Source organism: Cynocephalus volans, chromosome 3 (assembly GCF_027409185.1).
Source record: "Cynocephalus volans isolate mCynVol1 chromosome 3, mCynVol1.pri, whole genome shotgun sequence".
Taxonomy (NCBI): Eukaryota; Metazoa; Chordata; class Mammalia; order Dermoptera; family Cynocephalidae; genus Cynocephalus; species Cynocephalus volans.
Window position 1 is genome coordinate 145599246 of NC_084462.1, and position 284397 is coordinate 145883642.

The following is a 284397-nucleotide window of genomic DNA, read 5'->3' on the forward strand; positions in this document are numbered from 1 at the left end:
TTCAGGCATTAGAACTTTAGTAAGAGATAGTTATGCCTCCTTTGCATGATCGCTCTCTTCTCCCCCTTTTGGCTACTTTTAACTAATTTTACCTTCTTAAGCTGTCAGCAACTGCTTCCACATTTCCAATTCGTTTATATTGCTATTTCTTAATTTAGCCACTCTACAGACATTATTAAGGACTTACCTCTCTTGTACCACCTATACTTCCCTCTCCCATCCTCCTAATATTGTTATACCACCATTTTTAATTAAATCAATAATCAGAATTTCCATTACTATGAATATGTAAATATTCTGCTTTCCTCTCTTACAAAGCTTTTCTTTTCCCTGAAGTCTGTAATCGTCTCTTTTTTTTTTCTTACCCTGTCTGCTGTTTACACTTCATTAATTCTTTCCAAATGTTACATCAAATCAGTTTTTCTACCAGATCCCTTGTACCCCCCCTTTTTCTTGCTTCCAGGCTCCTTTATCTCTGTGCTCCAATCTGTTCTGGCTGCTCTCCAAGACGGCTATACAACTAACTATTGAGTGTTCCTTTGCTGCCCCCCTGGGGGGATCCAGCTTTGTGAATCCTACGTCTTCTGCTTTCTTGTTTTACTTTCTGTTTTGCTGGAGTATATCCTCAAGTAGTTTTGAGCCTAAGTAAAATGCATGAGAAATGAAATTTCTGAACACCAGCATGTCTAAAAACTCTACACTCACAATTGATTTTCTGGCTTCATATGGAATTCTACATTGAAAATTACTTTTCCTTAATATTTTAAAGGCATTATTCCGTTGCCTTCTTCACCTAGCATTACTTTTGAAGAAAACAATGGCACTGTGATCCTTGACCTTCTAAATATGATGGTTTTCCTCCACTGGTAGCTTTTGGAATCTGTCTACTCTTATTCGTCATGAAAATTTCAGATGTACATTGACTAGAGTTTTTTGGTTGTTTTTTTTTTCCCCATCTTGATGGGCACCCAGTGGGCCCTATAAATCTGGATCTGGGTACATACTCCTAGGTATATACCAAAGAAAAATGAAAACTTGCTGGCACACAAAGGTCTGTATACAAATGTTTATAGCAGCTTTATTCATAACTACCAAAAATTGGGAACAACCCAGATGTCCTTTAACTGGTGAGGAGACAAAGAAACAACGGAATACTCTTCAGCAATAGAGGAATGAACTATTGATTCACACAACAACATGGATGAATCTTAAAGGCATTTTGCTGAGTGAGTGAAATAAGCCAGATCCATGTACAAGGCTACAAATTGTATGATTCCATTTATATGACACTCTGGAAAGACTACAGAGAGGAAAACAGATTAGTGGTTTCCATACCTTGGGGGTTGGCAAGAGGGGTTGTCTATAAAGAAGGAGCATGAGAAAGTTTTTGGGGGGCAATGGAACTCTTCTATGTGAAACTGAAGTGGTAGATGCCAGATTATATGTATTTGTCAAAACAGGTCTGTATAACACAAAGAAATAAATTGCACTGTATGTAAATTTTTAAAAATCAACCAGGATGGGGAGACAAAGATGGAAAGCAGACTATGACAAATAACTAACTATATTACAAATGAATCAAATAACCACACTGAAGGGGATGAGGAAGAAAGAAGCTGACCTAAATTGCTGTTGAAGACAGTGCTTTAAATGAAAAGTGTGGAGGTTTCCAGGTAGGTGAACTGCATCTACTTGCCAGGAGAGTGGAGCAACCCGACTTCACAGGAACAGTAGCAACTGTGCTCAGGGCCCTCTCAGACCTTGCCCCATATATGTCTTCATCTCGCTGCTCATCTATCTTCTGTAATATCCTTTATGATAGACTGGGAATTCAACTGACCCCAGAGCCTTCTGAGGAATATTAATTCGCTGGTTAAAAATGAGTGCTGCGGAGGTCAAGATGGCGGAAGAGGAGAGCTGCCTGCCGCTTTTCCGCCACCAGTAGAAGCAGCCTGAGGCCCGCGCCAGATGCAGCTGTAGCAGATTCGGCGCAAAGGAACGGCTTTGAAAGGGTGTCTTTACCCTGCCAAGAACCGGGAATCTTCCCCCAACCCACGAGCGCGACCCGCCGGTGCGCCACGGCCTGCGTCCCAGCCGCAGCTGCAGACGTGGAAACATGGAGGCCAGAGCCAGCGTGTGTCACCCCAGGCTGCAATGGTGACCGTGGCTTCTGACCCCCCCCGCCCCCACCCGCCATCCCTGGAGCTGGAAGCAAATCAACCGGCAGCCGAGACAGGGAGACGTCCAGCGGGAGAGGCAGAAGCTCCGCAGAGACCACACGCCCTGCGGGCTGCCACTGCCTGATCCAACAGGTGGGCTTCACCGCCGCCACCCGGCTTCATTCCCAGCCCAGCCCAGTCACACAGAGCAGGGAGTCCTCCGGCAGGGGAGGCGGGAACTCCACAGGGTCCACGCTGCTGCCGTGCAATCCAGCAGCAGGTAGGCTTCACCGCTGCCACCCGGCTCCATCCCAAGCCCGGCCTAGTGCGCACAGAGCAGGGAGACACCCTGCAGGGGAAAGGGAAGCTCTGCAGAGACCACACGCTCTGTGGTGCCACGGTGCATCCCAGCAGCCCAGACCAGAGCGCAGGGAACAGGGAGTCACTGAGGTAGTGATACCAAATTAGCAACCACAGCAACATCTTAGTCAGTCAATAGTGTCAAACCTGGGGACTGTGAAACCCCCTGCCACAATGAATAAACATCAAAGAAAAGATACCAGAAATACGAAAAATCAAGAAAGTACACCACCAAAAGTTAATAAATCTCAAGCTCTAGATCCTATAGAACAAGAAGCCCTTGAAATGACTGACAAGGAATTTCGAGTGATAATTCTAAGGAAACTGAATGAGATACAAGAAAACTCAGCTAGACATTATGATGAAATGAGGAAAAGTATACAGGACCTGAAAGAGGAAATGTACAAGGAAATCAATGCCCTGAAAAAAAATGTAGCAGAACTTGCCGAACTGAAGAAGTTATTCAGTGAAATAAAAAACACAATGGAGAGTTTAACCAACAGGCTTGTCGAAGTTGAAGAGAGAACCTCTGAACTTGAAGATGGGCTGTTTGAAACAACACAAGCAGACAAAAAAAAAAAGAAAAAAGAATCAAAGGCATTGAAGAAAATCTGAGAGAGATATCAGACAACCTTAAGCATTCAAATATCCGAATCATGGGTATTCCAGAAGGGGAGGAAAAAGGAGATTGCATTGAAAACATATTCAACAAAATAGTGGCAGAAAACTTCCCAGGTATGGGAAAAATCACAGATCTTCAGATCCAGGAAGCTCAACAATCTCCAAATGTATTCAACCCAAAAAGGTCTTCTCCAAGACATGTTATAGTCAAATTGGCAAAACTCAAAGACAAAGAGAGAATCTTAAAAGCTGCAAGAGAGAAGCGTCAAATCACCTATAAGGGAGCCCCAATCAGGCTAACATCAGACTTTTCATCACAAACCATAAAAGCCAGAAAGGAATGGGATGATATATTCAAAATACTAAAAGACAGAGATTGTCAGCCAAGAATACTCTACCCTGCAAGGCTATCCTTCCGAAATGAAGTGCAAATAGTATATTTCTCAGACAAACAAAAACTGTGGGAGTTCACCACCACACGACCACCCTTACAAGAAATCCTCAAGGGAGTACTGGGTTTGGTTCCTGAAAAATAACTACCACTGCCATAAAAACCCAAGAAAAATCTAAAACCACTAGTATAATAAAAATGGCATTCATGAAGAGAAAACAAACAAACAAAAAGGCTATCTACAACCTAAGGAACCAACAAACACAGAAAACAAACAGTAAATCAGAAAGCAAGGAACAAAAGACACCTAAGACAACCAAACAACCAATAAAATGCTAGGAATAAATCAACACCTTTCAATAACAACTCTTAATGTAAAAGGCTTAAATTCCCCAATCAAAATACACAGACTGGCTGACTGGATTAAAAAGGAGGACCCAACTATATGCTGCCTTCAAGGGACCCACCTCACCCATAAAGACTCACATACACTAAGAGTGAAAGGATGGAAAAAGATTTACCATGCAAACAGAAAAGAAAAACGAGCTGGAGTAGCTATTCTTATATCTGACAAAGTAGACTTTAAACTAAAAACCATAAAAAAAGACAATGAGGGACACTACGTAATGATAAAAGGACTGATCCATCAAGAAGACATAACAATCATAAATATGTACGCACCCAATGTTGGAGCAGCCAGATTTATAAAAGAAACTCTATTAGACCTAAAGAAGGAAATAGACACTAATACCATAATAGCAGGGGACCTGAACACCCCATTGTCAATATTGGACAGATCATCTAGGCAAAGAATCAGTAGAGAAACACAAGATCTAAACAAGACTCTAGACCAATTGGACTTGGCAGATATCTACAGAACATTCCATCCAACAACCTCAGAATATTCATTCTTCTCATCAGCACATGGATCATTCTCCAGGATAGATCACATATTAGGTCACAAATCAAGTCTCAACAAATTCAAAAAAATTGGAATTATCCCATGTATTTTCTCAGACCATAATGGATTAAAACTAGAAATCAATAACAAACAAAATTCTGGAAACTATACAAACACATGGAAATTAAACAGCATTCTACTTAATGACATATAGGTCCAAGAAGAAATCAAGCAGGAAATCAAAAAATTTATTGAAACTAATGAAAATAATGATATATCATACCAAAACCTGTGGGATACTGCAAAAGCAGTATTAAGGGGGAAATTTATTGCATTAAATGCTCACCTCAGAAGAATGGAAAGACGGCAAGTGAACAACCTAACACTTCACCTTAAAGAACTAGAAAAACAAGAACAATCCAAACCTAAAGTTAGCAGACGGAAAGAAATCATTAAGATCAGAGCAGAACTGAATGAAACTGGAACCCAAAAAACAATACAAAAGATCAATGAATCAAAAAGTTGGTTTTTTGAAAAGATAAATAAAATTGACAAACCATTAGCATGGCTAACAAAAAAAAGAAGAGAGAAGATTCAAATAACAAAAATTAGAAATGAAAAAGGTGATATTACAACTGATTCATCTTAAATACAAGGAATCATTCGAGACTACTATAAACAACTATATGCCAACAAGTTTGAAAATCTGGAGGAAATGGATAAATTTCTGGACACACACAAGCTCCCAAAACTGAGCCATGAAGATGTAGAAAATCTGAACAGACGAATAACAATAAAGGAGATTGAAGCTGTTATCAGAAAGCTCACAAGAAAGAAAAGCCCAGGACCAGATGGATTCACAGCAGAATTTTACCAAACATTCAAAGAGGAATTGACACCGATTCTTTACAAACTATTCCAAAAGATTGAAACGGACGCAAATCTCCCAAACTCATTCTATGAAGCAAACATCATCCTGATACCAAAACCAGGTAAAGGTATAACCAAAAAAGAAAACTACAGGCTGATATCCTTGATGAATATAGATGCAAAAATCCTCACTAAAATACTAGCAAACAGAATACAGCAACACATACATAAAATTTTTCACCACGATCAAGTGGGATTCATCCCAGGGATGCAAGGGTGGTTCAACATACGCAAATCAATAAATGTGATACACCATATTAATAAACTCAAACAAAAGGACCACATGATCATCTCTATAGATGCTGAAAAAGCATTTGATAAAATTCAGCACTCATTCATGACAAAGACCCTCTATAAGTTAGGTATAGACGGAAAGTATCTCAACATAATTAAAGCCGTATATGCCAAACCCACTGCCAATATCATCCTGAATGGGGAAAAGCTGAAAGCTTTTCCTTTAAGAACAGGAACTAGACAAGGATGCCCACTCTCACCACTCCTATTCAACATAGTGTTGGAAGTATTAGCCAGAGCAATCAGAGAAGAGAAGGAAATAAAGGGCATCCAGATTGGAAAAGATGAAGTCAAACTGTCCCTGTTTGCAGATGACATGATCCTATATATCGAACAGCCTAAAGCCTCTACAAAAAAACTCTTGGAGGTGATAAATGATTTCAGCACAGTAGCAGGATACAAAATCAACACACAAAAATCAGTAGCATTTCTATTCTCCAATAGTGAACATGCAGAAAGAGAAATCAAGAAAGCCTGCCCATTTACAATAGCCACCAAAAAAATAAAATACTTAGGAATTGAGTTAACCAAGGATGTGAAAAATCTCTATAATGAGAACTACAAAACACTGCTGAGAGAAATCAGAGAGGATACAAGAAGATGGAAAGATATCCCATGCTCTTGGATTGGAAGAATCAACATAGTGAAAATGTCCATACTACCCAAAGTAATATACAAATTCAATGCAATCCCCATCAAAATTTCAATGTCATTTTTCTCAGAAATGGAAAGAACTATCCAGACATTTATATGGAATAATAAAAGACCACGCATAGCCAAAGCAATGCTGAGCAAAAAAAATAAAGCTGGAGGCATAACACTACCTGACTTTAAACTATACTACAAAGCTATATACCAAGACAGTATGGTACTGGCATAAAAACAGACACAGTAATCAATGGAATAGAATAGAGAACCCAGAAATCAACCCACACACCTACAGCCATCTGATCTTTGACAGAGGCACCAAGCCTATACACTGGGGAAGAGACTGCCTCTTTAGCAAATGGTGCTGGGAGAACTGGATATCAATATGTAGGAGAATGAAACTAGACCCACACCTTTCACCATACACTAAAGTCAACTCAAAATGGATTAAAGAATTAAATATAAACCCTGGAACAATAAAACTTCTTAAAGAAAACATAGGAGAGACACTTCAGGAAATAGGACTGGACACAGACTTCATGAATACGACCCTAAAAGCACAGGCAACCAAAGGAAAAATAAACAAATGGGATTACATCAAACTAAAGAGCTTCTGCACAGCAAAAGAAATAATTAACAGAGTTAAAAGACAACCAACAGAGTGGGAGAAAATATTTGCAAAATATACATCTGACAAAGGATTAATATCCAGAATACATAAGGAACTCAAACAACTTTACAAGAAGAAAACAAGCAACCCAATTAAAAAATGGGCAAAAGAGCTAAATAGGCATTTCTCTAAGGAAGATATACAAATGGCCAACAGACATATGAAAAAATGCTCAACATCACTCAGCATCCGGGAAATGCAAATCAAAACCACACTGAGATACCACCTAACCCCAGTTAGGATGGCTAAAATCCAAAAGACTATGAACGATAAATGCTGGCGAGGTTGCGGAGAAAAAGGAACTCTCGTACATTGTTGGTGGGACTGCAAAATGGTGCAGCCTCTATGGAAAATGGTACGGAGGTTCCTCAAACAACTGCAGATAGATCTACCATACGACCGAGCTGTCCCACTGCTGGGAATATACCCAGAGGAATGGAAATCATCAAGTCGAAGGTATACCTGTTCCCCAATGTTCATTGCAGCACTCTTTACAATAGCCAAGAGTTGGAACCAGCCCAAATGTCCGTCATCAGATGAGTGGATATGGAAAATGTGGTATATCTACACAATGGAATACTACTCAGCTATAAAAATGAATGAAACACTGCCATTTGCAACAACATGGATGGACCTTGAGAGAATTATATTAAGTGAAACAAGTCAGGCACAGAAAGAGAAATACCACGTTCTCACTTATTGGTGGGAGCTAAAAATAAATAAATAAATTCACACACACACACACACACACACACACACACACACACAAACCAAGGGGGGGGAAGAAGACATAACAACTACAATTCCTTGAAGTTGATACGACAAGCAAACAGAAAGGACATTTTCGGGAGGGAGGGGGGAGAGGGAGGAGGGAGGGAGGTATCGGTAATGGGCCACAATAATCAACCACATTGTATATCGATAAAATAAAATTAAGAGAAAAAAAAAATGAGTGCTGCATGATTAGCCAAGATAAGCTACTAAAAAAATACTTTTTCTTTTTTTTTTGCATCGGGCCTGTATAGGAATCCCAACCTGTGACCTTGGTGTCGTAAGGCTGCTTTCTAACCAACTGAGCTAACCAGCCAGCCTTAAAATACTTTTCAGTGTTTGTTGCTACCCAAAGGAGATATAAATCCATACAAGTGTACTTCAAAAATTTCACAGAAAAGAAAAATAGAAAGAAAAACAAAAAACAACAGAAAATTTCATGGAATGATTTGTATTATTTTATTGGTTTTTATGTGGGGGAGGGCTGGCAGGTACAGGGAACGAAACCCTTGACCTTGGTGTTATAAGGCAGCACTCTAACCAACTGAGTTTACTGGCCAGCCCCTTGTATTATATTTTAATTCTATTTTCCGCAAGCATTTTGAAGTACCCTTGTACCTGCCTAAATATATCAATCATGAAAGTGCAAACATTATGACTGAAACTATGTACTCCCTTTCTGGACCTTTATTTCTTAGTATGGAAATGGTGAAAATAAAGCCCAGCACAGAAAGAGAAATACCATATGTTCTCACTCATAAGCGGGAGCTAAAATAATAAACATGTAGGTAAAATAAAGAAAAATACAACAATCACAATAATACATTGAACTTTCCAAAGGAGAACTGAGGTTACTAGAAGTGGGAAGTGGGAGGGAGGGAGGAATTGGCAAAAGGCCACGAATAGCGATGACAGTTTATATTGTTTAATATAACAATTATTTTGATTTGAGCACTGCATATTGCACATGAGAACTGATATTCAACTCTGTACCCCACAGATATGTACAATCAACTATATTACAATAAAAAAATTTTAAGGAAAAAAATAATAAATAAAAAATAAATAAATAAATGAAAAGTGTGAAGCTACAGACAAAAAGAACAGTACAAAAACCACAGTGGCTAAATCTGTTTCTTATATAGGTATTGATTAAGAACTCTGAAATAACTTTATCTGCATACTGAAGTTGAACAAATAAGTAAATATATTGCAGATAATATTACCAGGTTTTTCACTGTTGGAGAAAGGATTTTCTTTTATTATTATTATTTTTTAAAAATATAGTTGCTTGCACTTATCTGTGGGATACAGAGTTGAATATCAATACCTGTATGCAATATGTGATGCTCAAATCAGGGTAATTAGTATATTCAACATTGTACAATGTAATTGTTTTTCATGGCCCTTTACCAATTCCTCCCCCACTCCTCACCATCCCCCTTTCCCACCTCTGGTAACCTCAGTTCTGTTCTTTCCTTTTGAAAGTTCAGTGTATCATTGTGATTGTTGTATCTTTCTTTCTTTCTTGTTTTTATTTATTTGTTTATTATGTTAGCTCCTACTTATTAGTGAGAACATGCAGTATTTCTCTTTCTGTGCCTGGCTTATTTCACTTAACATAATTTCCTCTAAGTTCATCCATGTTGCTGTGAATGGCAGAATTTCATTCTTTTTATGGTAGAATAGTATTCCCTTGCATAAACGTACCACATTTTCCTTATCCAGACATCAAACAATGGAAATTTATGTTGGTTCCAACTACTGGCTATTGTAAATAAAGCTGTGATAAACATGGGAGTGCAGGTATCCTTTCAACATGATGACTTCCATTCCTTTGTGTACATACCCAGCAGTGGAATTCCTGGATCATATGGCAGTTCTAATTGTAGTTGTTTGAGGAACCTGCATACCATTTTCCATAATGGCTGTACAAATTTACAGTCCCACCAGGAGAAAGGAGTTTCAAATAAGAACAGGGAGAGGCTAGAATAAACTCTCAGTGCTGGATTAGAGTTGGCAACATCAATATGTATTCATGTTTTTAAAAATGTATATGCAGATAAATATAAAAATATAGATGTGTGTATGCATGAGTTAGTATACATACATATATGTTCTAGAAATATTACTGGAATGGGGCTAGAAACAGTAGCAATGAACAATAGTAGTTGATTAAAAAGTCACCACTAGAACACTGTACTAAAAATTAGTGGACAAAAATTTAAGCAAAATCAGATATTTGCATAATCTCAAAGTATTTTTCCCAAAGTAGTAATTATAAAAAAAACCAGTAATTTTACAAAGAAAAATCCTTGTAGACAGAACCTTAGCTATATAATCAATATAACGTCATCAGTAATATATAGTGACAACATGTACACCCCTGATATCGTGCACTGAGAGAGGCATATCCTCTCTGAAACATCCTTCCAAATAATGTATAACTTCAATCTAATCATGACAAAACATCAAAAAAACTCAAAGTGAGGGAGTTTCTAAAAAACAGCTGACAGGGGCCGAGCCCGTGGCGCACTTGGTAGAGTGCTGCGCTGGGAGCGTGGCGACGCTCCCGCCGCGGGTTCGGATCCTATATAGGACTGACCCGTGCACTCACTGGCTGAGTGCCGGTCACGAAAAAAACGACAAAAAAAAAAAAAAAGGGAAAAACAGCTGACAGGAAAAGTTCAGTTGTGTTAGCTGTGAACGATAAAGACAGACTGAGGAACTGTCACATATTGAGAGAGACTAAGGAGATAGTAACTAAATATAATGTGGCTGGATTGGGTCCTGGAAGAGAAAAAGGACATTAATGAAAACATTGGTGAAATCGGAATAAATTCTATGTTTTAGTTAATAGTATGGTGTCTAAGATAATTGTACCAAGGATAAGTATTCTATGGTTATAGAAGATGTTAACACAAGGGGAAGCTGGGTGAAGGGTACCCAAGAATTCCTGGTGCTATTTTTCAACTCTTCTCTAAGTCTAAAATCATCTCCAAATAAAAAGTCCAAGAAATAAATAAACAAATAAATAAATTTGAATAAAACTGAGTCATTTAAAAAATAAGCTAAATTACAAGAATAACACAGTATATGGAAGAATTCATGACAGTGATATGTAAATGACTGATGTGTAGCAAACAATAAGCTTGACTTAGCACAATGCCTGATACTCAGAATAAATATACATTGGTTGGGGGGTGGGGAAGGGGATCATGGGTCTCCACAACATAACCTCTGAGGGGGGATCTACTTTCAGAATATCTGATTAAAATCCTACCAAACCTCCACTTGAAGGTAAAAATGATAAAATCCAGCCAAAAAACAAAGTGGGGGAGGGAAGGAAAGAAGAAAGGAAGGAAGGAGATTGGAAAGCACTGAAAAGCATATTCTGGAACTCTTGGATAAAAGAAAGACACTGGGTCAGTTTTCCATCTTTATGAGTTTGAGGCTAAGTTTTAACAGTATGTAAATCAGAAGAGCAATAGAAAAACTGTCTTTCTGGCCTGAAGAACCAGAGGACAGAGTTCAGGGCAACCACGACCACTCAAAAGTGAGGAGGATACATCAGAAAAGAGAGAGCCAGAAAGGAGGAACCTAAATCTTGTGTATAACTCAGCCCAAATCTATGGCTAACCCCTGACCCTTGCATGAAAGGAACAAACTCCAGGGAAAGATAAAAGAACTGAGATTTGAGCTGCTGCCCGAAGGAGTTTGCAGTTTGAGTACTTCCAAGTTAATTGTTTGCTAAAACAAAATAATCAATACTCTTCAGAGATTCCAGAGTTCCCATACAAAATATTCAAAATAGCCAAGACAAAACATAAAATCACTTGATATATGAAGAGCCAGGAAAATGTGACAAATTCTCTAGGAAAACACTATTGAAACAGATCCTGAGATAAACCAGATGTTGGAATTTGCAAACAGGACTTTTTGACAGCTATTATAACTATGCTTGGTGATGTTAAGAAATACTCACAATGTGGTATATTTACACAATGGCATACTACTCTGCCATAAAAAAGAATGAAATACTACCATTCACAGCAACATGGATAAACTTAGAGAAAATTATGTTAAGCAAAATAAGCCAGGCACAGAAAGAGAAATACCACATGTCTTCACTCAAAAGTGGGAGATAAAAAATGAACAAAACTTAAAAAGAAGGAAAGAAAGATACAGCAATCAAAATAATACATTGAATTTTCAACAGGAGAGAACAGAACTGAGGTTATCAGAGGCAGGAAAGGGTGCAGTAAGGGAGGAATTGGTAATGGGCCATGAAAAACAATTACATTGGGTAATGTTGAATATATTAATTTTCCTGATTTGAGCAACACATATTGCACACAGGTATTGATGTTCAACTCTGTATCCCACAGATATGTACAATCAATTATGTTACAATAAAAAAAAATAATAAAACAGAAATACAGTGAATGAAGAGATATGCAATGTCAACAGAGAAAAAGAAACTACAGTTGAACCTTGAACAACATGGGTTTGAACCACACGGGTCCACTTATACAAGGATTTCTCTCAGTAAATATATTGGAAAATATATTTATTTTGGGGGGAGAGAGTCAAAAGTTACATGCATATTGTTTACTGGGAGGGGAGGGGTCGGTGCCCCTAACCCCTGCATTGTTCAAGGGTCAACTGTATAAAAATGAACCAAGTGGAAATTCTAAAATTAAAAATTACAGTATCTAAAAGAAAAAAGATTACTGTATGGACTTAACAATGAATAGAGATGACAGAGAAAAGAGCCAGTGAACTTAAAGATGATCAATAAAAGTCATTCAATTTGAAGAATATTGAGAAAAAGATATTTTAAGAAAATAAACAGCATACCCACTAAGATGACAATAATAATAATAATTAAGGTGAAAAAGAACAGGAAATAACAAGTGTTGGAAAAGACATGGGGAAATTAGAACCTCTGTACATTGCTGGTAGGAATGTAAAATAGTGCAGCTGCTGCAGAAAACAGTTTACTAGTTCCTCAAGAAGTTAAGCAGCAATTCTACTCCTATCAACAAAGCTCAAAGAATTAGAAACAGGTGTTCAAACAAAAACTTGTAATGAGTGTTCATAGTAGTACTATTCACAATAGCCATAAGGTGAAAACAACCTAAATGTCCATTAACTGATGAATGAATAAACAAATGTGGTATATCCTTACAACAGAATATTATTCCTCCATAAAAAGAATGAAGTATTGATACATTCTACAGTATGTATGAACTTCAAAAACATGCTAAGTGAAAGAAGCCAGACACAAAAGTCACATATTATATGATTCCATTTATATGAAATATCCAGAATAAGTAAATCCATAAAGACAGAAAGCAGATTAGTGGCTTCCAGGGGCTCAGGGAAGACAAGGGAGTGACTGCTTAATGGGTATTGGATTTCCTTTTGGGGTGATAAAAATATTTTGGAACTAGATAGAAATGATGGTTGCACAATATTATGAATGTACTAAATGTCACTGAATTGTACACTTCAAAATAGTTACTTTGGATATGTGAATTTTATATCAATAAAAATTTTTTTCTAAATGAACTGTACCTCTGTGACCCACAGTACAATACCAAAAGGTTTGGTATGTGTAATTAGTGTCACAGAAGAAGAAAATAGAGAATGGACAGAAAAATATTTGATGAAATGACTAGGAATTTACCAAATCTGGCGAAAGATATAAATTTAGAGATTTAAGAAGCTCAGTCACACACACACAAACCCACAGTGTTTATCTCAAATTAAAACATATCATTCACCATATTAATAGAATAAAGAAGAAAACCATATCATCATTTCAATATATGCAGAAAAAAGCATTAGATAAATGTCAACACTCATTCATGATAAAAACTCTCAGCAAACTAGAAACAGAAGAAAACTTCCTCAACATCATAAAAAGCATCTACAAAAAATATACAGATAAGATCGGATTTGTTGAAGAAATATTGAACACTTTCCCTATAAGATTAGTAATAAGGCAAGGAGCCCACTTTCCCAACTTCTATTCAATATTATACTTGGAGTCTTAACCATCACAATTAGGGAAGAAGAAAGAAATAAAAGTAATAGAAATTTAGAGATCAGAAATCAAAAAAGTAAAACTTTACTATTTACAGATAACAATCATTTATGTAGAAAATTCTGGGAAATCTATAAAAGTAATTGAATTAGTGAATTTAGCAAGGTCTAAGGATGCCAGTTAATATACAAAAACCGATTGTATTTTTATATACCAACAGCAAACAATTGAAAAATAAAATTTTTAAAAATTCCATTTATAATACCTTCATAACCACAAAATACTCAGTAATACATTTAATAAAAGATATATAAGACCTCTACACTGAAAACCACAAAATATTGCTGAGGGAAATTAAAGACTAAATCAATGAAGAGCTATACTATGTTCAGGGATTATGTCATAGCCTATTTTGTGCTGCTGTAACAGAATTTCAGAGACTGGGTAAGTTATAAAGAAAACAAATTCATTTCTTACAATCCTGGAGGCTGGGAAGTCCAATATCAAGCTGCTGGCATCTGGCAAGGATTTTCTTGCTGCATCTTCCAATGGCAGAAGGCAAAAGGAGATGGGGAGAAAGAGAGGAGAAAGAGAGAAAACCAAACTCACCCTTTTATGATGAACACACTCCCACAATAATGGCATTGATTCTTTCACGAAGGCAGAGTCCTCATGGCCTAATCACCTCTCATTTAGCCCCACCTCCCAACAGTGTTGCATTGGGGATTAAGTTTCTAATACACACTTTTTGGGGGACACATTCAAACCACAGATTATAAAACTCAGCATTACTAAGATGTCAATCCTTCCCCAAGTTACAGATTCAATGTAACCCCAATCATAATCCCACCAGGTTTTTTGTTTTGTTTTTTGTTTTGTCAAAATAGACATGCTGCTTCTAAATTCTATGTGGAAATACAAAGGACCTGGAATACTGAGAGCAATCTTGAAAAAGAAATTGAAAATTGAAGAACATAAGACACCAGGATTCAAGCTACCATAATCATGACAGCGTGGTTCTGGCATGAGGATCAACAAATCAACCACTGGAGCAGAATCCAGATTTAGATTCACACTTTTATGGTAGCTTTTCGATAAAGGCATCACAGCAATTCTTTGGGGATACTTTGGGGAGACTTTTCTTGTTGTTGACTCAATAACTGGATATCCATATGGAAAAAAAATAGATGTAGATTTCTATTTTACAACCTACACATAAGAAAATAATTCAAGGTGAATCACGAACCTAAACATAAAAGCTAAAATTTTAAAGTGCTTAGAGGAAAACTTAAGAGAATATCTTTGGTCCTGGGATGGGGAGATAGGGGAGGAAAGGTTTCTTAGGTCACAAAATCAATAATCATAAAAGAAAAAAATTCTGCCTTTTTAAAAATAAATGTGTATTTTATAATGAACATGTAGCATAGTCAGAAAAAAAATTTAATTCCCCTTAGCTATTTCATATTTTAGGTTAAAAAAAGACAAAGTCTAATGTGAACTTAATCTAATAGAAACTTCCAGGACACATTACTAATATAAAAATCCAGGAAATAAGAACTGGACTTTACAATTACTTTGCATCTACATTTTTGTAAATAGTTACACAAAGGATTAAATGTTCCATTGAAATTGTCTCTTAAATCTCTTTAAACCCTGACATTTTGTTACAAGTTTCTTCTGGTAATTTACTGAGATGGATCTACGGATGCTACAAATGGTTATGCTTTGAAATAAAAAATAGCTGAACTTATAAGGACTTTTTCCTCCCCAACCAAGATTAACTGAATATGAAATATTAACGGGTTAATTCTGCATGTTTCCAAATTTGAAGAGACTTAATTAGCTGAGAGAGTAGATCATACCTAAATCAAATGCTTTACCAAGAAACTATCCCATGGTTGCTTAACAATGACTGCAAACTATTCGACGCTCCTTTCACTGACTTACAGTGAGGTCTGAGTCTCCTCCACTTGAATCTGAGCAGGCTCTGTAACTGCTTGACCAATGGAATAAGACAGAAGAGATGCTGTGACATTTTCTGGGCCCAGGCCTCAAAGAATTGGCAGTTTCCATTTCCTGTCTCGTAGAACCCAGCTGCCATGCTATGAGGAAGCTCAAGCAGGAAGTCCTGTGAGGAGGAACTGAGACCCCTGACTCACCTCCAAGACAACAGCCAGCACTCACCTGCAGCCATGTGAGTAAGCCATTTTGGAAGTAAATTATGCCTCACTTAAGACAACCGACTTGACACTTGAAAATCAGAGACAAGATGTTCTTGCCAAGTCCTTCCCAAACTACAGATATATGAACAGAATAAGTAATTCTTGTTGTTATAAGCCCTTAACTTTTGGAGTAGTTTGTTACACAGCAAGACACTGAACCACTCTCCAGTATTACATAATCCTAATCATAAACTGATTTCCTCAAAATGAAAGCCTGAACATACCAACCCCACTGCCTCAAAGCTAAGTTAACCAAAACTATTATTTGGTTGGTTGAAAAAGGCAACAGAGGACAGAAACAAACAAACAAACAAAAACAGCCAGGCGCCTGGAAACTCTTCACTGCTTCTTTATTATGATGCACCCACAGTACAGAACCTCTCACACATCTGTGAAAGGGCAAGGTTACATGTCTTTTTGGGAGCACCTTCATTTTTGTTTCTGTTACCACTCTGAAGAAATTAAATCATTTCCAAAGAAAAACATTTTAAATTCCAAGTGTTTAAGACTCAGCTTGCATTTTGTTGTGTTTGAAAAGGAAGTAGCATGTTTTAGCCGGAGCCAGAAAATTGTTTTGTGGTATTTTAACTTTAATGTGGATCAGAAGTCTTCACCGTCTGGTTAAACCAGTCTATAATTTTCATATGCAACTTTTCATATCAAAAATGTTTCATTTTTACCTCTACCCACAAACAGATGCTGTTTAAAAAACACACGCACAGCTAAATTTAAAACCAATCATGAATCACTGCATTACTAACAGGGAAAATGAACTTTTGCTGCCCTCTCCTGCTAAAACAATGAAATACTAAAATAAAAGATTTATGAAGCTAAAGCGAAATCCTCAAACCAAAAGCAATGGACATGTCATTCTCATTATATTTCAATCAAAAATCAGACGACAACCAGAAAATGTATTGGTAGTATTTATATTTGAAAGATCCCCATTGATACATGAGGTTTGGATTACAACTTATTTACAATACGTGATTTCAAAAAAAGTAAAGAAAGAGGAAGGGGGGAAGAAAAGAAGGAAGGGAGGGAGAGACAAAGAGAGGAAGGCTGAGAGAGGAGAGAGGAGGGAGAGAGAGGGAGAGAGGGAGAGAGGGAGGGAGGGAAGAGGAAGGTGGAATGAAGGAAAGGAGGGAAGGAGTGGGGGAGGGAAGAAAAGGAAACCTATATTCATAGACATCGTAATACGGGATGTTTATTTCCGAGAGATACTACTGCTGCTGTCGTGCACAAGAAGCAGCACAAATTAACATTCCGCTAGATCAAAATTTACTCAACTTTCTCTCAAGATGCACAATCCTTCTTTCAGAATTTCAAAATTAAATAGAGGAATATATAATGCATTGCCAATAAACCTACTACAAAAATCTTTTGTGGCTCATTCCTTAACTCCACTCAGAGAAGCAGCTGAGCCAGAATACAAAAATAAAAATATTGATGTGCAAATAAAACATCACTGATCATGTCTGGTGCCACCTTTTTTCTATAGGTGACTGTCACTTTGTGATAACATTGGTAATATAGCATCAAAAAAGAGAATCTCTTCATTTCTTGGGCCAGGTCGGTGCATCCAATTAAAGGGAAAAAATAAAACAGAAAAAACAAACAAAAAACAAAAAACTCAGAACACTTAAAAATGCTAATAACATCCATACATCCCTTTCCCACCCACCCCCATCCCCACAAAAAAATAAAAAAGCTTTTAAAGCTCTAAATATACTTTTTTTTTCTTTCCATAGTGTGATTGAACCTAGGGCTACACATTTAAGTGTAGCGGGTGCAATTACAAGCAATTCCTGGCTCTGCACCCTGGACTGTCCCACACATAGAAGGAAGTACAAAATAAATTAAACCCTTCCATTTAGGCAACAGACCCCAGATGAAGGCGTGTAACCCTGCTTGTGAGTATCCAGCGGCATCAAGGGTATGATTTATTTCTTACTTTTTTTATTTTTCTTTTCTTTTATAAAAAAGTCAGATGGTTGGGAGAGCAAAACATAATCAAATTTAAAAGGACAAAAACTAAACACTGAGGAAAACAACTTGGGGACACTTGCACAATGAGAAAAAGGAATGCATGCTTGATTCAAAGTATGAGATGGGTCAGTTCACTCACATAGTCGTTCTAGGCCCACAGCCTAGGGCCTCAGCATCATTCTAAACCACAGGGTTGTGTGTATTTTTTTCTTCCAAAGCCACTCTTAATCCTATCCCTGAAACCAATATGGTAGGGATACAGTTGGAGTGATCATCACTCACTAACTACAATATTTGCTATTTTAAAAATATATTTATATATAGTTCTGGAAATTATGAAGCAAACAAAATATAACACAAAGATGCATTTGTCACAATTAACTCAAGTTGCAGCAACAGCAGAATTGTGGGAAGGGACACGAGAGAGGGCTGCTGCAAATGCAGCAAGTACGTCCTTAAATATGTCACATAGTGCAACAGTCAGATTACCTCAGTTACTCTGCGTCACCGCACACAACATGACAAATGTCACATTGTCACTTTCGGTTATAAAAGAAAAAAGACAGTGTTTCTTCTCAGAAGTTGCCCTATGAATTTTAGACATATACATATAATTGCTTCTTTAAATATGTCTGTAATTGGGCTTTATTCTTCTCAGTTCGGAATGATTAACATACAAAATTGACATCAAGAATATGATATCTGTGTAGTTTCACCTTAACTCTGAGGACAGGGTAAGGTGCAAAAAAAGGGTCCTGGCCTTTCTCATTTCAAATGACTACATTTCATCCCAGTGGACAAAGATTCTTCATAAACCTGTGATTTTAATATCTTCTATCTAAAAAGATGAATTAATGGCAAACAAAAGTGTATACTATCAAAAATGAATGTAATGCCAAGCTGAAACTAAAAGGCTAAAATCAAAAGGGCTAAAAGAGGAGACTTGTTACAAATTTATTTCTTATTAGTATTTGAACTTGCACCTTTGCTCCAACAATTTTAAAGTAAATTGCATTTTTGGCAGCCTCTGCCAGCTTTACATTGAATCCCCATTAATATTCTTTTTATAAAAAATCTACTAATCTCATTAAACCATGTTGTGTTTGGTGTTGCGTATGACTTTTTTACAGCTGGTTCTTTTTAGGAATTGACAATGCCAACTTTTGTTTTTGTTTTTTTACAAAGTTACCGAGATGACAATGTCCATAATTAGCTGACGTTTATGTAAGCACTGTGACCTGATAATCCTGAAACACTTCATAGGGGAGAAAGGTCTGCGGCTTTTTTTTCCCTTTTTCGTGGAAACAATAAAACTGCATATTCTACTTTATATTTAAATGGAAGAAAATATAAAAGCCCATATTTATATTGTATTTCTATTAAGAGCAATAACAGTCCATATGTTCATGTTTGCTACTATCACAATTCAACACATGAACACAGAATCAGCTCTATACCACGAATACTGCTGGAGTGATGGTTTAGGATTATCAACTCACTGCTGCCATGTCCATAACAAGCAAAAAGCATCCTGGAAATAAATCCCAAAACACATATCTTTCAGTACATAATAATGCAAATCCATTAGGTAAGTACATACTGTACACAAGTTTATCAGCAGTTTACCTACCCAAGATGTAAGATTCCTCTTTTAAATACAAAGCAGACAGCCAATAAGATATATCTATAATACAACCCTAGATTTTGTTTTGTTTTTTGTTTTTTTTCTTAAACAATTTGGTCACAATGCACCTTTGATATAAAAGCATTTTTAAACTTTTTTATTAATACTCAGGACATTAGGAATTTCCAGATTTTTTTCAGTAGCATTTGTAGAACCGCTTTTGGTAACAAATACAGTAGTTAGGAATACGCATCCAATTCAGAATGCATAATAATGTTTATCTTGAATCCTTTCTGGCTAAAAACAGGGCTGGTGCTGTGATGAGATATAGAACGAGAATCTACAAAAAAAACACTGTAACATGTTTGGTTTTTTTTCCCAGAGGCTACATCCTCTTTTGCTGGAATACTTTATAAACACATATGAAAAAGTAAGGCAACAACTCCAAACAGTCCAAGCTGTTTGCTCAACTCTTTTTCTCAATTAGATTCACAATCCTGATGATCAATTTCATGGTTGTACTGTTTAATGTCCGTCTTTCTTATTTCAAATGGTCCAAAAGGATGTTTTTCTGACATTTCTATAACATCTCTGGTACGTGTTCAATGACGTAAGCAACTAATACTGGTCAGGTACTGAAGCCTGTGATGTCCCAGTGCCTGTTTTCAAAGGATTCAAGACATTGATATGGATTCACCACAAACTGATACATGAATCCAAAATTCCCTTCCCTACTATGTTTATCACCTCTTCTCTTTTTACTCCTAATTTTAAAACTAAAGGAGCACCAGGACTACCTGGTTACTGGAAAGATGTTCACCCCAGTAAACAAAACTTTTTCAGGGACCTTTATAATTCATGGCCCCATTCCACGTGGACATTCAACTCAAGAAGATGTGCAAAAGGAAAAGATGTCAAATTACAGTCAAGTTATCCAGAGGAGGATGTTACACAAACTTATAAAGGAAATGACAGTCCTTTTGTCTTCCTTTACTATAAATACATTTAACAGCTTAGCAGAAAGACAAGCTAAATTTAAGACTGTTCACATTTGAAAATCATATCATACTCTCTGCTAGTGATAAATAAGGAACTCCCAATAATGGAATTTTAACATAGCAATTTCATCAACAGATCTTTGAAGACCACATTTTTTTTTTAAGAGGGTTAGAACAATGATTATATTTGCAAAGTTCTGAGAAGTCCATCTACTGTCCAGACTTTGGATTGAAGTCCTTATTTTTTTCCTTTACTTAGAGACAGGTATATACAGTGCTGTTGTAATAATGAAACAAATGTGAAATCTACTGTAAAGTTGCACAATACAGAAAACTGTTGCTCCATCTTCTACTACATAAATGTGTGACTCCACAGGTTAGTAATGTTGTTGTCATTATTTTTGTTAAGTTGGAATTATCCCATCACGTCTAAGACCTCGCTTTAACTCCAGATCCTCCAATTTTTTCCACAATTCTTCACGCTCCTTTTCTTTCTTTTTCTCACTGGGGAAGAAAAAGAGTACAATGTAAACAACTGAGAAGGTTTAAAGAGATTATCCAACAATAATTACCCCTTAATATATTTTAAAAGTCTTTGAAGAGTTTGGCATTGAGCTAATTGGTATTTTTCTTTTCAGTTTTTCTCTCTCATGGTTTTTTTTTTGAGGGGGGTGGGGGGTACTTAATATAGACACAAAACAGTATTAATGAACAGAGTAGGAGATGAAAATAGTATTTTAAGATTTCACATTAATATCCCTTTATACTTCACTTAATATAGAAAATTAACTTCAAAATTACTCAGAAACAAAAATGGGGATGATTTATATGTATCAGTTACTGACCTAGTTAGCATCTCATCTTCTCTTTGTCTCTAAATAGTTTCTCAAAAAGGATGCTGGAGATGATATTGATACAGAGAACACAGTAGGTCAAGATAATATATCTTTCCCTTTATTCATACTTATTTTCCTTATACTATATATATTTAAACTCGTTAACAGTTTGGAAGAAACTGAAAATTTGTGATTTCAGTTTTAATTAATGATCTAGACAGAACTTTGTTGATATTATTACGTATTAGTTTTGTAATGTATCAAGCCTTCAAATTTGGTTCAATATCAACTTTACTAATGATTTCTAGACTTTCAAGATTTCACTGTTTGGTAAAATTTACCAAAAAACTGGATGTCCAAAATAGTGTCAACAAATTTTATTTTGCCAAGGATATTTTTAAATTACCATATTTGAAAAAAAAAAAAAAAAAAAGGATATGTTAACATCAACCAAGTAGGAAGTATATAAATCCATATACATAAATACATGATGATACTGTAGATTAATTAAATTCTCACTTATTAAAAATAATTCACTGCACTCTCCCTAGTTTTCTCATGTTGCAGTGAACCAGTAAAAAGCAGACCCAGATAATATTTGTGAATCCAAGAACTCAGACAATTCCTGACAACAGGGGCTCTGCCATCTCAGGCATGGGGGATATAGTCCTTGCACCACTTAGCAAGGATGTAATAACTTCAGTCACAGTATAATTTTCATTCAGGGAAATCCACATGGGTTAAGTAAAATCTGTATATAAGTCCAATGCTTTATATTTTTTATATTATTACCAATATTTTTCAAAAGTTATATTAGTAGCTATAGCAATAAAAATTAATCTTCATCTCCCCCCCCCAAAAAAAAAACTCTACAAAAACCTAAGTAATTTTATATTCCCAATCCACTAGAGTCTTCAGGGAAAGTTGAATTATAGAATATGGTAATTAATATTACCACTTCATAATTGATATTTTGGTAATTTAGGCTTTGTTTACTGTAATTAATTTCAGCTACCTCAAACACAAGCTGCAGAATATGAATCTCAATGGGCATAATAGTTTTCAAACAATTATCTCTGTGGTCATTTTGACCCTGAAAAACTGCATTTACAAGGCAATAAGAGGCAAGATTAGATAATCTTCAAATCATTATGGATTGCAGTCTTTTTTTATTGTAAGCAAGTTGACTGGCAAATTTTCCCTTTTTGTTTCTCAATACAGTTTGAAGATAATATTAGGTCTAAATAATGTTCTCATAGAACACCGATTTGTGTACCTATAAATTAATGCTATAGATGCTGCTGAGTTTCAATACATGTGACCTTATCAGGAGGGTGAAGGAGATGGCCAGCAAGGGCTTGGGAACTTTATTCAAATAAAAAACAGCTCAACATGTCAGGTTCCCACTGCCCTAATTTGCAATTTAAATTAAGTGCTGACATCATTAAAACCCTCATCATCTTGTTACTAAAGCATTTCATTCATGCTTTTAATCAAGAGTTTTATGGCACTCAATGCAATTTGTCCTGTGGGGCTTTTCTTCCAGATGAACTTTACGCTGTTATCATATATCTTTCATCTGACAACTTTATCTTCAAAAATTCTAAATATTTCTGATATAGTTACTATCACCTCCATTCTCTCCCACTTTTCTCTCTCCTTGGAGGTGGGAATTTTAAACCTTAACTACACTGTCATGCTGGTTATATTGTCAAATTCTCTCCCAATTTCAATTTTACATGGCACTAATGTTGGCATATTGTATCTAACAGTGTTGAACACTTATTCCACCCACCATTTCCAGATTTGTAATACTTAAAAATCCAGAAGTGAAATTCTTCTTCTGATAGTACCAAATAAATCTCTTCATTCTCTTTTCTTATTCCTACATCTATGGAGAAACCAATGTTTCCATCTGTTCAGGACAAATTTCTACTGCTCATTTGACAAAGTACTACCCTTGCTTTAAAAAAAAATCCTCCTCTCATTAAGAAAGTGCACTCACTATAAATCACTTTAATATGCCAGAGTACCAGAAACAACCTCACAGTTGTCTATTCCTGATCTCCTTGGCTTATTCTTATTTTTTTCAAAGGTGTGGTCTATTTAGTTTAGATGATAAATGATCAGAAAACAGTTTTATTATTGGAATTCACTGAATATGAACCAATTTGAGTATTTTAAAAGTAAGGTCTTTAATTTTCTTGATGGGATTCTACAGATTTAAATCTTGTTCAACTAGGATTATAATAATGAGCTTTCAATTGTTCTAAAAGAGAGAATGTTATGCACAATACAGTCTTAATGGTGAGTCATAGTACCAAAATGTGCCCTTAGCCCTTTTTTTAACGTAACATTTAAAAACATTTTAATTTAAATTTGGAGCAAGAAGTGTTATTATAAATTTAATGATTTGCCACAATTGCTAATATAGCAAATTAAAAGTTGTTTAAATCGCATGTGTGGCATGACATATCTCATAATTGATATGTATCCCAATACTGTGGTAAAAAAATCTTAGCATCTTCTGTCTGTAGCTGAACACTTGCCATATTCCATAATTAAGTTGCTTTTCATTACCTACACCCCTGGTAACTTAAAAAAAAAAAATCACTGCAATTGGTCCTTTGCCCTCTGCCACCAAACCTTTCCCCCCATTGCTCTTTTTATCAGCAAAATGCAAGTAACACATTCAAAATCAGTCAAAGCAAAGCAGCAAGGGAACCACAGATAGCTCTGTTCAGGAGGTTCAGCTACGCTGTGGATATGAACACTCGCACATACCTCTGGGATCCTCTAATGCCCATGGTTTTATGATATACAAAGCCAACATTTGCTTCTGGGTGATCAAAGCCAAACCAGAGGCCCAGCTACTAAGAGCTTTCTAGACTTTCCTTAATATCTCCAAGTACATCTTTTGGAAAGTTGGACATATTGAACAGGAAATAGCAAAATTAAAGAATAACATAAATGAAATCAAGAAGGGTTTTACTAAGTCCTAAGCATTCACTGTAAAGAGTTCTAGAGGTTTTTGCTCCCTTATAGTCTTAAACATTTCTAGATTTGTATAATACCAGTTTGTAAACTTCCATGTTCTTTTCACTGTCCTTTAAATTGGAATGGATTTGTTGGGTTCTAGAAGAGAAAGTAAATTCTGGGCCCAAGAGCTAAATAAATGATGCCTCATCCTTCTTGCTGCTGGAATGAAATATAAATCAGTCCAATTCTAGTTCAACTAGCTCAGAATGAGAGTGAATCCAGATGGCAAATACTTGCTGGTCCTCTTAAATGGGTGTCAGGCTCTTAACCCTGAGACAGAGCTGCATTACTGAAGGGAGGAAAGCAGGTTTCATCTAAATGACAGTCACAAAGCTTTGTTACTTGGTGGCACACTAATAAAGACACACAGCTGATGAGCATGGAAAAATGAATATCTAAATAAATAAAATTATGCTGCTTATGATTTGGGGTGCAATCAGGCAACTTTAGCAAAGAGCAAGGAAAGAACTCAATAGTTTTATGCACAGCTGACAAAAAAGCTTTAAAAAGTTACCGCTGACGATCTGACTTGTATGTGGCTGTCAGCTCGTCAAACATGGTACTGTTCATTTCCATAAATGCCTTCAACACATTGTACACTAACGCCACAATAGCCCTGTGAAGCACAAAGAGAAAAGAACATATTGGTTAGTCTTACATAACGGATGCTGAATGAAGAAAGCAGAAGTACAACTTTTGTCTGAATGAGCTTCTCAGACTGCATACTCTCTCCATCCTTTTTTAGTTGGAACAACTAGAAATTACCTACAGTTCATTTTCACATCAAGAGATTTATATTCTTTACTGTCCAAGGCAAGATAGATATCTTTCTGAGGGTTGCCAGAATTAGAGGGAAAAAAATCTAATTTTGCCTGTCTAATTATTCATACTCAGAATAGACTTGCCTGTGGGCACTTGATAATTTCATTTAATAAAAAGGCAAGTATAAAAATAAAGCAACTTCACCCTAAAAATAAGCACCTGTGGTAGGACTAACCTTAAAGGCCTGAATTTGCATAAAATTTTATTTTTAAAGTAATAATATATATAATTCATCAAAATCAGAAGCTGTTCCCATGGAAACAAGTACTTTACAGATAGATAGATAGATAGATAGATAGATAGATAGATAGATAGATAGATAGATAGAGAGAGATAATATATATTATTCATATTCAAAGACATGATTCCAAGCCCCTGTAAGTTAGGCAATTATTTTTCTAGTTGTGATTTGCATCAGTCCGTCCACTCCTGCTTAGTCCCCTTGCTGACCCAACATAAAAGCTGATAAAACGACCGGCAGGCTGGTGACGGTTGCTATTAGCTATGGAACACTAGACAGCTAAACAGCCAAATGGTGGCCCAGTCTTACCAAGTAGAAGAATAAGCTCTCAGGCAACGTGAGGACCGTGCCATGATGGGCCTGACACCTTCAGACTACAGTCTAAACAGCTTTGCCCTTTGCAAAAATATACAATGTTGCTTCTGTTATGCAACAATTACACTCCCAATACCACTGAAAAGGCATTGTTAAAAATTAAGCCATATATTAAATAAACCATGAGTCTAACGCTTCCAAAACATGTATAATTAAGCGTACTTGCTGTGTAGCTTCTGCCCTTATGCCTATTAAAAGGAAAACTTAAGTTCTCTTCTGTTAAGGTTCTGGAATGACTTCCTCACTAGGGCAGTGATGTAGAAACACCAAATGTTTTACACTGAGCAGTCACAGACACTTTCTAGAACTACTCTCTGGGTCCTCAAGAGACTGTATAATAAGACTTAATTGTTTACAAGCTCTTTATTTTTATGTTTTATTTTTTAAAATTTGCAAATGTGAAAAATAAGAAATACGATATTTTACAATTACATGCAAAATGTTTAAAGACAAACATATTAGGCATATACTGAATTATATCTCCTAATTTTTTAATGCCACATTAAATTTTCCTTCTATTCCACAGAGAAATATGTAAAGCCACTCCAATACAGAATGCTTTAACTTTCACGTGGCTATATGTTAAATTTCTCCTTAAAGATTTTAAACTTATTTTTTCCCTATACAATAATAACTGCATTGGTTGTTAAGAAGTGAACCTTGCTAAAATGCAAATCTAGTCAGACCACTTCCCGCCTTACAACCCTGCAGTATTTCCTTATCATCCACTTGGCGAAGGCTCATATGGGGGCCCCGCTCCCTTTTCTAATCTCATCTTCCAGCACCCTCTCCAAAAGATGGTGTGTCTCAGGTCTCAGATCTGAACAGGCACTTTTTACACCTTTGTGCCTTTTTTATGTGATGGATGGACCCACAGCCTGAAAGGGCTTTCCCCATCCCATCCACCTGCCAAATTCCTTTAAGATCCAGTTTAAGCATCATCACCCCATCAATATCCACAAACCTCTCCTCTCAGCTCCAGATCATCTCCAAAATATATCTGCTACCTTCACGGGGAGGGAAGCCTCTCAAGTAAATATTTAAACAAAACAGCACTAATGTGTAAAAAATCTGTTTACTTGTAGGTCTCCCCAACCATTCAGTGAATTACTTAAACGTAGGGATTTTATCTTTTCACTCATCTGTCTTCAGTAACAAGCATAGCATCTAGCACACAGCAAGCATTCAAGACATTTTATTAAGCGAAGGAGGAAGGAGGAAGGGAGAGAAGGCCAAAGGAAAGGGAAGGAGGAGGGAGAGAAGGAGGGAAGAAGGAAGGAAAGAAACTGAAAACCTACGGATTCCAATGTTCTTTTGAAATCCTATAGAGACTGGAAAACATGATGGGAAGGATGACATTAGAGTTTTCTTCTATCAAACTCATGATGTATTCATTATTCCAATAATAGAGTGCCCTTTCTGCCACCTTTGGGAAAAGAAAAATAAAATGTTAAGAGAGAGAGACAAAGATAAAACAAAATTGTAATCTTTCCAAAGAATTTTAAAATACTGTTTTTTAAATCAACAAAATATAAAATTAAATGTTAATCACATGTTACATTTTTGTAGATATAAAATCTCTCAGAAAGTTCCAAAGTGGTTCATCAATTTGGGGAAGGAAAAGAAGTAGGTATTTCCACCTATTAATTTATATTCTCTTCTAATTCTGTCCATGTCATCTGATTGTACATTTTCCCTACATAGCTCCCAACTCTAAACACTTACCGTACTTCCACACACCACACAATTTTCCCCATCAGTTTGGCCCATCTTACATATCCCTTTTCCTGGCTCACCGCTTTCATCCCACACACGTCAGATCAACCGCAGGACCCAGCACAAGGATGGTGTTTAGTCATAGCTGCTGAGGAAAACCCACAGTTGTCCATCCCTGTAGGGCAGGCATATTTACTAAACACCTCCTACGGGCAGGCACGTGCCTACCTTGCAGGTAGAATGTATCATCCTTTCCACCATCTGAGAAGTAGGTACTACTGTGCTCATTTTACAGATGAGGACACTGAGCTTCAGAGAGCTTGGGTAACCTATGCAAGGTTACATTGTTAGTAAATGGTAAAAGCCGGGGACTCAAGTCTAGGGCCCAGGCTCTTTCCAGAGTCCATTTCTAGCCTCCTGCTTTGAACTAGACAAGTCAGGAGTTGGCTACTCAGTTTCTGCACTCAGGGACAATGGCTGCACCTACACCTGCTTGCTACCTCACATTCCTTTTCTCTGCACATTACGCTATCAACTGACTCTATTTTGGTCTGCTGGGCTTAAGGTGCTCATCTTACATTTTATGAATTCAAAGGAATGCCTCAAAAACAACACCTAAAATCTCTAAAAAGGTGGTTACCTGGGGAAAGGAATAAAAGGGTGGTTTCCTTCATTTGTACAGATTAAGAAATTATGCTTTAGATGAGAACAAAATGGTACAAGATGTACCCTCCAATTGACTCTGAGAAATTAGAACCTTTCCATTTGCATTATTCAACTTGGTTCAAAAAAAAAAAAAAAAATCCTGGGACTCAGTAGGCACTAGACCCTTACAGTACAGAGAAAACAATCATTACTGAATGTTTATTATATGCCAGGCACTGTGCTAAGTGCTCCATATATATATATATATTACCTCGTTTAATCCTCACAACCAACAAATAGAGTTGGTACCATTATTTCTATTTTGCAGATGAGGAATCAGAGGCTCGGAGAAGATAAGCCACTGGATCAAGGTCACACGGCTTGCAAGTGGCAGACTCTAAAGTCTGTGCTCTTCATCTCTTTCTCTGTTATCCCTAAGGAGTTCATATGCTGATTGGGCAAGGGGGCACCAACAAGCCTATGTGATAGAAACTGTGATGGATGCTGTATCAGATGCATGAATGAAGTGCCATAGGAAAGGGCAGAATGGACAATCCAGGTAAGTTGGGGGAGAGAATGGGTGGCAGGAATGTAACATAGGAGGTGGCATTTAAGCTGGACTTTGAAGGATGAAGGACTGGAGGAAAGGGCATTCCAGGCAGAGAATTACAGGAAAGGGGGACAGAGGCACCAACATGGACAACGTGTATGGAAACCATCGAAGCCAATGGATTGGCTAACAGGTAAAAGCATGAGGCAAGAAAAGAAAGGAGAAGAGAAAGAATGGGAATGAGGCCATTCTGAAACTTATAACTGAAAGGAGGAATTTTTAGAGAGACCACAGGAGGATGCTAGTGAAGAAGAAGGGACCTAGAATTTTCCTACATCCAATTATGAGTCTAATATTGATCGGCTACTTAATACTAACAAGTACTTTAATCACTAAATATCTACTTATTATGTAAATTTGGTTATAGACGGAAACTATGTATCCTGTCCTTTAAAGAGAAAAGGTGTTGTTCATGCAATGTAAAAAGTTACTGTATCTAACACTAGGAGAGAACCACTACTTTCCTGGGACCTGCTGTCCTTCTGAAAACACAGTGGCAGTGTCACTGGTGTCACAGAAAGACCTCTGACCCCAATGCCACATTTGGGACAGTCTGGTTACACAGAATGGGCACTCAATAAATGTTTGCTAGATGAACCAACCAACACTTAACAAATAAATAAATAAGAGCCTCTTCCCTTTGGTCTCAGTTTTACTTCTGTCAAACAATTTAAAATTCCTTCTTCTTTCTGCTAGGGACTGAATTGTGCCCACCCACCCACTGCCCCCCCCCATTCATATATTGAAGTCCTAACCCCCCAATATGACTAGATTGGACACAGGACTTTCAGGAGGTAATTAAGGTTAAATGAGGTCATAAGGTTATAAAGCCACCAGTCAGATAGCACAAGTGGCCTTATAAGAAAGGAAGAGAGAGGTCTCCCTCTCTCTACATGCACACACCAAGGAAAGGTCATGTGGGCACACAGCAAGAAAGTCTGCATGCCAGAAGGGTACCTCACCAGAAACCAACCATGCTGACATCCTGATCTCGAATTTCCAGTCTCTAGCACCATGAGAAAATAAATCTCTATTGTCAAAACCACCCAGTCCTAAGGTGTTTTGTTACAGCAGCTGAGCTAAGATACTGTCTTTCCCTTCTAAGCTTCTGAATATCATTTAAGCCTCCCTAATGAAGCTCATTTTAAAGGAGATTCCTGTTCCTTGACCTCCGTAACACCACACATCCTGATGAAAACTGAAAGATAAATCAAACAATCCAGATGTTCGAATACTACAGGCCCTGTGTAATATTAAAATATCTACATACTGTCCTGCAATTTTTCTATTTTTATCCAGACACGTGTTATATTATCTGAAAATTTCATGTAATGGTTTCAATTTTTTTTTTCTTTGTGGTACAGCTCCTAGATGGTCATAAGGTCACTGCTTTAATATACTAACATGTCTTTAGGTCAATAATAGCCAGTATCTCTAACTATACAGGATAACGACAGCTTAGAAGAAAAGTCCACCATCAAATGACCCCGTTTGAGGTATGATTCTGTGCTACGAACTACAATCTGAACAAACCGTTCAGACTGACAGGCAGTGTATAAAGAATCAATTTTCTAGGTTTGTGATATGGACCATCAGTGACACGGCCAAAAGATAAAACCTAACGTGTGTTCAACCAGATCACCCTTCTTCCCTCCTGTGTGGATTCCACAGCATCGCAGCAATGGCCCCAATACAGAAAACAGTGACGCAGGTTCACCTTCCCTGTGTTCTCTATGAGTGGCCACGAGGAGGCAGAGTGGTGCCACAGGAAGGTCACGGGCTTTAGCAAGAAGCTACACCTAAGATCAACATTTGACTCCACGGCCTATTAATGTGGGACCTTGAGCAAATCATTCTCTGAGCCTCATTTTTTTCATCTAGAAAACAGAAAAAAGCTTGATAGGATAATGTGAAGTTTATAAATAACGTATACACAGAATCTTAGGGCTCTCTTTCCTCTCTTCAGCATTATCTAGCATCCTTTCTTACACACTGTAAAAACCCCACCAGGCCACTTCTTACGCAGCAATTTCTCCAAGACACTTTTTACAAGTTTGAGCTTCAGTGTTCACATGTGCAAATCTCCAAAAGACATACTGCCTCTTTGCAGGGTGTTATGAGAATTAAAGTTACTGGACAGAAAGCACCACTGCAGTCACTGCTATGCAGCAGGTGCTCAAGATAAAGGTGGCTATTGTTACATTTATTATTGTTATCATGTGAGAAAACAGCAAATAAAAAACAATAAGTAGCTAGTGTTCATTACATTTTTTTCAACACATATCAAATTTCAGCAAAATAACTCATATTGTATAGGCCACTCTGGCTCATGTCCTCCTTACTACTAACCTGAAAATGGGGGCTAGATACACACTTGGCAATTTGTTTAAACAAAGGTTCTTGAATTTTAACAAATTGTGAAGGTTCAATCACATCCAATATTTCTTCCAGCTCCCCAAGGAACATGACCTACAAACAGAAGCAAAATACAAAATGTGAGGCACTTTATTAAAAAAAAAAAAATGAATATAAACAATGAGGAGTAATGAGAGTTTGTACTATTTCAGGAAAAATTTACATATGACATCAAGTATCAATACACCAGGCATTATCCCAAGTTAGAAGATGTTCATTTCACAAAGAATTCACCACAGGGTACTTGTTAAAAGCAAGTTCCCTACAGCATTAAAAATATGATTCAACTTACTTTGAAAAAAATATTTGCTACTTATATGACAGGGAACAAGGGGCCCTTACCTGCTGTACCAGGGACCCTGGAAAACAGGACCGTCTCTGTACTGCTCTCCTGTCTATTGCTAGCTATCTCCCCCTCACTTTTTTTTTTTAAAACAAAGGAGGATGGCCCTGCTGCATGGATGAGCAAAAGTTTATAGAGGTACATGCAGTCATTTGCCACATAGAGATAGCACCTGCTATGTGCCAGGTGCTTCTCTAGGACAAACTAGTTAAGAGAACAAAATCCGAGAAACACGAATGAGCAGACTCAACCACACACAGGTGCCACTTTAAACCCATTAGCGCACGCTGACCCATTCTCTACATTTACACATACAGACACACACACACAAAGGCACACATACACACACACTGCTCGTTATAGAGCAAAGTGAATCTCTTGGCCTCAGCACTGTGTGCCTTAAGAAACAGCTTTTAAATCACATTATGAAGCCAGTTGTTTTAAATATAATGGAAAAATAACAGAAATAAAAACCAGCTACCTATTTAGCCATGAAAAACTAATTACCTTGAGAAAAAATTAAGTATGCAACTAGATATGAAAAATGACAATGCTTTCATATCTTGAGATACATCTGGGTTGCAATGCACAGTTTCTATTTACCTAGCAGGTATTAAGAAATCAGATAATTTTCTGAAGTCGTGTAAAGTAGGGTTTGGAGAACTGAAGCTGATTTGAGAAGGAGGGTGTTTCTATTAAAATCAAAATACAGTAGACTTTTACACATTTGTCAAGATACGTACAGAAGTTCTCCCCAAATTCTCCCAAAATATAAAACTAATAGCTGACCTTTTGTTCTGGGCCATTTTCCACATGGTTTCTAAACTTTCAGAAGAGTGACTGCAGATCTGGTTAAATTCACCTCCAATCTAAGAGACTCGCTCCCCCATAAGAACCTCACACAGTTAAGAACGTAGTATATGCCTGGTTAGTTCTCAGCAAAGGTAGAAATGATTGTAGGGTCTGAACATTCCAGTGCCACATGTGAACAGCTGAGATTATTATTATTGGGGGAGGGGGCAGCCGCCTGATATGGGGATCTGAACTCTTGACCTTGTTCTTATAACACTGCGCTCTAACCAACTGAGCTAACCAGCCAGCCCCCCCTATGAAAGGTTGAAATTAATGAATGGCCAGTTGAGTATTTTACGATAGTAAGATCCCAACTGTACTATACTTTAAAGTGGGTATTTGGGCAGGTTGCTTTAGCATCTATCTACAGTGAAAGCAAAACCTCCATACTACGAAGGGGGACACTAAGAAGGTGACATCAACAGAGCTAGACAATTGGACACATGAGCTGGGTCTGGTATGGGCTTACCTGAGGCTGAGCAGCACAGTGAATAAAAACCCAGGGTTTAGGAGTCAAGGAGGTGGGTTTTGGTCTAATCACCTGTTCTTACTTGGCGTTCTTACTTGGCAGGCTTCATAACCTCTCTAAGCCTCAGTTTGGTAACTAGTAATACAAGAATATTTACAGTCCTGCCTTACAGAGCTCCAATTAGGTTTAGATGAGATGATGCATTTTTACACATGCTTAGTCGAACGGCTGGCACTGGGCAAAGTACTGAATAAGCTACTAACAAACACTCTCTGACATTAAGCACTTACCTCTTTTTGACTACATGTTTTAGGCCAAAATTTCATTAACCCCCTAATAACCTAAAATGAAAAAGAGGAAAACAAATAGCATTTAATTTTTCATATACACTTCCAGGAAAGATGGTTTTTCTGAAGTTTTTTAAATTATGAAAAAAATACTTACTGGTTCTGTGAGCGAAGGATCTTTCTCCAGAAACTGTACTATACAATATGCCAGCTGAAGAAACAAAATAAGAAAGACAAAATTTTAAATTCTATATAGTAAGGGCTCAGAAGATATATTATTAAAACTTCCTAAAAAGCTTCCAGACTCTGGTTAATACTTTTATATTCATTTTAACTATCGCAAATAAAATAAAATATATTCAAAGCGAAATAAAAAGCTATTTTTTCAAGACAAAAATTGACGCTAACAAGTCTCCAGGGGAATTTTTTTAAAAAAGAGTATCAGGACATGAAGTATCCAGCTAATGAAAAGCAGAGGTGAAATATCACATTCAGTGTATTCTGAAAGTGTATCATCTGTATACACTTTGAGCTACACATCACATAGGCTTCCCTTCTCTCTTTGCTAATATCAACAGTACTGGGTTCTACTGTGGTTCCAGAGGAACCCTATTCAGGAAGCAGGCACTTACTAGAAATCTTGCTGATTGCCTAAAATGGCACAGGCAAACTAAAGCAGTTTCATGAAAAGATAAAAGGTTGTATCTGCCAGTTAGAACCTGGAGAAATGTAACAAGAGTTCCACATCTGATGCTAACACAACTAAGTAAGAATTCTTTTAAATGATCATGAAATGTGATATCCCATTTCAAAAACTAAAGGTGAAATTTGTAAAAGGGTTTGTAAAGATTCTTGGACAAGAACACTACCCTCCCAAAATATTTTGACAGTGTTCTAAATTAGAAACATATGGACTAATTTTTCCTCGAAACACAGAATTTCACATTTAAAGTACACTGCTTAGAAAAATGTATTACGTTTTTATGTAAACTCAAAACATTTCCATGGGGTGAGGGGTGAAGGAGTCAGAGGTTTGAAAAACTAAAATTAAATACCACCAGATCATTTATCTACCCCCTAGTGACATGCTTACCATGCAAGGCAGTGTTAGCACGGAAATTAGAGTGGGCACAAGACAAGGTATGCTTTTTATTAAAGTAACGAAGACTAAAAAAAACAATGTAAAATACTGATTGATTTGTTTACTTGTGAGAGTGTTTGTGTGTAGAAAGTGAGGAAAATGGTGAATGGACTAGAAGAGGGGGCAAAGGGCAACTGACAAACCAATGCAAAATGAGGATGAAACAAAGTACGCATGATCACTAAAAAATGATTATACACGTCCGAAGAGCTAAATGTAAAAGGCCCACATACATTTTATGATATGCAATATGTTCAGTAAATAATTGTGTGAACTTGGGCAAGTCATCTAAGTTCTCTGTAAAATGAGATGACTGAACAAAGGCTCCTCCCACATTAAAAATATTCCCATGATTCTACCGTACATAGAAAAAAAAAAAATACACGTTTTTGTTTTCCTTGGGGAGTATTTTAAACTTTAACAAGTCTTTCATTTTTTTAAATTAGGAAAAAAATCAAAGAAACACTAAGTTTGCAAACTTCTTATTTTGCTTTCAAAAGTAGTTGTACAAAATTCTACCTGGGCGTGGAAGAGTGATAAACTCCTGACAGTGTGTAAAGGGATCAACACTTTCACCAGAAACTGTTTGTGTTCTGCCTTAAGAGGTAAAGCAAAGCCATTGATAATACTAGGAAAAAGAAAAGAGACACAAATTAGCAATGTTACCACAACAAGCTAAACTGAGACAAACTGTTGTGAGATTGGTTAACTTACATCAGTTTGTTCGTCCAGAACAACCCAAAACCCACCCCCGATGGCATTCAAGATTTCTTATTTACTTCAAAGTTTTTACTTCTTATTTTACTTACATTTAAGTAGTAAGGAATTCAAGAGAAGAAGAAAACTTGCTTATGATTCCCCAACAAAGACTCTTGTACTAGTCAGATGGCTCCCAAAAGCTTTTTATCAAAACCCCTCTATTTTTCCCCTCTCTCTTTTCCTTCTCACTTCCTTGCTCACTTCCTCTTTAAATATGGCCGTTTCCACTTCCAGCTATCATTCCTTCTCATTTCTGAAATCTCTGCCCAGCTTACAGACATCACTGAGAAAAAACTGTGTGACTCTACCTTCTTTTTCTCCTCATATTAGGAGAAAAGACTAAGTAATCATTGTTCAACTACATTAGCCTCCCTTGTGCGGAGAAACCTATACAACAGCTGTCTCTTTCCAATTCATTCCACTATTCCAGGCAGCAGCTGTTCAAGAATTACACCTGGGTGCATGGTTTCTTTGAAAACGGCAATCTTTCCAATTTATTATAAAGTTGCTTTCAACATATATAGCAAAGAACAGGTAACCCAGAAACTAATAAGCTGTTTTGGAGTAACCGGCCTGACCACAATTAGATATATTGTCTCTGTAGTAAAGAATAAACTGTTAGCTCTTTCAGTCATTCCAGTGGAATTAGCAACGCGTAACTGTGGAACAAAGGGAACAGGAAATCGTGTCTTGTAAAGTCAGTTGGGAAACATGCTAAGCACAAATGAAAGAGAGAGACCTGATGTACATACAGCAAGAGATCTAGGTCAGCACCTCCTGCGCCACTTGAACCTAATTTTCAGAATGATATTCACATGAGATGAGCAACTAGCTAAAATGTGCTTACCTTCCTAATATTTCCAGCAGTTCAGCTACGCCATTGAAGTGTTCTGTTTCATACACAAACCTTAAAAAAGAAAAGAAAAGAAGGGGGGAGGGAGGGAGAGAGGGAGACAGAGAGAGAATAGTCAGTACACTATGTTCAAATATTTGAGGTTTACTTAACACCACTATAAAAATACCAACTTTGCTTCTTTTCCCCCCACCCACCACTTACCTTAGAAAAATATTGTTAATCTGTTTTCGGATAAATGCTCTAAGACCAAGAAACTTGCCATAAATTCTGTGTAAGACTGTTTTTAAGTAGTCCCGTTCCCGAGGGTCTTCACTGTCAAATAGCTCCAAAAGCTGTTGCAAATGAAAGACAGTATAGCTGTCAAAGGCGGTTTCAGGAAAGGATTTAGGAATTCTGTCACTCGTTATTTAAAATCCCTTCCTTCTTTCCTCAAAAATGTATTGAGTATCTATTATGTGCCGGGCACAGTGCTAGTCTTTAGGAATACAGTGATAAATAAGTCAGACAAGGAGCTTATATTCTAGTGAAGAGATACACAATAATAACAGTAGTAACAATAATAATAAAAACTAACACATATATAGCACTTACTATGATCATAAGGTAATTGTCTAAGTAAACTACATACATTAATCCTCTCTATGAGGTAGTTTTATATCCCCATTTTACATAAGAGGAAATTGGGGCACAGAAAGGTTAACTAACTTGCCCATAGTCTCACAGCTAATACGTGATAGAACTGGGATTTGAGCCCAAGCAGTTGAGACCCAAAGTCCATGATCTCAACTACTGCACCATGCTACCTACTGAGCTTATGTTCCAAATATACACTTAAGATAAGCCTTCAGCTATACCAGAACATACGGGGAAATGAAACAATACAAACCAAATCAAACATCAGTAAGTCCCCAATGATACTGGCAATGTTCTCTTTCTAAATCTGGGTTCTCATTACATAGTGGTTCTTGTTATACGTGAATAACATTTTCTAAGTTCCGAATTACTTGTAATCTAAAGTCAGTAATTGAATCCTGATAACATCACATTTTTGCACTCATGAGACCCACGCAACTAGTCAAAAAGAAGTAACAAGCTAAAGTCTCAAGCCAAATGACAGTAGGCACTACAGAGTCAATCCAATCACTATCAAAAATTCCAGCTGCTGGGCCGAGCCCGTGGCGCACTCGGTAGAGTGCTGCGCTGGGAGCGCTGCGACGCTCCCGCCGCGGGTTCGGATCCTATATAAGAATGACCAGTGCACTCACTGGCTGAGTGCCGGTCACGAAAAAACGACAAAAATAAAAAAAAAAAAAAAAAAAAAAAAAAAAAAAATTCCAGCTGCTTTGTTTTTGCAGAAAATGTGCATACAATGGAATGTGATACAATGGAATATTATTTACCCATGAAAAGGAACGAAGCACTAATATATGTTACAACATAGATGAACCTTCAAACATCATGCTAAGTGAAAAACAACAGACTCAAAAGTTCACATAATGTGTGGCTCCATTTATATGAAATATCCAGAATAGGCAAATCCATAGAGACAGAAAGTAGAATGGAGAGTGACTACTAATGGTTTCTTTTGGGGGTGATAAAAACGTTCTGCAGTTATATTGTGGTAATGGTTGCACAACTCTGTAAATGTACTAAAAAACACTGGACAGTAAAGTTTAAAAGGGTGACATTTATGGTATATGAATTATAACTCAATAAATCTGCCACTTTTTAAAAACTAATAATGGGCAAGTTCCTTTAACTAAAGAAAAAACTTGGAGATCAGTTTTAATTTTACTGAGTTTTTAATACACTTATCATCATTGCAATAAGCAAAACTCACAGTTCTAATGTCTTTATAGCAAAACATTTCAAGAGCATATAGATAGCACACAGAGGAAAACACACTACCATCATTATCAAAAAAGCTGTCAATACATACATAAGCATGACTTCAGGTGATTAAGACATGAGGCTGAGACTGACAACAGAAGAAGAATTCAGTGGGCAGTCATCAAACGAATGTGCTTTTGTTTGGTGCTTTTCTTTGAATGAAAGAGTTATGGACAAAAACCAGCTCTTCAAATATGGCAAGAAGCACAAACTGAAGGATGGTCTTCAAAAGTGGACAGTAAGACAGGACACAACTGTTGGCTACATGATTCCACCCATCCATCCATTCAAAAAATGAGTATTTCAAGTAAATATTTATTATGTGACTATTAAGAGCCAGCTGGTGGGCAAGGAGCCAGGGATACAACGATGAACAAGACAGACACTATCTCTGCTTTCATAGAGCCTTGTCTAGTGGGGATACAGGTAAATAAAACAGCATAAGTGGCTCAGGATGCTGTATAAACACATAGCCAATATATCTACTCTATTTGGAAGAAATGGAATGATCAGGGAAGACTTCTACAGGAAGTGACATCCAGGCTGACCCATGAGGAGTTGGAAGTGGGGCAAGAGTGTTCATGGCAGATTCAATAGTACCTACCCTTACTCACAGTCTACCCAAATAAAAGATGCTGTTAACAACACCTGCCATCTCTCTGCCCATTTAGCAATAAGATAAATAAATATGTAGTGAGATCTTCCTATTTGCCAGGGATTATACTCATTGCTGGGCACACACAGTGTTGAACAAACTTGGAGCCCACTAGGGAAGGCAACGAGCAAGTTAACAATACATTTCCACAGGAAAACATTCTATCTAGGAAAGAAAGGCATATGGCCCCAACAGGCAAAGATGGCCCAAATGAACTCGGCATGCTCAAAATGACCTAAGATCTCTAACCCATCCCATCCCTTGTTAACAAAAATAATTAACCATTTAATTTCTATTTTTTAGTTTGGTTTCTATTTTTAAGTGTTGTAAAAGGGTTTAATGAGTAATTTGCAACCAACATAAGAGGTTTGAGGGTGTATAATGTTAGCAAAACTTGAATCATCTATGCTTATGTGTTGTTAATCTTTGGTTTAATGAAAACATAATAATTAAACAAAAATTATTTTAACTAATGTTTTCATTAGACTCTCAAAGAAAATGCATTACCAGGCTCCTAAACTTTAGTCTTTTACAAAGCCACAAATATTTAATGTAGCATGCTCTATGAGAAAGAAAGATGAATTGCAGTATTAAAATATTTTTCTGCAGCTCTATAGGACATACTTTTGACTATTTTATGATGTTATGAGACAAAAGAAAAAGTATAATAGGGCACTGGCCAAAAAAGGGGGGAGTATAATGAGCCCTAATTTCCAAAACAAAATAATTTGAGTATGCTTAGTCATATATACATTCCCAAACACTCCCCACCAGAAAAACAACAAGAAATATAATCCAGCATCTGTAAACACCTACGTGGACTGTGGACTGTGCCATCCACCATATAAGAGGCAGCTTGCTGTCAAAGAAAAGAAGCTGGGTAGTTTCTAAGGTGACTACAGAGCAAAGACAGCTCTCTCAACATGCTGACCCAAGTTTACAAAAATGAGCCTTTCTGAAGCTAACAAACAGGGATGAACTGCAGAGTGATATAGCCAAAGAACCCTTCTTTGAACTTCATAATAAATCTACAGGTAAATGAGAAGGGCAGAATGAAAAAGGCAGTAAGGGTCTTCCAGTTAGACACGGGGACTGAACCTCTCTCCTCTTTAAACCTCCCTGAAATGATAGTGAAGGAATAAAAATAGAAGAAACCCACAGAGCAGAGAGGATTAGAGAGCAGAGTAGACATATTTGTAGACTCTTCAAAGATGGAAAGTGGATGGCAAGAGGTAACTAGCTTAGGTTACCTCTTTCTACATTCTGGTAAGTGTTTTTCCATTCTGCAAGCAGGGAGTAAAGCCAACAAGAAGCTGGCCAATTCATATCAGAGAACCCTTAAAAGTCTGAAGAACTGAAGGCACCAGATATATTTGATGGCAAGAGTGTGAAAAGAATCTTTAAAAAGGAGGATGAGTTGAAAGTCTGTAGGAGTAACAAGATCCCTCAGATTCCTGTCCCATTCAGTGTACTAAAGATTCACAATCTAAATCTGGGGAGAATGAATGAGAAGTATCTAGTCTTGGAGACATCATATATAGCACTTCTGGAAAATAACAGGATTAAAACACTGCATACTGAAGAGTGAGATCTTGGCCAGTCCTCTTCCCGAACTGCGTTCCCAATTCTGGATGGGGCAAGAGATCAGAAAGTCCCTTTTTGGGAACACTGAAAGTCTCAAGAGAAAAGACCTATATCTGAGGGTTTCTCAATGAAATGGCAAGGTTCCTGCCCAATTATCCTACTGAAAGTCACCAGTTGCCAAATGCCACACATGCAAATATAAGGGATCTTCAAAAAGTTCATGGAAAGATTCATATTTTTTAATTCAATTTTTCTATGAACTTTTTGAAGTATCCTCATATAAACACACATGCACACAAACACACAGGTTCTAAGTTTTTTGGTAGACAAACATATAACTATGACTATGAAGTCAAGGAGCACCAGACATTCTAACCTAAAAGAGACAGAGCAAAACAACCAATCATAAGGAACTCAGAAGAAACCGGCACAATGAAAGGAATAGGAAAAAAATGCAAAAAAGAAAAGATAAACAAATATACTGGGTTCCTGAAACAAAAAAGAATGCTACTACAGCTGAATATTTAGAAAATAAAAAAGAGCTTTTGGAAATTCAAAATATAACAGAAATTAAAATTTGAGCAGAAGAACCAGAATATTCAAATGAGCAAATCTAGCCCTGAAAGTATAACCACAAGACAGAGATAGTATATGGAAGAAAGAAGAAAACTAGAATGTCGATCCAGAAGGTCCAATCCAGAAGGTCCAATCCATGAATAATAGGCAATCTAGAGAGACACAGATACAGAAAAACAGAAAATGGAGAGAAGAAAATTATCTGAGGAAAAATTTTCCAGGAAAAAAAATTGCAATTTTCCAGGAAAAAAAAAAGTTTGAATTTCTTTTTTAAAAAAAAAGATGACTGGTAAGGGGGATCTTAATCCTTGACTTGGTGTTGTCAGCACCACGCTCGCCCAAGTGAGCTAACCGGCCATCCCTATATAGGGATCCGAACCCGTGGCCTTGGTGTTATCAGCACCACACTCTCCCAAGTGAGCCACGGGCTGGCCCTAAAAGGTATGAATTTCAATATACATTTGGCCCATTAGGTGTTCTGCACAATAAATGAACAAAGACCGACACCAAGGCACTTCACCTTGAAGTTTCTGGACTTGGGAACAAAGAGAAGATATCAGAAGCTTACAGAGAAAACAGGTCACGATAAAGGATAAGGCATTCAACTAGCACAGGGCTTCTCAATACCAACACTTGAATCTAGAAAACAATGGAGCAATTCCTTAAGACATCTGAGGGAATAAGGGTTCCAACCTATAAATTATACTTAGCCAAAACGTCAATCAAGTATGAGGGTAAAATACAGATGTTTTCAGACAAGCAATCTCAGAAATTTTATATCCCATTCATGCTTTCTTAGGAAGTATGTAGAGGATATGTTCCACCAAAATGAAAGAGAGGAAGTTAGGCAACAAAGATATGGTCCACAAGATTGGCAAAGGGAAGTCACAAGATGATGTCTGTGAATACAGCCTAGAGGAAGCAACCAGTGCCAATTAGAGCAAGATGACTAGGGCTCCAGGAGGAAAAAAAAAAGGAATTGAACTGATTAGCTGATGTGTGGTCCATACTGAGAAGAGTTGTCTGGTGCTTTCATAGAATTAAGGAGTGAACTAGTGACCGAGACATAGGAAAGCAAGCAAGTGAAAAATAAGACAGCTATTAATTCCAGGGTTTTTTATTGTTTTTTTTTTTAAAAGCTCTACAAGAAAAGAAATGTAATTATGTGCCTCAAATATGAACAATATGTATAGTTATATTAATGTAAACACTATAATTTAATTTTCTGATATAACTACATTGGGTGGGGAGGAGGGAGATATATAATGGCTTATAGTAGGAAGTCAATAGATAGATAAAACCTAGAATGAAAAATCAAGAAATAGCAGTATAATCATGCTATTTAGAAATATGGAGATAAATACATAGAAACAGCTAGAAGACTTGAATGTGGTTACCTCCAGGGAATGGGACTCTGGTTCAGGGAAGGATAAGGCAGGGAATTGCTATTTTTCATTTTAAACCATATAAATATGGTTAAATTTTTAAAATAGATATTTCTTTGTTAATTAAAACTATTTTAAAAAGTCAATAAGATCAAAAGACCCTGTTGCCCTCTACTACAATAAAGAGCTAACTGCCATACCCTACTCCACGTAATGTAAGATTTTAGAAAACATCAGAAATTTTGAAGTAGATAATCAATGAAACTGGTATTCTAAATGTTTTCATACAAATTGTCAAAGAGCACTAAAATCAGATCTCCACATTTCTGGTTTTGTTTGCCACATTAGCTATTCTATTACTTGAAAATTTCCTAATATCTTCCTAATAATCTTCACCTTGACCAAATAATGCACATGGAGAAAACAGCCCAGAACTAAGAAACAAGAGCCAACAGCAGCTTGAGTCCAATGAATCAGAATGAATCAAGGGGACCACTATATGAAATGAGGTGACCTAAGGATAACCACTGAGAAAGCACAGTGGGGACAAGAGGTCCCAAGGTGCAGTCATACGTTTCTAGCAATACTGACTTCAAGACCCCTATGGAAATTCAGTATAGAAATTTCAGAGGTGTAAGTCATACAAATATGAACAACTCTGCCAAGTCACACGCTTTCATTTTCCTAATTTTAGGCAATCTTTCCACAAACTAGAGAAGTACAGTTTTTTTCTCCTTAAGCATTCTATCTGAATCAAGAAAACCTAGTGATTTAAAATTTTAAGACAACCAATTTGGTCAGCATTTCAAGAAAGAAAACTGTTGTGCTAAATAATGATGCATTTGTGGGATGCAGGCATGGACTACCTACGTAATTTGGGGGGCCCAGTGCAAAATGAACATGGAGTGCTCCTTGTTCAAAAAGTATTAAGAATTTCAACACAGCAAAAGCAGAGCACTAAACCAAGCACAGGGCTTCTAAGCAGAGGGCCTGGTGCCACCACACAAAAACCATGCCCATGAAGCTGGTTCTGGGTCCAGGAGTCAGTGCAGTAAAGCCCCTTTTTTAAGGTTTTTGAATTACATGTTGGACATGATGGGAAGAGATGATTTATTGTTAATTGGTAATGGCTATCTGATAGAATTCCAGGTAGAAATAAATTCCCTAAAGTTTTATTTGCTATAGGTTCTGAGAGGGAAATGTAAACATTTTGACATTCAAGGAACTTGCTCAAAAAATAGTTCTTCGTAATTGGAGCCAAGATTCAAGGCCTCATGGAATTTATCTCAGTTTGGAACTTAAAATTTCTTAACAGGTTGGTTTGTGTCATGTCCAATTTGTCTAGTTCTTTAAAATGCAATAAGAAAAGGTCACTTTTAAGGACAGGCTGAATGATTCGCATGATTTGCATAATCTGCGTGATAATTACGACACCGTTCAGCTAAATATAACTGCAAATGTGAAGTACAAATTACTAAATAGCAATCTTCAGCAGTACTTATGTTTACGGGGATACTTGAATAGTATGTCTCTTAGCAACCACTGACTGCTTTTCAGATTTGCAGAGTGGTTGAAAGCAGTCTTTAGAAATATGCTGCTAAACTCTTGCCACAATAATCCACCCAATGAAATAATTCAAGGTTTGGCAATTCATTTGAGTCAAAATAAGGGTTGGGGGTATCATAATGAAACCATATTCCCAGCAATCCTAACACAGATGAAAATTATCTTAATTGAGAATAGACAAAATTGCTCCATAAGCCTAGGCAAGTCTACATACTTATAGCTATAGAAGGCAGTGTACCGAGTTACCTAGGTCTAAAATCAAGATCATTACCATAGACACAAGTTCATTATGCAATGCACTGACTATCTTCGATAAATCTCTGACAGCTTTCTTGTGTAAAGACCTAGATAAGTACATTAAAAATGCTAAAGGTTATATAAATCTAGATTTAATAAAAATCACTCTGGTATTCAATTGCACAGTAGGGTGACTATGGTTAACAGTTAAGTTTTATAAATTACATAAAAGCTAGAGGAGAGGCTTTTGAATGCTTTCTACAAAAAAATGATAAATGCATGAGGTGATGGTTACATTAACTAGCCTGACCCAATTATTATACAACATATGTATGTATCAAAACATCAGATTGTACCCTATAAGTATGTACAGTTACAATGTCAGTGAAAATAAATTTTAAAAATTAAAAATTAAGAAATAAGAATAAATAAAAATCAAGATGAAATTCAAGTCATACCATTCTTGAATAAAAAACAATAAAACCCTTCAAACAAAAACATTCAAAACCCTTGAATAAAAAACAACAAAACAGACTGTTTTGTCTGGCCCATACAAAAATCTGGATTTCTAGTTTCTCTTGAAAAACCAAAAGATCTAGCAACACTTGGCTCACTTACCTAGAGGCCAACATTAAAAGGAGTGGACTGGCAGCAGGGACCAAGCCCTCTAAGTCACTACAGTTTCCATCACTTCCTTTGGTCACACCCAGACTATTTTATTATGTACAATTGTCTCCCCTCTGTAAAGAACTCGATGTGCTATCCCTGGTTTTCTCATATTATAACTTATATGTTCCTGGCACTAATAAACATTCACTTCCCATACTGATTGGAAGAAATCAGTTGGTAAAGTGGAATTGATAAGAATCCAGGGACTCTAAGAGATCCCAACAGCCTAAGAAGAACCATATAAAGTAGAGTTCAAAGGGTACCAATTACTTTTAGAATAAGAGTTGGCTTTCAAATAATTATTCACATGCTAGGTAAGACATGATAGACTAACCTATATGACTTTATGGACTGAAGCTATTAAAGAAAGTATGGCTAAAGAAGGTTCACAAGACAAGAACTGACCCTAATAAAAATATTAGTGACATAACATCTATTCATAGCATTATTTATTCATAACATTATTCATAACACTTATTGACTGGTTACTAAGTGTCAGGAATTGTTCTAACTGCTTGTATAGGTATTCAATCAATAAATCTCTATAATCTTATGATATAATTACTATTATACTATACATATTTTGCATCTACTTTCCAGAGGAGGAAAGTGAGACACAGAGTGGTTAGGTAACTTGCCCAAAGTCACACACTAAAAAACGGCAGAGCCTGAATTCAAACCAGTCTATACACATAATCACCAAACTATACTGTTTCCTGATGGGGAAGAAAAACTCGAGATATTGAAAAAGGCTTTTTAGGCAACACAGGAAGCTTTCTTTTGAACTTCAGATTTTTAAAAGGACATACACAAATGCTAAGGAAGAAAACACAATGAATATTTGGTGTAAAAAAAATGGTGTAGTCCTTCAAAAATAGTCTTAGTAAGGCTAACACACTAAATCAGCTGAGGTTTATGAAAAATGCAAGATACTACAATGAGAACATACTTGTAATTGAAATCTTTTTATTTTTCTTGTTGATTATAATGTATATCTCATTTTTTAATGCAAAAAAAAACAGATACGTAAAAAATAGAAAGTGAAAATCATCACACATAATCACACACTTCCAGACAATTAACACCAATTTGGTGTATCGCCTTCCAAAATTGTTAATGCATATTGCTACGGTCTGAATGTGTCCCCCCAAATTCAAGTGTTAGAAACCTAATTCCCAATGCAACAGTGTTGGGAGGCAGGACCTTTAGGAAGGTGTTTAGCTTATGAGGGTGCTGCTCTCATGAATGGATTAATGCCACTGCAAAAAGGAATAAGTTTGCTCTCTCTTGCCCTTCCACCTTCCGCCACATGCATAAAAAGACCCTCACCAGATGCCAGCCCCTTGATCTTGGACCTTCCAACCTCTAGAACTGTGACAAATCAATTTCTGTTCTTTATAAATTTCCCAGTAGCGGGTCTTCTGTTATGGCAGCATAAATGGACCAAGATAAAAATACTAACATTCCTTTTCCCTAAAATAACAGATGCAGGCTCAGAAATTATACTGTTCCATAACATGCATATTTCACTTAAAAATAGATCATGTGTAGCTCTATCACATTCTTTGTACTAACTGATGAACATTCCACTATATGAATGTACAGAGTTTATTCAACCAATTCTTACTGAGGAAATTTTAAGCTGTTTCCAATTTTCTAGTAATTATTAACAATGATGCATTCAATAACCTTGTACATATATCTTTGTGCACATATCTGATTATTTCTCATGGAATTGCTGGGTCAAAATCTAAGTTGACAGAATACTATCAGATTTTCTCTTCAGAACGATTATACCAACTTTATGTATGCATGTATTGGTATATCTTCTTATAGGTTTTATGGCATTCTCAGAAAAATCTTCTCCATCCAAGCATCAATCATGTTCCATTCTCCTGTTTTAATTAATGTACCTTTATAGTATGCTTTATTATCTAATAGGTAAAGTACCATATCATTAGTCATCTTTTGCAAAAATTTATTTCATGAACTCTGAAAATCTCAAATAAAAAAACTACTGGAACACACACACACACACACACACACACAAAACCGGGGGGGTGGGGAGAAGATATAACAACCACAATTACTCGAAGTTGATACGACAAGCAAACAGAAAGGACATTGTTGGGGGGGGGGAGGGAGAAGGGAGGGAGGTTTTGGTGATGGGGAGCAATAATCAGCCACAATGTATATCGACAAAATAAAATTTAAAACAAAAAAAAAAACAAAAAAAAACTACTGGAATTTTAATTAGAACTGCACTAAATACTAAATGTATAAATTAATTTGGAGATTATATGAATATAATTATGATGGCAAGTGTTCCCATCTAGGAATAGGTTAAATTTCTGCATTTATTCAAGCTTTCTTTGCAAAATTTCATTATGAGTTTCATATAGACTTTTAAATTTTATTGCAAAAGGTAGAGGTTTTAAAATTAATATTAAAATCAAGAAAAGATATCCTGCCAATGTGGGCAGATAATATATATTTAAGGAGCGTATGAAAAGAGGAATTAATATTTAATGAGCAACTATAACCCCCATGCATGATACCGGCAGACATTTTTACAAGTCATCTCATTTTATCTCATAACAAGCCTACCTGTTGTGACTTGCTGTAACAGAGATGACTCTTATCACAATTTACAGAAAAAGACACTGAGGCTCAGAGTAATCAATAATCTACCCAAGATTTTCAGTACCTATTTAAAACTGAAGGTAGGGATCCTGTTTTTTGTATACATACCACCAACTGAACTAAGTAGATTTAATAGCTGTCAATTTTGGAGTGTCTCCTACTTTACTTAACAGTATCTCCATTTATCCTGTTATCCTCATGTCATGGAGGAGGAAACTCAGGCTTGGGCAGCAAGTGTACAAACCTGCTGAAAGTCATATCGCAAGTAGGCAGAAGAGCCAGGGTTTGAATACAGTTTCTTCTGACTGCACAGCTCACATTCTCAGCTCCTAAAATATACTTACAGTTCAGAGGAGAGTCAGCATTTAAACCCAGAGCTTCCTAACTTTCCACTATCAGGGTAAAATAGCACAATTTTTATTTTGCTTTTGTTTTTACTTACAGAGGAATGAGACTCAGAAAAGACTATGAAGAATATATTAAGTTGCTATAGAAAATAAGATTAAGTCTCATGGCTAGAATAAATTACATCTAACTGAATAAAAAAGTTTTAAGTTGACATCACCAAAAGTCTTTTGAGATCCACAGAAAATAAGAAAACCGGACAGGAAAAGGAACAAGGTAAATGTTATCATGATGTGCCAAAAGGTAAATTATGAGGGTTCTCATGACATAAGAGAACCAGGCTTAGGTATACAACACACTGGGACCAGGGAGCCTGTGGCATTGAGAAATAAGCAGGGGACAAGTGAGGGTGTGAAAAAGACCTGACTACAGAGTACAGAAGTGGGAAGAACCTGCCAGCTCAAGGACAATTAAGGAATGGGTATGGGTGTGTGTGTGTGTGTGTGTATGTGTGTAATGGGGGGAAATGGGGGGAAATACCAGCAATAATTTCTCAAGCTCCAAAGGCCCATCCATTCCCAGCAGGACCCAACTCAGGACCACACCACCCAGGAAGGAAGTTCAGAAGAACCAGGTAAGAAATTGAGGCCCCTCTCAGAAGGTGTTGGGATCCCAGATAAGTCATCAGCAGACTCAAGGACAGGGAAAGTGACTATACGTGACCAACTTGAATGAACAGGGAATTCTGGAAAATGGAAGCTAAAAGGCACCCAAAGCTTATCCCCAGCATGGTAGTTAATGCACTGGTTAGTCACATGATTTCATTCAAGTACCACTCAGTGGTGGTCTTGATTCTGACAATACCCTGCCTGCCCCTTTCATGACCTGGTCTGAAGGTTGAGTTCATCAACAGATCCAGCAGACAGAGGTAAAGAAGGCATAGGTTGGAAAAATGAGGAAGGGATGAAAATGTAGAGTATACAGATGGACTTCACTATTTATACTTTATTTCTTGTCTCTGGCAAAACTTTACAATAAACAAACAAACAATCCCATAGTTTGCAACATAGTTTGCAAGATCATCAGTAAATAGCAGTAGCTCCCAGAACATCACTAATAATCATCGTTAAATAGCAGTAGCTCCCAGAACGTCACATAGTACCTGAATGGCATTCCTTCTTTATGATAAAGTTACAAGCCTGTAGATGAGGGAAATGTGGTAAATATGAAGTCCTAAAACAAATAAAAAAACAAACAAAAAAAAAACGAAGTCCTAAATTTTACAAGAGCATCTCACAAAGTCTCTATGCTCTCCTTATGAACAAAATTTAAGAAATGCAGGAAAGATGATAATATGCTTGAGCAAATTTCTAACTGGTTCAAGGACAGGATTCAAAGATTACTGATTAAAGAATGTGAGTTAAAATAAAAGAATTTCTAAAGGCATGTGCTAGGCCTCTATCCGTATTTAGCCCTTGGCTAGCTTAACAATTTTAATCAATGACTTAAACGAGTCCAACAGTTAGCATATTTAAGAAGTTTACAGATTTTATAAAAATGGAAGATACAGTGAATAAGGTAAAAGATGGAATAAAGATCCAGAAAGACCTCCAAAAACCGGGGGGAAATGACATTCCACAGGAATATATGTTAAGTTCTGCACTTAGATAAAAAAGCAAACTGCATAACAAGAACAAAGAAAAACATGGCTTTACAGCAACATGTGTAAAGCTCAATTAGAAGTCAGTTAAGAGCAAAAGCTTAACACAAGTTGGCAATGGCATGCAACAGCAAGAAATTCCAATGAGACTTTCCCTTCAAGAAACTGAGAGTCCAGGCATGGGAACGGAAAATCCGACTCTAAGCTGCATTGTACTGACCAGGCTCAGGGCAGTGCATTCAGATATAGGTGTCATACTTGAAGACAAATGGGCATATCCAGAAGATGCTGAAGGCTTCAAAAACTGACAAATGAAAAAAGGTTGCCAGAACAAAGGATTTAGTCTCCAGCAGAGAACGCATACTGACAGCTGGTAGGCTAGATCCAGAAGGCAAATGGGCTTAGTTCATTTTGAATAGGATTTTAGTAATATCAGAAAATTTCACATAAAAATCTGGATTTCTGTTTCTCTTGGTGGGGGGGAACTCTGGCAATAACTGAATGAAAGGGAGTAACCAAAGTCCCCTTTAATAAGAGCCAGCTTACCTCCTATTGTTGATACCCAGGTACCAAACATGTTCTAAGACCTGAAAGGCTACATCTGGGCTAGTGGTATACTAAGAGACTACTCTAGGGAGAATAAGGCCAAAGGGTACAATATACAGAAGGTTCAACATCAAAAAAAAAAAACTTTCTAACAAAAATGGAACAGGATGCCTATGTACATGGCTTTTCTTCACTGAAATAGGGGTCTCAAAGGGTACTGACTCACTGAGTAAAGAACTAGAATACACAACCTTGGAAACGTCCTTTCCAAGTCTGGGATTCTCTGATATTTTAGTTTTATGAGTTTTATCTTCAGTACCTCTCTACTATGGAGAGCACACAGGGCTGGGTCTGCGTAAAAAGCGCTAGTGAGATTGCAGGACTTAACTGCTTCCATGTCAACTAAACACAGGCTCTACTACAGAATCACTATCTGATCCTCTCAGGCATGTCAATTCATCAAAAATATGAGAACCCTATTATTCCACCAGGGTTGAAACACAAGGGCCACTTCTCCCTTGAAGTCATTCTAAGTTATAGTGAGGGAGACTACAAGGAGGCATCATGGACTAATTAATAGACAGAAAACCAGAATAGGAAATATGCTTAGGCAAACTGATAGTCTTTCTAGACCTCAGTTTATTCATCTATAAAATGGGCACAAAAACTTAGCCAAGTCTATTCTACAAGATTATTGTACAAATCAAATCAAATAATGCATGTAAAGATACCCTGAAACTGTACAGCGCTATGTAAATGTAAGGGCTTTCCAATGTAAAATACAGATCTATTATATACTACTTTCATCTTTCAGAAATTAATTTTGCTTCCTTGGTATAAGGATCTGTATCAGTCTACCTATTTACCTGGTGATCCATGTATCCACCTATTTCCTACCTGTCTGTCTCTATCTCAAACCTCACTTTTCCAAATCCTCCCATGTTAAGGTGTGAGCCAGGTGATACTAAAGTACCTTGAGTGTGCAGTATAGCTCAATGATCTATCCCATGTATCTGGGGTAATGGAGTGTAGGGGTGAGCCCTACAGGTAAGTCACCAAAACTCCTTTCCAGCTCTGAGCTGCCAATTGAACTGTGGGTTTAATTCCACTCAGCCTCATTACACAAGGTATAGAGGAATCTCCCTGGCCCTCACCTGTCTGGAGCAAGTCTGCCCCTGGCATTCTGTCAGACTGACCCCTATGAAACTGCTGTGTTTTGAGTGTCAAAAACAGTCAAAATATTGGCTATGGATCAACCTATATATCTCAAATTCTAAACACATTAATTTAGTTAGGGAGGAAAATTAGGTCATCATGAAGGTTATCAGCCTTTATCCTGATAAGGCACAGATCAATTTCCTACCAAATTAATGTTTTAAATTTGAAATTCAGCTTATTGGCTCACTAGGAGATACATATTTATTCTCTTCTTACATCAGGTGCCCCATATTGTCACTCAGAAATGAGCTACAACAGTCCATATACCAGTGTGGCTCAAATACCCATTTTTATAGATGAAAACAACAACAGGAGCAAGGAGGCATTACCTAAAAATTCACTGCCATAGGAGGTACCCAAGTCCCAGGTAAAAAAGATGTGATCTATGGTTATAAAATGTAAAATGAGAAGTCAGGAAAAATACATTCCCAGAGAAGTTTCAAACTGATAGGTGGGGGCTAATCCCTTTAGGGAAATTTTAAAGTGGCAAGCTGGGCTATTTCCTAGCAGTGAAAGCTCACCAGTGCCCTGACTTTGATTATTTATTAAAGGTTACTTATACTCTGCAGTCTGACTTGCCCACTCAGTTTTAACAGATCTATGCAACAGTTCTTTAAGAATCCTTATGCAAATATGCTTTTAAGTTTCATAAAGATTTACACAAAGCAGGGTTATATAAATGAGATTTCTTTATAATTAAACTTTAAGAAAGAAAACTGTAGGGATTTAGGCATTAGCGTTCCTGGTTGTTAAAATGTAATTAATGTCCACCACAAAAAAATTACAGAGGTAAATATCACTTTTAACAGGCAGTGATTGAAAACAGTGATAGAAACTAACTTATGTACACATATGTTTATAATGTGATATAACTGTCACTGCAAGATTTTTCAAACAAACATGAAAAATGAGATAGAGTTAACTGAATAACAAATACAAACAACCACAAGAATTTGCTTACCTGTAATACAAATTTCTGATCTATGTACTTTTTGGCAATGCTGGGTTGGAATTCTTGGCTTTCCAAAAATCGTATGAAAAATTCATATACAAGCTGCAAAAAACAGACTATAGTTAATTTCAAATTATGATTCACTGAGAACAGTATTAAAAACTATGAAAAACCCATAACACTAAAACAGACAAGACTTAGAAAACTGGGTCTTCATGTCAATAGATGAACCATGCTAACCGTTCTTATGGCTCACTTTTGCTGTTATGTTTTTAACATTTAAAATTAAAAATTTTAAAATACATCAGAAGAAAGTAAATAAAAATCCCCCATAATCTCACCATTCAGAGACAACCACTGTTAACATTTTAATATATATGAGGGTACTTCAAAAAGTTCATGGAAAAATGAAATTGAAAGATAATATAAATCTTTCCATGAACTTTCTGAAGTGCCCTCATATGCCTCCTATACAACATACTAATGAATTATAAATACATTTTTACATAGTTTTGCAAACTACTGTTATCGTTTAAACATGTGGTGAACAATTTACGTCAACAATATCTAAACTATCATTCTTACTAGCTATAAGTAGTCCATTATACATAATTTATAACAAATAATTCCATTATTCATAATTTAACTAATCTCCTATGCTTAGACATTTAAATAGTTTCTGAATTACTTCTCTATCAAATTATGCCACAATGTACATCATATAACATACAGTGTGCACTTGTCCAATTATTTCATGAGGAAATATTTCTAAAAGTGAAATTGCTAGATCGAAAGATATCCAAACATTCAGGACATTCAACACTCATTGCCATATTTCCTTTCAGAAAGTTTCTGGCAATTTACACTCCTCCAAGCAATATATGGTGGTATGTATGGCACAATGTTTTCTCCTACGAAGAGTACAAATATTCTCATTTGCAAAGCGTCAACCTCAAATAACTGTTCTGATAAACAATGGGGGGTCATTGTTTATTCCGTTTGCAAAATAAATCTATGTTAAAGGTTATATTAGATCCTGGTGTAGCATACAACAATATATCAAAACCATAACTTTTAAGAGACTGACACTGGCTTGGAAGCCTAGCTCTTATCCCTTACTAACTGTGTAACTCTGAGCGAATTAATTTCTCTGAAACTCTGTTTCTTCTACTTTATAATGGGGATGATAATCCCTAAAGTTAAATATGATAGTACACATAAAGCCCTCTGCACAGCAATTAACATATATCATCATTGTCACTATGGCCTAAAACAGCATTTGCAAATTTTTTAGTCTCATTCCTTTGCACTGCAAAATTAACAGGGATCCCTAAAAGCTTTTGTTTATGGGAGATATATATTAAATTAGAAATAAAAACAGACAATTTAAGATCTGTATTTATTATTTCATTTCAAAACAATAAAATGCATTTACATGTTAACATAATTGTTTAAGAAAAAATATAGAGGTGTTGCTTTATATTTTTATAAATCTCTTTAATGTCTGGCTTAATAGAAGACAGATTCTTGTCTGATTCTACATTGATTCTGTATTGAGGCATATAAAGAAAATCAAGCCTCACACAGATCTACTAGTTAAAAAAAAAGAGTAATTTAATAGTCTTTTCACATAATGGTGGATATTCTTCTTTGATACTACACCAAAATGCAACAAACTGTCACTTCTTAAAAATTATTTACAACATAGAATCTGAAACAATTTCAATGAACTTTCATATTTTGTTACACTAAAATCCAATCATCTGTCTTGCACTTTGAATGGATCTTTATCCATGCATGATTTCCTAACATTATTCATTTGCCAACTAGAAAATATTGGCTCACTGAGTTACGTGGATCTTTCAAATGTTGACACATTTCATTACACAGTTTCTAAAAAAACCACATTCTTCAATATCTCCAATTTTATCCCCCAAAAAAGTCATTAAGCTTTCGGAAGCTGTAAAGCTCAAGGTGACAGATGCAAGACAGATACAGGTTTTCTAAAATTCTAATTCTAAATCTTGTTGGAATGAATGCTCTAATTTTATCAGTGGTAACAAATACTGTCAATTGGTTTCCTTGTTTGTTTTCAGAGAAAATATCCACCAAATACCATGTCTGAATAACCATAGCTTGTTAGTCATTCCTTCAAGTAAAAATGATGCTTTATGAAAAAACAACTAGTTTAGCCGGCAGCTCAAAACAATCACGCAAGTGCTTTTCCACAAGATAACCATTATACTTCAGTATGCAGTAGAAGTGATTTATGCATATTTCCCATTTCATCATATAGAATATTTTTTAAAACGTGTGCTCAAGAGCCAAAATTTAATAAAATTAATAAGTTGCACTGCTTCTTCAAGGATGTTCTCAAGTGAAATTGGCTTTATCCCTTTTTTTAATTGTAAGTGCATGGCAGTGAAGAATACAATGACCACTTGACCAGTTTGGCACAACTGCCTTGACTCGTGCTAAAGCAACAGCAGTTTTAACCACCATTGCTTTTACAATGAAAAATACAAATGTCAACACAGTGAAAAGGGCAAATAATGTAGTACTATTATAAAAGTAGCTTTGACTTTGTAGGCCACTGAAAATCGGGTCTTAGGGTCCCTCTAGAGGTCTGCAGATACCACTGATTTAAATGCTTCCTTCAGCAATCTTGTGCCTTTAGACTCTAACTTAACACTTAAACTACATATTTCACATTAGCATTTTACTTCTTTATAAAACTAGATTGTTCTCTTCAAAACTCTCTGAATTCAAAAAACTTCTTTCCCAATGATCTGGATGTTACCAAGTTTTACATGTTGCTTTTCTAAATCAAAATAATACCTGACTCTTCTAGTCAAAAATAAACACCTAGTAGAATTGTTCTTTTTTCAATACACTAATCTTTCAATTCTTAGTTTTACAAATAGAATATAAGCCTTATACAAATGACTCCATCAAAGTGGGTTTCATCCCTCTTTTGACTCAATTCCCACAAAGTGGAGAGATAACATCTTCCAAGACTGACTTGTGAGCTGGCAGGGCTTCCCAGTGAGACTGGCAAAGTGATCTTTTCCCTCTCATCCCTTGAAAGCAGTTATGGTTTTAAATGGTTTGGTGGAAACACTTCAGACACATTTATTAAAAAGCATAAATATTTTCTGCACTTAAGAGACAGATTTTTATTTCAGAATCAAAAATCTCCCTTAAGTTTGTAAAGGGAAAGATTAGGGGCTGGGAAGGATAAATTACTTTTCAAGGTCACCTAAGTGAGTTCTCCAAGAACATGAGTAAAAAGATTTTAGCATTCCTGTTTTTCAGTCTCAAGTGTAAAACATTAAAAATGATTCCTTAATTATAAGTAGTGCAAAATTGTTTTCTACTAGAAAGACAGACCAGATTCGATAACATAAATGATAGCCATGGCAACAATGTGATACCCCTGTAAAGGATACTAATACAGATAATAGAAAAGATCAAATAACACACACACAGTAGACCCTATGACATATTTGAACTAAAAACTTAGTGAATTTAATATCCTTTTCTCTATTTTTAAATCCCCAAAGATCCATGGTTTGTTACAGTCAGTAATTTTGTGTGGGCCACAAATTTGAGTCAAAGACGAGGTATGCAGGAACAGTCAATCAGTTGAGCAACAAGCCTAGCCACCACCCACCAATCATATCTCAGCATAATTTTGTTGTTCTCTACTCTTGTCAGATATTTACACTTTGCTTCCTTGCCAAATGTGGTCCAGAAGAGTAAGCACACAGCTAATTATGTAGTTAAGAAAAAGTGAAAAGGTGTTTTGGTCAGATAAACAGATTGATGGATCAATTAAAAAGTAAAATGTTGAATTTAGTGATGGGTGACTATGACATACATGAATGACCTGTCATGAACAGAAAAAGAGATTCCTTAAACGTTCAGTGAGTTCAGTAAGAATAGACAAAGGAAACACAGGACTCTTGAGACAAATCAGGAGCCTGTACAAAGACACCCACAAAGCAACAGATGGTGAAGGCGACAGTGTGTCCACTGGAGGGACCTTTACTAGGTTGATTTGTGAATTTTAAGAGTAAGTTTCCTTCACCTAATCCAGCATTAGTCATATTTCCCCCTGATCTAAAGAAGGGATGAGAAGGATTATAGGCTTGAACAGGATGTCAACACAAATGAAACCAGCCATTTTGTAATATAATTTGTGACTTTATACCCAAAAGGGCACAGGTCTTTACACCCAAGAAGGGCACCATTCTTCACTTTTGCTTTGGTTTTAGGATCTCAGATGAACTGTGTAATGGTTAATATTCCTGTAATAATGACAGTGTAAATTAGTTTTTTGGTGGCAGAATTTAGATTAATAGCTTCAGAAATTAATTTGGTCCTGTATTTTATACAGTCATTAAATAAATACAGGAAAGATTAACTGAAATATTGAGTTAAATTTTATTGTACTTTATGGGAAATTTATATCTATGGTGATTGTGATTTAGAGAACTCAAAAAGCTCTTGCCAATAGCTATAGTGGTCTATTGTATCTTCTTTAGGATGTAGAGAAGACAATAAATTGAAGTTTTGAAGACACCTTTCTCCCTGTCTTTTCCACCATAAGATATTGGACTTGCCTGAGGAGACTGTCTTTTTTTTTTTTAAGTTTTTTCCAGACTAAATTGTAATTCAATGAACTGGTGCCGAGCATTAAGAATAAGACATGACAAGAAGCCCACAACTCAAAAAGGTTATTATTTTTTGGATTTTGTCACAATCTGGGTTATACCTATAAAAAGCACAAATAGTTTTATACATTGTTTAGATTGCAGATAGCATGTCTGGCATTTAAAAAAAAATCAAACATTTAAGACAGTAAATCAAATACAGTGTTTCAACTAATTTACCCAGTTTGGGCACTGGTAGCAGGAATACATATGCATAACATGCTTGAGTTAAGAGTTGAGAAAACAGAGCCCCCAAAACTCTCTATATAACTAGGGGAAATAGCATACATGTATATCTGCAGCAACTTTGAGTTGCCAAAGCAGGACAGGCAAAGTTGCAAATTTATGTCAAAAATTCTGAAGTGGGGAAAAAATAAATAAAACTTAGAGTATCTCTAGGCTGTATCTCCCTGCTTACATAGTTTTTTACTCTTCAAAAAGTCAACTAGTAACCCATGAGCACACTTCTACACAGATGCAGTGGTTTCTGCCTAGGGGTAAAGATGTACAAGGTTATATTCTTTCTCTTTCATCCCTTTCCTCCTTGCTATTCATCACCCAGCCATTGAGGACATTCTGGCTCAATAGAAAGATGGCTTTGGGGTTCAATACATTCAAATTTCTTTGTTCTATGTTTTTGAGAAATGTTGGGCTTGAAAGAAGTCAGCCAGGAAAGAAGGAACTGGAAACTGACCAGTATGTGTAAGTAAATACAACACGGATGGGCCCAACTCTGGGAAAAGAAATGCAGTGACACCCCAATCTGGCTGGGCACTTGTGTATGATCAGAAAACCTGGCCTTCTCAATGCAAGAAGACAAAATTGTCTTTCACCCAAGCTTTCTCTCAGCTGCTGCTCTTCCTATGACACTGTGAAAGAAATAGCTATTGCAGTTTGTTTGTGCCCTTCTACACTGAAGAAGCACAACTGTGATTATCATGAAGACAGGCACACAAAGTCCTCAGGGTACCTACTGCTAAAAATGAGATATGTATTCTGTGACCTAATCACATCCAACTAATAATATTAATGTGAAAATAGTCCTGTTCTTATTTGAGGCTCCAGTGGGCAAGATTACAAAGAAGCCCTCACAAAAGAATAAGAACTGCTGGCTACACACGCAACATTGTAGGGGCAAGAAGGTAGGCAGGGATGACATTAAAGCATTGCACTGAAACATTATTTTATTCTATTGGAATTCTAATTATCAAGAGTAAGAAACATAAAAAGCATTCTCCAGTTTTCCAGTTCTCCATTAATGTACTTTAATTTGATTTCTTGGTGAATAAAGGCTTTCAAGGAATTCCCATGCTAATCAGCTGAGTTAATGGATCTTTCCTTTGCAACAAATGGTAGTTCAAAGTACCTGTAAGTGTGGCCACGATGCCTCAAGGGTAGGTTCATCTTCTTCTGGATCAAATTCATTGCTGTCACTAGGAGGGAGAGTTCTGAATATATTGCAAGATACCTAAAAATAAACAAGCAGCAGAGTTAGCTGGAAGCACCTTCTGAGCAGCCTTACATGAGGTCCTTGTGGCCAGCCAAAGGGAACTCAGATGATAGTGGATGGGCAGCACCACCAAAGTGGAATAAGGACCTCTTCCTAGAGGCACTGAGGCCAGGACAACCTCTAGACAAAGCTGGAAAGTAGCAAAGCAGCATCTTCCTATCCTCTGAACACTATTCCTTGCCCTTATTCAGTCATCTCCACCCTAGGCCCCCATGATTTTACACCTTCCATCAAAGCCTGCTCGTGGTTATTTACCAGTCAAGCATGCTTCTAATTAATCAATTTACACAATTTATAAATAGCTGCTAACGGGCTTCATGTACTTCCCTTTTCAGGCTTATTCATAATTTGCAAATTTATGGTCAAAATTTGGTGAAATTCCAGGCATTCACAAAAAACCAATCAGAAAAGATATTTCAGAACCTTTTTAACATCCTTAAAATTATACATAATCTGTCCTCAGTTGGTTTTCCAAAATAGTCATGATGCCCAGAGTAAGATATACCTGTGACATAAACCTCTATAGGGCCGGCCCGTGGCTCAATTGGGAGAGTGTGGTGCTGATAACATCAAAGCCACGGGTTCGGATCCCTATATAGGGATGACCAGTTAGCTCACTTGGGAGAGTGTGGTGCTGACAACACCAAGTCAAGGGGTAAGATCCCCTTACCAGTCATCTTTTTAAAAAAAAACAAACAAACAAACAAAAAAAAACCACCTCTATAAACTAGGCATTCCTTTACCACAGGCAATATCCAAATTAAATGCTGGTTGCTCAAAGAATGGCCATAAGCTGACAACTGTTGAAACTGGGTGATGAAGAGATGAGGATTCATTATACTATCTATTACTTCTATATATAAAGATTTCTATAGTGAAATGCTTATTTTTAAAATGCTGTTGGTACTATTCTCAGGGTTCCTTTTCAATTTCTATTCTATTTCTTGCCCTACTTACTCACCCATCTTCTCCTAATGATCCAAACATATCCTCAGATCTGAAGGACAAAAGTGGGGGAGGCGCAAGTAGGAGGGGAATATGTGTACACGGTGAGAAGGGAAAAAGAAAGGCAGAAGCATCTGCTGGACTTTCTATGTAATGCAGAAAATACTGAGCTATAATATGCTGCTCTGAAAAAGAAAAGAAGAAAGGCCTTGGGGGCCCTATATAACCTGAATGTGGTTATTCAATTCAACAAATATTTATTAAGTGTCTATTATGTGCACACACTGTTCTAGACACTGGGAAAATGGTAGTGAACAAAGCAGATAAAAATCTGTGCCTTCATGGAGCTTATATTCTAGTTAAAGTCATAAATATCACCATTTCCTACCTTTAGAAACTGAGTTCAGATGTGTATGGGAAGTAGATTAGATGTTACTTTAAGTGCAATGGGAAGCCATTAGTGGATCTTAAACAGGGGAAGTGACATGATCTGATTTTCACTTTTAAAAAAATCACTCTGGTAGCTATATATAGAATAGACAGGAAAGGGAAAAGGTGAAGGCTGTGAACGTGGCAAGAGATGATGTTTATGATGTTGGCTTGGACTAGAATGGTGGCAGACAAGACAGACAGAAATAGACTGATTAGAAATATATTCTGGAGGTAGTACTCACTGCTGGCTCGGATGTACAGGGTGAAGGGAAGGAAAGACTCAAGGATGAGTCATAGATTTGGGGCCATTTACCAAGATGGAGATGACTGGGAAAGGGAAAAGGTTTCTTTCTTCGCTTACTTGTTTTGGTGGAGAGATCCAGAGATCTAGTTATACAAAATGTGTTAAAGGAGCAATATCTAGGAAACAGTTAGACATACGAATCTGGATCTCTCAGCTGGACAGGTCAGAACTGGAGACATACAACGGTACTTCAAAAATTTTGTGGGAGGGCCGGCCCCGTGGCTCATTCGGGAGAGTGCGCTGCTGATAGCGCTGACACCACAGGTTCAGATCCTACATAGGGATGGCCGGTTAGCTCACTGGCTGAGCGTGGTACAGACAACACCAAGCCAAGGGTTATGATCCCCTTACCGGTCCAAAAAAAAAAAAAAATTGTGGGAAATGGAATTAAAAGACAATGCAAATCTTTCCATGAATTTTTTGAAGTACCCTTATATAAGGACTCATCAGCATACAGACGATATTTAAAGCCATGGGAGTAATGGATTGCCATGGAAAGGAATAAATAGAAAGAAGGGAAAGGGCCTAACATTTACAAATCAAGAAGAAGAAGAGCCAAGAAGAGCAAATAAAAAGGAAAAGGAGGTAGAAGAAAAGAACTGGAATTTGGGGTCTCAGGAACTAAGAGAGAAGAGTGTTTTAAGAAGAAGTAAGAGGTCAACAGCAGTAAATGCTGCTCAGAGGTTGAAGGATGGCTCAGATGAGCACAGAGCAGTATCCACTGGATATGACAGCCCTACAGAGTGTGTACTATTATTATCACCAATTACCATTGAGGAAATAGAAGCACAGGTGCTGCTAAGCTCCAAGATTACAACTAGTAACCAGCAGAGTTACAGCTGAGCCCAGGCTGTCAGATCTCCACAGTGTTCTAAAAGAGTAGGTAGACCAACTCTTTTGCTCTTTAGCTTAGATGACAGAAAAAAAAAATGATCATATTAGAATATGTATTACAGCATGCACAGTTTTTGTCCCTTCCAACGATTATAAGAAATTATGTTTACAAAGAAACTAGTGACTTTTCAGATAACCATCAACCTGTGACTTCTCTCCAACCAGCCAGCCATACAGCAATTCACAAGGACGAAAGTCCTTTAATGACTCAATTTTAAATCTTCGTTAAACTATATGTGCATTTCAAAAATTGAGTTGTTTTCATTCCAATTAAGTCATCTATATTTACTGTCCTCTTGAACAAGTTTTTTTCCTCTTCCAAGATGTGAAAGTAAACCATGAAAGGAAAGAAAAAATGGCTTCTCTATAGTAAAATATCTGAGTAAAGAGACACAGAGATTTCTCCTCTGTAATCCTGGACATACAAACTCTCTTTCAGTGCCCACCATAAGCTGCAGCAACTATCTGTTTACATGTTTGTTTGTCTCTCCCCACTAACCAAGAACTAATCAAGAATATGCAACACATTTGTTTTCCTAGCATACATAAGGGTACTTCAAAAAGTTCGTGGAAAAACAGAATTAAAAGATAAAACGAATCTTCTTATGAACCTTTTGAAGTACCCTCATACTAGGCATTCCATTAATATTCACAAAATAAAAGTTTGGATACATTAATAAAGCTGTGTATTGTGGTTTTACTTTAACCAAATCTCAATTTAAAGTTTTCTAGGTGATTTAAATAAATCTAGGTCACTTATAAGGATGTTTAACACTATATAGTGTTCTGATCCACTGATTTGGTCAAAGCTTCATCTCTCAGTTATCACATCAAAAGAAGGCTGAGCTGTGTAAATAACCGCAACAATAAGTAGCCTAAAGGTACATACATCTCATTTAGCTATATACTGTCATTTCTCCAGATTTACCTTCCTTACCATGCTTTATATAATCTACTAAATATTTGCCAGATGAGGAATAAAGAAGCACACGTCTGTTGGGCTGGACAATTCAGAGCTGACTGGACTGATTAAGTAGTTCTGTAGCACATTGGGAAAGAAGGGCAAAGCATATCAAGGTCATGGAGAAGGCCAAGTCTTTGATTCAGCCTGGCACATAGTAGATGCTTAATAAAAATGTCATAAATGAATAAACCTTTACTCCCATTCTTGAGACTCTACCCTAAGAAACTAATCCAAGACAAGACTGAAAAGGCTACTTAAAGCTGTTATTTGCGACATTCTCCAAAAAGTGTAAAACTGGAAATAACCTTTACATTCAGCATCAGAAAAGTACATCGATTCAACAGACTGCTGGGCAGCATCAAAGATAGTGGCCTCATGGAAACACATAAAAAAGTTTGGTAAGTAAAGATTTAGGTGGGAAAGCAACTGAAAACTGTATGACTATAATTATAAAGATAAGAATGTAAATGGATAACTAAAGGGAAATTAAAAGCTGTATTAAGTGAGAAGAATATGGATGATAAACTAGGTAGTTGCTATTATTCCTCTTGGGACACCCCAAATAAGTCCTAAATATTTAAAAAGCATTAGAGACATACAGTATGTGAGTTATGCCTTTTATTTCAAGATGAAAATGGGCTCTTGAATTTATTTATACAGAACTATTGCTATCAAGAGAGTTAAAAATCAGAGCCTCCCACAATGCCTTAGAGCTTAGCTCATGAATGAAGGATTGAATGGAATGAACCAGTTTAACTCTACACTTGAGCTCCAAAATCATGAATTTTAAATCAGGTCATCTAGGGCTGGCTGGTTAGCTCTGCTCGTTAGAGCACAGCCTTGTAACATTAAGGGCAAAGGTTTGGATCCCCGCACTGTCCAGCCATAAATAAATAAAATAAAATCGGGTCATCTATGGATGGTGGGGGGGAGGTCTCTAAATTCCCCAATTCATCTGCAACAGTTTGCATGTGAGTCCAATTTGGGAAAAGGGCCAGTTGCCTTCATCAGATTTTCAAAAGACTTCCAAGATCCTAAGTAGTTAAATCTTCCTTTATCGCAGTCACTTTTGATTTATAGTCCCAGGTTAAATGGATTATTAAATAGGTAACAGCAGTTGCCTGCTTATACAAATGTATCATAACCACAACTAACCACCAGCATCACTCCCTACCACACGGCAGTTTTGTAAAGAGTCTGTGTGGCTAGATTAAAATAAATTTAGGTATTGCCTCTATAATGTATTAAAATATATGAGACTGTAGCCCTAAGCCTTCTAATTTATTCATTCAGGAACAGATAACCAAAAATAAACAAAAAAAAATTTAAAGTATATTAGAAGGATTAATTTTTCAACTATTTTAATCTATACAGTTTCTGTTAAAGAAAAAAAGTTTAAGACATTATCTTTATTTTCATTCCAAAGACATTATTATAAACACATGTTGGAATCAAAATAAAGGCTTGAAGGCACTGGCCTGGCCCCCAAAAAGTGGTTATAAAGGACAGAAAGTAAGGCTAAGGGATGGGAGGAGTGGCTGTTAAAACCTGGATAACCCTTCTTAAAAGATAAAAACCTTAGGATTAGGGCCTCCATTGAGTAGCTTTTAGAATCAAATCATGTAGAGACTATCTCATCCAGCCCCTTCATCTTACAAATAAGGTAACTGAGGTGCAAAGAGCTTGTGAATTTCCAAGGTCACAAAGTGCCATGGCACACATATCTCCATCCACACCCCATCAGGGATGGACCTGACATCATTATTTCTTTTTCCTCTGATTTTCCCCATCCCCATTTCTTTTATGATTTTTATTACTCTCTCATTTTCTCATCTTTCCTTTCCCATCATCTCATTCTTAGGTTTCTGTCATGCTGTTGCTACTCAAAGGCACGCGTGGGCACTGTTTACCTATCTGTAGACATTCAAGTCTAAATAAGCTGATGATCTTGCTTAGTATTAACAAGGAACTAAGACAATCTCTTTGCTGGTTCAGACCCCCAGCATCAAAAATCTTGATTATTGCAATGTTTCCTCTCTGGTGTTCCTCTTCCTCTTGTTCATCCCTTTTTCTTGTCTCCTTCAATTAGATTTTTGAGCCCATAAAGAATCATCTCTGAATGCCTGGCATGTAATACCCAATAAATGGAAATGACGAAGGTTGCCAAATAAAATACAGGATACCAGTTAAATCTGAATTTCAGATACAAAAATATATTTATTGTTTGTCTGAAATTCAAACTAACTAAGTGGCCTATATTTTGATTTGCTAAATCTGACAACCCTAAAATAACACTAATATTAATTAAGAACTTCTACTGAAGGGGATCTACTGCTTCAAGCAGGGCCTAGGACCTAATGGCTGCTTGCTTTGAGGGCCTAGTTGCTCTGTTTTTGTTGTTGTTTTCAGTACTTTAGTTAACTGCTGACTACTGTTAACTATGGTGCAAAAAAATAAATGTCAAAGTCTTGGCCTAATGTAAAAGAGGAGACTACAAACAGTTCATAGCCTAATAAGAAAAACAGGAAAAAATGTTTAGGCATATTTTTATCAGTTTTTTACTAAACAACTTATTACTTTTTGACTTGCAATAGCAAAATACAACTGTTAATATTTTTAAATAGTTGTTTAAATTACTGTAGAAAAGTGATTTATTATCTCCAAACCCTTTATGTCCACAGAAACTACTAATTTTCCACCATGATTTCGGTTGAGATTTTGTTGTTGTTAAGGGAAATGACTAGCAAATATCTAGAACATTATAAAAGAACAGCGTGGCTAGCTCCTAGTAGCTATTCACTAAACATCTGCAAAGATTAATACCGAACAAAATAGAAGGTAAGTTATTTTTTAAAAAATAAATACTATGAATTTGCTTTAGTTATATATTTGTTAGCACTATTCATATTGAAGGCTCCAGTAAAACAGGCATATAATGTGATCAAGGAACTACTTGTGCAACAGTATAACAAGTCAACTTAAATCATCTTCTCCGTGCTTTATAATATATTTTCTAGATGATGGGTATCGTCTTTCTTGGGTAAAAGCAGATGAAGTAGTTGACCTCAAGAATGTTTTTCTCCTTATATCTATGAAGCTATAATTCCATACGATTATATCAACTATAAATGCAAAAATAATGGTATCAGAGCTATAAAATGAATTTTCTTGAGATTACGTCTAAAAAGTAAGTCTTCTAACCAAAAAAGGACTATATGAATGATGTTAAGTAGAGAATATTTGAGCAAATTGAAATTGCCATTATTTCTGTAGCACTATTCACATTAACACCTCATGCACGTAACAATTTTGATGATATCCCTGGGTTTTTTCATCAAATTTATTTAATCATTGTTTGTTGTTTCATTCAACAATCCATCATGTATTGAAAAGAAACCAAAATTATTTAATCTAGCATTTACAACCAGATGGAGGACCCAGTAGCAATGTTGAAACTAGGTCATGAAGCATTATTCCCATATTTTATGTTTGCACAAAAGGTGAATGTAAGCAGATATCATAAAACTGTATCTTGAAAAGAAAACAGACCGATCTCATAGTGGTTCACTAATATTTTACCATGGATGCCATTTTTAAAAACATTACATCCAAAATACAAATGTAAGCAAATCTCACTTTAAATCACTAAATCAGACATTTGAACACATAAGACTATTTTCAAACACACTAGAATTTGGCTTATTCAACTCTGAGAATAAGAACTAAAATTCTAACAAACTATGCTAACATAAAAACAATAAATAATAAAAAAAATATGTATAATGTCAAGTTACTTTTGGCAACACCAAATTTAAGAATTGTTAATGGTTCTGATGATAAAGAACCTTTCAAACCTGACCTTCAACTCCTTTAAAGTAATTACAGATAAATAATTGTTGATAAATCAAAACAGGGAGAAAAATCCCAAAGCATTTTTAATTACGTTCAAGGGACTTAGAGCAGATAAATATCTTTTAAGCTAATGCTTTGATTAGAAACAAATGGCAAAAATTTTAAGCTTTCAATTAGCACTTCATTTAATTCATTGGCAATTTGTTCAATCAATAATCTGTTTCTAAAGCCAAACTACATCTTTTAATTACTATAATAAATCTACTTTAGTTTGCACTTCAGGCTAAGAATAGGTCTCTATTAAACCTCGCTATCTATGTGAATGAACTAGTCACATGTAATATATAACTACTGAAAAGTTATCTGAACTTGTGAAACCATTAAATCCCTTATTCTAGCATAAAGGCATGTCCTTAGCACCCAATTCTAAGCAGTGGAAATTTAATTAAACCAATTTGACAATTTCCTATAGGCCATCCACTGCAGAGCTAACTTCATTCTCTAATACGTTAAATATGTATGCAACTGTCACTGCCGTGCAATATTATCAATATAATTATAACTTTCAGAAAAGAATTTTCAGAAGTTATTATTCCAAACATGTTCACTTACGTTAAATATGATTCCTTGAGCTAAAACAATCTCTACAATTCCTTTGTTTATCACAAGTGCAGGTGCCAGCAACACAATGAAGACTATCTGAAATATTGTGACCCGTGGGTGTGGTCAAGCCACTCCAGCAAGGCTGTCCACATTTTTATCATAAAGCCACACTTGTGGACAAAGCTCTATACCTTTGAGAAAACATTCACTGAACCAGAGTGCACTATGAACGACTAAGAAACATGCATTTGTGACAGTTGTGAGGTTTGTTTTATAACACCCAGAAATCTAGACGAGGATTTAAAAGGAGATTTCAAAAGGGAGTGATCACAACCTTATTGTTACACATTCACTGTCATACTTTAAATCTGTATTAGCCAGGCTTTCTAGGACATAGAAACTATTCTATTCAACCTAATTTCTGAAGTGAGGCAGAAGAAATATCTTAAAATGATGAAAAGAAGCTTAACAGGCAATTGAAGAAAGGGAATAACAACAACAAAAAAGCTTAAAAACATATATTGCTCAATTAGAATTTTAAAATATATGCCACATGCAAAAGACAATATTAGAAGTAATAGAAACCTTGGGCATTTTCCTAACTCACAGGAAGACATCATTCTCACTTATATTTCCTTTATCGAGTATCTGTTTTTCACTCTAGTGGGTATATACACCATACAGATTTACACTGATCAAAAAAAAAAAATCTGTTTTCATTGTTGTTGCTGCTGCTGTTGTTGGTAATAGTGGGAGTATTTAGTTGATAACTGTAATGATGAATTGGTATAACTAGATTTAACATGTACAGTTTTTGCAAATAATTTAGTCCTTTTAGATGTTGAGTTTCTAGAAGGAATAGAGCACTGCCAACTGTATGAAAGAAAGAAAATTGTCCACAAGAGATCCAGAACATAGAATCAATAAATACAGATCAAATGAATACAGATCAAATGTAAATATGAAGGTACCTCAAAAAGTTTGTGGAAAAAAAGAATTGAAAAATAATACAAATCATGCCATAAACTTTTTGAAGATCCCTTGTATGAGGTATGGTTTTGAGGAATATGTCAACATTTCATTACAAGGGGACAAAAGAGAGAAAGTGAGTGAAGGAAAGGACTTTGTCTTCTGTTCCAATCTCCTTGACCTGCTGCATGTTCGTCAAATGCCAGAGACGTCACAAAGATAGGAAAAGAGAAGAGACTAAGGGAAAAAAAGAAAGAAAAATACAAGAGAAAGAGGAAGACATTTGAGCTGGGCTCCCTCCATGTACAGTGATCACTAACGCCAACTAGTATAAGAAAGTTCATAGAAGCAGAATTCATAATAGCCCCAAACTGGAAAAAACCTAAATGTTTATTAAACAGTGGAAAAGATAAATAAACAGTAATATACGCATATAACGTGTAGGGACCCAAATGCCCCAAGGGATCACACCCCGATCACATAAGCCCTTCTCGGCCACACCCCATCATGGCGCTGGTTGCCCTTCTCTTCCGTATTCTCCTTCCCGCCGGCGCAAATTACACACCAATCAGCTCCCCCCAAACCCCATGTGGTATGCTAAGTAGGGATTGTATTTTAAGCCAATCAGCTTTCCCCTTAAAGCCCTATATATGTGTGTGTGTGCTGCCTAATAAACGGGCTCTCTCTGGTGGATCGTCAACTGGTGTCGACTCGTCCTTTCATAACGAAATGTTATATAGCCATGAAAATGAATAAACTACATCTATTCATAACAAGTTGGCTGCATCTCATATATGTAATGTTGAGGGAAAGAAATCAGATTCCAAAAATATATATATATTTTTTATTCCATTTACATAAGTCTAAAATCGGGCAAAACTAACTAACGGTATTAATGTTGAGATAGTGTCAGAAGAGAGTACTCAAACCCAGAAAGTCTGCACTCGTAACCACAGTGCCACATATATTTACAATGAGGGTTCTGTAGGAAAGGGTGGCACTAGTGAAAGTACCTGTAGTAGGACGGGCTAGGCTAATTCCCCACCACCATCACCCTTTCGTTCCCCTAAGAACTCCCCTTTAATTTGAGTCTTTAGGCCTTTCTCTTGGGTTTGGCTGATTCTCCAGAGAATCCTCTATCTCTTGACTAGAGGGCAAACATTATCTGAGAGGTGAGTGGGGAAAAGGGCTGAAGATCTTCCCATTTAGGACGGTCCCTTACTTTCCAAAAGATACTGCTCTCAACCTAATGTCCTTAATCCCAGGTTTTCTCCAATTTAGCCTCTCCAGAGAGTAAACCTTCTGTCTTTTGCTGGGATTTGGGAAGAGCAATCACCTGGCTACCTGGTTTTGGGGAAATTAGGTGGGATCAGGAATTCTAGCTACTTCTTATACAGACTTTGCAGTAAATCTCCTGTTTTCAATCCCATGCACCCTTACTTTGAGAGGTATCTTTCTGAACCTTCTTGGAGTTAACATGGTGTGAGGTGGCTACTTCCAGACTTCCCTTGCTGCTGCTTTGGATTCAGCTTTCTCTGAATAACCAAGGTAATGACCACCAGTTCATTTGCCTTCTGGTTTCCAAAATGTAGATTCTTAGATCTCCTCTCTATTTCGCTTTGTTCTTGTGTTTTATTTCTTTTTAGTAATTTTGGTGAATTTCAAGGGATAAGGGAAGTAAACATAGGCATGTGTTCAATCCACCCTATTTACTCAAAAGCTAGCTATTATTTCCTATTAAATTATTTCATACATTCTCCAGTAACTTCTGCTTATTCAAGTAATTTAATTTTCTTAGGCAAAAATGTCAATCCCTTTTTAGTGGGAAAGGGTCCTGTAGAACAGCAAGAAAACCAAATGGCAGCTGCTCTAATCTGAGCCAATGTAAAATGAGAGACCTCCACATCAGTCTTCTTTCTCAGAATTAGCACCAACCTCATTAGCAGGTCTTAATAGGAAGCAAAATAGAAGAGTAAAGCACGGTCGGGATCTGGGGATACTGAATACAGATTCAAATGACTGTTTCCAACTTATTTCATTCAATAAACAAGTACATAAATCTAAAAAGGGAAAAAAAATCAGCACTAGAACTCAGGGAAGAGCAAGATTTAATCCTTGGTATGGTGCTCTTCTCTCAGTAGTCAGTTCTCTATCCCCTTTTCCACTATAACCTCTGTTTCCAGAGCATATGGATGTCCTTATAATTCCATTACTACCAGTCACATACACAGCAGCTCTGACATCTCACTGTCATCTCAAATTCAGTCTGGTCAAAACAAGTCTCATCTTAAGGCCGGCCCGTGGCTCACTCGGTAGAGTGCGGTGCTGATAACACCAAGGCCACGGGTTCGGGTCCTATATAGGGATGGCCGGTTTGCTCACTGGCTGAGCGTGGTGCTGAAAACAAGTCTCATCTTCACTGGCCTCCCCATATCCCTAAAAGAGAATTCTCCCACCTTCCCCATTCTTTCAATGAGTTCACTATTGCTCTGACCTTTTAAAGTTTTCTTTAACTCTTCCTCTCCTCTTTCTGCTATATTCAATTTGTCAACAAGTTGGTTTATTTATTATTTCAAATGTCTCTTTGGTGCTCATGGTGGTATTACTTTTAAGAGTGGAAATTTGGAAACTGTTTAAATATCCCAAAATGGAAAAACAGTTCAATAAACAATGGTATATCCACATAATGAACTATAAGGCAGCTATTAGAATAATTTTTTTAAAGATATTTTATTACATGAAAGTCTGTTTAGATCATAATGTTAGAGAAATTTTAAAAAAACAAAATCCAAAATTATATATATATAGTAAGATTAGAAAAAAACATTTAATAAGGAAAAACAGGAAAGGGAATTTTCTGGAGTGATGGCACTGTTCTAGATCTCATTTGGGATAATCATTATATGAGTGTATACAACTGTTAAATTCATTGAACATTCACTGCCTAAGACCTGTTCTTAATATTTTATTACGTATTAAGTATATCTAAATTTAAAAAAAAATTAGAGGAAAAAACTCACATAAAAAAGTAGACTAGGAGGAAATCGGCCAAAATGTGCACAATGATTGAATTTAAATAATGAAACTATGGGTGATTTTTTTCTTTTCTTTGATGATCATGGGGAAACAAATACAGGAAATGGGGAGTTCCTTTACATGTTCTTCTCCATCTCCTCTTCCTTTGCCCCTACCTGACAAGATTAGGACAAATCCCCTCTGCCATAAGCCATCTTGGGTTAAATCTGCCAGTCTACTCCTCCTTAAAGGAGCACTAACTTTCTGTAGGGGCTGGAGAAAGAAAAGTGTATCACTTACGTTTCACCTCCTATTCAAAAATCCTTACAACTCCCTGCTCACTGTCTGCAAGATTAAGTCTAAGGTCCTCTACTTAGCTTGCCTCTACTTCTGTAATCTAGACCCACCCCTGCCTCTCCCCACGTTATTACCCACAAATTCCAACCATGAACCCTCCACTCCCATTAGGCTTCTATTTCAAGATTAAACTTTGCTCAAAATAAGAGGCAACTTTTTACATGCTGAAATGGTGACAGTAATGTTAAATTAATGATCTCTTGAGACTGTTGTCCCCACATAAAACCATCACAGGGAAATGATATTTCACACAGAAACAACTATATTGCACTCTCTCCAAAATTGGAAATGTGACAGTGAATCCAAAATTGAAGATTGTTGATATTAAATCTTAGAATCCAAAAATAGAGGTGTAAACACCTCAATAGTCACAGAGCTCACTGCATGCAAGAATAAATACAGCAGAGGCACTCGTATTGCTGGCATCTGCAGTCAACCACTCACGCCCCACACGCAGGCTAGCCACGTGATACCAGGACTTTACTGCATCTCACTGTCTGTGGACTGTGAGTCCAAAGTCCCAGAAAGTTACTAAAAGTGGTGAATTAAATGATTTCTATAAGAGCCAAAATGCACATGTTGATAAAACTATACCAACATGGGGCTTTTTTGAGGACAAATTCTGAACATCCACTTTGAACATTTTATGGTTCAGAATCAGCTGATGCTAAAAGAAAAAATTAAACCTCTTGAATTTTGAATTTTAAAGAAAACATGTAAAACACCTGAGGTTCCTGATGTGTGTTTCTGGCTATTGGGTACCTTTGAAATCACTAAAAGTAATCAGGAAATACTGCCAAAACAAACTCACTGACTCTTATTCTGTGTCTGTATGTCTCTCTCTGTCTCTGTGACCTTTCATTAGTGAAACAAAGCCCTGAGCTAGCTGGTGAATAATTAAAACACACTGACCTACATCTGACCACAGACTGTCCACAGCTGAACATTCCTCCTTACCTCAATACTACTGCTTCATAATGAATTGCATATGATACGCCACTCTGAGGCAGGAGTGTGGATAAAAGTTCCTCCCAGTGAAACCAAGAGAGGGCTCCAGGGGCAGGAATGGACCACCGAGCCTGTTAGCTTACATTTAAAATTTGCATTTAAGCACCACTGCTTTCTGATTATTTTACCCCTCAAATAATTACTATTATCTCCAGATGAAAATATAAGAGATTCCCTACTTCGTTATTAAGGGCCATCATTGTAACTGCATTTTTATTCCAGAAGTCCTTTACCTTCTCCCCGCTTCTCAGAGGCAACTTCCTCCTCAGAAGCTGGACAAACACAAAACTCCATTTTCCAGTACTTTCTCTATTGTCTAAGCTTAACGAATTTTTCTAACTTTTTTAAGAGAAAAAACCAAAAGTCCCCAAAAGAAAAAAGCCCACATTATTATTCCAGAGGGTGCTCTCCCTTATTCTCATAAAGGCCTTACCTGGTGCACGAAGGGCAAGTCCACAGTACAGTACTTCCAAGCAGCCCGTGGAGCACCTAACATCACCTGCCCAGCCTCCACTCTCTATTTGTTACCCTCATTCCTAGAGTCTGGAAATGTATTCTCCAGTACAGCTTGCTTATCTATTTTATTTTTAAAAAATACACTTGCTCTCCAACTTACTAAGTAACTCTAAGCAGTCCTACTTTTACTCAAAAACATCCTTTCCTGTATGTGTCAGCATCACCTCCTAGCAATGCTCCTCTTTGCCAGGACCCTTCCACTTTTCCCTTTTCCACTGCTCAGCTAACCCCCACCTCCCTCTATCCATCAGTGTAACTGCATTTTTACTCTAAAAGTCCCTTATCTTCTCCCCGCTTTTCAGAGGCAACTTCCTCCTCAGAAGTCACTGGGCAGCATATTTCTTCTTGGTTTCATGTACAGATCAAATTTGGCTTTAAATATTGGTCAGCAGCCAACTCCCTCCTGGAAATGACCTGCTAATTGTTTTCTTGCCAAATCCTTGCCTCAAACATTAGTGTCTCTGAGAATTCCACATTGAGGACACTTTTTTTCTCAGCTTTTTCCTGCTAATAGTGCACCACTGTGGTGTGGCCAGCTTTCTCCTTAGAGAATCAACCAATAAATCCCTCTCTCATTTCTGTCTCTCCTCAGTAGAGAGACACCAAACCATAGAAACTAACACCAAGAGCTAGGATTATCCAAGACCCAATTGTACATATTTGTACATACCACAGGCAATATTTCCCAGCCACTTTATCATCCCTTTTCTTAGGAGATTTTTCCAGATACATTGCTTATACCTCTAAACCACATTTTCAGTTTCAAGGTTAAATTAAAAGGTTGGAGAAAAGAGAAACCAAAACTTGAATGCAGTACTGTAACTTATCCTGCAAAACTCTGCTGCCAGCCATTCGGGGAGTGGGGGTTGTAGGTTAAGTGGTAGGCGGGAGTGGAGACAGAGGGGGAGTACTCTCATTACAGTGAGACGATATTATTGGATATATCAGTGCTAGACAAGTCACAGCTGTCAAACAATTTTAAGTATATTGAAAACTCTGAACAACCTTTAAAACATTAAGCCAGAAGGACTACAGCTTGTAAATGAAGCAAATAGCAATCTCAATAGCTCAGTTCCTTCCTGAGTTAAAACCCTCCCTTTAGCACATTGAAATTAAAATTAAACACTTTAAAATTCCTGTCATATTCCTTAAGAGAAATCTTGCAGGAGAAATGGTAAATTATTAATATAGTAGGAACATGAATATGCAAGTATATCAGGAAAAAATGTATTTAGGTGGTCTAAGGGCAGTATATACACAAATGTATATATAATTATAAACACACAGGCACATGCAGATTTACAGGATGTCCTCCCCAAAAAAGGACCTGAAAATAAAATTTCCCAGAGAGTAAATTTAAAATCAACAGTAAGAGAAAAAATATGAAAAATCATTTTAAAGTGACAAAAAAGCTTTCAGGCTAGCAAGACTTCATTGTAACCAGAAAAATATATTAATCCATCTAAAGAAAAAGGTAAGTCTATCAGCAGTATTAGAGGAGGTACCATGAATAATGGTTACAAGAACAATGGCTACTTTATGTACGTACTTACCACTGTGCTAAGCATTTTTCATAACTTAATTTTCACAACAACCTTAGAAAGTTGCAGTGGGTTAACAAGTTTACAGGATTGTGACTCATCCAAGATCACATAGCCAAGTAAGTGGCCAGACTGGGTCGAGTTGTGTCTGTCAATACTACTGACTTCGGAAGGACAACAAAAAGGAAAGGCAAGCTGTGCATACACAAGTGCTCTCAAGGTTTAGGGGGTCCATCATGGAGATGGGAACATGTTCAAATCATCTAACTCCCTTTGCTCCAAATCCAGGCTGACCAAGCAATTTAAGGATTCCTTGGCTGCCCGTATAGCTTGCTTGCAGGGATAGAAGGCACAGTTCAAATACAGTCATGCATCCCTTAACAACAGATGCATTCTGAGAAATGTCTCAGGTTAGGCGATTTTGTCGTTGTGCAAACATCATGGAGTGTACTTACACAAACTTGGATGGTATAGCCTACTACATACCTAGACTATATGATATAGCCATTATAATCTCATGGGACTACTGTCATATATGTGGCCCGTCATTGACCGATGTCATTATCCAGAACATGACTGTATATGCCAACAGCTATCCACTGAGTAGTGCTTTTCTTACTCTAAATTCATGCACTGGCCCTTTGAATTCCCGTATGAGTCTTTTGTGAGTCCAACCAATTCAACCACAAACAAGGCTCCAAAGGTGGGGTGCCTCAAAGATGCAATGTTGAGACATCGCCAAGCTAGTGTCATGACATGAGGAGCACATCTGGGCAGAAAGAGCTGCTTCTTTGGAACTGTCAATAGTGGGACAGGGAGAGAAGTGACATGGGGGAGCACATGAACTTAAGGGACAGAATCATCTCAGAGACTGTAGTTTGTGTGGAACAAATGGGTTCTGAACTACACAGCCCTTCTCTTGAGCTCCTCCTCTCCCCTCAGTCATCACATACTCTTACGTACTGGGAGGGAGCGGTAGGGTAGGGAAAAGGCTGAGAATCAGTGTTAACAGTGTAAGAATAAAACAAAGGCAACGTAAAGTTATTATACAAAATAGTGAGATGGTAAGGGGAGAAGGAATGAAGGGGAAGCTGTTTCTTAAACAAACATGAACTTTTAATCCCAGAGCCCACCATTCAGTCTGGCCTTGATAGAAGCAGCAAAAGATTACAAGAAAGGGCTTACCCAACAGCCTTATTAAATATTTAGAAGAGCTCAAGGAAAAACCACAGTACAGAGGAAGAATCCAATCTTTACGGGTTTTAGTCCTCATTCCTATGGGAAAGTGATTCCAGAGAAGCATTATGGCATAGCAGTGAAGAGTATGGGCTCCGGAGCTGGACTGCCTGGGTTCAAATCTCAGTTACCCAGGTGAGTGGCTTTGGGCAAGTTTCTTAACCTCACTGCCTCCTTTACCCTATCTATAAAATGATAGCTATAATAACACTACCTATCTCATGGGGTTGTTGTGAAGACTAAATTAACTGATACATTATTATTTCTGCAGAGTATTATGCTGCTACAATGGAAGGTATACAGCTGCTGCCAGTCTCCTCTCGTTAGCAGACACCTTTGTGAAGAACCTCTGAGGATTAAGTATGTACGTATTACCACAGTTCTAAATTGCATAACCATTATAACAACCTACCAAAACTGACACAAGATAAAACAAAATCTGAATTCACTACCAAAAACCTCACAGAGAACACGCTGGGCCCAGATGGTTTCATTGGTGAAATCATTCTAACGACTTCATTTTTCATCTTTAGTTACTGTCATAAATAGGAGGACCCTGCTCCATTCCAATCTCATATTTTCCACCTGAGCAGCATCTAGCATAGGCGTTTACTGCACATAAGGTAAAATCAAGCGTAAACCATTTTGGAGTCAAATATACCTTTGAAAATTTAATCAAAAGCGACCGATTTTCTCCCACAAAAATGCATGGAACACACAAAATTTTGCAGTCAACATCTGAAGGTTCAGTGACCTCATGAAACCAATTTACGGACACCCTAAGATGCTAAGTAAATATTGTTAAATGAGCATTAACTGGAATGGTACAGAGTGATAGTTTAAGACAGTAATTAAGGAAAGGACAAAGTGCTTGCCAGTTTCTCTACCCTCTGACAAATTACAAATTCTAACAATCTGCTCCTAACTTTGAGCAGTGAATTCTTCCTGATCTCATACTAAAAATGTCTTTTAGTAATCTTCATTATCATGACCTTAAATTCTTTCCTATCTATCAAGGAATTCTTTAATTTCTAATCTAATTCTCAGGTCCAATGTTTAAGCTTATCTTATCCTCGAAATTTCCCAATAACTTCAGTTACTAAATGCCATTCTCTGATATCACTTAATTCTCTTCCATTATTTGTATTTCCAATCTTGTAAGCAGTCTATCCCTGCCCCACCCCCACCCCCAATAATTCTTTCGCTACTAACTCACACCTCTTATCTCCTTTGAATCTAAGGAGTCACCTCCAAGGCAAATTCTGGACAGAATGTACAGTTATATTCCTTATCAGATCCAGGAAGATGGAAAATGGAAATTTCATGCTTCCCAAGGCTACTTTTAGATAGTTGTTATTTTATGAAAAGAACCCCGCTGTCCTTCAGCCAACAGAGAATGTAGTGAAGTTAACAAAGCACTCCTAATAATACATGTAGGCAAATTCTGAGACCTTTAATTATGACTTCATAATTTTCCACAAAACCATATTATTCTATTAAGAAGCTAACCAGAGCTGTGATTTCCAGTTGACTCAAAGAATGTATGAAAGATAAAGCACTTAGATAACAAGTGACAGGATATAATTTGAAAGTGGGAAAAAAACACAGCTAATGGTGGCCAAGAAACAACATAAAGGACTCAAAAAAACACCTGGGAGGGGGTTCAACATATTTTATCTTAAAACTACATTAGCTTTGGGAAGTCACATACTCATATTCTAAGATTTGAGGTACATAGAGATTTAATGACAGATTGAGAATGGGGCAGACTTTGAAACCAAGAAAAGCCAAGTCCTAGAGACAAAATATGAAAATAAGAACAGCAATTGATCAGTGTGACAAGGTTGTATACTTTCTGAAGGAGAGAAGTGATAAGATTTTACTCTAATGAAGACCATACACTCAAGGTTCCACCAAGCAATCATTACCTATAGCCAACATCCCAACTTCCTCATATTTCATCCACTCTTCAACCCACTAGCTCCCACCTGTACCACTGCAGTGAAACACATGATTCCCTGATTCATCTAGAGTTCCACCATTGTTCCCTCTCTCTCCTGCACTACTCCCATGCTGACAATACCAGTACTCATCTCCAACTTTCTACATCTAGTTCTCACATTGGAACCTCAATCAACTCCTTAGCTTCCACCCAAAACCTGCTCTCTCTACTGCTATACCTTTCTCAAACAGTAGCACCACAAACTACCTAACTGCCAATGCTATCCTAGACTCTTTCCTCTCTCTCACTCCAAACATCCACACAAATGCTGAGTGGCTTCAATTTTACCTCCTAAGTGAATCTCAAATATCCTTTCCTCTCCTCTACTTCTGCACCTGCACTTGGTTTAGGCCCTCCACAACTTCTCTAAAACAACAGTCCCCTAACTGATTCCTTTCTGCCTTCAATTTCATCCCCTCCAATTTATCCGCCCCACCACCACTGAAGTACAAATTCAACTACATCATTTCCCTACTTCAAACCATTCAATGGTTACCCATTGTCTATGAGGTTCTTTCTGAATCTGACTCACATCTATATATTCAGCTGCCGCTATTCACTTCTTCCATTCACTCATCTCCTCCCACTCCCCTACCCACACACACTTAACACTGTAACAACACAGCACCACTTGTGTGTATATTACCTGGTTTGGGAATTACTTTGTATCATGTAATTCTCTTTTTCATTTAAACATTAATTCAGCTACCTGGAAAACACATACAGTATTCATTTTTTAATACCATACAGTATTCATTTTCCTCATTCTGTAAAGCCTTTCCTGACCACCCCTCCTTACCTCCAATTAACCACCTTCTCTCTGTGCCTTCCTTGTCTTTTATATACTTCTGCTAGGGTACATTATCTTGTTATTTGTTGACATTAGTATTCTCTCTACCAGACTATGAGTTCACTGGCAGAGTTAAGGTCCTATATTTTTAATTCTCAAAATGTAAAAAAAAAAAAAGCACAGCACTAAGTCATTAAATAAACATTACCTGGAATTAACTAAGACAATGTCTTTACCAATGAGATTTCATCTCACATTTGAAGTATACCCAAAAGAAACATTTTTGAAAAGCAAGGTATGCAAATACCAAAAAATATAAAATTTACAGAGTTTGAGTTAGGATAAATAAAAATTTACACAAGATTATCTGGAGAACCAGAAACGCTAAGAAATCTTTCAAATGGGTACATGGCAACAGAACCAACAAGACAACATTAGCATAATGTGGAAAAAAAATGCCTCAAGAACAGCAGTTGGACACTTCGGATGATGCAAAGCAGAAGGCAGCAAAGCCAAAGGGAACCAAAAGTTCTGATTCTCATTTTTCCGTTAGATATAACCTCATGAGACTCCACGAGAAATACGAGGGTACTTCAAAAAGTTCATGGAAAAGGAGAACTAAAAGATACTACGAATCTTTCCACAAACCTTTTGAAACACCCTTGTATATGAAACAAAAAACTTACCTAAGCAACTACTTTGGACAATGGTTTGTAAACTTTAAGAAAGGTAGAGTCCATTCTAAATTTCTTAGACTGTGTTGATCAAAATAGTTGGTAATTTTCATATCTGGAAGGATGTGAGATCATCATCAACTCTCTCCATTTACAACAGGAGAAACTGAGGCTTAGAGAGGAAATTACTTACCCAAGATCTCACCACTAGAATAAGTAGAAGGTGAGAAATGAGAACAGTGGCTTCCACATTCTCTGTCTGGGGCTGTTTCCACTACCCGACTCTTCTCATCTGAAGGTAAATTGCATGTTTTATTTTATTTACACATAAAAGAGTAGTTTTTCTTTCTTAATTCTAGCAATCTGTAGGTGGCACCCAGATCTCACTGAAATGTTAAAAATGGTTTCCATATCTCACAGATTACTTCCATCTGTCACTCTTTTCTTTTCCTAACTGAAATACCTACTCTCAAAGTACAGGTCCCATCAGTTAGATCAAAGGCTTTTAGTATTAATGCTGACACGATAACATGCCATCAGAAGTCAATACTCATCCTGGTTTGTAAAATCCAGTTATCACTTCATTGATATTGCATTAAAAGCACTGTCATTTCCCTCACTAATCCTAGCAAAGTCATTTCGTTTTACAATAACAAGAAAGAAGAATAGGTGGAGACAGTGACTGTTCAACAGGTAAGATCATCTTGGAATTACAGTATTTAGAAGCACTCAGGCAACGGAATACAAAACATCTGAACACATCTGGCATTTTAAGTCCACAAAAAAGAAATGTGGTTTCTACCAATGATTGCAAAATACAGTATCTAATAACAAAAGCATCAGAACATAATAATAACATTATTAACTGAATACTTGCCATGTGTTAGGAACTGTTCTAAGAGCTTTATGCAGATCATTGCTAATCCTCACAAATCCCCAAAAGGCAGATATGATACAGATGAGGAAAATGATCAGCACCAGAACTCCTATAGACAACGGGCTGAAAGTGTCATAAAGAAGGGAGTAGGGGGCACAAAGTGGAACTTAGTTCCAACTCTTCTCACAGAGCAGTAAACACACTGTTTACTAGACTATATGCATATCTGAGGTGGTGAGAACTTTGATGTGCAAACAAAGAATATTTATGGAGGGGGTGGGAGAGACTATGGCCACCCTCCCACTGACCTTATATACCTCTCAGCACCACACAAAAACTGAGAAAAATAAAATAACTTGCACACAGTGATGGAGCAAGTAAGTATGGCCAGAACTGACACTTGAACCCAGGTCTGTGTGATTCCAATGTCCTTTCTCTTTCTGCTCTATCATAATACCTCCTTCTTTGTAAATGCCCCCGGATTGTCTAAGTACCATATAAAATTAGTAGCTAACAATTTCACAAATCACCACATATGAAAAATAAATTACACCTCTTAGAACCCTAAACTACCACCTAGAAAGTTAATTTTCTAAGTCTTAGAACAGTATGCATGCTACAGATTCAACACCTCCTAAGGAAGGGCTCAAATATATTTTAAAACACACACAAATAATAGGAGTCTATATTGGGGGGGAGGGTGGGGGAAGGGAGGGAAGGAGGAAGAAATGAGGGAGAAGAAACAGGTCTCCCCTAGGAGACCAGAGATGGTTTAGGACCAAGCTGCTTTATAAGAATGAAAGAACTTTTGGATTATGATAAATACTAGGTTTAAAAACTGAATGTAATCCAATGACATCCAATATCTTAATCATAATATGAAAGCATGAAATGCCTACATTTTAAGAGAAAATTCATTCACTCATTCAACAAATTTCAAGTAGGCCTGGGCTAGGAGGCATTTACAGAGGTCACAGAGATGTATAGGACACAGTTCCTCCCAAGAGTGCTTATAGTCTAATTAGAAAAAATCAGCTGAGTGTGTGAAAGGATAAAAGCAGCAAAGAAACAAATTACAAAAGGGTGAGTTGTCAAGAAGCAAAGGAACCAAAGGAAGGAGAAGGCACCGGGCTTTTCCAGAAGACAACAGTAGCACTTTAAGCCAGCCCTTGAAGGGAAGATGAGAATTAGAATTAGCAGCTGGGGCAGGGAATACATGAAGGTCCAGAAACAGGGGAAACAGAAATGCTATAGAAGCAGTAATCAGCAGCCTCCCAACAAAGAAAAGCGCAGGACTGGATGGCTTCACTGCTGAATTCTACCAACTTTTTCAAGAAGAATTAATACCAATTCTTCTCCAACTATTCCAAAAAATCAAAGCAGAAGGAATTCTTCTTTTTTTTTTTTTTGTCTTTTTCGTGACCGGCACTCAGCCAGTGAGTGCACTGCCCATTCCCATATAGGATCCGAACCTGCTGCGGGAGCGTCGCTGCACTCCCAGCACCACACTCTCCCGAGTGCACCACGGGCTCAGCCCTCAGAAGGAATTCTTTCAAACTCATTCTATGAGGCCAGCATCACCCTGATACCAAAATGAGACAAGAACACAACAAAGAAAGAAAACTACAGGTCAATATCCCTGATGAACATAGATGCAAAAATTCTCAACAAAACACTAGCAAACTGAATTCAACAGCTCATGAAAAAGACTATATACACCATGATCAAGAAGGATTTATTCCAGGGATGCAAGGAAGGTTCAACATATGCAAATCAATAAATGTGATACACCACATCAACAGAATTAAGGACAAAAACCATGTGATCATCACAAAAGATGTGGAAAAAGCATTTAATCAAATTCAACATCCCTTCATGATGAAAACTCTCAACAAATTAGGTATAAAAGGAAAGCATCTCAACACAATAAAGGCCACATATGACAAAACTGCAGCTAATATTACACTGAACAGGGAAAAGTTAAAACCTTTCCTTTAAGAACAGGAACAAGAAAAGGATGCCTACTTTCACCACTCTTATTTAACATAATATAGGAAGTTCTATCCAGAGCAATTAGGCAAGAGAAAGAAACGAGCAGCATCCAAATTGGAAAAGACAAAGTCAAACTGTCTCTGTTTGCAGACAACATTATCTTATATGTAGAAAAACCTGAAGACTTCACAAAAAAATTCTTAGAACCAATAAATAAATTCAATAAAGTTGTAGAATACATAATCAATATACAAAAATCAGTAGTGTTTCTATACACCAGTAACAAACTAGCTGAAGAAGAAATCAAGAATGCAATCCCATTTACAATAGCTACCAAAAAAAAATACCTAGGAATACATTTGACCAAGGAGATGAAAGATCTCTTCAAAGAAAACTACAAAACATGGATGAAAGAAATGAAAGACAAAAAAATGGAAAGACATTCCATGTTCATGGATTGGAAGAATTAATATCGTCAAAATGGTCATACTACCTATTCAATGCAATCCCTGTCAAAATACCAATGACATCTTCACAGAAATAGAAAAAACAATCCCAAAATTCATATGGAACCACAAAAAACCCAGAACAGCCAAAGCAAACCCGAGCAAAAGGCACAAAGCAGGAGGCACCATACTCCCTTACTTCAAAATATGCTGCAAACCTATGGCCATCAAAACAGCATGGAACTGGCATAAAAACAGACACATGGACCAATAGAACAGAATAGAGAACCCCCAAAGAAATCTACATATCTATAGCCAACTGATTTTTGACAAAGCTGCCAAGAACATACATGGGAAAGGACAGCCTCTTCAATAAATGGTTCATATCCATATGCAGAAGAAAGAAACTAGACGCCCTATCTCTCACCATATATCAAGATCAACTCAAAATGAATTAGATTTAAATGTAAGACCTGAAACTATAAAATTACTAGAAGAAAACACAGGAGAAACACTCCAGGTCTGGGCAAAAACTTTATGGAGACTTCTAAAGCATGGGCAACAGAAGCAAAACAGAGATGAGATTATATCAAACTAATAAGCTTCTGCACAGCAAAACAACCAACAAAGCACAGAGGCAACCAGCAGAACAGGAGAAAATGTTTGCACATTATTCATCCAATAAGGGATTAATGTCCAGAATATACAAGGAACTTAAACAACTCAACAGCAAAACCAACAAACAAATAGTTCTATCAAAAAAATGGGCAAATGACCTGAATAGACATTTCTCAAAAGAAGACATACAAATGGCCAACGGGTATATGAAAAAATGGTCAACATCACTATTCATCACGGAATTGCAAATCAAAACTATAATGAGACATCATCTCACCCCAGTCAGAACAGCTATTAACAGGAAGACAAAAAATAACAAATGCTGGCAAGGATGCAGAGAACTCTTACATACTGTTGATAGCAATGTAAATTAGTGAAGCCATTACAGAAAACTGTATGGAGGTTCCTCAAAAAGCTAAAATTAGAACTACCATATGACCCAGCCATCCCACTGCTGGGTATTTATCCAGTGGAAAATAAATCAGCACACCAAAGAGATATCTGCACCCCCGTGTTTACTGCAGCACTATTCACAATAGCCAAGACATTGAATCAACCTAGGTGTCCATCAACAGATGAATGGATAGAGAAAATATGCACAACACAATGAAATATACTACTCAGCCAAGAAAAGGAATGAAATCCTGTCATTTGTGGCAACATGGTTAAGCCTGGAAGACATCGTGTTACGTGAAATAAGTCAGGCACAGAAAGATAAATAGTGCATATTCTAACTCATACATGGGAGCTAAAAAAAAAAAAAAAAAAGTTGAGTTTTTAGAAATATAGAGTAGAACTGTGGTTACTAGAGGCTGGGAAGGTGGAGGTAGGGGGATAGGAAGAGGTTAGTTAATAGGCAAAAAATTACAGCTAGATAGGAAAAATAAGTTCTAATGCTATACAGCAGTGCTAGGCATCTGTAATTAACAATAATTTATTATATGTTCTCAAATGACTAGAAGAAAGGAGCCCAAATGTTCTCACCACAAGGATATGATAAATTTTTGTGATGATGAATATGCTAATTACTCTGATTTGATCATCACACATTGTATACATGTATTGAAATATAACACTGAATCCCATAAATATATATCACCAATACATGTCAATTAAAACATAAATAAATTTTTTAAAAAATCAACACCGAATGCTGGCAAGGATGTGGAACAACAAGAACTGTCATTGCTGGTGGTAATGCAAAACGGCACAGCCACTTTGGAAGACAGTTTGGCAGTTTCTTATAAAACTAAACATATACTCTTACCATACATTCTAGCAATTGTACCCCTTGGTATTTACCCAAAGGAATTGAAAATTTATGTCCACAACAAAGCCTGCACATGAATGCTGATAGCAGCTTTATTCATAACTGCCAAAACATGGAGGCAACCAAGATGCCCTTCAGCAGGTGAATGGATAGATAAACTGTGGTACATCGGAACAATGGGATATTATTCAACACTAAAAAGAAATGAGCTATCAAGCTGTGAAAAGACACGAAGGAACCTTAAACCCATATTACTAAGTAAAAGAACCCAATTTGAAAAGGCCACATATTGTATGAATCCAATTATATGACATTCTGGAAAAGGCAAAACTATGAAGACAGTAAAAAGATCAGTGGTTGCCAGGGGGCTAGAGGGGATGGGCAATAAAGAGGCAGAGCACAGAGGATCTTTAGGGCAGTGAAACCATTCTGTACAACGCTTTAACGGTGGATACACATCATTATACATTTGTACAGTACAACATAGACAGTACAACACGAAGAGTGAACCCTAATGTAAACTATGAACTTGGGGTGATAATGATGTGTCAGTGTAGGTTCACTGATTGTAACAAATGTACCACTCTGGTGGGGGATATACTGATGATGGGTGAGGCTGTGCATGTGAGGGGCAGGGGATAGATGGGAAATCCCTTACCTTCCTCTCAATTTTGCTGTGAACTTAAAACTGATGTAAAATACAAAATCTTTATAAATAAATAAACAAATATACAGATGTTCTCACTCAAGGGCAAACTGATAGATACACAAGGATATTCATAGAGTACTGGTTACATATGGTACATCCATACAATGAAATATTACACGGCTATAAAAAATGAGGCTGTGAAAAAAGTAAGGTACAGAAAGTGTGTATAGTATACCACCATTAGTGTGTTTACAAAGCAGTATTTATATATAGGCTTGTATACATTTACATGTTCATGAACTATGGAAAGATACAGAAAAAAGTTATAAACAGTGGATACCTCTGTTGGCTGAGGACACGGGTAAGTTAAAACTAAGAGATCGTGCTTAGAAAAAGGAAGGTGGACTAAGATCCTAAGTACCAGGTTAAGAGGTATAGAGAGCATGCAAACTCAAGAGCAGGGTTTCTCAACAGTGGCACTAATGACATTTGGGGCCAGATAATTCTTTGTTGTGGGGGCTGTCCTGTGCATTGTAAGAAGTTTAGCAGCACCCCTGGCCTCTACCCAATAGATGCTGGTAGTGCCCTCCTCCCACACCTGATTGTGACTACCAAAAATGTCTCTAGACATTGCCAAGTGTCCTTTGTGAGGCAAAATTGTCCCTGGTTGAGAAGCACTGCTCACGAGTCACAGTGATAATAGTTAACCTACAAAACATTCTAACACTACTTTCCTGTAAATTAACAAATCCGATATACATTCAGATATGGATCTGAGGAATATACTGAGCATTATTTTGAAATGACCTTTAGGTATCAATCATACTTTCCAAAACTGAGATAATTCAAGTCCCTTTCCAAATCTGAACTATCATTTTTAACCATATCTAATCATCACAAATGTCTCTTTTCTGCACTTGTTGGATACAAATGATAACAGCTAAATAGAAAAGCTAGACAGATGCTCAGCAGGACACAGAGAGTATGCCAGATCCCCCAGTGGGCTTCCCAGTGATACACTTGCCCTTTTGGATCTCTGCAGCTTAACTGCATGAGCCAGTAAACAGCCTTCCCCACTCCTCCCACCCACCCCAAATAGCATGCACTCTCTAGATCCAGTATCTTCGAGGACGCAGAGGAAGGCAACTCTCGCACAAAAATCTAACAGAATATCATATTTTGGCTTAGCTTTTAAAAAAAACTAATCGTTGACACAATAAGAACATAATTACTTGCATTATTAATGTTTCTTCTCATAACTCTTAATGACCATAGAGAGTGTAAGATGCTGTGCAAATACCATGAAAGGCATCACCCCTGATTTCATGGAGATTATAAAGAGAAGGATTAGTTATAAAGCCAAGACAGGCCTTAACTAGATTCTACAAATCATAATTTTATTAAGCGTAAAGCCATTTTCTAATATACCACAATGAGTAAGGAAAAAAAAAAAATCAAGACATCCAACGAGCTTCAATATTTTTCAAACACAAATCTAAAACTTTTGTTGATTTTCCTGTGTCTTTTCTTTTTCCAAAGCCAAAAATCTAATAATACCCTGGCAATCTTAGCTTCATATTTTGAAGTCATTGATTCCTTCAATATTGTTGTAGTTGAAAAGTTCTGGATTTCATATTCATGAAATCATGCTCTTCAAATTCTAGTATTGTGTTGACTATTTTTACTTAGCTCTCAGAAGGTTGGTTGTCATTGGTAGAGGTGACCTCCAATGACCTCGCTCTGCAATAAATACACCTGTGATTCACTATGGAAGATGCTTAAAAGTGTCCGCGGCGAAAAAAAGAAACTCACCATTCTAACTACTTCAGGGTAAGTCTGCTCTGTCAAACAGCCTCTGCTTATTGTAATGTAGTCCACCAGTTCATTAAGAGTGGAGCGCTTGTATTCTTTCATTTTAAGATCAGAAAGCGTGTCCATGAAGTCAAAAATGACACAGCACTGCTGAAGTTTCTTTAGGAACAGTTCAGGCTGCTCTGAGGATGGAACGTCTAAGAAAAAAAAAGGAAATGGTGTAAGTCTGTCATCAATTTCTAGGTAACAGGAATTCTCTGTGAAAGTTACTTCAAAAGCAAGCTCAAAAAATAAGAATTCACATGACAACAGTGTTCTTTTTAACAGTCACACATGGGTGGGAGGGAATACCATATCTACTGCTTCAGAGACCTTCTCTTTGAAAACTACATTGTACCAACACAATTGACTGTATTTGCTATTCTGCAACCAAAGATTGACCAAAATCCCAAGAGCCATTAAAGGTTGAAGCACACATTTTAACCAAAACACTCCAACATCAATACCCTTAAATCCAAAAACACTGAAAAAGGTCAAACTTTCCCTTATAAGGTGAAGCCAGAAGCTTTCGCTGTTGGGTTAAATAGTTTTACTAAAAAATTTCAAAGCAGAAATGTCAGTTGATTCATTTTAATTTCATGCTGACATCCTTGGTATTTAAAGCAGTTGTTATGTGTTTATATTTTTTGTTTTGTTTTGGCATGATCTCTACGAAGTTCCTTTGTCAAAGAAACTTGAAAAATATACAAGATGAAGCAATAATGTAGTCTACCAGTTCATCAACTCTCTCAAAAAGAGCATACCAGTAATGAGAAAATAAGAGCAAATTCCACTTAAATCTATATTCTCTCTCTTTTGACCCTTTTTCTTCCCTTACAGTGGGAGAAAATCACTAACGTCTTTATTAATATGTTCTCAGAATAGACATCTGTTCTTTTCCCACAAACAGCAGGTCAGGCATTTGGCTTGATGTCATTTCTAAAAACCATGCAGAAATTTTAGGTTAGTTAAAATATCCTAGCTAGAAAAGAACCTGATCTACAGTTGGACTTGAAATACACCAACTAAGCTGCAGACAGCCCACTGCACTCCTATCTTCTTTGCAATATTTTATTCTCCCCAAATTGGAGCTTTCCTGGAGAGGCAATAAAAATTATGACCAGGGTAGGCTCTGCTGCCTTCATTTAAGGCAATTAACTCACGAATCCTCAGAACACTTGCTGTTAGAAGTAAGCAAGTGGCATTATTATTCTGCATTTTTCAAAAAGAAAATTAGAAACAATCATTAAGGTTCCATGATAAATGAGCTATGGAGCCGGGCACAGCACCCAGGTCTCTAACCACACTCCCACATTCCCTTTGTACTACTCAAGAAGGACTTTAACAGTGTTTGGCCAGTCACTTGCAACCATCCTCAGTGGCCAGCCTTCCAGTAAATGATTTACAGTGGCCTCATGATAGGCACCACCGGCTCTCTGAAGGCAGTGCAACAGCATACAGTACCCACCTTACAGCCACCAGCAGCCCCAGCAGAGGGAAGTGAGGGACAGCCTCACATGCACATGACTCCTCTTCAATACCCCCTTCCCTCCATACATCCCACAACACAACTGCCAGTCCAACTACCCAGGACTTCATGGGTAATTCCTCCCAAACACTGCCAGGGTAAGCCCAGATGAGAGTGGATAGGACACCTGAAACATAAGATTTCTCTACTAGATATGAGAGCACAAGAAGCAGTCAACATTTCTGAAAGTATATAACATCACTGCTATTCTCAGCAAAAACAAGTTGTGGATTTAGAAATTATTAACCAGTGAGTTTTCCCTTCCCCCAGTCACCCTTATAGGTCCCCAAAGGCCTAATGTATCTTACAGTCAAATACTTTGGGACTTAAGTTAACACATGATATATGTCTTATCCTATACTCCTAGATTTAATCAGTTCTAAAACATTTAGCCTTAGACTGTAAAAACTAAATTTAGTCAGACCGAGCTTTTTCTTTAAGTGCTACCTGCTTGCAGTGTTTAAAATAAATAAATGAACAACAACTACATAAGGCTGCTTATGAACATGACTGTATATCCCTAACCACTGGCTAATTACATGCAAGGACCATCACGGTTAATTACTGAAATCTTCTGACTTCTAAAGTAGACCCCATACCTCAAAGCTGAATGGGATATTTGATGCTACAAAGGGAACAAGAAAAAGCTTATTAACGCAACATTAGTTAAAGGTTAAAATCTTCAGGGGAAATATTAATTAATCCAGTTTTTGATAGAGTAACTTTAATAAAGTCTAAAAACCAGACTGTCTACATGGAGAGCTCCTTAACTCAGCACATATGAATTATGAAAGCATTTATAAATGATAGCCTTTCCTCCAAAAGCAAACTATCATTTAAGCAGTGACAACAACAATTAACGTTTGTGGTCAATGCAATAATACTCAAGAGATTCATACATTAAGCAATTCAAAAATTCTGGCAGTTAACATCTAATACTTTTTTAATGTTAGGCAGTTGAAATTTATCCTTTATTTATGTAAATTGATATGATGTCATAGACAAATGTGAAGCAGGCTTTCCATCTGCCCAATGGAATAATGACATAGCTTAGATTCATTGAACATACTGGGTACATTTATTATACACTAGTCTAAGCACTTACACATATTTTATCTCATTTAATCCCTACAATAATCCTATGCAGTAGGCACTATTTCCAACTTAACAGATGAGTAAACCAAGACACAGAGAGATTCAGTGACTTGCCCAGAATCATAAAGCTAATAAGCTGTGGAGACAGGGTTAAAACCCAGGCAGACTGGCTCCAGAGCCTGGACCCTTCAAAACTGTGCAACACTCAAAAGCAGTGAAAGGCCAGAGTAATACCATATTCCAGAAAACACAGTGTGTGCAAAGACAGAAAGAAAGAAGAAAGAAATCAACAAATTAATCTCCAACATGCCCCATTCATAAAGTATCAGGACAAATCTCTTTCTCTATCTACCCTCCAGCCCATTCCCCAGAAATTAACACACAGAGCAAAAGCTATCCTTTATCACATACTAAATTCTAAAACGACCTCCTCCGTTCATTAAATTAAAGAAACAATCAAGACTGATCCAAAGGGGGGGGGGGGACATTCCCTTAAAGAGGCAATTCCTTTATAGTAACAATTTTAAAAAACAATTTCATTCATGCTGAAGGATGACCTAACTATCAACAGTCCAAGCAAAGGGGCTCTTCCTGTAATGTTTGGCCCTCAGATTGCCCCAACCTCTTTGCTCTCATCTCCCTAGTCCCAGTGGAATGTAAAAAGGTAGGACAGGCCAGGGATCAGAAAAAGAACACTCTCTCAGTAGTTCAGAAGGTTTTGACGATATAAGAAAAGTTTAGTGTCTATGGAATCAGTCCCAGAAGAAGATACAAATATTCTTTTTAAAGAAACACATAAAATGGATCAGGTACTAGGCTGTAAAGAATATCTCACAAAAGACAAAAAGAAGGTATCATACAGGCAGTGCATTCTGACCACTGTGCAATAACACTGGGTTTTAACAACTCAAACCTCCTAGCCTCCCAAATCCAAGTCACCTGAAAATCTAAACATTTCTGAAGTAACTCAAGATTGAAGAAAAAAACAAATTATAGACATTTAGATATAAATGTGAAACAGGAAAATTAAAAGTCATCTCACAATCCCAAAGCAGACCAAGCATTGGATGCTTCTGTCACCTACCTTCCAGTGGAAACCTCTGGCCTGCAGAGGCCATCCCTGCCCCTGGAAGAGGGATCCCACAGAATCATAACCATAAATAATGAGGAACCAATAAGTGGTTAGTTATGTAATACCATGAAGGTCATTAACACAACGACTCATCCATCCAATGTCAGTATGTGTTTAAAGGGGAGAATAACCGATCCAGTTCTCACAGCTTGATAAGATCTCATAAGATCAGATTCCACTGCTCTAGAAGAACCCTTAAAATTAAGTTAATTTCTAGAATATGTGTCTCACCCCAGAAAAATATATAGTGACCAGCTAAGCTGTATTTCTCACTGTACTGTCCTTCTCTTTCCTTTTTAGAATTAGTCATTTTCCTCCACATGCCTTTTACATCACCATCTCCCAGTATCCTATCAATTTTCATTAATAAGCTAGGAAAAATGACAATTCCAACCTCCAAGATGTTCATACCCAAATAATTTTAGAATTTACAAGTGTGACATATAATGGAAAAATGGACACAGAATTCAACAGTAGAGGGAGGATGCAAGATCAGATTAAGAGATAAAGATTCTCCCTGTGTCTAAAGAATAGTGAACATATCTGTATACATTTTAGTCATGCTCCCCCCAAGAACCCCACCAGACCCCTCCTACCCTCAGCAAATCTCACAACAGAAAAAATTCCCCCCACGCTCATTATTGATTTTGAAGGTTGGTTATTCGTTATTTGTTTACAATTTGCAGAAGAAGCTCATTCCAACCTAGTAATTAGCTTCCATTATTATTCCATCCTATCTAATGTTTGGAGCATAGGACCATGGATCCAATATCAACCCACTTTCTATTAAGGCCTGGTTTCTGCAGAACAAAAGTAGCAAAAGTAGAAGAAATAAAATATGAGCCAGTGTCCTTTGGGTTTGGTGCTATGGGACTCCAAATGAAGCTGCTGAAAATCAGAATATTAAATTCACACTTGCAAATATACCAGCCAAGTAAATAAAGAAGGCCCACATCATTATTTTTATTAGCCATAAGATCACAGGAGGAAGACAGATTGGTTTAAGAACTAAAAAAAAATTTTTTTAAGATGTAGATTGGTAATTTATTTACACAGACTGTTAAAACGCACATGAAAATACAGTAAATAAATATTTACAGTAAATAAATATTTACAGTAAATAAATATAAAATGTTCATATGTTCGCACTGGAGGCTAAGCTGTAACACTATTTGAGCACCTAACAATCAATACACTATTATCCAATGAATAATATTTACAAATTATACTCATAATATTTGTATTTCCATTCAAAAGATCAGAAATAAAAATCCTTCTAAATTAACAATACTTCATATCTGAAAATGTACTAAGATACCACTCAGCCCTTTTGCTTCCTTCCATTTCTCCAACTCTCACAAAAAATCAAGGGACAAGCACAAAATGAGCATGGGAAGTGTGGCCTCTGATCTCCCTCCACTCCCGTCCCTTAGAACTTTCCCTTCAGGTATACTGTACAAATCCCCATCCACATATGCTATCAGTCCTTCATAGGAAACCCTCTGCAAACTCCAACAAAATCAGAATTTTACTACCGTAAAACAGATGAGTCTATCACTAGGAATGATGTCAAATAATTTTAAGAAGACACTTACTACTAAAATATTAAGTAGATTTAGCCTTAAAAGACTAAAGTGAGATACACTTGCCCATGTGGTAAAATGCCAAATTGCCCGTCCATGTGCTCTATCCAACACTGCCACCAGTTTTACCTCTAAACACAGAAACAGGCAGAATTCCCTTTTTCTACTACATATTTCAGGAAACCTAAACAGAATTCTATTTTATTAGTGGGACTATGCTCCCATCAGGAATTGCTTTTGAAATCCACTAAATCACAGATATAATCAACAGTATTTCATCAAAACAAGGAGACAACTGTAAATCTTTATAATGAACCAAATAATAAAATTAGGTTTCATGTCCTATGAACTGGAGCCAAATATAACATGCTGACTACACAAGATACTTTGATGTACATAAGCAAATATAAAACTAACCCAAAACCAACCTGTTAACTAAAATAAGTATTAACTACTTGACGATTCTAATTACTTTATTGTTGTATTCATAGTAGTATGTTCAAAAATGTTTGTTCATGGTGGTGGTGATGGTGTGGTGTTTCCACTGCTAGGCATTTGTATTTTATAAAAGTGCCTTAGGTGATTTCGGTATGTGGCTAGGGCTGAAAACCACTGTGTTTAAAGTAAGAACTTTAAAATCCTCCTTTCATTCCCTTCACCTTTGAAATTCTTTCTCTCTAGTTTATTTAAAGCTAGCAGTTTCTAAGCCAAGGAAGGACCCTGGAAACACATCTACAACAGTGAAAGTGTTCCTTCTTGGCCCTGGCTATAAATAAGTGAATAGAGTTAGCTGGCTGCTTTTAAAACTCTTGTCAAACTAGTAGGAAGTTTGAAAAACACTTTGCTGATTATTAGCACTAGCTTTTTTTATATAGATTTAAACATGTCTCATAGAATGGCTAGCACAGATACAACAGTATCAAAAGAATAAGACCAAGGTGCGGGTATCAATTAAACAACAAACTGAAAAGTCCTGTTTTTTTTAAACAACAAACTGAAAAGGCCCGTACCGAAATTTCCAAGTAAAAAAATGGAGATGACAATGATAATGAACACTTACTACAGCAAAGTACTATCCTAAGCTCCTGACACACGTTATCCCCTTTAATCCTCAGAGTATCTTATGTGCGGCCACTATTAATATCCCAGTTTTTCAGATGAAGAAACAGATGCCCACAACAGCTAAGTCACTTGCCCAGCATCACATGCCAGTAAGGGGTGCAGCTAGTATTGGAACCCAGGCAGTCTCACGCTGGGGCCCACACCAGTAACAACAGTAACGATAATGACAATGATTGTGATAAATAACAGCAACTAACAACCACCTCCACCACCACTGGACCTACACATATACTTCCATTGTCATGATTATTTAATTGTTTAAGAAAAGTTGCAATCTGAAAATAAAGGAAAATATGACTGACTTTTCTACAAATATGTACATGTTTTAAAACTTAAACAGCACAAAATCGGTCTGAAACTAGTGATCAACTGTGAGTAAAGTTAATTTTTAAATAATAATATATTAATTATTCTTCCCAGCTTAGATGGCCAACATGTATTTATATTGGATTCTCTCAAGGAGCTCCCCAGTTTCCCTTTCCTAAAAGCTAACAAATACGTGCTCTCTGATTTATTAGCAAAACCCAAATGTCAATACCACTAATGCAGACTAGTGTGGCCTCAGTGGCAAAATTACACGTTTCAGGGCTTTCACACTGTTTTGACACTATGTTCCAATCAGAATAAATAAAGAAGAAATATATGCACACACGAGCTCACACCCCCCACACACGCACATACACACACTTCTGATAAACATTTCTGTTTCCAACATTTTGTTTGCTATCCTTCATGCATTACTGTTTAATACCAAAGCAGTCACTAAAATGTGTCATCACAAGAAATAAAATATTTTAAAATTGATCAGCTTCTACTTACAGGTGTAAATTAGTTTTCTGCCACCAAACTTGCCATAGGACAGAAGCCACCAAAGGCTCTGACTGACACGGTCAATGTCTCTATTATTAATTCATTTCCTACGGGCTTATTTCCACGGGTGGAGACACCAGGAGGATAGGGACTAGAGAAGATAAGGAATTCCTGGAGCTTGCTGGGCTATTCCAGAAAAAGGGCTGCAAGACTGTATTCTACAGTGTCCACGTCAGTGTTTCCCTCTTTTGAGAATTTTACGTACTAGTAAAATTACAATAAAAAAGCAGGTTGCCATTTTTTTTTCAGGTAAAGCATTAAAAAAAAAAGCTAGCCACCATTTATTTTCACTATAATTTTATAAAAAGAAAGGACCTTTTCAATAAAAAAAGAGAAAGGACAACCTCAGAATAAAAGACAACCGTTCCTTAAGAAAGGAAGGTTGGCAATCCTACATGCACGCACACACGCACATAAACACAAAGGAGCAATGTATTCTCTCCCTCGACCTTTCCTTCTCTTCTTATTTTTTACTTTCCCAGTACCAGCAACAACTTTTCCATAGGCCTGTATTTGGGGATCCCTGAGCCATATTACTCCTTTCTTCCAACATTTTTCTAGAAGCATGAACAACAGAGTTCTAGGTGTAATGATGGTACTAATTTCAATTGTATTTAGATCACTATAAAAGCTAAGATAACCATATGCTCTGCAATTGTATAGCAATAGCAGCCATGTAGTCCTCAAAAACTCTGTAACATAAAATTCTCATGAAACTTTGTACATACCTCCATTTAAGCACTTGCCGCATTATATTGGAACTTTTTTTTCTAACCAGCACCTCATATGTCTTTTTCACTTTTTAATACCCAGTCTCTGGGAGGAGTTTCTAGAATATAATAGGTACATAATAAATGCTTGTTGAGTAAGCAAATGATTCATATTGAATCTTATTTCCCCATGTTTTCAATTTTAAATTAGAACTTTATTCCTCTAGAAATAAAATTAGACTGAAGAATAGAGGAACAGGCTTAATATAACATATTTAACAGAATAAATTATTTCCTAATATAGTAATAATACCAAGTCACAAAATGCAAATTTAAAAACTAGGATAGTTTTTGGGCCGGCCAGTGGCTCACTCGGGAGAGTTTGGCGCTGGTAGCACCCAGGTCGCAGGTTCGGATCCTATATAGGGATGGCTGGTGTGCTCACTGGCTGAGTGTGGTACGGACAACACTGTGCCAAGGGTTGCGATCCCCTTACCAGTCAGAAAAAAAAAAAACTAGGATTTTTTTAATGATACATCTATGAAAGTAAAAGGGAGGGGCAAAGGCCAACTTTTTTAGTTACTATTGACTAAAAAATGCACAGTTCCTTCAACTATCTCCCACCACTAATATCCAGTAAGAAAATGTCTTATTTTCTGACACTTTATTAAAAATCTAACTGACTTTTTACAATAAAGAGAACAGTTTATATTCAAGGATAAGAAAAAATACAACACAGAAAAAATTCAAAATGATGATGTATACATAACATTAATGAAGCAGTGTAATTTGGAAATACCCTTCACAGCAAAAATAACCTGAAAATTTTCTTAATTTATCATTAATAAATGAGCAATGGGAAGGTCTAGTGCCAAGGGTATGGGCTTTGCACTGACTCACTCATTCACTCATTCACCAAGTATTCATTGAACCATGAAAGGCCAGGCACTGCTGGGATACCACAACAAAGAGGAGACAAAAATCCTAAGGTTCACATTTTAGCAGAAGGAGACAAATAATAGCAACTAAAAAAATAAATAAATATATTAAATGGGAAATGCTATGGGTGGAAACTGTGCAGGGCAAGGAGGACTAGGCATGCTGGGGTTGGAGAGTATAATATGAAACAGAATGTTCACCTGGAACACTCAAATATCTATGACATTTGAGTAAATACTTGGAGAAGAGGTAGTCAGCCAGGAGCATACGTGGGGAAAAGCATCTGAGCAGAAAGTAGTAAGTGCAAAGGTACTCTGGCAGGAAGGAGCATGCTGGTGAATCCAAGGATCAGCAAAGAAGTGAATGTGGCTGGAGCTGGAGTATGAAGTAGGGGAGATGAGGACAGAAGAGTAAGGGACAAGCAGCTGCAGGAGGTATCTCGGGTCTTGGGAAATACTGTAAGGACTATGGCCTGGACTTTGGTCTGAATTAGAATCACACCTTTACTGTTTACTAAGTGACACTGCATAAACCAATTATTTCTCTGAGTATTAGTTTCCTTATCTGTACAACTGAGAAAATGGACTTCAAGGGGCTGAGTGAGGATTAAATGAAAAACCATGTACAGGGTGGAAAGAGATTTTCACAAAATTATCATCCAACTGACAAACATTTATTAAGTGTCCGTAACATACATATGAAATCAATTTCCCATTTTATAACCCTTATTAAAACTATCTTCTGTGTAGAAATATTTACTATTTTTGACTCATTTTCAAAATTATTTTAAAACCATGTAAAAAATAAATCCTGAGGTGTTTCTAGAAACAATATTTTGTTAAAATTTTATTCTAGTTATATCAAACAAATTTTATTCTAGTTATATCAAACTTCAATTAAAGTCCATCTACTTAGAACCCTCAAATAATCATAGTCTGTCTTCTCTTCAGTGCTTGGTTTCTAAGACAAGAAGCAAATCATAAAATCAGTCTGATAAAAACTAATTAATAGAACAAACTTCATGATGTGCCTGAGAGTCAGCATCACTGGAATTCAATTTTCATCCAGGCTCAGAAGTATGAGCAACAAAAACCTCCAAAAAAGACTATTTTAAAAAGGTAAAGAAATAAATTAATGGAATTAAAGGTTTTCAGCACTTAACATTCAGTTGACCATTCCCCACAAAAAGGGGGGTGGGGGGATTGCAATGAAAGAACACATTATTTTCGGCCGACCCCGTGGCGCACTCGGAAGAGTGCGGCACTGGGAGCGCAGCAGCGCTCCCGCCGCAGGTTCAGATCCTATATAGGGATGACCGGTGGGCTCACTGGCTGAGCGCAGTGCGGCCGGTCACAAAAAAAGACAAAAAAAGAAAAGAAGAAGAACACATTATTTTCAATCATCTCAGTTGATTAAGGGCCCTCCCCTTAAGAGATTGTATTTACAAGGGATGGCCTACCTACTTTCCATTTGTTTTGAAGATTAACATCAATGTGAATCATTTCAGAATGAGATGAACCTGCAGTTATTTTAACAGTTTAAAAACAAATTAAATGGATAGACTAATTAACACCAATGTTAATTCATGACTTATAGTTGATATCACTCAGACATTAAACTTTTTTTTAGATTTAAAAGAAAAAAAGGTCAATCCAATGTTGCAAGGCCAGCTTAGAGATGCTATTTCTGAACCTCAATTGGGAGTTTTAAATATGAGACCTTAAGCTCCTGAGAGTGGCACAGGACTAAGTGAGTACAGTGGAATGACCTCTAATCCCAAAAGTAATAAAGAGTGTATATTTATAATTAAAGTCATAATCTAGGCAATCAAATCCAATGACAGCATGTAATGCAGCCCCCTAATTGTAGAGCTCTCCCATGCTTCATACAAAGGATATTAATTAATGTGAATTAAATACAAATGTAAGCCCACATATGAGTTGAGGAAATCCAAAATTCACACTTGAAATACCATACTGAGAAAAATGAAATCCATTTTAAAGCCTTATTTCCTAGCATGTATAAAAACAGTATTGTTCAAGCATAAAATAAAGAGAGAAACTTACATGTGTGTACATACAGTTATGTATAATTGTGAATGTATGACTTCAAGGGAGGACAGTAATACAAAGATTTTTAAAAGGATAAAGAATGTTTCTGGAAAACAATACTTTCAGAACAGAAAAGCATTTTAAAACACTGAATAATAAGGTTTGATACTAGCTTCAGTTAGGATATTTACAGCTTAAGTCCCTTCTTTGCTGCTGGTTTCCTGGCCACAAACATCTGACTCCAAGGATAGGAAGAGTCCCTGAAACCTAAAGATATGCATGCTGTAATGATGCAATTCTAAGCACAGCCTTTTTCTGAATCTTGATGTAATTCAGCATTCTATGCCCACTGTTATACCCTAGGGCTTAGCTAAATATGCCACTGAGTAGTAAAAACATTTTCTCTTCTGTTATACTAAAAACAACTCTCTCTTTCAGAAAACATATTATATAACTATATCTTCCACTTAAGGAGCCAGACAAAATATGATAAATAAGAGTTGGCCTTAATAAGTACATTAAAATTAAAACTAAGCTGGGCAACTAAGTCCACTATCTTAACTCACTATGTCAGTAGTGATTCCAGAAAAACATCACAGAAACATTTACAACATCGAATGAATTAGATTTCTTTCAACATAATTGGGAACTTGGAAAAAACAAACCCGTTCTGCATTCTTCCAGATGGCTGAGGTTGTCCTTTGGACCACACACACCCAGAGATTGAAATCAGGAGGCCTGGGCTCCACGATGTACCAGCTAGGCAATTTAGGGCAGTGTAGTGTGACAGTTAAGACAATGGGCTAAGAGTCAGGCTGCCTGGATTCCAAGACTAGCTTTGCTACTTCCTTGCTAGGAGGTGTGTCTCTGTGCCTTAGTTTCCTCATAGGGAAATGAAGGCATAATAACAGTACCTACTTCACAGAATTGAATTAAGAATTAAGGGTGAATAGAAATAAAAACACATAGATGAATGTCTGGAACACATTCAGTGTTTAATAAACTTTAGCTGTTAAATTATTGTTGTTAAAAAGCACCACTAATCTTTAGTATCCTTTACAAAATGAGTCTAAGAATAGTAGCTCTGTCACAGGGATAGTTCAAGGATTTCATGAGATAATATATAAAATGTTTTACACAATGCCTAGAATATGGAAAATGTTCAATAAATGTCAGCTTTACAAAAATAATTAACGAACAATATAAATTGCTAATACATACAGGGGTTTTCCCTCTCTCTTTTTTGTGTATCCAGTTATATAGGCCATATCTGAAGAAAATAATATCGAGCTAATATCCAGTGAGATTAATTCAAAATAAAATTGTAACTTGATCAGAGGAAAGGTGGAGATGCTGACTCAATATGTGAAATGATTCGGCTGTTAGGACGTGCATCAGCAATGTGTCAAAATCCTGGAGGGTGAAGAAAGTTAACATTTGGATGAATAAATGACAGACAAACTGAGCATTTGGGACAGAGAAGCAAGAATTTATGAAGAGTTCCAATAATCTGGATGAGTACCACCAAGACAAGGACACACCCGGTTCTCACACATCCCCAAAGCTTCCTTCCGATATAATCAGATTTATGCAAAGTTTGCAAAAGGAAGAAATAAACAACCAATGTTTGACAGCTTTGTCCTTCGAGTCCAGATTTTAAATTAATAATATCACACCCACAGATGTTAATACTTATAAATACTAACTAGAAGTAATAATAGTAATTTACACTTAAGAGTCCTTTACAACATATTCAAAACAAACATTATTGACCTCCCACTAAAATAATATAAAATACTGAACCACTTCAAAGTATATTATAAACCTTTTTTCTTTTCCATACACCCTGTTATTTAAAGATCTAAGGTCTTAGCTAAAATTCTGCAAACTTTTAATAGCCTCCTACAAGGCTTAGGCTAAGTCTGGAAGGAACATGATAGGTAGTTTCAACTTCCTAGAACAAGTATTTGTTTAGAATCTACCACGTTTAACTTAATAATCATTCATTCATTCCACAAATATTTACAGAATACTTTTTACATGACAGTCACTAGTCTAGGCCTTAAATATACATTCCTGAGCAAAACCAAAAATCCCAGCCTTCATGAAGCTTCCAGACCAAATGGGGAGAAAACCTAATTAAATGCTCATATAAATAAATATAAAAGTAAAACAGCTGGCACTATAAGAAAGGTATGAGGTATTATGAGAGCATATACTGTAGACAATGAAAAAGAAATTGTATCTGCCCTCAAAAAAATTTACAATCCAGTGGGAAGCAAGTTTAGCATACACAGATAAGAGCAAAAAAATGCAATTAAACTACCTAAATTCCATGGACCAAGTTGAGAGAACAAAAAAGAAAAAAGCACTTATATTCCAGCTAGGGTTCTTCCATATGTCCTCTCATGGAAGCCTTGCAAAAATCCTGCAAGGTAGACATTAATATTCCCATTTTACATAAAAGAAAACTGAGGCTGCAAGATATTCAGTTTTATTATTGTGGGTCAATGGCTAGTATGTAGAAACAGCTTCATTACATAAAACCAGCGATATGATAATTTTACATTAAAACGAAATCCTTCCTCTACATTTATTTGGACAAATATATGTGGCAGCAGGAACGTAGAGAACAGAGCAATGAATTTGACCTACTCATTTCCTACTTTCCTTTTTATAGCCCACCTCAAATCCCCCAAGGCACACAATATTTTCACCACGATCACACCACTGTGCTCATGACCTTTCCACACTTAAAAAAAAAATCTGCGTTGCCCTCTGACAATGTGATGGTTGATTATCCCATCTGCCAAAAGGCTAATGTGTTACTCCAAGAAAGGACATAATTATACTATTATGAAAACTTCATAGTAACAGTAACAAAATGGCTTCATCCAGTTGGCCTAATTTTAACAATGAAAATTTCAGGCATAAAATGGGCACATTATCTACTCTTTCACAGGATCACCATAAGGCAAGCCTTTAATGACAAATGTTTAAAAAAAAAAAAAAGCACCTTTATAAAATGAGAAAATATCTTATTCTGAAGTTTTAACAATTTACATTGCCTGCTTGTACCATTAATGCACCCTGATATCACATAGTTGACCAAGCAATAGTTTCTGGGCCACTTACTACCCAACCTTGAATGCATATGACAATGTCTCTTTGAAAAGGGCCAAGTGCAGCAAGTTCAGGAGAGACCTTTCTGAATGACATTCATCCAGATTCCAGAGATTCTCATACTACATAAATCTGGAAAAACATACCAGGCTCTCTGTGGGAATGGAGAGGACACTCAGAAATGTACATATTTCAAACATCTGATGAAACCAGATGCTTTACATATAGATTGTTCATAGATCCAGATGGGCCAAATGAACCTCATTTATACAACCCTCACCAGAGAATTTTTCAGAATCTATCCTCTATTGCATACATGATGGTCTCCTACAGACAATCTGTCCGTTAGGATATTCAACACTATAAACAGTGTCAAAAGGTATTTTTTAATGAATGAATGAATAAACCAAAATAAACAAGAGTCACTGAGGACAAGTCAGGCATGAAAAAAGACACATTTTGAAGAGCCACTTCCTGTTCCACAATAAATAGTTCTTTCTAAAAATCTTGAATGAGTCATCCTTTCCCAGTCATATCGTGTATACATAATAATAGTAAAAACTTAGTAAGCACTTACTCTGTGACAGCCACTGTTCTCAGCAGCTTACATATGTTAATTCCTTTAATCCTCTCCACAATGCTATAAGGTAGGTATTATTATCCTCATTATACACATAGGAAATTGAGTCACAGAGATATTTAGTAACTTGTCCATTGTCACACAGCTGGAAAGGGGGCCCTGCTGAGTGTCAGACCCAGGCAATCTGGCACCTGTACACTACACCACCTCTGCCAAAGAGTAACATCAGTTGGCTTATCACTAACTATTTTGGTTTTTTCACCTAATACCTACAACATACACTGGAGGGACCATATGTGAGGGTTACTCTTCCAAATAGACTCCTTAATATAGACTGAGGCAGACATGCATTCAGTTGTCAATCTTCTCTTCATACCAAGCAAAATGCAACTACCAGCATTACTGAGATTCTCCGGCTGGCTTGTTATTTCTGTTAGTATTTAAAAGACATCTTTATGTTGGTGTTAAGTCTCTCAAAAATAATTCAAAGTCTTCTCTGGCCTTCCAACATTCTCCTTTACACCTAAGCTGTCTTACTTCAAAAACTTCAATATTCTTTGTTTGGATTTAACTTACTTTTCAGGGAAATGTAACAACACAGAGATTTAGTTGTTTCATTTTGTTCTGGAACACCTGGCATTTGTTGATCCCGCATAAGATTTGATAAGATTAATTTAATCAAGTGTTCAAACCTGCATTATCACCAGCACAGCCTAAGGTCAGGAAGATATCCGGGTAAGTTGAACTGCACCCAGCTGGTGATGAGATTTAAGGGATGCATGAGTAGGACAAGGAATAAACAAAGGCGGGGGAAGAAAAGAAAAAAGCAGACATTTTAGGCAGGTATGGCATGAAGGTGAGAAACATGCACAGACATTATAGGGAAAAAAGGAGAAGATGTGTGTGTCTAAGGCAGAGGAGATAGTTGGCTAGAAGTAGTGAGAAACCAGAGTGAGGAATTAGAACCTGGCCGTGAAGAACATTGAAAAATGCAGGGTAATGTGGGTTTCGTGTGGCTGATAGAGAACTATTGGGCAGGAGCAAACATAATGAAGTGTTTTAGAGAGATTTAACAGGAGGCAATCAAATTAGCCAAAACACTGTCACCAAAACCAAGCATTAAGACTTATGAGGGCCTATACTAAGCTGACAGCAGGGGAAGAATGGGAGAAGGCAGGAAACAAAGGGATTTTTAGTCACACTAAGATTACCCATGTTTCCAGGTTGGGAAAGTGATGATACCGTTGCAAAAATGGAATCGCCAGACAGAGAAGTTAGTTTATCGAGGAAGTTAATGAATCTTAGCTTCCGGAACAAGGGAGTGTGAGGCAACTCCAGGGCATCCAAGGCAAGAAAGATTCAAGACAGGACTGGAAACAGGGCTAAAATAGGGAAAAGAGTTTCCAGAGTTTTCCCACAAAGGTGAAAGCTGAAATCAAAAGAATAGATAAGCTCAAGGACAGAGCAAATGAAGAACTAAGAACAGAAGTTGCCAACTGTATGTACAAGACCAAAGTTTGAAAAAGAACAAGATAAAGAAAACTCAACAATGAGGCAGAAAGCCAAGAGTGGAATAAGACAGAGAACCAAGAAAATGAAGTGTCTCCAAAAACAGTAAGTAAAGCTTCAAAGCCATTTCCAATGCTAACAGTGTATGACAAACACACAAGAGTAAAACCTCCTGTAACTTTAAAGAAATTCCCCTGATGCTAATGAGACAATCGAAACAGCTCTCAAAGAGGCCTGACAAATGTCTAATGAAATCAAAGACTGAGGAAGCTGGGCTACGTACGGCTAGTCGTAATTTGGTTTTGGTGTGGATTTGATTAAATTAAGAGAAGGAGTAATAGGAAAAAATAAACAAGATGAAGTAGAAATAAATCAAGTCTGTTCAACTTTTTAGAAACTTAGGAGTTTTAACCCACATGTGTTTGGTTTTAATATTAAATTTTAATTTGTAATGTTAAAATTAGTAATGAAAATTGCATTAGAAAAGCCAAGGTAAAGAGAGAATAGCAAAAGTTGAAGGGAATTTCGTTCCAGTTGCAGTGAGGAACCATGACAGTAATTAAAGCATGAGGGAGAGACATAGCATATAATTTGTACTTTGGTCACTATGAGTAGAATGGATGGAAAAGAGGCAAGATAAGAAGCAGATAAACCAGTTAGGAAACTGCTGCTACATGGGAGGCTACTGCTATAGTCATGGAAACAAACTGGACAGACATATATTGGAGGGGACTCAACAGTACTTGCTGACAGAAACTATTCTGTAGTTGGTGGGGTATGGAGGTGAAGGGTGAGTGAGAGAAAGAAATCAAAGATAACTGTCAGTTGTCTCGTTTGAGCAGCTGGGTGAATGGAAGAGACATTAAGTAAAAGAGGGAAGAAACAGTTTGGTGGGGGAAATCAAGTGTTTTACTGAGAATGTGTTATATTTGGAAATGTTTAGGAGACATGTACATGAAGATGTCCAGTTAGCAATTGTATATACAAGACTGAAGTCTGAAAAAGATACGTGGGAGCCAACAGTATCTAAATGGTTTTGAAACCAAGAGGATGGATGAGATACCTATGGAGAGAATGCAGAAAATGAATGCAGTGGATTGAACAGCTCCCAACTCAATGATGCTTAATCTCCACTGTAACTGTTGAGGGTGGAAAATCCTATTACGATAATCAAAAGGTGGAGCCTTGAAGAGGTGATTAGATCGTGAGGACCATGTCCTAGCAAACGGATTAATTATGGTGGTCATGGTCCTAGTTCTGAGGGTTTTAAAAAGAGAAGTGAGGAGTTAGGCTCTCTCTGCTTCACCATCCACCATTTGACATCCTAAGTCACTGAACAGAGTCACCAAGAAGAAGGAAGCTTTCACCAGATGTGTTCCCTGGACTTTGGACTTCCCAGCCTCCAAAACTGTAATCAATAAATGTTGTTTCTTTACAAATTACCCAGTTCCAGGTATTTTGTTATAAACAACACAGAGTAATACAGTGAAGCAGGAGGAGCCCTGAAAAAATCCAACACTTACAAGTCAAGTAGAGGAGGAAGAGCCAGCAAAGAGAATGAAAAGAAATAGCCAGAGATAGGAAGAAAGCCTGAGTAATGCCGCAGAAGTCAAAGAAAAATACAGTATGTTTCCACAAGTGGAATGTGGACAAGTGTCAAGTGCTGCTGACAGACATGTGTCCATTTGGAGGTGGCCTTGACAAGAGAAAAATCAGTGAAGTAATGATAAGGGCAAATCATTCCCCCCACCCCATCAACAAGACTCATCACTTTTCTTAAGTCTTTCAACTTCTGTTCCTGCCTTCAACAGCTGTATCAAATTCAAACTTCCCTAGAGAAAGGTTCACCATGTCACTCTCATCGTCTGTTGGGTGGAGCCTTTGGGCAGGATATTGCCTTGCCTATAGACTGGATGATCTTGGGTCAGGTGGCCACCCAATCCAGTCATCTGAGACCAGAGCACATGGTACCACATGACATCTATTAAAAGGAGCTCAGAGGGTATAAAGGGGTATTCTAAGTCTTCGCCTGTCTCTAACATACTAATTTTTTTTTACTTTACTAATATTTAAAACAAAGATCAACTAACACCTTTACTGATGAAATCTAAGGAAGCCGATAAATTATAAGCAGTTTACTATTACTTAACCTGGGATGGATATCCAGATGTTCAATATATCACTGTTCTCTATATCTTACAATTAGTTTACAAAAATTATTTACAATCTTTAATTGGATAATACTTGAAGTGAGTGATAATTTTAAAAAGAAAAAAGTTTATAAGTATGGAGACACAACATCTAATACATTTAATGATTTAAAGAAAGAAAAACTACTTAGAAGTGGTTTTTTAAACTTTTATGATAGAATGTTATAAAATGCAAGAAAAGACACAGTTTTTAATAGCATGCATTCATTCTCTATTAAAAAGAGGACAAAAGTTTCCATCCAAAAACATTTGGGCCCTATAATTTTATCCCAAAGGAAAGCCAAGTTAAAATGAAAAAACATCCAAAGAGAAGTTTACAGTGGAAACTCTGACAAATGCTTAACTATGGTGCCATGAACAGCACTGCTATCATATGCATATGTCTATACAGCCAGACTTAAATACATACATTCTTTATTTCAATTAGTGGTCATAAAAATAAAGGATTCAATACTTTAAGCTTAAGCTTGCCATTGATAAGCCTAAACAAAAAGAAAATTAAAACCATAAAAACAAGCTGCAGTCAAAAGTTTTTCAAGCATTCTCAAAATGTATCATTTCATTTATCAATCCTAACAACCCTGCCAGCGAGGCCGGCTAGGTTTGATACTCATTTTGCAGTTGAGGAACCTGAACTGCACCAAAGAGGCATGATTTGCTCAAAATTACACATATTCATGTCTTGTAGGTTATGGAAAGACCATTTATCCTTCCACTAAAGTTTGTATTAATATATCCTTTAATAAGGTGGGTTTGAAATCTCTGCTAGAATTGGTTCAAATATCACATACCATACTCTGGCTTCTAAACCAGACTCTACTATTCACCCAAGTAATATTTATATTAATCATTAGATGATTATCAGTTCTGAGGCATTCAATACCCTACTACACCGATGTATTACTAGAAAGCTAATTTTGACAGTTCACTCATTATGGTACCAGTATTTTCTTAATGAACACACAGAACTCACCATAGACTCCTGTTGGTCACTGTTCTTCCATCCTTTCTTAGAATTTCAAGTGCTTTCAAACCCATTAACAATCAGTAATCATAAAGTAATCCATAAATTATTCATTCATAACATTCATAAGATCATATATTTAACACAAAAAGAGGCTACTTTATTATACCTGACCAGTGTCCTCTGATAGCTGAAAATTAAGAAAAGGATGAATCATTCAGACTGTAAAATATTAGAGTCTGTTTGTTTTATGACTTTACTACACACACCCACACCCACACAATCCAATACATCTCCATTATAAATGGCTATTTACAAGGATCAAATATTTTCCCGTTTCCCCACCTCCCATTTAATTAATAGGCTGTTCTCAGGAGTATCTTTTATGAAGGCCACAATATCTACTAAATATTTGAACTACAGTCATGAAGTATCAGCATCTGCACCATTTCATAAAAAAGAAAACTATTCTCATTTAAAAATTAAGACAGCATACAAGAATACTACTACTTCACATCTGCCTCAGCCAAACTCAACACACCACCTAAAAGTAAATATACAATGCAGTAATATTAAATAATATAAATAACTACCACTTATTGAGTACTCAATGCATTCTAGGTACTGTCAACCTGTTTTAATGACAACAAAAATTAAAAGCAGCTAACATTTATTGAGCCTTTATAGTTAGCCAGGCAATGTTCTGTGTGGTTTACAGAGATTATCTCACAATATCACACCTCAAAAATGGAGAAACTAAGATACATAGAGGCCTAAGTATTTTTACCCACGGTCACACTGTCAGGGAAAAACCCAGCACCAGAGCTCCCGATTCTTTCTTCGTTGTGGGCAGGTGAAATGTGCCAATTTAAGTAACTTGCTTACAACAATGTCTAGCACATGAAAAACACCTGATAAATGCTAGCACTTATCAATATTCAATCTCCACAACAATCATATAAAATCATATAAAACCCACTACGAAAAAATGAGGAAAGCAAAAGGAAACAAGGAAGAGAAAAGGAAATGAATCAATAAACAATACCTCCAGAATAAAAAAGAAAATCAAAGCTTTGAGAAAGAATGATCAAGTTAAATGATGCCTGCCCAAAGGTTTTATTTTAATCTTTGTATTAAAATGTCTTTTTCTATCATTTTATTGACTCATTTTTGAGAAAAAGAAAAGAAATGCAGTGACAGAGAAGGAGATGGGAAAGGGAGAGGAAGAGGGAATAAGGAAAAAGAGGGAAAGTGAAGTTAGATATATTACCTGTAAAATTGAACTGCCAATGAAAAGCAAATACTCATTTTAAGGCAGGCCCCTTCAAAGAAAAATGTAAATGTATGGTGGCCATAACGTTAAGGGTCTCTAATTTATACAATGCAGGATCCTACTGAAAAAGCTCTTAATAAAAATGTACACTGAAGTTACAAACTAAAAAATCCACATAAGAGAACAATAAATTCCAATTGATATTGCTCTTAAGCAAAACACAGGTACACAAACCAATAATTATTCACCTTAGGGGTCCTTCAAATATTTACTTGAGACTGTTTTCCACTTCAAATGGGGAAATAATAACAAAAAAAGACAAAGCTTAGCTCCATTTAATACTTGGTTCATTTACTACTTGGTCATCTGCTGAAACTACTGATATGGAAACCAAAGAAGGGCAAATTGAATATAGGTTTTTATAATGTAGATACGTATTCTGTAGAACTGAACACTGAGACTATTTTCAAAGGACTTGCTAAACAAAAAGTGAGAATTTCTGGTCCTCAACAACTTAATATCCAACCTCTTTTTTTTAAGAATGAGGAAACTGAAACCCAGAGAGTGTTAAGTTCAACAAGAAAGCAGACAGTTCAGGGCCGACCCCGTGGCACACTCGGGAGAGTGCCGCGCTGGGAGCGCAGCAGTGCTCCCGCCGCGGGTTCAGATCCTATATAAGGATGGCCAGTGAGCTCACTGGCTGGGCGCGGTGCGGCCGGTCACAAAAAGACAAAAAAAAAAAAAAGAAAGAAAGAAAGCAGACAGTTCAGGGGAAAGTGAACACGTGTGGAGACCCACTTCAAGTAGAATCCTGGTTCCCTCACTCGGTTTCTTCAACAGGGAGAATTATACCATTCTCTAAGCAAAGTTGTGGTGAGAAATAAAGAAAACGGAATATACATCGCTTAGCAAGTAATAGTCATTCAGGAAGTGGTAGCTATTGGTGTTAATGTTAATACAACCTCTTTGTGAGTTTTTCAGTAACAGTTATCATTGTTATTATGAATACAACCTTCTAGGGGGCAGGGACTATATCTGCCTTAGGCAGTCAGTACAGAGCACGGCATAGAGCAACCCTTAAATGTTGGAGGTAGAGAATAAAGAAAGAAAGATCATACAAGTAATTAATGGGAGAATTAACACTCAACCCAATTCTTCAAAATTCCTTCTAGAAAGCACTTATGCCAGATGTACAGTAACAATATGCCCTATTTTATTGTTTTTCAAACTCAATCTAGTGGGTTGCAACACCATATATTTTAAATAAAATAGAATAAAACAGAATAGAAATAAGCTCATTCAACATAGTAAGTTCTCTAGATTAACTTTCATATTGGTTACAAGTGCACTCTTGCATTAATGTATGTGTATGCATTTATTGGGGTCAGGACGTAAAGTAAATTCTGTACTGCAAGGTAACAAAAAGTCAGAAAAATACCACCTTAGATTTTCCAGGAGAGTTATACTTTTATGTGATCTTGTATTTTCCAATAAAGGTAAAATGAAACATATTAACTAAATGAGACCTGAGTTGTACACACACTTGTATCAAAAATCATGAAGAAGAAAAAGGTCTTTGCCAGACTGTAAGTTCCATCTATCGGTTTGGAAAATACACACATGGTTCCTACCTGAAGCCTATAGCTTGGAACATATATCCAGAATATTACCAAGAAAGTCACCCTACTTCCTTGGTGCAAAACTCAGGTGAAACTAAAATCACATTATTAGTAGCTCTCAACCATGCAGATTTTTTTTTTCCTTCAAAACATAAAAGTTACTTTACCATGAATTCAAGTCATTTCTGAGCATTTGTGAGTTACCACAAGATAATCATGATATTTCTAAGATTCTCCGTAGTGAGATTGAAGTATCAAAGCAAACTGTACAGTTAGGTATTTAAGGAGACCATAGGCAAAGCTCTTTATTGAGCACTCCAAAAAGAAAATTCAGAGGCTAGTTCTAGTTGGTCGTCTTGTAATTTACAGCATACGATACCAAACTAGGCAAAAAATACATTCAATGCTTAATATCCTCTGTTAAATTAAAAAATATATAAGTAACACATGAACTAGAAGACCAGGAAACTTTGGGTAACAACAGACAAGCTGGCTAGGGCAGTAGTTGTCAAACTTTTGGCCTTAGGGTCCCTCACATTCACAACTATTGAGCACCCCAAAGAGCTTTTTTTTCATGTGGGGTATATCTATCAATATTTATGATATGAGAAATTAAAATTGAAAAAATTTTAAATACTTATTTATTAATTCATTTAAATATGACAATTGTAAATATTTTTAACTTGATTTTCCCAAAAAAAGTAGTGAGAAGAGTGGCACTATTTTATGTATTTTGAAATCTCTTCAATGTCTGGCTTACTAGAAAGCAACTAGATTCACAAACCCATTTTTACTTTAATTTCTTGTAATTTCACACATGTAGATTTGGAAAACTCCACGATACTCTCATGGGAGGAGAATAAAAGGCATATAATGTCTTAGTATTATTATAAAAATAGTTTTCACCTCAAAACCCCTGAAAAGGTCTTGAGGACCTTCAGGGATCCCCAAAGCACACTTTGAGAATGATTCATCCTAGGGTAGAGAGTACACACTGAGAATCCATGAGAACCTGACTTCATTACTGACTTAGCATGACAAAAAATTAAATTATCTAACTTCTCTAGATCCCAATCTCTTTCTTTCTAAAGAAAACATTAAGAACAGAATCTGTCTCCCGTCTGTTATTCCCAGACTTCATAATAAAGAAGAAAACACACAGAGACATACTCTGAGTTCTTTGTGAGATTAACTTCTCCATAAAGTCAACTTCTCAGATATTATTCAGGTGACAGCTCCACCTATCTGCCCCTCAACACTCTTCTGTTCACTCAGCACCTGGCTAAATGAACCGACTGGTTTGTTTGCCCACACTTAGAAGAGAAAGACTCAACAAAACCTAACTTAAGTCTTTGGCACAATAAAAGTAAGAAGTGGCTGCCCGTTTAACTCAGTCTATATAGCACATAGCACGGTACTGACAGCAAATTAAAATCCTTTTTGACAAATCTTAACAAAATAAGATAGTCTCTGAGGGTGAAGGAGCCTGAAAAAAATTCTCCCTGAGCCACCAAGCTGTGTTCCAATTATTGAAATGAAACTGATGGGGAGGGGAAGCCAATACAGTCATGCACCGCTTTAATGACGGGGATACGTCCTTAGGTGATTCTGTCATTGTGCAAACATCAGAGTGTATTTAAGTGTATTTACACAAACCTAGGTGGCATAACCTACTACACCCCTAGGCTGTACAGTATATATCACACTCGTGCGTGAGTGATGTGCTATAACACTATGATGGCTACAATGTCACTAGGTGATCAAAATTTTTCAGCTCCATTATAATCTTTCGGGACCATGGTCATATATGCAGTCCATTGTAGCCTCCTTATGTGGCCCATGACTGTACATACAGAGATTATCAAGCTGAACCATATGAAACTGCCAATTTTATAGGTCAAAAGGTCAAATATTGGCAATTTTATTTGGCTCAACCTAAGAAAATACCTTATTTTGTTAATGGCAGTGAGACTAACGGTGTTAGTGGTACCAAAGGACAATGGTCCTCAAACCCAAATGCACATATGGCAACACTTTCCACAAAGTATTTTTGTTCTGTCCTGTTTTACTTTTTGGGTTACATAAATCAGTAGAAAGGACAGTATAATGAAGCCTCACATACCCATCACCTGGCTTCAACAATTATCAACCATTTGACAGTCTTACTCCACAGATAATTTTAAGAAAACATATTTCCAGGGCCTCGGTTTTCTTATTATTCTTTCCTAAAATCCATCCGCCTGAAATTTTCTCTATGATGGGCTGCAAGTCCTCCTTTTTCAGCTCCCCTTTCAAAATCATCTTTCTCCCACAAAGGAGAAACACACCAGCTCACTGATCCCAACCCCTAACATGGCTCACTTCCCTCCTTGTCACCAAAGGGCCAGTTTGAGATCCTAGTGTCAGTGTTAAGAAAATGAATAACAACTGAAAAACAAATCCTTCTGCAAATCTGTTAGTGTCTTTGCTTTCAACAACATTCAAAGAGGATCTAATCAGTTGTCACCAAAAATAATTTTTGATGATAGATTGGTTTCTGACATAAATTCAGAAACAGTTCAAAGGATTGACCCTGCAGTAACAGACCTCTTTCCATTCCCATCTCTTACTTATATGAATAATATGTCGGTGCTTTATTATGATAAAAGAAAAAAAAAGAAAAATATGAAATAGAATTGATGCTGAATCCTCATTCTGGCAAGAATCAATATTCATCTATACATGAAGAGCCGATCATCCACCTCAATCAGAGGTGCATTTCTAATAAATTTTTGATATTTTAAACAATTATTTACCAAAATGTGTAATGCCTTTATATTGGTTTGAATTACTTGATAATTATGGCAATGATAAGTCTTGCTTACTTATAGATTAATTTAACATTTATAGTCTTATGGTCACAAGACATTTTAATTTTTTACTTCAAATTGATATATTTTTACAGAGAAGTATGAGAGGGTTACCAGTAAAACTTTCAAGCCTAAAAATATTTTTATCCTGATAAAATTCTGTGGAGTAGAATGGAAATACAACTTCAACAAGAAAAAGGCTGAAGAACTTGCTCATTTTTTTTAGATGATGATGGGTAAAAAAATTGCTTTCTGCAAATTCCATTGGATACATATGCAGTCCACCGCATAACATTTTGGTCAACAGTGGACCACATATGTGATGGTGGTCCCATGAGATTATAATGGAGCTGAAAATTTTCTATCACCTAGTGACATTGTAGCCATGGTAAGATCTCAGAGCATTACTGATGTAGGAGCAATAGGCTGTACTATACAGCCTAGGTGTGCAGTAGGCTACACCATCTAGGTTTGTGTAAGTGCACTCCATGATGCTCACACAACGATGAAATCGCTAAGTACGCATTTCTCAGAACTTATCCCAGGCATTAAGTGGCACATTGACTATTTAAGAAGTAATGAAACAGTTTAATTCTTAAATGTCAATATATTCAATAGCCTGGAAATTACAACTATCTAAGCATCTAAGAAAAGCTTTTTGGAATCAATACAAAGAATACATTGTTTTACAAAATTCTTTCAAGCTTGTATGAGCAAAAATGCTTGAAAACTGCTGCCATGGACTATATGGACTATATGTGATTTTGGACTCTATAGAAAGCATGAGCTTTAGTGGAATATTTTCTTATTTAGTTGTTGAGTTTTGGCTTATATAAGACAGAGGGGTGGCAAATTAGGACATATGAAACTGATAAATGTAGAGAGTAAACCAGACATTTACAACAGAAGGATTTTATTTTAATGCATAAAACTACTAAAAAGTGTAAGTATGTTTACTTCTAAGTACCAAACAAGGACACAGGCAGACACCCTGTAGAAAATCTAAAAGAATAAACTGTTTATCATCAGTTTAATTTACCCAACGCCTACTGTGAGCTGGGGCCTGGACATACAAGTACACATTCCTTCAACAAATATTACTGAGGATTTTCTAGGCATCAGACACTATCCTAGGCACCAATAACACAGCAATGAGCTAAAGAGATGAAGGTCTCTGCCCTGATGAAGTTTATGTTCTAGTAGAGGGGCACAGATAATAAATATTATAAATAAGAATACTATACAGTATGTTGAAAGGGGGAAAGTGCAATGGAAAAAAGAACAAGCACAGCAAGGAAAGGGAAATTGGGGGTTGGGGAATGACGGGGGGGGGGGTCACAATTTTAAGTAGAGTGAGCTTACTGATTATGGAGAAGATAAACATTTACCTAATTATGGCATCGATGCAATAAATACTCAGTGGGAATGAGGAGGAGACACTTAATTCTGCCTCAGAGAGATGATATCTGAGCCAACTGTTTTTTGTTGTTGTTTTTGTTTTTTGTTTGTTTGCTTTCGTTGAGATAACAAATGAAATTGGCCAGAAGCACAAGAGGAAGAAGGCTCTCCAGGCCGAGAGAACAGCCCATGCACAGAGGGCACAGAGAGGCGGAGCAAGAGCCCGCTGCATTCATAGCAGGCAGCTCCCCACAGCACAAGCCCAGTGAGCTTGGGAGGGGCCACTAGAGACGCAGGCCACCTTCTGTTGTGGGAACCAATGGAGCATTCTACCAGCTCATGCAGGCAGCTCTGTAGAAGGTGACTCCATAAGGGGCCAGGCTGGAAGCAAAAAGGCCTACTGAGACTCCCACAATAGGAAGAAATGGAAAAGAGCTAAGCAGTGATGGGAGGAGAAGGCAGGACAGACTGGAAAAGCTACTGGACAGCTAGCAGCAGAAAGACTCAGGGCCCAAAAAGCAGCAGCTCATGCCACAAGGAGATGATGGGGCCACTCGCTAAAATGGGGAAACCCGAAAGAAGAGATCCTAGAGAGATTTGGGGCACGCCAAATTTGAAGTGCCTGTGAAAGGGACGAAGGAGTAGCTAGAAATGAAAGTCTGGATTGGAGAAAATTCTAGCCTGGAGTTACAGACTGAAGAGTGAAAAGTAAAGCTGAAGTCATCAAAATAATCTCCCCTCCCCCCAACACACACGCACATGAACACACACCACAAAGGATTATATCAAGGATAAAGAAGAGCACCAAGGACTGCTGATCATTCTATTTTTCAGAAACAACTTGCCTGCTTTAACACTACTATTAATATTCTTTTTATGTGTCTTAAACATGCCCCGATGTCCAACACAAATAGCCAAAAGCAAAAAGCAGCTTCTTAAGAATGGGGCAATGACCAGGATGAAGCTATTACAGATAATTTTCAGAACCACAAGAAACAGTGGTATAATTCAAACAGAAGAGAAATATTCAGAAGAAAAATATTCAGAACCTACTCGAAAGATCTGGAAGACCAGACACAAGTTGTAAACCTAGGCCAAGAAGATTTTCAAAGTCCTTCACAATTTTCTCAGGCTAGTAAAAGATATAGAGAGCTTTAAAAACACTATCAGGAGACCACAGAGTTCCAACTTTATGGCCTAATATTTCACTAATCCACAATGAAAACACACAAGCCAATAATTTCTTTTAAATTTACAGGAATCCTAAGCAGAAGAGAAGAACCACCCACAGCAAACTAGCCAAGTCTGCTCAGCTTTCCTCAGAGGTTGCACTTTTGACAGTACTCCTGTATTAAGAAACAATGCAACAGCACTTCTTATTTTAAAAATAAATAGCTTTTTAGCACCTTAGGAGAAGGAAAAACAAAAAACAAAAAAACACCCCCAAAGCGATTATTATATCCAAACTCAACATTTTTTTAAATAGCTTTTTCACCTGCTTTGTTTTCACAAAAGTAAATGTTCTATCTAAATGAAGCACCAATTTCTTTGTTACTATTTTGGCCTGATATCTCTGTGATTCACAAAGGAGCTGGTACTACTATGCTACTCAAATAAAAGCACACTGGCAACAACATAACTATGAAATGTGAATGCCCTCTTCCAAGTTTTTCTCTTTTTTTTAAGATAGGAAAAAAACCCATAAAAATCTAAAGGTGTTTTTATTTTTAGTAATATATAAGAATTAATTTGTTATTGTCTTGTGGCTGTACATCTACTGCCAAACATTTGTGATGGAGAAGCCCCCAAAGGCATTTCCTCTTAAAAAAAAAAAAAAAAAGTACCCTAATTACATTTAGTTCTAGCTCCTCTCTCCCAAACCCTCCTCTTTACTTTTCTCCTCTCCTTCCCTCCCTCCTTCTCTCTCTCTCTCTCTCTCTCTGACACACACACACACACACACACACACACACACACACACACACACACACACACACACACACACACACACACACACACCCCAAATATAAATATCTATTATGTATATACACCAGCATTCTTACTTTGAGATGCATGCTAAATTATACACACTGGATGTAAAGATCCCATCACAAGTGTTTACCAACAGCATCATTTGGACTTATACCAGAATATGAAGCTGCAGAAGACATGAGATCGACAGGACTCCACTGTTTCTCTCCCCTCCCGTTCTTTTCCTATCCTTTTCCTGCTTTCTTGCCTCCTCCTTTCCCACTATCCCATATAAACTCTAAGTCCAGCCATATCATTACCTTTGGTTAAGCTAAAAGACCCGCCACATGCCTTCACTCCCCTGGTCTGGTCACCTCAATAGCCCCTCACCCTCCAGCCCCTCTCAAATGTCCCCTCTTTCATGAAGACTGTCCGGGCTGATTGCCTCCACCTGATATAATCGCTTCCTTCCTTTGAGCTGCCCGGCCCCCTTGCTCACACCTCTCTTACAGCACCTAATTTGACTGCACGATGCAATAATATCTGCCCTCTTGGAATTATATTAAATTATATTAGTGCCCCTGTAGTGTCTATGAGACCAGTACATAACATGAATAAAGCTGTCTCAAACCCACACTGTTTCTGTAAAAAGTAATTTATTTTAAATACGACTGCCCGTAAAGCCCCACCTATACCCAGGCCCTCTAACAAGCATAGTTTCTACCTTAGAAGAATCAGAGGAAGTTATTTGTCCAGAAAAGTAACTACAAAACCAGTATCCTAGTATTTTAACACGTTGCCTCAGTTTCCATAATGCCACCTACAAAACGTATTGCTTGAAAGTGAAAATAAACATTGGCTCAAATTGTGAAGACAGTTTAAAATAAGAGAAACATGATATATTCCACTAGGAAATCAGATGTGAAGTCAAATGATTACCATTTACCCTGCTTCTCTTTTAAATTCCTCTGGTCTTTTCTCCAGAGCTCATAAATAGTTTTGCTAGTAATACTAACAGACGCTTTGTTTCTTCAGCTTTGCATTTGGAGAAGAAAAGGAATTTGAGAATGATTAAAAAGCAGAAGGGAAGGACAATGGCAGATGTGGATAAATGAACAGGGTCAGTGTCAATGATGTGGCATTCTGAAATCAATCTAATGACTTCTGAAAAGCATTTCAGAGACTGCTGGATAAACCTGCTAGGTATATCTATGTTTTGAGGGTCTTAAACAAATTTGTAATGTTAGTCTTTTCTACCTCACAAATTGGACTTTCCACGTTCAAGATACCTTTAAACCCAGTAATAAACTCAACTGCACACACTCTATATATTTACCATGTCAAAGAATCTTTTCTGTAATTTCTAAAACTCAACAACACTTAATTTCAGGATGACATCCTCACATTGGTCATCTCAACACAATCACTTATTTTAATTACTCTCATATTCAGTCCAAATATTCTTTACTTGGATTATTCCAAATACTGCTTTTTAGCAGTACTCTCAAAGTTCTGTTAATAATTTCCTCTTCCTTATTTGTCTTTCCACGTGGTCCCGCCTACTTCCTTATATTCTCCCTCATGTCTCCAAAATACTAAATGACATGAAATGAGATACTAAGCAGGGAAGGCCCTTTCTAATTATACAGTATTACTTAGACACTCACTTTATTTCTATATTCATTCTCATCTTTTTGCATCTTTCCTTCCCTCCCATCTCAACCCCCACCCCTACTTAGGATAATCTCTTCCAAATTCTTTAGAGCTAAGTGACGCCGCTTTCCAATTACCAGGGATTTAATAAATATTCACTCCATGAAAGACTTCACAAGAAGCTCCTAGACTCTCTTCATTCCTTCTAAAAACTTCCCCAAAACATTTTCATGAAAACTATCATAGAATTGTATTACTGTATAACCAAAAATACCTAAGTTACTAAATCAACTTTATTTTCTGGTTTTGCAGATGAAGACATGGAAACCCAGAAACATTAACTGACTTACCCAAATCACACAGAAGGTTAACAGCAGAACCAGAATTAGAATCCAGGTCTTCAAATCTCTTCACTTTTGTGTACTATGGTGGCTTTAGCTTTTTAGTTTTGTGCTTTTTTTCTTTCATTTAGGTTTTTATTCCTTAATTTTTTAGGGGGGGTTTATTTCTGATTATAAAAATAGTCCAAGCTCACTGAATAACATTTAGAAAGGAAAAACTGAGCATAAAAAATTGTTAATTCACTTTTCAATTATCAGTGACTCTCACATATCCTCACTCAACACAAACTATATTTGTCCCAAAACTCCGACTTCCATTTCCTGAAGTTGAAAACCAACTTAGCCCTATCCTCAACCTGTAAAGCCATTAATGAAAGTAGAGCCCATTTTCTTCTGCATGGATTTATATAGCACTATACTCCATGTTTGTCACCAAATACCAAAACTCTTCATTTCAGTGTGAACAAGCTTCCTGAAAACATCGAGGTTTAGAATGTTTCCATCAGAGAATACAGTTTAATTAAACAGAATTTAATTCAAGTAAAAGTTATTTTCCTTTTTTTTTTGGATGATGCCTTTCTCAACTACATACCTATTTTCAAAGGATACACGTCACTGGAAAATTGGCATATGCATAGCCACGAATACAATGAAGTGAAGGCCAATTTATGACACCAACTACAATGCTGAAACATGACATATTTTGAGTATCTTAAACAAGAGTAGTTAAGGTTACCAACTACAAAAAATATTTTTTCTTAAATTACATATATGTGTTAGTATATGAACACCCTTATCTGAATGTCCTGTACTAATAAGTAGTAAAATTCTTGCAAAATGGAAACAGACCAATTAAGATTGTGCTGTCCAATATGGTAGTCACTAGCTATTAATCACTTGAAATCTGACTAGACATAACCGAGATGTGCTGTAAATATAAAAGACACATGAGATTTCAAAGATTTAGTATGAAAAAAAAGAACGTAAAATAACTCATTTTTACATTGGTTACATGTTGAAATGATAATATTTTAGATATACTGAGTTAAAGAAAATATATTATAAAAATTAATTTCATCTGTTTCTTCTGACTTTTTAATCTGGCTACTAGAAAATTTTAAATTACATTTGTGGCTCATATTTCTAGTCTGCATCATATTTTTATCAGGAGCACTAAACTAAGATAATGAAAAAAACAAAAGGGACAAAGAAAGACAACAAAAGACAAAGGGGAAAACTTGTATGACAGCCCAGAAACTTTCTGCCATGTGGTCATAAAAGAAACCCAATCATTCTCTGTTCTTCAGTAACTTTACTTACAACTTACTACCTGGAACAAGAATTACAGGTACATCTTAAGTAGACAGCACACTGAATTTTTACATCTTCATATATGAGGGCACTTCAAAAAGTTCGTGGAAAAATAGAATTAAAAGATAATATGAATCTTTCCACAAACTTCTTGAAGACCCCTTGTACACTGCATATGCTTAGTCTAAATCTAAACTGTCATAGAAAAGGAAGAAAGAATAATAATATGCCTTATTTTCCAGTGGGAGAGCTTCCCCTTCTTATTCAAAAGAAAATTTACTTCATGAGATATCTCTGCCCAAAGCAGCTGTTCTATCCAGTTAAGGACCCCAAAATTCCTGTTTCTCTTCTGCATGATAGTTGATAATATAAGTAATGTAGTCAAACATAAAAGTGCCCTTTAGAAAGACTTCCACTAAACAAGCAGTATTCCATGTTGTAATGACTCTGAGGCCTCTTGTGAACATTTTTAAAGGGTCATAGCAGGTTTAAATTAACCCCATGGAAAGAATCTGGCATTTTTAACGGACCTGATCATTCAAAGCATTCTTTTGGACTCTACCAGCCTCTTCACTGGAAATGTACTAAAGATAGTTATACCAGTTAGGTTTCTCTTAAGCTAGCCCAGGTCAAGTACAAACTTGAAATGTGGAATAAGAATAATTACTCCAGGCTGTTCCTTGATCACCAGGTGTTTTGTTTTTGTTTGTTAGGTTTTTTCTGTTTTGCTTTTGGTCTGGAGAGGGAAGGGGGCATTAAGTGTTTGTTTTGCATTTGAGTAAATGACAGGCAATTCTTACAGGCCAGAAATTATCAGGAGCCTTACCAGAACCCAGAAGTTGTCTTTAGACAACTTTTATAGCCTCAAAGAAGATACCAGGCTCCACTTTGCCAGTCTCTATCTGACTCTTCCTGCCTATCTCTACTTCTGAGCAAAACATGAAAAAAAGCTAGAAATAGCAACGAAGTCCCGAAGGGTAGCCAAGGGTACCAGCCACCCTAGGTAAGGAATCCTGACAAACTAATGGTCAGTATGACGGGTAGCTGCAAGAAATGGGGTAGAATCAGTTTAAGGAATCAGAGAATTGTAAGGCAGAACACCCTAACTCCTTTGTGTAAAGCAGGGTTTCTCAACCTCAGCATTCCAGCAAAAGTACCTGAAAACAGATGCATCAAAGGCAGCTTACTCTGTATCCAAGATAGCAAACTGTACTCAAGTAGGTGGTCTTGCACACAAGGTAAGAAATATTTCTCACGAAATTTCTGATATTACCAAACATGAAGAATAACAATATAATGAAGTACTCTAGGAATATTAACCAGCTGAGCTTCAAATGACAAAGAATTCTTCAACAATGAGGGGTCTTCAAAAAGTTCATGGTATGATTCATATTATCTTTTAGTTCAATTTTCCCATAAACATTTTTGAAGTAATCCTCGTACAGTGGGAAGTGATGCTTCCTGCCTCAGTAATTCAGTTTGTATACTTTTAATCAGATTAACCGTAATCACGGTCACCTCTTCAGAAGAAATGATGTTCCAACTCCTAAAGATGGGTTATTTTTTCTTTTTTAAAATACTGTTTTTAAATAAAAACAAGACACTACTTTCTTTCTTTTTTTTTTTTTTTCTTAATTTTATTTTGTCGATATACAATGTGGTTGATTATTGTGGCCCATTACCGAGACCTCCTTCCCTCCTCCCTCTCCCCCCTCCCTCCCAACAATGTCCTTTCCGTTTGCTTGCAAGATACTACTTTCTGACCCATACAATTAGCAAAAATTAACAGAACTGAGAACACTTGGTGACAAACCAGCTGTGAGGAAAAGGTATTCTCAGACACCCTTGCTAGGAATATAAACGGCTACTTGTAAAGCAATATGGCAGCATCTACCAAATTTTTTATTTTTTACTCAGAATTCCACTTTTAGGAATCTATACTCACCTATGCACATGGAGAGATAGGTATTCAGCAGTTCCCCCACACCCAACGTTGTTTACAACTGGAATAAAATGGAACTACCCCAAATGTTATCAATAACATAATGGTTTTAAGTAAGTTATTGTATATTCATACCTTGGAAGACTGCACAGCCATTAAAAAATATGACAAATTTTAAGTAGGAATTAAAATGTTTATAGAAATACACATATAGTAGGAGTTTGGTCCCATTTTTGTGAAAATAAGCATGTATATACATATGTATATGGAGATAAAGGAAAAAAGACTAAAAGAATATACACTAATGTGTTTTCATTTTTGATAAGCATGAGTTTTTTAAGCCATTTACGATATTTTTAAGAACCATACTTAAAATTAGACTTGAACTGCCTTCATTTTCCAAATTTAAGTCTTTAAAAATTTCTTTGACATTCACCACTTCTATAAATCAAGCTTTGTAAATTATTTTATATCATATATTGGGATGTATTGGTATTCACCCTTATCCACTAATATTATACTGAAACTGCTGAGCCTTCAAGAGTAAGCCACTTAAAGCTTAAGTAAATTTGCCAAACCAAATTCAAAGAGTTAAGAAACCTCACCCAGATGCCCTCTTGAACCATAACCAACCAACAACTAAGAACATAGAAAGAAGTAGTTTAATCTAGTAAAATTTTTATTTTTAATAAATGTTTATTAAATGTTTAATAAACATTTAATTTATAGTTTGATTTAGCAGAATCTGATCATATGAAAATTTAAATTATTCTAATTTTCCTTTTCAATTTATTAATCTAAATGATCAACATTTAAATCTTGAATGAATAAGCAAAGAAGCCATGTCTAAAAGACTGATGGACCTAACAATCAATAAAACTTAAAATCTCAGTTCTAGATTTGGAAAAACAACTATCTTATCTGGGTGCACAGTAAAAAAGACAATTTTCTAAGAAATTTTTCAGGTTCTAAAATACATGGGCAGACACACTTCAAAATAAAATGTCAGGAACTCACCATAATAGCTATGGCCTTTAAAACACCATAGCACCCCTCCTCCTACCCCCAGCTCTAGCCAGTTTAACTGCTTTTAAATGGAACATTCTAAATTGCTAAAAATAAACTATCTCTATTTCTTCCTGCTTAAGTTTTTCCATGTTTCCATAACATTTTAAACAATTCAGACAGTTATCATCACAAACATACAATAGCCATATGATACCATTTCTAAACATTTTATATAGAGATGCATAAACGTGAGTGTGATAGTATTTCGTTTCCTTTGAAAGAAGAGTATGGCGAAAGAACTTCAAAGTTCTTTACCAAATTAGAATCCTGGATCTAAAGACTGGCCCCATGGGATTTCCTAAAACTTGGCTCCGCATCAAAAAGCCACAAATTTTCTTTCTTGACTACAAGCACCGTCTCTGGATTAACCACACCCCTTCCCCTTCCCAAAGGTAACTAACAGAATGCAAGGTAAATAACTGGGTATAAACACATGAATTGCTCAAGTTTGCCCCAAAACTGGAAAGGTAAATCGGCGATGGACACAAGCTGTCACAGAATATGCTTCTTTCACGGCCAGTAACACACTCACATTAGTGACATCATCTGGTATCACATTTCTCTGTTGTTCAATATTTCTTTTGTCATAAACACCAACAAATCTCGTTTTCTTATTCACTTAGGAAATACTACATTTGGTAATTGGTGAATTCATTTATTGCCAAAAGTTCAGTTTCTATAGCTACATCTTATCTTGAGCACCATGCCAATTCATTCAACAAAACTACCCATCTTAAATGAAGTTAATATCTTTTCTTTGTAACTTAGATAGCTTTTTAAGTTAGGGTCAACCACGTCTTGAGGGCTTTTTTGAGTGTTTGTTATTTTTGTCTTGAGACCTAATGGCCTAAACACATTTAAGAAACAAATAATGTGGTTTTTATTAACTGAAAAAGCAAAGGTTGCTTAAATCCTCTAAGGTCTACTTACAACAGAAACTACTTAACATATGCATGCTTCTAAACAATTGTATATCAAGTGGTCCCTCTGACCATGTCACTAATTCCTTGACATGGTTTTAGAGAAGGATGTTCTCCAAGCTCCATGTATATGAACATTTGCAAGGCTTTAAAGTGTCCTTGGATCTTCACATGATAGTAATGGTATCACTAAAAAAATACAATGATGAAAAATTTTCATGAATTCAGTAAATGCTTTTAAGTAAATATGTGCTTTATTAATCACAAGCTCCTATATACATGTGAAAAACACTAGTACATTTATACCCAAAGCCTACTATTTATTTAGCCTGCAGTCAGGGGTTCATTTGGATGACTGAACCCCTTACAATATCTTCACATACCTCTCCAGCTTTGGTGACCGGCAACTAGGAGCCACTGGCAGTGAATATGAAATATAAAACTGCCTAGTTACAAACAGAACAGCTCTTTAAAGTAAATATTTGAAATCTGAAGTGAAAATTTACGTGTCAGATACCAAAGTTTTCCCTCCCATAAAACTACAACTCCAAATTTAAAATTAAAATTAGTCATGAAAATCACTTGTATACAGGCATTTATTTCTTAGGCAATTTTTAAGAAATGCAACTACTAATAAAAAGGTCTCAGGACACACTAGAACACAGGACGTGCCACATTCCATTTGCGCCAACAAAGGGGAAAGGTCGGTTTTAGTCCTGAGCTCCACTACCTAGCCAGAGCATCAGTAAGTAAAATCTTAATACAATTTTGAAAGTATCACAGGTCAGAGCTGCCTGCGAAAGAGACGAATACACATGATGGCAAAAATGTAAAAATACAAATAATTAATTAGCCACCTCACTGTGAAACTAGAAGGCATGCCCAACAGATCAAGGACCAGAGGCAGTGGAGACACAGATGGAAAAATGAATTTACTGAACAGGAGGAGGAACACCTTCTCCGCTGAAATAAGAGGGAAATATATATTAAAGCATACAGGATGAGAGATGCAGCAGAAAGTTCAAGACAATTCATCCCTGCTGGCCATCACAGAGGAGGCACCTTCATGCCAGGGCATAGGAAGGAAGAGTAAGGAATGAAATGGGGTAGAACTGAAGACTTTATCTATCAAATTAAACTTTTAGGTTTGGGTTTATTCCCATCTTATAGCTGAACTAACCATGACTCAGTAGGGTTAGGGTCTTGCTAAGGGTCACACATAGGTAGAAAGCAGCAAATCTCCAAGGCCTATTCTCTTCTATACCATACTCCTCCTATGAACTGTCACCCTGTGTATCGACACTAGTCAGCAGTTATGTGGCTTCTTGTCTTGCTGGAAGATTGGTAAGCATGAGAAGACAATGAGAGAAATGTGAACATTATGTTGTAAATCATCATTCTCCAAAATGCAGAGAAGCTGAATATGAACACTCTCCTTCCTCAAACTACAAGCAAAAATGTTCTGGCTCAGTTTTCAATATTTAAAAAACAAAACAAACAAACAAACAAAATACCTCAGTGGATCCCAACATGGATACATAGTTTATTGTAGCAGAGGCAAACACTACCTAATATTCTAGAAGCCTTGCTTTATATTCAAAAGTTCCCAGTCTTGTGGTTCAGCAAGGCACTGATCTGACCAGATGTACAACTAATTGGATAGGCTGATTACTCGATTTGATTTGATAAAAAAGGCATTAATATAAACTACTCATAGTTATGACTTGTTAAAGTTTTACTAATTACTAAACTGGGATAGAGTTAGACCTCCAAAAATTTTTTGTCTATTTACAAATAAATTCAGAAGTATTTTCAAGACCATGAGCCCACACAAATACAGACACTGCCTCCACTACCACTACTAACCCCCAATCCAAAAAAAAAAAAAAAGTTTGAAGAATACACACCAAAATGTATGAAATGGTAATCATCTCCGGAGATTAGAGTAGGGATGATTTTTATGTACTTTCCATAATGTTCATCTAGTATTTTCTACAATAATACACACATGACTTTTGTAACTTTGAAAATGTTCCTTTTTCTTTTTTTAAAAGAAAGACCAAAAACCACATGGAACTTTTTTGTAATCTTTTTTGAGGGGAAGGAGGTTAAGATTCTGAAAAACTTAGCCCAAGACTTCTAACTGGAATCTTTATATCAAAATCTTTAGCAACTCTATACATTCCATAAGAAAATATAAAATCAACAGCATTTTTATTTTAATTGTTCTTAAAACACTACCTGTCACATACTTACAACAAATGTAATAAAGCACTGATGGGAAAAAAACTCTAAAAATTAAAAAAGAACATTCAACAAATTTAAGATTTTGTTGCCAATCTTAAATCATTTCTGTTAGTGTAGTTCTACTCTTCTAAATAAAAGACAAAATAATACCACTATATTTTTCTACTACATGAAATTGATAAAAATATTAGAGGAAATAAGTTGAATATAGTTACTGGGTGCTATGAAGAACACAAAAATCTAAAATTACTCCTATGTTCAAGGCAATTAAAATCTTATTGAGAGAGATGAACTATTTTTTACATTAAAAGACAGAAGGCCAGCACATAATATTATGCAGTGTACAACCTGTGAAGCTGTACATGGGAGCCCTGAAAGATATAACTAATAAGGCAGGGCAATTTACAGCAATGGTCCAAAAAGCAGTACAGACCATAAATCAAGAATAACATACTCAATACCTATAAGAGCCAAATAGGGAAAGTTGGCAATGTTATTTTAAACTACCATATACAGAGAAATTTAGAGGAAGGCACCCTCAGGGTGAGATAGACCAGACAGAGAGAAAGCTTCTCAGGAAACCTACCTCTTGAGCTGAGCCCTAAGGAGACAGAAAATGGATTTCCATCTTGGGGAATGAATACAGCAAAGGCACTAAGTCCATCAGAGAACATGGGCTGTGGGGTAGCAGGCTGGATCGGGCCAAGTGGCCCATGCAAAGAGTTAGAAAGAGAACTGTGAAGCTTCCAAATCAGTGTCCAGTCTGCAGTTCACAGCACCCAAACCACCTGGCCTGCACATCCCCAGGCAAGATCTACTGAATCAGAACCACTGAGAAGTGTAGATGAGAATCAACAACTAGAACCTATTCCTCGGGTGATTCTTATACACACTGAAGTTTTTAAACAACTGTTCCAGAACAAGGAGATAACATAACAAAAGTACAGTAGTCCCCCCTTACATGGTTTCACTTTCCACAGTTTCAGTTACCTGCAGTCCAAAAACATTACATAGAAAGTTTCAGAAATAAACAATTCATAAGTTTTAAACCGTGTGCCATTCTGAGTAGCATGACGAAATCTCATACCATCAGGACGTGTATCATCCCTTTTTCCAGCCCATCCATGCTGTAGACTAGACACTCTCCATCCATTAGTCATTTAGTGGCTCTTTTGGTTTTCAGATTGACTGTCACAGTATCACAGTGCTTGTGTTCAAGTAACCCTTATAACGGCCCCAAAGCACAAGAGTAGTGATGTTGGCATATCATTAAAAAATTGTTCTATTGTATTAGTTATTGTTGTTAATCTCTTATTGTGCCTAATTTATCAATTAAACTTTACCAAAAGTAGTTATGTGTTGGGAAAAACACAGTACAGTCATCCTCAGTATCTGCAGGGATTGGTCCCAGGATCCCCCCTTGGATAGCAAAATCTGAAGATGCTCAAGTCCCTGGTATAAGATGGTGTAGCATTCACATATAACCTATCCATGTCCTCCCTATACTTTAAATCATCTCTAGATTACTTATAATACCTAATACATTGTAAATGCTATGCAAATAGATGTTATACTCTATTGTTTAGGGAATAATGAGAAGGAAAAAAAGTCTGTACATGTTCAGTATAAACGCAATTTTTTTCCCTGAATATTTTCAACCTGAGGGTGGTTGAATCCACAGATGCAGAACTCACAGACACACAGGGCCGACTGTATATATAGGGCACAGTACTACCCATGGTTTCAGGGATCTACTAGGCGTCTTGGTCCCCTGCAGATAAGGGGTGACTATTGTAGTAAGGGCAGAGAACAGTACATTTAAATCGCATGTGAATGATGCAAGGAAGACAGTTGTTTTAAAAGATGTTCTGCTTGAGTACTCCTTACTATTATCCTTCCCAAAAGTATTTTAATGTATTATATATTTTAATAAATTTCACATCTGAAAATCATAAATAATCTGTCCCCTCCTAGGTATAATGAAACTACAAGAAGTACACAAGGACCTTGGAAGCCCTATAGCAGGTTCAGATAGCAGAATGTGAGAAAACCATTTGGAAAAAAAAAAACCAGTCAACTCAACCCACCCCAACCCCAGAAATCTACTTTACTAACAAAGGCAGAGCCCTGGTTTTAAAAGCAAAGCAAAACAAAACAGAAAACTCTTTCAAGTTTTGATTAAGAATTGCAGTACTGAAATCAAATGCCAGTATCCTCTGAGCCCGAAATTTGAATACATAAGTTCATTATCCAGAAATGAAACCCGTTTTAAGAGCTACGGAGTATGTAAAGTTCTGAGTAACTCTCCAAGCTACTTCCAAATTTTTCTTCCAAATAAAGAACCAGCCACAAGTATAGATTACTCCTCCCATGCTACCTGAGTAGCCACTTGCGTTTAAGACCTATACATAGTATGTAGATTATAAATTTCAAAGTTCTGATTTCTCTAAATACCCCCCATGTTTTTTTGGCAAGCAGAGCTTTTCTTGGCAATCAAAAGAACCCCATCCAAGAAGTCATCAACTAATTCTTGAGAACTACACAGATAGCATATTGATGTTTGCGGGAATGAAATACAAAGAAACATGGTTTACAGTCTAACTGGGAAGTGAAAACCAACACCATGAGAAGCACCAACCTGTTAAATCCAAGTGCCTTGCCCATCTTAGTCACACTTTATCCTCAGGGCAGGACACAAAATATGTATTCAATAAATACTGTTAAATAAATGCTGTTTTAATCATCCTTGTTCACTCCAGCATCTAGCAAGTTCCTAGTACAATGTTTGCGGAATGAACAAGTGATATCATGCTGTCTTCACATAAATATGTCTTATATGACTTAGGTTAAGAAGATGGAGATCACTGAGGACTAACATAAACAACAAATATTTCACAGAGTAGACAAAGTATTGAGCCATGAAATCTGAGAGGTAAAAGAAATCTCCTACGTGTTACTAAGATTATCTAATCTGGTAACTTCCAAGGAAGTTTCCAAAGATGCCAAAAGCAGCTTTACGCCTCTAAAATTAAGATAATTAAACCTGGTAGTGACTACTTTAAAATGGAGGAAATCAACATAAACAGTGGTTATTATGATACAGGAATAATAACAACCTACTCACACAATGAATGCTTCCCCATTCACTCTGCTCTCCCCACCCCTTCCCCATCCTCAAAAGACCAGGCAAGGAGGCTATGTTCTTGGAGCCAGTCTATCTCCAAATGGTCCCTGACAAAGTGTGGACTGCAATCTGAAGAATATCTTTTTCTGAGGATTTAACTCCTAACAGCCTTCTACGTACACTCTATAATCTTAATCTAAATTGGCTCACGAAAACTGAGAACCAACAATCTAGACCAGATGCACCCCTCTTTCACTTGACAGTGCTCCTCAGAGAAATTCATGTATTCACTCAGCAACATTTACTGACCACCTTGTTCTACCCTATCACACATGCCAGAAACTCAGCCAGGAACACAGTAGCACAGCACCTGCCTCCCAAGATATCACCGGGTAAGGCAGAAAATATTACAAACAAATTACAAAACAATGTGGGGAGTAGTACAACAGACATGAAAAAGTTATACACTCTAGGAATCCAAGATGGGAAATAACTTTGTATAAAAATCCAGGCAAGGCTTTCAAGAAAAGGTAGTGTTTCTTTCATTCATTCATTCAACAAATATTTATTGAGCATATACTATGTGCCAGGCACTGCAAGGGCACAACAATGAACAAAATTTTCTCTAGATATTGAAAGACCAAGTAGGGAGTTTACTACATAAAGAGGGGTAGAGAGTGAGGAAGGCATTCTCAGTGAAGAAAAAAGGACATGCAGAGTCATGAAGCAGGAAAAGGGTAGGACAGATTTAGATGTAGGTGAGATATTCAGCATGTTTGAAGTGGAGTGCAGAGAGGATATACTAAAGAAACAGAGAAGGCCAGCTTGTGGCAGAGTTTTAAATGCCAAACAAAAGTGTTTTGATCTTGTCCTTTATGTACAACAGGAAACTGATGGAAGTTTGTGAGGAGAGAAGTGACACTAACAACTTGGGTTTTTTAGGAAAAAATCTCTTTTGTGGCGGATAGACTGGCATAAACAGGGCAAACAGACAGTGACATGCCCACTGTCAACCAGTGTGTACATGGCAAAGTTGACTAAAATCAACGTGTTGTAATTCTTAGCACAACGTTCTGCATAATAGCTACGGATTAAAAAGCAGTAAGAAAAGCACAGGCAACAAAAGAAAAAATAGATAAATAGGACTTCATCAAGATCAAAAAGTTGTGTGCTTCGAAGGACATCATCAAAAAAGGACAACACACAGAACAGGAGAAAACATTTGCAAATCATATAGCTGATAAGGGACTTACACCTAGAATATACAAAAAGACTCTTACCTCTCAGTAATAAAAAGACAAATAGCCCGAAAGTGGACGAAGTATTTGAACAGACACTTCTCCAAAGAAGATATACAAATGGCCAATAAGCAAATGAAAAGATGCTCATCATCATCAGCCATCAGAGTAATGCAAATCATACCCAAGAGGATGGCTCTTATCAAAAAGAGAAAATAGCAAATATTGGAAAGGATGTAGAAAACTGAATTTCTGGGCCGGCCTGTGGCTCACTTGGGAGAGTGCGGTGCTGATAACACCAAGGCCACGGGTTCAGATCTCATATAGGGATGGCCAGTTAGCTTACTTGGGAGAGCGTGGTGCTGACAACACCAAATCAAGGGTTAAGATCCCCTTACCGGTCCTCTTTAAAAAAAAAAATATATATATATATATATATATATATATATATTACTAGAGGGAATATAAAATGGTGCAAAGGCTTTGAAAAACAATTTGGCAATTTCTCAAGAAGTTAAACACAGTTATCATATGACCCAGCAATCCTACTCCTAAGTATTTACCCAAGAATATCGAAACTATGTCCACAAAAACTTGTACATGAATGTTCATAACAGCATTATTCATAAGAGCCAAAAAGTGGAAACAACCCAAATGCTCGTCAATTCATAAATGAATAAAAAAATGTGGTACAATGGAATATTATTTAACCATAAAAGAAGTTATGCTAAATGAAAGAAGTCAGTCACAAAGGGCCACATATTGTATTATTCTGCTTATATGAAATGTCCAGAATAGGCAAAACTATAGACAGAAAGTAGATTAGTGGTAGCCTAGGACCGAGAGTAGTGGCGGGGTAGGAAAATGAGAAGTGTGACCAATAATGGCTGTAGAGTTGCTTTCAGGAAGGATGAAAATGTTGTACATAGACAGTGGTGTGAACATACAGAACACTGAATTGGACACTTTAAATGGAAGAACTGTATGGTATGTAAATTACATCGCAATAAAACTGTTAAAACAAAAAGCAATAAGAAAGAAGCTAAGCATTTTAGACCAGGAGAAGAGAAAAAAATGATGCAGAGTGTGGGAGGAGACAGAGGGCAGGAACCATCTCAGAAATGAAGCTCGGGAACACCACGCAGCTTGGAACTCACACCCATTACTTTCTGTTCCGCGGCTGCAGCTGGGGAGGATGAGGGGAAAGGATCTCAGCAGCTCAGGTAAGCAGCCGGCACTATAGAACCATCAATAGGCTTTCAAAAACTCCCCAGATGCCTTACAGAAAGTATTTGGGGCCTAAGAAGCCTGGCAGAATCAAAGAGGGGTACCATCTGCCTGCTTGCTGTGAGTAGTTAACCCCTTCTAAAGACCCCTCTTTCCTGGCATCCAACTACCCTAATTGCTAATTACTTTGCTACCGGATTAATCGAGGACAGTGGGAGTCCCTTCCAGAAGCCATAGGATAAATATGGCACTTCTCCCTAGAGCAATCATCTTTACTAAAAACACCAATTTTTAGAACGAAAATGAACATATATTATGACATGCAAAAATCTCTAAATTTTTAATGTAAATAACAAGACTTCAAAGAAATGGCAGGATTGCAGCAAGGGTAATTCTCTTATGCCTAGGGGAACTTGAGTGGCTAAGTTTCAGAAGCATCACCCTAGGGATCTATCATAAACCAACAGGAAGAATTCCATTCTTCCAGAGTCTTAGTCTGTAGCATTCCCCTTTGTACAGACCTAGCTTGAGTGGCTCCTAATTGCCTTTGGAATCCAATGTAATTTGCCTGATCCAAGCCTGCAAGCCCTCACTCCACCACCGCCCCCACTCCCAAACTTTAAATGGAAGAACTATATGGTACGGAAATTATAGCTCAATAAAACTGTTAAAACACACACCCTTGTTCTCTTCCTACCCCTGAAGCTCTTGGCCCCCATTACCAGGTGTGTGCTTTTCCCTCCTCGCCACCTCACTTACGTCTTTGGAGCCACTGTGCACCCATGAAACACCCTGCCCATTCTTCTCCAGACCACCCCACTCACCATTCCCACCTTGTGAATGCTATGGCAATCCCTTCCCTCTGCCTGTCCCCTTTCATCCTGTCCCTCTAACAAACTGTATATATTCGATATTTTCATAGGGGCCAAAATGTCAGATAAGACTGTGCCATAGGCACCCATTTAAGTCCATCTGGTATCATCGTTTTCCTGAATTCTTAGGAAAATATGCCTTCTATATATATTAGCCAACATTTCCTAAGTATCTACTATGTTCCTTTTATAGTACTGAGCCTTTTACATACATCATTTCATTTAATCCCTACAACAACCCTAAAATATGCTTTTTTAGCACCAAGGAAACAGAGACATAGAGAGGTTAAATAACTTACCTAAGATCACTCAAATAGTAAATGGCAAAACTGGACTAAAACTCTAACTTTTCTGCTCCCAAAGCACATGTTCTTAACCCTGCTCCTTCCTGTCATAAGCCAGAGCCCAGAATTAATTATAAGCCACAGTCTCATAATTCCTACTGTCATTATCAGCAGCCTCTTTCCACTGAATTATTTAAAACACCCTCTTGCTTTGCTTCTGAGATTTCTAACTCAACCAGCTTCAGGGCAACAAAACATAGCATGTATCCATCCACCTCCAGAATAGGAGGTGTCTCCAATGACGGTTACCTGAATGGCCAAAAGAAGGGAAGCCAGGACAGTGAAACCTCACATCTCAGCTCCTCCACCTCAAAATTTTCATTTTAGACTTGAAGAATGTGATTCTAATCAAGTACAAGTTAATTAGTACCTGCACATATTCAGGTCCTTACAAATTAGGAGAATTTAATATAAAAAAAAAAAAAAAAGTAACTTTTTCAAATCAACAGTTTCAAAAAATTAGAGTCCTCGGATTCTTAGGATGAGCCTTCAAGAGTCAAATGACTCTCACACAGACTTTGCTATTTAAAATCCTTAGTTTTTTTCTGTAGGCCTGTTGTGAATTATAAATATTTCCATTACTGTTGCTTACGTGGCTCACTGTGTCCCAATTTTATCTTAGTTTATGATATGTGCTATAATTTAAAAATCGTATCATTGCCTTTATTTTTAAATATTCTGTGATTAAGATATTTCACTAAGCCAGACTACCCTCCCTCCTACTCATTCCCATCCCATCTCATTATACCAAATGAGAGGTTTGATTATATGTTACAAACACACAACTGCAAATAGTAAACTCCTATGGACTAACAGGATTCAGATTCAAAGCCTGAGAATCAGCAATGGAAAAGCCATTTGAGAGACAAGTTACACTTGAAGGACTACAACTCTATGCCTGCGTTAGCTTAAAGCTCAGAGGAAGTCTGGCCCAGTGGGACCTGAACAATTTGGTACACGGGTCTGAGGAAAAGAGGGCTGAGGGCTTGCAGGAATATGAAGAGTGTACAAAGAAGGTATTAACACCACCATGATTACCTGAGTCTCCATGTCTAACTTACAGTGTTTGCTCCATGCGCTACCCTCTTCAACAAACATACATACATAATGGTCATTGCCAAGGCTTTTAGAATGCAGTGTCTCATTTGCTGTGGACATGACCGTAAAAAAATTTCCCACTAGTTTTTCTATCTGCTACTTTGCTAACAATCAAAGTATTGATTGGGAACATTTTATTAAATTAAAAATTAAGAACATTTTTTAAAAATTTTTTTAATTAAAAAAATTTTTAATATTTTAAAATTTTAAAAATTTTAAATTTCAAAGGAAGACATACAAATGGCCAACAAGTACTTGAAAAAATGCTCAACATCACTAGTCATCAGGGAAATGCAAATTAAAATCACACTGAGTTATCACCTCACCCCAGTTAGACTGGCTATAATCAAAAAGACAGAATAACAAATGCTGGCGAGGGTGTGGAAAGAAGGGAATGCTCCTACACTGTTGCTAGGACTGTAAATTAGTACAACCACTATGGAAAACAGTATGGAGGTTTCTCAAACAACTACAGATAGATCTTCCATATGATCCAGCAATCCCACTTCTGGGTATATACCCAAAGGAATGGAAATCATCATGTCAAAGGGATACCTGCACTCCCCTGTTCACTGTAGCTCCGTTCACTATAGCCAAGATATGGAACCAATCTAAATGTCCATCAATGGATGATTGGATAAGGAAACTGTGGTATATATACACCATGGAATACTACTCTGCCATAAAAAAGAATGAAATTCTCCCATTCACAACAACATGGATGAGCTTGGAGAAACTTATGTTGAGTGAAATAAGCAAAGCACAGAGGGATAAATGCTGCATGTACTCACTCATATGTGGGAGCTAGGAGAGAAAGAAGGAAGGAAAGACAGACCACAGTGGTGCACTGGACTTGCAGAGGGAGAGAGCATTCCTAGGGATACAAAGTGGAGTGGGGAAAGGGGGATGGGGAGGGAGATGGAGGATAATTGGGTGGGGGACATGACGTATAATCACAATTTGTGATGATGGGCATGCTGCCAGTACGGATCTGGCCATCACATCTTGGGCATGAGGGGTGACAATCAGCTTTGTACCCCATGAATAATCATAACCAATAAATAAATTAAATAATTTTAAAAATTAAAATTAAAACATACATATGTATATTTGTGCATTTACATAAATGGTAAGCACGTAATATTATATTCCTAAATCCACAAAGATGGGTTTTTACAAAGAAAAATGATCCAAAAGTTATCAAATTAAAATTTTGTTAAAAAACTGTAAGGGGAGATAGGACGCACCCTTCATTAAATATCATTACTCTAGCCCAGCTGAGCATCAGGAAAGAGGACAAGGGAAGGAGATCAGTTGCCTCTAGCCCAGCAATGAGTGGGGACACCTCAGCTCTAAGAAAGAGCCACCACTAAGATCAGATGATGGTCTCTGGACAGTCATTCCACTGAGGCTTAGGGAGTGTATACCCTGCACAAGAAACTGTCCTAGGTACGGGGGATAAACAGCAAACAAAACACTCAAAGTCCCTGCCTTATGAAGTTTACATTCTAACTGGAGGAGACTGAAGATGAATAAACAAGTGTCAGCTGGTGATCAGTGCTATGGAGTAAAATTAAGCAAGACAGAGATGGGCAGGAAAGAATGTTATCTTATGTAGGGACATCAGGCCGGCCTCCCTGAACAGGTGACATACAGAGACCTAAAAGAAGTTAAGCAGGGAACCATGCTGAGAAAGCGGCACATGCAAAGCCTTTAGGCAGGAGCATGTTAGTGTGTGTGAGAAACAGCAAGGAGGGAAACGTGGCTGGGACAGGATGAGCGAGGAGGAAAGCTAGATAAGAGAAGGTCAAAGAACAAGCCACATCATGTAAAGTCTTGTGGCCTCAGAAGAGAATTTAAATTTTATTCTGAATGAGATGAGAAGCCAATAATGGAAGGTTGTGAACAGAGGAGTGACATGATCTGACTTCTATTTTTAAAAGCTTGCTCTGGCTGCTGTGTAGAGAACTGAGAGCAAGAATGGAAGCAGGGATCCTTTTAGGAGGCAAAAGATGACAGTGGTTTGGACTAGGAGGCAGCAGAGGAGGAAGTGGATGGATTCTAGATATTCTTCGAAATAGAGACAATATCCATTGAACCAAGACGTGAAGTCCTCAGAATAGCTATAGCAGATTGCAGAAATGGCCACAATTTTTTTCCCTCCTTGAATTCATGCCATTGCAGTATAATTTTAGAGCTCCGCCCACAAAGAGGTGAAGTCCTTCTCCACCTTTGGAAATTCAGCTGGCCTTGCAACTTGCTTTGGACAATGGGAGAAGAGCAAACATGATGTAAGCAGAGATTTGAAAAGTACTTAAGCATTTGCGCTTTCCCTCTCTTACTCCTCTAGAGAACCCTACAAGCCACCATGTGAAGAAGCCCATGCTAAACTGCTGGATGAGGAGACTCACAGAGGCCAGGCACCCCTGTAGCCCCAGCCAACCAACAGTCAGCCAACCATCAGATATGTGAGTGAGACCATCAACCGCCCCGATTGCAGGTGCATGAGTGAGCCCAGAGAAGACAAGAACCAGCACAGCTGAGCCCAGCCCAGATGGCCAAAACACAGAATGGAGAGCTAAATAAATGGTTGTTGTTCTAAGCCACCAAGTTTTGGAATGGTTGGTAAAGCAGCAAAAGCTGATTCAAGATCTATATTTATCCCCCAAATCAAATGCAAACCACTAAGCTCTCTTGGTTTCTCTAATGGCAGTATACAGAAAACAAAATTTCAATTCTAAATTAAATTGATACAGAATGGGCATGGTGTTGATGAGTTGATCAGAAAAGGAAAGAGCACAAGTCACAAATTACTGTGTAGCTCATTAAAATGTGGTATGACAGCCAGGGAGCTGATTTTATTGCTTTGTGCATTAAAATCGCCAAGATAAGAATCTTAGAAAACAGTGAAAATAAAAGATTTCACACTAATAGAATTTATCTTTTCAATGGCCCACACACCATTTCTGAAAATTACTAAGTACTTTACCCTCCTGCTGAACATGAGAAATAATGCTTTTTCGAGGTTATCTAGATAGACGAGCAATTAAGCTCTTTCCTATAGAAAAGAAACCAATTATATTAATGAGATCACAAGTTGTAATTGTCTTCCTTAGCTAATACTGACAGGTGATGGATGATGGGAGGATGGAGGATGGAAGGATAGAGAGACAAACATACATATCTCAAATTATACTTCGAGTAAAAAGCATTTAGGCTGTGTTAAAAGACTCCTATACATATTTCCTCACATTGTAACTGCTCATACATAGGCTTAATCTAATTATCACCAATGTTCATAAATATCATTTTTATTCCCAGTAGTTTGCTTATTTTCTATGAGTTGGAAAGCAGACAGATCTAAGACACATGACTACACTTCTGTTTTTTAATTTAATTAATTCTCTTTAATGTCCAGGTAGAAAGTGAAGCCTTCCATTCCTATTCCCCAAAGATGGCTACTGTTAACAGTTTCATTGTTTCTCCTCCTGGACCATTTCTCTTTTCAAAGTTAATTGTCGATAATACAATTTTTAAAACTAAAATATGTATAATTCTTCCAAGCTACCCCTATGAATCAAGTAGAAACCTCCCTACATAAACAGTCTCCTGTCAGAGCTTTCCAAACTCTATAAAAATCTAACATTAGCATTATATGCTGAGTTTAAAACAACTAGTATTTAAATGGCTTGATTTCTGAAACAGCTCACCTATTGTCACCAAAGAGAACCCAACAGCAGTGAACAACCCCACTCTCCCTCAAAAAATAAACAAAAAAAGGAAACCTAACTACTCAATGGCTGGGGGAAAAATTGCCTTTTTTGGAACTGAAACAGAAACTGTTTGGATGGCTAAATGAAAGCACTCACCAGACTTTATGGCCTAGTTTATATTTGACGTGTGGAAATGAGTCTTCAGGAAGAAAGAAAATTCCTGGAGACAGATCCTGATTACCTCTGTTTCTGATGATACACTCACCAAAGAAAGGCCTCTCAGGGTCATGCACTGGTCTATTCAGAACATATACTGCATCCACTGCCTTCAAAAACAGGATAGTCTATGTCTTATCAAATTATGCATAGTAATATAAAGTGCCCAGAAAATGAGGTTTCTAGTAAATCTCCCCAAATACCGTACAATATTTCAAAAATATGAACCACTAAGTCTGCTTTTCACGTTATTTAAAAATTTAGAAAAACACATCATACTCTTCCACCTCTTAATTATACATAGTAATGAAGGGATAGAAACATGGATAACCTGAAATTCACTTCTTCCTGTATATTAAAAAATGTAACGATGGTAGAAGTTGGGAGGCAAGGGATGGAGGGGGGATGGGTTCTTGCAACAGCAAACACAAACTTTTCCTTTTTGATTACGTTTGCTTAAAGCTAGAATTAAAATAAGCTTTTTAAATTTCCTGAACACACATCAAACAAAAGTAAAGACAGGCTGGGTATCCATCTGAGCGGAAAGAGAAGTTACACAGAAGACCAGAGTAGGAACTTTTATAGTGCTTATCTTTCATTAATCGTGATGAGCCAGAGCTGATGCACGCCTGAGCCAACATCAATCCCTATAAGATAAGAGGGGCAAGGGTAAGAGAAAGGACTGGAATACCACACTCTCTCCCACAGCTCATTCTTCCACGTGCACATCCCCCATATATCCACCGGGAGGAGACTATACAAAAGTAACGAATGCTCTACAGGTCTTGGGTTCCAGCCCACTGTTTTCTACGGAGTATTTTAAGGAGAGCTGCAAAGTGCCACATTAGTGCCAGCAGCAATTCTTGTGAACCAGAAAATCTGCACAGGATGTTACAGGAAACTGAATTGGTTTTATTGTCAAGTCTGCACTAAAATTCATTTCTGTTCTTCAAAGCTGATCAAATAAATACTACTCAATAAAGACCCCACCAAATCTTGATATCTGAATTACCACCACATTCATTCATTCAATAAACACTCATCCCATATCTCCTATATGCCAGACACTGCCAGCTCTCAGTCACAGGTAATAAGACTGATCATAAAACTAGAAAAGGAAACTTACACCCAGAGTCTTTCAAAGCACTAGGCAACCTTTGATCAAAGGGCCCTTTCAGAGACTGTGCTCTATCTAAAGCAACATCTTTCCTGTTAAGTCCAAGATCACAAACCTTTGTCTTTAAACTATACTCAGTCTATTACACAACTACATTACATAAAAACTCCCTTCATTAAAAAAAGAAATAGAATCTTTAGAATATTTAAGATGCAAACCAGAAAAGAAAAATGGGTAAAAAGTGATACTATAATTAAGAGCAAGCACTGCTTTATATATACGAAGAATTCCTTTCCTGCCTGATAGGATGGTTTCACTCAGGTACTCATTGAACAGTGAAGATGTGAGGGGGCACTATGTGAGACACTGGGAATACAATCATAAATGGACATGGACCCTGACCTCAAGGATGCAAATATTACAACAACTGTCAGCTACCAAGCACCTACCATGTGGCAGGTACTGCTCTAGGCATTTCATATACACCCCTTGTCAAATGAATCCTGCAAGGTAGATGACATTATCACCTCTTTACAGACAAGCGAACTGAGGTTCCAAGACCACTCATCCAAAGTCACCAGCCTATAAGAAAAGTTGGCTAGAATTCTAAGATGTCTGTCTGGCTCACAAACCTATGATCTTTCCACAAATCTCCCCTGCAGACATGCAACATCTTTGTGTTTTAATTGTCAGATTCCCCAGCTCCCATGCTACTTCTGCATGTCTGACCTGGCCACAGAAATAGCTCTGTATGACCCTAAGCAAACCCATCTGCAAAACAACTAGGAGAAGGAAAAACAGAGAAAAGAAAAAAATAAATGCCAATAATTTGTTTTTTTCTAAATTTTTAACCGATGGGAGGGAAAAAAACAACTATAGGGGACACTGTCTCAACCTTCAATTAAGCTGAAGACAAAGTGCCCTTCTTTGACTGAAGCTTTAGTTTTTCTCTTTGAGTCTTTACTCAAATTCTTTAGAATAAAAAGTTAGAACTCAAGGTAGAACAGAAACTTCAGCATCTACCAGCTCAAGAACATAATTTGGAAGAGAGAATTCTGATTGACATTCCAGATCAATCACCCTGAACTCTGAATTTTCAGAGATTTCTTGGAGCCTTTGTTTCCCTCTTTTACTCATATACCTACTTCAAATACCTGTCCATGCTGCTTTTGTGAACATTATCTTTCACAGTCACTTATTTTATTGGAATCCATTATGAAAGGAAAAAGCCAAGAGGGTGAGTATATTTACTTGTCTCAACAGAAACTGAAGACACATCAGTGACGATATTCATTATCTTGTGATAAGTATGAGAAATGAGCATTTTGGACATTGTAATAACCACAACTTCCCATGAAAAAAAAATTCTAAGTATGGATAAAGACTAAATACAGTTTTCATTGCTAATCGAAATTACACATGCACAACAAATCCATAATTTCAGTTCATAAAAATAGCTTTCAGTAAAAACTCACAGATGAAGTAAAAAAATTTAATACACAAAATTCATATTCTAAGCCACCTGCTCCAAAAATTCTTTTGCAAAACTCCTAGCAACTTCTTTAGTTTTTTTTTTTTTTTTTTTAAAAGATGACCAGTAAGGGGATCTTAACCCTTTGGCTTAGTGTTGTCAGCACCACGCTCAGCCAGTGAGCGAACCAGCCATCCCTATATAGGATCCAAACCTGTAGCCTTGGTGTTATCAGCACCGCACTCTCCCGAGTGAGCCACGGGCCGGCCCTAGTTTTGGGTTTTTTTTTAAGACTTCTCAACTTAGAATTTTTTCTACTTAATGAAATGTGTTACGTTAATAGCTACTTCCTATCTGTCCAGGTAGCATCCACAAACCTCTTAAAACTACAGTTGGCAACCACCAACAGTCCCTCCCAATGTTTCACAGTGATGACATCCAATTCCTCAATCTCCACCCCCACCCCCACTCACCACACTCACCAGCTGGGGAAGACAGGTGAACACAATGCTTTAGCACCATCATAAAGCAACGCAGTTCACACGTGGCTAGACTAGACCTTGCATTCTATAAACTAACTTTGTCAGCTTCCAAATGTTAGTTCACTCAAAAATTCTTTTTAAATGCTTTTTAAAGTTCATTAGTAAATGTAATTAACACACAATGATATATTGTTTTACTTAAACAATTTAGTCTACAGGGAAACTAAATAGATTTTTTAAAACAAACACCCTCTTCTGTAAATATAGTATATAAATATAGTATATAATGAGATCACCTTTAAAGGATCCATTTGAGGTCCAAGTCTTAAGATTCAGATAATAAATACTACTTATAAATAAATAATAACAACAACAATGACAGGACAGCTAACATTTATAAAACACTTACCATGAGCTGGGCCTTGTTCTAAGCGTTAACTATAGAAACTCATTCGATGCTCACAAGCACCCTATGGGAAGGTTCTTAATCATTCCTCTTCTGCAAATGAATCAGGCAAAACTTCACAACTATCTCACCAAGAAAGAGGCAAATGCCTGGTCAATTATCCTTGCATTTATGAACAAAAATGAGTATCAATCATTAACTATGATACCGTAACATGGAGAAATTATTCTCTTAAGAGGCAGTACCCAATTATAAACAGCCCTCCTTAAAAAGAAATATGGGAAATTCTCATAGCCAAGAACTGCAGGTGTAGTGTCCTACATTAACACACAAATGAAAAAGAATATCCCAAAAAGTAAAACTGTGAAAAAAATATAATTTCACCAAGATTATTTTAATATTAAATACAGCTTTGTACTCACAGAAATGCACATTGTCTGACTAACCATGAAATGACTAAAATCATTTGAAATTCACTAACCATTTAGGTACAAGAGTGATCATTAAGGACTGTCTGTCAAAAGCACCGAACTCAACAGTCCTTTTATTATTTATTATTACTGGAACCAAAAAAGCACTCACTCCACTCAATTTTCACCACCCACAACATGCAGCACAGATAACTCTCAATAATTTACATTATAATAGCTCAGGAAAATTTAAAATTAGCAAGTAACAAGGAGGCAGATTCAATTTTTAACTTCATGCAATTTGTCAAACTTGAAATACTTTCAATTATTTATTTTTTCAATCTTCGCAGTAACCATAACACCACGAACGTTAACTGCTTTGCCTAACTGCGGTTTCACTGTTGTTTGCATTCTCATTTAATGAACTTGCATTGATGCTGATAATATTTCTAGCTCTAGTCTTCTAATTCCCTTCATGAATTAAATCTATTGTGTTATGTACCCCACTATTCCAAGCAGTTCCTAAAACAATGAATTAAAACACGAAAACTTAAGACCATGCACCTTAACAACACAGTGGCATCTATATAGCGCATAGCTGAATGTACAGATGAATTTTATTTACAGTTTTAAAGAGGCTTTTTTTATATATATTTTGTACATTTCATGTTTATAGTCAAAGTAAATTGGCAATGTTTTTAAAAAGCAAGCAATAATTAAGTGATCTGAATTACACAGCCCACTGGAACAATTATAAAACTGAGAATATGAGGCCCTTAGAGGAGACTGATTTAGCCAGGTTATGTGCAAACTCCTTTCATAGCTGTTTGCTTCATACACGTACTTTGAAAAACACTTCCACACAATTTATTTCATTCAAGCCTCACCATAATTCAAGTATGAGTACAAAGCCTACGACTCCTAAGCCCACGAGTATCTAAAGTATACACCATTTCTAGAACATCCCACTAAACCAGAAAAGCCTAAATAAATTCCAGTTAGTCGAACTGCCTTTTACAATGTTAAGATATAAACCAAAATACAATAAAATATATCTCTATCCAATGTCATTAAAAAATAACTTTGAATAGTAAAAGGTAATGTTTTCCCAGCAGCCAAAGGTTCCATAAGGGTTCCTCACACCTGAAAATTTACAAATCTCCCTGGAGATCCAGCCACATCCTAGATTGAGGCTACTGACTTTTACCTACTGACTTTCAGCACTTCATCTTAACTGTTTTTGATTAAATTATCCTTAAGCTTTCTTAAAGTGAAATGAGCATTATTTCTAGATGACACATTATACAGTTATTACATCAGTTGTAGGTGGAGTTAAAGAAGCAAATGAAGATGAATGTCTGGAAGACATCACAGAACAGGGAGCACTGAAATTTCCTTTTACTTTAAAAAATCCCCTGTGTCAATCTGCTTTCAGAGTCATCTTGACTTTTGCTCACAAATTAGGGGAAAACACCAGTCCTTTTGATACCTGGTTATCTTTCTGAAAAATTAATTTAATGAGACAAAGATTGAAAGTAGCCTTTGACTCCCAAAAAAACTCTTCACTTTTGCTATAAATGTCTTTGATTTCAAAATATTCATTTCAAAAGAAAAGTGTGTGTGCCTATAAAGTGCAAAGCACACAAGAGCTGTGATTTCTTCACTGCTAACCTAAGATAGCTCCCTAGGAAGCTGAACCCAGTCTGAATTCTCACGATATTTCCTCACAAGGTATGGTGAAGGAGTATCCCCTACCATTGCCAGATACTGTCTTCTGGGGGCATTTTAGTACAAGGCTAATTCCAAAGTCTCTATCTTCTTTATTAGAAGATGATATTTTCCTGAAAGGGTACCAAATCCCAATTTTTTCCATGTTCTGTTTAATGTTTTAACATTTTACTTTGAACAGTGTTCCAGGCACAAGCCACCTCGAATTAATTAAATTAAAATTTAATATCACTCTGAGATAAAAGTCTTTCATGGTGCCTACATAACAGATGATCTTTTGCCAGATCTCTTCTCTCACAACGCTGCAGATTCTGAAACAAGATCCACGTTCACAGGACTGACTCCAAGATCAATGGCAAATAGAAAAATAAGGGAACGAATATTTATTAAGCAACTGACCACGCATCAGGCAGTTTACCCACATTATCTCTCTTTTCTTCTCACAACTGCCTTGGGAAGTCTTAGTCCGTTTCTGCCACTAAAACACAAAACCACAGACTGGGTACTTTATAAAGAAAAGAAACTTGTTTCTCACAGTTCTGGAGGCTGGCAAGTACAGGAGCACGCCTCTGGCGTCTGGCAAGGGACATCGTACTGCATCATAACGTGGTGGAAGGGGAAGCCAGGGCACAAGACAGAAAACCTGGCCAAACTCACCCTTTTTGTCAGGAACCCACTTTCACGAAAACCATATTAACCACTTCTTAAAGGTCTCACTTCTTAATACTGTCATAATAGGAATTAAATTTCAACATGAGTTTTGGAGGGGACATTCAAACCACAGGAAGTATGAGTCCCATTTTACAAAAATGAAAATTGAAGCTCCAAAGAGGTTAAATACTTTACCTAAGTTCACAAACCTAGGATCATCATCTAGACTTGCACTCAGTCCCTTTCCTACAATAAGCTAGTTCCCAGAAGATGGAAGGATGAGTGTTAAGGATGCCATTGCCGGAATGCTATCACACTTCACCAAACCTTTCCTTACTACCCTGTGGCTGACATGACTTTATCAGCACAGAGTTGGAGATGCGCAGAGGTCCAAAGAAACATCTTCTCCTTCCCTACCATTGTCCAGCTCCCCTTCCCCTCTGTCCTTCCCCAGAGCCCACAGCCTGCTCCACCATGACTCCTTCCCACCACCACCCACAGTGCTGCTGCTCTCCTCGCTCTTGTCTTTTACACTTTTCTTTCTCACCATTTCAGTCTCCTAGCAATTTTCAGGGTTCTTGCAAAGAAATAGTAAGATGATTCACCTGGTAAACCATCCCAGTATAGCATGAGTAAGACAGCAGTTGGCTCCAGTTCTCACCTTTTCATTTATTTATTCATTCATCACTAATGATCACAACAGAAAAGGCACCAGCCTGGGAGCCAGACAGGCCTAAGACCCCAACCTTGGCTCTCTCTGTAAGAGTGGGCAAGTTACTTGGCCTTCAGTTAAGAGCAGACATCCCTTGCTCTTGGTGCAGTTGAGAGGCTTCAGTGAGACATCATGTGGTATACCATCTGGCACGCACAGAACCAACAGATACTACTTCTCTTCTCCTTCACTGGTCGCTTAACTATTTCTTTACTAGCAAAGGCAATCTGACTTTCCCCTCCCAACTTCTTCTAGGTCCACAACTATTCCAGAAAAAATGCTCTTTTATAGGCACACTCAATTTTACCACTGGTATTCCTATTCACTTAATTCCTATACAGCTTAATTTTTCAAATGATACTGATCAAAAATTTCCAAACTCCCACACTACAGTCATGTAGTAACTCCCATCTTCAAACACCTTTTAAAATTCTGTTTGGAATCAAAGAGAATTAAAAATCAGGAGAGACATACAGGAGGGAGAAGAAACCTCTAGTCATGAGACCTCCCTTCTACAAAAGGGGATTATATGACAAATTCTCTCACTCTGCTCTGAGTAAGGAAACAGATGCCCACCAGCCAAAGCAGCAAATCCAGCCTTTGTGGAAACTCCTTTGAGAATCTGATGAAAGCCCTAACTCTTTGCACAGAAAAATGTCAATCTACACAGAGACAAAAAATACTGCCTGGAATTTCAAAAGGGACAAGGGCCCTCTAAAACCCACCCATCAACCACAAGATAAGAGCTCTCAACAAAGAACTATCTGTGATATTCCTTAAAATGGTAAAATTCTCAAATCAGATTTTGTTTCTTCAAGGTGCAATGAATTTGGGCCGGCCCGTGGCTCACTCGGGAGAGTGCGGTGCTAATAACACCAAGGCCCCGGGTTCGGATCCCATATACGGATGGCCGGTTCGCTCACTGGGTGAGCGTGGTGCTGACAACACCAAGTCAAGGGTTAAGATCCCCTTACCGGTCATCTTTTAAAAAAAATTCAAAAAAAAAAAAAAAAAAAAGGTGCAATGAATTCAAAAGCCTGGACAAAAACCTCAAGAAGGTAAACTAAGAAAGAAATTTTCTCAATCAACTCTTCATGTCTCTCTCCGGTGCAAAACAAAATGTTGCAAAACTCAAAACCTAAAGAGAAGTTTCTCTCTTTGAAGCAAAATTTCAAAACAAAGCTGTGCTCTGGACCAGTCTGAGTGTTGGGGGGCGGGCAAGGGAAAAGAGGCACAAAAATTAACATTCAAACTTCTATGTATTTTATTTTTTAATATCAACCTTTACAAATCTCTATGTTTGAGTACATTTTAATGTACATTATATATTTGTATAATAGCACAAATATAAGAAGAGGGCTGGAGTTACACTTACTGATAGAAGTGAGCAATTACAAATAAAGTTTGGAGATCCTGCCCCAGTTGACCACTTCCAAAATAAGTTTATCTAGCAATATTTTACCTGGTAACTGTCCACAAATGCAATGTGCCTTGAAAATAATTACATTAGCCACTTTAAATTCTTAATCCTGAAATGAGAAGTCAGCCTGAAACTGACATTAACTGAATAACTACACTGAGATTATTCCATAAGAACTACTTCTCCTTTTTGGTTTAAAAGCCGAATTCTCACAACGCTATACGCTATATATTTTTCTTCCTTAAACAGGAATAATCCATGTAATGTATTAAAGGAATAAAAATCAACTGAAAAACACTAGTAAGCATTTCCCATTGTACAGCGTTTCCTATAATTATGGTAGTTAACATTCTTCAACTCCTACAATGTACCCAGCACTGGGCTAAATGTTTTACCTGCTTTATGACAATTAATCTTATTCTATGAGGTGGTATATTAGGATTCTCCAGAGAGAGAGAACTCATAGGAGCGAGAGAGAGAAAGGAGGAAGAGTGAGGAAGGAAAACAGATGGAGATGGATTACAGGAGATTTATTAGGAAAATTGGTTTACACAATTATGTAGGCTGAGAAGTCCCACAACAGGCCATCTCCAAGCTGGAGACCCTGGAAAACCACAGAACCAGGAAAACCAATGGTGTAATTCTCAGTCCGACGCTGACGGGCCGAAAACCTGGAGTGGGGGCGGTGGGTTGCCAATGCTGTGGGTCCAGGAGCCCAAAGACCAGAGAACCTGGAGTTATGTCCAAAAGCAGATAAAGTGAGAGTGTCCCAGCTCCAGGAGAGAGAGACAGAGAGGACATTACAGATCCTCTGCCCTTTTTGTTATATCCAAGACTACACCTGATTGGATGGTGCCCATCCACACTGAGGGCAAATCTTCTCCCCCCACAACCTGCTCAGTTCACCAACTCACATCCAGTCTCCTCCAGAAACACGCTCACAGACACACCCAGAAATAATGCTTTACCACTTCTCTAGGAATTCCTTAACCCCGTCAAGTTGACACCTACAATCAACCATCACAAGTCCACTCCTTGTCAACTTGGCACCCATACACATCTCCTTAAACCATACTTAATCTCCAAATAAATATAATAACAAGGTAATAATTCCACCTCACATGTATACTACATACAACCAAAAACCCACTAATCCCTTCCCCGTAAGAGGAGGTAAAGTCCTTGGGTAATGGTTACTCTTCTCCTGATATCCCATAACTTAAATACTACGATGTAAAATTAACAATACTTAAATACTGATATAAAGTCAATATGTCTTAGGTTGTATGATAAAGGAATAAGAGAGGGACAGAAACAAAGATATCTGCTTAATACTCATATATGTATATATACACACAAATGTATTCTTAACAAAATAGGGAGGAAATACTCATAACAATTACAGTCCTCAATTCTATAACTGGTCATGTGGTCGTAGCTTGTATTTATAACTACTTTCATTTACTACCCATTCTGTATTCCCTTTGCCTTCAGCAAGCACCTCAGCTGGTGCTGGTTCTTTACTTGGCAGGGTGACCCAAACCTTCATTCCTGAAGTCATTCATAGTACTGCTTGGACTGGGTTGTTATAATTTCCCTTTGGCTTTAATCACAGGGATGGTAATAAGAGATTGCCCGAGTACTCCTATATTCCAGACATACGCTTCCTTACCTCCACTGTGGAACAGTAGTCTAATTTTTCCTAGGTAGTCTGGAAAAATCACCCCAGCCAACACCTTAACTCCCTTTTTAGCCTGTTGACTCAGAGGCCAAGGAGCCCAAAGTGACCAGGTGGCCAGTCTTAACTTCCAGTTCAATTGAATCATTGTTAAGTCTGCTGGTGGCAGCATTTCTCCCTCTGGAACTAAGACCTCTAGGCCAGCAGAGCAAAAAGTCATGAGAACAGAAAGCAAAAATTTTTCTGGCGGGTCACTAGGAGTGATGTGAGTGGTGCCACTTCCATTCCCACCCCTTGATTCTTGGACCCATAAATCCTAGCTATAGGAGAAACAATACAATATATTGGATGCTGATTCTGAGCACATACAGCCTTCTGAAGAACCTTGCCCCAGCCCTGCAAAGTATTGTCACCTGGCTGACACTGTAACTATGACTTCAAAAAGCCATTCCAATATTCTATCAAGCCATCTCCTTCAGGATGATGGTGAACAGTGTAAGACCAGCGAATACCCTAAGCATGAGCCCACTGCCACACTTCTTTGGTTGTGAAGTGAGCTCTTTGATCAGAAGTAATGCTGTGTGTGATACCATGATGGTGCATAAGACATTCTAGAGTCCATGGATGGTAGTTGGCAGGAGCATTATATGCAGGGAAGGCAAATCCATATTCAGAGTAAGTGTCTATACCAGTAAGGATAAAACACTGCCCCTTTTACGATGGAAGAGGTCCAATGCAATCAACCTGCCACCAGGTAGCTAGGGAATGGTGCCATATCGGAGGTTCAGTGTTGGTCTCTGCTGCTGGTAGACTGGGCACTCAGACATGGCCATAGCCAGGTCAGCCTTGGTGAGTGAAGTCTATGTTGCTAAGCCCATGCATAACCTCCATCCCTGCCATCATGGCCACTTCGTTCATGAACCCATTGAACAATGATGGGTGGCAGGGGAAAGAGGCTGACTGGTATCCACAGAACAAGACATCCTATCCACTTGATCCTCCTCTGCTGAGGTCACCCTTTGGTGAGCATTCACATAGGACACAAATATCTTCACATCTTTTGCCCACTCAGAGAGGTCTATTCATATACCTCTTCCCCATATTTCTTTGTAACCAATTTTCCAAACATGTTCCTTCCAAGTCCCTGACCATCAGGCCAAACCACTGGCAACAGCCCATGATTCAGTACATAATCACACATGTGGCCATTTCTCCTACCAAACAAAGTGCCCAGCCAGGTGTACCACCTGAAGTTCTGCACATTGAGATGATTTCCCTTCACTACTGTCCTTCAGGGCTGTTCCATAAAAGGGCTGTAGTGCCGCAGCTGTCCACTTTCAGGTGGTGACTGCATATCACACAGAACCACCCCTATAAACAAGGACCTAGTCTTCTCTTCCTCTGTCCACTGATCATAAGGAACTCTCCATGAAGCCACAGGTGCAGGCTAGGAGAGAGAAGGCAGTGTAGCAGAAGGAACGATGAGCATTTGGGCCACTTTCTCATGTAACTTACTTGTGCTTTCAGAATGCGCTTAAACCCAATCACGTATATACCACTTCCAACTGATGATCGAGGGCCGCTGTGCACATCCAACTTTATGGCTTGGTGAGTCAGATAACACCTAGTTCATGATGGGCAGCTCAGGTCACGTGGTAACTTGGTAGCCCATGGTCAAGTATTCAGTTCCTACTAAGGCTCAGTAGCAGTCTAAGATTTATCTTTCAAAAAGAGAGTTATCCACAGATGATGGCTGGGCCTTGATCCAAAATCCTAAGAATCTCTGTCAAAAGTCATCTATAAGGGCCTGCCAAGGTTCCAAACAGCATCCCTATCTGCCACTGACACCTCAATGACCACTGGATCTGCTGGATCATATGGTCCAAGCGGCAGAGCAGCTTGCACAGTTGCATGGACCTGTTGCAGAGCCTTCTCCTGTTCTGGACCGTACTCAAAACTAGCAGCTTTCCTGGTCATTTGGTACATAGCCTGAGTACCACACCCAAATGATGAATGTGTTGCCTCCAAACTCCAATAAGGTCCACTAGGCATTATGCCTCTTCCTGGGTTGTATAAGGGGCCAGATGCAACAACTTATCCTTCACCTCAGAATGAATATCTTGACATGCCTCACACCACTGGACTCCCAGAAATTTCACTTAAGTAGAAGCCCCCAGAACTTTAGTCAGATTTATATCATACCCTCTGACACACAAACTTCTAACCAATAAGCCCGGCGTAGTTGCTACTTCATGCTCACTAGGTTCAATCAGCATAATGTCATCAATATAATGGATAACATCAGTGTTATATCTTATAGAAGGAAAAGATCCCTGTGAACTAAATTGTGACATGGGCTGAAGAGTTAATACACCCTTAAGGTAGGGCAGTGAATATGCACTGCTGGCCTCGCCAGCAGAAAGCAAACTGCTTCTGGTGGGCCTTATGGAGAGGTATGGAGAAAAAAGCATTTGCCAGATCGACAGCTGCATACCAGGTACTAAGATATAATTAACACATCTGGTACAGCAGCTGCAATTGGAGTCACTATCGATAACCCACTAACTTTCTCCAGAACCCATCTGTCTTCTGCACAGGCCAAATAGGAAAGTTGAATGGGGATGTGGTGGAAATCACCACCTTGCATCTTTCAAGTCCTTGATGATAACACTAATCTCTGCAATCCCTCCAGGGATGCAGTATTCCTTGTGATTTACTATTTTCCTGGGTAGAGGCAGCTCTATTGGCTTCCATTTGGCCATTCCAACTGTGACAGCCATTACTCTACAGGTCAGGGGACCAACGTGGGAATTCTGTCAGCTGCTGAGTATGTCTATTCCAATTATGCATTCTGAGGCTGGCTAGTTAGTTCAGATGGTTAGAGCGCAGCTTTGTAACACCAAGGATAAGGGTCCAAATCCCCATACCAGCCAGCTGCCCCCCCCAAAAAACTGTTCAGTTATGCATTCTAGAGCTGGGGAAATGACCACAGAACGGGTTTGAGGACCCACTGCACCGACTGTGAGTTGAACATAAGTTAAAACTCCACTGACCACCTGACCTCCATGAGTCCCTACTCTAACTGGAGGGCCACAGTGATGTTTCAGGTCTCCCGGAATCAGTATCAGTTCAGAGTTAGTGTCCAGTAGTCCCTGAAAGGTCTATTTCCTTTTCCCCAACGCACAGTTGCCCTGGTAAAAGGCCATAGGTCCCTTTGGGGAAGGATAGGGAAAAGATTAATAGCATAAATTTTCAGTAGAGTATCAGGATCATTCCTGGAGGGTTCCCAGCCTCCCTTCCATTCAAGGGGTTCTGTGTCGATAAACTGGCTCAAGTCTGGGAACTGACTGAGGGGCCGTGATTCTGTTTTTATGACTCAAATTGAAGACTTTTGTTCACTTAACCTGAAAGTTTTCTGCTAATACAGATCAAGTGAGAATTTAGCAGGCTTTCTATTTCACGTCTAGGATCACCATGATTAACCAGCCAACATCACAGACCTACACGAGTCAGACTGTTCTGACTGTTGCTTTGCCTCTGTTGCCCATTACAGTAACTATGCCCACCTTGCCTTTGATGGCTGAGTGCTGACACTTGGCCCCTGCCACCCCAGGTGGTTCCCTCTGTAAGGCCCAGCCTGCATAAGAGCAATCACAGAGTTCTTTGGAGATGCTGGGGCTCCCCTCACAAATCTATTTCCCAAAGCACTGATGCAAGGTATGTCTTCTGGACCCTCCCAGGGACAAATCAGCTCTAGCATTCCAATCTCACTAAGCCTTTGAATCCCTCCCTCCATAGTAAACCAAGGGAGGTCAGGCATCTCTAACTCACCTCACAGAGGGCCATCTTTTGATCAGTGTTTCAGCCAACTAACCAACCAAACTGTTAGCCCCTTTCCTAATTTCCCAAGCTGCAACATTAAATGCAGAATCTCTGCTTAGTGGTCCCATATCAGTAAATTCGGTCTTATCCAACTTTATTTTCCTTCTACCATTATCCCACACCCTGCATATCCGTTCCCACACATTCTCCAGATTTCAGCCTTATATAAATTAGAAAACTCAAGTAGTTTTTTTGAGTATAATGCACCACCTCATGGGTCACACTTCGTACCTTACCTTTAGGGGCCTGCTGGGCCCTGAGTTATATGTCTAGAAGCAAAGAGGGATGGTGGGGTGGGTCCTGAGGAGAATCAGCATGGTCTTGCTTGGCAACTAGCTCAAGGAAAGCCATTACCATTTCTTCAAGCAACACAGAATTATCTCCTCAGAGAGAGTGGAAAGGCCCATACCACTGTGGGTGGGGGTGCCACTGCCACTGGGGATGGGGAGGCCACTTCTGCTGGAAAACAAGACTCAGAAGAATTTAGTAGCTCATGTCCCATCCTCATCAGAGTCTTCCCAGAAGTCCCCATCCCAATTTACAGAATCCCATTCTTCCCCAACCAATGCCCTCACTTTAACAATAGATGCCTGTGAGGCTGAGTTCAACTTTCCCTATAATTCAGCCAATCACATGATGAGGGCTTGTATTTGATTTCAGCTATTTCAGCCCTGTGGCTACTGGAGAGAAGATTCTCCTTCAGTGCATACATCGAAGCTCTTAGGCTATTTAAGTGGAATGAGAACCAGAAATTAGAATCCTTGAGCTCATCCTTTCTTTTACCACTTTCTCCAGTGACATTAGAAGCATCCAACCAATGTCATGATATTCCTTGGCTTTCCACAAATGTTCAAAGGTATCACATACAGAGTTACAAGTTCTTTGCCTCTTGTAAGTGGTTGATCACGAGTATCAAATGCACATATTTTGCATATCTCTACAAACCGTTCACACTATGGACTATCAGTGCTCTCTGTACCATTAGAAATAGAATCCTTAGCATTTTTAGTTCTAATCAGATCAGAGAGCCAATTCCAGAAACCCCAAAACCAATTAAGAAAATTCATCCTTAAAATTCTGTTCCTCTAGGACCACTCCTGGTAACAAAATCTGTATTAGGGTTCTTCAGAGACAGAACAAGATATATATGACAGTACTTCAAAAAGTTCATGAAGGGTGCTGGCTTGTTAGCTCAGTTGGTTAGAGCACACTGTTACAACACCAAGGTCAAGGGTTTGGATCCCCATACCAGCCAGCGCCACCCCCCCAAAATCAGAGTTCATGGAAAGATTTGTATTATCTTTTAATTCTATTTTTCAATGAACTTTTTGAAGTACTCCATATATAGATACATTAGAGGGGAATTATTATGGAAATTGGCTCACATGATGAGAGAGAGAGAGAGAAACCAAGCCCTAGAAGTCACATAGCTGGGACTGGTGGACCCAGAATTCAAACCCAGGTATGTGTGACCCCAGGGCCTACATTCTTACCTAAGGGAGGCCACCTTCCTCACTTAGGTAATGTATGCATACATTATTATATTGCTCAACAAGATATTCATTATACGCTTAATTTTATGGTACCATAAAAATAAGACCCCATATTTGTTCTTAAAAAATCTCCAAATACAAAACGTAGAAAATATTTTTAGTTAGTAAAAGAGGATGGCATCATTTGCAAACAAGAGAACTAGCTTGACCTTTCTGAAATATCTAGCAACTTTACTGATCTTTTCAAGCACTACAAAATCTAATTACTATTATAAGCCAATAGTATTACAAAATACAAGCTTTACAGATGAGAGAAAATTTGACCATAAAACCCTGCTCAGGAAGTATATAATAATATTCAGATATGCTATTCTCTCTTAAACTATATAAAGAAAGTCTGGTGTTCTGATTAGCCCATAATCAGTCCCCAAACACCAGCAGAGAAAAGGGATTTCACTGTACTTAACTTCTTAACTTCTGGAAAGCGAAAATGATGAATCCCAAAGGAAAAGAAATCACTCTTAGTTTGTCATACATAAAATCCATTCCATCCTCTCTCCACAAGATACCACTTCTGTTTTTAACCTGAAACATGCAGAACGACCAGAGCACAAAGCCTCTCTCAGGATTTTAAGTGAATACTCAGCAATTTGATCCTTCAAAAATAAGTTTTCATTAAACGAGTTTATAATTTTGTTTAAATTACAAGTTAAAATAAAATTTGCAGTAAAATTTTACTTTATTACAATAAAATTGGCCTGTATTTTGGAACCAAAAATGTTTAAATATTTAGGAAGGAAAAATAAATGACTATATTACTATAACTTATTAATCAACTAAGTCACCCTAGAAGTCAACTAACAATTTTCATTCATTCACTAAGAAACATTTATTGAATGCCAATTGTTTACTGAGCACTGATTTGGGCCCTAAAGATAAGAGAAACAAGGTTTCTACATCAGAGAATATTACATTTTTTTCAGGGAGGTAATATATTTTATTTTATTTTAACATACAAGTGAATAAAGATAAAATAATTTCAGATTGTAAGAAACAATGGGGTAACAGAAACTTCAAAGAAGACTTTGAAAAGTCATCATTTTTAAAAGTTATCAAGGAAAGTCCCCATGGAGGTCCCATTTGAGCTAAAACTTGAAGAATAATATGGAGTCAAGGAAGATAGTTCAAAGTAGAAGGTCACCACACCCTACGAGAACACTCATTTTCAATATTTATGTATATATATATATTATTTATATGCTCTGTCTTGGTTACATACTGGACAGACCCACAAAACATACATGTCTGTGTGTGTGTGTCTGTGTGTGTATTTGCCTAAGTGTTTAGTCTGACTGCCATTATTTGGTGACTTACCTAGGTAACTGTCCATGTTTGCTTCACGTTTTGTTGTGTAGGTACAAAGAAAGTCCTTACTTTCTTTTCAGGCATGTAATACACTAAAACCCTACTGGGTTTTCCTTATATCAGTAAAATGAGTAAGAGTCCTCCAGGCTCAAAAATTTTAGGACTCTCCAAAATACATTTTCAGAAGTACACAAAGATGGAGAAAATTCAAATGTCTGTTTTCACCAAGTTCATCCTGTAATTTCACTACACATAAGTAAGGAAAAGCCAGGTTACTCACTGTATACTTACACAAAACTACATGCTAGTGTTGCTTTCTACAGAAAATAACATCAATGATACAAATGTAAAAAACACACTTATTAGAAAAAGCAAAATAGAAAATTTCTCTTCAGTTATGTTATAGTTCTGCAAGTGAACATAATTTAAAATGCTAAGACCCAATGCAGTATTATTTATGTCTGTCAGTCAAATATTAACGTACATAATAAACATTCTGAATTTCTAATTTTTGCTTTCAAAAATTACATATTAAAAATATGATTTACATAATTACTATGTTAACACAATTTCCATGTTCAAATTCCCCTGAAATTAAAGACCTTAAGGACATATCTTTTACTTTATTCTTTAAAGCAACTCACAAAATTCAGCTGTAGCTTATATTGTACCCAAATAAAATTAAGTCAAACCTTCTAAAATGTTATATATGGACTGCTAAAATGTTATAGAAAATTAAATTGATAACTATCCTTAGGCATGCATATACAGTTTATTCTGGTTTCTCCTAAGGCAAAAAAAATAAAAGTAAAACTCCTAAAAAAGAAATTCCTCTTATATATTCTTCATATTCCATGAATGTACTTCCTTAGTTGGCAGGAAGGCAACACACAAATAAAAGTCAATCCACTGTAAGAAAAACAAATGTCACTTAACAAACTTCTTATATTTACTACAAAAACCAAGAGCACATATGCATTTCTGAAGTCTATACGTGGTTGTACTTCTTTATGTTATTCTACAGACAAATAAGGAATTCTAATTTATGGACTACTTTACAGAATATTTACCCAGAATGTACTTACTACACTAGAATCACTTTTAGTCAGTCTGGAATTAGGCGTGTGAGTATACCTAGTCCTGTTGTTCTCCAATTCTCCCAGGCTGGCAAAATATACAAGTTCATAAAAGTCATATTCTGGGAGAGCAGAGTTCTTAAAACACTTTCAATACTACCAGATTTCACTTTTAAAAATGAGAAAAGGATATACAAATGGTGAACAAGTACATGAAAAGATGATCAACATTGCTAATCACAAGGGAAATGCAAATAAAAACCACAATGAAAGGCAGGCCCGTGGCTCGCTTGGGAGGGCGTGGTGCCGACAACACCAAGTCAAGGGTTAAGATCCCCTTACCGGTCATCTTTTATTTAAAAAAAAAAAAAAACCCAATGAAATACCAGTTCACACCCATTATAATGGCTTTCAAAAATAAAAATAAATAAACACAAAACAGCAAGTGCTGGTGAGGATGTGGAGAAATTGGAATCCTTATGCACTGCTGATGGGAATGAAAAACGGTCAGGTGCTGCGGAAAACTGTACGGCAATTCCTCAAAAAATTAAATACATGACCCAGCAATTCCACTTCTGGGTATATACTCCAAAACATGAAAGTAGAGACTCATACAGATATTTGTACACCCATGCTCACAGCAGCATCATTCACAATAGCCAAAAGGTAGAAGCAACCTAAGTGTCACTGATGAATGAATGGATAAATATGTAGTATACATATGCACTGAAATATTATTCAGCCTTAGAAATAAATGAAATTATGACATATGCTCCAGCACAGATGAACCTTGAAGACATTATGCTAAGTGAAATAAGCCAGTCACAAAAGGACAAATATTGCACGACTCCACTTACAGGAGGTACCTAGAGCAGTCAAATTCATAGAGAGAAAAAGTTGAATGATGGTTCCCCAGGCACTGGAGGGTAGAGGGGAAGAGAGGGAGTTAGTGTTTCAGGAACACAGTTTCAGCTGGATAAGATGAAAAGGCTCTGCAGGTGGATGGTGGTGATGGTTGCACAGCAATGTGAATGTACTTAATGCCGTTGAACCGCAAACCTAAAATGGCTAAATGATAAGTTTTATGTTATGTATATTTTACCACAGTAAAAAATAAAAATTGATGAACATATGCCCAAATTCTTCTCTTGCATGCCTCTTTCACTACCCACAAAACCAAGACCCTGGCATGAGTGCTCAGTTAAGTTCTAATGAAAGTGTTCACCATGAGTGCCAAGAAATTAAGATGACAAAGTTTTAAAATTCCTTCTAACCCTGAAAAAGGATTCTGCTTCCTCAGAATAAAGTCCTTCACCAAATAGAGATGCTAATAGCTATCAGATATCTACTTCAGATTAAATAAATTACTAAAGAATCCAGTATAATTTCCAACTCTGTATTTCCAGCTTGGTTAGTTTTATCCCTAAAGTTTTTCCTTCATTTTCTTCCACAGCCTCATAAAGACTGTTTTCATTTTTACCATCAAAATCTTTAGCCAAAATTTTCTCCCCTAAAACTCAGAAGAGCTCAGTTCACTAACTGGTAGATATATCATCTTTTCAGTAATCAGTATTCGTTTAGTTTCTACTGATTTCAAGTATAAACATTGGAATCTTATTTATGAATCTCTCTCCTTTAAAAAAAAAAAAAGTGTTCACATGCGAAAAACAGGAGCTTGAAATATCCTAAGCTAAATTTTGAGGATCTTTTCCAGTCACATCCTAGTTTTTCTTGTAATACGTTCTGATTTCACCAACTGTTACAGAAATAAATGTGCATTAATGAACTAGCAAACCAAGTTGTCTGGTTTCCCTATTCTTAGGTATCCAGCCAACAAAAATCCCCCTTCAAAGGTAGATGCTGATAGTTTCCACACTGTAAGAGCTACGTTCTGAAACATTTCAAACAATGCCTGCCCATAAATATGAAGCAAATAGATGAAAATTAAAAAGGACAAAAATTATTCACATACCCAAACAAAACTTGAAAGGCATGATTTAGAAAAAACAGTCCTCATGTGAAAAAACTTGTTCTTAATGTATCCAAAGAAAAGAGAAATAAAATAATAAATAAGTATGATCATCATATACCTTTTCCATTTGTACTATCTGAAAACGAGATGCATGTAATCAAATATAAACTATTTGTTTTCTTGATTTTTTAAAAATGAATTCTTCCAGATACCATTTTCCAAATGTTAAGTTAATGGTATCATTTCCTCTAATAGGGCCTACTTCCTAAGACAGTACAATTTGTAGTTATCATTGCATACAATGTACCCACCTAAATATCAACAGAAGAAAAAAAAAACGAAAAACCTACATCTTTAAGTTTCTCTGACATTTAGTTTTTTCGTGTGTTAATGGGAGAGATTCTCCAGGTATGTTTCTTTCACTTGTCCACAGCTATTCAAATTAAATAGAGCCCTTTAAAAAAGGAGAGTGGATATATCTGGTCACACACCAGTAACTTCTATGTGTCTGAAGCCTCCCATCCCTTCAATACGGAACACAGAATTTTAAGAGACATGAAACTTTGCAAAAAGGAAATTACATGTAGATATTAGAAAGATCAATTGAAAAAGAATGCATCACCTGGTCATGAGCCTTACCTTTTAGCAGCGGAAGAGGTGTTAACTCAATAGGCTTGCCTTGAGACCTAAACTGTGAGGAACTTTGTGACCTCTTCTGTCTGGCTTTTCTGACGGACTTCCGAGAAAATCCGTCTACTTTATCCACTGATGGAGGAGTAGTTGGTGCTGAGGACATATCCCTACTGAAGAAAAAGAACTATCATAAACACATTCCCAAGGTGGAGGCATATATGTGGGTTACACAAATTCTAAAATTCCCATATACAATATTCATGAAAATGGGAACATATGCTAAAGAAAATAAAATCAGTTAAGAAAAGTCTTATGTCAATGAAAAAAGTGGTAAAATATATATATATATATAACTATCATATGAGCAATATTGTAACTCTAACACATTGTACTACTCCATTCTAAGTATTAAAGATGCTCATTTAGACCTGAAGAACTCTCAGTACTGTCTGCCACTTTCTAACTGCAAAGCTCTTCACATCTTTCAATTCTTGAAATAATTTTGGAGCTATTTTGCAGCTGGAAAAGTTCCATCAATACATTTTCCCAAGATATTTAATATTATGAATGGGCTCTGGAGTTGAAACCCTTATTGTACTTCAAGAATCTACACCAGTGTATCACAGCAATGTGAAATTTACAACTACTGAAACTATCTAGGCCTGAGTTTGAAAGCAATGTGTTGTGTTAGCTATGATAAACAATACCACACTGCAAATAAGGACCGGCTAGATTACTTTAAACAAAACACATAAGATAATTGAAGCCATTTCAAAAAAGTCTTCACTTTGTATAAAGCCACCTTAAGTGATTAATTTTCATTTCATCAAACTTATGGTACTGAATGATGCTTTTGCATTTTATAACCCTCTCAAATTATTAAAATGAAGGCTATTTCCTAAAAGTAACAAGCGTTAAGCTCAACTTCCTTCACTGATTTAAACATATGCCATCATTTCCATGGCAATGAGGCTCAATGCAAGATTAATGGCAGACTCGGATAGAAGTAATGCATATGGGGAAAATGCTGAAATGCAATTACTCACCTGTCATTCCAATACATAAGACAAGTGTTTTTTAACTTCTAAATAAAAGAATAAGGGAATTTCTTCCTGAACATGTAAGAATAAAAAGTTACCTTGGTTATCTGGATTCTGACAAAGAAAAAATAACAAAAAGTTTTATAATAATAATAATAATAATAATAATAATAATAATAATAATAATGTTGAGCTTTGAAATTCTGAAGTCTTCTTTGGTTCTCTTTTTAAAAATGTTTTTAAAAAACTTAGACCTAAGTATATACTTAAATATAATGTGACAGATTCAAATTGGAATTGCAAACTATGAGTGACTGTAGAAGATGTATGTTGTTAATTTAGGAGCCGATTTTCCAATTTGGTATGTGAAATTACTTAAATTTCATTCTAACCTTACCAAAACAAGATCTCAGTAAATCCTGTCCCTCCATCACTCTTTTTGTCTCTTCTTTATTCCTCATCTCCCATCTCTAAAGCCGATCTATAAGTACTCCCCCCCGCTTTTCTTTTTTTCTAATTATCTGCCCCTTGTTCCCCTGGCCCAGAACAAACGTCAAGGATTTCAACCCTTAAGCATTGCAGAACTGAACGTACGGTAGCAGCGGGTCTACGCAAAGCCCGTGGAAACAGGTTTCGCCCTGGGCCAGGGCGCCCGAAGCTTTATCATCCTCTAAACAGCAGGCACCGGGCATTTCCAAGGCTCAGGATAATCCAAAGGGGGTAAGGGGGCGGGGGTGGGGGAGAGAGACTGGGAAGGGGTTTGTCTGTAAGGATGCAAACTCCCTTTGCTCCCACCCCACGCCCCAAGCCCTGGAGAAGACAAGCTGCTACAGAATCCTCTTCACTACACCAAATTCCCCCTTTTCCCCCGCCCCCACCAATGGATAAAGGGGGACAAAAAAAAAAAAAAAAAAAAAACGCCTTCAATCCCAGAAGGTAGAGAAAAAGGGGGGAGGGGGTAGAGTGAATGAGAGATACCATCAGAAGCATATGCAGGTAAATCAGACAAGTGGGACGGGCGCTCCCCTCCAGCACCCCACCCCACCGCACCCCTCGCCTGCCCGGGCCAGGCCTTCCCAAGGCCGGTGCACTGTCGGTTCCCCAGGAGGACCAAGAGGAAGAAGGGAAGCAGGCGAGCCGCGGTGCTGGAGGGACGAAGTTACCTTGAAGCTTCTGGGGAAGAATCGGAAGATGATCTGTGGTTTCGAGGGGAGGGAGACGGGCGAAAGGGCCGCAGCGGGGGCGGGCGGCGGGACCGGGACGTGCAGAAGGAGGTCCGAGCAGCGGCGGGGAGCCCGGAGCGACGGCTGTCCGGTGCGGCGTCCCTCCGGTTCCGCGGCGGCGGCGGCGCCTCTAGGCCTCACGGCCGGCCCTGAATCTCAGCTCCGGCGGCGGCGCCCTCACGATCCTCCCCCGCGGGCCCGTCCCATCAAATCGGCACCGACCCCGTTGCGGCTCCGCCGGTGACTCCTCTTTCACATTCCCGGCGGGCGGCGCCTCTGCTAGTTGCCCCGGACCCGGCGGCGACGTGGGGAGGGGGGGAAGGGAGGGAGGAAGACTGGATCCGCAGCGGCAGCAGGAGGAGGAGGCAGGAGAAGGAGGAGGAGCCGCTGGAGCAGGAGCCGCCACTGCCAGAGCCGCCGTTCGCTACCCGCGGTGGGTCCCCGTCAATGCCCCTTTCTCTCTCCTATTGTCAATATCACCGGGCGGCTGAGTCCATGGCACACGCGCAACCGAACCTTCTAGCTGGTAGCGCCCGCCTCCAACACCCGCCCACTGGAGGCTTCAAACGGGAAGCGAGGCCTCATTGGCCGGCGTCCGCTTTCACTCCCCTGCCAGCATGTTCGGGTGAGAGCTGATCAGGGATTGGCGGCGGCGGGGCGGAGAAACAGGAGGGTAGGAAGAGAGGAGGCTGAGGATTGGGCCGCGGCATGAGAGACCCGGATGTAGCAGCGATTCTCGGGCCGCGCTGCTGCCGCTTCCGCCAGGCGATTGGGTAGGTTGAAGTGAGAAGCCACAGCAGCCGCTAGGCCTGAGAGGAGCTCCCTAATCCGGGGAGGTGTGCGCCTGGCGGATCAGCGAGATGGGATACCGCGCAGTGCGGAGCCTTTGGGCGGCGGTCGTCTTCAACCAGAGGATTCCGAGGGCAAGGGTCAGCTAAGGATCGGGGAGCCGCTAGGGCCTTGATCCCGGCCCCTGAAGCGGCTAGTGTGGCCCATCTGGGCTCCGGGAGGCCCGCTTAGGACCGGACCCAGGGCTGCGTAGAAAGCAATAAGATCCCCCGCGCGTGCCTGTGGCTGCTGTTGTGTAAATGGGTCCCTTGAGTGAAACCCCCAACTCGCTCTCCGCTGCCACTGTGGGGCCTGGCCGAGGCTGGGTATCGCTTGGAACTCCCTCCCCTCGTCTCCTTTTCCCTAACCATCTGTTTTGAATGTCAGGAGCTAAAGCTCTTGCAAGCCACGGTTGTGGCCAGCACTCGTGTAGCCTACGCAGGGGGAACGCTGTCGCCACGCTGTGCAGTCTGCTGTATTCATTCACATTAACCGCGTCGGTTGCCCGCTGCTCAGAGCGCGGGAAGACCCAGCTGCAGACTGTAGGAACTTGCGAGATTTTAATTGGCAAGTTGGATCCCAAAGAGTTCGGGGAGAAGACTTAACTCTTCCTAGAACAAGCGACAAACTATTTACAGATGTGTTTGTATCCTTGGTGAGCCCTAGGCCAAATGATGCGTTTTCAGAGAATATTCTTGGATTGTCGATCTATTTAAATGCAGGCTACATATATTTTTTAAGGGGGGAAAAGGGGGTAGAAAGAAATTCTTAACGCTGACTACGAACGTCAGGATACCAAAGTTTTTTTCAAAATTTGGAAAATGGCGGGGGGGAGGGGGGGAGGACAAAGAAAATTAACATTTTCGTAATCCCTCAATCTAGAGATAACGACTGTTAGTATTTTGGTGTATTTCCTTCCGATAGTTTTTTTAAAATCTTAATAATGTGTGTCGTTCTGTAGCCTAGTTTTCCCTTCAGCATTATATCATGTTTTCTATACAGTTAGGGAATAGAATTATATGCAAATCAAACTACATGTGCCACATGTACAAGTGACAACACAAAAATGCATTTGCAGTTCTCTTGTTTGTGTTGCTTGACACTCAAATGCTTCAAATTTCTATGCACACTCCCAGAAGTGGCTCTGGAATGGAAAAAGAATTTTGTGCCATAAAAGATAAAAAAATATTCCTGCTTTGAACTGAAATGGAAAACAGAGAAAGGTGACTCTTAGATGGAAGCGTTCTCCCCATACTGACTCCAGGTGATTGGCCATTATATAGCTAGTGCCCATTTTTGCTCTGTTAAAAAGTTCATTACCTTTCGGCCCTATACAGCAATATAGAGTACCAGTCTAGTTCCTACTTTCAAGAAACTTACATCTTCATATCTCAATTTCCTGTACAGTTTTCATGAAAGGTCGGTGTCCCAGGCAAGCAGAACCTGTTTTCTCAATTTCTGGTTGAGGATAAATGCAGAATTAAAACCAAGGAAAATTTTGAAGCCAACTCAATTTCCCTTGGCAACGGCTGAACCGTTAAAGAGTAGTGCACGTTTGAAATGCTCACAGCTGTTGCTTTAGAACATTTCACATTTTGTAGAATGGGGATTTTGCTTGCAAATTATGCATGTCTATAAAGACAATTCATTTCAAAGTCATTTCACTTTCTATAAAATGGCTGAGCAACTGAAACGAGCAGGTCTTTTTAAGTGGAAACATCCTTGCCTATGTGAAAAATTGTTCTCTGGACCAATATTTTCTAAAGGAGGTCCACTCATCTTGGGTGTGTGTACTCCAGGGATAGTGCAAGGCAATCCATTTGGGATGTAGGAGAAGAAAATATGAGGATATCTATTTATATTTAATTCTAATCTAAAAAGAAAGGCATTAAGCTCAATTAATATTTTATGTACGGAATGAGTGTCCCTGCACTCAGTCCATTGAATGGTCCCTTAACCTAGAGCAGCACAGGAGACATGCTCAGGGAAAAGAAAGTTACCCATTACCAGGGATTGGCAGCAGTGGTCTCACCCAATCAGTTGCTGTCAACATGTAACTTATTGAAGTTTGCTGGGTTCAATAAAGTAGATTTAGTGGTTATATTATCTAGGTTTAATTAAACTAACCCCCACAAAACAGACAAGTGACGTTACAATAGTCCTTTGCAAAGAAACCACAGCAGAACATTGCTGGTGTGTCAAATCTTTGACAGCCACATTTCAAAGTTAAAATGGCAACCTAATAAGTCCAACCAAGTTTTGACTAAACAATAATCAAGATCATTAAGAAGACTATTGGAAATAATTTCCATCCACATAATTTTACCCTAAGTGTACAATGTGATGGAGTTACAAGCTAATGATGGTGGTATATGGATATACTTTATGAGAAAATATGCATATATTTGGAAGAATGTGCCCTCCAAAAATATACTGATGGGAATACATAATCAAAGTTTGGAGACTGCTACTCTAGATTATAAAGGAAAAAATATATTATGGGCATCAGGGAGGCCATTATCAAGTGACAAAACACAGGTCATTGCTATCATATAAAAATAATTCACTTCCCAAATATTAAAACAGTTTATCATCGGCTGGCCAGTTAGCTCAGTTGATAAAAGTGCAGCTTTATAACACCAAGGTCATAGGTTCGGATCCTAGAACCAGCCAGCTGCCAAAAAAAAGTAAAACAGCTTATGAATCTACTGGCAGGCTGACCTTGCAATGAGACTAGAAGACATAAACTATCAAATGGCAGCTGACTGGTTAACTAAGAGAGAGCTAAAATAATAAGCAGAAGCATCATCAGACCAATTATCAACCAGTAAATAGAGGAGGAAAAGACCTATGCTGATAACATCATCAAAGCTAGACCAGCCTAATTTGGTTGGAGTGAGGGGGTATATGAAGGTGATTGTGGACTGAGAGGGAAGAACAGTGAAAAAGCCTGAGGCAATAGCTGCTCTCAGGAAAACAATAAAAGGAGTATGCTAGTGTACACAGGGACCTTTGATGTCATTTCCTTGAGCCACATTTATCCACCAGGAAACACATTCAGCACTGATGTTTTCTTGGGTCACAATTTAAATATTGTAGTTCTATTTTCTAGATGCGCTTCAAGCGTTGCAGCTTGTTCGTTGCTTTCCATGTGATTAATGTGCATAATTACAGGCTTGAGGGTTAAAATGTTGAGGTGCTACAGTTCCCTACATAGCAGTTTGAGCTGCAATCCACAAACGACTATCAGAGGACCTTTGTACTGTCCTTAGTGGGAGGCCCTTGTCACTGATGGATCAAGGCACGGAGAGAGGCTTTATATCACTGATGGGGGAGGAGAATTGGGAAAAAAAAAATGAAGAGAAAGCCAGCTTCAAGTGCACTTTATTTCACACAGGATAAAATACAAAATAATGTACCACAAGCAATAATCTTACTTGTAAAATAGTCAAATTACACAAATGAACGTAAAGCTATACCTAATAATAAGCATAATGAACAAAGAATAAAAAAAAGTAAAAGCATAATGATGAGAACACAGACTTTGAAATCAGACGTTATCCAGCTCTCACATTCAGGAGTTCGAGCAAATTATTCACCTCTCCCAGCCTTGGTTTTCTCACCTGTAAATAAGCAGATAATTTCTAACTCATAGGATAGTCATCAGGTTTAAATGATGTTATATACTTACTACAGTGCCCAGCATTTGTTAACTGCTCAATAAATACTAATTATCACAATCATCAATTTTGTTTTGATTTTTAATACTTTTTATCCATCTAAAAACTTTTCTAAGTATTTTTTATTTTCCTCAAAATTTTATTCTGGCATACCCCTTTAACAGGAAGAAAACAAACAGCAGGAAAACTAGAGGCATGCCTTTCCACTTCCATACTAAATTTTAGAATGTGTGTGGGAGCATTCATTAGTAATAGCAGGAATTTGCATTTTACAATATCCATATACTTCTAAAGTTAAACATCAGTTATTTAACTTAACATCATTTCAGAGCTATATCTTTAGCACTAATTTATCATCATTTAAAAGAGGCTCAAACTATTTTTGCTCTAAAGTTGCCTATTTCTCTTTCTCACTATAACTTCTAGAACTGCACTAGGACTAAGGTCCCAGGTTTTAGCCCTAGCCCTGCCTTTAATAATAGTCTAGGCTTGGTGTTATGGATATCTGCTTCCCACCCCTTTTTTCCTTTGAAGACCACACACTCTCTCTCATCCCAATCCTGGTGGGACTGTTAATCATGGTGCCTCCCTCTTCCCTTTTCCCAGAGAGATGCGTCCAAGACTCGAGGGAGTCAATTGGATCTTCCCCAAGGTTTGCTTTTTGAATGCTGGCAAGGGATGCCTCTCTCCCTCTTGGATCATAAACCATAGAAATGATGTAAGTTGGAACTACTTATGACTATTTCTCTTCCCTTTTTCCATCCTAGAGGAAGCCAATCCTTTGGAAGAAACACATGTAAATGCCAAGTTCCAACAACATTACTGGAACTGCTGGATTCAGCTATACCTGAAGTTGGTTTCAGTTAGATGACCCAATAAATTCCCTTTTTTCTTTAAGCCACTTTGGAGTTGGATTTCTTAACTTACACTCAAAAGAATCCTTACTGATAATACACAGGCAAGTCACTTAACCTCTCCAAGCTTCAGTTTACTTTTAGACCCTGAATCTGGAGTTTTCTACATGTAATTATTATTAACTACATGAAATTTTTAGATGATCTAATCTTAACATGAAAGAAAATCATTTAAAGTGACCTAGGAATTTTTTTCTGATGTAATAATTCATCAAGTCAAATTTATCTGTGCTTTTTAAAAAGTTCAGATTCAAAGCAGGTGTTCCTAAGAATTATGCTTGCAGAGCTGTTTGTCCCTCTAGAACACAGATACACAAGGAAAGAACAGTACAGTGACCTACCAAAATGAAAATAAGCCTTATTCTTTTAAAAAAAAAAAACTGCTGCTTTTCAATAGGTTATTTTTATTGTGTCTCTTAAAACACCAAGGCCTTATTTTAGAAAATGCAGCCTATGGTTGAATGTTACATCTAGGGTTCTTATCTATCAGAAAGAGTGAACATTGTTTTGAAGATATCAATAAAACTGGATAAAATTTATGAACATAGGGTCAATCACAGCTAAAATATTCTAACGGGACCACATAGTCAAAAGAGTGAAGACTTAAATCTGAGCACACTTATTAAAACAAACCAATAAAGACAATGCATATGTATTAGTCCGTTTTTGTTTTGCTTAAAATGGAATGGCTGAAACTGGGTAATTTATAAAGAAAAGAGGTTTATTTGGCTCACGATTCTGAGACAGCTGCATCTGATGCGGGCCTCAGGCTGCTTCTACTCCTGGTAGAAAGCGGCAGGCAGCCGGCGGGTACAGCAGATCACATGGCAAGAGGAAGCAAGAGAGAGAGCAGAGGTGCCAGGGTCCTTTTAAACAACCAGTTATTGCAGTAGCTAATAGAGCGAGATCTCACTCACTACCCCCTCTCCCCAGGGAGGATATTAATCTATTCATGAGAGATCTGCCCCCATGACCCAAACAGCTCCCAACACTGTCACATTGGGGATCAGATTTCCACATGAGGTTTGGGGGGACAACACATCCAGACTCTGTCAGCATACAATCCTGTATAGTACTGGTAATAATAACTACAAACATGCATAGCAACTTTGTGCACTTTCATATGTACTATTTAATTTTAGCCTTAACTCTGTATAGACATATTGTTTTCATTTTATAAATAACAAAACTGAGGATCAGGGAGGTTGCCCAATGTCAGACAGCTAGTAACTAGTAGAACCACAATTTGAACCCTGTTCTTCCAAGAGCCAGGCCTCTTCACACTACACCAAGTTACTTCTGTCTTTAAATCATTATTTGTTAATGATATCCATGTAATTGAATAAAAGGTTACTATTTTCTCCATCTTACAGGAGGGACTAATAAGATACAGAGGTTAAATGCGTTGTATGAGGTCATAAAGTAAAGAAAGTAGGAACAATGGTTCAAGGTTTCTATCACCATCAACATGAACTCCCATCTAGTAAACACTATGAGTAGATACTTTACATATATATTATCTTGTTTAATACTCAAAATAACCCATTGATGTAGGTACTATTATCCCATTTTGTAGTTGCAGAAACTAAGATACAGAAAGTTTAAGTTTCTTTTCCTAGTCATACATCTAGTAAGTGGCAGAGCTTGGGCAGAATTTACAAATAAAAGATAGGCACTGAAATTCTAAGCTATTTTACCACTTTTCCCCTTGGAGATCCTCTCTATAATATGGTTTGTATGTAGTGCTGTGTGGAAAATATAGAAAACATGAAGCCCTTTAAACTCATTTTCATTGATATTTAAGTCTCTTTCCAAAAACACAAAAGGACCCCCTGTTCTGTCTTTGGTGAGAAGCACATTTTGCTGGTAGAGTTAGGTTGTGATGTGAATCCAAATCAATCTTCTTAATGAACAGAAGATTTTGTAAAGAATTTAGGATCAAAGAGCTTTGAAAACAAGGATAGAGGCAGTAGTCATCTCTAGCATTTGAAATGTTCTGTTTGGTATTTCTAAGTCAAGAAATCTTATATTCTCAGATTTAGCAGGTTGATGACCCAGTTAACAAGCAAGTCGACAACTGGAACAAAGTATGAAAAAGTATTTCTGAAAAACAAGCACTGGAAAAGACATATTTGGAAGTGTGAAATCCCAGCTGTCTTGACCCCTAAAAGAAAAAAGTCATAATTAGCTAAAAGACACTGGCTTAATTGGCAAACTGTGGCAAATGATCAACTTCAAGAGAAAGCATCATCTCATTATGATCAGCACATTTCTATAAGCCTTCTAGACACTTAATATGGAGAACTTTCCAAGCTAAATTTTCATTGTTTTATTTAATCATTTCCTCATGCATTCATTCCAAATGTTTAAGTACCTATTCTGTGCTCTGGGGAAATTCAAATATGAATAAGACATAATAAGTGCTATCACTCTAGTGTATAACAAGATGTTATGACCAAGAGCTAATTATTACGGGAGTGCAGTGCAATACCTTATAACCAGGTGAGGAAAATGGAGAAAAATAAAAAGGGGGAAGAAGAGGAGATGATACTGGTGACACTTCAGAACTCTCATTCCCTCATGGTACATTCTTTGTTGGCTTCTTTGTTTTTTTGTTTCCTTTTGTTTTGTTTTTTAGTTAGAGATCTCAGTTGGATTTATTGTGATTCTGGAATCAGGCAACATGGAATAAGTGCTCCCTGCTTATTTGTTTTTTGTTTGTTTAAGGTATTCTTTACTACGAGCCAAGAACTATCCAAAGTGGTTCACCAAGAATATTTATTTTCATTTTACTGAGTGCTTCACCAGTACTAAGTTCTTCCTTCCACTTCTACTCTTCCTCCACCATAGACCTTCACAGCTGAAAATTAGAATACTCACTTCCCTCACTCTCTGTGTTCTGAAATATTGAGGCACTGGGTAGAATCCAGGCTACTCTCTTGAGTCAGAGCAGCAGAAGCCTACCAGGGACTTAGGGAAGCTGGCATAAGGAAAGCGGGGGAGATTTGTTATTAGAATTCTGGGCAGGGATACACTTAGCCTCTGCAGCAGGGACTAGCAGCAGGATGGGAAAGCACTTAGGCCTTTTGTTTGTTTGGTTTGGTTTGGTTTGGTTTTTGGTCTCTGTCCCTTGCTGTAATTGTGCTTCATTCATTCTTCTGTCACTTTCTCTGAGGGCCGGGCTAGCATGTGCATAATGGCAGGCCAAGTTCACATATTTGTGTAGTCTCCTTTTAAGAGAGCAGCCAGAACTTAGAATAGAATTCCTTAGTTTTAATTCAAAGTTCCTGGGAAAGGGACCCTGGCCCAGCTCAGTTCAGGTACCCACACCTGGTCAATCCACTGTGGTCAGGGTATCAAAGTCATCTTGCACAAAATGAATGCTAGTGCTCTCTGTTGTGTGTTTGGAGGAGAAAAAGAGGAGAAGCAGAAGTAACCCTGAGACTCATCAAATGGTTGTCTACTTACAACATCTTTGATTATTTCCTCAAAATAAATTTATAATAGTAGAATTAACGGTCTAAGGATATGGATATTTTTAAGTTCTTGGTAAAGTTCTGCCATGTTGCCAACACTATTACTCACTTTCTCAACTTGTCTAAATGTATAGACCAAAAATGTGAAACTAATTATAACTCTCATCTCTTTAATTCCAGAGGTAGAATAGTTAAAATATTTTCCATGTATTTAGTAATCAGTTGTATTTCTTTTTCTGCAAATTAACTATCATTTTTTGCTGCTTACTATTTATATTATAATTTTAGTGCTTCTTTAATTTATATGAATTTTTTATATGTTGATTTTGCATAGAAGAGTATACGATATTTCCATTGGGATTTCTTTTATCACTAAGCATAGATTCTTAGAAAGTCTTTCCCTTAAAAATCTCCCTGCAAATCTTTCATACGGTAATACTCTTAAGGTTCACCATGGATATTCACTGCAGAATCTTAATAACAAAGAATAGAAACAGCCTAAATATGTATCAGTTGAGGGGTAGTTAAATAAATTATGGCACACCCACTATGAAATACTATGCAACCATTAAATGTAAAGAAGACGTATTCTATAATTTTGCTTTCTATATGGAAAAGTGCCTATGATATTAAGTAAGAAAAAAAAAGCAAGTCACAGAATTATAGATAAAGAAGTATCCTATTTATATTAGGAAAAACCTAATGTGTGAAAATACATGCAGCAGTCCCTTCTTATCTGCAGTTTCTTTTTCTGCAGTTTCAGTTATTCACGGTCAACTGCAGTCAGAAAATATTAAATGCAAAATTTCAGAAATAAACAATTCATAAGTTTTAAATTGCACGCCATTCTGAATAGCATGATGAGATCTCATGCTATCTGGTTCTGTCTCACCCAGGACACAAATCATCCTTTTGTCCAGCATCCCCATGCTGGAGACGCCACCCACCCATTAGTCACTTAGTAATCATCTGGGTTATCAAATTGACTGTGGTGGTATCACAGTGCTTGTGTTCAAGTAAACCTTATTTTACTTGATAATGACCCCAAAGCACAAGGATATTGATGCTGGCAATTCGGATATGCCAGAGAGAAGCCAGAAAGTGCTTTCTTTTTTTTTTTTTTTTTTTTTTTTTTTTTTTTTTTTTTTTTTTTAAAAGATGACCGGCAAGGGGATCTTAACCCTTGACTTGGTGTTGTCAGCACCACGCTCTCCCAAGTGAGCTAACCGGCCATCCCTGTATAGGGATCCGAACCCGTGGCCTTGTTGTTATCAGCACCACACTCTCCCACGTAATCCACGGGCTGGCCCTAAAAGTGCTTTTTTAAAAGTGAAAAGACGAAAGTTCTCTACTTAATAAGGAAAGAGGAAAAAAAAATCATATGCTGAAGTTTACTAAGATCCACAGTAAGAACAAACCTTTTAACCATGAAATTGTGAGGAAGGAAAAATAAATTTGTGCATAGTGTATACAGGGTTGGTACTGTCCATGGTTTCAGGCATTCACTGGGGGTCCTGGAATGTATCACCCACAGATAAGGGGGAACTACTGTATAGATATATACATACACCTTTAATACCTAGAAAAGGTCTGGAAGGATCTACATGGAACTGTTAAAAGTGAGTGCCTTTGGGCACCATTGGAGGTAGATGGTAAAGATTATATTATATACTTAGTTATTGCTTTAATTTTTGCAAGGGATATGTACTACCTTTATATTTTATTTCATGAAACATTTTAGACTTATTAAGAGCCACAACGAATAATATAACAAATACCTGTGTACCCACCACACAGTTCTAGAAATAAAACATGACCAACACAGTGGAAGTCTCTTGTGTAACCTTCTCCTATCACATTCCCTTCTTTTTTTTTTTTTTTTTTGTCCTTTTCGTGACCGGCACTCGGCCAGTCCTATATAGGATCCGAACCCGCGGCGGGAGCGTCGCAGCGCTCCCAGCGCCGCACTCTACCAAGTGCGCCACGGGCTCGGCCCCCTTCTTTCCTAGAGGTAACACAACCCTGAATCTGGTGCTTTTATTCCCATGATGTCATACTTTTACTAAATATGTATATATTCCTAAACAGCATGTGATACTTTTTTCGTAATTTAGGATTGTATTTAATTGGTATTACACTGCATGTTATCTTCTGTAACTTAATTTTTCACTCAACATTGTGTTTTTAATTTAACCATGTTGATATGGACACTTTAGATCATTCACTTTCACTGCTATATAGCATTCTATTTATAAATGTTCTACAGTTAATTCATCCTCTTGTTTGTGTGATTTAGATTATTTCCAGCATTTTACCATGTTGAACAGTGGTGCTATTAACATTCCTGGGCACATCTCCTTGTGTGTTGCAGTTTCTCTAGTGTGCGTATGTGAAAGTGGAACCAGGTTGCAGAGTATGTGCTGCTTCAACTTCATATGATATGGGCAAGTGGCTTACCTAAATGATTGCACCAATTTACAATCCTACAAGCAATATGTAAGTGATTCTACTGCTCTAAAATAGTTCTTATCCATCCAGAAAGTAGACATTTATCTACAGTACCTCCTAATTTTTCTTGCCACTAAACTCTAATCAAGATTAAGTTAATTTTGGTGTGTGGTATGAGATAAGAACCTAAACTGATTTTTCATAAATAACTAATTTTCCCACCATCATTTATAGACAAAGCAAGTCCTTCTTTATTACACACTTTTACGTCATTTTCTTATTCTCACCTGATAATTCGTCTAGTTAAATTTCAGTATCATTTTGTGCAGTAATAACCCATTGGGATTTTACTGTAATTGCATTAGGCCCATGAATTATTTTGGTCCAAAACACACATTCAGTGGATTGTTCTGTTATTCTCAAACTTAAATAGCCAAACCCCTCACTGCATAAAATCCAGTGCCCTCAGCTTGTGATTGAAGCCCCCTCCACCACCACAATCATGTTTCGGTCTCATTATTTCAAGCAGGCCAATGTCCTTCTTGTCCCCTGAGCTTTCATTACTGATTTTTTCCCCTCCAAAGTTTTGCTTATGAGGTTCCCTCCCACCAGTAGAAGGAGGTTGAACCCTCCTTCTATACCCTCTCACTTGTTTATTCAAACCTTTTCCCTCCTTCAAAGGCTGGCTGGGGTCGCAGCTATTCTGAGAGTCCTAGTCAGGAATTACCTCACCAACTCGCATTATTATTCAATTTTCCCACATGTTTGTCTTCAATCTCTCTGATCCTCTGATCAAATTGAAGTAAAATAATAAAAGCCACCAGATAAGTGGAATTGCCTGGAGAGAAGTCAGTAAGAATGGTTGCTGGTAAGAAGAGCAGCAACCAAGTTAGGCATTCCACTTTTAACATCTGTAGCCCTGAAGTGGAGAAAACAGCAGGACGAATGGAAGAATGAAGGTGCCTCAGAACCACACCGTGCCCAGATATGGCCAGACACAGCAGTGGCAAAGCCGGGTAATAGAGAAATCCATCATCGTCACCATCAAAATGCTTTCCGTGTGAATTGTGCTTCAGTGTCTGCTAATTTGCACACATATCATCTCATTTAACTCTTGCAAAACTCTGCTTTGGTGGCATGATCTCCATTTTACCAGTGAGAACACTGAGGCTTAGAAACTGAATGCAAGACCAAGGTCACACAGCTACCAATTGACAGTGCCAGGTCTGCCACTCAACCTTCTAATGGACCCCAATTCACTACTCTTTCTACCATACCCACAGCTGCTTTCATATTGACTATATAAACTTTAAATTTTTTTTGAATTTTTATTTGTAATTATGGTTTAAAAAAATGCATGCTATGAAATGTATTCTCTTAACCATTTTTAAGTGTACAGTTCAATAGTGTTAACAATACACGAGTGCTTCAAAGAGTTCATGAAAATTTTTAGTTAAAAGATAATATGAATCCTTCCACACTTTTGAAGACCCCTCATATTCACATTGGTTGTGTAATAGATCTCCAGAACTGTTTCATCTTGCAAAACTGAAAATTAAACAACCACACCCCATTTTTATCTCCTCCTAGCCTGTCAGCCACCATTATACTTTTTGTTTCCATCATTTCAACTAGACTAGATATTTCATATAAGTGAAATTATACAGGATTTGTCCTTTTGTAACTAGCTCATTGTATTCACTGTAATGTCCTCAAAGTTCACCCATGTTGTAGCAGGTGACAGGATTTCCTTTCTTTTTTTTTAAAGGCTGAATAACATTGAATGTGTACCCCACATTTACTTTATCCATTCATCTGTCCATGGACGTTAGAGTTGCTTCCATCTCTTGGCAATTGTGAATAAAGCTGCAATGAATATGGGTGTGCAAATATCTCTTGGGATCCTGCTTTCAATTCCTCCGGATGGATACTCAGAAGTGGGATTGCTGGATCATATGGTAATTCTATTTTTAATTTTTTGAGGAATCATGTTAACTTTCAAACAAATAGCCCCATCCTCATGGACTCTACTGCAATATGTTAAGAGGCAGCATATTGCCTTCCCTCTAATTAAATTGAAAATAGCAATCATGCTCATATATAATCATTAAAATATGTTTAAACTTCTTAAGATGCATCAATTACACTGTTGGCAACTGTAGACACTTCCATTTCCTCCTAGTCTCGGTTAACAAGCTGTTCTTCACTTTTGACAATTTTAACAACCCCTCCCCCAACATCAGGGTCACTAGAGCAGAAGACTCATGATGGAAGGACTTGTTTTGTTCAATACTGTGCCCCAGGTAACTAGCCTAGTGGCTGGAATGCACTCAAAACAGTGGATAAATGAGCAAGTGAGTGGATAATAAAAGACCATGTTGCCGAGCATAGGTTTAAAAATTGAACTTAACCCCAGGAGTGAGAGAGAAAGAATAACTTAATACCCCTTGTTCTAGCAAGCAGGAAGTAGAACACAGATGGCAAGGAGACATTCAATGACATGAATTTTGCCAGAATGACAATACCACCCCGAGGATGAATTCAGACTATAGCTCTTATGGTAACACAGGATCGTACCAACTATGAGGATTTGGGGTGTTTGGGAACCAATGGAATAATAATGATAAATTCTTGCCAGATTAATGGGATTACACTCTAAGGAGGAAAAGCCAGTAGAGTGTGCTAAAGTTGCAGGACCATATTTTCCTTCTCTTCTGCCAAACAGCATGGACCCTAGGGGTAGAGCACTAGAAGCAAAGCATTGCCACACCAAGTGGAAGATTCCCTGTTGGCCAGCTAGCGGGCATGAAGCTGACTGATGCCCTCTGATGGGGACTGGGGTGTGAAAGCACAAAGGATGCAACCTACTGAGAGCAGTTACTGTGTCACAGAGACAGCAAGCTCTCCCTAAAGTCTGCTGTCCTTACATCTTAGGGCTCGTTACATAATCTTAAGAAAGAAACTGGAGGAAATGGGATTACACTGTATCAGTAAAAATTAAATTTAGACTGAACAAAAATTGTATGAATTTATAAAGGGTATAGGCCCTGGAGAAAATTGTTCAGTGGAAATTATGCTCTCACATATCTGAAAAATTAATGAATTGTAAACTCTCTTCCATTCAAATGAAGAGATTGAATTCAAGAGAAAAGTATCTTTAACAGGCATATCCCTAAGCAGGAATAAAAAAGCAAGGTTAGGTTGCTTACTGATTATGTGAAATCTTTTGTCATTCTCTTAGTAAAGAATTCAAATTCACACTACCAAATCAATATAATAAACAGTGGGACCTTTTATATATTGTTTTATAGAGGAGTCGGCATGGTTTAATGGGAAACCTGCTAAACTTGGGGTCAAAAGACTTCAGTTCAAATATTGGTAGTGCTTTGATTGCTTTAACCTTTTAGACATTTATCAGTTTCCATCATCCACACTACCAACAGAATGATATAAATCTGATCATGATTTTCCCCAACATAAAATTCTTTATGGGCACCCCTCACTTATAGGGCAAATGCTGAACATCTCTGTTTAGTACAGTCTTTCATTATCTGACTCCTGCTTACCTAACCAGCCTTAGCTTACATCTTCTGTCCCTCACTTTACGTCAGGCAACACTGAGCCACAGGCAATTCCCTCAGGATATACCCCACTCGTTCATGCTTGCTCTGCTTGAACACCTTCTCTCTCCATTCAGTAGGCAAATGTTCACTCAACAGTTGTCTCAGCTTAAATGCCATCCATTTCTGACTTTTTTCCTGGAACTCCTATATGTCCATTGATCCTTGTCTGTACCACCACAATGACAATTGTACAGATGCTCCTCGACTTACAATGGGATTACATCCCAATAAATCCATTGTAAGTTGAAAATATTGTAAGTTGAAAAAGCATTTAAGGGCTGGCCCATGGCTCACTTGGGAGAGTGTGGTGCTGACAACACCAAGTCAAGGGTTAAGATCCCCTTACCAGTCATCTTTAAAAAAAAAAAAAAAGAAAGAAAGAAAGAAAAAGAAAAAGCATTTATTACACCTAACCTACCTAACATCATATCTTAGCCTAGCCTACCATAAACATGCTTGGAACACTTACATTAGCTTACAGGTGGGCAAAATCACCTGACACAAAGCGTTTTTATAACAAAGTGTTGAATATCTCATGTAATTTATTGAATACTGTACTGAAAGTGAAAAGCGGAATGGTTGTACATGTACTAGAAGTACAGTTTCTACCAAATGCATATCGCTTTTGCAACATCATAAAGTCAAAAAAATCATAACTCAAACAGTTTAAGTCAGGGACCATCTGTATTATAATTAGTTATTTGCATTCCTGCTTCCCCATCAGACTTTCCCCTCCCTCCCACCAGCTTTTTATTTCTGACCATGAAAATGATACATTTTATCATATAAATAAAAACATAGTGTAGAAGGTAAAACATCGCCTGAAAACTCACTTTCAAAGGCAGCAATGGCTAACATTAAGAGCAGGGAGCATGAGTTTCCATCTTTGAATTCTCAGAACATAGCAGTGCCCAGTACATAAGAGCCTTCAATAAATAGAATTTACCCATGCAATGATTCTATAAAATGGAGATGACGTAACTGGCTGTGATACCAACAGTGTTATTGTGGTGGAATCATGCAAGATAGTGAATATGAAAGTTCTTTGAACACTGGAAAGCACTATGCAAGTACAAAATTGTGTGGTCAGCAACTAACAGCACCAACCTCACTTTATCTGGCTTCTACTACCTGACAGACTTGTTTTCAGTGATGATGATTATAATAATGGCTAACATTTGCAGAGCAATTCCTATGTCCAGAACACTATGTTAAGTGCTTCACCTGTATTGACTGATTTAATTCTCATAACAACTTAAAGGGTAGGGGTGATTAATTTCCCCATTTTTTTTCACATGAAGCAGCCAAGGCCCAGAGATGTTATGTGACTTGCCCCCCAAATCATAGAGGTAATAAGTAGTATGCCAGGATTTAAACCCAGGCAATCTGACATCCAAGTCCACACTCTAACCCCTTTGTATTACTGCCTCCTACATACAACCCTGAGGATGAGCCCTGAGACTCATGGGAGTCATAACAATACTCCCTTTTCTTCCCATTGCTTCCTGTTGCAGTTTTGAAGTCAAAAGCAACTTTACTTCTGTAAACCTCTGTTTCCTTATATGTTAAATGGGGATCTTATTGGTTCCTATCTCACAAAGTTGTTTGTGAAGATTATCTCTAACACTGTCTTGGGCAGCAATGCCAGGAAAGGGATCAAACCTAGAACTCAGAGTCAGTGATTGATTGCTTTGCAACAGATGCAGCAGTAAAGAGAAGCGAAAGGAGGGCTCTGCTGCAGAGAACATGTGATCCTAATCTAGGAGGAACCAAGCATCTATTAATGAGTATATGTGCATGGCCTGATGACACTGAGGTCCTGCACTCTAACTTAGGCTTTATCCATCATGGCCAAGCAAGCAGGCTCCTGTGAAGAAAGTAAGCATTCACAAGATGGGACAATCACTTCCTATTAATTCAATTCTTTGGTTATGGCCAGTGCCACTAATGGTTATGGTTGATGGCTATGTACACCGGATTGGACAGTCAGAAATTAACGAACAAAATGAATGGCATGTCGTATGCATAACAGCAGAGGTGTTAGTAAAGAACAGTGGAGCAGAGAAAACAGCACTGCCAGATGCTTATAGATGGCACTTGGATCTGGAACAGCCTTCCAGGATTGTGTAATACTCAATCCAACTTTAAAAGGGGTTGCTAGGCAGAGTGTTGCACCTCTACCCAGCCAAGTGACAGTAAAATTTTGCCAGGCACAGGGATCTGTGGGAGTCATAGCCAGTGAGGATCTCTGGGGAAAGAGTATTTGGTAAACCTTCTATTAGGATCTCATTCAACTCCTGGACCAACCTACATTACTTGTAAAGCCCCTAAGAAGATATGGAGACTTTATTCTGTCCTAGAGAAAAGAAATGAAGTCACAGACAGCAACTTCATACATACAGTCTAGTTTAATCAATGAGGAGGCCACTGGAACAACAACAACAAAAGACTCAAGCTAGATTAATGCAGCATTGTCCCTAGGCTAGGGACTAAAGACAGAAGGCAGGAAACTGACACACCTGCTGTTAACTAGAAACAAGCAGCTAAACACTAACCAGAAAGTTCTTACAAGGGCTAGCTGGTTAGCTCACTTGGGAGAGCTTGGTCAAGGTCAAGTGTTCAGATCCCTGTACCAGGCAGCCACCAGAAAAAAAAGAAAAAAAGTTTTTACAAAGCAACCTTGCAAACATTCTGAATGTCAGAGAAAAGAATAAGCCTTTAGAAGTAAAAGCTCCCAAATGAATACAATTGCAGGATGAGTCAACAGTGGGGCCTTGAACTGGCACTAAGGAACATTTTTCTAGGAATAGCAATATTAACACCTTCAGTCATTACCTAGTGGTATTGAATCTAGGGAACAGGCTCAGGGAAATGTTGTCCTCAGAATTAAGACAGTGAAAAATCAAGAAATGATAGATGAGATGAGCCATCTGCAGCAGTAACTAATCCTAAGAAATGTTCTGTGAATGTATTTGCAGAGAAACTTGGGAAGACTTGAGTCCAATGCTCACGACTAAAATTAATCACGTATTTTATGCCTCTGCGCCTTTGCACATGTTGTCCCTTCTGCCCATTGTATCTTCTGCTACCCTTTTCTCCTCTTTCCCGTCTATTGTATAAACTATTTTTCTTTCAAAATGCAGTCCAGGCATCATCTTCTCATAACCTGTGCCTGAGAACAGAAGGAATAATTTCCACATTCCTCCCACTTCTGCACTCTGTACATCATATTATTATTTAAGGATCTCTCTCACCTAATACATTGCAGGCTCTTTGAGACCAAACCTCTTTCTGCAGCACCACCTACCACAGTGCCCAACCCAACAGATATTTATCTCAACTGATCAAGTGAGTGGACCAGGAGAGGTATGGAGGGATAGGCCTACCCTAAGAGGTACATCAGAATCTTTGGGTAGGTAAGGATGGTTTGCAGGATTGGCACATTGAATACTGTAATAGATTTGGGGGCAGTGTCAGAATCCACATGAGCCATGAGGTTTTCAACGTTTATTGAAAGAGAACTCCAGTGTTTTGTTTTGGGGTTTTTTGGGGGGAGGGAGGGGTTTTAAAAGATGACCAGTAAGGGAATCTTAAGCCTTGACTTGGTGTTGTCAGCACCAGGCTCTACCAAGTGAGCTAACCAGCCATCCCTATATATGGATCCGAACCCATGGCCTTGGTGTTATCAGCACCGCACTCTCCCAAGTGAGCCACAGGCCAGCCCCTGTTTTTGTTTTTTTAATGAGAGAGTAGTTTAGTAGGATGCTATGGCTTGAATGTCCCCTCCAAAACTCATGTTGGGGGGAAAAAATGTTGAAATTTAATTGCCTTGTGAAGGTATTAGGAGGTGGGATTGTTAAGAGATAAGTAGACCTGGGCCGACCCCGTGGTGCACTCAGGAGAGTGTGGCGCTGGGAGCGCATCAGCGCTCCCGCCGCGGGTTCGGATCCTATGTAGGGATGGCCGGTGCGCTCACTGGCTGAGCGCAGTGCAGCCGGTCACAAAAAAAAAAAAAAGAGAGAGATAAGTAGAACATGAAGGTTCTGCCCTCATGAATAGATTAATGTCATTATCTTGGGAGTGAGTCTGTCATCACAGGAGTGGGTTATCATAAAAGTGAGTTCTTCCCTTGCTTTCCCTCTTGCACGTGTGTGCTCTCTTGCTCTTCCGCTTCCACCATGGGATGATGCAGCAAGGAGGCCCTCACTAAATGTGGCCCCCTCGACTTTGAACTTCCCAGCCTCCACAATTATAAAAAATAAATTCTCCTCTTTATAAATTGCCCAGCCCATGGTATTCCATGTTAGTAACACAAAACAAAGACATAGGAGACAGATGTATAAACAAAAGGTGTCCAACTTGCTATAAAAGTATGCACAAGATTAAGAACTAGTATAAAGCAAAGGAAGAATTAAGTACCCAGGTGGGGATAAGAAAATGTTTCACAAAGAGAAAATGATTGATCTGGGTCTTAACTATCAAGTGTGATAGTTAATTTTAGGTGTCAACTAGACTGGATTAAGGGATACTCCCATAGCTGGTAAAGCATTATTTCTAGGTATGTCTGTGAGGTTGTTTCCTGAAGAGATCAGCATTTATTTTTTGTTTCTGTTTTTGTTTTGCAGCTGGCTGGTACAGGATCCAAAACCTTGAACCTGGTGTTACAACACCATACTCTAACCTACTGAGTTAACCAGCCAACCTGAGATCAGCATTTGAATCAGTAGACTAAGTAAGGAAGATCCTCCCTCACCCAATGGAGGCATGCACCATCCAGATGGCTGAGGGCCCAGATAGGACAAAAAGGCAAATTCACACACTCTCTCTCATGGAGCTGGGACACCCATCTTCTCCTGCCATTGGACATCAGAACTCCAGGTTCTCTGGCCTTCAGACTCCAGGACTTGCACCAGCAGGCCCCCAGGTTCTCAGGCCTTTGGCCTCAGAATGAGAGTTACACCATCAGCTCTCCTGATTCTCAGGCCTTTGGACTTGGATTGAGCCATGCTACAGGCTTCTCTGTTTTTCCAGATTGCAGATGGCATATCATGAGATTTCTCAGCCTCCATAATTGCATGAGCCAATTCCCCTAATAAATTCTCTCTTATCCATCTATCTACTCTATCTTATCTACTCATCCATCCATCCATCCATCCATCCATCCATCTATCCATCCATTCATTTATCCTATTGGTTCTGTTTCTCTGCAGAACCCTGACAAATATATCAAGCAGCCAGCCAGGCAGAGGAAACAGCCTTATCGGCTCATGGAAATATTACGTAGTAGTTAACTTTTGTGTTTACTCCACACTCATACACTGTTCTAAGATCTTACATGTATCAGCTCATATAATGTTGCCAACAATCTTTAAAAGTTTATACAATGTATCAGTTAGGTTCCACTGCTTGGAACAGAGACCAAAAATAACAGTGGTTTAAACAACCAAGCAATTTACTTCTATCTCTATAAGACCTCAGGGTCCCAGAATGCCTTTTAGCCAACTACTCTGGAAGCTAGTTGTGGCCTTCATCCTTTGTGGTTCCAGTTGTTGTTTAGAGCCTCAGCCGTCACATTCACATTCCAGTTAGGAGAAGAGGGGGCAAAAGGCACTTAACTGTCATCTTATACAGGTTCTTGGAAGCTTTCACATACATCCCATTACCCCAACATAGTCTTATAATCACAACTTTCTGTAAAATACTCTGGGAAACATAGTGCTTATTCTGGGTTTATTCATAGTGTTTACTTTACTCCACCTAAACACTAGGGTTCCGTAACTACGGGAGAGGAGAACAGATAATGGGAGACAATTAGCTATTTCTGTCACATACTCTATCTCCATTTTTTAGATAACAAAACCAATGCAAAGAGTGGTTGCATTATTTTCATGGTGCATTCAGGATATTTCTTTCAGCTTATGTATAAAGTACAAAGTAGGAAGAACGAAGGGTGATGGAGCTAGAAAGATAATCAAGAGAGCAGATCATAAAGGTATTAACATTGTGTGCTATTCAGGTTAGTCATGACTCAATAATCTTATCAATTCTATAAATTATGTTTTTGGATCTTCAAAAATGGAAAGGAGACCCTAAATAGTGGTGACCTCAGCATGTTACTGCCCACCTGTGAGAAATAGCCTGCTCTCTGTTCCTCCTCCGTACTCTTTAAATGTAAAGAAACAGCAGCAAGAATGGGAAGGGAGACAATGTATTGTCAGCATGATTTTGGAAAGAGAATCTGAGGGGAAAGGACTACTGATTTAATCAAGATTCAGTGAAATAAATTTGTACTAAGCACCTGCTATGTATATATATCCCAAATTCAATCCAGGTAACCATAGTAATCTATCAAAGCAGTAGTGCTACTGGTCCAGTAAAGAAAGCATTTTTTAAAATGTAGTATGAGAAACAGACGGTATTTCTTGAAACACCAGCTCAAATGTGAGTATATGAGTTTTGCAGCCCACTCCCCCCCACCAAAAAATATCTGCTTTTAAACTCTTGGTCATGCTAATTCAGTAGGTCTTAGGTCTTAACAATGCATTACATCAAGAAATCAATTACAGGCTGGCCGATTAGCTCGGTTGATTAGAGCACAGCCTTGTACCACCAAGGTCACGGGTTTGGATCCCCATACCAGCCAGCTTCCAAACAAACAAAACAACAAGAAGAAATCAATTATGTTGGGAGCTAAGGTGGAGAACTTAGCACAATCACATAACCTCTCTGGTCCTCTTATCTTTGAAATGAGAGGACAGGACAAATTGAGTTCTCAGGGCCCTTCCTGCTCAGACATTCTAGAAAGGAAAAGTCAGAGATAACTAATGATATCAATGATAATACAGCAGTCTCTTCCCAAACACACTCCCAAGCTTTTGTAACTTACTCTTACAGTAAGCTGGAGGTTATCTGGCAAGTGATTGAGAAGATGGCAATAAAATCCTACAGGCTTTGAGATAGCAGGTAAATTTTATTTTAGCAAATTGGTTGTAAAATGTATCTATTCTTGGTAATCCTATGTAAATGATTTTGGGATACAGAGGATGAAAAAGTAGTTTTAAAAACATAAGGACCATTATCAGATGTTCCTCATAAAAATAGCCACAGCTTAACACCAAAAGCATTAGCAACAAAAGAAAAAACAGATAACCTGGACTTCATCAAGATTAAAAACTTCTGTGCTTCAGAGAACACTATCAGAAAGTGAAAATGTAACCCACAGAATGGGAGAAAATATTTGCAAATCATATATCTGATAAGGGATTTAGGAATTTGTATTTAGAATATATAAAGAACACTTATCAGTCCATAATAAAAAGACAACCCAATTAAAGACAAAGAATCTGAATAGATATTTCTCTAAGGAAGATATACAAATGAACAGTAAGCATGTGAAAAGATGCTTGACATCACTGGTCATCGGAAAAATGCAAATCAAACCCACAATGAAATACCACTTCGCACCCAGTAGAATGGTTGGCTATAATAGAAAAGTCGGATAATAACAAGTGTTGATGAGAATGTGGAGAAATCAGAACTCTCATACACGCCTGGTGAAAATGTAAAATGCTGTAGTTGGTTTCAAAAACAGTCTGGCAGTTCCTCAAATAATTAAACATAGAGTTACCATATGACCTAGAAATTGTACTCCTAGGTATGCACCCATGAGAAATGGAAACATATGTACACAAAAAGCCATGTACACAAATGTTTACAGCATTATTTATAATAGCTAAAAGGTGGCAGCCATCGAAATGTTCATCAGCTGACGACGAATAGACAAAATGTGGTATCTTCATACAATGAAATATTATTCAGCTATAAAAAGTAATGAAATATGGATACATGCTACAACTTGGATGAATGTTGAAAACATTATTTTAAGTGAAAGAAGCTGGTCACAAAAGTCCACATATCATATTATTCTATTCATATGAAAGTCCAGAATAGGGAAGTGTATAGAGACATACAGCAGACAAAACAACCACTATGCTTAGGGTTGTGGGTAGGGGAATTAGGATTACATGTGGGTGACAGCTAAAGGCCTTTCTTTTCTTTCCTTCCTTTTCTCTTCCTTTTTCCCTCCTACCTCCTTCCTTCTTTTTTTCTTGGCAGCTGGCCAGTACAGGGATCAAACCCTGTACCTTAGTGTTATTAGCACCATGTTCTAACCAACTGAGCTAACTGGCCAGCCCCAAAGGATTTCTTTTTGAGGTGATGAAAATGGTCTAAAATTGACTGTGAGGATGGTTGCACAAATCTGTTAATATACTAAAAACCATTGAATTTTGCACTTTAAATGAATGAATTCTATAATATGTGAATTATATCTTAATAAAGCTGTTTTAAAATATGGCCACAACTTATTAAGATTGGTCTTAGTGGTGATCACTCTATAAGTAGAAACATTTTATGGGCCTTCTTTGGAGAAGATATAAACAATTGAAATAGAATTATTAAAAATAGAGGTTATATATAGTTCAATTTTCAGCCATATGCAATCATTCGAAGGGAGAAATGGACAGTGTTTTAAGGAATACGTCAGAGCTTTTCAAAGCCCGCTATAGACATTTTATTCCATCTTATTCAATATGGACGTCTTTTTGTCAGCTTCTTATTCGTTCCAACTGTTATTACTACCATAAATGACTGTAATGTTACATAATTGTCATGGACTGTTTTTGACCAATGTCCTTGAGGAAAAGACTTTTTGCACTGAGTTCTGAGTCAGGTCAAATAAAGACAAGCACTGTGAGTGGTGGTTTTCAAGGAATTGCCACATAAGTCAAATAATGACAATTCTCTGGGAATAGTGCTTTAGGGAGCTCCAAACCCATTCTGCTCGCTCCAGTGCTGCTAGGCTGCTTGTTTGCCATGATGCAGAACTGCTGGTTTTCAAGATTACTGTGCACCTGAGGAGACAGGGATGGGAATAGGACAAGTTAAAATGTCACAAAGTTCACTGTTTTTACCAAGATTCAGCCATTTTTCTTGAGTCTTGGATTGTTGCAGGCCTTTGGTTAATGCACAGAGTTCCAAAAAAATTGATTTTGACAATTTCTACCGGTGTTCTCATTACTCTAATGGAGGAGCATATTTTCAGATGTCCTGCCATTCCCACTGATGTCACTCCAGAACCTAAGAAAGATATACCTAGTGGTTTCTACGTGCTTTGGATAGCTTTAGGTTCATCACAATTCTAAAGAAGAACACGTAAATCTTTTCTTCATCTTTGTAGTAGCATTAGTGTTTGTTAACCTTACTGTGTATTTTGCCCTAGAGAGCCCTCGATATCAGTGTTACTATTTGACAAGCTTCCCAAGTTTCATAATACATTCCATTTAATAATTGAAATCCAACATCCTATCTAATTCCTCCCTCTTTACGGAAATGGATCTGGTTGTGTTATAGTGAAAGAATGGGCAGAGATTCTAGATTCACATGTAATTTCAAATCCTCATGTATATCCTAGAAAATTAACTTATCTAAATCTCAGTCTTCTCATTTATAAATAATATAACATCTACTTCCTGGTGTTATTGGAAAAACTCTGTAAGAGCCTAGCATGACTGCACAGGGTACGTACTTAGTTACTACCTACCTCTCTTTCCATTCCTTCCCACCTTCACTAAATAAAGGGCTTAATTTCTTAGAAATAAGTTATGGTTTAGGCAAATAGGAAAAAGAAAATGACATTTCTAGAAAAATGAAAAGGAGAAACTGAAAAATGTGTCTGATGATTTTTGTTGTCCATTTGGCAAGTTTTATGTAATCTTCTGCCACTGCAATCAACAATGTCATATTGAATCAATTTACTATTCAGTTACTGATCCATTATAAATTCACCTCTTAGATCCACAAACTGACTTTCAATTACCTACCTTTGAGATTACTTATACATTATGTCTTCTGCACTTGAGTGCTGCCTGGGTTTTTTGCATTTCACTGCCTATTTGCTTCTTAATCATGTAAAGTATAACAATTAAAATCATACAACCCTGTTGTCAACAGACTAGGAAATATAATGTAGCTTGAAATTTAAGATTGGAATGACTTTTAGAGCATATTGGATGATTAGAAATTATACAAAAGCTCAAATGGACACTCTTTGCTGAATGCACTTTGATTGACTTGAAGGAACAGGATTGATTGATTGACCCGCTAATCTGAACCCGTGGCCTTGGTGTTATCAGCACCGCACTCTCCTGAGTGAGCCACAGGGTGGCCCTTTCTTTTAGCATTTTAAAGTTGTTCTCTTTTTGTCTCCTGGCTTCTATTTTGTTGTTGTTGTTGAAAAGTTAGTTAGCCTTATTATTGTTGCTGTGAAGTAGCGTGTCGTTTTTCCTCTAATTGCTTCTAAGTTTTGTTTTGGGTTTTGGTCTTTTTGCCTTTGGATTTCAGCAGTTTGACTGATTTATATATATATATATATATATATATATATGCTTTTCTTTGTATTTATCCTGTTTGGAGATGCTGAACTTCTTCAATCTGTGGACTGGTGATTTTCATCCTTTTTGGAAAATTCTTGGTCATTATCCCTTCAAATATTGAATTTGCTTCATTATTTCTCTCCCTGCACCTTTTATGGCTCCAATTATTTATATTTATATATATATAGATATATATATTAGACCTTCTGACTGTGCCTCACATGTCCCTTAAGCTTTCTGGTTGCCCTTGCCACTCTTTTTTCTCTCTGTACTTCATTTGAATATTTTTATTGACCTTTCAATTTACTAATACAGTCTTCTACTGCATCTGATCTAGTGTTAAATTCATTCACTGAGTTCTTTTTTTTTTTTTTTTTTTTTTTTTTTAAAGATGACCGGTAAGGGGATCTTAACCCTTGACTTGGTGTTGTCAGCACCACGCTCAGCCAGTGAGCGAACCGGCCATCCGTATATGGGATCCGAACCCGGGGCCTTGGTGTTATCAGCACCGCACTCTCCCGAGTGAGCCACGGGCCGGCCCCATTCACTGAGTTCTTAATTCAATGACAGAATATCCACTTGAAAAACAAAAGAACAGAAAAAGAAAAAAAAGGAAAAAAGAATGTTCACTTGAATTTTTATAGATATATTAATAATTTGCTGTTGAAATTATCTAAATTTTCATCTATTTTTAATCCATATTAATCAATTATTTGAAGTCTTTGTTGGCCAGTGCTAAGATCTGGATCAGCTTTTGTTGTCTGTTTTTTCCCTTTACAATATCAATCATATGATTTTTTCTTTTCACATGCCTACATATTTTTTACTGAATGCCAGACATTGTGTGTGTGTATGTGCATACACACATCCCAGATGATATTATCTTTCACCAGAGATAATTCATCCCTTCATGAAGGATTTTAATACAAGCAATTAGAGGCTTACATAACTACTGTAATTCCTACAGTATCAAATGTCAGACCTACAGTACTGATGTGGATGATTCTTAAGTTCTTAAGAGCTTTTCCTGAATTTGTGGTAAATCTCACAGACTTGTGTAAAATCATAGCCTGTAGCAGCATAAAAGATGGCTCTCTGGAAGCTCAACTAGAAGGTGCTTTAAAATTCACATACACCCATTTATCTGCCTGTACCTACCTGTATATCATAATAGCCTCATTTCTTTTCTGCCTTTCAGAACTCATAAATGCCTCATTAGTAGATTTGCTGGCTAAACTGAATGGGGAAGGGGATTTTGAGAAATGTTGTTGCTAGATTCTCTGCAAAGCAGAAGAAACTTTAAAGTGGGGTGTTTGTGATGCCAAGTTGACAACAAACTATCAAACACAACAAGAAAGGTATTTGATTCAATATCAGAGTTAGGGGTACAAATTTTTCTTCAGCATTTTTATCACAAATAACATCTCAAATAAAATTCAGCGTTAAAACAAACAAACAAACAAAAAACCCCTACAACCTGACTGATCTGTTAGCATAATTCAACTCGAATACAAAACTCCAAACCAAAAATTTGTTATATTGATTTTTAATGCAACTTTCTCTTGAAATACTTGCCTTGTGTTGAGTAGTCTCTGTAATACAGTAGTTAGGAGGTAATTGAAAGCAAATACGTATGTAATGTGTATTTCTTATTTTATTTCTTATCTCTGTTTTTATATGGGCTAACAGGCCAGTGCTATAATGGTGAAATAACAGTGGGCCAACTAACACTCGTATAGTTGCTTCCAATAACTTACAAGGAAATTAACTAATAGAGCTGGATGAATATGTTTCTGCCTTAGAGCAATGCAGCAATGGCTGAACTTCCAGGGTTTTTTTAAAAGGAAAATAGGATTTTCAAGCAATCATATTTTTAAAGAAGAGGGGGCTGGCTGATTAGCTAACCTGGGAGAGCATGGTGCTGTTGACACCAAGATCAAGGGTTTGGATCCCTGAACCAGCCAGCCACCAAAAACAAAAAAACAAACAAACAAACAAACAAAAACCAAATACATATCTTCAAAGAGGAGAACAAATTAATAGAATAGACTCATAGAAGTAATATTAGAGAAGAAAAAAAGAGGCAGATTTTAAGTAAATAGAGCAACAGATATAAAAACAGATAATATGGGCTGAGCCCGTGGCGCACTCGGTAGCGTGCTGCGCTAGCAGCGCGGCGACGCTCCCCGCCGCGGGTTCAGATCCTATATAAGGATGAGCGGTGCACTCCCTGGCTGAGCGCCGGTCACGGAAAAAAAAAAAAAAAAAAAACATAAAAACAGATAATATCCAATGCTATTGTCCAATAAGATATACAATAATTTCAACAGGTAAGATGATGTTATCCACATTCAAGGTACCTTCAATTCTTGCGATGTTGTAGACTTTGTTTTCAGCTTCTTTCTGAATTTAGATCACTTAGAGAGGAAGGGAGCAGTGATCTGCAGGTGTGTATACAGAAATCCAGGCTTACCAATTAGGTAAGGACATGAATATAAGGGGCCATTTGAGACCAGCTGGGGAAAGAGTTTAAAGCTTAGTGTGGAAACACAATTGTGGTGGTATTTGGACTAATGCAGTGTTGAAACTGAGTCAGGAGAGGTTTAAGATCCTCTTCTAACTCTAATGAAAACTTTTTAATCGATCAGCATGAGCAGTCTCTTTAGCTCTGAACACCAAAGGCAGAACTAAGCTAGATCTATAACTGCTTGGTTGGCTGGCTTAAGAAGAAAAAGGAAGTGGGAAGGCAAGAAAAGCTTATAGAAAAAAGAATGAATAAAGGAAAATAATGAAAGAAAGAAGAATAATGATGCTACATACAATCTGAAATATTATGGCACTTTGCCATCTAGATTGCACACACACCACATTTTGTTCACACAGCACTTACCATGCTATGTTTATATGTGCTTATATGTCTATCTCATAAGCCATGACCTCTTGCAGGATAGGAAAAGTATCCTACTCATCTTGGTATCCCCTCTGCCGGATTCGTAATAAACATTGGAAAAGAGTTGCATTAATCAATGTCACTAGCTAGGTTGTCCACCTCTCCTCTAAACAACAGTTAAATGAAGCCCAAGTACAGTTTGCCTTTGAGGCATACATTAAAGAAAAGTAAAATAATGCAAATTAACCTCATGAATATCTTACCATAATTTTTTGACTGATTCAATATTTCAGTGAAAAATATTTTGAAGTAACATAGACATAACTGAAAATTCAAGTAGTGCTTGAAAACACTGTTGACCGCCTGCTCAACGACTTCATCAACTCCGTCCTCCTTTTTTGTACCCTCCTCTGAACCCACGTGCTTCAGGAAGCATATGTGATCTCCAGCCCCATAGGCAGTGAATCATGCTTGGGCCAATCCGGTGGTGATCACATTCCTCTTGCTAATGATTATTTTAGGCAAGGGCACATAATGAAATTATAGCTAATGATGCTGAGAGGCTTCTGAGAAAGTGTCTGTGTGTGTGATTATTAATAATACAAATCCCAGGCAAAGAAACAGGCCCTCTTCCTCTGGATGTTGTTGAGGGTGGATGCGATCATTGGCACTGTTACAGTTATTTTGTGAACTTAAAGGTAACTGCTCATGAGCTGAAGATTGGTAGAGCAGAAAAATGGGAAAAATTTGGATTCTTGCTCACAATCAACACCACAGATGCCTCACTTTTTAACTTATGTTAGGTAATGTGTTCCTTATTTGGTTAATTTAAGTTGGTTGTCTGTTATTTGCACCCACAAGTATCCTAATTGACATTCTACCACGAGGTATGTATATAACAAAAACCAAACAATAAGAAAAACAGCAGTCCCCTATCTGTTCTCTCCTGCCTTTTTCTCCCCCAGAGAGAACAACTTTCAACTCTTTTAGCTCTTTTGGCAGGTGATTTACATACATGCTTCTAAATAATGCTTGTGCTGCTATTTTAAAAAATTTGTCCACAGAAAGATATTGACTTTCTACTACAGAAGAGGAAAACTAAGCATTTGCACACCTCTTCTGCTTTCCTGCCCTAATGCTCCCAATATAGTTTTACAACTTTTGATTAAATCACTATTATGACTATATAAATATTGTTCAGTATTGGGTACACAGTACACTACTAGCTACTACAATTGCATTTATCTTCTCACACAATTTTTTACCCCTCAGAGTTAAAAACTGTCCCTCATCCATTTTCATTGGTGTGGTTTTTTGAGTGCCTTTTATTAGTTTCCAAACTCTCCAACAGAGTTGAGATATCCTTTAATTTTCTTTTCTTTTTAAATTTCTTCTCTTCTCAGGGCCGGCCCGTGGCTCATTCAGGAGAGTGTGGTGCTGATAACACCAAGGCCGCGGGTTCGGAGCTTATATAGGGATGGCCAGTTGTCAGCACCACTGGCTGAGCGTGGTGCTGACAACACCAAGCCAAGGGTTAAGATCCCCTTACTGGTCATCTTTTTAAAAAAATATAAAATAAATAAACAAATAAATTTCTTCTCTTCTTTATGTCCCTTCTCTTTTATTTCTATACCCCCTCTCATTCCTTCTCTCCCCATACCAGGCAACCACTCTATGGGGCTTATCATGTAAAATTGTTTGTATGTGTTCTTGCAAAAAGTGAATTGTTGGTTTTGTGTCTTTTATATTTATATTAATGGTTTTCCCCACACATGCATTATTTCTTAAATGTTTTCATTGGGGGCTATATTTTTGTGATTAAGCCATATGACCAGGTATAAATCTGGTCTGTGGCTTGTAACTGTTATTTCATTGTGTACATCCACATTTTTACCTAACCTGTCTCCCAGGGATAGATATCCACATTGTCTCCAATTCCATGACATCAATAATGTACCTATATATAAATAATGGACATGTATGAAAATGTCTTTGAGATATATTTACATCAAGCAGGGCAGTTTCTAGGTCAGAGGGTACACGAACACTTAAGTATGTTTTTGCTCTCCAGAATAGCTGCACCAGTCTACACTCCCATTAGCAGTACATGAAGGTTCCTACATGCCCACATGCCTCCAACACCTGGCATCATTCAACTTTCTAATTTTTGTAATTCTAAATGATATAATTATTATAAGTTTTCATTTTCCTGATTACTGGGAAGTTTACCCATCTTTTTGCTTTCTTCTGAAATTTGTCTTTTCATATTCTTTACTCATTATTCATTGGCATTGCTTTTTCTTATTAATCTGCAGGAGTTCCTTCTATATTCTACGTTTAATTACTTGGTCTTAGATATTTCAAATATGTTTTCTCTCATCTACCACTTGTCTGTTGAGTAGAAATACTTAATTTGATGTACTCAAATCTCTTTTGCTTTTGCATTGCACATCATGCTTTTTTTTTTTTTTTTTTGGTGCTGGCCGGTATGGGGTGATGTCATACTTTTGAAGTGTAAGAAGTCATTTTCCACATCTAGGTCACAGAGATATTCTCCAGCACTTTACTAAATTTATAGTTTTAAACTTTTATCATTTAAGTCTAATACCTCTGGCATATACTTTTATGGTAAGTAGGGATCTAGTTTATTTTCCTCTAGTGAGCCAGTATCCTTAAGACATCCAATAAAAACTCTCCCTTTTTTGTATCTTTATAAATAATAAATTGCCATATATCCATGGTCTGTCTCTGAACTTTCTATCCATTTGCATTGTTCTTAGGCCATATCACAGTTTGTACTACTATGATTTTGTAGATTGTCATAGTGTTTGGTAGGAAAAATCCCTTTCTTTTTTAAGTTTACCTTGTGGACCATATTCTTCCATACAAATTTTAAGGTAAGTTTGAGATCCCCAAAAATCTAACTGGAACTTTGATAGGAATTACATTGATTTTTCAGATCAAATTTCAAATGTTCACTTTTATAATATTGTCATCTCTTGAGAAGCATGGAATGTTTCTTAGATCATTTTCTATGTCTTTATTAGAGTTTTAAAGTTTTCTCCAAATAGACTTTGTGTATTCTTGGTTAATTCCTCGACTTTTTACATTTTGTAAAACTTTGCTGCCAGTATAAGACCTTAATAGAGTCCCCACCCACCCCCAGATCCTCAGGAGACACTTTTTTTTTTTTTAGAGGTGGTCTTGCTATGTTGCCCAGGCTGGAGTGCAGTGAGTTATTCAGACACTATCCCACCACTGATCAGCATGGGAGTTTTAATCTGCTCCATTTCCAACCTGGCGTTCACCTTCCGTAGGCAGCCTGATAGTCCCCCTGGTCCCCTGCTACCGGAAGGTCACCATATTGATGCTGAACTTAGTGCAGACACCCCATTGGCATAGCACACTACAGCCTAGAACTTCTGGGCTCAAGCGATCCTCCAGCCTCAGCCTCCCGAGTAGCTGGGACTATAGCCGCCAACCACCACATCCGGCAAAACACTTATCTTTTTGATTACAGCCTTCCTAGTGAGTGTGAAGGTTTATCTCACTGTGGTTTTGGTTTGCATTTCCCTAATGACTAATGATGTCAAGTATCTTTTCAAATGGCTTATTGGCCATTGGTATATCTTCTTTGGAGAAATGTCTATTTAGATCCTTTGATCATTTAAAGAATTGGGTTGTTCCTCTGAGTCATAAGAGTTTTTGATACATTTTAGATACAAGTTCCTTATCTAATATACAATTTGCAAACAATTAATATACCTTTTTCATCTTTTTCTTTTTTAACCTCAAGTGAATATTATTTGAACTTAAAAAAAATTCTATATAAGGGTATCTTTTTTGTGTGATAAAATGTTTGCAATTTTAACAATTTTTAAACATGATTCCACACAATTAAATTCACAATGCTGTGTGACCATCACCTCTATTTCCAAAACTTTGTCATTCTAAACATAAACTCTGTACCCATTAAGCAATAATTTCTCATTACTCCTAAATAATTTCTCATTACTCTCTAAATATTCTTTTTTTTGTTTGTTTCTTAATTGACCCATGATAATTGTATATATTTATGGAGTGCAATGTGATATTTGGGTACATTTATAGTGTGCAAAGACCATATCAGGGTATTTAGCATATGAATCACCTCAAACATTTGTCACGTCTTTGTGTTGGTAACATTCAAAGAGGGTCCTTTTTAGTTGGTGAATTTAACCCCCTATTTTCCACATGATGGGTAACCTATCAGTTCATTTTTCTCCCTGGACAAATCCCTCTTAATATCTCCTGTCCTTCTCCTATTTGAACTCATACTCTGTGGTTGTGGTGTAAAGCTGTTATCTTGCTACTATGTTCTGGATTGGTGCCCTGATTTCTGCTATCTCTTGTCTTCTTCGATCTACCCCCTTAATTGTTGTGAAGTACATCCTCCAGTAGCTTGTTTTTTTGTTTTTTATTTGCTGGCTGGTACAGGGATCAAATCCTAGACCTTGGCCTCCAGTAGCCTTTGAAAACAGTGGCACAAAAACTAAAGTTTGACAAGGCCACGGTTCCAGATCCCTATATAGGGATGGCCGGTTAGCTCACTTGGGAGAGCGTGGTGCCGACAACTCCAAGTCAAGGGTTAAGATCCCCTTACCAGTCATCTTTAAACAAAAAAGAAAAAAAGAAAAGTATAGTTTGAGATATTGTAGGTCTAAAATATTTTTAACTTCACACTTGAAGACAGTTTGACCAGTCATAGAACTATAGGTTAGAAAAGTAAGTATCTCCTGAAATCCACATCTATTTGTTTCCAGGGTTCACAATGAGAGTTTGGTTAGCAATGGATACTCTGTTAGCTAAATCAATTTGGTTCCTGAGTTTCAGAGAGCAACTAGGAAATGTTCATTTGGCAAGGAATATCTCAAAAATTTTATCATAATCTATTTGCTTTATAAGTTTGGAGAGTGTAAATTCAAATAGGCAGGAATTTGTCCTCAGACTTCGAAGGCATTGATCCACCATATTTTGTCATCCAAATTTGCTGATGAGAAGTCTAATACAAACATAATTCTTATTTCTAAATGAAACTTTTTTGGTTTCTCTGAAACTTTAAAGAATTTCTCTTTACTCTTGAGGTTCTGAAACTTCAGTGCTATGCCATGGTGTGGGTCTTTTTCACTTGACCATCTGTTGTGCCTTTCAATATAAGGACTGAAGTTCCAAAATAGCCACTTATGTTATTTCATTTTAATAATCCACTGCCCCCTCCCTAAACTTTCACTTTCTAAAACTGTTAATCTATCGCTTCTCGGCCTTTTGGCTAAGATCAAGTGTAAAACTGTTAATCTGCTTCTAGACCCCTATATTTATCTTTGGTCACTTTCATCTTTTCTCTCACGTTCTCTCTTTGAGTTCTACTTCCAGGAAAATTTTCTTTCCAGCATCTTCTAATCCTATTAATTACTTTTTGGATTTAAATATTCTTAATTTTTAAAAACTTTGTTTTGATAACTCCTGTTTCATTTTCTGTTGTTTTATTAATGCAATTTCTCCAGAAATCTTTTTAACCAGTTTTTGCCACTTACAACACAGCATTATCTCATATCCTAAAAATCTTGAAAAACATAATTTTAATATTTACATAGTGCTCCATCAAAAGATCAAAATGTACCAAAGATTTAAAGCAGCATTACCCATCATCCGATTTGTATTTTCAATGTTCAGCCTACAAGTAGTGGGAAGGATGAATTAAAGCAGATTAGAGATCAAGTCTGTAATCTAGTGAGAAATGATGAAAGTCATATCTAAGGCAGTAGTTGTGGGGTACAAAGGCAAAATTTGGACAGCTAAAAGATTTTAAGAGATAGAATGGCACAAGACTTGGTGAATGACTGGATAGGAGAAAAGGGAAGAGAGAAGTCCAGAATTATCCTCAGGTTTATGCTAACAGCAAGAACTAATAGTTGAATTTCTCTAAATAAGAATTATATATTTTGAACATGTTAAAAACAGTGACTTACCTATAGCATCAGATGAGTTAAGCTAGATTGGAGCCTAAACGTAAGCTGCAATGTTCTACAGAAAAATAAAATTTCCCCCAGTGTCAGAGTCTCAAAGATAAGGCACTGTTAACATTTAAAGAGAAGTATAAAGGGTTCTAAAGCAACATTTGTTTTTCATGACAATATTTCTAATATCTATAAAAAGACATTTTTATTTTAAGTATAAGAAAAGATACCAAACCTTTAGAGAGATCAACTTTGTATTAAGATTCTTTACAGAAAACTTTAAAAGAATGAAAAAATTAGCAGTGGGGGCTGGCCGGTTAGCTCAGTTGGTTAAAGCATGGTGCTATAACACCATAGTCAAGGGTTTGGATCCCGGTACTGGCCAGCCACCAAAAACCGAACCAAACCAAACGAAAAACATTTAAAAATTCTCAGTGGCATTTTCTAAGTTCCCACCACAGGCAGCTCTTCCTCTGCTCTCTCTCCCTCCTTCTCTTTTTTTCTCTTGCCTGTGCTTTAGGTCTCAAACAGGTCTCCTGGTAGTGCTTAGGATGTGACCCCAGACTCCCACCCTGGTGACTTTCTCCTCTTCACAGTCTGCCAGGGCCTATCCTGGAGAGGTGGACCAAAGACCCAGGATTTTTCTCACTAGTCAATCCCACCCCACAGTTGTCGTTTTACCAACTCAGGTTGGGAGAGAGAAAAAACTTCAGGACTCCAGCATTTGAGCTACTCAAGTGTTAGGGGCCAAAAGGGACAGTATGGTTAAACAACTCTCAGAGCTCTGGCCTTAAACTTGTGGCTCCAACCAAGTCTAGAGACCTCGCTCCTTCCTGGCAGTAATGTGGGGAAGGGGTCATCAAAGGGAAAACACAATCAGACAACTGTCCCCAAATCTGCAGGGGGTAGTGATATGGCCCTAGTTCGACTGCCCCCAAGAGGAAAAGGAGAATCAGCTGTTCCACAACAGGTTGTGCTGAGATCCCAGGAAGGAGACTGGGGAGGAAACTTCTACAGGGCCCCTTGTCTCAGAGCCATTTTGTGAGGAGGTAGGAGCCAACCACCTTTTGGGGGAGGTCCAGTGCTGCTCAGCACACCCCAGCATCAGTTCAGATCATTGTAATCAAAACATGCGAATGAAGTTTAGACTGAACCTTTGGGGAAACAGGATAAACTATAACCCCACCACATGTGTGTGACTTCTCAGTTTCCCACTGCAACTCCCATTTTTTAAACAGGAATTTTCAACCCCTTGTGCTTGTCTAATGTCTGCTCTAAACAGTTCAAGACGCTATTACTGTTTTAAAATGCATGCATGTCAAGATGAATTTCCAACCCAAGGAAAAAAATAGAACTCAAAAAGTTTTGTGGAAAAAAAAAATAGCAATAAACTTCAAGTTTAAAATTATAAAGAAAACACACAAATTTATCACAAATTATTAAAAGAATATTTTGAAATAAAAAATCCTTCCATTATAAATATTTTCATTTTTGTATTTCACTTTGAGTCTCAAAATGAATTTAGCAAGATAATTTCCTTTTCATCAGCAAAACACCTGTTTACTATTTAACAATATTGTATATGCAAATATTTACTAAATATTCATCTCATTATAGATAGATGCCTATCACTTTATTTCTAAAACAATTTAATTCTATTTAGATTCAGAATATTTACATTTAAATACTCCAATGTAATATATAAGGTGCATTGACCAAATAGAAGTTCCTCAAATAAGAAAATAGCCTGATTTGGTCTTATCAACAAGAAGATAATTTCAAATGTAAAAAACTGAGCTAAAAAAAACACAGCCAACCACCTCTTTTAAGTTTTACCAGCTGTCTACTTCTAAAAAGTCCTAATCAGAGATACTTCTTTAAACCCAACATTTACTAATTCAACAGATGTGTTTTAAAATGAGAAATGTAATTATACTTAACTCGCTGATTTTTTTTTTTCTTTTTAAATCACTGATTTTTATGCTCCTGGCTTTAAAATTTTTTTATAATACATGAAGACTTGAAATAAACCATTCTCAACATTTTTCCAGGACTGTTTGCAAACTGGCTTGTTTTTACCTAAAATTTTAAACATGTCTACTGCAGGTAGTAAACAAAAAAAATTACTTAAAACTATAAAACCTACTAAGTAAACTCCCAAATGTAATATCACTACTTTTTCTTTCTCTTATAAGAATCATTACTGTGAACTCGTACTCGCTGGTGCACAGAGGATGCTATTTTCATACTGTCTTTCTTTGTAAAGGTCTTCTCTATAGCTCCAGGTTTCCAAAGTAACAACTGTGCATCTTCTCCTCCAGTCAGCAAAGAATCATCCTGCATATTCCAACAGAAAGAACGAACTGTAGTAGCATGCCCTCCCTGAAGGCTGGTCACATGTATCAATCCTGATGTGGTACAGTTCATTAAGTGAATCCTTCCTGTGTTTGTTCCTCCAATAACAAACAATCTGTCCATCTTTTCATCATACAGGCCACCAATCAAATAATCCAAAATACCTTCTTTCACATTAATTATTTCTCTGACATCCCGGATGTTCAAACGTGTAATTGGTTCATCAGTATCTAGGTGATTAAGGTCCCACCAACAAAATCCTTCATCGTGTGTCATGCAGTAAATCTGTTTATAATCTTTCCCAGACCAACCAATACAGCTTACTGATGAAACTGAGTTACAGGTTGTAATCAGTGCATCTTCTTCATTATCAACACTAATATCAAATGCATTCACCAGGCCATCAGTTGAACCTGAGACCACCATGTTGGGATTGCTGGGATGGAAGCGTACTTGAGTGATATCATCACTATGTGTTTCTGAATATGCACCAAGTGGGTCTTTAGCAGTAGACAAATCCTGAGAATTAACTCTTGCATCCCAAAATACCAACAATGCATCATCGTCCACTTTTTCTGTACCAGCACAAATGATATAATCATTACAGTTGATATCAAAACTGATAAAAATATTGGAAGGGTAACCCTTGAACAGCTGAACAGGTTTTTCACTGGCTAATCGAGCATCCCAACATTTTACAGTGCCATCAGTACATGCTGAGTATACACTGTCACAGGAATTTGCAAATTTAACTCCATTAAGAAGTCCAGGATATCCACTAAATTCTCGTAGTACATTTAACCTTTCTTTATCGTATATTCTGATTGATTCATTAGAACATAAAACAGCAACCAAGCTTCCTTTTTCTCCTTGTACAGTCTTTGATGTATCTATGCCAAGCAAATAAGTGGGCTCTTTAGTTCCTGAGGATCGTTTAACAACATGTAGATTAGCAAATTGTTCCTCAATCTTCTCCATATCAACAGTAGCATCCAAAGGTAGTAAAACTCTGTAATAAAAATAAAAAAATTAAAATTAAACTCAAAGCTTCTCTAAATGGCAGTTAAATCAAGGACATTTTCCTCTGAGGGCTGGCACAAAACAACAGAAATAAAATCTCGTCTATCCCTATCATGATTTAACTAAAATTCAGTGCCTTCTAATTCAATCATTCTTTAATACAGAACTTACCATATATATTTTATGATAGTAAAAGAATTAAAAAACATGTACATATACCACTCAGTAGTTCCTTATAGCCCAAATTCAATTATTGGTCCTACTCACAGTCCTCAGCATTGGCCAGGATCTCTACTTTGGAATCATGTAAGTAATACCTAGCTGCCTTACAAATTTTAGAATTTAAACACAGATGTATAGGCAAAAAAAAAAAAAAAAAGGTCCCCCCAAAGATGTTCATACATTAAATCCCTGGAATCTGTGAATATGTTAGGTTACATGACAAGGATGAATTGAGGTTGCAGATGGAATTAAGACTGCTAATCAGTCTAATTTAAGGCTGACCTTAAAATAGGGAGATTACCCTACATTACCTGGGTAAACCCAATGTAATAACAAGCATCTTTAAAAATGAAAGAGGAAGGGCTGGCCAGTTAGCTCAGTTGGTTACAGCATAGCCTTATAACCCCCAAGATCATGGGTTTGGCTCCCTGTACCGGCCAGTCACAGAAAAATAAATAAAAATAAAAGTGGAAGAAGAAAGCAGAAGAAGAGAGTCAGAGGGAAATGTTACAATAAAAGAAAGGCACAGAGAGACATAACGTCGCTGGTTTTGAAGATGGGGATCATAAACCAAGGAGTGCAGATGACCTCTAGAAACGAAAAGGCAAAGGAAACATTCTCCTCTAGAGCCTCCAAATAGAAATACGGTCCTGCATTTTAGTCCAGTGACATCCATTTTGGACTTCTGTCCTCTAGAACTATGAGATAATAAACTTGTGTTGTTTCAAGCTACCAAGTTTGTAGTAATTTGTTACAGTAGCAATAGGAAACTAATACAATAGAGTTCCCTAGTATAGAATCCTGGAGAAGTACTTCTCAGGCAGTAGCAGCCTACCAATGGTAGAACTGGGATTTCAACCTAGGCATTCTGGCTTCAGGGATTGTGCTCTTAACCACACTAGATTGCCTCTCCATGGTAGGTTGTATAGAAAGCAAGTTCAAGTCCAGAAAAATATGTATGCCTGGTGACTACAGTATATCATAAATGTTTCTATTATGCTTTTTACCAATGAATATTCTAGGCTGCCCCACAAATCAACATTTTCATTTTAAAGATAAAATGTTTTTTTCTGTTGTTTTGGTGATACTTTTTCAAGCATCCGTCTTTTCTTTTTTTTTTTTTAAAAAGATGACCGGTAAGGGGATCCCAACCCTTGACTTGGTGTTGGCAGCACCACGCTCAGCCAGTGAGCGAACCGGCCATCCGTACATGGGATCCGAACCCAGGGCCTTGGTGCTATCAGCACCGCACTCTCCCGAGTGAGCCACGGGCCGGCCCTGTCTTTTCATCTTTAAAAGGAGAAATGAGTACTAATTCAAGAGTTGGTAGGAGGATTAACTGAAACAATGAATGTAGTATTCCACATAATGTCTGGCATATCATAGTACATATTCAATAGACATTACGTAAAAATTACCAATGTTACCACTACCAATACCACTAACAACACATAAGGGAGAATTTGGATCTATCAGAGTGGCTCTAAACAGCACAATTAAACCAATGGGTACAAAATATTAAAAAGTTGGATTTGGGTTCAAAACATGAATAAGCATTCCCCTCAACTTTTAATTTTGAATATTTAAAAACTTACCAAAAAGCTGAAAGAATAGTACAATGAACACATATGCACACACACAATAGCCCTTCACCTCCCAGGTTCACCAATTGTTAACTTCTTGGCCACATTTGTTTTCTGTCTCTATACACATACACACACACAATTTTCTTCTTTGTTTTTTTGGTGGCTGGCTGGATCTGAATCTGTGACCTTGGTGTTATAAGGCTGCACTCCAACTGAGCTAACCAGCCAGCCCTATTGTTTCCTTGATGAACCATGTTGAAGATTAGTTGCAGACAAAATATTGCTTCATTCCGAAATACTTCAGTATAAGAGCACCTCCCTAACCTTTTTATATTTTATTATAAATGAAATGAATTTTTTGAAATGTACAGGCCAGTTCTCTCAAATGTTGTCCTACATTCCAGTTCCACATTTTTGACTGGTATACTATTTAGGTGACCATGAGTACTTCCTATTGCATCATATCAGGGAGGCACATAATGCCAGGTTTGGTCACATGTCTGAAGCAATAACTATCAGACCTCTCCATCTTAAAGGTACGTTCCTCCCATGTAGTTAGTAAATAATCATGGAGTGATACTTTGACACTGAATAACCTATTCTCCAACAACCTTTCATCCTTGCCTGAATCAATGATTACACTGGCATCTGCAAAAGTCACTTTCTAATTCTATCATTTTTTCTACCTTATCTGGTATTCTTCTAAAAAGAAGAGCTTCTCCATTTCTCTTTGAGCATCACTAAGAAATTATGATTTTAAAAACTGTATGTGATAATTGATAGCTTTGTTTTTTTTTGATGCTCAAACTGTCCTGACTTTGCCATTGAGAGACCCTTCAAGCAAGCTTTTATACCCTTTAGATATTATTACTCCATCATTCTATGCACTACATGGAAAAATTCTGTGGAAGAATTAGGTAAGTCTAAACATGGTGAGCTTCCTTCAACTTAAGCATTCAGAGACTAAAAGATCATTTGCCAATTATCCTTTGTGGTAAACTGTTGGTTTTCCAACCACATACACTAAAATAGCCTTCTTTCCTTGTACATTCCATGCTTGCTCCTGCCTCAGGACTCCAGCAATAGCTGTTTCTCTGCCTGGAATATTCTTTCCCTGTATTTTTGCATGAGTAACTCCTTCCTGTTATTAAGGTTTCAGTATATGTCACCTCTCAAGAAAGACTCTCCCCATCAACCAACCTAAAGTATCTCCTGTCATTCCCTATCACATTGCCTATTTCATTAATTTAAAAATTAAAAATATTTAATTATGAAATACTTCAAATGTACACAGAGGTGTAGAAAAAAGTATAAGACATGCAAATACATACTGTCCAGATTGAACGGATATTAACGTTCTGCCATATTTGCTTAAGTTTTTCTTAAAGAAATGAAACGTTACAGACACAACTAAAATTTCACTCCTATGATTAAGAATAAAAATGGCATCACATATATATGTATCTTTCTTGCAATTTGCTCTTTCCAATCAATATAATTTTTGAAAAATCCTATTTATTGTTGAACTGATTGTCTGACTCTTATTTGTTATCAATAAATGGTTGTTAAATAAGTGAATGCATAATTGATTCAATTTTCATGCATTAAGAGCTTAAGAGTTCTAGAAAAAACAGAATAAACCTAAAAGAATATTGCATGTATCTGCATGTTTGCAGGGGGACCTCTGCTCATGGAAACTGGTAAAATAATGGCATTCTTTAAAATAGTACTTTAAATAAAGCATAAAAAGAAAACTGAGAAAGATTTTATATCTGTGAAGAAAAATACTGTTTAACATAATTTACCATAAGCTACTCAAATATATCCTAAAACGTGTATTTAACTTAAAAATGTACTGCTTGGATGCTGCAGGGAAGAAACCCTTTTAATTCCAGATGAAAACAATTTCTTATTCTCAAACTATTCAAACTGAACTTTTATAACCTATGAAGTTAGAAAAGAAACAGTTCAAGGTCAAGGGTTCAGATCCCCATACTGGCCAGCTGCCAAAAAAAAAAAAAAAAAAAAGAGAGAGAGAGTTTTTTACTACTCCTTCATATTCATCTTTGCATATGAGAGATCAGGTTGATGCAAATTTTAAACAATAAGAAAGTTTAACGTGGCTTTTAAACTAATATAATTTACAGAACAAGGACTACTCACTGCTACACCCAAGTAGGGAGTAGTACTGTATTCTTTCCCTTCTCTACTGCCTGGAAGAACAGTCCCCTGCAAAGCTTTAATTCAAAGGATTCTGAGGATTGGAGTGGTGAGGCAGGCAAAGTGGGCCCCAGATGGAATGCTACAGCAAAATTAACATTTCAGAACTGTAGCAATGGTATTGGTCAATGGCTATCCACACAGCGCAGTTCAAATGCAGCATATTTCAAAAACCAAAACAAAACCGAGAACAGTACACATCAAAAAAAAAAAAAGAAAGAAAACAAGTTAGATATTAGAGGTAAACTAGGTATAGCCCACAATACTTTCAAGCTATTGAGTTTATATTCATCCATAGAAACGTGAAAATCCTTAACTTTATATATATATATATATATATATATATATATATATATATATATATATATATATATATATATATATATATATATATATATATATATTTTTTTTTTTGTCTTTTTCGTGACTGGCACTCAGCCAGTGAGTGCACCGGCCATTCCTATATAGGATCTGAACCGCAGCGGGAGCGTTGCTGAGCTCCCAGCGCCACACTCTCCTGAGTGCACCATGGGCTCGGCCCCCTTAACTTATATTTTAAAGCATTAATATACAAGTGAATATCTGAAATACAACCTTCTAAAGCTATATAATTCTTAATTTTACACACCAATGAATCATTCCAGATTGATGAATTCATTCTTACTTCCATGTATAAGTTACCCCAATCTGAGTTTTCTTTGTGCAATCTACTTCCCAGTTCTCAAGAAAAGCAGTAGGGTCTCTTATCTTCTCACTTCACACTCTCATAGGATTACCTCATTCACATTCATGTTTTCAAGTGCCACCTATTGGCCAATGATCACATCTCTCTATTTACAATCCACATTTTCAATTGTCTATTGGCCTTGGATGTGTCCCACCATAACTCAAAATAAAACTAATGATTCATGTTCCCCTCCTCCCAAAGCCTTCCCCTTAAAAAAAAAAAAAGACTTCTACTTCTCAATTTTCTCTGTTTGGTCAAGGTATTGGTGTCATAACGATGATACCCTAATCTACCTGGTTATCCAAGCTAGAAATCCTCTGAAAGATCTAATTCTCCTACTCATGCTTCTCATCTAATCAATCTCTAAATCCTAATTTGGGGCTGCAGACTGCTTAGGGAAATATTAGGTTAAATCTATTTTTGTAGATCAAAATAATAATGACAGTTTCATATGGTCCAACCTAGCAAAAATATATGAAGAGAGTAAATAAGATTAAGCATATTTTTATCTTTTCTTTATTTCGGTTAGATGCATAAAAAAATGCTTAGCATTCTAGAGCTCAACAAGCTAAGGAATATTATGGTAAGAGCTGAGGATGTGAGCAAGCATTTCTCTTATCAATATATCTATGTCTATATATCTATATGCATACACACAAAGGCATGAGAAGAGAGGGACAGAAAAGAGCTCTAAAGCAAAGAGTAGGGAGGATAGAAGAGAAATGCAGATAAGCAAAAAGAGAACAGTAGAGAAAGGAATGGATAATGGAAAGGGGAATGACTGCCGCTACCTTTTCAATCATACACAGGTGAAACACTGCAGTCTTTACCTTTCCTAACACGGAGATGAGACAAGGAGAAAAGGTCCAGATAAAGGAAAAGTTTAGTAAAGTACAAAGCTATGATAGTTTGCTTGGCTAAAAATAATTTTTCTTCATTAAAAAAAATTCCTTGTCCTTGAGTTAGAGGATGGAGCAAGCAACCATAACCAAATTAATTATGAACCTAACAGTTCTAGGAAGGAGGCAGAACAATAGCTAATGTCTCATCTTAACCCTCAATTCCTTCAAAGAGCCACCTAGTTTGATCAAGAAATAGCAGAAACCCTGCAGTGCCTGGCACTGAGCCATCACTACTGTTGTGTTTTTTACTGGGGTACAGAATTCTCATGTCTGAATATAATGCAGTAGCTGGAAGATGTCTAGAGAAGCACCCCAATGAACACCTTGCAGTAAGCTTCAAGTGGGGTCAGATATTAACTTCCTGATAAACTGCCATCCTCCAACACATTAGATGGGAAATGCTGACTAATCTCTGATCCGAATATGCATTCTTAGCTAATTGGGAGTTGACTACTTAAGGACAAAATCGCTAAATAGAAGAATGAACTCTTGCAGCTTCTGCCTTAATAAAATTTGTTATTTTTATCAATCAAATGTTGTATCATTTTATTTCCTATTAAAATAAAATGCTTTTCCTGTATATAAAGTACATCTTAAACACGTCTAGCTGCAACTGGGTATTGCTTATTCCTCGATTGGCTCAGTTTGAATATGAAATATGAATGAGAGCCTATTTAAAATAATTCCATAAAGAAGAGGAAGTTTGTTTTAATTTAAACAAGGGCAAAAAAAAAGTATTAAAAGAAAATAACATACATTTTACACCTATTTAGAAACTATTGATTACAAAAGGTACTATACTAAAAGTCCTCTGCACATTATTTTTATATGAGATATAAATGAACGTTATCCTCAGAAATAGATGTATTTCTATTTTTCCGGTATAAATATTCATCATAATCGAAAGACTGGACAGCATTAGCATTATATACTATTATACTTTTTAATACTGAAGAGTAACAATTGCATTTGAAGTATACGTTGGATAACTAATTTTCTTTTGAGACAATTTACCAGATGTGGGTCAGAAAATCCTAACTCCCACAGGTGGAACTCACTATTGCCTGTTGACTCTAATGAACTAGCTACGACGACTGTGAAATGCAAATGTCTAGCAAATGTCCCAAATGTAGAGGGAAGCTCAATAGGAGAGGTCATTCAGGAACAGGATTTAATAACTTGGCAATCCACACCAATAATTTAACTACAATAATGCTACCACATCTATTAAATTGGGCTTCAATAATTGAGGCTCAGAGATAAGAAAATAACCATAATTGCAGATCAATAAATGCTAAGTTATGTCCTAGAAACTTAATGTCCAGTTTTTTAATCCTAATCATTTAACCCTATGAGATGAGGGAGCTTGGTTTGAAATTCAAGTTGTTACTTCAAAACCTTTGAACTTGTGTTCATGCTATTGCTCATCTGTGTAAATACTTCCTGTCTTTACTTAAGGAATATGCCTATTAGGCTGTGAGAGAAGAAGGAATTACATGTTAATTCTACATATTAGCAGAGGAGAAAGAAAGGAACAGTACAATTGAAAAAAATATACACCAACCTAGAAAAAGATTACAATAAGGAATGATCCTTTACTTTTTACTGTTCTTGTGTCCCACTTTTTCTTCTTTTAAAAAGCTTTTTATTGTGTAATTTGTATGAAGTAGGAATAGCCAAAAAAAACCTCTTATATACCCATCATTCAGCATAATTATATTCCCAAAAGTTATTATTAGGGACACAGAGGTCAGTTATAGATCATATTTTATTTGAAGGGCAATTAGGAAATCCAAATGGACAGAATAATGGAACTCCTCAAATTCCTCCCCCCCCCCAATATGGCATCAATGTGATTGATTTCAGGACTTGACTCCAGGTCCAGGAGCCAATCCTAATTAGTTTAAATTTATCAGAGAAGTCCCATTCCTTTTACCTAGTAATTGGTTCAAAAACCTTATATTTTTGCCAGTCTGTGCATGCATCCCCTCCCAACTACAAGTTGTCCAGATGTGGAACACTAACTCTAAAGAGGAACCAAGCCAACTAAAGAACTTTTACACCATGTTTATGAGATCCAGCACTTCCTGATTAAGTGAGTTTGCAGCAGAGTTTTTGCCAATGTAGTCAGAACCACCCTAACTAATAAGAAATAATCAAAGTCTTGGGCATATCATCAAGTACTGACCTAATATAAGAAACCCCTACAAAGAAAGATTTAAAGAACGTAATTTTAAAAATCAATTTTCATTCATATTAAAAAGAGGAACACTGAGCTTTCGTTTTCTTCCCCTTTTCCCCTATGTATTTATTCAAAAATAAAAGAAAAATGAGATATACAGAGGAACCCTCAGAAGACTCTTTATAAAAATCTATGCTTAGTATTTATGGTAGGATCCCTGATTCTAACATCAACAAAATTTTTTTTTAAAAACCACTGAAATGATACAATATTTTAAAAAAGAAAACAATATAGAACTCCAGCTGGTAAGTTTCTAAATGTTTTAATAACATTTATATTTTCAAATATCTAATATAGTCACATGGTTCAAAATCCAAAAGGTTCTAAAACTACTGTCTTGGAATGTTTCTGTCCTCAAGTCCCTTTCCTCTCCTAGGAGACAATAAATGTTACCAGTTTCTTAAAAATACTTTCAGAGATCGTCAATTTGGAGTTTAATGAAAATATTGCCATGAAGTATTTTTAGCTTAACAAATCCTGCCAGTGTAGTATGATTAAAAAAAAAAAAAGAAATAGGTTTAAAAAGTAAAAACCTTAATTTCAAACCCCATTCTACCACAAACTAGCAAAAGTCATCCTGGTACTTATTATCTAAACTCTCTAAGTCTCAGTTTCCTCATTTTTAAAATGCGGATGAAAACTGATGCACTCAACACTAAGCGTCCATTATGGCCAAGTACTATGCTAAGTCCTGGAGATTTGGGTGAAAAACATGCTTGCTGTCTTCAAGAACTTGGGAGACAGACAAGTAAACAATTACAATATAGTGTGATAGACACCAGGACAAAGGTAATCACAGGTTAATACAGGAACACAAAGCAGAAGCATGTGGAGGACACAATTCTGGGGATAAAGAAAATAAGCAACAAATATTAATTTCCTTTCTTTCTAATTTTCATTTAACTTGCCTTATTCATTTAAATTAATTTCACATTTCAAAAACTACTTTTCTTACAACTGTTAAAAAATGTAAGCAATCTTAGTTACTTTTATATGAACAGCTATTTTTTTTTTTTTTTTTTTTGTCGTTTTTTCGTGACTGGCACTCAGCCAGTGAGTGCACCGGTCAGTCCTATATAGGATCCGAACCCGCGGCAGGAGCGTCGCCGCGCTGCCAGCGCAGCACTCTACCAAGTGCGCCACGGGCTCGGCCCTGAACAGCTATTTTTAACAAAATGAATCAACATGCAAAATTTCATGAACACAAATATCAAATAACTCTCAATTCTGAATAAATTATTGATATACCAAACTGAGTTGGTGCTTTCTTTTTTAGATTTTATTTTTTATTTTACAATGAAAAATATACCTCTAAAGAGCATATGACCTTCAACATGTTTTAAAAGATGATGGAGTTTCACTGCCCAAAGTTCTCAGTTAACTCCCCCAAGATTCTTAACTTTTACGTAGGTACCAATCAGAAAGGCTTAGAATTTAACCTATTAAAAATGCCCTTTGAGTTCTACGGAGAAAGAAGGGCTTACAAGAAAAGAAAAAAAAAGACACAGGAGTCAAGATTTCTCATTAGCAAATCTAGAACAACTTGCACTAAAAAAATAATAATATTGGATTACAACCCAAAGAGTAAAATAAATATCCATGAGCCCATACTGGTAAAAATAAATTAGTAAATAAATAATGGAGAAGGGGCAAATATTTCTTAAAGAAGAATTCTAAATAATATATGTAACTATACTCCCTCCAGGAAGTAGAGCTTAATTCTCCTTCCCTAGAGTGTAGGCTGGACTTGTTACTTGCTTCCAAAGAATGGAGTATGAAAACGGTAAGATAGCAACTTCTCTGTGGAAAATCTGGAAGACATCACTGTGACCAGCTGACCAAGGGTAATATCATCAGTGATAAGTCATGTTGCTATATTGTGCCTCCTGGTGTGATGTGATGAGAAATATACTTGATCTTTGAGGTATTCTTCTCCCAAAACCCAATCACCAGTCTAATCATGAGAAAACATCAGACAAACCCAAATTGAGGGACAATCTACAAATACTTGGTCTGTACTCTTCAAAAGTTTTTAGGTCATGAAAAACAAGGAAAGACTGAGAAACTGTCACACTTTGGGGGAGACAAAGGAGATGTGATGACTAAATGCAACGTCCTTGATTAGGTCCTGGAGCAGAAAAAGGACGTTAGAGGAAAAACTGGTGAACTCTGTCATTTAGTTAACAGTATTACACCAGTGTTAATTCTTAGTTTTGACAAATGTACCATCATTATGTTAACATCAGGTAAGCTAGGTGAGGAGTATACAGGAACTCTACCATCTTCGTAACTTCTCTGTAAACCTAACATTCCAAAATAAAAAGCATTTAAAACAATATCCCTTGATACCTCTCATGGATGTTTGTAGGTTCTAGACAGAAAAGGATTTCAGGTACATACATGCTAGTTATGTCCGTATGCAGAAAAGCCCTTCAGTCAATCTCAATTCCAGACCTGATATGGCTCTGGCAGGCCAATCAGGACTATACCAACAAGGTCTGCCCTAGCCACCTCCCTAATCTATCTTCATTATAAATTGAAAATTATATAGCAGAGTCCAAAGGAATCTCTTCCCTCACGCCAATATCCCCTTACTCAAAGCATTACTGGGGAAAGGTAAAAATAAAATCTTGAGAATTCTCACTAGTGCTCCCAAATTTGGACAGAAGCCAACTGAGGGGGTAGGTAGGCAAGCTCAGAAAAACTCTCTGAAGTAAACACTCCTACTTACTACTGCAGAAACTCAGCAAAGGCATGGAGGCTGCTAAGGCTTACCATTTTTTTTAAGGTCTCCAGGCTAAGTTTGGGAAATAAGAAGTGGCCTATAGAAGTAGGATATACCTGGGACTTGGTGGAATGCAACTGGGTACAGGACATTTACTGGGATCTCAAAAGAGAGAACGGAGTCCAGGTCCCCCAGCAAGGGCTGACTGCCTCAGACCCAGCATGTGACTAGTTTTTGCCAGTGGAAATGATGCACGTCATATCTACACAAGGTGATCTGGAGATAATGTGTCTTCTCCACCTTCACTTCACCAATTTGCTGGGTAGATGCAAGAACTATGAGGCCCTACAGGATGATAGAGCCATAAAATAAAAGGAGTCGGGGTCCTCCACTCACCATACAAAAGGCTATCTGCTGACCAGCAAAACCTACATTTGACAGCATCAGTCAATCAGCTGTGTATATAACTAAAACATGTAGTTTTTAAAACCCCAAAACATCATGATTCCGACAACTTAATGTTGTTCATCTTTGAAACTCAAAGTGAATTTTCAAGAACCAGAATCTCTTGTACTAATATCTATATTTCAACATTCCATTTCATTAATTTTTTTGGTGTGTATTAAATCCAAGTTAAACTAAATGTAATACAACTTAGAGAAAATGTAAAACATACTATCACACTTTAATAAAATTATTTCCACTCATTCTTACCTCTGTCCTTCCTATCTGTATACTTGAGCAGAAAGGTCTCTAGGATAATATTTGTAAAATGTATTTTCAAAGTACCTGGAGTGGAGGCAGGGAGAAGGTAAGTGGTGGAGCCTTCTATTTCTTTTCTATATTGCTGAAATTTTTAATGATGATGACAATCTCATAACAACCTCATAAGTACAATTATGTCCATTTCACTGATGAGAAAAGCACAGCTAATATACAGTAAATCAGGTTTCTGAACTTAAGCATTCTGTTCCAGAGAACATGCTATTAATTCCTATACGATACTGCCTTGGTAGTAAGCATATATCATACTTTTTAAAAATAGGTGTATACTATGTTGCTTCTATGTAAGCATATAGCATACTATTTTTTTTTTAAAGGGGGAATATTAGCAGAGCATCTGGAAGCTGTAGCTGCTAATGTCATGCTCCAGTGGTGAAACCAATAGCAAACCTGAAAAATCAAGTTCAGATCCCCAGAATGGCCAGCCACCAAAAAAAAAGCACACAAAAAAACCCTGAAAAATCTAGGCGTAGCCATAACAACTCTATACTGGACATTAAAGAGGTACATTATTTATCAAGCATCTCTAATGTCAGCTAACCTGAAGTAGAACTGCACAGGGCAAGCTCAGAAATGTGGTTATTAACATTTCAGAAAAACTGGGAAGAGTAATATAGAAACAATCGCCCATATGCATTACCAGTATGTCCTAGAGGAAAGAATACCTTGGGATAAACAGCATACATTGGTTTAACTTCAGCAGAACCTTTCCCAGAAAACGTTAATATTGATAATTAAGAAAAATTAGTGTGTATGTTTTAAACCAACACAGAATTGGCTTTAAAACAATTTGCCAAAGAACCACTTGTTTTAAATTGGAAAGAAGTGCTGAATATTTAGTGGAAGTTATGCTAAACTGACACCTGCTACAACTCCAATATAATTTTAAATTTCATATTCATTAATGACTGACACTTAATGTCTTTGTAAATTAATCCTGCTTAGTGAGTCTGAATATGCTATTCTTATTCACGTAAAATGTTCAAGATACTGGCTGCAGCAACATATGGCATCCCATGCATTAAATACACTAAAATTCTCAGGAAAAGCACAATTTTTAAAGTGTAAGAATCTGTTACTAAGGAAAAAGGAGAGGGGTGGGAGGGAATGACACACATTTTCTCAGGCAGTGCAAGATTACCCCAGGTTCCAGATACAACATTCAAAGCATCTTTTTAAAAACAAAGACATTTTTCCTCAATAACATCCTAAGATGTCCAGTCTCTCAAGTAATTCCATCCAAAAGTCACCCTTTCCAGTAAGTGTACAAATGTCTAACTTCTTTCTACCTGAACAATTATCTGCCTTTTCCTTTCCAGAACAACCAGCTGGTTAACCAAACAGAGAAACCAAACTTCTCCAGTCACCAGATGTCTTAATTTGGAACAGTTAGAAGCAATGTAGAATAATCCAATTCTTGAATTGGTACTATATGTTTACTATTTCTTTTTATTCTAATTCTGAAAAGATGCTTTTAAAAATTATGCAAATGCTGTCTTTAATAATTGCAAAAAATAAAATAAAATAAGGAAAAATAAAAAGAACCATGCCCTCTTTAAGAATGATGTTAACATTGTCATACAGCCAGCTACTTGAATATTATGTATGTTACAGTTAGAAATCGTTAAGCTCCAACAACATTAAATCTACTCAAAAGTCCTACAGAATTGCTCTATTCAGGAATTCAAAAGCAATTATGACATGACAGGCCTAGAACATACTGGATTCAGCAGAGAATACAAAGTCACTACCATCATGGAAGACAGTAGGCTCACAACTAACTAAAACAATAAAAACGGTCAGTCATGAGAGTTAAAATAATATAGGATAAGGCAAGAAAAATGAAGCAGATAAGGCCTTTTAGATTCAATCATTAAGGAAAGCTTCTCCCATGATGTGACACTGAGCTGAGATCAGAATGAAATGAGGAAGCAAGGTACTGTGGCGTGAGCCTCCCAGGCAGACAGAAATAGCAAGTGGCCACGGCAGCTAAAGCTGAGCAAGAGAATGAAGGAGTGGTGTGGAAAATGAGGTTACAGAGGTAGTAGAGGCAGATGAGAGCTTTATAGTCCATGGTGAGAACTTTAGATTTGACTCTCAAGGGAGAAAGAAAGTCACTGCGGTTGACAGCTGGTGAGAGACACTGGAAACAGATTCATCTGGATGCTGCCTGGAGAACAGACCTTAGGGCAAGAGTGAAAGTGAAAGAGTTAAAAGATTTGTGCAAAATTCTGGGCAAGAGATATGATGATAAGTGGCTGCACACAGGCCACAAATATGAAAGTGGAACAAACAGAATTTTCTGGTAATTTTCTGCAGGTGGGGTGTAAGGAGTGTTGTCAAGAATGATTCCTCAGGACTTCTGGTCAAGATGGCTGAAAAGATGGTCCCCAGAGTTACTCTCTCCCACAAATCAACTAACTTACAACTATTAAAAAGCAATAACAGCCAAGCTGGGGCCGCTAGAGCTCAGGGGAAGAGGAGGAGCGACCTACCGAGTGCATGAAGGCCAGAGAAGCCACAATGAGAGAAAGAAAAAACTGTTCCGACCGTTTTGAGCCCTGGCCACTTCCAGGCTGGAGCTGCTGAGCACACGGAGCAGGAGCCAGCAAAAGCTACAGCTGTGCCCTTCAGATGAAGTTGCATGGAAGTGGCAGGAGAGAAGAGGGCCTTGGTGGCCCCCAGGCCAGCAAGAACACAAATAGAGTTCCTGTGGACCCACATAGGAGCAAAGAGCCACAACAACTGAAAAAAGGGAGCCACTCAGAGGCCAGTAAGTCATCACAAGGGACCAGCATACAGTCTGTCGCATGGGAAGTGTTTACAGCATGGGCAGTGGGAAAGACGGGCCTAATAGGAGAACACTGGGACACAGCAAGGACAGCTGATCTGCCCCCCAATCAGCTAAGGACCACTTAGAGGAGACTGGTCAAGAATACAGAATTGCATTCGGTGCAGTTTGATAAAAAGACTCAGGCCTAGACCAGTGTCTCTACACAACCCAGGTACATTGGATGTCACTAAACCCTGGAGTCCTATAATGTCAACCATTAAAACCTGAGCTGCACAAAAAGCCTTCCCCAGGGAATCAACAGCAAAGCATCAATTTAGCTCAACCACAGAGCTCAAGTACTGGTACCCACAGGAGGTTCCCCGACTTTGGAAGTAAGCAAAGGACAACAAATTAGTTCCAGCACAGAGTTTAAGTAGTGGGAACAGCAAATAATCCAACACAGAACTGAAAGAAAAAAGAGTACCCACAACTAGAGACAAAGTTTCATATTAATTAGTAAAGGTCTCATTTCACCAAAGAACACTTATAACACCTAGAAGGACCGAAAGTCCCCTAGGCTACCAAGCCAGTAACGTGGTACAACAAGGCATACTGTCAGGGCCACAGGGCCCACCCAGGGTCCGGAGGCATGGATCCAGGGACCGGACCCTCCTCCCACAACCAGGCACATGTCCAATGCCATGGGGCCCACCCAGGGTGCTGAGGCATGGATCCAGGGACTGTACCCTCCTCCCACAACCAGGCACACTGCCAGCACCACAGGGACCACCCAGGGTCGTGAGGCCTTGAGCCAGTGACCAGACCCTCCTTCCACAACCAGGCACACCACTAGCACCACGGGGCCCACCTGGGGTCCTGAGGCATGGATCTGTGGACCAGACCTCCTCCCACAACCAGGCACACTGCCATCACCACCTCCAACTAGGTAAGGAACATGCCAAAAACACCATCTCCATGTGGGTGACCCACTACAGCCATCACAATAACCATGGCTGCCGCGAAAGCAGCTAGATGCCACAACCACCATGCAGATGGTCCCCCAGCCACTGGAGTGCACTGACACAAGAAGAGTCACCAGCATAGACCAAAGAAAAGAAGAGGCTGTCTCTCTCCACAAAGCCCATTCCAGAGCGACAGAAGAAGAATCTGCTCCACAATAATATTGGGGGACCTGAACACACCTCTGAGCATTGGACAGATCATCTAGGCAACAAATCAACAGAGTAACCATTACTCTTTCAGAAGGAGAGAAGAAATCTAGGGTAATCAGAGGGGATATGGGGGAGGCAGAGGGAGATGAGGAGACATTGGACAAGGGGCATAAAGAATAAGTATGATTTGTAACAATATGTATGCTAGTGATATTGATTTGATCAATATATCTCAATGTTGAACCCCCCAAAATATGTATAATCAATTACAATTCAATAAAAATTTTTTAAAAAAAGACAAATAGTTATTTCAAAGGGCTTGTCAGTAGACTTAAAACAACTGAAGGAACAACAGTGAACTTAAAGATAAGGCAACAAAAAGTATCCAAACTGAAACACCAAAAGAAAAACAAGTATGTGTGGTAGGGGGGACAAAATACACAACAGAGCATCCAAGAGCTGTGGGATAACATCAAACATTCTAACATACACGTACTTAGAGTGCCAAAAGAAGAAGAAAGAAAAGACTAAAGAAATATTTAAGAGATAATGGCCAAGAATTCCCTAAAATTAGAAACAGACAACAAACCACAGATCCAAGCAGCTCAAGATAAACACAGGTGCACACCCTGATGCACTGTGAAACTTGTGAAAACCAAAGATAAAGAGAAAATCTTGAAGGCAGAGAAAAATAGAAGCATTATAGTCAGAAGAGCGATAATTATTACAGACTTCTCATCATAAACTATGCAAGCCAGAGGACAAAGGAAGGACACTTTTAAAGCATTGAAAGGAGAGAAAAACCTGTCAACACAAAGCTCTATACCCAGCAAAAACACCTTTCAAAAAAGAGGATAAGGCTGGCCAGTTTACTCAGTTTGTTAGAGCACAGCCTTATAACACCAATGTCATAGGTTCAGATCTCCCTGCCAGCCAGCCACCAAAAAAAAAAAAAAAAAAACAAAAGATGATAAAATAAAAATTAATGGACAAACAAAAGCTGAGAAGATTCACTGCCAGCAGATCTGCAAAACAAGAAATGTTAAAGAAAGTTATTTAGACAGAAGAAGATTGATACCAGGTGGAAATCTGGATTGACACAAAGAAATAAGGACACTGGAAATGGTAAAAATGAGAGTAAATATAAGACTTCATTTCTTTTTAAAATTTTCTTAAAAGATAATTGACTACATAAAACTAATAACATATTTAGAGATTTACAACATATGCAAAAGTAAAATGGATGACAATAACAATAAGAGGATGGGAGGAAATGGAAGGATAATGTTGAAAAGTTCTCACAACATAAAATGGTATCATATTATTTGAAGGTAGACTTTAACAAGTTAAAGAAGTATACTGTAAACCCTAGACCAACCACTAAAAAAATTAAGTCAAAATTAACAAACCAATAGTGGAGATAAAATGGAATCATTTAAAAAAGCTCACTCCAAAAGAAGGCAGGAAAATTAAGAAAAAAGGAACAAAGAACTGATGAGAAAAATAGAAAATTCAGAAACAACTAGCAAATGGTAGATTTAAATCCAACCATATCAATAATTACATTAAATATAAATGGTCTGAAAACCTCAATTGAAAGGCAGAGATTGTCAGATTGTGGGTGGTGGGGAGGGAGACATAAGACCCAACCATATGTTGTCTTTAAAAAACCTATTTTAGGGATGGCCTGTGGCTCACTCAGGAGAGTGTGGTGCTGATAACACCAAGGCCACAGGTTCGGATCCCATATAGGGATGGCCATTTCGCTCACTGGGTAAGCGTGGTGCTGACAACACCAAGTCAAGGGTTAAGATCCCCTTACCAGTCATCTTTAAAAAAAATAAATAAATAAAAATAAACTGATTTTAAATATAAAGCCATAGGTAGGTTAAAAGTAAATTCATATAAAAAGATATTACATGCGAATACTAATAAAAAGAAATCTGCAGTGGCTTATTAATATCAGACAAAGGAGAAGTCAGAATAAGGAATATTAATTCAAAATGGATCATACACCTAAATGTAAGAGCCAGAACCATGAAACTTCTAGGAAATAAAAAAAAGAAATCTATTACCTCTGGTTAGGCAAAGATATCTTACAATACAAAAAGCACAAAAAAGAAAACTGTGACTTACTTAAAATTTAAAATTCCTGCTTTTTGAAAAACAGTTGTGAAATCAAAAAGGCAAACCACAGATTGGGAGAACATATTTGCAAAACACATATCTAATAAAGATCTTATATCCAGAACATATAATGAAACCTTACAACCCAATAATAAGATAATCCAATTAAAAATGGCAAAACATCTGAACAAACACTTCACCAAAGAAAGTATATGGATGTCAAATAAGCACATGAAAAGAAGTTCAACATCATTAGTCATTAGGGATATCCAAATCAAAACCATAATGAGATACTACTATACATCTAGTAAACTGTCTGCAATTAAAAAGCACTGATAATGCCAATTGCTGGCAAGAATGTAAAGCACTGTGTTTGTTATAAGACCAAGATCAAGGATTCAGAACCCTTTACAGGGCAGCTGCCCGAAAAATCAAATGCAAAGCAACAGGAACTTTCAGCCATTGATAGTAAAATGGTACAGCCACTTTGTTAGGCAGTTTGTTAGTTTCTTATAAGGTTAAATATACACTTACCCAGCAATCCCACTTTTAGGTATTCACTCAAGAAAAATGAAAATATATGTCCACACAAAGACCTGTATAAAAATGCTCATCACAACTTTATTCATAACCACCAAATACCTGGAAACAATAAAAATATCTGTCATCTGTTGAATGGAAAAACAAACTATGGTATATTCATATAATGGAATCTGACTAAGCAATAAGAAAGGAACAAACCAGTGATACACGCAACATAAAAGGGTACATACTATATGATTCCATTTATATAACATTCTGGAAAAAGCAAAATGATAGGGGCTGAAATCAAATCAGTGGTTGCTAGGGCTGAGGTTGTGGGAGGGCACTAACTGCTAAGGGGCATAAGAAAACTTTTTAGGGAGATGGAAATGTTCTATATCTTAACTGGGGTGGTGGTTACACAACTGTGTGTATGTACACACATATACAAAGACACATCAACTCATCAAACTGTAAACTTAAAAAGGATAAAGTTTACTGAGTATAAATTATACTTCAACAAAGTTGACCTCCCATCCCCAAAGGCCAACAAAACTTAAGAAGACATAGGCAAAACTAATGAATGGTGATAGAAGTTAGAATTGTGGTTATCTTTGGTGGGGATGACTAGGAGGGGACACTCGAGAGGCTTATGGGGTGCTCATAATGATCTGATTGGTGGTGTAATAGATGTGTTCAGGGCCGACCCTGTGGCTCACTCGGGAGAGTGCGGCGTTGGGAGTGCAGCTGCGCTCCTGCCACAGGTTCGGATCCTATATAGGGATGGCCGGTGCGCTCACTGGCTGAGTGCGGTGCGGGCGACACCAAGCCAGGGTTGCAATCCCCTTACCAGTCACAAAAACGACCAAAAAAAAAATAGATGTGTTCAGTTTGTAAAAGTTCATTGTGCTGTACCCTAGATTTGTAGACCTTATAGTAGGTATACTATACTTTAATAAAGAAGTAAAGGGCCGGCCGGTGGCTCACTCGGTAGAGTGCGGTGCTGATAACACCAAGGCCACGGGTTCAGATCCTGTATAGGGATGGCCGGTTTGCTCACTGGCTGAGCGTGGTGCTGACAACTCCAAGCCAAGGGTTGAGATCCCCTTACCGGTCATCTTTAAAAAAAAAAAAAAGAAGAAGAAGTAAAAATAAGTAATAATTGCTGCTTTTTCTAATTGCTCATAGTAGGAAATGTGAAAAATCCACATTTTAAACACACACAAAACAAGCAGAAAATATAATCTTGGAGTAGAAGAGTACTTTTAAAGTAAAACTAGAAACACAGATGCCATAAAGGAAAAAAGTTAGAGATCTGATTACACAGAAGCATTTAACTGATATGCATTAGTCTGTTTCTGTTGCTTATAACAAAATACCTGGAACTGGGTAATTGATAAGAAAATGAAATTTAATGCTTACAGTTTCTGAGGCTGGGAAGTCAAAGTCCATCTGGTGGTGATGACAGTGACCCAGAGGTCTCACATTGCAAGATGGTGGAAGCACAGAGAGCTGAGAAAGACAGACTCTCCTCTTCTTTTAAAGCCCTCAGAACCATGCCCCTGACCACCATTTTTAATTCATTCACTATGGCATGGTCCTACAATCTAATCACCTCTTCAAGGCCCCACCTTTCAGTTACCATAATAGGATTTCCCACCCTCTTAACAGTCACAGTGGGGGCCGAGTTTCTAATACATAAAACTTGGGGGACACAATTCAAGCTTCAGTGAGTTTTGGGGGGACATAATTCAATCTACTACATCATATAAGGTAAAATACAAGGGCACTTCAAAAAGTTCATGAAAAGATTCATATTATCTTTTAATTCTATTTTTCCATGAATCTTTTGAAGTACCCTTGTATATTGAAAATATACTTGAAATAAAATAGAGATTGGAAGGAAACTTTCATTACACATGATTGAAAAGGGTTAATATGCAAAGAATTCATCCAAACAGAGAATAATAGCTAAAAGAAGCAGTAAGTCATAAAATGGGAAGTGGTTTTTTTTGCAGCTGGTTGGTATGGGGATTTGAACCCATGACCTTGGTGTCATAAAGCTGCACTCTAACCAACAGAGCTAATCCGCCAGCCCCAAAAAGGAAGTTTAAATGAACAATAAACATAAAAATATGTTCAATCTTACTAACAGTTGAGGAAACAAAATAAGATGGCATTTTTCACCTATCAAATTGGCAAAAATAAAAAATCTTGGTAACATCAATGCTGGCAGGGGTGTGAGGAAATGGACATTTGTAAACATTCTAATTGGAGGCTGCAGTGGATTGAATTGTGTCCCCCCAAAGTTTAGTGTGTTGGAGACTTGTTCCCCACTGTGACAGTATGAAGACGGTGGGAAATCCATTTATGGTAATTGAAATGTGAGGCCTTAACAAGGTGATTAAGTTGATGGTTTAATGGTTATTGTAAGCATGGTTCTGAGGGCTTTAAAAGAAGAGCACGTGAGAAGTTCTCACTCTCTGCTCCATCATATTCACCATGTGATACCCTAAGTTGCTGTAGTCACCACCAGGACAAGGCCTTCACTAGATGTGTTCCCTGGACTTTACACTTCCCAGCTCCGAAAATGAAAGCAATAAATTTTGTTTTCTTACAAATTACCCAGTTCCATGTATTTTGTTATAAGCAATAGGAATGGACTAATACAGAGGTATAAATTATTAAAACTTTTGGCAAGTATTCTGGTGTTATATGATAAAATTAGAAATGTATATATCCTTGAATCCAACAATATCATGTGTAGGAATCTGTCCAAAATTAAATGCATGTATATGTGTCTGTGTGTCAGGATATTTGTAAAGGGCATTTATTGTAGCATTGTAATAAAAAAAAAACCCTAACAATCTGAGGAGCCATCCATTGGCAAATAGTTGAATTTGAGTACTTCCATATAATATTAAGCAGCTTTTTAAGAGCAATGAACTAAAATCCATAGTTTACCTTAGGGTTCACTTTTTATGTTGTATAGTTCTATGGGTTTTGACAAATGCATGTTATGTATCTGCCATCATAGGATTGTTTCACCACCCTAAAAATCCATGCTAACTACTCGTTCCTCTTCCCATCCCCTGAAGCCTTGCCAGCCATTGATCTTTTTACTATCTACACAGTTTTGCCTTTTCCAGAATGTAAATAGTTGGAATCATACAGTATGTATCCTTTTCCAACCAGCTTCTTTTGCTAAGCAATAAGTATTTAAGGTTCCTCTACATCTTTTTCTGTCCCGAAAACTCATTTCTTTTTATCACTGAATTAAATTCCTTTGTATCAATGTATGACAGTTTAACCATTCACCCACTGAAGGACATCTTTATTGCTCCCAGTTTTTGGTAATCATAAAAAAAGCTGCTGTAAATATTTTTGACGTGGTGGTGTAACACCAAGGTTTGGATCCCCGTACCAGTGGCTGGCCGGTTAGCAGAGTCAGTTAGAGCATGGTGTTGTAAATATTTGTGTGCATGTTTTTATGTAGACATAAGTTTTTTATCTAAAAGAGTTTAAATATCCAGGGACGGGGGAATAAAAGAGTTTAAATATCTACATACATAGCCATATGTTTTATGGGAAGGATATGCAAAGTAAGCTATTGATGATGATTAATGATTAATTTAGGGTACTAGTTCCCCGGCAGAGAGGAGAAAACTCCTAATTCTAGGTCGTAGAGAAAAAGACCAATATAATTTTTTCTCCCCTTGCAGCCCCAGCCATGCATCAAGCAAACCCTTTAACACAAATACACAGAAGTAACTTTTAGTTCCTACTAGACCACATGCTCTGTGAAAGCAATGGCTTGTCTCTTTCATCTCTATATTCCTTGTCCCTGTCTTCATAGTAAGGGGTCAGTACATGTATGTTGGATAAATGAATGGATGAATGGCTTGGTTTTGCTATGTAACTTCATTAAATCTTCCTTATGAACAAGGAACGATGTGCTACCTTTTTCAACTATGCTAAAAATGTCCTATCATATCTAATAATATGAATTTTCATACACCAAATAACCAAATCCTTTAGAATAAAACCCCAGTCATACCTCCTTCGATATTTGACTTCAAAATTTAATTTTCTGTTGCTGTTTTGTGTTTTTTTTGGCAGCTGGCTGGTACTGGGATCCGAACCTGGACTGGTATTACAACACCATGCTCTAACCAACTAAGCTAATCAGCCAGTCCTGACTTCAAAATTTAATAACTTTTTAAACTAAATTTCTAAATTAGTTAAGAAAAATTAAGTTTCACTTTTAGAATTTATAACTTTACTGAAAAAATATTTGATGAGAATTTTCAGCAGACCAAAGAAAGGCTGTATTCTTGCTATAACAGTTTTGCAGAGCTTACCGTTATTCTAAGGGTACAACATTCATTCATTTATCACTTAACCTGGCTATAAACAAATATACAACATCAAGCATGGCAAGCTCTATGAAGAAAAAAAAGAGTTTACAGAAGAAGGGATGAGATGGGGCTAAGAAGCTACTCTTTTAGATAATAACGTGGCTAGGAGAGACCCCCAAAATGTAGTATTTGGGGAGGCGACTTAATTTAAAGAGTGAGTAATGCAAATCACTGTGACCATAACAACTTGGTGCCAACCTTAAAAAAAAAAAATCAAGGAATATTTTTTAAAAATTAAAAAAAGGATGTTTGTATAAAGACCTGACGAATGAATTCCTATCAGTCTCAAGTCTTGTCTCTCCATCCCTGATCCTAAAATGTTCACTCCTTTATCACTTTCTTGGGTTCTCTGTGCTTCCCTTCTCCTTGAATCCCACGGCAACCCAAGCCTAGCAGAGTGTTTAATAATAAACATTAGTATTAGGCACTTTTCTAGGTGCTGTAGAGTCAGTGATAACCAGAACTTGGTTCTGCCCTTAAGGGTTAATAGTTTAAGTAGAGAATTTCTCTCTTCCCATTTTGAAACATTAATTTTACATATGCCAGATAGAAAGGCTGCAGTTGCCACTACCAGATCTTTATCTCTAAACTTAATCTCTTTCTCAAGCTCTAGTCTCACACTGTTGAACGCCTGCTATATATCTCCACCTGGATGTGCTGCCAGAATTACAAATTCAGATTACTGAAAATTTACTTCATTAGTTTCTCTTTTCAATCTATGCTCCCAGTTCCCATGAATGATAGCGACATCTGACAATCAGTGGGTCCTTTCTCCTTTCAGAGTAGTTTAAATTTCTTGGTATAGCATTCAGGGTCTTCAATAGCCATAACATCTCATTCATGAACTCTCTGGCTTTGTCAGAAAGGTCTGGTCATTGAATTTTGAATATGCTGGATATGAGGAGAGACAGACAGGCAAAGGGCAAGGGAAGAAGAGAAAGTTTGGTATTGCTGGATCTTAATGTGTAAGCTTAGATGGGGAGGAAGATGAAGCTGGAGAAGAAGGCAGGGCCACGTCTTACAGTATCTTGTATGCCACACTAAAGAATCAGAACTTTATTTGGTTAGTTATGGGGCATCATTAAAGTAGTATCTTATTTTTATCTAGCACAATATTAAACAGTTTGAATACATAAATGATTTTTTGTTTTGTTTGTTTTTTAAATAAATAAATGAATTGGAAAGGGTCTAAAGCAAGAACATTACACAGTATTTTACAATGCCCATATCTATAATGTAGAAAGTGGATTTAAGGAGGAAAATGTGAGGCTGGAGGTTGGGAGACCATAAAGACTACTTAAAAAGTCCAGACAAGATAGACAGAGAAAAATGCAAACTTGAGAAATACTCAGGAGGTAGAATGAGTGAAACCTGGCACCAACTGAATTTGGAAGTGAGGAGGAAGAGGAAAAAAAGAAGAAGAGAAGGAGTAATCTAGGCTGACTCCTAGGTTGGATAACTGGGGGGACTGAGTCAGAAAGCGAATCCAAAAATCAAGAAAATGGGGGAAAAACAAAGAAATGTCTTTTAGTTTTATCCATAGTAAGCCCAAGGGACTTGTAGAGGTGGCCAAGGGCAAATGTGCAGCAAACATTTGGATACATCAGTCTACATATGACCCAGGGGGAAGTATGGGATTCTGCCGCTAGACTATAGGAAGTAGGCAGTAGTTAAAAAGTAGGAAAAAGGATGTGCTTGCTGAATGGGGAATTATACAGAATGACAATAAATAGCAGGTCAAGAATGGGACCTGGAACACCACTGTTTAAGGAATGGGCAGAGGAGGAAAAAAACACAAAACTATAATGAAGACCAGGAAAAAAAGAATTAGAAGAAAACCAGGAAAGTGACCAAACAACAGCTAATATCAACTGATCATAAATATTCTTGGTTACTGAGTCAGCCTCTTAACATGCATTGCTTCATTTAACCCTCCCAATAATCCTAAAAGATAGTCTTTTAATTACAATTTTTTAGATGAGGAAACTGAGGCTTGGAGAGATAGGTATCTCACCATAGTTGAGAGAATGGGTGTATAGCCAGACTGCCAGGGTTCAAATCCTAGTTTTTTAGATCCCTATGCCATCCAGCTGCCAAAACAAAACAAAACAAATCCTGGCTTTATTAGCTATGTATTTCAGTTTCCTATTCTTTAAGTAGGGAACAGTAATATCAACCTCATAGGGCTTTATAAGAAGTAAATTAATTACCTCATAAGTGCTCAGAATGGTGCCTGGCACAAAAAAAAGCACTCAAATACCAGTAAGTGTAGGCACAGAGAATTTCAAAGAAATGCAACAGTGTCAATGATAACTTGTATAATAACCTATTAGATATAATTTCTATCTCTTTTATATATAAATAACGAAATACACACACACTTTCTCTCTCGAATATATATACACATATGGGTTAGATACTTCTAAGGTGAATTTGCAGTGTGAATGTTCCCCAAAAAATGCTACCATAAGTCACTAAGCAAAAAGATGCTTTAACATAGTAATGATTCTTTAAATTTCCACTGTTAACCAGTTAACCAGTGGCTGAAATAAGATTAAGCCAGAATGAGGCTTCCTGACACTGGATAGCTTATAATCATGTCAACATATCTCATACAATAAAGTATTATTTTATAAACATTCATAAATTGACAGCTAAAGACTTTTTATATTTTGAGGTAGGTTCACTATTTAATACCCCAAATTAGGAGAATATCTAAAAGGAATATGTCAAAATAGAAATCAAAACAGTAAGTGGTAAAAGCCTTTAAACAAATATATATACCTTATATAATACTCCTGCAAAGATATAGTAGAATCAGCTCGTTTAACCACTTTTGTGCTATATTGTGGGAAGATCAGAATCTAGTAAATTCTAACTCATTTCCTCTCTTCTGAACACAACAAAAGATCCTGTTATCAGAGAAACAACCAACAAAAGGCATAATTCTTGAACTATCCTGCAAAAGCCGGATATTAAGAGAAAAAAATTTCACACTTACTTTATAGATCTGATGTAAAGGATAAAAAAAAAAAATGACTGAAAATAATATATTGTCAATTGTAACTTTACTAAATATATGAATTAGTCTTAAGTTATCAAACTGTTTTAATACTCGCCTTCCTTGCCCTTGGCACTGATTACTACTGCCATCTAGCAGCAGGTCCAAACATTAAGAGAAGTGCAAAAAATCATTCAGAACCTAACTACAGTCTCCAAACAAAAAGATGCCTTAACACATTAAAAATTTTTTATGTTTTTGCTCTTAACCATGATAACTGAGATTGAACTGAATACTTCTTAGAAGTTCCTCTCTTCCCCGGCAACGTAAATTATTACCTCCATTGTGAATTCCTAGACTTAACCCTCAATCCTGCTGTCTCTCCAAAATTCCAATCCCATATTTCTAATGTCTGCCTAGATCTACACACTTGGACATGCTGCCAAAACTTCAAATTAAATATACCTAAAATATACCTCATACACCTATATTCTCTATCTCTGGTAACTTTACAGTCTTCTCAGTCATCTAGGCTCAAAATCTCAGAATCATTTTTGATTAAAAAGAGGCAAGGGAAAACAGTCAACCTAATAAACCCTACCTTGAAAACCATCCTTCACATCCATCTCCTGGCTGTTTGCCCTGCATTACCCTCCTTCAGTTCTTCAATACCTCTCATCGGCAACTGCTATAACCTCCTACGTGCCTGACACAGAGCAGGACAGGAAACAGTTCATTTAACGTCTACCTGGTTCCTTGACAAAGATGACAAGAACAGGACAAATTCTTACTTCCCACAGAAGAAATTTCATATAAAAGAGTTTGAGTTTTATAATTACGCATTAATTTCATGTCATACAAAATACTGACATTTAGCATACAAACTGGGAAATAAAGCAAATATGATTTCACAAACATTTAAGTACATAAAACTAAATAGTCACGCACCGCATAATGTTTCAGACAACAATGCCACACATACAAAAGTGACCCCATAAGATTATATAGAACCTGAAAAATTCCTATCACCTACTGACACTGTAGCTATCATAATGTTGTAATGCAACACATTACTCATGCAGGAACAATAGGTTATACCACATAACCTAGATGTCTAGTAGGATATACAATCTAGGTTCATGTAAGTACACTCTGATTTTCACACGATGAATTTCTCAGAACATATCCAGGTTGTTAAGTGACACATTACTGTACTTAATTTTTATAAAGTATAATACATTCTTTAGATGTTTCTGCACAGGATGCATGAATGAAAGTTTGAACATGTGCATTACTCACTGCATTTTATAGACTATCAATACTTTAATGGGTAAAATGTTATTTCACCCAGTAAAACATTTTTCCCACAATATAACAACAAAAAGGGTTACTACTCTCTCCAAGAATCCTACATCCTTTTCTTGAGTTAAGATAACTCAAGATCTTACCTGTACTTCAAGATCCAGCTCAAATTCTCCTAGAACTATACACTCTATCTTAACCCACTACAAGGTGAATTTACACTCCCCCTAAATGCCAAAATACAATGTTATGCATATACTAAACATATTAAAGTGTTATTTACCTCTATGTTTTACATATTTATCATCATTTCTCCCCACTGTAGAGTATAAACTTCTTAAGGACAGGGAGCATGGTTCCCAATTCTCTAATACCAATCCTCTACCAGCTTGAGGCTAGCTTGACAGCCTACCCCACGAATCTCCATGAGGAGTATAAACACACACACACACACACACACACACACACACACACACAATACACTTAATAGAGGAAGATAGGAGGCAAAGATATGGAACTACATGTATATGTAAAACAATGACAGTTTACACAGGAAAAGATCCCCAAACAACGCTCAAGCCTCAGAGGCAGTTATCCCTTTTTACGGAGTAAGCAAGGTTCCTACATAAATAAATCATGGATCCTTATACCGGCCAACCACCAGCTTTGAGGTCAATTCACCCCAGTCTCCTAAAGTCTCAGAAAGCCCCATGAAGGCATAATTGAAGAAGCTAAGAAAAGGATTAGGACTTGAAAACATCACCTTACAGTCTTATACAGTAAACACTCAATAAACGCCTGAAGGTCTGAACATAATTTAATAGCTAGTCCTACCTCGAAACCCAAATTCTGGAATTAAACAATATGTCAAAATGCTACTCTTCTCTCACAAAATAAAGGATCAAACTATCTCAAATTTCCAGAATGCAGTAAGTACTTTGTCCTTTATTGATATGATATAAACATGTCTTTGATACAAAAAATGAATCCACATTCTAATCTCTTAAGATTTAAAAAAATAACCCAATGATTCATAAATTGTATTATTCCGACTTTTAGAATGGCTCAGGGGATTTGTGTGACTCTCAAACTCCTTTCTTAGTTCCTAAGAAAAACCTTAATTTGGTTTTATGATCTCAGGGGAAAACAGGGAGAAAGTTTAGAGAGAATACAATAGCTTTATAAAAATAATTCAGTGCTATATCATATATATGTTAATGTGGGTTAATGGAATCACACCGAATAAGAACCCCAACCAACCAACCAATGTGAAAAATTTAGCTCAATACCTATTCTTCTTTCTTACTTTTTTGAAAACAGATTTTTGTCATGTGTGCTAACAACTTCAGGTCAGAGCAATGAAGGGCTGAAGGACCATGAAGGAAGAAAACAGCTGTGACAGAATCAGAACCAAGATAAAAAACTCTGATAACAACCAAGAATTGGAAACACAGTGGGAAATGAAGGAACCATCTCTGGGATAGACCTAGTCAACATGAATTAAAGAGGTGTTACTATAGAAAAGGAGGCAGTGTTTTTATGCGAAAAGATATGCACTAGACGTGAGGGGGCTTACTTTTCTGGGGGGAGTGTGAACTTCACTAAATCACAGATCCTATCTGAACCTTGGTTTCCTGACATCACCATTTGTTCTATTTACCGTTTCCTCTGTGTGTATCAGTGATGTACCAGTAATTAAGATATACTGAATTCTTGCTATATGCCAGGCACTGTTCTAAATGCTAATGCATTATATCTTTGGGGGGTTTTTTTTGGCAGCTAGCCAGTAAAGGGATCCATAGCTTTGACCTTGGTGTTACCAACACTACGCTCTAACCAAGTGAGCTAACTGGCCAGCTCCCTTATGCATTATATCTCATTTTGCCTTCTGGACAGTCCTATTAAGTAGGTACACTTACTTCCCCCATTTTATATTTAGAAAAGTAAAACTTAGAAAGTGTGGGTGATTTGCCAAAGATCACTCAGCTCACAAATGGAGAGAAGGAATTGGAACTAAAATCTGATTCCAGAGCCCACACTCTTAAATACTTTCTTATACTGCCTCTCAAATGATATAAAGAACATATCTTACAAAGCATTTTAAAATGGCCATTCAAATGTAAACTGATGTTATTAGAATCCTCATTTGCACTAACCGAAATGAATCATAATTCAAACAACCAAGCAATATACAGTAAAAATACTTAGAGCATATATATGTGGAAAGCCTTAATACAACAAAGATAACATAAATATGGGCCAGCTCGTGGCTCACTTGGGAGAGTGTGGTGCTGATAACACCAAGGCCCCGGGTTCGGATCCCATATAGGGATGGCCGGTTAGCTCACTGGGTGAGCATGGTGCTGACAACACCAAGTCAAGGGTTAAGATCCCCTTACCAGACATCTTTAAAAAAAAAAAAAAAAAAAAAAAAAAGATAACATAAATATCAATGATATGAACTCTAGTGCAAATTGTGGTTGCTTGGTGAAAACATGCAAGTTTCCAAATATTTACATGCTTAAAGAAAGATTTAAAATAATATCAGCTGTAAGATATAATAAATTTAAAATATTAGCCATTACCTGAAGTTTTCTCTCAAGCTATTATTTTAGATTAACACCTGATGGATGAGACTGAATAAAATCAATGATGAAGGCATTTATTTAACAGTGTTTGTCAGTCACTGTTTTAAGCATTTTAAATATTTACACATTTAATTCTCATAACATCATAAGAGGTACTTATTATTCAATTTTACAGATGAGGAAATTAAAGCACAGAATGGTTATAAACAGCCCAAGATCACACAGCTAGTAAGTGGAGTCAGGACTCAATCCAGGCAGTTTGGCTTAAGAATCTGTGCTCTTAACCACTAGCTTGCTGCAATTCAAGGAACAGTGAAATTCTTTTTTAAAAAGCCAATAAAAAGTAATAAAGATCAGGATGAATGCCCTCAAAGAGAACAGAGCCATCATGTTTTTCAATATATCTATATCTATATCTATCTATCTATCTATCTATCTATCTATCTATCTATCTATCTATCTATCTATCTATATAAAACACTAAGGAACATGTAAAAGAAATATCTTAACTGACATGATAAATAGATTATTCTAAATTATCAGGAAAATATTTTTAATTATAATGACACACCAAGCTCATTAGTCACTGGAAGAGGTTTCTTTTAATTTTCCAACGAACTTGTTGTGTTAACAAAGCAAAATAAAATTTGGAGAAACGCTACTAACTCAAAAGAGGCAAAATTGTGCTAGAGCTTAAAAAAATAAATCACATGTACTAATGGAGTTCACAACAGAATTAATGCTAAATTTGAATCCCTTTAGATACAATAAATAATATAACCTTATAATCTTATTTTTTTTATAGAAGAATTTCACATTCACAAAGGACTACAGTATTTATCATTTTGTCTGATTCTCACTACTGTGAGTTAAAGTAGGTCAAGTACTATTATTGTTGTTTTATAAATGAATAAATTAAAGCTCAGAAAAGTTACATATTTTGCATGGTCTAAATAGATCTTCTGACTTCAAGTGCTTCTTCTATCACATCATGCTACACTTTCGTGCTTTATACTTTTCTAAGTTGTTTTCTAATGATTAATACTCAGGCAAGAAAATTTGGAAAAGAATACAGTAACACACATAATGGAGTTTTATTTTTTAAATGTTAACAGAGTTTTACTAATTATCATATGCTGTACAATTTATCTAGCTAGAATGATGAACCAGTTAGCCTTGTCAAAATGAACTTGGAACCCAAGAAAAATCTGCATTTAAAGCTAAGTGAGTCCAATTTTAAATACTTAAATGTGAAATAATGTGGCCCTACACTGGTACTATTTTTCAACAGTTAAAAAAAAACAAATTATTTCTATCGTTCATCTCAATCACTGAAGTTTATTCTAAACCAAGTAAGGCAACTTGCTAGATCAAGATACAGAGGTGGGTGATCCAAATGTGAACATTTAACAAATAAGTGAAATAGCTTAGGTTTGAATTACTGGGGAGAATTTTTTAAGTTATATAATCATATAATCAAGAAAATCCCCAATAAATTGTACTTTAAGTGTACAAAAATAAAAAACTTTTGGCCTCTAAATTGCATACTATATCCTCTCACCCCAACGTTAGGTGATAGAGACATTAACATTGGGCTTGCAGAAGAGATGCCCCAAAACTAGTTTTGCAATTAGCCTGACACACATTTGAGAAAATAAAAGCACCAGAATAAAGAGGTTGAAAAAAGAATTTGTTTGGAAAAAATTATTTATGGGATTACTGTGGAATTTCTTCCTTGTCCCACCTTACCATGAATGAGAGCAGCTTGAAGGTCCCCTGTAAACTGTTGATAGGATTCATGCTGGGAAAAGTCTAAGAGACTGTGGCTGGCTACCTGCTCAAAAAGAACAAGGAGAAATGGCTGCACTGCATTGTTACCAGCCTGACTTTATACCCAAACTTCATCAGGACAAAGGATGAGGCTTTTTCCTGTGGACCTGATAACAGCACAGGTCTGGAATCAGCTTAAAAAGGACTTTGCCCAGGGGCTGGCCAGTTAGCACAGTTAAGAGAGTGGCGTTGGTAACACCAAGGTCAAGGGTTTGGATTGACCTTACGGCCAGCTGCCTCCCCCTCCAAAGAAAGACTTTGTCCAATAGGGTTGCACATTTGGATGACAATGGAAAGTACACAGGGTGAAGAAACTAATGGCTGGAAACTCAAGGCTGAGGGCAAATTGTAAACAGCTGGCTGGATGTATTGCCTACTATAGCAGAGACTGCTAGCACACCAGCAGATAAGTAGGTTGGCACACAACTAGTTAGAGGTGGCTATATGACAGACTTGTAGCCAACAGAATATGAGAAAATAGTAATGTAGGTCACTTTCATGCCTGTTCCTTAGAAACTTCCCACGTGTTTCTCGCACTTTCCCCCTTCTTACTCCATGCAAAAAGCACAGATTTTACTTAATAGTTACTATATACTGACTGCCTAATTGGAGATGGGTTCTTTTTCATACATTATCTATTCCAACATATCCATACTGGATGGTAAGAAACACAATTCAATCAGATACTGCCTCCTGAGAATTATGAATTCCAGCCTGAAATGAAAAAGCAACAGATGGCTGTCTTCTTTTGAAGCTATGATGAAAACTGAAGACATCAGAGCTATCTTCTTGCTAGGAGGATTGAAGGGGATCAGTGGGGCAATTCTGGCATCCTCAGTGATGAGGGACCATCGGTCCAGTTCTCTATGGAGCCTACTGCACATTCTAAGTTAGGAGCAATGGGATCTGAGACTTTATATGGTTGTTTAAATGGTTTCCTTATAATGAATTCCCATCACCTGAGGTCATGCTTCTTGAACTGGGGAATACACACCTATGACTATAGTAAACAGGGAATTGTGAGAAGCCACAGATTAAACAGCAGTCTCTCTCCCTAGAACAGCAACATTATGATGTGAATTCAAAACAGCATCAACCATAAACATATTATGAAATTGGATGCAAAAGTCACATAAATTTTTAAGGTATATTAGAATTCAAAAAATTTCACTTTTCTAAAGTGTTAATTCAGGCTTTATGTCGGATATCACAGGAATATTCATTTACCTCTGCTGTTAAAAGATATTCCAGTGGAGAGTTGGAGAAGCACCAACCTGTGGTAACTTACAAGATTCTTTTCACAGCATCTGAAAGTCTAACTCAGTCATTTAATGTGAATTTTTTTCTTGCTCCTACTAGACTTTAAACTGCACTAGCCTAAGATGTTTACCCTTCTTTATATCCGTTGTGGTAGGCTGAATAATGGCCCCTAAAGATACTGAAGGTCCTAATTCCTGGAACCTATAAATGTTTCATTATATGACAAAAGGGACTTTACAAATGTAATTAAGGATCTAGAGATAGAGAAGTTATCCTGGATTATCTGGGTGAGCCCTACAAGTACCTTCATGGTGGGGAGGCAAAGGGAGATTTGACTACAGAAGAGAAGGTGCTATGATGATGAAAGCAGAGATTGAAGAGATGTGCTTTAGAGGAAGAAGCCATAAGCCAAGGAAGATAGACGGCCACTAGAAGATGAAAAAGGAAAGGAAATGCATCTTCCTCTCAGAACCCCAAAAGGAATCAGTCCTGTGACACCCTGATTTTAGCACAGCAAATCTGATTTTAGACTTCTGACCTCCATAACAGAATAAATTTGTGTTAAGTCACTAAATCTGTGGTAAATTGTTATAGCAGCCATATTAAATTAATGCATCCTTTTAATAGTTTGGCAGTGATTTGCACATAATCCACCTTAAAATGTTTAGCTGACTTAACATGAACATCATTCCAGTAGAGAAACAGACATTCTCTTGTGTTTGATATCAAATAATGAAAATGTAAAAAATACATAGAAATCATTGAAAATGTAGTTCTTTAAAACTCTATAGTTAAAGTCTTGCTTCTCTCAAAAAAAAAAAAAAAAAACTTAAAGGAAAAAAGTAAAAAAATCAGTATCTTCAGTCCTATATGTAACTAATAATAAAAGCTTCAGAAAGGGGCCGGCCCGTGGTTCACTCGGGAGAGTGTGGTGCTGATAACACCAAGGCCACGGGTTCGGATCCCATATAGGGATGGCCGGTTAGCTCACTGGCTGAGCGTGGTGCTGACAACACCAAGTCAAGGGTTAAGATCCTCTTACCAGTCATCTTAAAAAAAAAAAAAAAAAAAGCTTCAGAAAAAGTAGATATGATTTTAGGTTAAAACAAGTATACGACTTAAAAACTGCATGCATCATGATCCAAGGTGAGATAAAAAAAAAACTCAGAAAAGCAATATGTGGACTGGGATGGCAACAAGAAAAAAAAATGTTAAAAAAAAAAAATTGCCAGGCCCCCAGAATTTATTTTCTGATTTACAGTGAGCAAGTTATCCACCTTTTTTGTTTTGTAGACTTCTGAATAAAATCAAGTTCTCTCTTTCCACAGAGAAAACAAACAAACAAAAAATATGTGGGCTGACTTGCTTTATGCTACCTATAGAAGTCTAAGGTAAAAATACAAACCAGACAAGTAACACTTCTGCACTAACAGGGGAATACTGTCCTGAACCCTAGGCAAGCAAATAGACGGTCCACATAGGCTTAAGCAGTATTTCACACCTGAGTGGTACTTGGCTGAATGTTACCACTATTTTATTCTGTCAAGTAGGTTCAATGATACTCTAGGCCCCACAGAAAAGAATTTGAAAAACAAAAACAGTCAAATGTAGTTTACATCAGTAATTTATATTTTAAATTCATTATCTCATGTGATCCTTACAACTCTTAAGTAGTAGTCAGGTTTGGTATTGACTTCAATTCTGTAGCTGACGAGTCTCAAGGTGACTTGTCCAGTCAAAGGTTAGTTAACTGGCTCCTACTCCGATGTCTTTCTATTAAATTTTACTTCGATAACAATAATCAATGAATTCACTTTCAGGTATGTTGTACTGACTTTTAAAATAATTTCAAGTTAGGAAAGAAAACAGGAGCAACGTTTAACAAGCAACACCATCTATTAATTTACCGTCCATGGAAGCCGAATGCCACACTCAATTTAGGTTGTCAGAGACACGCTGAAGAGAACACAAGGACGATTAATTTAATGTCTAAGACCGTTTCTTCCCGCGAAAATGATAACATTAACAGTCCCCATCTTTACACTGCTGTGTGAATTAAATAATACAGTACTCGCAAAGTGTTTAACATAGTATCACAGCACATACATACTACATGACGTTTCCTCCCATGTGCTTTCTGAGCTCGAAAATATCTAACCCAGGAGATGGGCGTCCAAAGAACTCGGGAGGAAGAGCAGAGGAAAACAGGTCCTGGCTATCCTTACCTGAAAAACGGCAGAGCGCTTAACTTTTACTGACAAATGTCCCCCCAGGAAGCGCCGGGGGCGGCGTCGGCATCACCCACCTGAGCCGCAGAAGGCCCTCGCGGCAGAAACTGCCGTTTGACACAGGGGCTCCGACCGCCGCAAGAGAAGCCCCAACATGTGCTCCCTCCTCCCGCCACCTCCCATTGCCCTCGGCGCTACCCGCGCTAGAGGTTCAGCAACTCCGCTTTCTACACTCAGCCAGCACTGTCACCACCCGCCGAGGCAGCTGCCCATCCCGGGGACCTCACCCAGCCCGGTCCTACCAAATGTACCTCAGCAGCCTGCCCCCAACCGATACCGGAAAAGGTGCAAGCTCAGCCGCGGCTTAGAGCAGAGGACCGGAACTCCGCCCTCTACCTCTCTGATTGAGTAAATGCGCAAAGGAAGATGGAGAGGATTGATCAGCAGCAGAAAGGCGGGCCTTGACTCAGGGGAAGCGAAAGAGGCGGGGCGTGGAGGCGCGAGGAATCTGCCAGGGGCGGGCCTCTTTTGCTAGGTCCCGATTGGACAAGATCAGGAAGTCTGCGCCTGCGTAGACCCCCCACTTTCGTATAACGCCGCACAGCACCGCCCCCTACCTTACGTGAACGGAAGTCGTACGATCCCGTTGGTTGTGACGAAGGTTTGAGTCGTCTGGCTGCGTGGCCAATAAATAGCAAGAATGAATAAAGCGGGTTCCGCCTCTTCCCCAGCTGACTGCATCCTTCCGTTGACAGTGGGCAGCGTGGGTTCCCTTCAGCGTTTAGACACTAGAGCTTCCACAGAGCCCAGCTCGGGTAGAGAACGGTTATGGTGACTAGGAGATTTCTACTGCAGATGAGAAATAACTTAGTAGTTAGAATCGGGCCCTGAACCAATCCCCATAGGCTCAGTGTTTGAACACGAGGGAACCAGTCCTTCACGCCTCATTGGTGAAACTGAATGCAGCCTAGGGGTTCTTTGGCTGTGTCATTGGATGAAAAAGTTAGCAATTTGAAGGTAGCTCCACCTCGGCCTCAAGGAACTCTGGCATTTGTAGTCCCGGACCTTCAAGTCCTATAGCGGTAAACGTGGTTGTTACTACAGTAGAGTTCTTCCTTATTGTTAATAATGCCCGCTGACATTTAGTGTAGTTTTGAAGTGTTCCGTTGGGCTTTTATCCCATTAAAGGCCAAGGACGCTTAGGAAAAATGGAAAGATTTCATGTATGCTCCTAAAAGACAAATGTTGTTTCCAACAAATATTTTACTTAATGTTACTACTGTACTAAGTGGATACTAATATTCTGTTGTAGAATTTTTGCTATTACAACAAAGCGCCCTTTGATTTTCATATTAGTGTCCATTCAAGAATATTTGAACAGCACCCTCAATTTAGCAATTATGTGTATTATCATGGCATGGGTAGCAGCTGCTTACATAAATCAAGTGCTGATACGACGTGAAGCAGAATTGGCTGCTGTCTTGACAGGAAAATAGTACTGCAGTTGAAATGTCAAGCGTGACCAACCTCAGGAGGGAATACACATTGTATAATATTAAAGATTGGGGGCCGGCCTGTGGCTCACTCGGGAGAGTGTGGTGCTGATAACACCAACGACACGGGTTCGGATCCCCGTATAGGGATGGCCGGTTAGCTCACGGGGTGAGCGTGGTGCTGACTACACCCAGTCAACGGTTAAGATCCCCTCACCTGTCATCCCTTTAAAAAAAAAAAAAAAAAGATTTTATTATGAACTCCATTTTCAACCTTTACTAAAACAGTTTAGGGCAGGTTTTCCCTTTTACTTCTGTGAGCCCATTTAACCCATTTTTGTGTCTAGCAAAAGTAAAAATCAATGTATAAATACCAAAATTTTTTTCTGAGTACGCTTTCCTCTTTCGGCAAATTTTAATTATTTCCTATTTAACTTGTAATACAAACTGTTTCATCTGTGTAAGAAAAAACATGTTTGGGGATATATAATAGTTGTACATTTCTAGATTAAAAATTAAGTACACTCTACACTATTAAAGCTAAGCAAAAACTGCTTTCATGACTGATGCTTGGAATTATTGCATTTTTGTTTAAAAAATCAAATTACTTTATAATTTTTGTGTCATATCTAAATGATGAGGGAACGTTTCGGGTTGTTTGTATGAAACACTGCAGATTTGGGTCCTTTTCATTCCCAATAGATGAAGGGCCAAATTGAGTTAATCACCATTATACCTTTTAATACTCTATATGACGTGCTAAGTGAAATATACGGATAAAGTGAAGATCCCCTGAGGCAAAAATGCAGAATTATCAGTTTTAATGCTTTTCATTAACTAGCCTTTTAATGGTATTTTCCTTTTGCCTCCTATTAAATCAGTGGTCCATTTGAAATGTAAATTAAATGTCATATGACTAAGAATAAAAACTACTAATTTTGAATTTTGAATTTTGAATTTTTTGCCTATAAACATGATGCTGAAAAAAACATTAAAAACTGTATCAAGACTGCTACTGTGGTTTGAGTTATCCAGACTGCTACTGTGGTTAGCAGTATTTGGCTGAGCGATAAATCAACTGAGTAACTGAATTGTGGACACATTTGGCAGATCTGTATTAACTGCTCTAAGCGCTGACTCTGCAGATTTTGGACACTCCCAAAGTTGCTATTATAAGGAGAAAAAACTTAATTACTTTGTTTGTTGATAATTTAAAAACAGAAATCGAAACAGGCATTATTACTGCTTTTTACAATGTGAAATAAGTGCAAAATAACTCTTGAGATGCAGGAAGAGGATATGAGAACCCCTATTTGTATTCACTTTTTAATCTCAACATTTTTCTTTCCATTTGTGTTTTTAAAATCTTATACATGATAAAATAGTATAAACTTTTACATGTACTATCTATAAAAATGTAGTATATATATATTGGAGTAAATGGTAAATTTTTTTGACTGAGAAGTATGTAATCAAAGAAATCTGGAGGTCAGTGGTTTAGGACATGACGACTGCAGTTTAAAATTAAAATCTTGGGAAAAAAACAAATAAACAAACTAAATAAAATAAAAATAATTTTAAAAAAATTAAAATCTTGGGAAGAGAGGTCAAAGGAGAAAACACAAATATTTTTTATAAGCCTCATATATGAAGGAAAACTAAAAGAACTGAGTTTTCATATCCAAAATAGAAAAAGGGGAGAGGCTGAATGCTATTCTTAAATTTAACTTATCACTAAAGAGCTACCATGAAGAAAGTTTTAAGAGAGTTCTTTGGGGTTTTTTTGTTTTTAATTTATTTTTATTTTTTTAAGAAAGTTTTAAATTGCACTATAAAAGGCTTGTCATGATTCAATAAACTGTTTACCATTAGAAATTATATATGCCCCCCCCCCATATATATGAGGGTACTTCAAAAAGTTCGTGGAAAAATAGGATCAAAAGATAGTACAGGGCTGGCCAGTTAGCTCAATTGGTTAGAGTGTGGTGCCGATAACACCAAAGTCCAGGGTTTGATCCCTGTTTTTTTGGCCAGCTACCAAGAAAAAAAGATAATACAAATCTTTTCATGAACTTTTTGAAATACACTCGTTTATGCACAAAAAACACAACATATTATTAAAATATAAAGTCCAAATTGTAATAATACTGCTTGCAAGTTCTCATGCTCAATCACTGTATCCGTCACTGGTGAGGCGGAGAAAAAGGAGACCTGAGCCAGGCTCTATTTCAGCCAAGTAGCTTTATTACACCAGAGTGGAGGGGAGACTGAATCAGTTCAGCTCCCACCCCTGTGCAGACTGAAAGGTTTTATAAGATTTGAATTAGAGAAAGGGTATTGGGTGGTCGTTTTTGCATAAGAATCTGTTTTGCACAAATTCCAGTTTTTCTCAGAAAGCAAAGGGGTTAGGGGTGGAAAGTTGATTAACATGAGATTGGGAGGGGCAAAGGGGAAGAGGGTGGAAGGTTGTTAATCATGGCTGTGCCAATGTTAAGCTGGCCATGAGGACTAACAGAATTGACTTACACAATTGTGGGGGCTGGCTAGGCAAGTCTGGAATTAGAGCAGGCCATTAGGAAAGGCAGGCTCGGGCCGGCCCGTGGCTCACTCGGGAGAGTGCGGTGCTAATAACACCAAGGCCCCGGGTTCGGATCCCATATACGGATGGCCGGTTCGCTCACTGGGTGAGCGTGGTGCTGACCACACCAAGTCAAGGGTTAAGATCCCCTTACCGGTCATCTTTTAAGAAAAAAAAAATTTAAAAAAGGAAAGGCAGGCTGGAACTCTCAGGCATGAGCTGAAGCTGCTGTCAGAGGCAGAATTTCTTCTGGGAAAACTGTTCTGCTCTTAAGGCCTTTCAACTGACATTGAATCAGGCCCACCCAGATTATCTAGGATAATCTCCTTGATTTAAAGTTTACTGATTATGAATGTAATCACATCTACAAATAACTCCCCAGCAACACATAGATTACTGTTAGATTGAATAACTAAATAGCCTAGACAAGTTGATATATAAAACTAAGTATCACAATCACATATATAGAACTACAAATCATCCATTTGAGGGTGGGATTTGAGGCTTGGAAGTCATTCCAGACAACCATGTTTGACATTTATCTTACGTTTGTGGGAGTGGATTAGTATAAGCATACAAGATGTATAAATCAATCCTATTTTTCCCTCTCTGGTAAAATACGTCTAAAAGGAACAGCCATAGCCCTAAACTCCATTCCAGCCTGGCTCTCTTACTGCCTGTCTCACTTGGCTGGGCTAGTCCTTGAGATCTTGGCTTAATATCCTCCTTTCAAAGTCTCTGGCTCCGGGGGCCCGCCTGTGGCTCACTCGGGAGAGTGTGGTGCTGATAACACCAAGGCCACGGGTTTGGATCCTATATAGGGATAGCCGGTTAGCTAACTGGCTGAGTGTGGTGCTGACAACACCAAGCCAAGGGTTAAGATCCCCTTACTGGTCATCTTTAAAAATAAAAAAAAATTTTTTTTTAAAAAGTCTCTGGCTCCAGTCCTAGGCACCGTATTCCTTTGCCCAAATCGTGAATTCCAGAACCTGTTGAAGGTTTGGTTTCCTAATATGTTTAAGGCCCACACCAAGGCACGCATTTCTCCACATGTAAGGAGTTCTTCCTGGCAGGCCACCCACTCTGGAACTTAGGAAAATGTCAACAAACTGTCCTTGAAACAAGAGTGTGGGTGGTGCTGAGAACATCCTGTGACAGGTCCAGCTGGTTTATACTGGTCACTATGCCAAACTGCTCTTTTCAAGATAAAAGGTGCTGTTTTAACTTCTTCAGTTTTAAGATGGACTTTATTATTACCCCTTTTAGTTTAGATAGATGAAAGCTGGAGTGGAGGCAGGGCTAGTACTGAAACTGATAACTGTGTTAATCAAAACCACCACCAACCTCCAGAAAATGTTCTCATACCAGGCTGCTCAAAAGTGGTAAACAGACTAGTTTAAACTGCATGTTCTCTTCCTGCCACTTTGAAGTTAAAAGAATGAACAAATAATAAAATAGCTACACTAAACAGAGTTTAGAGGAGAAGAAATGAAAAGGACTGGAGTATTTGACAAAGCAGTGCCTCGGTCTTCTATTTAATTAAGAATTAGGACTATATTTTAAACAAGTATGGTTAGGGCCAAATGGAGCAGCTTGGGATCTTAACAATTCTATAAAAACAAATTCACTTCTGACTTTTTTTTCCTTTTTGGTGGTTGGCCAGTAGAGGGATCTGAACCCTTGACTTTGGTTTTATCAGCACCACACTCTAACCAACTGAATAAACAGCCAGCCCACCACTTCTTTCTTAAATAAGATATGAAAGTGCCTATTTGCCCATTCATATGAAGTTGATTCAGAGCGCATGCTATAAGATTGGCTCTAAATGTACATAAATGAAGAGCTGAATGAAATTGAATTACTAAGGCTAAGGTAACTATACATTTACGCTTTCTTTTTTTCTCCTGTATGCATGCATTTTACTCTAATTCCACTTTTCAGGTTACCCACTTTTGCAAACTGTTTAATACAGAAAAGTTTCACCACACACAAAAGTAGGAAAAGTGATATCATGAACCTTTATGTATTTGACCTTATCACCTTCAACTCATGGCCACCCTTATCTATCTATACCCCCACCTTCATTCCCACTACATTTCATATCGGATTATTTATAAGCAAGTCCGAAGCATCATTTCATTTGCAAATATTCTTTGTATCTTTAAATGATAAAGACTTTTTAGAAAATAACCACAATAGGCAGATGTTTTAATAAGGACTATTACTCAAAGCTAGGTGTGTGATTTTGAGCAAGTTATTTTATCTCTCTCTAAACCTCAAATTATTCGTCAGGTGAGATTATCTCCTGTACAAGGATTTTATGAAAATTAAATAACAATGTAAGTAAGATACCTACAGACAGTGTAGGCATTCAGGAATTATTAATTCAAGTTCCAACACTTGTTGCACCTACACCTCTTACTCTGTGAGATTATAGGAAGGATGACCAAAAAGTTTATATTTGCTGAGCCATTTAATTGTTGAAATATCCTTAAAAAAAAAAAAAAAAAAGCCAAATTAAACGTAGCTTTGTGCATTGACAGTATCATAGCCAATGAGGTTTATCTGAGGCATGATTATTGCTAATTGAAAACTGATGGATCTTGGATGTGACTGGCGCCATTGTGTACACAATAAGTACAAAATAGCCGCCGGCCTTGTTTCCACTCCAGCACCAAACCCTTCTCCCCTTCCCTTTAGGAGAAGCCTCCTGACTTCTGCAAAACAGAAACCCTTTTGCTTCTGCAAGTTCTCCACCCTGGTCGCATAGCTTTGGCATTAGCATAATGCCCCTCCTTAATGGTATCAGCCAGCCCTTGTTGCCCTATACATAAGCTCTGTCACCCCACATCTGGGGCTGTTCTCCATTTTGGGGACAGACCCTGGGCTGCCCGCCACTTTGAGTGCAGCCCGGCAGATTTTCTTTTCCTTTAATAAAGCTTGATCGGTTCCCGGCGTCTTGGCTCACTTTCTTTCAAAAACAAATAACAGCACTAAAAATGTACAACAAACAGGAAGTAAAATTAAGGAACTGTAAATGAAATATATCAAAGTTACAGGGCAGAGAAAAGTAGAGTAGAACCCGGTATTTTTTATTTTTATTTTTTGTCTTTTTCGTGACCGGTACTCAGCACCGGCCACTCCTATAAGGGATCCGAACCCGTGGCGGGAGCGTCGCTGCGCTCCCAGCGCCGCACTCGGGAGAGTGCGCCACGGGCTCGGCCCTAGAACCCACTATTTAAAAGAGAATTGATGTGAAATTAATATGAATTTATGTGAAATAAGACCATCATAGTAATTTGATATCCTTAAGATTTTTCTTTTTTTATGTGATTTCTAACTGATGTATGTGAAGGTATAATACAAAACTATTTATCTGAGCTGTAAAAGAAATATGAAAGCCTTCTGTTTTCTTTTATAGGATTTCTGGAACATTTGGCCCCCAGACTCAAATACCAATGGTATCCCTACTCATTGTCTCCTTCTTTTTGGATTTACATAATTGACTCTCTCTCATCTCTTATCCTAGAAAAGTATTTAGTAGGAGGCTGGATTTAATTTTCTAAGCATTATGTTAAATGAATTTCTTTGCCAGATAACACAATATCCTAAGATGTGCCCAGCATTATAAAGATGGATCTGATCATGATTGCCAAGATCCTAATATCTGAGTAATAATAATATCACATCGCAGCAAAGCCATCTTTTCTTTCATTTTTAAAAATATGTTTTGATGATGGGGATAAAATACAGTCACAGTGAGAGCCAGCAACTTGAATAAGTTTGTAATGAGATGATTACAAATGCTTATAGATGATTGCTATCAGGCTAATGGAGTGAAAGTTACTCCTAGGTTTGAGAGTAAAAGATAAAAGCAACATTAAGCAGATTACAATCTCAGTCATGAATATGTTCATCTAATTAGCATTTTCCCACCCTTAAATTCAAATATTAAAAATTGACACGATAGGTTTTGGTATGTACAAAATTTACTACTTTTGATAATCATTTCTCACATAAATGTGCAGCACACAATAATTTTTTCCCACACGTCATCTTCCACATTAAAAAAAATTATATTTCAAAAACTTATTTGACTACTGCTTAGAACAATATGAGCAGTGAAAAGAAGAAAACTGAAAAAAAGCAAAATCATAAATAAATAGCAAATATAAGTGGGATGATTTATACCCTTTGCCGCCAAACCCTGGGAGAATGCTCTGGGCAGGAGATAAACAAATCCTCACACCAAGGTCAAGGGTTCAGATCCCCAGTACTGGCCAGCCACCAAAAATACAAGACAAAATAAAAACAAATCTCCCTCTTCCCCCTTATACGAGTTGCCCTGACTACCTATTTGATCAACTAACATAAGGAAAAGCAGGGTTTTCAAAGCTTTGTTGGGTCTTTGAGCAGCAGATGGTAGCCTTAGAGGTCAAGTAACAGGAAATGGTCACCATTATAGTCCTTATTTCTCATGCACAAGCAAGGCCTCTGGTCACGATTAATCACTCTGCAAAATAATATAACATACTGCTTCTGTTGTGGCCAGGAATTTACATAAAATGTGTTCTATTTAGAAAAATATTTCTCTTCTTTAATATGAGTTGATTCATTCAACAAATACTATTTATCACTTAATATGTGCTAGGTATATTCCAGGTCCTAAAAAGACAATGTTCAAACAAAGCCTCTGCCCTCGGGCAGCTTATTTTCTAGTGGGCAGACAGACAACATGTATAATTTATATTAAAAGTACATAATGTAGTTTCAGCTAATGCACAGTGGGATATTCAAAACATTTGACAGGGGTATGGCCAACTTGGTATCACATCCTCTCGTACTCCCTTACATTTGCTGTCTTCCTTCCCTGCCCCACTTCCCTTTCTTGCTCACTCCAAATTCCATGACACTGAACTTCCTCATAAAGTGTTACTATATAAACTTTAGCTTGTGACTATAGTCCCACACACTCCTTCCTTTACTCCCACCTCACCCCCATCAGAACACAGGCCAGTCTTAGCCTTCTTGTGACTGGCATTATGCCTTTAGTTGGTGGACCATGGGGAGGTCTGGGAGATGCTGGAATAACAAGAGCAGGGGATGCACTCAGGATCTCGGCAGCAGCAACTTACTTACCAACATGGAAGCACAGTATTTAAATAATACAACAATTGATATAGCCATGCTAAAGTATACTAGCTGAAAATCAGCCCCGGTGCTATGAAGAAAAATAAAGCAGGCTAAGAGGACGGAGAGTGATGGAGTAACTCAGTACTCTTTCTGAGAAGTAGAGTCCTTGTGAGATTGTGTGTGGGTAGATGTGTGTGCATGTGCTCCCACATGTGTGCATGCATATATGTGGATATTTGACACAACAGTTATCTGTTGAATGACCAGAGAGCATGGGAGACACCTCTTGACCCCACACTGATGGAGAGATTTCAATGGTGACTAGAACTAGGAGTGCCAAAGCTAACCTTAGATTCTTATTTATGATGAAGCCACCCTTCATGTTGTTTTGGACTAAATAATTCATATTTTAGGATATATGTTATGACAAGTTATTGTTTCCTGTCGATTGAATTGCTGTGAAAGAGAAAGATAGATCCTAGTGCAAGACCAAAACCTCGTGTGTAGGTATTTTTTAAAGGGAGCAGAGGTTACTAGAAGGAGATCCTAGGAAGGCAGGAATGCCCTTTTTCCTGAGGTTGGTCTCTTCATGATCTGGCACATGGATAGTACCTGTGGAAGAAAAAGCATTTTTATGTACTCTTGCTTTCCTTCGCCCACCTAAGTCAGCCCTCATGATGGTTTGCTTGGACTTGCAATAGCTTTAACAACTTTGCCTCCCTTTTCCCCCTCCTCCAGCCTTTTCTCTTATAAAATCATTGTTTTATCTTTAAAAAAAACAGAGCAAATCCTTAACTCTCCTACTTAAACCTTCAGTGGAGTTTTGGATCAAAAAACTGCAGTAACACAAAAGCTTCTATCTTCTTCCTCCCATTTTCTAAAATGACCATAGCGAATTTTTAAAAGTTGATAACTCAGAAGGACAAAGCAAGCAAAAGAAACAAAAAGAGATTTTAATGGGTTTATAGAAGATGAAAATTGGATGGAAGAGTGGTAACTGATTTAGCAGGATGGAGAAAGTACCAGTTTAAGAAACAAAAATCAGATATGCTAATGGGCACCAAGTCCACAAGATGGCATTAGCCATAGGACCAAAAGTCTGTACTCAAAGTGACCGGACTCCCAATTCCCCCCTCCCATTTCACAGATCATCTCTAAAAATGAACAGACAGGGCTGGCCGGTTAGCTCAGTTGGTTAGAGTGCAGTGTTATAACCTCAAGGTCATGGGCTTGGATCTCCAGACCGGTCAGCTGCCAAAAAAATAAAAAACAGACAGCCACAGGTCTCAGACATTTGAGAAAAAACTCCAGCACAAAAAAATGGAGAAAAAGGACCTGGAGGCAATAGGGCCAATGTAGGGAAAACTTCAAAATAATTATATTATACTCATAAAGATAAGAGTTTGCATCCCCAAAAGAATAAGAGGGGTGTGTGTGTATGTATGTATATTATCTAATATACATTATATATCATATACATAAGCTTTCTTGTTAACTGATATATATTAATTATATGTAATTATATATATTTTGTATCTGTTAACAGGAAAGAACTTAATATGTATTACATATATTATATATATATATATCAGTTAACAAGAAAGAGCTTGTGGAAACCAAAAAAAATCTCACAGAAAGAATAAAAAGCAGAGATAGAAAAGAGGAGAAAAATTTTAAAAGAATCAATTCAGCAGGTTTAATTAATACGAGGTCTGGAAAGAGAGAAGAGAGAAAAGGGAGGAAAGATATCTATCAAAGAAATAATTCAAAAACATTACCAAGAACAGAAAGACATGTCTCCCTCATGTGCCCAAAAGTATGAATGAAAGCACACAATGAACATATTGCGAACGTCAGTATTCCGGGCCCACAGAGAAGATCTAAAAAGCACTCACAGTAATGAGGGGGGTGGGCCATGGCAGAACAAAGGTTTCATCCACTATGATTGGAAGTCAATATCTAAAATTAATAAGTCAAAAAATTACTCTGTAAGAACATTGTTCAGAAATATGGCTGTAAGTTCAGGTAAACAGGTAGGAGAGTTGCCTGGTAGACAACTGGAGAATTGAGATAGGTAGAGCAGGGAACTCCTTATAAAGCCTCTTAGTACTATGTCTCTTTAAAACTATAATCATGTATTACTTTGGAAAAAAAAAATGCTATTATCAAAAAGCCTTTCTAGCTTCCCTGTTCCCTACATAAGAAGACTTAAAATCTGTGTGTGTGTGTGTGTGTGTGTGTGTGTGTGTCTGGCCAATAAGGGGATCTAAACCCCTTGACCTTGGTGTTATCAACACAGGTCTCTAACCAACTGAGCCAACCAGCTAGCCAAGGCTTAAAATCTTGCTCTTCAAGAAAATTATATTAAGTGAAATAAGCCAGGCACAGGAAGAGAAATACCGCATGTTCTCAATTATTTGTGGGAGCTAATAAAAATAAATAAATAAACAAACAAATTAACCGGGTGTGGGGGAAGAAAACAACAATCACAACAATTCTTAGAACTTGTTTTTTTTTTTAGACCAACAGATTTTAATATAACAAAGTATATTATAACAAAGTTCGTTCATGTTGATTTAGATTCAGCATTGTAACTTACCAAGTCTTGATGTAGTATGAAAAAAGAATTTCTAAAAATGTTATTAAAATATTCCTCTATTTCCCAATTACATGTTTGTGTGAGGCTAGATATTTTTTCATATACTTCAACCTAAACAATAGAATGCAGAAGCAAATAGGAGAATACAGCTGTCTTCTGTTAAGTTAGATAGTAAAGAGATTTGGAACAATAAAAACAATGCCACTTTTCTCACTAATTTTGTTTTTAAAAGTAACTTTCACAAAATATTAACATGAAATTAGGTTATTATTACTTTAAATGAATTAATAAATATTGTAAAACTTTTTCAGTCATTTAAAATTTCTAATATGGTAAATATTGACAGATATAACACATAGAAATATATTTTGAGGTCCTCAATAATGTTCGAGTGTAAAGAGGTCTTCTACCGAAAGTGTTAGGAACCTTTTATACAGAGAATTTGGAAGGCACTAAATTTTTGTTCTGGATACTTTGTCTCAGACATATGAACATTTATTTTGTGGGAGGAAGAAGATCAGCAAAAATGTACCACTAACTCACAACAATTTAAGTAAAAACTCCCATGTCTCGTTAAAAAAAATTAGGCACCCTAAATTCAACAGAGCTTAATTGAGGAAAGAATGATTTGCGAATCAGGCAGCCCCAGAACCAGAACAGGTTCAGAAAGACTCCACCAAGGCAACATGGTAGAATGACATTTATGGAGAGAAAAAGGGCAGTGACATCCAGAAAATGGAAGTGAGGTACAGAAACAGCTCAGTGGATTACAACTCAGACTGCGTTATGTGAACCTGGTTTGCACAGTTGGTTGCCCGTGATGGACTAAAGCTTGGCTGCTGTGAGTGGCTGAGACTCAGCTATATGTTACAAAAGCATACTCCTAAGTTAGGTTTTTCAGTTGTTTACATCCAAGGTTAGGTTGCAGTCCCTTACCTAAGGACATGTGTATGGAAGCCTACTCAGGCCAATTTTAGTTTGATTTAACAATCTGAAGTTCTGTTGTCTTGTACACGTGAAAACATAATAGGTATGGGTTGGATAAGATATGTCTTAGGATGTTAAAACCTAGGGATGGATGAGGAGATGTCATCTTTTGATCCAAATAGCTCATGTTTAGGATAAAAAGTTAAAATTTAAATCAAAGAATTGTCTGAAGTTCTTCAATTGGCTGGTGCCATAGCTTGTTTGTGAAACTGGATCTCATTGCTCCTAATTTGATGCTTATGAATCAGTACTAGAGGCTGGTAGTTGTAATTCCAGGCTGAGACTCAGAAAAGAAGTTAGGTTAAATGTGAAGGTTTTGGATGTATCCATGGGTACACAGAATAATCCAACTTATGAGAATCAATGAGAGGACAGTAGAAAGCCAAAGTGGGGCAAAAAGAGCATAGGATGGAACTGTGGTTAATGCTCACTGAGAGTAATTTAAGAAATAGAAAGCCAGGAGAAGAGTGTGCTAATTTTTGAATACCCACAATGTTGTACGCACTACACTAAGCTTTTAACATAATTTAACACACTCTATCATCATAACAACTGTATGAAGTAGGTATTTCCTCCATTTGCCAACCAGAACATGAAGGTCCAGGCTGGTGAAATATCCTTCCAGGATCCCACAAACAGAAAATATCAAAGATGGAATTTGAATTTAGATCTTTCTTATTCTGATTCCTTTCTCCTTCAAGGAACTTGCTTTCACCTCTGATTTTAAATTGTGCTAGTCTCTTCCCTAGTCTCTCATGGGGTGGGGAAAGGATAGAAATGCATGGATGTGTAGTCAGCTTTTATATCCATCCGTAGTCAGAAAACATTTTATTTTTGCTTTATGGATCACGCATTACAAGCACAGCGGGAGAAACGACAAATGTGTTTTTCTTTAATAAAGAAACCCAGTTGTTCTAAATGTTCTCATTGCTTGACCTATTAGCACAGGAATAGTTAAATGCCACTAAGCAATAATCTATGCTCCTGCATTACATATAATAAAAACCATGCAAGTTTACAGCTGGAAAGTTGTGCTCCCCTTGGTTTCACAGCTGACACTTGGAACCCCACAATTTCCACTCTACCTCTAAATCATGTTATATGTCAGAGTACAGAAGTTAGATAATATATTTCAAATTATAATTTAGCATTTGAAAAGTACCAAAAACCTAAAAGTCAGGAAGCCCAAGGAGTCTATTTAAATGGGATGAAATTTTACCGTGAAATTTAAGCCAGTCTCTCAAGAGTTGAACCACCTAAGGCAGAGTTCAAACAAAGGCTGAAGCCATGGAGGTTTGTTGGGGAAATTGACTAACTGGGTCTCCCCAGAGGTGTGAAGTCATCAGGCCAAGGTAATGCTTCCCAGAGGTGTAACAACTGTGTTGGGGTGATAAAGGGGGATTGGGGGGGCACGGAAATGAGCGGTACTTTACAGGTCGGCCCTGGGGATTAGGTTGGCTACTACCCGGCGTGCAATAAAATTCTTGACCTCTAATCATATACCCCAACATCACACTTTGTGCGACATGTTGAAAGCATCGCTTCCAGTTTATTCGACTTTTCGAGTTGTAAAGAAGTTCACAGAAGATCTTGTTAAGACCCGCTTAAGCTGGAGGAGGCAGAAAGGCAGCGACTGCGAGGAGGGAGAAGTCAAGACGTCTGGAAAGAATTACCCAGTCCTGGCTTCGAGCAGCGCATTGAACCGGGGACTGGAACCAGCCCCAGCCAAAGACTTTTCTCCCGATTCTGCGCTTTCCGGGTTCTGCTGCGTCTTCACCAGGCTTTTGGTCAGTTTTGGAAACTGCCCGCCACCGACTCTCCGGGACCACACAGACAGGCTGAGTACGACTTTATGATCAAGAGCTGAACAAGGTACGTTACACTGGCGCGTTGTGGTGCACAATGAAGGTCCTCAAATGGGCCGGGGAGAGGGAAGATGTTATCCATGTAAGTGTTTAAAAAAAAAAAAAATTGAGTCAGTTTGGGTAGAAAAGTTTGAGGTCTGAACATTTCCAACAGGCTGAAAATCAGGGACTATTTTAGATCCCGGTCAGGTTTAGTCTTTTCCCATCCCTGCGGCTCTCGCCAGCAATCTGCTGTCTTTCTGCGGACACAGGTAACCTCCCTGTAGCACTGGTTAAGACAGGGCCAGCCGGTGGCTCACTTGGGAGAGTGTGGTGCTGATAACACCAAGTCAAGGGTTAAGATCCCCTTACCAGTCATCTTATAAGATGACTTGTTAAGACAAGTAAACAGATGTGATGTTGATGGGGGGAGGGGAGAGAGGGAGAGAAAAACGAGGAATTGGTAAAGGGACACAAAAATCAACTACATTGTATATTGATAAATTAAAATAAAAGAAAAATAAAGAAAATAGTTTTAGCAAAAAAAAAAAAAATCTTGTTCTTTGAAATCAGGCCTCACCTACCTTCTGATCTCATCTATCAACCCTCTCTCCCCAGCTTCACATATGCTGCACTCCAATCACTCATTCCTTTAAGGACACATATTGAGCACCTACTGTGTGCTATGGGTATAGAAAGGTAAGAAATCTGTCCCATCCTCAATGAACTCTCTAATGGCAGGAACAGATGCATAAAAAGTGAATACGCTTCAGTGAATTTGATGCTGAAATAAAAGTATGAACAATGACCAGTTCTATGGGAATCCAAAAGAAAGAGCAACATTTTACCCAAGTTCGTCTCTCACTCCTATCTCCATGCTGTTGATAACACTGGCTTGTTTGTTTGGTTTTTGTGTGAGTGGCTGTACAGAAGGACAACACGAAACTTTCTCTTACCAGTTCTGCCCTCTCTCTCCTCTCAGAAACAAAGGCTTTTTCTTCTTTGCTCCGGAATCATTTTGCTCATTATACTGTGATTCTATTTCAGTCAGTAAGCATTATAGGATAGTAATTTAGAACTCCACCTCCAGGGTCCTAAAGACTCTGGCACTTCCTGGATATGTAACAGGGCAGGTTACATATCCATTCAGCCTTCAGTTACTTCGTTTCCTAGACAGGGACAGTAGGACCACTGATATAATAGGATTATATTGAGGATTATGTGAGATAATGCATTTAAAGTGCTTCAAACATAGTATTTGCTATGATCATGTCTGTCTCCCCCAATGGATACGTTCCTGAAGAGGACAGAGACTGTGTGTGACTCGACTCGTTATCACTGTCTCTAGCCTACAGCCTGACACCTCCAAGTACGTTTGCTATGTTGTTACAGGAGGAAAGAAAAGGCAATTCAAGAAGATTTAATGAAGACTATGGGACCTGAATTGAGGTTACAGGATGGATAACATCTAGCCAGGTGGTGGGAATGGCCAGTGCAAAAAGTATATCATTGGGAAAGAGCAGGTGGGAACCAGTGAGGCTATCAGCATGACTACAGAGAAGGGATGTTGCGGGGTTAATGGGAGATAAGGTTGGCATGTGGGATGAAGTTGTGAGCATGAAAACTGGCAGAGGTGTTTCTACCTGAGGTGGTAATCAGAAACTCTGTAGCTCTTGTGCAAGAATAACATGACAATACCAATACTTGAGGAAGATTAGTGTGCAAGTTAGCAGGATGCAAAACTGAATTCCCGGCCTGTTTCCTTACTGAAGTCTGCACACTGGATTAATCACTACAGTCGGCATGGAGCTAAGTGAAGACTATGCACCTGAGAAGTTGTGGCAATGAAAGGAAAAAGATAAGGCAATGGCTATCTAGAAAGAGCAGCGGATTCAAGCAAAGACAGGAAAGCAGGTTTGGAAGAAAACTGAAAGAGCAATATTCATTATTTTAATTCAACAAATATTTATTGAGCCTCTATTACATGCAAAGCACTGCTAAGTAGTGCAGAGAATATAGAGTCCTCTCTTTTCAACTACAGGGAATAATACAGGTACATAAATCTCCATGTGCAAGATGGAGAACATGACAATGCTGCAAGAGAGAGAATGTGAATGAAGAAGAGAACATTCTAGACCAGTGTTTCTCAAACTTTTTGGTCTCAGGACCCCTCTACACTCTTAAAAATTATTGAGGATCCCACAGAGCTTTTGTTTATGTGTGTATGTCTAACAATACTTACATATTAGAAAAATAAAATTTAAAAATTTAAATACATATTTACCCCTTTTAAGTAACCATATTAAACCCATTTCATGTTAACATGAATAACATTTTATGAAGAATATATTTTCTGAAACAAAGAAAAAATAGGTAATAAGAAGAATTGTTCTGTTTTATGTATTTGCAAATCTCCTAAATGTCTGGCATATTGCATTAGTTCATTTCTGTTGCTTAAAACAAACTACCTGGAACTGGGTAATTTATGAGAAAATGAAATTTCTGCCATAACTCATCATAGACTATTGCAAGTAGCCATGCAGCTTCCTTAATGCTTTTCTGCTTAGAAATTTCGTCTGCCAAATACCCTGGGTAAGCACCTTGAAGTTCCAAGTTCCATAAAACTTTTGGGCATGAACAGAATGCAGCCATGTTCTTTGCCATTTCATAGCAAGGGTGATATCTGCCCCATTTTCCAATAAGTCCCTTTTCATTTACATCTGAGATCTTCTCAGAATGGCCTTTACTGTCCATATTTCTATCAGCATTCTGCTCACCGCCATTTAACCAGTCTCTAAACCATTTTAAACATTCCCTGGTTTTCTTGCCTTCTAAACTCCCACCAGCATCTAGACTTTTTCTAGCTTGCTCCTTCAAATTCTTCCAGCTTCAACACACAGTTCCAAAGCTGTTTCCACATTTTCAAGTGTCTGTTATAAGCAACACCCCACTTCTCTGGTACCAATTTCTGTATTAGTCCATTTCTGTTGCTTATAACAAAATACCTGGAACTGGGTAATTTATGAGAAAGAATTTACTGCTTACAGTTTCCAAAGCTGGGAAGTCCAAAGGAACACATCTAGTGAGGGTGTTCCTTAGCAGTAACACAGGAGTCTCACATGGGAGAAAGTGGTGCAGAGAGAGAGAAACTCTCATGTGCTCCCCTTTTAAAGCCCTCAGAATCACACACATGACCAAAATTATTAATCCATCCTTAGGATATGGTCCTCAGAATCTAATCACCTCTTCAAGGCCCCACCTTTCAATGATCATACTAGGATTTCCCACCCTCTTAAAATTGTGACAGTTGAGGACAAGTTTTGGGAGCACATTCAATCTAAGGCACATATAGAAGAAACCTGGCTTCTCATAGCTGTCTCTGCATTCAATCTATTGTGATATGTTGTTTTGATCTAAGTATTTGAAGAAAATCTGGCCATGTACGGAGTACGAAAAGGGAGGAATTTTCAGACTCCTTGAATGGGTATTGGGGACCCCCAGGGACCTTGGTCCACATTTTGAGAATCCATTTGCTTGACTATAATCAGTTATTTAACTCTCCAGTAGGATCTAGTTGTCCCTTCCAAACACCAGTGAGAATTAATAGAAAGGGCATGGAACACTTGTCAGTTATTTTTTTTAAATGATTCCTAAAAAGAAAAAAAAAAAAATGTACTGCAAGCACATGGTTCAAAAGGTATATGTGAAAAGAAGACCTCCCTTCTACACCTGTCCCTCAGCCACCCAGATTTCCTGCAGGAGACAACCAGCATTACCACTTTGTCTTTCCTGCCAGAAATAGTCTATATCTAAGAGTATGCATGTGGCATACAACAGACTATTTTGCACTTTGCTTTTCTTCAATTAACAATATATATTAGAGATTTGTTACATATAAAAAGCATGCATTCTTTTGTAATGCTGCTTCTCGTGGACATAGCATAATTGCTTAATCTGTTATCACAAAAATGCTGCAAACATACCCTTGTTCATGCATCTTTATGTATATACATACACATTATACCACTTCCTAAATTATTAGAAACAGAATTGTTGGGTCAAAGGGATATGCAGTTTACATTTTGATAGCTACTGCCTGTTAGGAAAATGGTCAGAGTCCCTCAGATGTTCAGAATCTTGCCAAGTATTTGATGTAAATAAGCACGTGCCCAGGTGTTCCTTGGTTATTGTCTAATGTAATTGTGCATGTGCACCCAGGTGTCCTGGGTTAGACTTAAGTATAAAGGATGAGTGGCTCTGATCCATAGGACCCCCTGCCCTGGTCTGCTGCTGGAGGGTGCTGTAAGCTTCCGCTGCTGCAAGCTGCTGCTGAGGACTGAGCAAGTGTCATCTGCCAACGGCTCCCGGGATCTTTCCCAATTACCTAGTATGGACCTAGTATAGAGGGGTCTGGTGATCCAGCCTGGCATGTGAGGGGTCTGGTGACCAAGTCTGTGCAATGGGTTTGAAGGGTTTGAGCCCTAACTCGACAATTGGCATAGTTGCATAACTTTACAATTTGCATAGTCATGGCAGGATTCTGGGCAGGTAAAAGAGCCTGGCAAGTGGCATCACAAACAGGATGCAAAGAAGGTAAAGAAGCAGAAGTCCCCTTGGGAGGGGGAGGAAATGTGGCTACCCTTGGGTATGTGGTGCCTGGTGGCTGCTTTCCTGTTAACTGGGGTCTGGCTATTGCTCACTGTACTGTGAGCCAACAAGGACCAGAAACACCATGAAGCGGCATGGTGTCAAGACTTGCAGCAGAAAGAAGACAGGTTGGAAGTGCAGATACATGCCCTGGTGGCTGAAGTACAGCAACAGATCACTCCTGCTTCCAACATTGGGACAATGACAAACCCAATGGTGAGTTGGGGGAGACTGTGCATCTCCTGGAACGACCTGCTTATCAGAAAGTGAAGCACAAGCAGCTTATGGGACTGGGCGGACCAGCAGGCAACCCACAGGTGACCCAATTCACTACCTTATGTCCTGTATACCCAGGTCAAATTGGTGGGCTTGGGGAAACAGTAAAGCAGCAGAAACAGGGAGCCCCTGGCTGCTGCAGCTACGGGACCTAGGGGTGGATGGTGTAACATGCTCTGGAGATGATGCAGTAAATGCATGTCGTGTTTGTCCGAAGGCAAATGGCTCAGAGGGTGCCACTTAAACCCAATGGCTCAATGGGTGCCATATAAACCCAAGAAAAGAGTGCCACATGCAGATGGGGAGACAACCCAAGGTCAGGTGCCCCTGCAGAATTTCAAGTATGTCTTCAGCTGGTGAAAAGGCGGAAAAGTTAGCCTCTGTTACTATGAGCCTGTCTCTGTGGCAGGATAGCTGCAGATATGCACAGGGGCAGGGCAGCTACTCCTTGATGGAATGGGCAAATGCAACTGTTCGAACTGTGTGGGCAAACACTGCAGAACTGCCTGAGACTGTGAGTGAATAGCCAGTGAAAGCCAAGCTGATTCAAGTGGCTCAAGAGCCAGGGATGGGGCAGCTAGATGCTAATAGCCAAAACAATGAGAAAAGGCCCTGAGGGCATTTCAGAAGTTTGGAAGAGTGCCCCTCCCTTCCTAGACCCTGAGGCCTAGGAGAACTGAGTTTTTCAAGAGGGCAGACCTAAGGCCTAGGAGAACTGGGTTTTTCAAGAGGGCAGACCTGAGGCATCGCTGCTCTCAGGAAACTGCTCCCCGCACTCCAGCTGGTCTGGCTGGAGCATCCCTGCTTCAGGTGGCCCCAAGTGTGGTTCATGCAGCAGCTCTGGAGAGCATAAAGCCGGCTGTGTTATGTTAAAGCTGCAGGCTGGTGGAACTTGAGAGCAGTGGAGGCATGGCAGCCTCCACCCAGATTTTTGAAGATGTATGAAAAAGCCAGGGGACTCAGACCTGCTGCAGGGTGGAGCCACTGCAGAGGTCATCTAAGGAGCACTGTGGAGCAGAAATGTGGAGTCAGAGCCCCCACAGAAAGCCCCCACTGGGGAAATGTCTAGTGGAGCAAGAATGGCAGGACTGCCCCCAGGAGCCCAGAACTGTGGGGCTGCTGGCAGCATGAAACAACAGCTTGGAAAAGCCCAGGCACCAGGGCAGCTCAATGGGTTGCACCTGATGGAGCTGCAGGAGCCAGGCTGCCCAATACTTTGGGGGTCCAGATGCCCCACTGTGCTTAATGTTTGCACTGTTTGGGTTTCAGATTTGTTTGGGGCCTGTTTTTCCTTTCTATTCCTCCCTTTTGGAATGGGAATATGTACCCAGTGTCTGTCCCACTGTATCTTTTTTTTTTTTCTTAAAGATGACCGGTAAGGGGATCTTAACCCTTGACTTGTTGTCAGCACCACGCTCAGCCAGTGAGCAAACCGGCCATCCGTATATGGGATCCGAACCTGGGGCCTTGGTGTTATCAGCACCGCACTCTCCCGAGTGAGCCACGGGCCGGCCCTGTCCCACTGTATCTTGAAAGTAGATAAACTTGGTTTTGATTTCTACAGGTTCACAACTGAAAGGAGTTTTGCCTTTAGTCTCAGACAAGACTTTGGACTTTTTAGTTGGTGCTGACTGTTGGGATGGAATGTGTAATATGTGAATGTAAGGGTCATTTATCCTCGCTAAGGGAACATTGTGGAAGATTCTGAACGTGTACATTGTACAGCGAGGGACCCTGAAGGGGTGGATTGTTGGGAAAATATAGGTAAATGGTCAGGGCCCCTCAGATGTTCAGAATCTTGACAAGCATTTGATGTAAATATGCACATGCATCCAGCCTTTATTGTCTAGTGTAATTGCGCATGTGCACCCAGGTGTCCTGGGTTATGGACTTAAGTATAAAGGACAAGTGGCTCTGATCCACAGTGCTCCCTCGCCCTGGGGATGCTCGGGGGGGCCCACAGGAGGCTGCTACTATTGCTGGAGGCTGCTGTAAGCTGCTGCTGCTGAGGACCGAGCTCATGTCATCTGCCAATGGCTCCCAGGATCTTTCCCAGTTACCTAGCATGGACCTGCATGTAGAGGGGTCTGGTGACCCAGCCTCGTGTGTGAGGGGTCTGGACCCAGTCTGTACAATGGGTTTGAAAGGTCTGAGCCCTAACCTGACAATTGGCATAGTTGTGTAGCTTTACACTGCCAGACTTGACCTCCATAAAATATCTATTTCTCCAACCCATCCAGCACAATGTATTATGAAATTATTTTATCTTTGTCATCTGATAAATGAAAAAGTGGTATTGTATCATAGTTTTGATTTGCATTTCTATTATCATGAGTGTTTTTCCATTTCAGTGACCTATTTCTTGCTCATTTCTCTATTGGATTATTGGTTTTACTGATTTGTAGAAACTTTTTATATAGGAAGACAATGCCATAAAATGGGAGATTTTGGCAAGCCTGAAAATATGTATACATATATGATGTGAAGACATTGGGTACCTACATAAGGAAACAACAAGGAAAGGGAAGGTGGAAGGATATAGAAGACCAGCTTTTTCTCTTTTGCATGTTGTATAGGCCTGTGCTTCCTGGGCATTAACGACTTTACAGTGATCTCCAAAATGCAATTTGCAAGATGACTCACTGAAGTTCAGGTAGAAAATGTTAGACCTTATATTTAAATTTCTTTTTTTATCAGCACCACAGTCTAACCAATTGAGCTAAAAAAGCAGTCCTAAATTTCCTTTTTAAAATCTAAAAACAGAAAATTAACTTTTACTAATATTTAGTATGTGGATTGACACTTGCATCTTTACCTGTCAGAAAGTAGGTCCAATGGTTACATAAGAGGGCAGTATCCAGGGACAAGAGAAGGAATTCCGTGAATGTCACCCTGACTTGCTTATTCATTTTCAGCATGTTATGACACATGGTTAAGTAAAATATTTACCACTTACACCATCTAGCTTTAACTAAACTAACCTCACAAAATGGGTGTTGCTGCCCTGCCCAGATTCCACTTACTGGTCATTGCCCCCATCCCCACATGCTGGACACTTGGCTGCTGACAGCTCATACCTGTATCCTTCTGCTTGGGGGAATTGGCCTTAAGTGGTGGAAGCTACCTAATCAAGAAGGTTACACACTACCACCACCTTCCTACATGACCCTGGGTGGCCTGTAGCCAATGACTGCATGATAAGGGGGTACAAAAGGCTTGCTTCCTTGCTTCAAGGTGAGACAAGTCCATGGTGCCATACACACTCCCGAGCTCCTTGTGGGAGCAAACTGAGGATACACTTCAGCTGAGCCCACATCTTTGCCTAGCCTCTTCCTCTGTCCTATTCTATTTCCCTCACTCCCTTACAGGTTTCATCTGAGATCGCTCTCTCAAAAAATCATTGGCATAAGAATCCCTATTTCAAGCTCCGCTTCTGGACAACCAGGCCTAAAACAATAAGCTCATGATTTTAAAACAGTCATGCAAAAAAGATGAGGATTGAGAAGATCAATAATAAAAGCAAAAGTAACAACAACAAAATACAGAACTAATTCTTTTCCTATTTCCAGTACAATCTCAGCCAAAATATGTGATAAAAATGATAGTTTAATGATATCGAGCAAGAAGTCAGCTTGCTCGAAACTATAAAGAAGACTATTTGTTTTTCTTTTTTGGCAGCTGGCTATACGGGGATCAGAAACCTTACACCTTGGTGTTATAACACCACGCTCTAACCACCTGAGCAAACCGGCCAGCCCCAGAAGACTATCTGAAATATGGATTTCTATCCACTTTTCTAGCAAATGAATCTTGCTGTAGTGAATATAATGGTTTGAGGTATTAGCTAATGACAACATAAAAAATCACTATTAGCAAAGTATTTAAAATCTGTGTATCTGTAATAGGAAGCTAAATCTCTCGTCTTCTCAGTGACATTAAAATTGTGACATGCAATTCAACTCTTTATACAATTTCACTAAAATTAATGTTTAGAATTCTGAGAAATCCTACTTCCAAGGGCTCTTACTTAATAATGAAAGACAAAACAAACAAACCAAAAAACCCAGCAACAGCTAAAAAGAAACCAAATCATACACCAGTGGGGAAATGCTCCTTTCCTGTCACAGTTAAAATAGCTAAAATACTTTATAGAATCTTTTAAAAGGGTTAAATGCATTCTTTAGTTAATATACAATAATGGGAATCTACATAGGAAATATTGTGGAAAAGTTAAACACATATCAGGACAAATTTTGCAGTGTAGGAACTTCCTATTCATTTCGATGGAAGTAGAAGTGTGTTTGATATGTCTCAACATGATATCATCAATCTAGTTATTTTAATAAGAACAAGACTTTAAAAATTTAGTGTAGCCTCTTTACGATATTTTTTAATGATCTATAGAATGGGCGTAAAAAATTTTCATAGAAAAGAGGGGTTCACTGGTATCTTGTGGAAAAATACAAGAGCTGCCAAAGTGAAGATAAGTTATATAATTTCCGCTTACTAAAAAAAAGTGTTTCGTATTCCTGTGCTAACAAATGCTATCTTTCCTGATCTTTCCTGTGCTAATAAGTAGCTTTCAGTAGTATGCAATGTTGGCAGATATTTTGGGGAAAAGAAAAAAAGAACACTTTGTTCCTTCAAGGTAACAGTGGCCTTTTTACAATGAGTGAGAAAATAATTGTTTATTGAAAGCAAGCATAATTTGAAAACATATATTTGAAGATCTTTCTATCATTCTGTGATTTTTATTGCTAAAAATGAGGTCAGTTTGTTATTTATAAAAATTCAAGGACATTAAAATTTGGAAACAGAATTGTCAAATCTGTTTGAAAATCTTCCAAACGAAGAATTACAGTGAATTTTTAACCCACTTGTTAAACATAAAAAGGCAACATCTGGTTGGCATTAGGGAAGATGGATATTCATATGGGGTTAGTCTTACAAGAAATTAAAACTTGACAGTTTGCAAACAGATAAATCACTAAATAATCCAGAAACAGACTAATATTTATCAGGGAATTTAGTATATGATAAAGATGACATTTCAGACTAATGGGTAAAAAATGGATTATTCAACAAATAGTTTCGGGCAAACGGGATAGCCGTAAAAGACAAGACTGAATTTGAATTACCCACTTTAGAAAAATTAACTCTGAATAGCTGATTCACATTCACGATAAACAACACAAAAACCTTGAAGCATTCCAAGAGCATGTACATTAAAATGTCAATTCCCGGGCAGAGTGGTTGCGGCGGCAGGGCTGTGCAGCCCGGGATCCCCCGTGGCCCGGTACCCACTGCTGCAGCCGCCCTTGAGTCTGCGGCAGCCCCAGAGGCAGCAAGAGGAGGAGGCGGGGGGCTTGGCGGGGCCGCAGTTTCAGCAGTGCCGCCACAGCCATAGCCCAGATCACGGTGAGAGATGCCATCTCCTCCGTGGAGGTGTCTGAAGGGGAACTGGGAAATAAGGTGAACCTGGCAGAGCTGTTCAAGGGCACTGGTGTGCTCTTTGGAGAGCCTGGGGCCTTTACACCTGGCTGTTCCAAGATGCACCTGCTAGGGTTTGTGGAGCTGGCTGGGGCTCTGAAGGCCAAAGGGATCCAGGTGGTGGCATGTCTGAGTGTGACCAGCAAGGGTGGATGAGCCCATAAGGCAGAAGACAAGGTTTGGCCCCTGGCTGTCCCCACTGGGGCCTCTGGGAAGGAAACAAGTTTATTATTAGATGATTCATTGGTGTCCCTCTTTGGGAATGGATAGCTCAAGATGTCTCCATGGTGACAGAGGACTTCCTAGTGAAGGCCCTGAAGGTGGAACTGGATGGCACAGGCCTGACCTGCAGCCGGGCCCCAACATCATCTGCCAGCTCTGAGGCCCAAGGCCCAGACATACTATATCTACCCTTTCCTATCTCACCTGCCCAGACCCAGGCAGAGGGCTCTAGCTCAACCTTCCCTGAGGCTACCAATTTGGAACCTTGGCCAAATTTCTGCAATAACTACTTCTGGTTTTTTTTTTTTTTTTTTTAAAAGTGAGTTTCCCTCCCACTTTGCCTCTTCCCAAAGGCAATCACTACAACCAATTTCTTGGCTATCTTTCCAGAGATATTCTATGATATATATAAAATAAAATCTGTATATACATGGTTTGTATGTGTGTGTATGTGTGTGTGTGTGATATATATATGAGGGGTCTTCAAAAAGTTCATGGAAAATGCATATTATGAACAAACAATGCTTGAATTTCAAAAAGGTTTTACACCAAGATAAACTTGTACTAACTTCTTATAACATGTCTGAACATGTGTTAGAACATGCCTCCTAGCTTGAAGCACTAAGAAGGATAAAATATCAGTTTGAAAAGAGCCCCCATGGCTGGCCATTTAGCTCACTTGGTAGAGCATGGTGCTGATAACACTAAGGTCAAGGGTTCAGATCCCCATACTGGCCAGCCACTGAAAAATAAAAATAAAAAGAGCCCCCATCAGAGCAACATGAATTCTGCTAAAAATGGAGCAAGAAGAAATATCAAATTTATGGTGAAGCTTGGGTAGAAGAATGGTGAAATCACTGATGCTTTACAAAAAGTTTATGAGGACAATACCTGCACCCCCCACCCCCCAAATCAGCAGTTCACAAGTGGATAACTCCTTTTAGGAATGGACAAGAGGATGTTGAAGATGAAGCCTATAGCAGCATACCACCCATGCTAATTTGGAAGGAAAAATTAATCTTGTCGATGCCCTAATTGAAGAGGACCAACAATTAACAGCAGAAACAATAACCACCACCACAGACATCTCAAATGGTTCAGCTTATACAATTCTGACTGCGAAACTAAAGTTGAGCAAACTTTCTTCTCTATGGGAGCCAAACAGTTGTGCCCACATCAGTTGCAGAGCTTTCAATGGAAATTTTAAACAAGTGGGATAAAGATCCTGCAGCATTTCTTTGAAGAACTGTAATAGGAGATGGAACATGGCTTTACCAGAACAATCCTGAAGACAAAGTACAATCAAAGCAATGGCTACCAAAAGGTGGAAATGGTCCAGTCAAAGCAAAAGACTGGTCAAGAGCAAAGGTCATGGTGACAGTTTTTGGGGAAGCTCAAGGCATTTTTCTTGTTGACTTCCTGGAGAGCCAAAGAACAATTACATTTACTTATTACAAGAGAGTTTGGAGAAAGCCAAAGCTTTAGCAGAAAAATGCCTGAGGAAGCTTCACCAGAGGGTCCTTCTCCACCACAATGTTCCTGCTCATTCCTTTCATTGAACAAGGGCAATTTTGTGAGAGTTTCCATGTGAAATCATTAGGCATCCACCTTACAGTCCTGATTTGGCTCAGTTCTTTAGGGATGGACTAAATGACCGGTATCATCACTTACAAAAGTGTCTTGAACTTGATGGAGCTTATGTTGAGAAATAAAGTTTATGTTTTTTAATTTTATCTTTTACTTCCATTTTTCCATGAACTTTTTGAAGTACCATCATGATACACACACACACACATATATATACACACACATATATATATACATATATACACACACACACACACATACACACAAACATATATATATATATCATGATATATATATATATTTTTTTTGGTAGCCAAATGGGAGCATACTTTTCTTCCCTTTGCTTTTTTTTACTTGGAACTACTTTGGAATTAATTACATGTTAGTAAATATAAAGTTACCCTTTTTTGTTGTTATTGACTACATAGTCTTTTAGAAAAATATTTTATGTATAATATATAACATGTAATATTTATATATAATGCATAATATTTCCATACATATAATATGGAAAGAAATGGTAGACAAAGAGCTCACATAAATAAATCAATAAGACAAAAACAAGCCTAAAAAATTGACAGATATGAATATACAAAGCAAAGAAAAAAACAAACAGTTGGAAAAATTGTTAATCTTATAAATAAATAAATGCAAAATAAAAATTAAAATAATTTTTAGAATGAGTCATTTTTCACTCAGAATGAAAAAAATTGGAAAAGTTCAATAAAATCCAGCCAGTGCTGGTGGTTAATAGGGAAACAGGTCCTCCCATATACCATTAGCAACACTTTTAGTTGATACAACCAATCTGCAGAGCAATTTGACAATATCTACCAACACAAAAAAATCCACAAAAGCTTTCACCAATCCTACTTCCCATAAGTGCATAAAAATGTATCTTCAAGGATCATCACTGTATTGTTATAATTCTTAAAAACCTTGCAAGATCCTAAAAATACAAATAAAATACTAGCTAAATTATGCTATAATAATACAATAATATGCAGCCATTAAAATCAGGTAGATCCTTCAGATACATTTCTAAGTGAAGAAAACTGTACAGAACCATATTTATAGCTCTTTTTTTAAAAAATTAACTTTTTAAAGGATATATATGCTAGTGTATATATATTTTTAAAAATTTACAGAAGAACTGGTTAACAGTGCTTATCTCTGAAGAACTGATTTACTTGACTGAGGGGGAGAAACTTTTATTTTTCTTTTTTACCTCTCAGTTCTTTTTAAATTTTTTCTTTAACCATGAGAAGGTTTTATTAATTTATGATAGTTTTAAAAATATCGATGCATCAAAATGGACACGTAAAATGGCTACATTAAAATGTTTTTTACCCAATCAGAAATCTCTGCTTCGGTCCCCTTTTAGGAAAAGCAGCCTCTAAATTCTGAGAACAGGATCTCTGTGCAGACTAAATAGCACATAAAGACTTGCTGTTCCAGATGTTGAGTATGAGGGGAGATTACTCCACTGTCAAAGGAAGATTAAAGTGTAATTACAAAGTTATCAAGTATCTATGTGTAAATTTTAAAAGATTTTCATCAAAAAGGGCTTTCTTTTAATACTCAACTAATTAGAAAAATAAGTTAATCAAATACTTTATCTCAAAGTACTCTGGCTAATTTTGTTTAACTGATATTTAACTATAAATCAATATACTTTAATGTGTAGATAATATTAAAATTTACAACTTACTGCTGATTAATTTTAGAGCTTCTCTATAAATTATAGGACAGTGAAAGAAAGTTGCTAACATTACTTCCTCATTTTGCAAAAGTCCAACATAGTTTTTTGAATAACTGCAGAGAAATAGAGAAGTTTTTTCTCTGGGAGAAACTACTGTTTCTCTCTTCTGTGCTTACACATATAACTAATTTTTCAAATGTAAATGTAGTTTATTCTACTGGAACACTCTTCACAAGATAAAAATTTTGAGATTGCTATTCTAGATATACCATATACAGAAATAGAACAGAATCTTTTTAAGATATGCCAAACTCTAACACCAAAATTTGCATTGAACACTTACTTGTGATACGTTTATATATTAAGAGCTTTGAATAAGGCAAAACATGTAGGTTAGGATCTCATCAGCATTCCTACTGATACATTGGGAGGGACATAATATTGGAAATTACCATCAAAGCATTAGCATGCTTTCTTTTGAGCAGGAAGAAATGTGGAAACCTGGCAACGAAGGTTAATTTCCAATCTGGTAATAATACATTTTAGACTGTTACAGTTTGCACTGGTAATTAATAATTAACAATTGGAAAGTCTTCATCCTCTTGTTACTGATTTCTTTTAGACCTGGAAAGGCATTTCTCACCTCTGCTCAGTCCTTGAATGAATGAGATTCTTCACTGGAGTCTTAAGCTCCAGCATCTTAAGAGAATTGCATGTTTCTTTTTCCAGCTGTTTCACTTTTATAATTATTATGGCATTAATTAGTGGGTTTTATTCTGCAATATAAATGTCTTTAAAGCCAAATATTTCAAGGTTAGGACTTTAAGGAAAGCTTGCACAGCAGAAAAGAAAGTGCGGATTGGGAAATCTGGATAAATTTAGATGGAAGTCAGAAATTTCTGTTTGTTCAATTTACTTTAGAAGAAATTGAGCTTAGTAAATACACATTACTGAATGCACTAGATATAGTTTTATATGAGCTTTTGTAAACATTCTTCCTCTCTCCTGAATGATTTATAAGAATTACTTTTGAGGAAGAAGAAATTATTGTTTTATACTGACAGTTTCAATAAAACACTGTCAATTTAAATGTTGATGGATGTTTAGGTTTTTCGATATTTGGTATGCTATATGATGAACATTAGTGATATGTGATTTTTTCATTGCCTTAATTAAAATTTGGATTTAAAAAAAAAATAATGTACCTGCATTTGTTTGGTGGCAATGAATTTAAAACATACTGGAAAATTAAAAATGAATTATAAACATGTTGAGGGCAAATTTAAAATTAAATCATAAAAACCATAAACCATTTAAAAGTCACATGATAATTCTGAAGTATAAGTTATCTAGCGATTCATATAGTTACAAGACAAATTAATGATAAAGTAAGTTTAGAAGGAGAAACAAAGATGTTACTCTTAAGGTTACTGTCAAAAATGCTTTGAAACTGATGGTGCAGATACCTATTAAACCAATACTATAATTTTTATTATAAATAAAATGTTGATTACTGAAAGACATTTTCAACAGCCAGATGCCCACCTGGGGGTCCTAAGAGACAGGGTCTGTGGGCCTCATCCCCACCCCTACCACCAGCCAGCACCGGAGCCAGCCTCGCGCCTGCCCGGGAGTCCTGAGAGAGGGACCAGGGTCCTCAGCCCCACCCCTGCCGCACATTTAGGCTAACTATGGAGCCAGCCAACCCTGGGGACCCTCAGACCAGGCTGGGCCAACCCCATCCCCATCTGCAACCAGATCCTACAACGTACTTATTAACAGCATGTGTTTCTTTAGGGTGTGTGACTTCTCTGCTCATGTCCTTCACCAAAGTTCTGCTTAGATTTTCCTAATTCATTTTTAAGAGTTCTTTTTGCAATAAGGATGTTAATCTTTGTGTGTGTGTGTGTTTTTTAAAGAAGTAGAGAGTAGAATAATGGTTACTGGAGGCTGGGAAGGATAGGGGCAGGAGGAAAGATTAGGGGTGAACTAATGGGGACAAAACTATGCTAAGTGAATCACTGTGCAGGATATGCGTGTGTTGAAACAACACACTGTACATGCGAGGAAAATGGATTCAGTTTGGTCAGGCCCTCTTCCCTCATATCTGTCTGGGTATGATTCAGCACACCAGTTGTAAACAAGTTACATAAGAGTAGTGTTAGTGTGCATGTGTGCCCATGTACCTCTTGGCCTGTTGCCATTATTGTGTACTTCGGTATATAAGACAATGGCTTTGAACCGCTGGTGGCGGAGCTCTCATCTGAAATAAAGCATGTCTACTTTGCCTGTGGCTACTCAGTTTTTCTTTCACTTATCTGACTCATGACCTGCACAGGACTAGGAGGTGGGGTCTGTGACCCAGCCCAACAGTACCCCACAAAGATAAATAAAATTGAATTAATTTTTTTTTTTTTGTCTTTTTCGTGACCGGCACTCAGCCAGTGAGTGCACCGGCCATTCCTACATAGGATCCGAACCTGCGGCGGGACCGTTACCGTGCTTCCAGTGCCGCACTCTCCCGAGTGTGCCACAGGCTCGGCCCGAATTAATTTTTTTTAAAAACACTGAAAAATCAATGTTCTTGGCCAATGATACCAATAGGAAATCACATAACTATTAATCTAAATATTGGGGTTCTGTCTTAGACCTTCTTGTCATGCATGTGCAGTTGTTGGGAAAATAGAATAATTTATTCAGGCCCCCTCACCTTAGGTCTGGTTGGGGGTGGTGCAGCACATTCTTTGTAAATGAGTTGTGTGTGGCTGGAGTTAGTGTGCCTGCATGGTGCTGTGACCTGGCTGGCATGCCTCGGGCATCCACCCACGCAGCCATGCTTTCCAACCTGTGGCTTCCAAGGACCTGTTTGCCGGTTACCTAGCTCATAGACCTGTGTGTGAGGGGTCTGGTGACCCAGCCTAGTATGTGAAGGGTTTGTGACCCAGTCTGTGAATGGGCTTGAGGGGTCTGTGAGCACCAGACCCAGCCCTAGCTCAACAATTGGCCCAGTCGGCAGGATTATGGGCAGGTAAAAGAGCCCGACAATAGGCGTAGTCTGCGACAGGATTCTGAGCAGGTACAGGAGCCAAAAACCCTCAGAAGAAAGAGGAAATGTGGCTACTTTTGAATATGCTCTGCCCTATGGCCACCTTCCTGCTCACTGGGATCTGGTTGCTGCTCACTGTACTGCAAGGCAGCATAGACCAGGCATTACACAGAAAACCCCTTGGGAAGGGGAGGAAATGTGGCTGTCCTTGAGCATGTGGTGCCTGGTGGCCACTTTTCTGCTGATCAGAGCCTGGCTACTGCTAACTATGCTGCAAACTGATAGAGATTTGTGGCAGAAAGCAGAGTTGGAAGCATGGATAAATGTCCTGGAGGATGACGTGCAGTGACTAGTCACTCCTGCTTCTCACACCAGGGAAGACGACCAACCCAGTGGTGAGTTGAGGGAGACCATGCATCTCCAGGCACGACCTGTTGTGCATCAGAAAATGAAAAATGAGCAGCCTATGGCACCGGGCAGACAACCGGTGGGCAATCCACAGGTGACCCAATTCACCACCTATGTCCCATCTACCCAGGACAATTGGTTGGCTTGGGGAGATGGTAAAGCAGCAGAAACAGGGATAGCCCCTGGCTGCTGCAGCTATGGTACCTAGGGGTGGATGGTGTAATGTGCTCTGGAGACGATGTAGTAAACGCATGTCACATTTGTCCAAAGGCAGATGGCTCACTGGGTGCCACTTAAACCTGAGAAGGCGTGGAGGGTGCCACTTAAACCCAATGGCTGGCTGGGTTCTGTATAAACCCAAGAAAGCAGATGGATTGACAGGTGCCTTATAAACCGGAGAAAAGAGTGACTGAGTGAATGCAGTTGTTCGAACTGTGGGCAAACGCTGCAGAACTGCCCGAGACTGTGAGTGAATAGCTGGTGTAAGCCGAGCTGATTCAGGTAATCCAGGAGCCAGGGATGGGGCAGCTAGATACTAATAGCCAAGACAATGAAAAGGCTCTGAGGGCATTTCAGAAGTTTGGGAGAGTTCCCCTCCCATCACAGAGGCCTAGGAGAACTGAGTTTCTCCAGAGGACAAACCTCAGGCACTGCTGCCCTCCCCAAACTGCTCCCTGCATCCCGGCTGCTCTGGCTGGAGCAATCCTGCCTCAGCACCTCTGAAGAGCAAAAGCTGAAAACTTTGGTGGTGTTCACGTTATGTTTAGTTTGCAGGCCAGCAGTGTGTGAGAGCAGTGGGGGTGTGGCAGCCTCCACCTAGATTTTGGAAGATGTATGAAAAAGCCAGGAGACTCAGGTAGAGACCTGCTGCAGGGGTGGAGCTGCTGTGGAGGTCATCTACTGAAGCAATATGGAGCAGAAAAGTGGGGTCAGAGCCCCCACAGAGAACCCCCACTGAGGAAATGTCTAGTGGAGCCAGGATGGAGGGACTGCCATCAGGAGCCCAGAACTGTGGGGCTGCTGGCAATGTGCAGCGCCAGCCTGGAAAAGCTCAATGGACTGCACCAGGCAGCTCAATGGACTGCACTTGGTGGAACTGTAGGAGTGAGGTTGCCCAACACTTTTGGGGTCCAGGTGCCCCATTGTGCTTAATGTTTGCCCTGTTTGGGTTTTGGATTTATTTGGGGCCTGTTTTTCCTTTCTAGTCCTCCCTTCTGGAATTGGAGTGTGTACCCAATGTCTGTCCCACTGTATCTTGGAAGTAGATAAACTTGTTTTTGACTCTTTACAGGTTCACGGCTGAAAGGAGTATTGCCTTTAGTCTCAGATGAGACTTTGGACTTTTGAGTTGGTGCTGCAACAAGCTAAAGACTTTTGTGACTGGGATGGAATGTGCAACATGCGAATATAAGGGTCATCTATCCTCACTAAGGGAACATCATAGAAGATTCTGAATGCATAGATTGTATGGCAAGGGACCCTGAAGGGGTGGATTGTTGGGAAAATAGAATAATTTAATCAGGCCCTCTTGCCTTAGGTCCAGTCAGGGGTGTGTAGAGAGCACTAACATTTATAAAGCAAATGTATTTCACAGGGCCTATTTTCCAAAGCCCTGTAGTCTCAGGTTTAGCCTAACCTTTTGGAATTACGTATAGAAATGTTAACCTTGCAAACGACAGGAAACTTTCCTCAGGCTAAAGTCTTTGTAACACAGCAAAGTTGCTGGCTGAAGAACAGACAATTTACTTGATTGATATGTAAGATACTGGGGAAATTGCTGTAGGGAAAAACAGTGTTTGCTAAGATCAAGCTTTTGTTGGTGGATTTACTCAACCTTTTGCAAATTGCGTTATTGAATGTCACTTTGCTTGTTTCACTGATTTTACCAGCCTATATTGTTAAACTATACTTAGCCATAACCCCACCTATGTTCTTTTTCTGTAACTTCCTGGTCTGGAGAATAAATGCAGGGAGAGAACCCCAGTTCTTGGTTAATTTCCTTAGGAAGGAATGCCTCTCTCTTGAGGGTTCTGGGAGATTAACCCCTTCAGGGTCTCTCACTGCCTACAAAAGATGGGTTTTGAGTAATCCTTTGCGTCTCCGTCACCCAGGGGAAGAGAGGTGATAAATCCATGTGAGGCAAAGCAACAGGGGTGGTGCAGCACATTCTTTGTAAATGAGTTCTGTGTGGATGGAGTTAGTGCACCTGCATGGTGCCACAACCTGGCTGGCATTGACTGCCTCGGGCGCCCATCCACGCGGCCATGCTTTCCAACCTACAGCTTCCAAGGACATGTTTGCCAGTTACGTGGCTCACAGACCTGTGCGTGAGGGGTCTGGTGACCCAGCCTGGTGTGTGAAGGGTTTGTGACCCAGTCTGTGAACGGGCTTGAGGTGTCTGTGAGCACCAGACCCAGCCCTAGCTCGGCAATTGGCCCAGTTGGCAGGATTACAAGCAGGTAAAAGAGCCTGACAGCAGGGTTGACAGACGCGAGGCTGCCCCTTCCACCTTCATGTCCTAGCACAAATCAACTGGTGGAAATAACCAGCACCAAACCACAGTCAGTAGAGAAAGCAAGAGAGGGCCTTGGGTTGCGAGTACAGGTGCAGCAACTTTCACTTGTGGGGACCAACTTCATAAAGAGTTTTTTGGTTTGTAGTGTGAACAATGATCTTTTCTCCAGCTCAGTGCTGTTTAGATAAACCATAGCTGGCCAGTCTGATCCACAATATCCTTAAAAGACTTACTTCACCCTAACCACTTGAAAGGGTTTGGCATTAGAGAATCTAGGTCAGGCAGATCAAGTGGATTAGTAACTTAATAACTATGTGGTTTATCTAATGAGGAAGTGCTGTCACAATACAATAATTTGAGTGAGCATCTGAATGACCTGGTGGGCTTGTTAAAATAATTGCTGAGTCATGGTCCCCCAGTTTTTTATTCAGTAAGTCTGAGATGGGACCCAGGAATTTGCATTTCTTTGTTTTTTTCTTTTTTTTCCCCCTTAAAGCCTCCCATTCATTGTCACTATTGCCTTATATTATCTTTTTATTTTTTTATTTATTGATTTTGGCAGCCGACTGTTATAGAGATTGAACCCTGAGACCTTGGTTCTCAGCCCCAGGTTCCCAGCACCAGGTTCTAACCAACTGGGCTAACTGGCCAGCCCCAGGAATTTGCATTTCAAACACGTTCCCAGGTGATGCTGATCAGGGAATTGCACACTGAGAATCACTGCTCCAGGTAGTTTAGCTAATTCCCTTGATGTGATTCCCTAATATTTTCTCTTTGTTGTTTGACCAATGTGAGATAAAAGCTAGATTAATGGCACTAAAATCTATTACTTAAGATCAGGTGCTACAGTTATTCAGTGGATATTGTTTGCTTTAGGTTTTACATTCTTCCTGATTCAGATATAGTCTAATCTTAGATTTAATGTGGACTTTTAAAATACCATATACACTAAAATCTGTTCTAATATGTAACATCTACCAATTTCATAAATCTATAAACCTCAGAAAAGTACTTACTGCCTCATTCCCCTATCCCTTTTTTTCCCTTAACTCATTGCAATTTGACTATTGCCCCTGCCACGCATACTATTGAAATTACTCTCTCAAAGGTAAACATGCCTGCCCTCAACCAGAATCCTTCTACTAGCACTTGACAGTATCAAATCACTTTGTTCTTCTGAGAACTCTCTCTTCTCTTTGGATTTTAGAGTCCTTTTCCATGGCTCCTTATCTTCCACCTCCTCTATCCTTTGCCCTAGGCAGACATCATTAATTGATCGTAGCACTCCTAATTTGAATAATTCTTCACAATATAAATCTTAAGGAAAACACTCTTAATTAGTGTTTGTCCTTAAGATGAAACATGTGTTGTGAAAACTCTAAATTCTCTCCAGGTTCAAGACCAATATAAAAAAACACTTAAGGGCTGCCCTGTGGCTCACTCGGGAGAGTGTGGTGCTGATAACACCAAGGCCCCGGGTTTGGATCCCATACAGGGATGGCCGGTTCGCTCACTGCCTGAGCGTGGTGCTGACAACACCAAGTCAAGGGTTAAGATCCCCTTACCGGTCATCTCCTAAAGAATAAAACAAATAAAAATTTAAAAAATTAAAAACTTCTGAAGGACACAAAAGAAGACATAAAAACAAACCATGCTCATGGATACAAAAACTCAGTATCATAAAGATTACAATTTTCTGTGAGTTTCTTTACACATTTAATGTGATCCCAATAATGATACCAACTTTTTTTATTTAACTAGACTGGGTAATTCTAAAGTTCATTTAAAAAATAAACTCTCTCCAAAAGCAATTGTATCTATTTCCATGGCTTTAGATTTCACTGGATCAAGCCTAGCCTGCAGCCCAGTACTTCATGAACATTTAGTTAAATGAGGTAATTAATTCCGTTTATAGCAGTCCCCCCCCTTATCTATGGTTTCACTTTCCACATTTTCAGTTACCCTTGGTCAACCTCAGTTGGGAAATACTAAGTGGAAAATTCCAGTAATAAGCAATTTATAAATTTTAAATTGCATGCTATTCTGAGTAGTGTAATGAAACCACACACAGTCCCACTCCATCTGCCTGGGACGTGAATCATCCCTTTGTCAAGCAAACTGATGCTGCACGGTATGTATGTATAGGAAAAACAGTATATATGGGGCTTGGTACTATCTGCCATTTCAAGCATCCAGTGGGGGTCTTGAAAGTATCACCCAGAGATAAGGTGGAATTACTGTATTTTTTAAAACCTCTTTGAGTTAGGTTTTTGTTAACTTCTGTTCACATATTTCAAGTTCTATATTTTACTCACATATTTCTTTGAATACATGTTTTATCTGGTGAATTGATAATAATAAACTCTAAAGACTATCTATTTGCCTGAAATATATTAATTCACTCTTGCGCTTCCTTTAGAGTTCATTTGGTAGGTGTCATGCTACAATATATTATTGGATTTAAACTGATAAAACATTGCCAGTTTCTTGGAATTCATATTTGAGAATGAATGTGCTCCAATCTTCTCAATATTATTATTCAGGATTAAAAGTCTATAATAGCTAAAAGAGCATATTCTCCAACTGAACTAATGTAGTTAGGTAGAACACACAAGGAAAAAAACATTGTCTCATTTTAGCAAAAATACTTAGGGGAAGAGTAATAAAGGGAGAGTAAGAAATCATGAAATTATAATACATAACAAAGAACATTAACAGAACTTGTCTTTTAAGTATTGCTACTCATTTTCTTAAAATAAACTACACGAGCATATTTTTCTTGGTTTATTTGAATATACCAATAGTTTTTAAATATAAAATTAATACAATAGCAATAAATATCTGTTAAAAATAAGCACTGATCTTGGGAATCAGGAGAAAAAAAGGAAAAAATAAAAACAAAAGTTACAAAATGTTCAATATAGGGCTTTTAAACCTTCTAGTATAAGTTGCTGAATGAATATGTATAGGCCAGGAGCCCAAAGAAATGAATAAGCCAATGAGATGATGAAAGACCATAATAAAACAAAATTATTTGCAGAGATAATTTAGGGGTCTTGTTTTATCTTTTTATAATCTGATGGTGATTTCTAAGATTTGAGAGAGTTTTAAATCTAGCTAGACTAGGACAGAGAATACATTCTTGATAATAAAACAACTACTTTTTCTTTGGATTGGAGCTATAAAAAAACTTGCTTTATGTTTAAAGTTATGTATGAGGGCTCCTTAAATCTTTATAGGAAAAGGAAATGGAAATGATGTTAGGGAAGAGGACAGGATACAGTTTTATTTATTCATCTCTTGTTGGCTCCCTGCCTGTACATAGTCACATGCAATTACAAAAAGACACAAACAAGATCCCTTCAGGGTAGCATTGTTACAACAAAAAATTAGCAGCCATCTGAAATTCTGTTATTAGAGTAATGGTTAAGTAAACTGGTAGATTTATGTAGGTATACTACGCAACAGGATAAAATAATATTTGTTTAGTCATTCATAGTACAAATTATTTATTTGTTTATTTATTTAAGAACAAATGTTGAGTCCCTACTAATTGTAAGTGCTTAGAATAAAGCAGAGAACAGGATAGAAAGATATGGTTATCTTGATAAATGACATTAGGATAATCAGGTCTCCATAAAGAAAAAAAATAGGTCCCATATCTCTCACACCACATACGAAAAGTAAAATCCAGATTTAAAAAAACCAAAAAACTACCCACATTCTATAAATACTAGAAGAAAATACTGTAAATACTGTATGGGGAAATATCCTTATGACTGCAAGGTAGGAAAGGCTTTGATAAATAAAACTTAAAACCATAAGCCACGAAGCAAAAGATTAATACATTTATTAAAATAGCAAAAGGGTCCATATTGCAAAATATATAACAAAGTTAAAAGACACATGACAGCCTGGGAGAAGATATTTGCAATTTATATGCATAAAGAATAAAGAACTCATACAAATGAACTTTTAAAAAAAACAATCCATTAGAAAAAAGGGCAAAATACATGAGCTGGCAACACCAAGGTCAAAGTTTCAGATCCCCACACTGGGCCAGCTGCCAAAAAAGACTAACGAAGGGAAAAGTGTTTGGATGTGTTGTCCCCCCAAAACTCATGTGGAAATCTCATCCCCAATGTACCAGCGCTGGGAACTGTTTGAGTCATGGAGACGGATCCCTCATAAATGGATTAATGCTTGGTCGGGGCCAGGTGGAGGCCCTCATGAGTGAGTTCTAACTCTATTAGTTCCCACAAGAGCTGGTTGTTTAAAAGGAGCCTGGCACCTTCTCTCTCTCTCTCTCTCTCTCTCCTCTCCTCTCTCTCTCTCTCTTCCTCTTCCTCTTGCCATGTGGTCTACTTGTAGCCATTTAGCCTGCTGTTTTCCACCATGAGTAGAAGCAGCCTGAGGCCCACGCAAGCCAAATAAACCTCTGTTCTTTATAAATTACCCAGTTTCAGGTACTCTGTTACAGTAACATAAAAACAGACTAAGACAGGTGTTCAATTGCGTTGGGGAGTAGAGATATGCAAATAAAAGCAATGAGATACCATTTTATACCCACGAGATTGGCAAAAACTAAAAAGCATAAAAATAAGATATGTTGGCAATGATTTGAAGCAAAAAGTGCTGTTATTGGGAATGTATATTAGTACAATTGCTTTAGAGAGCAATTTGGTTGTATCTACTAAAAGTATGAATGTGCATAATTCACAACCCAATAATTCTACTTTGGATATGTACCCAAGAGAAACTCTTGTACGGTCCACAAGGAAACTTGTACAAAGGTGTTTATAGAACATTTTGTTAGTTTTTAGCTTTAAAAGTGTACAATTCAGTGGTGTTAGTATACTCACAAAGTTGTGCAATCATCACCACTATCTAATTCTAGAACATTTTCATCATTCCCAAAAGGAAACCCCATACCCATTAGCAGTTATTCCCTGTTTCTTCCTCCCTCCCAGTCCCTGGCATAACTTATCTACCTTCTGTTTCTATACATTTGTCTATTTTGTACATTCCATACAAAGGACTCCAAACAATTTGTGGTCTTTTGTACCTGGCTTTTTTCACTTTGCATAATATTTTCAAGGTCCATCCATTTTGTAGCATGCACCAGCTCTTCATTCATTTTTATGGTTGAATACTCTTCCGTTACATGGATATCCTACATTTTGCTTATCCATTCATCAACTGATGAGCATTTGGATTGTTTCATCTTTTGACTGCTATGTAATGCTGCTGTGAACACTCACATACAAGTTTTTGTCTGGACATATGTCTTCAGTTCTCTTGGGTAATAACTGAGGGTCATACAATAACTATGTTTACATTTGAGCAACTGCCAAATTGTTTTCCAACATTACTGTCCCATTTTATATTCCCACCAGCAATATACAAGTGTTTCAATTTCTCCACATCCTCGTCCATACCTGTTATTATCTGTCTTTTCTATTATAGCCGTCCTAGTGGTTGTGAAGTACTATCTCATTGTGGTTTCAATTTGCACTCCCCTAAGGACTAGTGATGTGGAGCATCTTTTCATGCACTTATTGGTCATTTGTACCTCTTCTTTGGAGATGCAGCACTCAAGTCATTTGCCTACTTATTTGTTTTACGTGTGTGTGAGAGTTCTAAGAGTTCTTTACATACCCAGTTCTTTACGTATCCAGAATGGATACTAGACCCTTGTCAGATATAAGATTTGCCTATATTCCCCTCCCTCTGTGAATTATCTTTTCCCTTTCTTGATGGTGTCCTTTGAAGCACAAGAGTTTTTAATTTTGATAAAATTTCTCTTTTTCTTTTGTTGTTTGTGCTTTTTGTGTCACATCTAAGAAATTATTGCCAAACCCAAGGTCACAAAGATTTATTTCTATGTTTCCTTCTAAGAATTTTATAATTTTAGCTCTTTGATCCATTTTGAATACACCCCCGCTCCTTTTTTTACTTGAGACATTTTTTTGAACAGTTTTAGTTTTACAGCAAAATTGAGTGAAAAATACAGAGTTCCCATATACTACCTAACCCTCTCCCTAGTTTCCTCTATTATTAACATCTTGCATTAATGTGATACACTTCCTACAAATGATGAGCCAACATTGACACTTCAGTGGGGAGGGTGGCTGGCCAGTACAGGGATCAAACCCTAGACCCTGGTGCTATCAGTACCACATTTTAACCACCCGAGCTAACTGGCCAGCCTTTGATACATTATTAGTAACTAAAGTTCATAGTTTACATAAGGGTTCACTCTTTGTGTTGTACATTGAAGGACATTGTTTTAATACAAAAACACATATTGCTATGTGAAAGAAGCCAATCCGAAAAGCCTACGTGCTGTATAACTCCAACTGTATGATATTTTGGAAAAGGCAAAACTGTGGAGACAGTAAAAATATCAATGGTTGCCAGGGATTTAGGGGGAGAGTGGGGAATGGTAGAGCACAGGAAATTTTTGGAGCAATGCAACTATTTTATGTAACTACACTTGTGGACACGTTATTTGACACTTGTCAAACCCATAGGATGTACATCACAAAGAATGAACCCTGATATAAACTATAAACATTGGTTGGTAATGATGCACCAATGTTGCTTCATCAACTGTAACCAGTGTACCATACTGATGCAGGATGTTGATGGTAGTGGAGGCTGTATATGTGTGGGGGAGGCAGCAGGATATGGGAACTCTGTACTTTTTGCTCAATTTTACTGTGAACCTAAAACTGCTCTAAAAAATAGTCTATTAATTTTTTTGTGGGGGTTGGGGAGCAGCTGGCCAGTACCGGAATCAAACCCTGGACCTTCATGTTATCAGCACTGTGCTCTAACAGTTGTTATATAAATATATAAACAACTGAGCTAATCGGCCAGTCCTATTAATATTTTAAAAATAAAAAAGTGTTGACAATATAAATTGTCCATTCTGGAGGAATGGATAAATCAATTGTGGTGTAATTACATGGTGAAATACCACACACTAGGTAATGAAATTAATTAGATATATAGATTTTGGATATATCTCACAAACATAATGCTGAGTGAAGAAAAGCAATTCGTTGGATGATATCATTGATGTAAAATTAAAACAACACACTTTAAACACACTATTATATATTGTATATTATATATTGTGTATATGATATATTGCTTATGGATGTATGATTTGTACATAATAGTATAAAAAGTGGGCTGGAAGGACTCATGATAATTACCTCTCCAAAGCAGGAGGGTGGGAATGTGGCACTGATTAAGGATCCCCGTACCGCCAGCCACCAAAAAAAATGTTTAAAGATGCTTCAAGTTCATCTGTCATTTGTTTGAAACATAATTGATCATACATATTTGTGGGGTACAGAGTTGAATATCAATACCTGTGTACAATGTGTGATGACCAAATCAGGGTAATTAACAAATGTTCATCATTACAAAACATAATCATTCCTTGTGTCCATTAACCAATTTCTCACTAATCTCCCTTCCCCTCCCCCTTTCCGACCTCTAATATCCATAGTTCTATTCTCTCCTTCTGAAAGTTTAATGTATTATTGTGATTGTTGTTTCTTTCTTTTTATTTACTTATTTTTTAGCTCCCACTTATGAGTGAGGACATGCAGTATTTTTCTGTGCTGGCTTAATTCTTTAAAATAGATTGAAAGCAAATATGACAAAATATTAAGGATAGTTCATTACAGGTAGTGGGAATACAGATATTTATTATATTCTTCTAACTTTTCTCAAGTCCTGAAATAACAGGGAATTAGTAGTGAGAAAGGGAAGACAGAAAATACAGACAATTCTTAAGAACAGAGGAGAACAGAGAGATGGGACAGAGACTGTTTCTGTGCTGTTGGGAATGATGTAGTGGACAGGAAAAAGTTGATGTTTCAGGATAAAGAAGATAAATTGAGGAGAGAAATCCTATATAAACTATAAGATATGTCATTAATTGAAAAAAAAAAGAAAAAGGAGGAAATGTGCAGACCAACATGTACAATACATCTTTGTTTAAAAAACTCCAACCTTTATAAAACACAATTATGTATTTCAACATATGTAAATATATAAACAGAGAGAATATATAATCCAAACTGGTAACAGTGCTTACTTCTGGGAGGAGAATGCAATCCTTAAAGTGGGGGAAAGGAGACTTTTTTTTCAAGTATACAATATACTTGTATTATTATTAACTATAGTCACTATGATGTACAATAGATCTTTGAGCATATTCCTCCTAACTGAAACTTTGTATCTTTTGACCGATGTCTTCCCAAACCACTCCCACACCCACCTCCCAATCCCCTAGCCTCTGTGAACCACCTTTCTACTCTGCTTCTACAGGTTTGACTTTTTTAGATTGCATGTGTGAGATCATGTGGGACATACTTGTCTTTCTGTCTGGCTGATTTCACTTAACATAATGTCCTCCAGGTTCATCCATGTTGTCAGAAATGACAAGATGTCCTTCTTTATTAAGGCTGAATAGTATTCCATTGTATATACATACCACATTTTGTCCATTCATCTGTTGATATGTAGGCTGATTCCATATCCTGGCTATTGCGAATATTGCTGCAATGAACATGGGAGTACAGATATCTTTTCAACATATTGATTTCAAATCCTTAGAATGTGAGGGGTCTTCCAAAAGTTCATGGATTCATATTATCTTTTAATTCTACTTCTCCACGAACTTTTTCAAGTACCCTCATATCTACCCAGTAGTAAGACTGCTGGTAGCTCTATTTTTAATTTTTTGAGGAACCTCCACACTGTTTTTCAATAATGGCTGTACTAAGAAGGGGACTTTTGCTGTTCTTGTGTCATTTGCTTTTTTTTGCAAACCAACAATGTATCTATATATATCTTGTTTAATTTTTCATGGTAAGTTAACTTCTCGTTTCTGTAAAATAATTTCACAGCTGACTGATATTCAAGGATAACTTCACATTTTCTAACAGAACTTCTTATGAAATAATAATTTTAAACAATGCCTTTCCGCAATAAGCACTGTGACAGTCTAGAAATGTTCTAATAAACAAAAGTAATGATTTTTTGTTATTTTTTAAAAAACCTTTGAGTTAATATTGTGCTTTGCATTTAAAAATTAGTCTTGAATTTCGTATGACCGTCTTATTTTCCAAAACATAACATAATTCTCCAAGGTTCAAATGAGCTTTTTGCTTGTAATGATGTAGTTTCACACTCTTTATCCAGCATTCTCTTGCTTTTTCCTTTCAGTTCTGAGATTCCTAAAGAAGAAATTTTCTTCTCTTTTTTACATAGTCACGGGGGGTTTTTTTGTTTGTTTTTTGTTTGTTTGTTTGTTTGTTTTAATAAAAGACTATCTGTTTAGGGCAATTTCAGCTCAGAACTGTTTGGATAGCAGGTTCAATTTAGGTAGCACCTGCTAGTGGCTTTAAACCTTGCGATTCAAACAAAAGTAACGACAAAGACTTGCAACCTATTGTTATGACCGTTCTATAGCAATTATGTTATTGCTTTTCTTTGGGGAAACTTGTAATTTCCTTAGAGGGGTGTATACTAACTTTTTGCAGACAGGAAAAAAGAGAGTTGCTTCAGGTATGCTCCCTGAACTCTTTTCCCTCAGTGAAAGTGGATTAAAATTCCTTTGTTAAATTTCAGAATCTTAATAAAAACAATAGAAATACTCCCTTTGTTTTTGCATGCTTGGTCTAACAGAGTGTATTAAATTTTAATGTGAAAGGGATCTTAGATAACATCAAGTCCTATCTCTTCATTTATTTGTGAAGAAACCACATACCATAGAAGGTGGAGCCAGTGCCTAGTCAAAGGTAGAGCAAATTATAGTCAAAAACAAAACAATGTCAAAACAAAACTCTTGGTTTCTGATTTCTACTTATACACTTCTTCACCCATAACATACAGGCTGAGTCTATTTCTTTTATTCCACATATCTGTTTTGTCACTGTATTTATTGAAAAAGAACAGACACAGATTAAGACGGCAGAATAGACAATCCCCAGTGTCACTCTCCCCCTGCCCCTGATAAGTTTACAACTACTAAAAAACAATAACTGTCATCCTGGGACTGTTGGAACTTACAGCAAGATGAAGAGAGACCTACAAACCTCACGAAGCCCTGAGAGGCTGCGGTGACAGGGAGGGACTGCTCCGACCATTCCAAGCCCCGCCCATTTCTGGGCCACCATGATACCAGGTGGGGAGCAGTGGCAGCACACAGAGAGGATAACAGGAGAGAGGGCAAAGGCGCAGCCATTCCCTTTGCATGAAGTCTGCAGGGGAGAAGAGAGCTTTGGAGCACACAATACCATCTCCAAGGCCATCAAAGCCACTGGCAAGTTTTCCCCGTACCCACGTAGGAGCAAGTTGTCACGACTGACTGGAGGAAGGAGCCACCCAGAGGTGGGTGAGTCATCACGAGGGACTTGTGCACAGTCTGCCCCAGGGGAATTGTTTGGAGTATGGGGGCAGGGGGGGAAGCTGACCTACCAGGGGAACATTGATGCACAGCATGGGCAGTTAATGTGCCTTCCAGTGAGCACAGGCTCTACTCAGTGGAGATCAGGCAGGACAATAAAACTAGAGAGGGTGCACTAGGCATGAAAAGACTCAGTCCAGGGCTGGAATTTCCACCAGCCCAGTTGTGTCTGTGGTGACCTCACAAGACCCAGAAGTGGTTAAAAGGCCAAAAATTAAACTCTGATCACACAAAAAGCCTTCCCTAGTTTGAGAAACAGCAGCATATCAGCAATTTAACTCAAGCACAGAGCTCAAATTTTAGCCCCCACAGGAAGTTCCTCCAATTTGGGAATTAACCAGAGGACAGCAAATTAGTTCCAGTGCAGATTTTAAGCAGTGATGGTAGCTAGTAATCCACCAAAGAATGGAAAAAACCACAGACCAGAGACAAAACTCTGATATTAACCAGTAAAGGTCTAATATCACCAAAGAACACCTTTAAGACCTAGAAGTAGCAGTCTCCTCAAATGCCCAGACATCAACATAAGGACACAAAGATGGAGGAAGAACAGAAAAACATGACACCATCAAAGGAAAAAAACCAAGCACTAGCAATGGACACAAAAGAACAGCAGATTCATGAAATGTCTGACAAAGAATTCAAAACAACCCTCTCAAGGGTGTTCAGGGAGTCCCAAGAAAATACAGATAGAAAATTAAATGATATCTGAAAAATAATTCAGGAGGATGAGAAACTTGCGAAAGGAATAGAATCAATTTGAAAAATAGAAATTCTAGAAATAAAGAATATATTATCTAAACTGAAAAACTTGATAGAAAGCTTAAACAGCAGACTTAAACCAACAGAGGAAGGAATCAGTGAGCTCAAAGACAGAACATATAAAATCATACAGAGAAGCAAAAAGAAAAAAAAAAAGAAACTGTGAAATAGAAATACAGCAATTATGGAACTCCCTCAATGTCGGGTCCACCACCGGCCGACCCGAACAGCCCTAGCCTCGTTCCTTTCGGTGGGCGAGTGAACGGCCCGGGATTCCTCTTTCCCTCCTGTCCCCTTTGGAAGGAGACGGGGGAAGAGAGCCGTGAAGAGAGGTGAGCACACCGCCGGCCCCAAACCAGCCCGGTTAAAGAACACTCAGTGGCGGCGGGCGTTCTGTCAAGCAGTTCCATTTATTATCACACAAGCACTTGCTTTTATAGGCAGATAGGGAGGGGAGGTTTTAACATAATCCAATCAGCTTAAAAGTCAAGAGAGCATGCATCCTGTCTCAATGCCTAGCTATTGCAACCACGCAGTGGTCACGAGTGCAGAAGCATGTATTTGGCCAATAAGGGCTAAGGCAAGGTTCCCGCAGACACCCCCACCCTACTTCCTCCCGGCGCCCTCTTAGGCTGCCACATTAATATGCCCTTGTGGGCCTATAATGGCGCCGCTTGCAATGTCACTTAAGGTGGCGTTAGTTTTTAAAGCCCGACACCTCAAGCAAAATAACCTCCACATTATTGGTTTATCCAAAGGAGAAGAAAAAGAAATAGACCTCAAAAGCATATTCAAGGAAATAATGACAGAAAATTTCCCAAATATGGAGAAGGATGACAGCATCCAGGTATACGGAGCTCAGAGATCACCAGTCAAATTCAGTCCAAAGAGGAACACCCCACAGTACATCATAATTAAATTATTAAAAACCAAAGACAAAGAAAGAATACTGAAAGTATGAAGAGAAAAGAAGCACATAACATTTAATAGTGCCCTAATACATCTCTCAGCAGATTTCTCTATAAAAATCCTACAAGCCAGAAGAGAATGGAATGATATATTCAAAGTGCTGAAGAAAACAGACTGTCAGCCAAGAATTCTGTATCCAGCAAAACTAAGCTTCAAATATGAAGAGGAAACAAAGTCTTTCCCAAACAAACAATAGCTAAGGGAATTCATCAACACTAGACCTGCCCTACAAGAAATGCTAAAGGGAGTTCTTTAATCTGAAAGAACACTACACTAAAGAGTAGCAAGAAAACATATGAAGATACATAACTCATTAGTAAAGTAAGTGCACAGATCACTTCAGAATACTCCAGTCATAAGGGTGGTGAATAAACCACTTATGTCCTTAGTTTGAAGACTAAAGGACAAACCTAACAAGAAAATAATAAATACCACAACCATATAAGAGATAGGCAATATTAAAAGATGTAAATTGAAACAGCAAAATGTCAAAAAAGTGGTGGTGTGGGGGGGGAGACTGATGCCAAAGCATAGAGTTAGTTGGCTTTGGTTTTTTTCTTTTTCTTAGATATCAGAGTTAAGTTGTTGTTAGTCTAAAATACTCTAACTATAACATGTTTTTTTGTAAGCCTCATGGTAACAATAATGCAAAAACTTATAAGAGACATACTAAAAATAAATAAAGAGAAATCAAAATATACTGCTAGAGAAAACTACTTAACCCAAAGGAAGACAGTAAGACTAGAAAAAAGGAAAAAAGGATCTACAAAACAACCAGAAAAAAAGTGAGATAATGGCAGTAAGAAGTCCCTATATATCAGTAATAACATGATGTAAATGGATTAAATGCCCCAATTAAAAGACAGAGTGGCTCAATGGATTATAAAACTAGAACCAACAATATGCTGCCTGTGAGAAACTCACTTCACCTATAAAGACACACACTGACTGAAAGAGAAGGGATGGAAAAAGATATTTCATGCACATGAAAACCATAAAAGAGCAGGAGTAACTATACTTGTATCAGATAAAATAGACTTCAAACCAAGGAAAGTAAAAAAAGATAAGGAAGGTCATTATATAATGATAAAGGGATCAATTTAACAAGAAGATATAATAATTCTGAAAATATATAAACCCAATACTGAAGCACCCAGTCACATAAAGCAATTACTATTAGACCTAATGAGAGAGAGAAACTCGAGCACAATAACAGTTGGGAACTTTATCACCCACTTTCAACAAAGGACAGATCATCCAGACAGAAAATTAACCAAGAAACATCAGAATTAATGTCTGTTCTAGGCTGATTGGATCTAACAGGCATTTATAAAACATTTCATCCACTCGGTGCAGACCACACATCCTTCTCAGCAGCACATGGAACATTCTCTAGAATAGATCATATATTAGGTCACAAAAAAAGTCTCAACAAATTTTAAAAATTGAAAATTTATCAACTATCTGTCTGACCAGAATGGAATAAAACTAGAAAACAACAACAAAAGGGATACTAGAAGCAATACAAATACACAGAAATTTAAAAACATGGTCCTAAACAACAAATGGGTCAAAAAGAAGTAAAAAAAGGAAATTAAAAAATTCCTGGAGACAAATGAAAATGAAAACATAATTTACTAGAACCTTTGGGATACAGCAAAAGCAGTTCTAAGCAGGAAGTTTATAGCAATAAATGCCTACCAAAAAAAAAAAAAGAGAGAGAAGAATAAAGACTTCAAATAAACAATATAACTATACACCTGAAGACACTAGAAAAACAAGAACAAAAGAAACCCCAAATCAGTAAAAGGATAGAACTAACAAAGATCAGAGCAAAAATAAATGAATTAGAGATTTCTTTTTTCCTAAAAAGATGACTGGCAAGAGGATCTTAACCCTTGACTTGGTGTTGCCAGCACCACACTCTCCCAAGTGAGCTAACCGGCCATCCCTATATAGGAATCCGAATCTGTGGCTTTGGTGTTATCAGCACCACACTCTCCCAAGTGAGCTAACTGGCCATCCCTATATAGGAATCCGAATCTGTGGCTTTGGTGTTATCAGCACCACACTCTCCCAAGTGAGCTAACTGGCCATCCCTATATAGGAATCCGAATCTGTGGCTTTGGTGTTATCAGCACCACACTCTCCCAAGTGAGCCATGGGCCGGCCATAAAACCTCCAGTTTTTATCCATTCAGTATGATATTAGCTGTGGGTTTGTTGTATATGGCCTTTATTGTGTTGAGATACATTCTTTCTATACCTAATTTATTGAGTGTTTTTATCACAGAAAGTGCTGAATTTTATCAAATATTTTTTGTATCAATTGAAATGATCATATGGTTTTTTTCCTTCATTCTGTTGATGTGATGTATCACATTTAAGGATTTCCATGTGTTGAACCATCCTTGCATCCCTGGGATGAATCCTACTTGCTCAAGTTAAATCTTTTTAATGTGTTGTTAGATTCTGTTTGCTAGTATTTTGTTGAGGATCTTCATGTCTGTTCATTAGGGACAATTGGTATGTAGTTTCTTTTTTTTGTTGTGTCTTTTTCCAGTTTTGGTATGAGGGTCAATTCTGGCCTTGTTGAATGAATTTGAAAGAATTCTCTCCCTCCAATTTTTTCTGAGGAGTTTGAGGAGAATTGGTATTAGTTGTTCTTTAAATGTTTTGTTGAATTTGGCAGTAAAGCCACATGGTCCTGGGATTTTCTTTACCTGTCATCTTTAAAAAAAAAAAAAAAAAAATTGGAGATTTTTCCTCTAAGGGCTAGAACAAGACAAAGGATGCCCACTTTCCCCACTCTTACTTAACATAGTACTGGAAGTTCTAGCCAGTGCAATAAGGCAAGGGAAAGCAATAAAAGGGAATCTAAATCAGAAAGGAGGAAGTCATACTATCCCTATTTGCCAGATGACATGATCATATACATAGAAAACCCTAAAAACTCTATCAGAAAATTAGAACTGGTAAATGAATTCAATATAGTGGCAGAACACAAAAGCAACACACAAAATCAATAGCCTTCCTATACGCCAATAACAAAATAGCTGAATTAAAAAATCAGAAAGTAATTCCATTCACAGTAACTACCAAAACAATGAAATACTTAGGAGTAAATTTAACCAAGGAGGTGAAAGAAAAAATTGGTGAAAAAAACTGAAGACAACCCAAATAATTGGAAAGTTGTCCCATGTTCGTGGTTTGGTAGAATTAACATCATCAAAGTGTTCATATTATCTAAAGCAATCTAGGCATTCAATGCAATCCCTATCAAATACCAACAACATTCTCCACAGAAATAGAAAACATGATCTTAAAATTTTTATGGAACCACAAAAGACCCTGTATAGCTAAAGCGATACTGAACAAAAAGTGATGCCTCCAATAAAGTTGGAGGCATCACACTTCCTGACTTCAAAATATACTATAAAACATAGTAAACAAAACACCATGATATCAGCATAAAAATAGACAAACAGACCAATGGAATAGAATAGAGAGCCCAGAAATAAACCCATACACTTACAGCCAACTGATCTTCAATAAAGGTGCCAAGAATATACAGTGGGGAAAAGACAGTCTCTTCAATAAATGGTTCTGAGAAAACTGTATATCCACATGCAGAAGATTGAAACCAGAACCCTATATCTCACTATATATGGCAAATGGGAGTGGGCATCACTTTTTTGAGCAAAACTATAAAGGCACAGGCAACTAAAAAGCAAAAATACACAAATGAGACTACATCAAACTGAAAAGCTTCTGCACAGCAAGGGACACTGTCCACAAAGTGAACGGACAACCAACAGAATGGGACAAAGTGTCTGCAAACTACACATCAGACATAAAAGGCCAATATCCAGGATATATAAGGAACTCAACAGCAAAAAACCACAAATATCCAATTAAAAAATGGTCAAAGGACCTGAACAGACATTTCTTAAAAGAAAACATACAAACAGCCAACAAGCACACGAAAATTTCTGAAAATCACCAATTATCAGGGAAATGCAAATTAAAACCACAATGAGATATCATCTCACGCCAGCTATTATCAACTAGACAGAAAATAACAAATGCTGGCATGGATGCAGAGAAAAGGGAACCCTCCTACATTGTTGGTGGGAATGTAAATTGGTACAGCCACTGTAAAAAACAGTATGAGATTCCTCAAAGAACTAAAAATAGATCTACTTTTTGACACAGTTTCCCACTACTGGGTATATACTCAAAGGAAATGAAATCAATATATCAAAAAGACACCTGTACTTCCATGTTCAATGCAACACTATTCACAATAGTCAAGAGATGGAATCAACCTAAATGTCCATCAACGGATGAATGGATTTTAAAAAAAAAACTGTGATATATATACAGAATGGCCAAAAAATAAAAATAAAATATATACACAATGGAATACAATTCAGCTACAAAAACAGTGATATCTTATCATTTGCAGCAACATGGATGGAACTGGAAACCATCATGTGAAGTAAGTCAGGTATAGAAAGACAAATACCACATAATATGTGGTATCTAATAAAAAAAAAAAACTCTCATAGAAGTAGAGAGTAGGATAATGGTTACCAGAGGCTGAGGGAGGGGGCAGGGAAGAGAAGGGGTGGACAAACAGGTACAAAACTATGCTGTCTACCCTAAGTGAATCATTGTGCAGTATATACATGTATTGAAACAGCACACTTTACCCAACAAATATGTACAATGAATAAAAAAAATTAAGTAGAACTTTAAATTAAAAAAAAAAAAAAAAACAGACATGGAATGGGAACATGAAATTCAATACCAGTTTGGCACTAGCATCTTCACCCAGAATGGAATACATATGCAAAAATTTTCACAAGAATAAATAAAAGAGGTCCATAAAGTGTCAGGATTTCGGAAAAGCCACCGTTTGCAAGCCAAAAATCTGAAGCCAGCTTTATGACAGATTTGCAAGAACAAGAATATGGAGAAACATATCATGACATGGAACAGCTTAAAGTCTCCCAAAACATAAGTCTGTAATCTTTCCTCCCTTCATCTGAAACCGTATCATGGAAAAGTCACGAAAGTTTTCTTTGGGATGGGAGTTTCAGGTAGATGTTACATACAGAAAAGCTATTTTTGCAAATCTACAATGGCTTGTATGTGGGCTAATTATAAGGTAAATGTAATCAATGTGGTCATCATGTTCTTTTTTTATAGCTAATAGACAACACAATAAAGAAGCCAAGAGCCTTCCTGGACAGTAATATTGACTCAGAAAAAATAGGTGGTCATAAGAGCATTGTGGATTACCTCACACATTGGAACATATTCATGGTGTCTCTGATTCTGCTGGCAAACACCCTTCATACACCCACAACCCAGTCCTCATGTCTTCAGCAGTTGGGATTAGCCAGATGTGTAATCCATTCTGATCTCAATCCACAGAGGAAATTTCATGGTCTCTTAAGTATGATGGGAAAGTTCAAGAACACCACCTTTATTCCCTGTGCAGGCCTGGAAATTCCAGAATAAGTCTCTTGAAGTTAGTCCTTGTTGTAGAACACATAAAGTCTCTTTGTGGCTGGTCTGCAGACCTCCTTAACCTTATGATGTACTTCCTCATGGTATGTAAGCAGGTTTCTGGGTATGTCAGTGTAGGGGATTGAATTATGTCCCCCCAAAACTCATTGAAGCTTGAATCGTATCCACCATGTTTTATGTATTAGAAACTCATCCCCCACTGGGACTGTTAAGAGGGTGGGAAATCCTATTATGGTAACTGAAAAATGGAGACTTAAAGAGGTGACTGGATTGCAGGACCATGCAGTAGTGAATGGATTAAAAATGGTGGTCAGGGGTGTGCTTCTGAGGGCTTTAAAAGAAGAGGAGAGTCTGTCTTTCGCTTTCTCTTGCTCTCTCTGCTTCTACCATCTTGCAATGTGAGACCCCTGGGTCACTGTTGCCACCACCAGATGGACTTTGGACTTCCCAGCCTCAGAAACTGTAAGCAATAAAATTCATTTTCTTTATAAATCACCCAGTTCCCTGTATTCTGTTATAAGCAACACAAACGGACTAATACAGTCAGTAATTTGTTATACAACACTCTTATGAGGGTTTGGAAGGTTGGGGGAGTATAACTTCACATTCAACATTCTCCTAACTCCCTGTCCTCCTCTTCTGAATAACTGTAGTTATAGTAGTCAAGATATCATGTCACCAGGGCTGGCCAGTTAGCTCAGGTGGTTAGAGAGTGGTGTTAATAACACCAAGGTCAAGGGTTCAGATCACTGTACCAGCCAGCTGCCAAAAAAAAAATAAATACCATGTCACCAAAATTCAAGGCCTTTGACTTTTTCATATAAAATACAGGATTAATATATAAAATTGCCTAACTTCTCCTCTTAATAAGTAAACACGACTTAAAACACAAAATTCTCTTCTTGTACTGTCACAAATTTGTTTAAAAAACAAGAAATACTTAATAATTATGAATCTATCAAACAATAGTTCTGATTTTGTTAGGTGTAATTTCATCCATGAGCTAAGTGAGCAATAAACAGGGCAGCTAGTTCTTCTATCAGTAAAGAAAGGCAATATTTCACTATAAATATTGTTCACTGAACATTTTAACAAACTTTTCAGCTTTATATCCTACTGCTCCTTTCCATGTACCTTGATGCTCCAGACAAACTGCCATCTGTTTGCTAGATGTGTCTAACACATTCCCATTTTCATGTTTTTTTCATTTCATTTCTCCTGCCTGAAA

The 284397-nt window shown here is 37.7% G+C and overlaps 2 protein-coding genes, 1 non-coding gene and 1 pseudogene across 10 annotated transcripts; 2 read left to right on the forward strand and 2 right to left on the reverse strand.

Moving 5' to 3' along the window:
- Positions 1-18948: 18948 nt before the first annotated feature.
- On the reverse strand, positions 18949-159084 carry PPP2R5E (protein phosphatase 2 regulatory subunit B'epsilon). 3 transcript variants are annotated; one of them, XM_063088845.1, is made up of 14 exons: positions 158532-159084; positions 156335-156495; positions 85954-86150; positions 58044-58145; positions 51972-52064; positions 36238-36368; positions 36028-36087; positions 34941-35049; positions 33438-33491; positions 33284-33334; positions 31264-31383; positions 27242-27369; positions 25020-25121; positions 18949-21134 (listed from the first exon to the last, which is right to left on the reverse strand). In XM_063088845.1, exons 2-14 carry the CDS (start codon positions 156489-156491, stop codon positions 21035-21037), a joined length of 1404 nt encoding a protein of 467 aa, XP_062944915.1. In that variant the 5' UTR covers positions 156492-156495; positions 158532-159084; the 3' UTR covers positions 18949-21034. The 3 variants fall into 3 exon arrangements, with proteins under 3 accessions (XP_062944915.1, XP_062944916.1, XP_062944914.1); XM_063088846.1 differs by having other exon boundaries at positions 25035-25121; positions 156335-156498; XM_063088844.1 differs by having other exon boundaries at positions 156335-156498.
- LOC134374425 (small nucleolar RNA SNORA32) lies at positions 131914-132038 on the forward strand. Its single transcript, XR_010023272.1, has one exon. It is a non-coding gene; the product is annotated as a small nucleolar RNA SNORA32 (small nucleolar RNA).
- Positions 159085-194460: 35376 nt separating the features above from the next.
- WDR89 (WD repeat domain 89) lies at positions 194461-231563 on the reverse strand. Of its 6 annotated transcripts, XM_063091270.1 has the most exons (3): positions 231194-231291; positions 214268-214375; positions 194461-196243 (listed from the first exon to the last, which is right to left on the reverse strand). In XM_063091270.1, exon 3 carries the CDS (start codon positions 196210-196212, stop codon positions 195052-195054), a length of 1161 nt encoding a protein of 386 aa, XP_062947340.1. In that variant the 5' UTR covers positions 196213-196243; positions 214268-214375; positions 231194-231291; the 3' UTR covers positions 194461-195051. The 6 variants fall into 6 exon arrangements, with proteins under 6 accessions (XP_062947340.1, XP_062947342.1, XP_062947341.1 ...); XM_063091272.1 differs by lacking the exons at positions 214268-214375; positions 231194-231291 and adding an exon at positions 231500-231563; XM_063091271.1 differs by lacking the exons at positions 214268-214375; positions 231194-231291 and adding an exon at positions 230960-231028.
- A 5915-nt stretch (positions 231564-237478) lies between these two features.
- On the forward strand, positions 237479-237558 carry LOC134374143 (U4 spliceosomal RNA; annotated as a pseudogene).
- Positions 237559-284397: the final 46839 nt, after the last annotated feature.

Excerpts from the sequence above, each read along its gene's own strand:
- WDR89 (XM_063091268.1), bottom strand. The coding sequence starts at position 222,322 with ATGCAGGGCAAACAGCCAGGAGATGGATGTGAAGGATGGTTTTCAAG. Across the intron at positions 196,244-222,275 it reads TGTGAAGGATGGTTTTCAAG|AGTTTTACTACCTTTGGATG; the intron begins GTAGGGTTTATT and ends TTTTTATTACAG.
- PPP2R5E (XM_063088845.1), bottom strand. The coding sequence starts at position 156,491 with ATGTCCTCAGCACCAACTACTCCTCCATCAGTGGATAAAGTAGACGGA. Across the intron at positions 36,369-51,971 it reads ATCAGAAATTTGTATTACAG|CTTTTGGAGCTATTTGACAG; the intron begins GTAAGCAAATTC and ends CATTTGCAACAG. Across the intron at positions 25,122-27,241 it reads TCAAAAGAACATTGGAATCC|GGCTATTGTGGCGTTAGTGT; the intron begins GTAGGTTTTCAG and ends TGTGCTTCACAG.